The 288,358-nt window shown below is 29.2% G+C and overlaps 2 protein-coding genes and 1 non-coding gene across 3 annotated transcripts in view; 2 read left to right on the plus strand and 1 right to left on the minus strand.

Annotated features, from left to right (window-relative positions):
• Nucleotides 1–25,949: 25,949 nt before the first annotated feature.
• unc79 (UNC-79 domain-containing protein) lies at nt 25,950–209,332 on the plus strand. The gene is made up of 52 exons (XM_075372061.1): nt 25,950–25,971; nt 28,265–28,384; nt 48,049–48,210; nt 48,833–49,003; nt 51,957–52,046; nt 57,202–57,387; nt 61,297–61,529; nt 62,555–62,769; nt 65,197–65,462; nt 65,553–65,694; nt 68,048–68,224; nt 75,899–76,022; nt 77,450–77,585; nt 83,170–83,312; nt 89,372–89,599; nt 90,756–90,908; nt 106,717–106,834; nt 107,532–107,701; nt 107,900–108,048; nt 110,074–110,231; nt 112,683–112,864; nt 116,074–116,275; nt 119,491–119,715; nt 125,292–125,381; nt 131,064–131,209; nt 134,133–134,254; nt 137,412–137,643; nt 140,808–140,949; nt 146,299–146,566; nt 148,748–148,838; nt 149,124–149,222; nt 151,122–151,342; nt 152,648–152,922; nt 154,203–154,298; nt 154,725–154,895; nt 157,634–157,734; nt 161,382–161,496; nt 169,121–169,241; nt 170,036–170,149; nt 173,954–174,094; nt 176,738–176,892; nt 179,752–179,846; nt 180,082–180,327; nt 186,791–186,901; nt 190,734–190,850; nt 191,050–191,211; nt 193,128–193,303; nt 197,133–197,361; nt 201,970–202,107; nt 204,229–204,231; nt 205,508–205,630; nt 209,137–209,332. The coding sequence occupies exons 1-52, from the start codon at nt 25,950–25,952 to the stop codon at nt 209,329–209,331; spliced, it is 8,067 nt and encodes a 2,688-aa protein (XP_075228176.1). The 3' UTR covers nt 209,332.
• Nucleotides 209,333–227,139: 17,807 nt separating this feature from the next.
• TRNAL-CAG (transfer RNA leucine (anticodon CAG)) lies at nt 227,140–227,223 on the minus strand. The gene has a single exon. It is a non-coding gene; the product is annotated as a tRNA-Leu (tRNA).
• Nucleotides 227,224–237,801: 10,578 nt separating this feature from the next.
• The window catches only part of LOC142327790 (nose resistant to fluoxetine protein 6-like), a 275,777-nt gene continuing 225,220 nt past the window's right edge, over nt 237,802–288,358 (plus strand). Inside the window, exon 1 of the mRNA XM_075371127.1 lies at nt 237,802–237,864. Coding sequence (XP_075227242.1) covers nt 237,864 — 1 coding nt within the window. The 5' untranslated portion in view covers nt 237,802–237,863. The remainder of the gene's footprint in view (nt 237,865–288,358) is intronic.

A 288,358-nucleotide genomic window follows, 5' to 3' on the forward strand; every position in this document is an offset into this window, starting at 1 on the left:
TGGTATTTTAAGAAAAATATTGTGTTCGCCCCAGTAATTCTATCTGTAGGTAGTGTTTATTTTTTATTTATACATTTTTGAATATATGTGTGTTTTTTTATGTTTTGTATGTATTTAATTCATGTGGTTAAGTTTAAGTTTTAAATCGCTTTTGCATCTCACCCAATGCACTTTGGTAAAATTTATTAGCAAATCGAATTTTTGTTTTTTTTTTTTGATTATTATATTATAGAGTTAACTGTAGAATAAGCATGTAAAAAAGAATGATGATATCTTGAAAGCAAATTTGAAAAAAAAAAATTTTTCATGCATGTTTTTTTATAATTCCATTGACGGTTTATACAATGTACTTCTTGCGATAAATAATTTTTAGAGGGATATTGTTTAATTCTGATGTTTTTGTAATATGAAGTGTGCTATTTTGAACTAATCGTAGATCTCTAATTACTAATAACTAATAATCTATTCTACTGCCTTGGTTTTGTTGTTCGGTTAGCTTCTTGTAGAATGAGATGTAGAGTTGTTTGGTTTTTATGAATGATTTGTACATGTTCTGTGTGTGTATACCTGTAGTGCCTAGACAAGTCTGCATATTAAAAAAAAAATTCCTTTGATAAAAATATGCAATCAACCTTACAAAATTACAGCCTGTTTCTGCTGCTGATCCAAAAATTCAAGAAAAAGATTGTGGTTAGTATTCACTAACATCGCCGTATTTGCTTACAGGTAATAAAACTTTTATAATCCTTGTTAGATAATAGAACTATTGTTTCATTATTATCACCATGATAATTTTTTCTGAAGTTTTGAATTTTTTTTTGGTTTTCAGGTTCATGCATTATGTATACAAATTTTTGTTTAATTTTAACTTCGTGCAATTTTCAGTACGGGTTGTCACAAGGACTACATTATGAGGTTTGGTATTAATTCCGTAACGGTAATGTACAGTTTTCTCAGTATTGCTATATTTTTTATTCGTTTATACATCTTGTTTTATTATTAATAGATTTTATTGCAAAACATCAATGTAGTTAATAAATATTATCATTGATTATTGTTTGAGATTATAAAAAATAAGTTTATTTGTGTTTCAGATGCATGTTTTATCATTTAAGTTTCCTACTTATTTTATAATGAAGCTACTTTCAAGATTTCTGAGCTGATTAATTTATAACGTTCAGTAAAATTTACCCAGTGGTAACGTACAATTTTTGTTAGCATTAAGTTATTTTTTGACAGTTTTTACTTATTATAAGATTATTTGTATTTATTGGATAATACATTAATTTATATAATCATAAATTTTTGTGTAACAATATTAAAATACTTTTAAAACTACTTCTTTTTTTTTGTTTCAGATATAAGTGTTATCATTTAAAACTACGAATTTTTAAAAAGCATGCTTTCAATACTTCTCGACAATCGGTAAATGACAAGGGTCTATCTGAAAGTAAGTTGCAATCGCTCTATAAAACAAACATTATAATACGACAATTCTGTTTTGTTCAACAAATATTTACATACATATAATATATTTTTGGACAAAATCGCAAATATTTTCCAATCCTTTTCGGTCAACAGATTTGGCAGACATCTGTTGACCACACATGTTGGGGTAACCAAGCCGATCGTGAATGAATTCGCATACACAATACATTGACTGATTTTATGTTCACTTGCATTTTCTTCAATTTTAATGCTCCGATTACTCATGATCATTTCATTCACGGTTTGCAAATGTTGTCAGTTGTGTGACGCACAAAAAGTTGACATTGGGATGATCTGTGGAACGGTAAAATTCAAGGGAGGTCCACCCTATGGCTATATTGAGCTGGCCGCCCACACGCAACAGTGGGGAATCCAGGGTTCCTGATGGTGGCATATGTGACCCTCCAGTTATGATGAACCTATGCGGTGAGAGGGAGGACATCTTCTAAGCGAGTCTGTATCTGATAGGCCATCACCGGGAAAGGTAACCCTTCAGCAGAATAAGAAGCCGGGAAAGAAGGTCGGCGTGTTTCAATAACGCGGGAGGGATCCCGACTGATAAGCTCCTCCGAGTGGAGCAAGATAGAGGGTGCTAAGACTTCGGTTACAGCACTTCAACTTGATAGTGTTATGCTAAACAGCAAAGAACACTTGCTTTGGGGGTGCTACCAATATTCGTGGAGGTTGGGGATGGCTATGAGGGGTGTGAGGAGGCCATCATTAGAAAAAAAAAATTTTATTGAAAAATACCCTTATAGTTTAATTAACATCATATATAAAAAAATACTTTTTGTATTTTTCAGATGTATGATTTGTCATACTTTATAAAAATTATAGCGCTTTTAAAACTTCTACATTATCGGTATAAATAACAAAAAGTAACTATTTTTAATACTTCTTTTGTGGCAGTATAAATACGGTCATAAATTGTTAATTTATCAGTGCACGACTGAAATATGAAGTTCTATTATATCTTTAAGTAAATTCTTCAATCATTGGTTTTTAACAGTACGGTTTAATTTCATGCTTATATATTTAATAAATGATAATTAAATAGATTTTTGTTTTTTTTTACTCATAATTATAATTAGTAGTAATTGATTTTACCATTGTGTTGTGGATGGTGTTCTGATATCTGTTCTTTTTTTAAACTGTTATAAAAATTACAAAAATTTTATTTTACATTATTCTTTTGTTACAGATGCATTACTGATAATTTGCTACACAAATTGATTGTGGAACATTTCAACAGCATTATCGTAACTTATATATTTATTTCTGTTAATGTAATTCTAATGTTTAGAAGGAGGAACTCATATTAAGTAAGTTGTTTTTTTTTTTATTAGAGTATGTAAAACTAGCTTATTTACAGTTTTACCAGAAAACTTGTTTATATGTATTTTGTTAATATGTGAATATTCAGATAAACATTTCGTGGTATTTTAAGAAAAATATTGTGTTCGCCCCAGTAATTCTCTCTGTAGGTAGTGTTTATTTTTTATTTATACATTTTTGAATATATGTGTGTTTTTTTATGTTTTGTATGTATTTAATTCATGTGGTTAAGTTTAAGTTTTAAATCGCTTTTGCATCTCACCCAATGCACTTTAGTAAAATTTATTAGAAAATCGAATTTTTGTTTTTTTTTTGATTATTATATTATAGAGTTAACTGTAGAATAGGCATGTAAATAAGAATGATGATATCTTGAAAGCAAATTTGAAAAAAAAAAATTTTTCATGCATGTTTTTTTATAATTCCATTGACGGTTTATACAATGTACTTCTTGCGATAAATAATTTTTAGAGGGATATTGTTTAATTCTGATGTTTTTGTAATATGAAGTGTGCTATTTTGAACTAATCGTAGATCTCTAATTACTAATAACTAATAATCTATTCTACTGCCTTGGTTTTGTTGTTCGGTTAGCTTCTTGTAGAATGAGATGTAGAGTTGTTTGGTTTTTATGAATGATTTGTACATGTTCTGTGTGTGTATACCTGTAGTGCCTAGACAAGTCTACATATTAAAAAAAAAATTCCTTTGATAAAAATATGCAATCAACCTTACAAAATTACAGCCTGTTTCTGCTGCTGATCCAAAAATTCAAGAAAAAGATAGTGGTTAGTATTCACTAACATCGCCGTATTTGCTTACAGGTAATAAAACTTTTATAATCCTTGTTAGATAATAGAACTATTGTTTCATTATTATCACCATGATCATTTTTTCTGAAGTTTTGAATTTTTTTTGGTTTTCAGGTTCATGCATTATGTATACAAATTTTTGTTTAATTTTAACTTCGTGCAATTTTCAGTACGGGTTGTCACAAGGACTACATTATGAGGTTTGGTATTAATTCCGTAACGGTAATGTACAGTTTTCTCAGTATTGCTATATTTTTTATTCGTTTATACATCTTGTTTTATTATTAATAGATTTTATTGCAAAACATCAATGTAGTTAATAAATATTATCATTGATTATTGTTTGAGATTATAAAAAAAAAAGTTTATTTGTGTTTCAGTTGCATGTTTTATCATTTAAGTTTCCTACTTATTTTATAATGAAGCTACTTTCAAGATTTCTGAGCTGATTAATTTATAACGTTCAGTAAAATTTACCCAGTGGTAACGTACAATTTTTGTTAGCATTAAGTTATTTTTTGACAGTTTTTACTTATTATAAGATTATTTGTATTTATTGGATAATACATTAATTTATATAATCATAAATTTTTGTGTAACAATATTAAAATACTTTTAAAACTACTTCTTTTTTTTGTTTCAGATATAAGTGTTATCATTTAAAACTACGAATTTTTAAAAAGCATGCTTTCAATACTTCTCGACAATCGGTAAATGACAAGGGTCTATCTGAAAGTAAGTTGCAATCGCTCTATAAAACAAACATTATAATACGACAATTCTGTTTTGTTCAACAAATATTTACATACATATAATATATTTTTGGACAAAATCGCAAATATTTTCCAATCCTTTTCGGTCAACAGATTTGGCAGACATCTGTTGACCACACATGTTGGGGTAACCAAGCCGATCGTGAATGAATTCGCATACACAATACATTGACTGATTTTATGTTCACTTGCATTTTCTTCAATTTTAATGCTCCGATTACTCATGATCATTTCATTCACGGTTTGCAAATGTTGTCAGTTGTGTGACGCACAAAAAGTTGACATTCGGATGATCTGTGGAACGGTAAAATTCAAGGGAGGTCCACCCTATGGCTATATTGAGCTGGCCGCCCACACGCAACTGTGGGGAATCCAGGGTTCCTGATGATGGTGGCATATGTGACCCTTCAGTTATGATGAACCTATGCGGTGAGAGGGAGGACATCTTCTAAGCGAGTCTGTATCTGATAGGCCATCACCGGGAAAGGTAACCCTTCAGCAGAATAAGAAGCCGGGAAAGAAGGTCGGCGTGTTTCAATAACGCGGGAGGGATCCCGACTGATAAGCTCCTCCGAGTGGAGCAAGATAGAGGGTGCTAAGACTTCGGTTACAGCACTTCAACTTGATAGTGTTATGCTAAACAGCAAAGAACACTTGCCTTGGGGGTGCTACCAATATTCGTGGTGGTTGGGGATGGCTATGAGGGGTGTGAGGAGGCCATCATTAGAAAAAAAAAATTTTATTGAAAAATACCCATATAGTTTAATTAACATCATATATAAAAAAAATACTTTTTGTATTTTTCAGATGTATGATTTGTCATACTTTATAAAAATTATAGCGCTTTTAAAACTTCTACATTATCGGTATAAATAACAAAAAGTAACTATTTTTAATACTTCTTTTGTGGCAGTATAAATACGGTCATAAATTGTTAATTTATCAGTGCACGACTGAAATATGAAGTTCTATTATATCTTTAAGTAAATTCTTCAATCATTGGTTTTTAACAGTACGGTTTAATTTCATGCTTATATATTTAATAAATGATAATTAAATAGATTTTTGTTTTTTTTTACTCATAATTATAATTAGTAGTAATTGATTTTACCATTGTGTTGTGGATGGTGTTCTGATATCTGTTCTTTTTTTAAACTGTTATAAAAATTACAAAAATTTTATTTTACATTATTCTTTTGTTACAGATGCATTACTGATAATTTGCTACACAAATTGATTGTGGAACATTTCAACAGCATTATCGTAACTTATATATTTATTTCTGTTAATGTAATTCTAATGTTTAGAAGGAGGAACTCATATTAAGTAAGTTGTTTTTTTTTTTATTAGAGTATGTAAAACTAGCTTATTTACAGTTTTACCAGAAAACTTGTTTATATGTATTTTGTTAATATGTGAATATTCAGATAAACATTTCGTGTTATTTTAAGAAAAATATTGTGTTCGCCCCAGTAATTCTCTCTGTAGGTAGTGTTTATTTTTTATTTATACATTTTTGAATATATGTGTGTTTTTTTATGTTTTGTATGTATTTAATTCATGTGGTTAAGTTTAAGTTTTAAATCGCTTTTGCATCTCACCCAATGCACTTTGGTAAAATTTATTAGCAAATCGAATTTTTGTTTTTTTTTTTTGATTATTATATTATAGAGTTAACTGTAGAATAAGCATGTAAAAAAGAATGATGATATCTTGAAAGCAAATTTGAAAAAAAAAAATTTTTCATGCATGTTTTTTTATAATTCCATTGACGGTTTATACAATGTACTTCTTGCGATAAATAATTTTTAGAGGGATATTGTTTAATTCTGATGTTTTTGTAATATGAAGTGTGCTATTTTGAACTAATCGTAGATCTCTAATTACTAATAACTAATAATCTATTCTACTGCCTTGGTTTTGTTGTTCGGTTAGCTTCTTGTAGAATGAGATGTAGAGTTGTTTGGTTTTTATGAATGATTTGTACATGTTCTGTGTGTGTATACCTGTAGTGCCTAGACAAGTCTGCATATTAAAAAAAAAATTCCTTTGATAAAAATATGCAATCAACCTTACAAAATTACAGCCTGTTTCTGCTGCTGATCCAAAAATTCAAGAAAAAGATTGTGGTTAGTATTCACTAACATCGCCGTATTTGCTTACAGGTAATAAAACTTTTATAATCCTTGTTAGATAATAGAACTATTGTTTCATTATTATCACCATGATAATTTTTTCTGAAGTTTTGAATTTTTTTTTGGTTTTCAGGTTCATGCATTATGTATACAAATTTTTGTTTAATTTTAACTTCGTGCAATTTTCAGTACGGGTTGTCACAAGGACTACATTATGAGGTTTGGTATTAATTCCGTAACGGTAATGTACAGTTTTCTCAGTATTGCTATATTTTTTATTCGTTTATACATCTTGTTTTATTATTAATAGATTTTATTGCAAAACATCAATGTAGTTAATAAATATTATCATTGATTATTGTTTGAGATTATAAAAAATAAGTTTATTTGTGTTTCAGATGCATGTTTTATCATTTAAGTTTCCTACTTATTTTATAATGAAGCTACTTTCAAGATTTCTGAGCTGATTAATTTATAACGTTCAGTAAAATTTACCCAGTGGTAACGTACAATTTTTGTTAGCATTAAGTTATTTTTTGACAGTTTTTACTTATTATAAGATTATTTGTATTTATTGGATAATACATTAATTTATATAATCATAAATTTTTGTGTAACAATATTAAAATACTTTTAAAACTACTTCTTTTTTTTTGTTTCAGATATAAGTGTTATCATTTAAAACTACGAATTTTTAAAAAGCATGCTTTCAATACTTCTCGACAATCGGTAAATGACAAGGGTCTATCTGAAAGTAAGTTGCAATCGCTCTATAAAACAAACATTATAATACGACAATTCTGTTTTGTTCAACAAATATTTACATACATATAATATATTTTTGGACAAAATCGCAAATATTTTCCAATCCTTTTCGGTCAACAGATTTGGCAGACATCTGTTGACCACACATGTTGGGGTAACCAAGCCGATCGTGAATGAATTCGCATACACAATACATTGACTGATTTTATGTTCACTTGCATTTTCTTCAATTTTAATGCTCCGATTACTCATGATCATTTCATTCACGGTTTGCAAATGTTGTCAGTTGTGTGACGCACAAAAAGTTGACATTGGGATGATCTGTGGAACGGTAAAATTCAAGGGAGGTCCACCCTATGGCTATATTGAGCTGGCCGCCCACACGCAACAGTGGGGAATCCAGGGTTCCTGATGGTGGCATATGTGACCCTCCAGTTATGATGAACCTATGCGGTGAGAGGGAGGACATCTTCTAAGCGAGTCTGTATCTGATAGGCCATCACCGGGAAAGGTAACCCTTCAGCAGAATAAGAAGCCGGGAAAGAAGGTCGGCGTGTTTCAATAACGCGGGAGGGATCCCGACTGATAAGCTCCTCCGAGTGGAGCAAGATAGAGGGTGCTAAGACTTCGGTTACAGCACTTCAACTTGATAGTGTTATGCTAAACAGCAAAGAACACTTGCTTTGGGGGTGCTACCAATATTCGTGGAGGTTGGGGATGGCTATGAGGGGTGTGAGGAGGCCATCATTAGAAAAAAAAAATTTTATTGAAAAATACCCTTATAGTTTAATTAACATCATATATAAAAAAATACTTTTTGTATTTTTCAGATGTATGATTTGTCATACTTTATAAAAATTATAGCGCTTTTAAAACTTCTACATTATCGGTATAAATAACAAAAAGTAACTATTTTTAATACTTCTTTTGTGGCAGTATAAATACGGTCATAAATTGTTAATTTATCAGTGCACGACTGAAATATGAAGTTCTATTATATCTTTAAGTAAATTCTTCAATCATTGGTTTTTAACAGTACGGTTTAATTTCATGCTTATATATTTAATAAATGATAATTAAATAGATTTTTGTTTTTTTTTACTCATAATTATAATTAGTAGTAATTGATTTTACCATTGTGTTGTGGATGGTGTTCTGATATCTGTTCTTTTTTTAAACTGTTATAAAAATTACAAAAATTTTATTTTACATTATTCTTTTGTTACAGATGCATTACTGATAATTTGCTACACAAATTGATTGTGGAACATTTCAACAGCATTATCGTAACTTATATATTTATTTCTGTTAATGTAATTCTAATGTTTAGAAGGAGGAACTCATATTAAGTAAGTTGTTTTTTTTTTTATTAGAGTATGTAAAACTAGCTTATTTACAGTTTTACCAGAAAACTTGTTTATATGTATTTTGTTAATATGTGAATATTCAGATAAACATTTCGTGGTATTTTAAGAAAAATATTGTGTTCGCCCCAGTAATTCTCTCTGTAGGTAGTGTTTATTTTTTATTTATACATTTTTGAATATATGTGTGTTTTTTTATGTTTTGTATGTATTTAATTCATGTGGTTAAGTTTAAGTTTTAAATCGCTTTTGCATCTCACCCAATGCACTTTAGTAAAATTTATTAGAAAATCGAATTTTTGTTTTTTTTTGATTATTATATTATAGAGTTAACTGTAGAATAGGCATGTAAATAAGAATGATGATATCTTGAAAGCAAATTTGAAAAAAAAAAATTTTTCATGCATGTTTTTTTATAATTCCATTGACGGTTTATACAATGTACTTCTTGCGATAAATAATTTTTAGAGGGATATTGTTTAATTCTGATGTTTTTGTAATATGAAGTGTGCTATTTTGAACTAATCGTAGATCTCTAATTACTAATAACTAATAATCTATTCTACTGCCTTGGTTTTGTTGTTCGGTTAGCTTCTTGTAGAATGAGATGTAGAGTTGTTTGGTTTTTATGAATGATTTGTACATGTTCTGTGTGTGTATACCTGTAGTGCCTAGACAAGTCTACATATTAAAAAAAAAATTCCTTTGATAAAAATATGCAATCAACCTTACAAAATTACAGCCTGTTTCTGCTGCTGATCCAAAAATTCAAGAAAAAGATAGTGGTTAGTATTCACTAACATCGCCGTATTTGCTTACAGGTAATAAAACTTTTATAATCCTTGTTAGATAATAGAACTATTGTTTCATTATTATCACCATGATCATTTTTTCTGAAGTTTTGAATTTTTTTTGGTTTTCAGGTTCATGCATTATGTATACAAATTTTTGTTTAATTTTAACTTCGTGCAATTTTCAGTACGGGTTGTCACAAGGACTACATTATGAGTTTTGGTATTAATTCCGTAACGGTAATGTACAGTTTTCTCAGTATTGCTATATTTTTTATTCGTTTATACATCTTGTTTTATTATTAATAGATTTTATTGCAAAACATCAATGTAGTTAATAAATATTATCATTGATTATTGTTTGAGATTATAAAAAAAAAAGTTTATTTGTGTTTCAGTTGCATGTTTTATCATTTAAGTTTCCTACTTATTTTATAATGAAGCTACTTTCAAGATTTCTGAGCTGATTAATTTATAACGTTCAGTAAAATTTACCCAGTGGTAACGTACAATTTTTGTTAGCATTAAGTTATTTTTTGACAGTTTTTACTTATTATAAGATTATTTGTATTTATTGGATAATACATTAATTTATATAATCATAAATTTTTGTGTAACAATATTAAAATACTTTTAAAACTACTTCTTTTTTTTGTTTCAGATATAAGTGTTATCATTTAAAACTACGAATTTTTAAAAAGCATGCTTTCAATACTTCTCGACAATCGGTAAATGACAAGGGTCTATCTGAAAGTAAGTTGCAATCGCTCTATAAAACAAACATTATAATACGACAATTCTGTTTTGTTCAACAAATATTTACATACATATAATATATTTTTGGACAAAATCGCAAATATTTTCCAATCCTTTTCGGTCAACAGATTTGGCAGACATCTGTTGACCACACATGTTGGGGTAACCAAGCCGATCGTGAATGAATTCGCATACACAATACATTGACTGATTTTATGTTCACTTGCATTTTCTTCAATTTTAATGCTCCGATTACTCATGATCATTTCATTCACGGTTTGCAAATGTTGTCAGTTGTGTGACGCACAAAAAGTTGACATTCGGATGATCTGTGGAACGGTAAAATTCAAGGGAGGTCCACCCTATGGCTATATTGAGCTGGCCGCCCACACGCAACTGTGGGGAATCCAGGGTTCCTGATGATGGTGGCATATGTGACCCTTCAGTTATGATGAACCTATGCGGTGAGAGGGAGGACATCTTCTAAGCGAGTCTGTATCTGATAGGCCATCACCGGGAAAGGTAACCCTTCAGCAGAATAAGAAGCCGGGAAAGAAGGTCGGCGTGTTTCAATAACGCGGGAGGGATCCCGACTGATAAGCTCCTCCGAGTGGAGCAAGATAGAGGGTGCTAAGACTTCGGTTACAGCACTTCAACTTGATAGTGTTATGCTAAACAGCAAAGAACACTTGCCTTGGGGGTGCTACCAATATTCGTGGTGGTTGGGGATGGCTATGAGGGGTGTGAGGAGGCCATCATTAGAAAAAAAAAATTTTATTGAAAAATACCCATATAGTTTAATTAACATCATATATAAAAAAAATACTTTTTGTATTTTTCAGATGTATGATTTGTCATACTTTATAAAAATTATAGCGCTTTTAAAACTTCTACATTATCGGTATAAATAACAAAAAGTAACTATTTTTAATACTTCTTTTGTGGCAGTATAAATACGGTCATAAATTGTTAATTTATCAGTGCACGACTGAAATATGAAGTTCTATTATATCTTTAAGTAAATTCTTCAATCATTGGTTTTTAACAGTACGGTTTAATTTCATGCTTATATATTTAATAAATGATAATTAAATAGATTTTTGTTTTTTTTACTCATAATTATAATTAGTAGTAATTGATTTTACCATTGTGTTGTGAATGGTGTTCTGATATCTGTTCTTTTTTTAAACTGTTATAAAAATTACAAAAATTTTATTTTACATTATTCGTTTGTTACAGATGCATTACTGATAATTTGCTACACAAATTGATTGTGGAACATTTCAACAGCATTATCGTAACTTATATATTTATTTCTGTTAATGTAATTCTAATGTTTAGAAGGAGGAATTCATATTTAGTAAGTTGTTTTTTTTTTATTAGAGTATGTAAAACTAGCTTCTTTACAGTTTTACCAGAAAACTTGTTTATATGTATTTTGTTAATATGTGAATATTCAGATAATCATTTCGTGGTATTTTAAGAAAAATATTGTGTTCGCCCCAGTAATTCTCTCTGTAGGTAGTGTTTATTTTTTATTTATACATTTTTGAATATATGTGTGTTTTTTTATGTTTTGTATGTATTTAATTCATGTGGTTAAGTTTAAGTTTTAAATCGCTTTTGCATCTCACCCAATGCACTTTGGTAAAATTTATTAGCAAATCGAATTTTTGTTTTTTTTTTTTGATTATTATATTATAGAGTTAACTGTAGAATAAGCATGTAAAAAAGAATGATGATATCTTGAAAGCAAATTTGAAAAAAAAAAATTTTTCATGCATGTTTTTTTATAATTCCATTGACGGTTTATACAATGTACTTCTTGCGATAAATAATTTTTAGAGGGATATTGTTTAATTCTGATGTTTTTGTAATATGAAGTGTGCTATTTTGAACTAATCGTAGATCTCTAATTACTAATAACTAATAATCTATTCTACTGCCTTGGTTTTGTTGTTCGGTTAGCTTCTTGTAGAATGAGATGTAGAGTTGTTTGGTTTTTATGAATGATTTGTACATGTTCTGTGTGTGTATACCTGTAGTGCCTAGACAAGTCTGCATATTAAAAAAAAAATTCCTTTGATAAAAATATGCAATCAACCTTACAAAATTACAGCCTGTTTCTGCTGCTGATCCAAAAATTCAAGAAAAAGATTGTGGTTAGTATTCACTAACATCGCCGTATTTGCTTACAGGTAATAAAACTTTTATAATCCTTGTTAGATAATAGAACTATTGTTTCATTATTATCACCATGATAATTTTTTCTGAAGTTTTGAATTTTTTTTTGGTTTTCAGGTTCATGCATTATGTATACAAATTTTTGTTTAATTTTAACTTCGTGCAATTTTCAGTACGGGTTGTCACAAGGACTACATTATGAGGTTTGGTATTAATTCCGTAACGGTAATGTACAGTTTTCTCAGTATTGCTATATTTTTTATTCGTTTATACATCTTGTTTTATTATTAATAGATTTTATTGCAAAACATCAATGTAGTTAATAAATATTATCATTGATTATTGTTTGAGATTATAAAAAATAAGTTTATTTGTGTTTCAGATGCATGTTTTATCATTTAAGTTTCCTACTTATTTTATAATGAAGCTACTTTCAAGATTTCTGAGCTGATTAATTTATAACGTTCAGTAAAATTTACCCAGTGGTAACGTACAATTTTTGTTAGCATTAAGTTATTTTTTGACAGTTTTTACTTATTATAAGATTATTTGTATTTATTGGATAATACATTAATTTATATAATCATAAATTTTTGTGTAACAATATTAAAATACTTTTAAAACTACTTCTTTTTTTTTGTTTCAGATATAAGTGTTATCATTTAAAACTACGAATTTTTAAAAAGCATGCTTTCAATACTTCTCGACAATCGGTAAATGACAAGGGTCTATCTGAAAGTAAGTTGCAATCGCTCTATAAAACAAACATTATAATACGACAATTCTGTTTTGTTCAACAAATATTTACATACATATAATATATTTTTGGACAAAATCGCAAATATTTTCCAATCCTTTTCGGTCAACAGATTTGGCAGACATCTGTTGACCACACATGTTGGGGTAACCAAGCCGATCGTGAATGAATTCGCATACACAATACATTGACTGATTTTATGTTCACTTGCATTTTCTTCAATTTTAATGCTCCGATTACTCATGATCATTTCATTCACGGTTTGCAAATGTTGTCAGTTGTGTGACGCACAAAAAGTTGACATTGGGATGATCTGTGGAACGGTAAAATTCAAGGGAGGTCCACCCTATGGCTATATTGAGCTGGCCGCCCACACGCAACAGTGGGGAATCCAGGGTTCCTGATGGTGGCATATGTGACCCTCCAGTTATGATGAACCTATGCGGTGAGAGGGAGGACATCTTCTAAGCGAGTCTGTATCTGATAGGCCATCACCGGGAAAGGTAACCCTTCAGCAGAATAAGAAGCCGGGAAAGAAGGTCGGCGTGTTTCAATAACGCGGGAGGGATCCCGACTGCTAAGCTCCTCCGAGTGGAGCAAGATAGAGGGTGCTAAGACTTCGGTTACAGCACTTCAACTTGATAGTGTTATGCTAAACAGCAAAGAACACTTGCTTTGGGGGTGCTACCAATATTCGTGGAGGTTGGGGATGGCTATGAGGGGTGTGAGGAGGCCATCATTAGAAAAAAAAAATTTTATTGAAAAATACCCTTATAGTTTAATTAACATCATATATAAAAAAATACTTTTTGTATTTTTCAGATGTATGATTTGTCATACTTTATAAAAATTATAGCGCTTTTAAAACTTCTACATTATCGGTATAAATAACAAAAAGTAACTATTTTTAATACTTCTTTTGTGGCAGTATAAATACGGTCATAAATTGTTAATTTATCAGTGCACGACTGAAATATGAAGTTCTATTATATCTTTAAGTAAATTCTTCAATCATTGGTTTTTAACAGTACGGTTTAATTTCATGCTTATATATTTAATAAATGATAATTAAATAGATTTTTGTTTTTTTTTACTCATAATTATAATTAGTAGTAATTGATTTTACCATTGTGTTGTGGATGGTGTTCTGATATCTGTTCTTTTTTTAAACTGTTATAAAAATTACAAAAATTTTATTTTACATTATTCTTTTGTTACAGATGCATTACTGATAATTTGCTACACAAATTGATTGTGGAACATTTCAACAGCATTATCGTAACTTATATATTTATTTCTGTTAATGTAATTCTAATGTTTAGAAGGAGGAACTCATATTAAGTAAGTTGTTTTTTTTTTTATTAGAGTATGTAAAACTAGCTTATTTACAGTTTTACCAGAAAACTTGTTTATATGTATTTTGTTAATATGTGAATATTCAGATAAACATTTCGTGGTATTTTAAGAAAAATATTGTGTTCGCCCCAGTAATTCTCTCTGTAGGTAGTGTTTATTTTTTATTTATACATTTTTGAATATATGTGTGTTTTTTTATGTTTTGTATGTATTTAATTCATGTGGTTAAGTTTAAGTTTTAAATCGCTTTTGCATCTCACCCAATGCACTTTAGTAAAATTTATTAGAAAATCGAATTTTTGTTTTTTTTTGATTATTATATTATAGAGTTAACTGTAGAATAGGCATGTAAATAAGAATGATGATATCTTGAAAGCAAATTTGAAAAAAAACAGTTTTTCATGCATGTTTTTTGATAATTCCATTTACGGTTTATACAATGTACTTCTTGCGATAAATAATTTTTAGAGGGATATTGTTTAATTCTGATGTTTTTGTAATATGAAGTGTGCTATTTTGAACTAATCGTAGATCTCTAATTACTAATAACTAATAATCTATTCTACTGCCTTGGTTTTGTTGTTCGGTTAGCTTCTTGTAGAATGAGATGTAGAGTTGTTTGGTTTTTATGAATGATTTGTACATGTTCTGTGTGTGTATACCTGTAGTGCCTAGACAAGTCTGCATATTAAAAAAAAAATTCCTTTGATAAAAATATGCAATCAACCTTACAAAATTACAGCCTGTTTCTGCTGCTGATCCCAAAATTCAAGAAAAAGATAGTGGTTAGTATTCACTAACATCGCCGTATTTGCTTACAGGTAATAAAACTTTTATAATCCTTGTTAGATAATAGAACTATTGTTTCATTAATATCACCATAATAATTTTTTCTGAAGTTTTGAATTTTTTATTTGGTTTTCAGGTTCATGCATTATGTATACAAATTTTTGTTTAATTTTAACTTCGTCCAATTTTCAGTACGGGTTGTCACAAGGACTACTTAATCATGTTCGGTATTAATTCCATATTGGTAATGTACAGTTTTCTCAGTATTGCTATATTTTTTATTGGTTTATACATCTTGGTTTATTAATAATAGATTTTATCGCAAAACATCAATGTAGTTAATAAATATTATCATTGATTATCGTTAGAGATTATAAAAAATATGTTTATTTGTGTTTCAGATGCATGTGTTATCATTTAAGTTCCCTACTTATTTTAAAATGAAGCTACTTTCAAGACTTCTGAGCTGATTAATTTATAACATTTACTATAATTTACCCAGTGGTAACGTACAATTTTTGTTAGTATTAACTTATGTTTTAACAGTGTTTACTTATTATATGATTATTTGATTTTATTGGATAATACATTAATTTATATAATCATAAATTTTTGTGTAACAATATTAAAATACTTTTAAAACTACTTCTTTTTTTTGTTTCAGATATAAGTGTTATCATTTTAAACTATTTAAAAAAAGCATGCTTTCAATACTTCTCGACAATCGGTAAATGACAAGGGTCTATCTGAAAGTAAGTTGCAATCGCTCTATAAAACAAACATATAATAATACGACAATTCGTCGTATTATTAATTTACGTAATCATAAATTTTTGTGTAACAATATTAAAATCCTTTTAGAACTACTTCTTTATTTTGTTTCAGATATAAGTGTTGTCATTTAACTTTACTAATTTAAAAAAAGCATCCTTTCAAGACTTCAACAAATATTTACATACATATAATATATTTTTGGAAAAAATTGCTAATATTTTCCAATCCTTTTCTGTCAACAGATTTGGCACCATTTCTCCACACATGTTGGGTTAACCAAGCCGATCGCGAATGAAATCGCATACACAATACATTGACTGATTTTATGTTCACTTGCATTTTCTTCAATTTTAATGCGCCGATTACACATGATCATTTCATTCACGGTTTGCAAATGTTGTCAGTTGTATGACACACAAAAAGGTGACATTGGGATGATCTGTGGAACGGTAAAAGTCAAGGGAGGTACGCCCTATGGCTATATTGTTCTGGCTGCCCACAAGCAACAGAGGTGAATCAGGGCTTTCTGATGGTGGCATAGGTGAACCTCGACATATGATGAGTTGTGCGGTGAGAGGGAGGACATGTGCTAAGCAAGTCTGAATCTGATAGGCCATCACCAGGTAGATTAACCCTTCAGCAGAATAAGAAGCCGGGAAAGGAGGTCGGCGTGTTTCAATAAAGCGGGAGGGATCCGACAGATAAACTCCTGGAAGAACAAGATAGTGTGGGCACAGACTTCAGTCGCAGCATTTCAAGATGATAGTGTACTTATTTAATTTTTAATTGCTTATCATTGGGATGCCACGGCGTCTAGACAATCGATAGCTCACATTAAAATTCATGAAGCAAGAATTGCTCTTACATGTAGGAGTAACAGAGAGACACAGCTTAAACTACTGAAATATTACTCTAATTTTTATCTGCTGCACGGTTTCATGAGACAAGGTTTTTATTATATCTTTTAAGCTTTCACCTATCATAACAGTACTTGTCGATTATTGGTGGAACTATTTGAGTTACGTAGCAGTGTTATGAGCTGCAGAATCTCCATCTTGTCTAGACTCCTGCCCTGTATATCCTTTATTGTGACAGTAAATTTTACTTTTTCTTTCAGTTTAGCCTCAGCGGGAATCACAGTCTCGTATTACTTCAAAGGATGATATGTGTGTGTAGTCGTGTACAGTCTCAGGTTAACCATTTCCGAGTTGTGTGACTAATTGAAACCCAACCACCAAAGAACACCACCGGTATCCACTATTCAGTATTCAAATCCGTATAAAAGTAACTAGTTGCCTTTACTAGGATTTGAACGTTGGAACTGTCGACTTTGAAATCAGCTGATTTGTGAAAGCGTGTTCACCATTAGGCCAACCCAGTGGGTTTTTTACTAACTACCTACGGGACCTGTACTACACAGAAGAAATCTTTGTACAGGACATGCATAACCAGTACGGCAGACAATGAGTTAAAAAGTGGAGTACATGTAAAGGCATTAACAACATGAAAATGTATATCTAATATATACGATTTAAACACATCTGAACAATACAAAATTATGAAACATAATCTTTATAAAAATAACATATTAAAAATCACGGCATAGATTAAATATCTTGTTTAATTTTATATGTAAGATTTTTCCTAACCTTTTTTTTAAAAATGGACTCCATAAACAACATTGCTCTCAGAGTCTCCATTGAAGAAGGAGCTGATGATTAGCTCCAAATGGGTTTTAGAAGAAAAAGTTTAATTAATTTGAATTTTAATATTTACGTTTGATTATCTAAATTGAATCAAGTTTCTTGCATCTTACTGTCTCCATTCTTCACATTCTCATTTAAATTTTTGAGTTCATGAAATAAAGTTCACTTTTTGTATTGTTTTACTGATCCTTTTTTTATAGTTTTACTAATTCTAGGATCAGTAAAACTGAGTGCTATGCTTAAATACACAAGTTATATCTGATAGAATACAATTCTACGAGAGGTTACCACTAAAGTACCATTGCAAAAAAATTTATTCTGAAAACTTTATAAATATTTTTTATTTTTCTTGAACTACATACCGTATACAACTTCTCTATATAATCACCATATGAATTAAGACATTTATCGTAGCAATACACCAGCTTCAATATACCCTTATCATATTCATCTGCTGCCAGTTCATTTAGCCACCAATTAACAACATTTTTAGGTGCACCGTCACCCGTGAATTGCTTACTACTCTAAAATTCTTTTAATTTCCCAAAGAAGTGAGTAATCAAAAGGTGCTACATCTGGACTATATGGTGGGTAATTGTAAATTTCCCTCCAAATGTTCTCAGTAAATCACATGTTGAACCCGCAACATGTGGACATGCAGCAGGGCGATGCCATTGATCAGCTGCCCACTTTGTATGGCACACTGTAACTTATGTAGTTTCACAGTAAGCTTCTGCATTTATAGTCGTTCCACATGGCATGAAATCAAACAGCAATATGCCAAACCAATTCCAAAAGACTGCAGCCATCAGTGTGCAAACAAATGGTTGTGACTTGACCTTTGTTGGTCTGGTTGGTGATTGAAGATGATGCCATTCACGTGACTGCTTTTTTTCTGGATGAAATCCATGTTTCATCACTGAGAACAGTTGAATTAAGGAACTCATCACCTTTTTTGATTGTAGTGCATCAAAAATTCCAAAGCAGATTCTATTCAGATTCTCTTGTGTCGTTTTGTTAAGATGTGTGACATCCAACATGCACAAACCTTTCTGAAGCCTAAATGGTCATGCACAAACCCTTTAAACTCAAAAATTTCAAAAATGAAGAGCGATTTTTTGAGCGATTGGGTAGCTTAAAAATTAAGGAAGTTATCATTGAAAAACCAATCACATTTTTTGCATTGTTTTACTGGCTGTGATACGTCAGCATTCAGTAAAGGCAAAAAAATATTTTTCCATTTTTTAGAAAAACAGAATACTTCAGAGCTAGAAGAAATTTTAGAAGCCAAGAGGTACTGAACAATTTATTGTACGGAGATGCTAAAGAGGTAGTTAAGTAAATTAAGCTGTGTCGAAGTCTTGCCAGCGTTTCTTTAGCAGATGTGCTATGAGTCCTTCATTAAAGCTATCACTAAAATCAGTGCTGTTAAATTTTCTTCCCTGGTTCCTACAGTCAATGTTCAGAATGAGCACTTTAACAGAGTCTATTTCCAAACCCATGTGTGGCTTGGAAACAAAAATATTCAGCCAACTGACTCAGGATGGATGAATATGAAGGCTCTTTACTATCAGTTACAATGTGGAATATGCCTGCACCAGAACTCCGGACGAGACCTACAGTGAAGGCAAAAGCTGAGTTAATAAATCACCAATGTAAATGGTGATTTACATACACCAGTGTAAATGGCTACCGAGGCATTTACATCGGTGGCATTTCAATGAGGCCAGGTTATTACTATGAGATGTAAAAAGTCAGAGGGTGATAAATGACTCCTGTTAAAGCCCATCAGGGGAAGGAATAGGGAGGGTGGTGTGGTGACCAGAATGTCACTAGCTAGGTGTCTTGCCCTACAAGGTTGGGATGCACCAGAAGAACTGCTCCAAATGATATTTTACAATTGCAAAAAAGGATGCGACATTACTCTTGTGGCTGCAGAGTAGTTAAACATTTTTGTAACCCTACGTGTGGAACATGCTCTGCTGACAACTGTCAAAATTATCCTCCAATTAGTGACCAAGAGGAGGAGGTCGACAGTGATCAGAGTTCTTGTGATGATCCATTGCAATAATAAAACGTGCTATTATAATATACATAAAATTTTTATTTCTCTTCTTTACTCATTTTATAATTTTAGTTTTAAGTAAACATGATTGTTAATTTTAATCTCGAGATCAGTTTGTAAGGTTTGGGATGTTGCAATAAATTATAAATTACATTAACAGCTGTACAAAGTTTTTAATTCATTTTAAATGCACGATTCAAACATTTTAGGTTGTTGAAAACTGTTTTTTTTTTTTTCGTCATTAGGGTGAACTCTAAGGGTTGCAACATTGTAACACATCATAAATTATGTTTCAGAATGTGGAATAACATTTATTTTACCACATTTAAATGACTCTGAGCTACAAAACGCTTACATCTATAATTTTAACAATTTTTTTCATAACAGGTGGTTATTAAGGGTTGAAACATTGCAATAAATCATGAATTATATTATAAACAGTAAAGGGATTTTAATTCATTATAAACGCTCCTTAAAACATTTTAAACCATTGAAAACCAATTTTTTTTTAATTTTATCATAAAAGGTTGGTTTCTAAGGATTGAAATGTAGTAAAAATCATAAATTATATTCCACAACATAAAAGAATGTTTATTCTACACATTTAAACATGATTTCAATCTATGAAATGTTTAAATCTATGGTTTTTGAATTTTTTTAATAAGGGACAGTTTTCACCCCCAAAAAAACAAAAGGCACATATCAGGAACATACAACCTTTGAAGCAGAGGGTTACATAAGCTTAATTACAAATTTTCATGAAAATTGATGCTGTCGAAAAGAATTCTGAGGTAATACTTTATTTTACATTAAACCCTGGACTATTATAATTAATTTGTAGCATGAAAATGAAAATGTTTATATTTTAAGATAATCTTCCACATGCTTTGAAAGGAAGTTATTTTATTTCACCAAAATACACAATTTGACTGTACACGAAAAAAAAGATTAATTGAAAAACTAAAATTATAAGTAAAAGAAAAAAATACTTATTAAAATGCTGTATAAAAATTATTAGAAAAGATGCAACTTACCAGTTACATTATAGGAAACCTAATATATGAAAGATCATGTAAAATCAACAAACCATTTGTAACAGAAATATTTTTAATTCACACATCGATTCAACAATATTAGAATAATTAAACCTACTCATTACAAGAAGTATCATTTCAAAATTTTTCTATTTTAAATGAACGTTGATTCACAATAGAAAATGATGCATTAATTTGTGCTTTACTACCTACTTCTTTTTTTCTGTTTAGCCTCTAGTACCACTGTAAGGTGTTACTTCAGAGGATGATATATATGAATGTAAATGAAATGTAGTCTTGTACAGTCTCAGGTCAACCATTCCTGAGATGTGTGGTTAATTGAAACCCAACCATCAAAGAACACCGGTATCCACGATCTGGTATTCAAATTTGTATAAAAGTAACTCTGTCTTTACTAGGATTTGAACCTTAGAACTCTACTTTACATCTGCTCCAGTATTTCTTACAGCTATGACATATGTTACAGCACTAGAGGTACAAGAGACACCAATCAGTTACTTTCTCTGAGAGTAAAGATGTAGATTATACAGTCCTGCGATGAAGTTACACCCTTTATTTGTAGGGAGTGGGCTTCATAAAATAAAATGCAATGGTTTATTTAACATGGTGAAGATCATAATGGGAAATCACTTCACTCCTCACTTTCCTTATCAGCCTGGCAAGGAAAATTTATTTTCTTATGGATAGACATTTGTTTTTTGAAATGAATAGTAATTTATATCAGGACATCTAAAACAATTATGGTTGTGGCACTTCACATGCTTAACAGAGGCCTAAAACAAACAAATGGTGTTGTACAAACATATAATCATTCATAAAAATTGTTTTATATAAAATCTAAAATCTATCATTTAAAATACATAAACAGTTATAATAATGATTTACAAATATGAAAACACATATATGCATGCACGTATGTGTATTGCAAACAAATTTTTTTTTTCAAAATTGTACTTTTACAATGTTTCATGAATTATTCCAAAAGAAGAAAATTTACTTACAAAATTCACTAATTTATAACTATTTTCACATTTGGGTCTAAAGATTTTAAAGTATAGAATTAGCAAATGCATAAACAGACATACATAAACCAAAATCTAATACTATCTACATCTTCCCTAGAGTAAATGCAACACAACATATAGAAGCTATTTTTATTTTTTTAGTAAATGTTAAACCCTTGATTTACTTATGCAAACCTGAATTGTTATACTTTTGAAGTAAATACTGTATATGAAATTATCTAACTTTATTGGAATAAACTGAGTATATAAAATAAATGTAAGTTTCTCTAAGCAAATAATTAACTAAAATTATTAAAAAAAAAACATGGGAAATAAAACATTAGACATTAGATCTGTTAATCTTGAAAGCTTTATAACTTACTTTTGTTAAATAGTTGTCAACTAGTGTCCTATTAAGAGGTAAAAGTCAATAATACATAAATTAACCCTTTTTGTAAATATTTTTCTTTCTTGAAGATTTTTCGCATTTTGTGCAATTTGCCTTTATTTTTTTAAGTGTGTAATCATAAAAAAAATTATAAGGCAATATGTTTTTATTTAGTGAATTTATTTGCATTATCAACTTATTGTATTTTAAGAAATCAATGTAAACCCCATTCCGTAAAATGTATATAATGAGCATGTGCTTGTTAAAAATATTTTTATTTTATTTTCTTACTTAAGGGATGCTTTTATTCATCAATTTATGAAAATTATTTATTTTGAAACTGATAATGAATACTAGTTGTTAAAAATAATGATGCGATAATGCATCTTTGGCTCATGGAGTGATGAATCGCATGCTAGGTGTGCAACATGTTATTATTCTTACATTACAAATAATAAATTTACAATCCCACATTATACTATTTTTATGTTTGCATTGTTAAGTTTTTGTTTTGTTTATCATTTTATTGCGTTGATACAGCATTTTCTTTGATTTCACTATTTTTATAGAAATCATTTTTTTTCTTATATATTCAGTTTCTGCAACTATGTGCTCAGTCAATTTCACATGTCAGTGAAGTAATAATGTTTACTTTGCAATACCAATGCAGTATATTTAAAAGTATTAATTTTCTTTTACGGAAGTGTAAGAATTTGTTAAAATGTGGAATTCTGAAAAATCACTGATACTTGAAGAATTGCATAGCATTTTAGAAGATAGAGATAATATTTCACAAGCAACTGCCATTGATGCAACTAATATTCCACCTTGAACTAATATTCCAAGTTGATGAACTTAGTGACAAAAAAAAAATTGATGAAAATTTTTTGAGACCCCTTTGACAGGTACAACTGGTATAGCAGGTATGTTTAAGATTCACTTGCATACTGAAAAAGAAATTTATGTTCAAAAATCCAGTTGCAGGAAGAAACCAAAAAAATCCCTTTTGACACGCTGGAAGGAAAATGTATATTTCACCAGTGTTAAGTAGGGGATAAAAAAGATTTCCACCTTAAAGTTAGGAAAAATTTCAAATTTACTCAATATGACAATGGTTGCATGTGAAAAAAGTTTCATATGTTTAGCATTCAACAAGCCCCATCCATCTTCTTACAATTCCAGCAACATTATGTCATCCCTTGCTGTAAGGGTTGGTCATATCAAAAATTGTTTCAAACAAGTTTTAGGTAATGTTTAGAGGACTAACGACCACTTTTTAACAGATTTGATACTGCACCTATTAAGAGAGGTATAATTTTTTTTATCTTCGAAATCCCATTTTTTTCCACCCCCCTGGGCCAATGGTTAGTGACGTCAAAAAACTTTACTTAGTTAAGTTTTAGGCACTTATCCAAAGAACAGTAGACACTTTTAAACCAATTTCATATTTTACTTAATAAAAACATTATAGCAATATTTTGTTTATCGAAAAAACCCCCATTTCCAACCCCACGGTCTGATTTTGCCCATTAATGAACTTAACCAATATTCTGGGTCGTTATATGAAAGTGACTGATGCAAAATTAAGGCAGTTATCGTGTCCACAAGAATGAAATGTGTATATATATATATATGTGTGTGTATGTGTATATATTTTACAATTAAGTTAAAAAAAAAAATAAATTGACTGTCTGATTCCAGAAAAGTATCAATTAAAAATACAACTAACTATAATGTACTAACCGTTAATACTTTAAAAAGTAAAAATTAAGAGAAAAATTGAATTTTTTTTTATTTTGTAAACAATAATGGGTTTTATAGATGTAGTAAATTTTTGTGAACTGCTAAGAAACGACGATTTTCTGTCCTAGCACTGTTAATAATAACCTAATCTACAGTTTTATGGAACAACTAAAACATCAAACTGAATTGGTGTAGACTTCTTCAAACATTCTACTCATGGTCCAAAATTACATCACCCAAAAAGGTTAAATGACATGATGAAATAAAAGCATTAATTACAACTTAATTGTCTTATTAAATAAGACTATTCAGCTCGACACAATATTAAAATAATAATGGGTAACAATTGATATATGTGCACAAAAGACTTCAAAAAATCTTTAGATATTTATAAATGTTATGTTTTATTTAGTTCTTTTAACTGTCAACTGAAACATACTGAATTAGGATGTTGAATTAAGTTGTACGATTACAATATTAAGGTTTAAAACTCACAACAGTATAACAACTTGTTTAATCAGCAATTTTTTTATCCATCTATCATAAGTCTGATACAATGCAAGTATTTGTGGTATAAATTTGATGAATATGCTGCTAAAATATCAGTATCAAATAGTTAACAATAAAGCAGGATAAATCAGAAATATACATTTGTATGTATTGGGAGGTCTGATTTCTTTAGAGGGTTTAGCAATAACAATAGATATGTAAAATAATTTGTTTTTATATTATTAAAATAATAGAAAAAGTAATTGCACAAATTAATTAATCTATACCATACAGTGAAATTAATCAAACAAAATAATTTTTACAAAATGTATACCATTTTTTAGTTCTTCCTTTCTTTGATTTAATATCCTTCCAAATAATCATCTACAAAAGAAATAAATCCACATAATAATTCTGTTATTTCTTTACAATGATTAAATAGAATATTATTAATTTTTTTATTGCTTTAATTCAGTATGTTCACGTACGGTACAATTAACAGAAGCAAATCGCCCACAATGTCGTCCTAATTGCAATACATGATACTGATTTTAACGGAAAACCTTTACTTGTTAAATTTCACTGACATTTATTCAGCTTTGACCTAAAGTCAGAACAGAAAATTAATCCTACGTGTTCAATACCAATTTTTCCTTTCCTAACCTCAAAATATTCATCATAATCTCGATTACATCATAATTAAGCTTTTCAAAGATAAATATTACTTACTTATGAAGACGAAGGCAGAAATTAAAATTACGAACTCACTAATAATCAAATATATATTTTTTTTTTAAGTGTAAAAATGGGGAACAAATCTCAATACTACGTGCGAAAACACGAAGTACTTGGCGCCACATTGCTTACGAGTGGCCAACATCTAATATTGATATGTATTAGTTAAATATGTAGCATAGAATTCTTTGAATAAAATACTTTAACTTAAGCCTCTGGTAAAAAGTTAAAATTTTTAAAGTAATATCTAAGAAGACTTTTCGTAAATCCTATAATTAGCATTTCAGTATTCCAGCAGGTTCTTTTGTGTACACACTTGTTTATTACTAAACAATAGTTTTATTATACAACTTATTACTAAACAATGTTTTGTTATAAATTTATTATATATTTTATAGTGTTCTTTTAGTCTGTATTATTGTTGATTTATTAAATGCTTATATGTCGTTATACATAACAGATTTTGACAAGTTGGTCACTTACAAATATGGCGCAGTTTGTTGCCTGCTTCAATTTAGGGAAAAATCAATTTTGCCCTCCCAGTTCGGAGTTTAGTATTTGCTTGTGTTGCTTACATGAAAAGTGATCAGTGTGCATTAATGATATTAAAACTTATTATTTATGTGACAAAATTTAAGTTTGTCTTTAATAACTTTGTTTAAAGGTGTCTTGTAGTAATTTCAAGATGGGTACCCGTGCTGCAGCCTGTGAGTAAAAGTATATGCTTAATATGTGTTAATTGGCGACCTCCGTGGCGCGAATGGTAGCATCTCGGCCTTTCATCTGGAGGTCCCGAGTTTGAATCCCGGTCAGGCATAGAATTTGTACAAATGCTACATATCATCCCCTGATGCATTACCCAACGGTGGTCCCGGAGGTTAAACAATATAATAAGCTCGGATTAACTTTCCCAAATTTTAATATTTTATTAAAGCACATTTTTAATGATTGAATTACCTACTGTACGATTTGACATCAAGTAATTATTTTTGACAATAACTTTTCTTATTAAAAAAAAAAATAGCCATGTGTGACCATTCCTTTTTGATATTATCTGACCTCCACATCTCAAACATTGCATTTTGTTGTAGTAATGTAGTAAAATTAGCATAATATTAATAGCTAAATTTACAAATTAAGAATTAGTCAAATGTTTATGATAAGATGTAAAAAATTTACAATTATATTATAACTTAAATTAAAAATAAATTATAATGTAATGCGTTATGTAATGGTGTAATATTAACACCTTGTTTTCTTAGTGAAAAAATTGATGCAGTTGTGGAGCTTATACATAGTGTTGCTGTAGTTTATACCAGTTTAACCACAGTAATGTCACCTTTTTGAAAGAAACATCATGGAGCTGTATAATTATTTAAAAATAATTCTTTCCAAAAATTAAACCTAGTTATAATGCTCTTTTGTACATCTTTGGTAAAATTGTTTTTGTAAATCAATTGTGATTTTTAGTATTCTTAATCCAAATTTTTTTTAAATAGATAAAGAGATAACATTAAAGTTGTGACCTAGTAGGATATCCTGTATTGTTCCCTGATATCACATCCATGATATTATGCAGACAAATATGTAGAGTATACATATATGTAATCTTCCAAGGTATACACTTATATTTAGGATATGGTATTTGTACCAAGGTACAAATACCATTAAATTAAAAAGTTATTGAAATAAAATTAATAATTATTAATTAGTTATTAGTTTTAATAATTTGTACCCTATTTTTAATAAACTTCTGACAATATAAACATTTCTATTCTAACCTCCATCACTATTAAACAACAATTAATGTACAATTAAACACCAAATCTAGAGTAAACAAAAAAAATTACAATTGAGTCCAACCTATTATAAAAAAAAAAGGATAAGACTCAATAGGCCACTTGTTGTCATTGTTGAATTGCGATAGTAGAGATACTAGAAATAGTTTATGCAATAAAATGAAGATGGCAAGCAAAGGGAAACAAAAAATTAAAATAGTTAATTTGTTGACAGATCGTAGTAAGTTTCTCTGTCCATTTTAGAAAGATAAGAAAAAGTCTTTAAAATGTATCTACTTGCCTCTTAACTGAGTTGTAAATCTATAAATTGCTCAGGCGCAGAAGTATAACACTTAAAATTCATTTTGTTGTTTCACTTAAAAATAAAACTACATTAGGATTTTCTAATTTTTTGTGAAACTGTAGGATACTTTACAGGTATACTGGAAGAATAAGAATGTCATTTTTATTTTTAACCTCTCAAAATTAAGATTGAAATTTATTTAAGTTGAATGAAAAACATTATTACTTTTTTAATGACTGGGATATCAGTTGAATAGCTGATTATTTTGTAATGTGTAAGATATCCCTTCTAGTGTATCTTGAGATACTTGTTGGGGCAAATTTTGGATGTTCCATTGTGTGGTGTACAGTTATGTTATTCTGTAATTACTTTAAGTATGGTGCTGTTGTTATAGCTAATAGCAAAAGTTAATGATTTTGTAATGAAATTTTTTAATAGGCCATTTCTTAATAAATTCAACTTTAAATAAAATTAAATTGCATTATTTACTTGTTGGCAACTTTTTAATGGAACACATTAACCTGTGATCCTCAGCTAAAATTTCCAGCAACCAACATCAATAAATTTTTTTAACAATATTTTAAACTTAAAAATATACTGCTGTATTTTTTTAATTCCTAAAATGAATTAATTTTTTAAATGCAATCTTAAAGCATTAGCAGGTTTGGTTTCCTTAAAATGGGTTTTTATAATATTACCTGAATCTTAAGTTGAAGTGGTTAGTTAATCACAGTATTAAAATTACACTATCTTTTTTATTGTGTAATTATTAAAACTGGATGGTTTATTATTCTTGAATATCAACATATTTCTCAAATAAAATTTCTGATACGTATTTTTTTTTTCATATATAATCAGACTGGCAGTATGAATATAATTTATTTTTTTTGTCTTTAAGAGGTAGTATTTTTTTTATAGTTACTGCAAAAATCCGAAATCTTCATGATTATCAGCTTCGTTTATTGCATGGGATTATGCCTCTTCCTTCTGGTATTGATATTGGGAACACCATTAAATATTTTTCACAAACTCTTTTAAGTAAGTATTAATTTGTTTTAATATAAACTTATTTAAATGTTACTATTGCAAAAAAAAACTAATTGTTAATTAGAACTTGTTTAAAATAAAAAAGTTACTGAATTCTAAGAAAAAGAAAGTTATACACAGTAACTGTTATACAGATTGTTTATTGTTATTTTTAAATACTTATTTTTATCTTATTGTTCAGTTATATATTTGACTGAATTGTTTTTCTTTTAACAATATTGTCTTTGGTAAGAGGTAAAATCTCAGTCCTTACGACCTGATATCTCAAGAAACAGCACCCAGAAAATTTAAGGATTCAAAGTAAGGAAAGTAAGGAAAATGTCAGCTCCAGAAACCATATCATATTTAATGAGCCAATACTTACCTATAAATCACCAAAGTTAAACAGTACTGGATAAGGTTTCAAACCATACTGGTGGTATTTAGTAGTGGCTGTTAACCGTAACTTTGATATCACATAAAAAAAATAAAATAATAAAATGAACTTTAAAAAACAAATTAAAAATTAGCTTTGAAAATCATCCCTTTTATTAACTTATAGAAGTTTGTACAAAGTTAAAAACAACTACCAATATAATTTAGTGCTGAAAAAACATCAAATTTTAAAGAACTACCTTTAAAAAACTAAAATTTATTACATTCTAATCTTTTTGGTGCTATTTTTTTTAAGTCTGTTTAATTTTATTCATTTTATTTTTATACTGTCTGTACGAAAATAAAGCTGTTTAGATAAAACGTAAAAAAACTATAAACCCACATTTGATAAAAAAAGAAAATATATACAAAGAAATGAAATAAAGATTGCTCTCAAGTGTCTGAGCCAAGCCCTTCTAAAATTACAGGCATATATTACTCTTTATTCTGAATTTTTTAGCTGATTTTGTTGTTTCATACAGAAGTAATTTGAATATATATTACCATTGTCATATTACTGACTGCTAAGATGCTGCATTACATGCAGGAACAAGTGGTAGTCACTGGGGGCAGGTAGATATTATAAAGTGGGTGATCAATTTGTTTCCAGCCAAACGATGTGGTGAGATCTTGGGTGTGATGAGCCACTTGTGGCCTAGCTTTGTTAAAGCAGCATGATTCCCATACTGAGCATTCCATTCCTTCTGTTTTAGATTGTGTAACACAGTTTAGTCAATTTCTCTCAATATGACTTGGCATTATTCACCCCAAGGCAAAAAATCAACCAGCAGTGGGCTCTGTCTATCCCAAAACAAAGTGAGTATGATTTTCCAGGTTGACATCATTTGCTTGAACTTCATTTTCTTGGAAGATGTTGATGTCTCGATTCCATGAACTTTTGTTTTGATTCTGGTGCAATACGAGACACCATGTCGCATCACCAGCAACAATTCATATTAAAAACAGATCACCTTCATTGCAATATCTCATGAGAAAATTCAAAACACTGGCTAAACATTTGTCAGCATTTCTGGTTCCCAACATGAGCACAACTTCTGATAATTTTAGTGCACCAACCCAATTTCATAGAGAACTCTTCTTAAAATTAAAGGAAATTCATTATATAGTGATGAAATTAAACCATCTATTCTCATGAACTTTTCAATTAACTCTGCACAAAGTCATCAATAATGATAGACAGTTGCCCACTCCACGCCATATCATGTATTTTGTATGGTCCTATTTAAATGACCTAACCCATTTTCTTACCATTCCATTTGACATAGCATTATCCTCATACACTTCATTAATGTCCCAATGAGTTTTGGGCACTTTCGTACCTCTTACATTTAAGAAATGAATTACTGCATGTATTTCACAATTGGAGGTACTGTCTATACTCATAGCTATTTTAAACATGAACAGGGAACTATAAAAATAGGCTAATAATCATGTAATGGTATCTGTAGCAAGCCAATAAATGTAGTTAATCAATGCATGTGTTATAACAGCTGCACTATAGCGGATTTATATCAAAACTGTACTTACTTTAAAAAATAAACATACTTCATAAAAACTAATAAAAATTATCTTCATATTTAACAAGATTATTTAGTTAAAAAAGTCATTGAATTAATGGAAAAACTTATGATTGGATATAAGAAGAACTTCCTCATAAGAGAAAAATCTCAAAAATGTTCCATTCAATGAAGAATAAGGCAAGCATGTATAAAAGAATACATAAAAATGATTAACTTTAGAATTTTTTCAAGTTTTTCAAAAATCAAGACGATATCTAAGAAAAATTATTATTACGTAATATTACCATCACCACACCTTCAAAACAGAGCTGTCATACATCTGACCTTATCATGAAGGTTTCAGGTTTGAATGGTAGTTATACTGGGAATTCACTTGTTACATTCATCATTTAATTTTATTGTGCTTATTCCTAAGTACAAGATTTCAAGTCTTCTGTGGCGAATTAATCATTAAAAAAAGTTAACTCTTGAATTGTACAGTACTACAAAATATTAAAAATATTTTTTACTTTGAAAAACGTGTTTTGCTAAGTTTAATGACTGCTATGGCCATTGCCTCTAAATTAATGCTAACAGTATTCAGATTATTTTTGAAGTGTTTATGACTAACTTTCAAAATATGTTGAAATACTACTTCTAAAAGATCTTTCTTAATATTGTTTGGCCAGAATTATGGCCAGTCATATCATTTATTATTGGCATCTATGAATTTGTATTACATCCAGGTGTGAATCTACATGAAAAGACTCTGTTTCAGAGATTACTCTTATTTCATACCTATGATTCTAAAGACATGATTCTCTTCTTACAATCTAGTAAATACACCTGCGCACAGTTAGATAAATTAGAGATGTGTTAGTTATTGATTTGTTTAATATAGTAATAATTATTATTACTACAACGTATTAATTTAATATACGTAATTGTAAGTTTAGTATTTCTTAATAAAGTAATTAAATGTTGTGTTCTATTGCTTAAATTTCCTTCCTAGTAATGCTTAATTTTAAGTGTCCTGTACTATCTTGTGTATGGAGATAGCAGATGTTCATGTAAGCAAAGTAATTACAGCAAGGGGTAGTTTTCATATTTCATTTACAAAAATAGATGAAGAAAGAACCATTTGGAAAAATATAGCTAAAAGAAGAGACAGACTTATAGGCCACATATTAAGGCATCCGGGAATAGTCGCTTTAATAGGTAGAAGTTTAGTAGGTAGAAGGAAAAAATTGTGAAGGCAAGCCATGTTTGGAATATGTAAAACAAATTGTTAGGGATGTAGGATGATATAGAGGGTATAGTGAAATGAAATGACTAGCACTAGATAGGGAATCTTGTAGAGCTGCATCAAACTAGTCAAATGACTGAAGACAAAAAAAATGTACAAAAAAACTATTGGCTAATGTATACAGCAGCTATTTCAGAGTAATTACTCTGAAAAGGCCTTTTGGAATCCATATTTCCACCTACTTTAAAATCTATGGAGTCTATTTTATAAAGTGTTACTGTGTTTCAATGTCCTAATCAAATTCTAATAATAAGCAATGAAACTACCCCCAACATTCAGTTGTTTGTTGACTTACTTCTTCCTTGTACATGATTCTGTTCCCTGAAATATGAGGTTGTAAGGAAAGAGGTTGTATAGTTTACTGTTTTATTTAGAGCCATTTCTTTTTTTCACTTTTTTATTATATGGACACCACATCAACATTTTCCTCTACTTCAAAGCAGAGTGTTAGAAAAATGTAATTTATATATTTTTACACTTCTACATGGTTAACAATCAACCATTATGCATAATTTAACTGTTTAGCCTATTATTATTAATCATGCTATTAGCATAATTATTTTATTGAAACATTTTTTAAGGTTTTTTCAGTATGTTATTATGTAAAGGGCTTGAGATTGTTTGCATTTTCCTTATTTAATGAATTTCTATGGTATTAAATGATAATTTTTTTATATAGTGTAACGTATGTGTACAAAAAGCTTTTGTATACTTTGTTTGCTATGGCTAGGTAAATATTTTTTACATACTATGCAGTTTAAAAGTGTAACCATCCATGATTATATGAATATGTGTAGACCATTGCTTTCAAATAAAAACAAAATTCTTTAATGGAACCTACTTAATGAAGAAACTTTTTTTTTATCCAAAATTTCTGCTTTATGTTGTAAATAAACATTATTATTTTTTTTTTGAAATATTTTATGCTCCTAAAATAAAATGACAGTTTTAGAACATTAAAATTATATGAAATTAGAAATTATTTATATTTTTTTTATGTAGGTCTACAATTAAGATAATTTATTTTTATTGTAGTCTATTTGTGTTTCACTTAGGTACTACATTGTCATATATTAATCATGCATTTATAAGTTTATTTTTTATTAGTTAAGTGTTATACAAATCTGCCTGAATAAATAATTTAATATCTGTTATTCTTTTCACCTTAAGGCCTCTTAACATATCTATTCCATTCTAAATTCAATTAATTTGTATACATTACACTTTATAAAAGATATATTTAAATTTGATTGTTTCTGATGAAAGTGATTTGTAGAATTGTTTTTTACAATTTTTTACAGATTTATTTATATTCTTTTATTGATAGGTTAATTGATTTTGAGAGTTTATTCATCAGCTTCTTTGAATCTGTTGTTTTGTCCAATTTTAAATTATTACTGGTAAAAACTTTAAACTTATAATAGGGACAGTTTGCTTTTCACTTTTTTAAATCACTATCCAAAGATGATGGTAGCTTCATCGTGGGTCTTGACATCTTCCTCTCTTCTTCATACTTGGATTTTTTTCCTTCCCCCTCTCTCATCCACGTAAGTCTCACCTTTTACCCTTTTACTAGTAATAACTTACAGATTATTGAAAAACATCTCTCCAAACTGTCAAAATGTGAATTTTCAAGTCCAGTTGTAACCCCTCTTTTTGAGAATTCTGTTTTCTATCTGCTATCCAGTTATTACTTGAATACATGAACATTTTAGAATAGAGTTTAGTTAGAAGTTTTCAATGTCCAAATATTACCTGTCCATTTTCATTTTTGTGTAATTTTGGATGTAGAGCAAAATTCCAGAAGTTGTACTAAATATCCAAATGTATTGATATTAATAAGTTATCCTATCAGAAATAATGGAAAAGGAGTTTTTATTTTCAAAGAGGAAGTCATTAAAAGCTGACCATATCATTATAAACCTTCCTAACTATATTTGTCCTCACATAGGTTAAAGGGAGACTTCCCATCCCTTAACCCACTTTCATAAATATTTAATAGTATCAATATCCCATATATATTAGTCATACCAAATTTCATGATTATTCACTCATCCATTTCAAAGATGTTAAAAAAGTAAATATCAAAACACATATACCACATGTACAGAATTGCACCATAATTTTTTATTTTATAACTCATAGGATCTCAAAATTAAAAAAAAAAAAAAAACAATAAAAAGACTTAAATCCCCCCAAAAAATTTTTGTTACAGTATATAGTTTCTTATAGAATTCTACACTACAACAGCCAAAATGTAAACATTTTTTGCCTAAATTACTGGGACAGAGCCCCAAAAAGATACTTTCAAATATTGTTCAGCATTTTATGAGCTTTAATTTTTTTTGTAAAGTACCATTTAGAATGAGTACTCAAAAATATTTTCATTGAGAGATGGTGATAAGTTCATTTTTAAATTTTGTTAACTGTTCAGTTCATGAGAATTGGTTGAGTGTTACACAAAATTTAGTATCATCAATGTCTCAAATACAAATCACTGTGCAGGATCTCATGATTATATAATCTCACAGTTTCGAAAGTATCAAGCAGAGTTGATGTATATATATATATACTCATGTATATGAGTATTTCATGTAAATCATGATTTCCTTTATGTGTTTGTTATGGCACATGGCTCTGTTTTGTTGAAAATACCCATGACATAGTTCAATACCACATCCAGTTCACCGAATTGCATAAAAATGCAACTATATTCAGTGGTGTTCATAGTTCTTAGATCTATTATTCTCCCTGCTGATACTGCACACCAAACTCTGACTTTCAATGGGTGCGTAGGCCATGTAATTTTTAGTTTAAAATATCTTCCATTTAAGTTATACAGAATAACTTAGATGGGACCACCAGAAAACTTGCTACTTTACTGCTTTTTTTTAAAAATCACTAAAATTGTTCTGTGTGATAAAGAGAGACTTCCTCTTTTTGTTGAATTCAATTAAAAAGAAAAAAAAAATCAATATTTTGTTCAGTTCTTCCATAATTTTTCTTAATTGGAACCAAATTAACATATTAATTTTTTTATTTTTCAAATTTTTTTTTTAATATGAAATAATCAAAATTTCATTTGACAGTTCATTTGAATATTGATAATCAATAGGTAGTGTAGACATGTTATGTTTATATTAAATTAAAGAAATATATAAGTATTAATTATTTCTTAAAATGAAAAATAACAAAAATATTTTTTAAAAAGAATTATTCCGTACATCTTTCATCAATCGTAAACCTGTCTTTATCACTTTCAGACTACTGTCATGTTGGACAGATTAATTATTGCTGCAGTTGAACTAGGAATAAAACTGATATGTTAATTGGTCTTAAATGTGATTTCTTATTTTTATGTAATGTATGATCAATAAATAATAAAATTCTAGATTAAAAAAAGTATTTGTTAGAATTATTTTGTGTGTTTTTTATAATTTTATAAAATAATATGACACTACGATTAATATTCCTCTAGTGTTACACTTGCAAGTGCCTGTATCAGGTTTAGGATTTGGTCATCGTAAGTATTAAATGAATGGTATACCTGGTTTAATTTGCTCAAATACTTTAATTATTATCAGTTACTCTTATGTAATAATTGTATTATAATATCTGTTCCTTCTTAACATCAGCAAGGTTGCCAATCAGTCACTTATGATTTTTTTTATATATATACATTTGTCATCTGATTTTTTTTTTAATTGATTTTATTCTTATTATGCATTTTGATTTTTTTCCATTCTCATTAGATATTAATCCCCATTTGGCCATTATTCAGAGTTTTCATTTTATTATTTAAGTAAAAATATTTTTCTTGATAGATTAAATTTATTATTTATATTTTTTATTGTATAATTGAAAAGAAAGTTTGTGAAGAGATTAACAGTACTTAAGTTTCATTTTATTTTTGATAAGTTTTTATTTTTAGTACCTCAAACTTGTTTTCAGGATAAGGGTCTCTAAATCATTCATAGGCTCTTCCACAAAAGGATCTGAGATAATTAAGAATTGGTTTACTTTAGAAGAAAAGGAAGTCGAAGAGGATGAAAAGGGTGATACAATACTGAAATCTGAATTTAATAGAGCATTAAAGAATTTGAATGGGAGAAAGGCTCCTGGGATAGATGGAATACCTGCAGAATTACTGCGCAGTGTAGGTGAGGAAGCGATAGATAGATAGATTATGCAAACTGGTGTGTAACATTTACAAAGAAGGGGAAGTTCCGTCAGACTTCAAAAAGAGTGTTACTGTCATTATACTAAAGAAAACAGGAGCAGATAAATATGAAGAATAACAGGTAGCTTAATTAGTCGAGCATAAAAAAATTTAACTAGAATTCTGTACAGAAGAATTGAGAGGAGAACGGAAGAAGTGTTAGGGGGAAGACCAATTTGGTTTCAGGAAAAGTACAGGGACAAGGGAAGAAATTTTAGTGCTCATATTAATAGTAGAAGGAAGATTAAAGAAAAACAAACCAACATACATGGCATTTATAGATTTAGAAAAGGCATTTGATAATGTAGACAGGAATAAAATGTTCAGCATTTTAAAAGATTTAGGGTTTAAGTATAGAGGTAGAAGAATAATTGCTAACATTTACAGGAACCAATCTGCAACAGTAATAATCGAAGAGCATAAAAAAGCAGTAATAAAAAATCTGATTGTGACACCTTGTATGACTGTCATGACATGTATTGACTGTGACTTCCTTGTATGCCTGTTAATTACAAATATGCATTTTTAAAAGTACATAAAATTCTATTTCACTAGTAACTTTTGATTTTTTCATACTTTTTTTTTATTGTTATTGAATTATTGTTTATTGTAATTTTTTTTTACAATCGGAAGTTAAAAAATTATTAATAAATAAATATATTTAAATTAAAAAAGAAGAAAAATGAAAAAATTAAGAAAATGTTGCAAACAAAAAAAGTAAACGGGAAGAAATTGTTGCAAACAAAGAACGAATAAAAATATTAAGAGAAGATGATAAATATAAAGAGGAAGAACATGTTAAAACCAAAGAAAGAATAAAAGAATTAAGAAAAGAGGATAAATATGAAGAGTAAGAAAACATTAAGACAAAGGAAAGAATAAAAAGATTAAGAGAGGATGATGAATATGAAAGAGAGAAAATTTGAAAAATAAAGAACATGTACACAAATTAAGATCAGATTTATATTAAACCAAAGAGCAATTAAATGATTGGCAACAAAAAACAACTAAGCAAAATGATGATAAACTCTGACTCAGGGAGAATATTATCAGATAATATCAGAAAGGAATCAACTAAAAGATAAGAATTTTTGCAATTTATTAAAGATTGGGCATGCGTGCCTCAATGTATATTTTGTTCTTGTGAGGGTCTATTTATCAGTCACTCTGTAGTTAACGTTAATGTAGATAAAATTAAACAGAAATTCCAGAATAATTAAATAAAATTGAACAGAAATTAAATTAGAAAATTCAAAATACGAGCTAAATTATAATTTTCTATTAATATCAAATAAATAGATATTTCACCAAATCTATTACATATACACATAAGTAATAATGCCTGTTAAATTACATATACGCATTTTTAAAAGTACATAAAATTTTATTTCACTAATAATTCCAATTTTGTTTTTCATGCTTTTTTTTATTGTTAACACTGAATAATTATTTATTGTAAAAATTCTTTTACAATAGCAGGTTAAAAATGATTAATAAATCAATATAAATTAAAAAAAAAAAAGATAAAGTTTGATTTGAACCAATGTGCCTTCCCCTTGTAAAATCCAAATATTTCATTAATTAAAATTTCATTTGGCCTCAACTCTGGAACCAATGAAAATAATTACTACTTATGGATATATTGTTGAAAAGCCCTCAATGGGGCCTTATTATTGCATTTAAGAAAAAGTCCAAAATCAGATTTTTTTGGATTTTGGACAATTTACGATTTGCTGATTTTATAGTAATTCTAGCTGAAAGTAAAAAATATTTAGAAGAAACAGTGAATGGCAATGGATGAAGTCCTACACAAGAACTACCACATGAAAGTAATGAAATGTAGTAGAAATAAAGTACTGTAAATGTATAAAGTAAATGTATAGAAATAAAGTCAGTTGTAAATAAGGAGATATTAAATATAATGTTTTGGTTGATTGTTAAAAATTAAAACTCTGAATATTGGCATTATCAATTTTATTTATTTATACTTTTTAATCAAATTGCTTTTAGATTTTGTATTATGAAAATTTTTTATCGCTTTTTCAGCTTAAATTGTAATTGATTGAATAGTATGTATTTAAATTCCTATTTATTATAGATGATTAGCAGGTTAAAACTTTACTTAATAGTAGTTTTTTTTTCTAACTCATATTTATTAATTTAATTATTTTCCTTCGTATATTTATTAGTTAAATATTATATATTTTTATATGTTCAAAGAGTTCTGTTAGTTTTATTTCTGTACTACTTTTTTTTCTTTACCAAATCCATGTTGTAAAGACTAGAAGAAAAATAAACTTATCTTCATTTTACATTTACATATTGGTGTATTAAACTTTACTTCATAATTTGTTTTTTTAAATGTTTCATGTTATATTTCTAGTAAATGACTTGACAAAGCTGTAGCTCTCCTCAATTATGATTACAGAAAAAAACGTTTTCCTGCATTATATAACAAATGTTGTGGAACTTAGAATTGTTAGTATTTGATTTTTGGGATAGATAAGAATGTATTTCTAGGTAGTTATGGTTTGAAAAATTTTCATTTTTTATTTTGTATTTTTGAAAAATATTTTCTTACAACAGTCTTCAGTTTCATTAATTAGCAAATAACTAAATCTTTCTTCATTAATTGCTGTCATTCATCGGATAAAAATCAAAATAACATGTACCTTCATCAATTCATTCAAGAGAACTAAAACAATCCTGTTATTTTGTAGAGTTTTATCATTATATATATTTTATTTCTGTGGGAGAAAATTAATAAAAATATTACTGATTTCTAACCCACACCATTTTGGTTCACATTATCATCCAAGTTGTGATTATGGGATTTTTATATAGCATGCAAATTATTTAAAGTTAGTGATAGGTGATGTATTATTAAAATAACTTAACCTTCATTACACTCTTTTCTAAATTTCACTAAAGTTTGTCCAAGTTATCCTGGTACAGATAATAATGGTTACAATCTTTTATCAGAATACTGTTTCTTATACGTTGATAATTAATAGGTAGAAAATCTCAGTAGAAAGAATGATAAGAATTTACATTTAGAAAGGCAGGAATTGAAGGTACAGCAAGACCACCTTAAGATGGTGGGGGATGTAAACTTATAAAAATGGTAGAGAAATATGATCTGTCATTTTTCAGGTACTTGTAAATTGATATATGTGTAAGGTTTATTTGGCACATAATTATTCATCTAAAAAGCAGCTCATGTAAAATACTAGTGACTGAGATTGCACATTTTATTTGTTGTATTCCTTTGTTTGTGTCGTTTTTAACCAAAATGCAAATGAATTACTTATGTATGTTTTGTTTTTTAAATAATACCTCACAGACTGAAAATGTTGAACTTTTTGAACATTAAAAAAAACTAATTTTTTACACAGTTCTATTTTTATGAAAATTGTTATTTTAATAATTTTTAAGTATATTTTATGCTGATTGACTGGTAGTCTTGTGAAATTTAAATTTTATCATACTATTCTCTTTGTAGCATTTGTCTTTCTTTTCTCTAAAAGTTTTCTATTGGTGTTTAATTTTTTTTTAAACTCATTTCTCTGTCCCTTTTTCTAACTTTGCCATTCTGTACTTTCAGTTTCAAAATATTAAAAATAAATTTTAGAATTTTATCATAATTATTACTTTTGTATAAAGTTTTTCATATTCTGAACTTTACATATCTGTCATCTTATTTGTTTTGTGGCACGAATTAATTGATATTATCCCTTCTTTGTTTGTTGTTTTAGATGTTTTAATGTTAACACAAATTATAAATATATTTTATTAGTCAAAGGTTCAATGTTTTTGTTTATCTGTGTAATATATATATATATATATATATGTATATATATATAATAGATATCTTCTTTTGTTAAATTTATATATAGTTTTGTAATTGATATTTATTATTATTCAGTCATACATTTTAGTTAAAATCATGTGTATTTTTTTAATATATATGTCTTCTGTTAGATTTTTGTTCCAATGATAGTTGTAAGTCAAGGATGGTTTGAATGGTTTCAACAATGGTTTGCTTAAGCTTTCTTTACCAAGAGAAATTTAGATATATTAAATTCATGAAAAATGATTATTTACAGCCAGATTAAAATAACTTTACATTGCAATTATGTGATTGTGTAACTTTTTTTAACATCTTGATTAAAAATAATTTTCTCATTTATTATGTGTATATTGGTTTGCTTACATTTTTTGTACCCCATCCCTTTGGGTAGATTATATTTTTAATAGAAATGTATTCATATTTTTATTTTTTTGGGGGTTTGAAAACACTGATTTTATTAAGTTGATACATTAACTCTAGAGCCAGTAGAGAATATATGAATTCCCAGACACTTTCATAAAATGCCCTATGAAAGGATGCACTTTTAATGCAGTCCAGCACTAATAAGTTAATCTGGTAATCTCAGCATGAATCTAATGGAGTACAACCTATTCCCATCAAACACAAATTGGAAATCAAGGATAAGAAAAAGAAGTGAATGATAAGAAAGAAGATCTGTCCATATAGGAATTATAGGATAATACGAATAATCTTACCCAGATGATAGCTTCAAGGCTTCCAGGTGCCATCTCAGTTCATCATAACAGTGTTTCTGGCCAAAAATTCACAAACAAGCAATGAAGTGTGAGCAGGTGCATTATCATGGTGTCGTTGCCATGAAATGTTTCACCACAAATCTGGGAATTTTCTTTGTATTGCTTCACGCAAATGATGCAGTACTTCCAGGTAGTAATCCTTATTGACTCTCTGATAGTGTTGTGCCAATTGACCATGATTATCTTCTTCACTTTTTCAATGTTGTCATCTGATTTTGATGTGCTGGAATGTCCAGGGTGCTCATCATCTTCAATGCCTTCACAGCTCTCTTGGAAATGTTTGTACCACTTGTAAATGCTTTTACCAGTTGTAAACGTTTGTTTTATTCATAGAAGAATCACCAAAAGCAACATTCAATATTTCCAATGTGGTGCTGCACTTTATTCCATTGTTAAAGCAATTAAAGCAAAATTGAATGCAAATTCTTTGTTCCATTTTTTCCACAAGTTAAAAATCACTGACCATACTAAAACACTTGTAACCTTTTCTACAACCAACAATAAACTAAGCATCCAATATGGCTGCCAATGTAAACATACATTTGGGACAAGTATACCAACACAACAAAAAAAATTTTGACATTGGGCTTACACAGTCTTGGAATTTTAAAAATTCCATGTATTTTTTTTTATCCAACTTCATATACTGGCTAAGAATTACTTTATAAAGGAAAGTCTTTGCCTATGATTCCTTTGAATTGTGGTGGAAGTATCCAACTGAACAATAGACCATAAGTCACACCATGCACTGGAAGTAAACCTAAAAATATTGCTTCATTAAAAGTGGTTATGGATTTATTTTGAACACATGTACTTTGATCAGAAGTTAATTTGAATGAATTCAATCAGCTTACCTTTCTCTATGTGAGAGTGCTATGAGTCAAATACTACATCCCTTTAAATAAAACGTAGATCTAATTATCTATCTACTTCTGCTTTATAGCTATCTGCTTATGATTAAATACCCAGGAAGAAAATTTTCCTTGTTCCTTGTATTTTATCGTTTTAAGGAGTTAAAAATTTAGTGAACTTAATAAACCGCTTTTAAATATAATTAGTTTTGTACTGATTATTTTATAATACTTTCATTTAATGAACACGTATAAAATGTTTTTTAACTTACGTGCTTTAAAGTACAGTTAAAGGTTTTCTTAATTAGACTAAAGATGACAAAAATTAGAGTACTGAATTATGAAATCCCACGTAATTCAGTAATGAAGCTTCTAAGCATGAAGTAATAAAGCAAGTGGTTGGTGTAATTTATATCCTCAATGTATTTGTTCAATCACACACAAGATGTTGGTTGAACTGTAACATCATTCTGTAAACACAAAATGTTTCTATTGATAATTCAAAATCTAAATATCATAAATCACTATGATTAGATAGAACCTGGGAATTATTGTATCCAGATGATTGTTGCCAAATAAATATATTTCAAACATTCAGATCTTGAATGTCTGTTCTTTTTCATCAGCTGTTGTACTCTTATCATTGATGGGCTTTAAAATCTCTCATTTTAATAAGATATGAATATAGATTGTATTTACAATTTTAATATTAATGGTACATCACACTCGTTCATCTGTTGGATATGATTACCTCACTAGCAACCCTGTATGAGAACATGACTTTACCATAGCCACATAGGTATGACTAGACTAAATATTTATTTAATACACAGTTTGTATTAGATAGATACTCGTAAAATTTTGAAAAGCTCAACCAGTGAACTCATACTAAAGCCATATAAAATATCATTCACCCAATAAACCTCCATTACCATGTAGAATGTATTGTAGATCAGTTTGATCCAAATATTCCAATCGTTAGCCAAAATGAAACCAAAAATAAGAAACTGTAGTTTGATATGAAAAAACCCACTGTAGTTGATATGAAAAAACCCACTCAAAAGATAGTGACAAGGACTACTCCCAGCAGATCTTAGAGTTAGTAACTTCAAGGTCATCAAGCCTAAACTTCATGGCTAATTTTAAATTTAAAAAAAAAAATCATTAATTAGCTCCTGAAGTGTAGGGATGCTTTTTATAAATGTGAATTTAATTGTGGCTTTGTTCACTATAATATCCTAAAGTTTATTACTAAATGATAATTTTTCATCAAGTAAAACATGTAGATATATAGGAATTTTGATTTTGATGTAATATCGATATGATGATATAACATAGATGCAGAGTATTAGCCTACAATGTGGTAGCTGTCACTGGAAGTTCAAGGCCCAACTGAGCTAGTTATATTTTAAGACTAATGTTATCCCTGGCCACCTTTCTGTTCAATTCTGCTTTAAAAACACATTCTTGCCTAGTAATTGTTAGATATATCTAGCTGGGCCGGTATACACATTAAATGAACAAGGAATGCAGATGTTTTCAAGCTCCAGATAAGCAAAGTTGCACTAGATAAGAATCAATTATTATATGAATCAATTAGTTTGGTCTCCTTAAATAAATATTGCAACTTAATTATTATTTAGATAGATTTTTTTAGAAGCTTTTGCTTCATTTTGGCCACAAATGTTTTAATTTTGTTTGTGACAGACATTTCAAATAGTGATTTCTAAATAGAACTTCTTTGCTGTTGTGCTTGTTATAATTGACATTTTGATTTTTTTATACTTTTTAAAAATCCAGTATTTTTTCTTTAAAAATGTTTAGCAAAAACATATACTGCTGCTGCTGAGTTACCAAATTCTTACAAATGTAGTAATTGTATATAACTTTATTATGTAGTTATTATTGGTGTAATCAATTACTGTGTATCAAAATTTAGAAGAATTATGCAGTTATTAAATACAAACCCTACATCGGCAAAACCATAACCATTCCTACCGAATACAAGTAGTTTATCTGATGAGGAAGAAGGTAGAAGTAACTCTCCCAGTTTTTTTTTATAGTTGCAAAGCTTTGTAGGTATGTTTGGAATCAGTAATAATTAATGTCTGAAAGTATGATGACATTATCCACAACAAATAACAAATATCATTGAATAGTTGTATATAATTCACTTTTGTGAATAGATTGAAAGTGTCTCGTGTGAGAGGGACTAAACTTCATCTGCATTTCACTGGACTTCGTTTGCTGATTTGCAACAGTATTCAGATTTGTAAAAGCATTTCACTCTTCATTTTCTCTGTAAATCTGACAAAAACATGTTATTAACATATATTCTGACAAAACAGAATATTAACACATTGTTCTGTTTAATTCATTTATCAAATTTATTATCAGTTGAATTTATTATTAGTTTTTTGGCCTTGAAGCTCATTGTCTTTTTTAGAACAGGTTGGTTAACGGAAATTAAATTTTGGGCTTTTATATGTATATAAAATTCATTTAACCTTAATGATTTTGTCAGACAAAATGAATTTTTGTCATTTGATCTCGCTAATAACTTAATAAATATCTAATGTGATTTATTTTGTAAAGTGTAACAACTGTTTAACTGCTGTTAAATGTGTAGAAACTATGTCAATAGTTGATGATGCTATACGTTTAACTGTTTCAAATAACTGATATATAAAAAAAAGTTTTACCTTATAATTATCTTTTATTCATATAAACTGTACTATAGCAAATTCCTTATAGCACCTTATTTTAGTTGTATATTTCTTTTATTTATTTTTATTTTTGCAGTGGGCTTTTGTATACTTGTAGACAGAATATTTTTATAATATAAATAAAAATTAAAATAAAACTATTTGTATAATTTTTTTTATTGTAGTTAATTTATTTTTTATTGCATGATAAGTAACTTATGAAAAAATAATATATTTATTATATCTTTTGCTTTCTACTAACTATGCTTAATGCACAGTAATTAATTACAACCATATATATATATATATATATATATATATATATAACATTATGTATTGTACAGTTTAATTAATTGACTATTTTAATACTTTTTTTTTTAATTAATAGATTATTGTACTTTACTGTTTCATTACGGTTTTTTACTGATTTTAATTTCTAAATCAATTATATAAAAATATACTCGATAAAGAATGATTCTGTTGTTAATGTTCTTTGAATCAGTAATCTTATGCAGCTACTTATAGATTATAATAAACACTTGTTGAGCTAAGTGCAAGGTAAGCTGAGCTTATTCAACAGTTGAATTAAAATTATTAAAACTATCAAAACTACGATAAGCCATATTGTAAGGAATATTGTGTGTTGTCATGGGCATTTTTCTCTAATTTTTTTTTTATACAATAAAAAGAAATTAGTCCCTAGTTAGACTGATATTTTTAAAAATAAATTCGTCAATTATTGTAATTCATCATAATAATTATCTCAAAAATTATTTAGGTTTTGCATATTTTGAGAAACAGATATAAATGAATGTGATATTAAATTAAAATAAGTTTTTATGATTGAGTGATTATTTTAATTTTGAAGTTATGAAGTTATGATCGATTTATACATTCCAAGATCATGCCTCATAAATAAAAAAAAGTGTTTTAGCTAAAGTCAACAATCTATACATTTTCTGCATGTATGTGACTTAACCAATGATTTAAACACAAACATGTGTTTTTGTTATTATTTTTCTTGTATCTATCCTTATTAATTTTTTTGTTGAACGAAGGCTGTTTTTTTTCAACCTCCAATCAAGCATTTAAGTAAACAAGAGGTAGGTAAGGGAGCCAAGTCTGTGTGTTGTGCGATTGCGCCGCTCCCCGATTACACCTCTGCCATTGCCGGCTGCATTGCATCAGTCTGAGCCGAGTTATGGGCAATTGAATGTGGCTGCTGTTATCGATGCTCCTGCCAAGCATGAGTTTCGAAGTGTGATATGTTTTCTGCAAGCAGATGTAATGTGCTAAAATCCATCGCAGAATGAGCCTTGTGTATGATGAAAAGTTTATGAGTGATGGTAGGGTACAGGAATGGTGTATGGTGAATGGGAAATTTAAAGAAGGCCAAATGGATGTCCATGATGAAGGTGAGCAAGGATGCAAATCTGTCACTACTATACGCCTGATTGAACGTGTTGATGATTTTGCCCATGTCAAATGGAGGTTTACAATAAGTGAACTTTCTGCAGAAATTTCAAGATGTTCTCTGTACGCAGTTGTGACTGAAGACCTAGGATACTGGAATCTGTGTGCATGTTGGGTCCCAAAAATGTTGACTGACAATCACAAAACACAGTGAATGGCATCACCCTTAATCTTAAAACACAAGAATGAGGGGGAAGGGTTTTTGAAGTCTATTGTTACTAGTGATGAGACTTGGATCCAGAATGAAAAACCAGAGAACAGTCTAAGGAATGGATGCACACTTCTTCTCCAATTAAGCCGAAAAAGTTAAAACAGACACTGAGCAACAGGAAAGCACAATGGCTACAGTTTTTTGGGACCATAAAGGTTTTCTATTGGTCGACTTATGGAGCAGAGGACAACAATAACAAAGGAAGTTTATCATGAATCTTTTACTCATTGTCTCTGCAGAGTGATCCAGAATAAACAAAGAGGCATGCTCTTGTCTGGCATTGTTTTGATCCATGAGAGTGCACAACCAGATTGTGTCAACATGCCGCAACACCTTCTAAACAATTCATGTGGGAAGTTTTTGACCAGCCACTGTATAGTCCAGACCTAGCATCTAGCGATTTTCATCTCTTTTGAGAATTGAAGGCATGGTTGGGTGGACAACATGTCACACCAACGAAGAACTTCAGGAGGCTGTCAACTCCTGCCTTACTTCACCAGCAGCAGACGTTTTTGAAGAGGGCATCAAAAAGCTCGTGTCACTATATGACAAATGCCTCAATCGTTTGGCGATTATGTAGAAAAATAAGTTAGATACTACTCAAATTTTAGTAATAAAATCATTTTGTTTTGTCAGTGTATCTTTTTATAGCCCATCGAAGTTTGAAAAAAAACAGTCCTCCTATATTTCTAGAAATTTACCTGTCAAATTGGAGGATATTTCATCATTTTTAATTAAAATTATACACCTCTTCAGTTATTTTAAAAAACAATACTGAAGCACTTCAGTTAAATGTGGTCTGTTAATAACTTTGATTTACTTTATACCTGGCAAATTCAAAATGATATTAGGACTGATATGACTTTATTCGTAAATGTAATGCAGTATATCAGTTTATATTTATTAAATATTTAATGAGCTGTCAGCTCACTTTAACAAACATTAAGTTAATGAAAACAATTTGCTGTTTGCTGAGAATAAGTCAGTCATTTGCCCAGAAAAAAACTGTTATTTTTTATCAGTATTAAATGTGCTGTAAGCTAACGCCTGAAATTGAACTGTTTCATTAACAATTAAATCATATTCATGAAAATATTGTTATATAAAATTGCAGAATAAAAGGGTCATAAAACTATCAAATTTTGTGATAAAATGACATACAGTATTCACTGGCATCATCCTGCAGCCTGCAGCTCATGCATTGAAAAAAATATTAAAATGAAAATGTTGCTTTTTTAAACACAAAAACCAAGTAGTTCAGCAATGTAATGGAAAAACTAGTCGTGAATATTAACAGATTAATAATTCAACTCTTCTTTCCCAACAGTATGTATAAACCTGTTGCCTTTTTCAACGAACTGCTCGTTTTCATTTGGCAAAAGCAACAGAAATACTCACCTCTAGTTGTTATTCTAAGAAATAATCAAAATTTGGTTGGATAAAAATAAGAGATTACGTAAAATAATTGTACATTACACTGAGTTGGACACAACATTAAAGCAAAATTATGCATAATTGCTGGGTTTTTTCATTTTGTTCCATGATTACAGTTTTAATGATATAAATATTAACATTAACATATTTTAATGTGTTTGTTATTATTATTATTTTTTTATTTTTTTTTAATCAAGTAACTTCTGATTATGGAGCTTAGAATTTTCGCTCAGTTTTCAGACTACCTTTAATCATAATAAAGAAAAACAGAATCTCTGGCTGCAAAGAATATCTAATCCAAGCAAAGGTATACTCATTGGACTGATAAATAATAATTTAAGTAATAAAAGTTTTACTGTGTATTCTCAACACTTAATGTAACAGCCCTTTTTAATCTAATGACATATAATATATGTCAATAATGTAAGTCAAGTCAATTGGCTTAATTGCCATTTTTTCTCCTTTATTTTTATTTGAATACGCCCACCTACTTTTCATAATTGTGTTTAATTATATAAAAGAGTTTTTCTTCATTATAATTTTAATTAAATTACAAAATTGATCTGTTGTCATCATGATGTTTAAGTATAATTAATAATCAACCTATTGTTACTTGAAAAAGTAATTTTCAATACAGTTTTTATTTTAAATAGTTTAACTAGAAAAAAAATTCATAATATCAAAATTTAATGAACTTTATGCTTACATTATCAGTTTGTACCTGAAATTATGAAATTTTGTTGTTGTATGGTTAATCATTTAAATATAAAGAAATATCTGTTCTATATTGATCAAGATAGGAATTATTCATTTTATTAGAAGGAAGAAAATCAGTAATAAAGAATTTCTTGTATAGTCTGTTAAATAAAATACTCTGTGTAATTTGTGTTCTGTAGCTGTTCTTAAGGATGTCACCAGTTCTCCACTGGAAATGCTTAAAACCCCTGAAAAAGATTCAGTTAGACTTGGATTATATCCAAATCTTGATTATAAAGGACTGTATAATGCTTTGACTCAGATGGTTGATGTGGCTCCTTTACTGCAGTATGGACTTCATGGTAGGTTGTAGTTTTTATTATTTAAAAATTAAACAATTATAATTTTTAATAAATTATTTTAACAGTTAATGATTTTTTTCAATGTAGATGACTTTTATAAATAATAATTTGGTCTTAACTGATTATTATATATTTAGCTTTAACCAACCAACCAAAACTAATAAAAATGCTGTTAAAACTGAATATAACTGTAATGTCCAATATTAAGTAGATTAGTTTGGTTTAAGATTTTATATTTTGTGTTGACTGGTATATTGGGATTTTAATTGATTTTGACTAATAATAACTGTTTTTAACTAGTTAAAATCAGATATAATTATTATGTATATTAAATTATGATATTTAATCATAATTTTTTTTTTGTGGTAATATATATTTAATTTTATATTGTTACCGTAATTTTATTTCAAATTAACATTTTTTTATTAACTGCAATCCTGAATATTTAAAACTTCCCTAATATTTAAGTTTGTTTCCTATATTGGAAATGAATTGTACTGCTATTTCTCTTTGCTTGTTAGTGCATAATTTTATATATATATATATTTTTTCATATTAATATTTAAACTGTTTTAATGCACATTTCTTGAAATAAGTCATTAATATCTTTTCCTTTTTCCAGCTTTTGGGCAAGCACTCCTTCAGTGTTTAGGATGTTTAATGCCATTTCTCGATGCAGAACTTCTTGATACATTACCATATTTAACTGCTTCATCAATGGCAGTACTTCCAAGTACATTACATCAAGAAATTGTGAACTCACTATGTTTTTATATTCTTCCATTTACTGTTAGTAAGTAATGTTACATTGTATATATAAAAATGTATGTCATCTTGGAACTGGGATAAGATCTTGGTACTTATCCATACACGTATATGTATATATTATTTTTATATATATTCCAACATTTATTTTATTTTTTTTTTATTTTTGACGGATGAATTAATTTGTTATTTGTCTGTTAGTTATAAAGAGAAACTAATTTTTTTTTACAGTTTTTTTAAATTTCTAGTAGCTTGCCTTATGATTACTAGATGTTTACTTGGTCTCATTTTGTCTTCTTCCCTTGTAATAAGGGTTGGTTGTGTACTGAAGTTAATCACCGCAAATTCTTTAATCATTAATGTACTACTGCAGTACTAGATAAGAATGTCCCAAGCTCACAAATTGTTTTTGGTTTGTTAGGGGACTGCTGCCTGAGGGTGACTGTGGTGTTATCCTGTAGGTGGAGTTGTTTGTACTGTCTCACAGTTACTCTGTTTTTACATCTTCCTTACTTGCTAGCTATTCTTTTTTCTTGTACTCAATTTCCTTCTCCCTCAGTCTGAGTTGTGATGGACTGAAAGCCCATTAGTAGAATGTGGGGGTTGTGAGGCCAGTATAAGTATGTGATGTGGTGAGAATAGTCTGTGAACATTTGCAGAGGCTTTTTTGTTTTCTTTTTTATAGCTGTATATAATAAGCCTTAAAATACAACTTCAGTTAATTATTTGTGAGTCATCAGCAGTACTGATTACTCATATAGGCAATGCAGTGCGTGTCAAATTATTCAGTTAAGTCATTAGTCATCTAATGTATCACATAAATTGTGCCCATCATGTCAAAGTTTTCAATTGTTATGTCATTTCTACAGGCAAAGTACTGAATTTTTATGCATATTGTGTAGATTAGATATGAAAATCTTACTCTGGAATGTGGACATCAAAGTTGAAGTTTAAGTAAATTTCTTTTCCAAAATTTGATGTAAAACTAATATTAAATAAAAGAGAATTTCCCATGGTCTTGTTTTTGAATTTGCCTATTAAGTTTAGTTCTACAGTAAAAACGTAAAAATATGTTAAGATTGAGTAAACTTTTTCATAAAATAAACCTCCATTCAGGCATTGCAAATGAGAAATTGTTTGAATGGCTATTTTCTCAATCAAAACTTAAATATCAGATCAGACTTAAACCCAGACTAATGACATATGCTAATCAGAGAATCAGTACTCATTTATTCCTTCCCATAATCAGCTGAAATTGACCAAAACAATAAATAAATAATAGACATAATGATTTTTAGTAATTCAGGATTTGTTTGCAGAATGTAGAAATTAAAAATTTTACTTAAATATTATGCAAGGGATTTTTGCAATTACAATAGTCAGTAAAAAATATATTGACTAGTTTGACAAATATATTGAACTTTAAAAATTGTATTTTATTAAATGTCAGAGTGATGAAAGCATTAAAAAGAGAAAATGAGATGGTTCATTCAGTGGTTCTAAAACATTTTACCCTCACAACTTTCTTAAAAAATAAGAAATATAAGATAAACATATTACAACCACCCTTCTAAAATTTAACATTTTAGTAATTTCATGAACTGCTAGTCAAAACTGCTTTGCTAAGTATAGAAGTTTAGACAAGTTATAAGAAATTTGTATAAACTTCTACAAATCGTCATTTTGTATTATAAGTTTAGAAGTTTTTTTATTTACTTTGGAAACAACATGTTTGTATATGTTAATATGAAGTGTAAATACATGTGCAATTTATACTTTTAAAATTGCTGCTTTCCCGACAAGTAATGTCTACTGCAAAAAAGATGTCTTCAAACCTGAACAAGTGTTGTAAATGATGTCATAGTCTGATTGAAGACAGATTAGTTTTAATTATGAAAACAAAGTGAGCTTTCCATACCTGGTGAATCATTAGATAAAATTAAGAGATTTTACAGTGACAGTTAGGTAAAAATTGGATTTATCTCGTTGGATGAAAGCTGTAATGTGTGTTTCACTTTGTCTTGTAAAATTAATTTGACACTTGGAAAACAAACATCCATTTCTAAAAAGTACATTCTTGTAAGTTTTTGAAAGAAAGTTACATACATCAAAAGATCACCTTTTAATTTATAAGTCATACTGATAGCACTTGCAACACTATATTATCCACTGTTAAGAGCAGCCGAGAAGTTCAAAAACTCTATATAATTGCAGAAAACCTTAATTCTTCCTGTTATCGATATGGTCAGCATTTTAATTTAACTAGCGCAAAAGAACCAAAAGAAATTAAAATCTATTCTGCTTTCCCATGATACTATTATAACAAGGTGAATTAACGTAAGGCAGCTGATGTTTGTGATGTTCTTGAACTGGTGACACCAATTGAACTTTTTCTATTCAATTTGATGAATCAAAGGATATGTCAAATATTTCTCAATTTTCATATTTTGTCAGGTATGAATGTGGTTAGTTAGTTCAAGAAAGTATGTTATTTTTTTAATCCATACTTAATCAAGCTACAAACAAAATAGTCTTGTTTTCAGTAGCCTCTTATGAAGGCTACATATGAAGAAGTTTTAGGCAAGTTTTGGGTTGCTTGCTGATGTGTATGTGGAAATTTAGTGTGAAAATATTAATTTCTTTTGCTGTTTCATGTGTGAAAAAAGTTTATCTAAAGTAGCATTAAAAATTATACAAAAGAGTTGTCTTTTATCACTTGAAAATAATTTCCTTTTTTGTATGACTAATATGAGCCACACATAGAAAAATGTTATAAATGTTAACAAAAAAAAAATAGATCGCATTCATCAGTTTCTTTATTTTTTATGGATTAAATTCCCCCCTGTGGAGATTTGTACCACCGATGTGAGAAATGTGCTAATAAAACATGATACTTTCTCACAGTGTAAGTTTTTCTGACTGAAAAAATAAGTTTTTAAATTATATTTGGATTAAAACTGATCAACTGTTCTTATTTGCAGCAAGATTTACTGACGATGAACAGGAGTCATATGCTAGTCAATCTGTTGCAGCTGTTGTAATGATGGTGTTTCAGTATTCAGAAGATATGGGTAAAATATGCTTTGTTCTTTTTTTTTTCTATTTACTGTTATAAAATTAATATTAATAGTGCTTTGGATTTAATTACTAAATTTTTAACTAAAATTATTTTTCTGATGCGTGGTTTTTTGTTTAATAAATTATTAAAACTAATTAACACCTCTTGTAGAAGAGCTGTATTTTACTGATGCAAATGTCCGTCGAGGTATTTACAATGTCGGCTTCCTGACCGAGGCTTGGCTGATGACTGTGAGATGTAATCAGTTAGAGGGTCTAAAGATGACCTCCGGTAAAGCCCCTCAGGGCTCAGAACAGAAGGGATGGTATGGCAACCGGTAACGTCACAAGGTGGGTGTCTTCCCCGTATGGGGTTGGGATATGGTAGCTCTTGTAGAATTTATACATTTTCAGTTTGATAGTTTCTATTAATATTTTTTGTAAATATATAAGAATAATTACTCAAAAGAAGGATAAAATATGATAAAAAAAGCAAATTTAATTATTATTAAAATTTATTATTAGAAGTAATAAAGGTAAATTTAACTTTTGCATATATATTTATTCTTTGCCTTTTACTTAGTTATTCTCTAATCTCTATAAAAAAAAATAAAAAAATACTTCATATCACCAAATAAGCTGCTCTCTTTTATTTCTGATGCTAAAACCATATTCTTGTGTAATTTTCAGATCAGTCATAAAAACTTAAAAAAATAGAATTACTACCACAGTTAAATTCCATATGCATGTAACTACTTTACAATGCATAAAACCATTGGAAGTTTCAAAAATCTGTTTCCACTACACTTTGATCTTAGCCAAGAGGCCGAGAAGCGATAATCTGTTTCCACTGCTGGTTCTTTGTCTTCATTTGATTAACTAAAATAATGAAAATCCAGTTACCTGTAAAAACAAGTATTGTGATAACTTTAGGGCTAAATGCCAGTTTTACATGTGCCAGCTGTTGAGTTCACAGGTTCCTAGGATTTTACACATTATTCAAAATAAAAAAAACTGATAATTAGCCCAACATGTCTTGTTATTACTTACTGAGCATATTGCCGGCAGTATATATATTTCTTTAATTAGTTTTATTATTATAGAATTTTAAAACTGCCATATAAAAACAAAGTTTTACATTGTTTAGAATATATAAATATTCACAGACAATATTCAACAGCTACACGTACTACAGCCACCAAGAACTTGCTTACCTCTCCACTTTATTTGATTATGAAGCTCATTAGAGGATAAAAATAGTATAAATTGCTTTGATTTATACAAAAGAATGAAGAAAAGATATCATGAGAAAAGGTAGTATTTTAAGAATACTAAGATCTTATTTAGATTTAATTTAAGATCAGGTAATAAATACAAAAAATATTCACCTTCAATAAAAGAATTTGTTAAAAACTTATCCTTGAAACTACAGAACTCTAAATGTTCTATTGAGAAATCTGCCTATGGATTACTTTAATCGGCCAAATGGTATTCAAGAATTAAAAGTATTGACATCTTAATTTCAGTATTAATTCTTATGTCACATCCAAATAAAACATTTTTGTATCAAAAGTAAACAAAACAAAATAGATGCAAAAATTCATTTTGGTTTTGATCAAAATGCTTTAAAATCTGTACACGAAACATACATTAGAATCATATTTTTTGGATAAATGTGAGCAAACCTAACAATTCGACCTTAAAAAGAGAAGTTTCAAATGAAAAACTCAACTATTTTTTGATGTACTTACCATCTTGGCTATTTTTGTTTTACTTCCATCAAAATGATTTTTATGATAATTTCTTTATTACCTTATTTGTAAATCCAGTGTAATTTTTTTCTTAATATCTTGATTGACAATGTTTAAATTTAGCTAGCCATGTGTAAACAGTAATTGATGGCACAGGACTACCGAGATCTGATTTTAGCATGCCTTTTATTTAAGTACAGTTTTTTTCTTTCAAAAAGTAGAACTCTATTACTGTGCAAGCTTTCTTTTACTTCACTTCCCAGAATCAAAAAGACCATCTTTAGCTAACTGTCAGACACAAACTTAGTAACAATAATATATTGAACTGATATTTAGGATTTGATTATTTCAACAGTGGAGACAGTCAGTACCTGACACAGAAAATATTATCAATACTAGCTCATCTTTGAATCATGTATCTTACTTATCTAGCTTCCTTCCTTACCAAACACTCCTTATAAAACTTCCATACGTATCAGAATTTAATTTATTACAACCTACTTCCTAAAGTAAATTATTTATTACACACTTTGTACAGAAAAATGATGTAGCTGCATAAATTCATTGGTAAATTGAATTTTAAGAAATTTTCATATAAAAATATCATGTGTAATCAGATAACATTAACTAGCTGGTCAGAATTTGGATTTTGAAAGACTAGTTTCATTTTTATTTGTTATTCATAAGTAAAATCTCCATAAAAGATTAATTGTTTTGTGGAAATTGATAGAATACAGCAAGTTAGGAAATATTTTTGTGATTTCTTTTAATTCAGGTGAAAAAAAATTAAATTATTCTATGATGTACAAAATTGTATCCATGCAGCTATCTAATAGACTATTTGTAGCTTATCTCATTTCTAAAAATATTTATTGTACAAAATTTAACAATTATTATTATTGTTAGACTAATTATTCAATTTAGTTGACCTATAGAATTTTTAAAAGTCTTCATTCATAGATGTGATGTAATATAAGATAATGTTAACAAGTTAACTATAGGTTGAAATTGAAATACTAGAAACCTTGTTTTATTCCCATGTCAAATCTTGTAGAAGTTTCCATTCCTCCCTAAAACTACTGAAATGGATTCTTGTATTATTTCACAATGCATATTGAAATTGAGTATATGGCAAAATTCAATAGAATTGCATGTGGAGTTGCAATAAAATTTTATGTTAGATGCATTGTAATATCAAATTTTAATTCAATTAATATTATTTTACATAACTACTGTTCATAATGTAAAAAAACTATGAAATTTCACAGTTTACTTTACCAGCATTCAAAATGTAGAGGCTAGGTAACTAATTAGTATTTAATTTTGTTTTATTCCTATGTCAACCAGTTTTGAATACTTTATTTTGATATTAATGAATATTATTAAAATGGAGCAAGCCAGAATAGGTTTTTAAAATATATCACTAATTTAGATGAAAATAGAATAAATGAAATAAAAACTACTCACTTTGAAAATATTAACACTTATATTTCATTTTTATCATGTTGTTCTACAAGAATAAAGTTATTACATTATAAATAAAATGTGGCAGCATGACGCTATTACCTTTGCTAACCATTGTATTTTGATCCAATTGAAAAAACAAAACATTCATTCTACAAATTTAGAGAGAATTATACAAAATGATGAAATTCAACTGATTAACAGAATTTTAGGAAATAATCATTCATAATTGAGATTTAGATTGATATCACTAATAGCCAACTGACTTTTAGGTTTCAAGAGACCCAGTATTCAATTTCTTTGCTTTTTGAAATAAAAAAAAACCCCTGTACTCCATCAATCTAAAAGTGAGAGTGAGTTATCATTTTTAATATTCTTTTTAATGTTCTTTAATTTTCAGATTCTTGAAGTGAAGTATTTTTTAAACTAGATCAAATTTACTTTGCGTCCTCATTATTTTTTGTTGTTTTTTTTTTTTTTGTAACACTTTTTCTTGCTGGTGTAGTCTCATATCTCTTCCTGTTTTTTAATTGAAGTTCATTTCTTCGATTATCCAAATTTTGTGGTATTCTGGTGAGCCCTTGCTTTTAGATTGTTACTTAAGAATATATGCTATGTAATGACACCCGGATGCATATGTCCCAACCTGTTTGTTTATGATAATTTAAAAAATGAACTGTTCTGTAATTCTGATCTTAACCATATCATTAACCTCAAAATGTATTATATTATTTCATGAAAGGAAAAATGTTACATCATTTGTAAAATGTCAAGATCAAAATGTGGAGTATATCCAGATGGACATAAGTCATCGTCAGTCTTGGCACTTTGCTTTCCTGCAAGAGAATATGCAATACGAGCATGGAGATATTCTGTTTACAACCAATCTTCTTGAAAACGCCTTATAATGGAATGAAATTATAAAATCCAAATATAGTATTATAGTTAGAATGCAAACAATAATACCAAAAAGAAACTTCCAAGCAGAAACCAAACATTATAGTGCTTAGATAATATTGAATTATTTAAATAGACTTTCCAAGCAAAGAAACAGTATGATGAAGTGGAAGTATACCAATGTTGAGAGCTGTGACTGAAGAGAAATAACAAACTCCTGAGCATCTGCTCCATTGTTGAGATATAGAATATGCTTGCATGCAGGAAGACTTAGTTTTAGTAGTCAATTTAGGATATTAAAACTACTTAATTTTGGAAGTGAAGGATATGATTAGTTTCTTCCAGACCCATTAGTAAGTTAGTAGTACTTTTTTTACATGGAAGTTTTTTAAATCAGTTCTTTTGTATTGACATATATTTTTGCCGTAACAAATATGTTTAATTTCTCTTCAGTGCATACATCTTCAAGTGGAAAGTGTATTTTACACTGAATAACATGATAATTAAAATACATAATTTGCTCTTATAAACTAGCAACAAGATTTTATCATTTTATTCCACCTATAGACATCAAAGCAGTTTGCTTAAAGTGTTATTTGTTAACAAAACATTAAATGATTTTAAGGAAATGCATGTACACATGGTTACATTATTTAAGCCATGCTTTCTTGGTTTAGTATGGCAAATAAAATGTAAAAAATACCTTCTTATGGTATCCAACTAAGAAAATTAAAAAATTATTTAATTTTTTTTTTTAATTTCAATACACCAAAGTTTAAACCTTTTGCATGGGATTATAAAATATAAATTCTTGTATTCTGTGTAAAATATCATGCCTGTCCAGGATTCAAACCTATAGAGATTGGCAAATTTAACAGATACAGGTATTTATTGAATAATTGTTATATGAAATAAGATAACTGTACGCAGTTAATAATATTGTAGCTGGTAATATTTTTTTGTAGGAATTTTCATTTTCATATTTGTTCATTACTTTGATATCATTACTTAGTCATGATCGTTTTTTTTTTTGTTTTTTTTTACTATTTTATTTCAGCACATCATTGTCAACTCCTGGAGTGTTTAATGATGATGAAATTTAATTTAGTTAAAGATCTTCTTTGTGTGATCGCTTATGGTACTACAGGAGCTAGATCGTCTGCTGCTAAACTTCTTTTCTATTATTGGCCAACTTTTAATTCAAGTCTTTTTGAACGTAAAGGAGTTCCACCAAAATTCACTAGTAAGTTTAATGTATTATGGAAGATTTTACTTTTTTACAAGTAATTTTTTAATAATAATGTAGGAGCAACAATGCAACCTACATAAAAGAATTCTTCAATAGATTTTGATTATTGGTCATGATTGAATTATAGTTTATTAAAGTAAAAGCGGATTACTTCTATGCAGTAGTTAGTTCTGATCAACTAAAAGAGATTTTTTAAATGTTTGCTGTACTCTACAAACAGTATAGTAAAATAATATATGTATTGCCAATGCTTGCTTTCAAGTTGTGTGTTGTCATTTAGTCCATACAGTAGTTATACATTTCACTGTGAAATTATTAGCCTTCTAGAACCAATTTAGTTGATTATATAAGGTATTTCCACTGAATTATTGCAACATATACTTATTGAAGTACAGTGAATCCTCCAAATTCAGCTAGTACTATTAAGGCTAGAAAATACATATTTTGTCTGTAGTTTAGTGTGGGCTGAAAAAAATACTTTATTAACAGTACTGACTAATGAAAAACTTTCATCAATATCATTTTAATCTTTACCCTATATTCTCACATAAATAAATATGACTATTGTGAAAAGCAATAGATTTACAACAACATTTATATAAGTGCAGTACAATAAATATTTGCTTGCAAATTTTGAATATGAATGTTAATTCTAACCTGATTACTTCATAATGATTATGGAATCGTATAAATAATAGTATGTTCACTCTGTGTGTATTATTCAGTCATTCATTTAGTTCACTTTAACACAATAATATTTAAAAACAAAAGAATAAAAACTGTATTATACACAATGAACAAGTTAAGTTTTATTTAGAAACAATATTTCAGTGACTTGAGAATTATAAAACTTTTTTTTTTTTTTATAATTTTCCTTAGTTGATTGATCTACAATGATAGAAGTTTCATTGTATTTTTATTTATTAATTTTTTATTTGTCAAAACATGATGGAAATAATGCTTCCAGAACATGTTTCTCAAAACATTATAATTATCTTTTGAGAAATATTGAGTTATTGCTTCATCAGTAGTATATTATTATTTTTTAGTATTAAAGATCAATGAACATTTTTCATAGAAATCTTTATTCAAACAAATAGGAAGGCTTTTTTTATTTTCATCATCGGATTGTGCATCTAAGTAAACAAGAGATAGGCATGAGCCAGGTCTGCACATCGTGCAATTGTGCCACCTCCCACCACAACTTCTGCCATTGCCGGCTCCATTGCATCAGTCTAAGCCTAGCTACGGGCAATTGAACATGGCCGCTACGATCGATACTCCTGCAAAGTGTGAGTTGTATAGTGTGATACATTTTCTGCAAGCAGAAGGATGTAACATGCTGAAATCCATCGCAGAATGAGCCTAGTGTGTGGTAAAAACTTTAAGTAATGGTAATGTGCAGGAATGGTGTAAGGAATTTAAAGAAGAGCGAACAGACATCAATGACTAAGGTGGACAAGGACGCAAGTCGCTACCGTACGCCTGGTTCAGCGTGTTGATGATTTTGTCTGCGACAAACGAAGATTTACAGTAAGTGAACTTTCTGCAGAAATTTCAAGGTCTTTTCTCTGTCACAATTGTGACTAAAGACCTAGTATACTGGAATCTGTATGCACGTTAAGTCCCAAAAATGTTGAGTGACAATCACAAAACAGCAAATTGTGTCAGTCTTGATGTTTCTTACGATTTACTATAATGAGGGGGAAGGGTTTTTGAAGTCTGTTGTTATTGTTGATTATACTTGAATCCAGAATGACAATACAAAAACCAAAGAACAGTTTAAGGAATGGATACACACTTTTCCAATTAAGCCAAAAACAGACTCTGAGCAACAGGAAAACAATGACTACAGTTTTTTGGGACCATAAAGGTGTTCTGCTGGTGGACTTTTGGAGCAGAGGTCAACACTAACAAAGAAAGTTCATCATGAATCTTTACTTGTTGCCTCAGCAGAGCAATCCAGAACAAATGAAGAGGCATGCTGTCGTCCAGCATGGTTTTGATTCATGACTGTGCACAACCGTACAGTGCCAACGAGACACAAGACCTCAAACAAATCAAATGGGAAGTTTTTGACTATTCACCATATAGAACAGACCTAGCACCTAGCGACTTTCACCTCTTTCTTGAATTGAAGGCATGATTGGGCAGACAACACCTCACCACCAATAAAGAACTTCAGGAAGATGTCAAGACATTTTACCTCACTGACAGCAAACATCTTTGAAGAGGGCATCAGAAATCTGGTGTCATGGTACGAGAAATGCCTCAACCATTTTGGCAATCATATAGATAAATAAGTTAGATACTACTCAACTTTTAGTAATAAAATCATTTTGTTATGTTAATGTGATTTTTTTTTTATAACCTATCTAAGGTTGAAAAAAAACAGCCTTCATATTAATCAAATTTTTTTTATTCACAATCACTTAACCCATTGGTATCAGTGACTGAACGTAAGACAGTACCTGTTGTCAACTATTTCAATTAGGCAGCACATAATAGCTGTACTACCCAAATATCAGATACTACAAATAGGATTTGAAAAATGACTAAAGTTTGCCAGAATGATTTTTTTTTAAATGGGAAATTGGTACAACTAGTGTTCAATGAAATAACAAAGAAATGTAATAATAGCATAAATTCTTGGAATTTATTAGTGAATTTTATTGTGAAAATGGAAAGGGTAGAAAATGGTTTAAAATTTTAACAGCATATAAGATGGCCTGCACAATAAGATATAGAAAGAGTCACTACAATCTGTCATTAATGATGATTTCTTGCTGTAAGGCATAATAATAATAATTGCTGATTCTATAATGAGATCATAAAGAAATTCCAACTGTGGTCCAAAACAAAAAGTAAGGCATGGTCAGTTTTGGAGTTTTATTGCTTTACAATAATACTCAGCCACATGTACTGGTCATGTCAAACCAACAGGCTGCTGCTCATCAGATCCATCATTTAAATTCATCTTCCTACAGCCCAGACTTGACACTGAATTCTTTTCACTCATTTCTTCATTTAAAGCTTTTTCTTGCTAGTCAACTCTGACAAAAAAGACAGTGTTAAAAAAGCTGTGCAACAATTACTATCTTTATACATGATATTGTTTAAAGAAGGATGTTCAAAAATTGATTTATACCATAACATTTCTCTTAGTATGACAGAAAATTATATTAAAATTTGTTTAATGTGTGGCCTTTCTTATAATAATTAAAATAATAAAATTGTTTAAGATAGATTGTATTGTAATTTTTTAATAGCTAATGGGGGTACTTTTCAAAGATGCCTTGCTCCTTGTTTGATCACTTTATCAAAATTTATCAATAACTCATAGAAAAAATTTTTATACATTCATGCACATATAATACATTAATGAATGAAAAAACGAAATGTCATTAAAAAACTATTAACATGGTGGTCCTTTGATATCTGATGGCCGTACTGACACATTACAGAATTAACTTCTGCTGCAACCTTTGTGAGGCAGAATATAAAAATATTTAACATGTTTTACGTAACAAAATAGAAAGGAACTTGTTGGTTTGAAATCAAAGGCAGAGTTGTTGGGTGATCATTTTTTTAAATACTATTTTATATGAAAATATGGCAGCCTAATGTACTGTACTTTTCATAACAGATGCAGTAATATAAGGGTAAGTAACACTTACCCTTCAAAATTATTTGTCCAGCTTTGTTTTTCTTTTTCAAAAATATACTTTTCTCCTTTTGAAACTTATCTTTTAGTGGAGTAAAAAAGAATATATTTTTAGAAGAGGTTGCTGTAACTTTAATTATGTCTCTTAAATGATTTTACTTTCATTTTTACCTCTTTTAAAGGTCAGGTATTAACAGATCTGTTAATTTTAATTCACTGCAATATTTTCTATTTTCTAGCCGATTGGACACCATTTACATGTCAGCGTGAAATGTGCACAAGTGGTGGTAGTGCAGAAGCAGCTAAAGTATGTTATGATCATTGTATCTCAATCACATACGCATCCGAAAGCCCGCCACCTCTTTACCTTTGCATTGAATGTGCAAATGAAATTCATCGTGATCATCCAAACCAAGCATTCCACGATATATTGCATCCAATGCAACAAGCATCTGTTTCCTGCGAAAATAAGGTAATGCTCAAAATTATAATTCAGTAAACTATTTTCTTTTTTTATATACTTAAAAAAAAAAAACAATGTGAGAAGCTTATTCTTTCCATTAATACTTAAGTACCATTTTTTTTTTTAATTTTTAAAAATACATAACGATACAATTTATATTTTTTTAGAATATTTGGGTTCTTTAAAACTATTCTCTTTATAATATCTTTAATAGTTTTCCCCTTTTTAAGGTAGTGTATGTAATTCATTGTTCCACAACAAAAGTGGGAGATGAGGGAATTAGTTGAGGTTTTCAAAAAAACATTGCAAATTGTGTATCTAACGTAGTTAGATGTCATAACTAGATGTTTATAGGCAACCTGATAAAGAGATATAAGTGGCTAAAAAATTGACATAATTATTTACATAATTTTCACTTGATCAACCATTTTTATTTTACTCTCAGGAATAAGAAGAATTATATACAAGTTAATTAGAGAAAGTGATGAGTGAAGCAGTTAGCAGAGATATATTATGCTGTCAGAGATGCTGTTCCATTCTTTGTTATGGCTGTGATGGATTCAAAGCATTGGCAGTGTAAGAGCCAGTAGATCATGTTGTGTTCTGTAAGATTAATGATGTTTGGTTATGTGGTTAGACCCTGTAGTGAACAGAGTGGTGGATGAAAGTTCACTTGTAGGCCTAAATATTGTGCATTTTGATGGGCAGAAAGTGCTAATGTGCAACAGTGTAGTTACTTATTGAAGAACATATTGGGAAACCACTTCACCCCTCATTTTCTCTAGTTAAAGTTTTATATAGAATGCTTGTTATTCTTGAGAATAAAATAAAAATTATTGACCTAATAGAGTTAAGCATCAACCTGCAGTTTTTTGATTATACAAAGGCATTGAATGATAAATTATATGTATAATTATATATATATATATATATATACATATACATATATACATATATATATATATATATATTTATACATGCTAATAAACAAATTAATTATAGTGAACATAATCTACATTATTGTTGTATTACAGAATTGCAGATCTTCAGATAAAAGTGTTATATCAATATGTTTTACTATGGAATGTGCAAGTTATAACAGTAATCATCCTATACGTTATTGTCAACAGTGTCACAGTTTAAGACATAATAATAAAAGAGGTGGTGATCATATTGTTCACAAATGTTTACCTAAGGCATGGGAAATGGATGGTGAAATGCATAATTTTCTTGTTGAAGCTATTATAAGGTACCTACATATGTATTATAATTCAATATATTGATCAAACGTGGGAAAAGGGACCTTATCTTCATCTTATTCAAATTTGAGTTATTAATATTCCTGGAAAGAATACAAAATTCTGAACAAATTGATATAAAATTTGTTGAGGAATTCCAAAAACTGTTACAGTAACTGTCAATTGAATTTGCAATTACAAAAAAGTGCGTTTTGAAAAAAGCTCATTAAAGTCTTGCAGTATTTAGAGAAACATAAAAAGATTACTCACCATCAGGAACATAAGCAACAGCAATTATCTGAATAAAAGGTTTTTGCTGATTTCACATATGTTATCAAAATTTACTTGTGGTTCATACATTTGAAGTTGCAAAAAGATAACTGTAGGCATGTTACAACAAAAACTGTATGCAAATGTAATAAGTAATAGTAACAGTCTTTAATTAGAAATTGAATTTATGTTAAATTAATATTTACAACATGAGTACTAACACATTAAACAATTGATTTTTAGAAAAAGATTATTATTAAAAATTATTTTGTTTTGGGTTGTTGGTGCTTTTGAGGTGGGGATGCAGAAGTGAATGAAGTGCTGAATCTCAGCAGTTGCTATTGATGGTTCTGTGGTTTCAACAAGAGGTGGAGACCCAGGATCAGGCATAAAATATCTCTTCAGTCTTCATCACAGTATCAAAAAATGTTATCAGAAAGATATATTTTTTCTTTTATGAGATAATTCTGTTGAGGGAACAGCTCCAGGGAAATCCACTTGAGGCTCAGTCTCAGTTGTTATGGTGTCTTTTATAGGAGGAGATTCTATTAATTTCTATGTAGAAACCACTCCTTTGTTTTCATATGAAAAACAGAAATGGCCAAACTGTGTGATATTTTTTATAATTTTCTACTTTTATTTTCTAAAATTTGTAAGGCAGTCATAAACTCTTAACAAAAATATCTCCACTTTCATTCCTGTGATTACAGGTTGGTTTAAACCAGTGATTGAATAGAATTTGATACAATTTCTGCTAGTTGTGCCAGTGAACTAGCTTTTCCTTTATGACCTTATCCTTACCTATGTAAATCACATGAGAGAAGTTAAGATGATCCCTTCTGCATCTGGTGTAAGAGTTCACAAAAATAACTTTTTACACTCTCTAACATTGTAATACATGAAATAAATGAGATTATAGTTGTTTAGAATGAATTGTAGGGAGTAGATTCTCTTATAAACTAAGAACCACATTTTTTTGACCTAAATCACTAAACACAATTGTACTGAGAATTCTGCCTGCTAAAGACAAGCTCCTTTTTCCTACATTTGGTCACATATTGTGAAGGTAAAAACTAACATTTTTTTGTGATTTAGGTCATTTTGACCATGACAATTTTTTTCTATACAAAATGCACATTTTGACACAAGGTAGATTTAGATAAGGTATACAATATAGATTATTAAAAAATAATGTTTGTAAGTTTTATAAGAACATAAGTTGGTATATTTAAATTGGTAAAACAGTAATAATAGCTTTTTTAAATAAAATTTCTAATGTAAATAGTTTTATAGCCTTTAGTTTTATATTTTATAGTCTTTGGTTTAGTATAGTGAAGAAACAATGAAATTTATTAAACAATGTGGGCAGTGTTCCTTAGTATTTTATGTTAAATTCATTATCATTTTCATTTTAATATATAGTTTTATTGAGAGTATGGTTATGAAAAAAATATATATATATTACAGGATGAATAAAAAGCTCATCCAAGTGTGTTGCTAAAATCTATATAAGAAAAAATTCCTATAAATGTATGTTAAAATGCCTTTTTACCTACCTTTTTGCTGTTATTTTTTAAATGGAATTTTGTATCTTATTATATATTGAGTTATTTTAATAAAATTTGGCATAACTAATATACTCTACAAAATATAAAAAGAAATTTTATACTCGTGTAAATCAAAATGTCAGATATTTTTACTTTTCACTCCATTACAGCTCAAGAACTATTAACTAGTGTTTGGAAGTAGCTAAGCAATTTCAAATTTGACTTTAAACACCCAAGTATTAATTTAACTTTTGATTTATAAATTCAACCGATTTGAATATTGCTATCATGTAAAAGAGATAAAAATTGAACAAAATTATTTTTTAATTTGAGCATAAACTCATGTTAACATTTTCAAATTATATTTTATTAAAATCTTAGGCACCAAGGAATCAAAATCACTCTGTTCATCATAGAACTCTGTTTTCATAATCATTACCTAGAGGGATAATTTTAAGTTATTTATTTGCATCTATGCTCTTATACCAACTTATTAATTAGCTTAATAATGTTAATCTATTATATTTACCTTTTGCAGTCATTGGAGAAGTATATTTTCTTATGGTTGAACTTTTATTGCTAATAAAGAACTAACTGATGTTTATTTGTTTTAAATTTTAGTTTACTAAAAGAAGCTCGTCCAACAACTCCAGACCTACCAAAAGACCTGAATGATATACAAGCGAAAGCAGCATTATTGAATGCATTAAATATAAATCACAGTATCCCAAATATTTCTGTAGAAGAGCGACAGTTAATGGGGAGATTTGGTGTTTGGTTACTTGTTGGTTTATGTACACCCAATCCAAAGACACCACCTGAGATTTTTGGCCGACTGCTATCAATGCTTTTCCACTGGTTTCATGTTACTGCTTACACATTTGATGGTCAGTAGCCATTTTACGTACATTTTGTTAAATAAAAATAAAATTTAACAGGTGACAATTATTCATTATATTTTTTAATGCTACTTACAGATCAAGCCGAATGTACACTAGAAAGATTAAAAACGGATTATGTTTGTGGATGGTTATCAGAAGTACTCAAGGCACATTTTAATATATTTGTTTCATGTTTACTACCACATCCTGCTGAGTACGCTCGTGTTGGTGGTCATTGGTAAGTTATTTGCACATTTATCATATTCAAATGATAAATAAAATAATATTATGATATATTAAAGTTGTTATTAATATTATTTTTTCCCTTACAGTAATTTACAATAGAAAATAATTTTTATTTGCGTATTGTTTCAGGATTTTTTTATGCCATGATTGTTATAATTTATAACTTATCAAATAAAAACCATTAAAATTTGAAAGAAAAAATATTATTTTGAAAAATAATATTATTTATTAAAAATATCAAATAAAATTCAAAACTATGGCCCAGCGATTCACTTATATATTTCCCAAATTTGAAACCAGAAAATTTAAAGTTTATGTGGGTGGTATGATTAATGTTAATTCTACTAAAAAGGTCTGAGATTTTTCATGGAAAGGCTTAGTTGTAAAATTTAGAGGTTATTTTCTGTCCCAGATAATTCAGTTTACATAGATATTGTTTGACTCTCAGTCTAGAAAGATCAACAATAAGATCTGGTGTGTATTTCTTAACTTTGTTTAGCATTGTCATACTTTTGGTAGTATGACACTGCCCATTATTAAATAGCATACAACTCAAATTTTTGAATTTTGCTATAAACACCACTTTCAGAAAAATTATCACTGCTTGAAAAAACTTACAGTGGAAAAGCAATTAAAAAGAATAACACAAGTATTACTGAAAAAGCCAAATTAGTAATCATGATGTTCATAGAGGATGCCAGTATTGATAAAGATGAAAATTCTGAATGTGTTTGAAGAGTTGTTGGAAATGATAGCAGAAGATTTATTAAATAAATACTGTCAGAAGCTGGAATAATATGAAGTGGTTATAGAATTTCCCATAATAATAGGAAAACAAATTCTTCAAAAATGATGTTAACATACTGTTAAGAAATATCTTGCATGATGACAGTGTAACATCTTTGATGCATCCATTATTCATTGCAGTTTGTCACCAGCTTTTTTTACTTGGTTTCTAAAAGTGAATTCCAGGAAATTTTTTCAAAACTTTATTGTTATTGGCAAAAATAACTTGATGCTGATAGAAATATATTATACGTCACAGTTTATTTAATTAGTTTTTGTAAAATTTTCCAGGAACCTTTTGAGGCTTTATATTTGATTAATAAAGAAAATGATACAAGGAACATATACAAACATTATAGATGACAATAGAATCAGATCATATCAACATAAATGTGCATCCACCTATTTTCAGTAGTATCATCTCATAAATATAGTACACCCACATTAATTACAACCTGTAAATTTTACGTATAACATGTAAAATCCAATATCTCAATGCATTTGAGTAGTATAAAATTTACAAATACACAGACATTAATAAAAATAACATTGATCAAATAGTATAATTCAATTACTGAAGGGGTTTCCTAAGATTGTACTTCTGGCAACATTGCTATTTAATTCTTCACTGAAGAAGGAACTAGTAATTAAATACAAAAGGTGTTAAAAGTAGAAGTTCCATTAATATAAAAGTGAGTTGTTTTAAATAAATTTATCAATAGCAGAATACATAAGCTTTAGTAAACTCATAAAAACTAATTTATAAAGTAATCTATACATTCGTGAGATTTTCAATAGTAACTATAATAAAAATAATTTTGATTAGAACAGTAAGAAAAATATTATATTTAAAAATTTTTATAATTATTAAATGATAAATCTTCTAATAATTTATAAACCAATACTCTCAGTATGTGCAATTGTTTTTTCTTTGTTAGATGTTATTATTAATTTCTGCACTAAATTTCTAAGCTTAGTAAAAATATATCTAAACATTGGTAATTATTAATAATATAATATTTATAATTAAAAAACAAGAGATGTTCGTAATTAGGTGTAGGTGTACGTAATATAATCTTGATGCTGATAATCAGAATTTCGAGTTGTTTGCTGTAAACTTACAGTGATTATGAAAAATCTAAAGTAGTATCATCAGTTTTCACAATTTGTCTTTTCACATACCATTTTTGTTGCACATATCAGAATTTTATCCAGAAAATATTCTAAAACTCTGTCTAATAATTTGTGTATTTACATTGAAAAAACTAATCTATAACTTATGTGTGTAATCAAATTCATCTCTAAATCCCCCAATATATTCATAATATTGAATAAATGATTTATTTATCCAGTGCCACTTTTTTAAAAATGTCTCAATGTTTCATTTCACATGGCTTCCATATTTGAATGAATATATAGATTTCAATCCCATATTGTTGGTAATATACATTCAATTTATTTTGATAATTTTTAGTGTTGTATTTTTAATTATGTTTCTTTATGGCTGTTACTGTATAATTTTTTTATTGTAAGTATATATATAAAATAATCTTTTTAAGGGATATGTTGGTATCAAGGACATCACACTTGAAAAATGGTTTGAATAGATTGTTTTGCTTAGTACCATATGAAGTCATCACTGCCGAAATTTGGGATTATGTTATGCCACATTGGCTTGAAGCGATTGTCAAAGATGTACCTGAAAAAGAACTTCCTGAACTAAAAATGTTACTCAGGTGATTATAATTTATTAGATTGTAATATTCATCTATATATCAACTTGATTCTGTTTTGTATGCATTTTTTTTTAGGTTTATATACATCTTGTATGCTTGGAAATGTGAATTAATGTCATGTTGTGTCACTTTTTGGATGAATTACTTTTTAACTGTGCATGTTGTCAGGGATTTTTTTTAATTGTATAAATATTGCATCTCTGTCTTTTATGTTTTTTAAACCTCAAGTATTTTATATATTTCATTAAACATTGTCTAGGTGGTTTATAGATGAAAAAATCAAGTGTTCAGTTGAGTTACTGTATTAGCTAAATATATTTTTGACAAGGAATACTCAAATTAAAGTTATAAAGAGATTTGACTTGTCTGTTTACAGTTCTTTAGGGCACAGAAGCACCAATTTTAGTATCATGTCATACTGTTTTTTAAGTTGGCTGCCATTTTGTTCAGTTAGAGAAAATTGTGTCCAGTCGCATATAAACAAGTTATACTTACCCTAATGTACAACCCCTTTTACTTCCCTAAACTCTACTAATTTTTCTACCAAAAAAAAATCCCTATTGACTGGACTATTCATACAGTGACATCTTCCAGATAAACAGTGTTGCAAACCTCTTCTTCAGATCAGTATAAAAATGGCTACATAACAGTACTTCATTAATAGCAAGTTTGCTTTATCACTATAATTCTTGTCTTAACTACAAATAAGTCTTCATTAAGTTTTTTTTGCTCAGCTCTTTGAAATGCTTTATTTGTTCTATCTGTTGCTCTCTTATTTGCATCCACAAACTTGTATTTCTTAAAATCCTGTTTTTTTTTGTTTTATTTCATTCCATATCTTTCACACTTCTTGCCTTCAGGCATTCCATTGGATTTTTCTTCCCCCAGTTGAACTCTCTTTTTTCCACCCAAACATTCAGTAACAGTTTTTTCATGGTAGACATTGAACCATGGTAACAAGAAACAACATCCCTGTTGTACTCCTCTACTCAGTCTATATTTCTCAAACATATCATTTCTAATTTGTACTCATACTTTCTGATTCATATGTAGATTCTTTATGCCTCTTCCTTCCTTCCAATCTATGCTGTTATTTTTAAGAATTTCCATAAGCTTGTTCAACTTCACTTGTGAACTTTCAAGATCTATTACTGTAGCACACCTCTTTACTTTTTTCTATAAATTTGCTCCTGTCTTGCTAGTGGAATCACCAATTATTTCTTAATTCAATTAGCTTCTTACAAAGTGACATCAAAATTTCACAATTTAGTACTCAAGGCATTACTTTTTTGGTTTGGGTTAATTGCTCAAAACCAGAAACTTTTCTTCACATTTGTTCATTACTATTTTCTTTTTCTTTCTGTAGGGTATACAGGAAATAATTTATATAATGAATTATCTGTATAATATAGTTTTTGAATTATCAAATGATAGGTAATCATTTTTATTATCTGTAAAGTAAGACATGTTTAAATGCAACACTCGATAAATCTTTATAATCCATAAAATAAGACTGTTGTTGTCAGTTATTCAAATTACATTTTATATTCAAACATTTCTTTTAATTGAGTTACAAAAAATTCCTTAACTGAATACAGCTCTACAGTAACCAGTTATATGCTCACTACACTTTTTAACTTACTGTCTGATGCTTAACAAACACTATTAAGCAGCTTTAAAAAAAAATCAGTGCTTTTGCAAAATGATTTATCATGACTACATTAAAGGTTTTGTAGACGCTACATCAAAGACCATGTTATTAGTAGTTACTATAATACAGTACTGATGTCACATGCATCAGATCTGAGGTATATTAAATTTGTCTGCTCTTCATAATTATCATATTTGGAAAAAAATGTACAAATTTATACTAGCTATCATTCTAAAGTCAACAGAAAGAAGCATACATGAATACATGGGATTCCTTTCAAAGATGAGTTCAAAACTTTTTGAAATACAGTGGCTGCCGGTTATTAGGATCATGTAAAAATTAATGATTTTGATCGTAATAAGCAGCAATTGTATTATCTGAAAATAGAATCTGCAATTGTTTGGTTGACAAATGGGATTAGGCTACATTCATGTAAGATCCACACTTTTTTAATTTTTATTTCAATATGAAACAATAACTACATATTAACTTAAATTAAAAAATACGGTACATAACTTAAAATAAAGGATTATATAGACTATTACAGTATGTACATATTAGTTTTTCGATTTAACAATGAGGCTAATTAACAATTAAATTATGGTTGGTATATTTTTTTAAATGTAAGAGTTTATTACATTTTTTTTTACTAATTTATGAGGTTTTAAAAAATTCATTTATTTTTGTATGTTTTATTTTAAAATAATTTCCAAGTTGTACAAATGTCTATATTCTTTTTCACCACCACCACATTCCCCCAAAGCTCTTCAGATAGTATTCGGATTCCCAGACCTTCCTTTTACTTAATGGTTCTCTGTCTAGCTCTTCCTCTTCATCATCATCATCATTGTCTTCATCTTGAAAATCTGTATCAACAGATTACACGATTTCTGCAATGGGTAAATCGTTGTCAATTTCTTCTCATGCACTGAGCTGTTCTTCTTCAATAGCTGCAGGCCTTTCAAGTTCGACAAATTGTTCCATTTCTTGTGGAACACTTTTTCCAGTTTCTTTTAAACAATTAACCAATTCTTTCAAAATCATACTCCAAGCTTTTGTTGTCATGTGCAAAACATCTAAAATCATGATCTTCTTTGCAATCTTGGTACACGTTCCTTCACCGCTCTCTATCATGTCAATAATCTTTTTCCTCAAATGAGATTGATAATATGTTTTGAAGATTTTAATAATTCCTTGGTCAAGCGGTTGTGTGATCGAGTGGTATTCAGTGGTAAGGACACAAGATTAATGTTGTCTAGAAAAAAATTTGGGTGTGCCATGCAGTTTTCAAAAACTAAAGCAATTTTTTTATTTGTCTTACAAAGCTGTGCAACCCATTCACACAAGTAACCTTTAAATATTGACCCAGTCATCCATGCATTTGATGAATCGTTCATGTATTTAACGGGCAGATGTTTTACAACTTTAAAACATCTAGATTTTTGCTTGTGCCGATCACTAATGGTGTCAGTTTATCTGATTCAATTATATTATAAGTAAGAGCTACTGTAATTATAGTTTTCATTTTTTTACTGACAGAAGCTGTTCATTTATTGAAAACCATGCACTGATTTGGCGTTGCTTGTAGTAAAGTTTCATCTTGTCTATGTTGTAGATGTTTTTTGGTGTGTACATTTTCAGTATAGATTTTCAGATTGTTCCTGCCCAGTCTTTAGAATTAACGTTAGTCTTGTTTTTTCTATGTAGTTTTTTATAGATTATTTCATCTGATATTTCCATCTAGTTAACCACCTCTCCATCGCAGTAAATTGCTCACCAATTTTTTGTACTAAATCATATGCTTTCTGCAACAGGATGCTATTAGTAGGGGCATTTATAGACCTGGTGTGTTTAAACCAAATCAGTAACTTCATTGACTGTATGACTTTTACCTCTGCACCTTCTTTTCCAGTCAGTAACAGCAAAGTTTTCAAACTTAATTCGATTTTTTAATATACCACTTAATGTTGATTGTGGAATTCCTAATTTGACTGCTGCTTCTCTTTGGGTTTACATTTTTAAATTCAATTCCTCGAATCACTCCAAAATTTTAACTTTATCTGCTAAACTTAAATCATTTCTTTTCTTTTGACTGGCCATTTTAATGCAGTATAAAATATTTTTAAAAATAAACAGAACAATATGTAAGTACAAAATACAGACTACGGTATGTGTTGCAATGTATGATTGGATTGCTGGACTAAATGACTGACGAATTCCAGTTGGATGTCCTAAGTATACAGTGTACGTACACTACAGCATAACGAGAAGGAGAGTATTGAACAGACGATGTCTCTCTCTTTCAAACATGATGGTACAGTGAAGTCATAACAACGTTGTGTTACATGCAAGAATTTCTTATCATCTGGGAAAAAGGGACTATTTATTATTTTGTGCCTAATATATAATATGCCCTACGTATTCTTTCTTATACTGTATAAACAAACATACCTCCTACTGCAATAAAAATAAAAAATTTCAAACTTTAATTTAATCTTTGAATGTAATAAACAGCAAAATTAATATATGTGATCATAAAAGCCGGTAAAATATTAATGTGCCAGCCTCTGTGGCATGAGTGGTAGCATCTCAGCCTTTCATCGGAAGGTCCCAGGTTCGAATCCCAGTCAGGCATGGCATTTTTACGCACGCTACAAATCATTAATCTCATCCTCTGAAGCAATACTTAATGGTGGTCCTGGAGGTTACACAAAAAAAAAATTATGCCGGCAACCACTGTAACATTAATTCCTTCACTTGGCTGGAATTTTGCCTGCAAGTGAATTTCATTACATCTAAACATACATCTAAAAAATGGTGAAAATATATATCAAAGGATGAAATATAATTCATATGTAAAATTGTATGTAAAATTTTTAATCTTTTTGTTGCAGTTACAAGAGAGCCTTAAAAATTGAATAAAACAAACCTTTAAAACTACAGCCTTATAACATCCTTAAAAGTTGAATTTTTATTTCATTGTTGTTTCTATTAGCAATTTGTGTAGTAAGGCAACAATAATAAAAATAATGAGAATGTGGTTTATATTACTGAGTAACCCATGAATATTTTTTTTATATTTTTGAATAACAACATAAATCCCACACTTTCAAAGAGCATGTTATTGTCTAATATTTATAATATTATTAAAAAAAAAAAATGTGATTCTCACTTAATAATGCCTAGGTATATCACTCAATAGTGAGAAATACCAGGTTTTGACTGTCCCATCTTGATGAGTTAGTATTAGTTTAATCAAGATATCTGTCTATATTACTTTAAAAAATGAATATATCATGTAGGTAATTTTATATTTTGAAAGATATAGTTGAACAAGTCTGTTAGAAAATATTACGTTCAGGTTTATAAATCAATAAGATGTAAAAATGTCTGATTATTTTATGTGAAAATAATTTCTTACACTTACAGTTTTGTCTTATTTGCGCATGGAATGTTTGTGTTAATTTTCTATTTATTTTATATGTTAATTTAGCTACTGTGTTTTAACTGCCCTGAAGTGTTGCAAGATATTTTGATCATGCTCTGCTATGTCAGCATGTGAGTTAAATGTGGTTAGTTTTGAATAGTTTTTTTATGATTATTTTTATTTTATAGTTGCTTATAAACTGTAGTAAATATTAGTTTAGTTATAATAATGTGTATTCAATATTTTATTATTTTTTGTTCACTGTATTATTGTAAGTAAAAGCATGTCAGATTAAAGAGAATTTTAATTTTATTTTACTCTTTCAGTTGGAATTTTTACATTTTTTTAAATGTGAAATATTCTCTGAAGATTTATTTGTAGTTCCATGAAGTTTTATGTAGTCTTTTGAAATAAAATGAAAAATATTAACAAACTTTATTACTTACACATAAAAACTACATTTCTACATAGCTATCTTCAATTACAACACATTTTTCATAGCATTTCACTGGCTTCATTCCCTCTTTTTTCTGTGGCCAGTGACAAACCATGTAAAAACATCATTTTTCAGTTCATTGTCATATCAAACTTTTTTGATGCAAGCACTGTTTAAGGCGAAGAAAAAGAAAATGATTGCTGGGAGCTAAGTCAGGACTGTAGTGTGAATGATTGAAGATCTTCCAAGAAAATTTTTCTAATCGTTTCAGTGTCTGATTTGTCATGTGTGACTAGATATTGTCATAGGAAAACAAGATCCCAAGAGATAGCATCTAAATTGTTTGCTTTTTATCTCTTGTAAGATTTTTGCAATACATATTGACATTCACAGTAATTCTGTGGTGTAATTTGAATATCAAGACACCCTTTTTGTCCCAAAAAACAGTAGCCATAATTTTCTTTACTGAATATTCTTGTTTGAATGTCTTCAGTCTAGAAGACGATAAATGCTTCCATCACATTGATGCTCTTGATGTTCAAATAAATGCAAGTTTCATCTCCAGTATAATTGCGATCAAACATCACCTTCAGTTTTATACTGATGTGCTGCAGCTAGTCTCTCTCTCTCCCTCCATCTCCCTCCCTCTCTCGGTGTGTGTGTGTGTGTGTATGCAGACAAAACTTTATAAATCAAAGATTGTAAAACATCAAAGATAATTATGACTGGGTCAAGTGCTGGTTTTCTCCAATTTTTCAGAATACCGCCGATGGTTGGCTGCTACATTTTTCATCATGAACATTCATCTGCACTTCTTGAAACGAATTGTCTTACTTTAGTGTCACTTATAATGTTCAGCTTGTAAACATCTCAAATGTGCTTGTGAATTTCAGCTGCAGAATTGTTTTTTTTTCCAACAAAATCCAATTCTCATACTTCAGACTTGGCAATATCATGAACTGTATGACTCATAATAAATGGATGAATGTAAACAACTAAGCAAAATGACTAAACTATTGTTGCCAATAGCTGACTGTTGATTGAAATAACTGAGCTGCGCAAACGCCATCTTTAACTTACTTTAAAAATACGCCTCATACTATAACTTTTTAAAATAGAGTAAGTCTAGATGGATTAAAACAAAATAATGGGACAGCATTTTTTACTCCAAAGATAATCCTTCATTGCTGGTTGTATATGTCAGTATTGTAATGCCCATAAGCATTTATAATTGTGAAAACCCCTGTTTCTAGAACAGGTATTTATTTGTAGCATATCTGAATGAATAACACGTCTCTTGTATAGTACATTCGAAAATTGACTGCAAAATTGGAAGGACTTTAAAAATCCCTCTGAACGTTCTATCATAAACATTGAGTTACATTTTTATCAGAATATTATTACGGGTTGCTGCAGTAAATTATCATTTACATATTAAGTTAAAAACAAGGTAATGGGATTTGAAAACAATTTTTTTTTTGTTCTTACATTAGACCTTGATAAGTTATAAAATCGTTCTGAAATATTTCTTGTATCTAATATCCTTTTTTATGCCTTATTTTATACTTTATAATACTAATATAATCAAGATATTTTTCCATGATCCTTCAAGGCTAATGATGGAGCAGTTCCTTTTTGTTACCTAGAGAGTAAAAAATCTATCCATTCCAGATAAATTCTGTTTATTGTAAAATTATGTTATGATTTGAATAAAATGTTTATTTATTTTATTTATGTATTAACTTACATGATTTTAACAGATCAAATCCTAACTATAGCAGTTCATGAATATTGAGAGTGCTATATTGAAAAAATGTTTACGTGGTATAAATTATTAACAGTCGTAATCTTAATTAAATTGTAATTCTGTGAGTCATAGTCACCTTCAGAAATTATTACCATATTGTTCTTTATATACATCCATCATCCATTTTATTTTTATTTGATATTTATTCATTAATGCAAATTATTACTGTTGGAAAATTAGTAAAATATTATAAATTTATGTATATTTAATTTTTTTAATTCTGTTCATTAATTATATCATCATTTTGTAAATTTAATATTTTGAATTGAATTTTCTAATTTATTTTTGAAGATATTTTCAAAATCTTGATTATAAATTCATTATCAAATTGCATGTCTTAATATTTATTTCAGTAAAATTCTAGATCCTGATATGAGTCCACTGGGATTTGATGCTAAAAAGTTGTATCAATTTGTCTCCATTCGATTTAAGCAGACCACACCAAAGGTTCAAGAACAAGCTTTAAGTTGGCTTCAGGTATAAATGTTTTTTTTTTTTTTTTTTTATGTAATATAGTCTTACGATTTTCATTTATTTATGTATTTGTATCTAGATATTTTTATTACGTTTTATTAATGAAATGTATGTTAAATTATTAATTAGATAACTTAATCGTTTACTGAAGTGATCATGATCACTTCAGTAAGTGATTATGCCTTTTTTTGAAATAAGTCAATCATAGGCAGCAGTGAAATGAATAACATCTCATTTTTTCAATCCTTCAGGATACATGTTTGATTGACAACTGCAGTGGAGAATGATTAATAATTCTATGACATTGATTATAATGCCACTTTATAATCTGTCACAGCACTAGTCTGCTGTCATATATCGATTCAACTCGAAATTAAAGTGAATTTTATGATGTGCATTATTTATATAGGGTAAAGAGGCATGTGCATTATTTGTGTAGGAATTTACACATAATTTATTTGTTCTAATTAATATTTCTCTGAAAATTACAATAATTGCCTCGTAAGTTTTCTATAATCCTTGAAGTACAAGAGCATCTAGCTGAATTTACAGTTCAACATGATTTTTGCACATTCTATTTCTCACCGTTCTTGTTTCATCATGCTGTATATGCTTACTGCACTCACCTTACTGTACATCATAAAAAATCTGAAAAATTTCCTGACTAAAATTACCAGACAAGTTTAGAAGGGAAATCAATGGAATGCAAAAAATTAAATGATCTCTGAATTCAATAAAGGAATATTTAATTTCAATCTGGAAAATACTGGGGTAAATACTAAAAGAATGAGAGTTTGTACTAAGCAAAGTAATTTTTCTTAAGTATAATCCTTTTCAGTTGGGGCAGGTAACAAAATAAAATATTGTCTGGCAAATCAAGAAAACATAAATATTAATCAGAGTATAATCATGCACTACATGTTATAGCAAACTTAAATTCTATAAATGATGCTGAAACATCAGATGTGAAAAGTTCTAAGGTCATAATTAACAAGAAAGCGGGAATTAATATTGAATATTTTAAGTGTTCAACATATTTATTACCCATATAATTTATGTTAATATTAATATTACTTACAGTTATTTTTTTTCTTGAGAGGATAAGGAATTCTTCAGTAGAAAAAGCATCACTCTTCACTTAACAACTGAACTTTTATAGAAAAAAGAATCGTGTTATCAGAAGTTATAAATGTTGTGAAGTAATTTATACATTAGATGGTTTAGTGGCTAATGACTGTTGCAGACAATATCACTAAAAGTTGTATAAAAATAGTTTGTCTACTTTCAATATAATTTTTTTTTTTGTGGGCTTTCTTAACATATTCCATTTTTAATCACCGCATGATTTCCAGTTACTGCAGTTACACTTCAGTAATAATTTTATTTATGAAATTTATGTTTTAATAATTTTTCACATGTATTCTTTATAGGTTCTAACTGCTCTGGAGATTGTTATTCCATTACATCTTCTATTTTCATTCTTTGAGGAAGGTATTAATAGTTTAAAGCAAACTGAAACAACTCATGCCGAAGCAGATAAGAAATCTGGACGCAGAAGCAGCATTTGTAAGTAGACGTTTTTTTGCTTGTATATTTTAAGTAATGTATTTTATATAGAAAAGGTAATATATGTTTAAATATTTAAAAAATTTTAGTTCATAGTTTAACATACTGTTTTAACAAAAAATTTTAACTTCCTTAAGTTCCTTAATAATTTTTTTTTTTTTTGAAACCCGCTCAACAACTTTAAAATCGTTCCAGATAGAATATTCTAACTTTCAGGATAAAGTGTCAGTCTATTACTTTACCTGCTGACAAGAAATGGAATTTCAACCCGTTCTTGGGGGTTTGACCCAGGGATCATACTTCAAATGTTTTAAATGGTAACACCTGTCATGTGATAAGTTCTCATCATTTTAAAGTTCTTTTCAAGACAAGAAAAATGGTATAAATAGTTTGTATGATGTCTGTCCCCAAAATGGTGGCAGCAGGATACTTTGGATTTTTAAAATACTAAATTTTAGTAGGTTCAAATAATAAAAGGAAATTAAACTGAATCAAATTAAAATTTAATTATTTTTTTTTTTAATTTATTTTAAAGGTTAAATTTAGATTTTTTAAAATTAAAAAAATTGTTTTTGTTCCAATTTAATGAGTAAATACCTGATTATGCTGATCATTGATCGTTGATGGTCCCTTAGTATTGTTGCAAAAATGAAGCTGACTTCATTGTTGTGTAATATTCCACTTAGACTGTTTCATTACTACACTTAATTTCTTATGAGAATTTATTGTGGTCAGTTGGCTGATTAATTCTGTCTACCTTTACTGCATATGTAAGTCACTTTTGTTATTTACATCTTTTTTAATTTCTTTAACTGAAATAACTTTTTCTGTGCTACCTGTTAACATTGTTAACAAAAATGTCACTTAATGAACAGAAGAGGGTCACACCTTTAATGCTGAGGGGCTTTAGAGATAGAATTACGTTGTGTAATAAATTTTGTGAACTAATTATTGTAACCCTATTTTCAAAAGGTATAGTGTCAATAACCATCAAATTATTTGAAGAAACAGGGAGCATTAATAATAATAGGGGAAAACTTGGGAGGCACAAAAATCTGCAACAAATCATTAGAGATTATTCAAGAATTTATTGAGAATCCTCATTTCTTGACTCAAACAGCAGCATGGGAACATGACATGATAATTTCATGACAGCAGCATGGGACAGTAACCTAATTTCAGTGATTTGAACATTAATAGTGAAAATTTCAATCCTTTCAAAATTCTCCCAGTACAAGAACTTAATAAAAATAACTACAATCGAAGAATTGAGTTCTGCAAAATTATATATTGTACAGATCCTAATATATTAAACAACATAATTTTTAGTAATGAGGCCATTTCATTTTATAGCAATTTAACTTTGATTATTTTAGTTATCTTACGTAAATTCAGCATTAATTTTTTAAATTAGGGTATAAAATTCTTTATTAAAAATTTGATTATTTTATCTTATATTCTTATAATTATGTATCCTCCACCTTAAAAATACATAATTTTGCCAAATGGGACATAAAAGTTTTTATCAAAACTTTGATTTCAATAATTTTACATTAAATTCAGAAATGAATTTAATGATGAAAATAAATTAATTTTTTGAATTAGGATATAAAATTCTTTATCATTAAACATTTTTTAAATTTTTATAATTTAAATTTTTCAAAATTATAACATTTCACAATAAGTTATATATCATTTTACTTGTTAAATGCAAGTACAGTAAAACTTAGTTACAACGAGTTTCAAGGGGCCAATCAAATATGCTTGTTACAGCTGAGTGCTTGGTACTTCTGAATTTCCACCTCGTAACTGTAAATTTTTACTCCATCATTATCCATTATAAAAATATACTGTAAACTAAAATACACAAACATACTGTAAAAAAATATGCTGTACATCTAAAAAGAAGCTGTTATAAAATAAAATATCGATGTGTTTTGTATTATAGACTAACAAATAAAATTTAGGTGTAATACAATATTTAGATGCTAATACGTTTTGCTTTTAACCAAAACTGTTAGTGTTGAATGAACTATTAAAAAAAAAGATAATAAGTGTACAGTAAACCTTACCAAAATCATCGAGGAAAGTAACAAATGAACACCACACAGAAATTTTTACGTTATATGTTTTTATGTACAAATTGTATTTATTAAATCTAAAAAATTATTCAAATCTATTTTTTCTTCATTCTAACAGAATACGTCAAAACTTAATTGCGCATACAAACTAATCTTTAAAATAATCATTTATTTTTGTTTCTTTAATAATCTTTTGCCTGTATTCATGAAAACAGTTGTGTAGTTTATTCAAGTACTCCACAAATTCATCACTTACATTATTAGTCTAACTAATTTTTTAAAACATTCTTTGGCATTAGTCATTGATACGACTGGGAGAGTAGTAGATTCATCTTTGTTTTCAGTTTCAGTTTCTCTTTCATCTGTACAACTATGAGTTACCCCAATAATAATGTCTTCATCAGTCGGAATTTCTGTAGTATGTACGTCATCATCGGCTGTTGTGTAGTAATCTATTGAGTATTATTGAAAGGCCTCTTTTTTGTTAAGTTAAGAGTTTGAATCCATTCTGAGAGTATTATATCGTCTTCATCATGGTAATCTTTCATCTAAATATGGCATGGAATGAGAATGGATTTTTTAAAACTGTTTTAAATTGTAGCTTGTGATATATTACACCAAGCTTGCTTCATTTTTTTTTCGTCCATGTTCTAATAATAATAATTTTTAAGAGTATTAACTGCCTGTAATGAACTTTAAAACCCCCCTGATCCATCGGCTGCAGTTTTGCTGTGGTATTAGGTGGTAAAAACACAGGATGAAGAAAGTCCATGTTTTTTACAAACATCTGAATTTGATAGGCCTCATTCCAGTTCTTGGATAATTTGGATTTTATCACTCACAGACAGCTGTTTCCTTTTGAGCCCGACATCGTCCATTACAAATGAACCGGAGTTAATAGAGTACACTTTTTTAAAAATACACTGCAATTTTTTTTAGAAAGAAACACTAAAATAAAAACGCATCCACTGATGCGACTACAGTATTACTATACTGTATTTGGCTGCTGGGTATCCGATCAATCACTTTAACGCAATACTGTTTGTTAACTAATTCTATGGTACAGTAGTGTAATTTTAAATTGAAAGTTATGACTACTGAATTTACCAGTGGGGCTAGGACAGGTAAAATTTATCTTTAACCACGCCCCTCTTCAGACTTGTACTTAAATCTTTTAAAATGTGCTATAGAGTTTGATGAACCTATTTGGGCAGTTTTGACACATCATTGTTTGGCCCCAGTCTCCTGGAATTTTACACAGAAAAACCCGATTAATTAATATAACTACCACCCTTTGTAATACCGCAATGGAACTTGTACAGTACAATGTCCTGTTACAAACCTTTTGTATACCTTTCAGACGTGACCTGAACAAGCCTGAGATAAAATGTCACAATCTTTACATATAAATCATAAATGTACATTTTGTAGTGGTGGCGACTGACCTGTTTTCTCGCTGTGCAGTGGTAGGCCCATTCTTCGAGCTGACACAGACACAATCTTCAGCTGTTTGGAGGAGGAATTGTTTTGCCACTAGGGCTATTCTGCGGCCCTTTTGACAGATAACGGGATTGTGTTCACTAGATGGAAGTGCAAGAGGTTATGCCACCAACGACACATTGCACACTGAACTACACCTTCATACCCTCCACGAGTGAATCCCTTGGAGCATCTTAATGAGGAGACGAAGAAGACACAGGATAGCCTTTAAGGAGGATGTCCAACATCTAACCTGGGATAAGAGAGTGCTGCAAGTGCTGTTCACATTAAGAAATTGGGCTCATGTCGTAACCGGCATGCCACCAAACCAACTGCTCATTAGGAAACAGTTAAAGAGACCCAGTCACTGGCAGCACCCAAAAGTAAGGGAATCGCCTCAACCTGTTGAGGAAAGAGATGAGAAGGCAGCATCACACCAGGAGGTCTACTGTCAAAGGTAGTTAGTAGGCAACAGAGAAAAGCAACCGACATGTGAGGTGGATGACCCAGTGTTCGTCAGGCAGCACACCAGTCCTGCTCGTGATGGTCGATTCGAGGCTCCATGGGAAGGCCCATACCCTTTTATTCAATGTACAGGGCAATTTTATGAAATCGACCAGAAAGGCACCTGGCTAAAGGTACATGTCTCCAGGGTCAAAACTGCACACCATGCCCTGACAATGGAACTATAGTGAGACCCATCAGATCTAGACCCATATGCCCCCCCCCCCCCCTGTGTTTCAGGGGGGAGTTTTTACCAGGTGCATGCCGATCTTCATATCGGTGAAGCAACGCTAGCCATTCATATGTCAGCAGGAGTACAGTATACCCATGCACCTGCACAGCACAATTACCCACCATACTAGCTGACTGCACAGTTCTGCCAGCACTCGCAGGCGCCTATAAAAGAGCAAACAACAGAACAAATTTTCATTTCATTGCTGAAGAAGATGGAAGAAGAAAGAAAACGTTTCCTGGCCGGCCCAACATGGAACCTCTCAGCGCATGCCAATATCCACGCCGGAGCAGCAGGTCAGTCCAGCCCATCAAAGAAGTTGCTGTGCACGAACATTACCTTCCCGTCCCAGCTTGCCAGGCTTCAAGCGCCCTGGCCGGTGAGCCCATCAGTAAGCCATCAGTTTGCAAGGTAGCCCTTCTCAGGGCTACCTTGCAAAAAAACAAATGGCCTTTTACAGGATCATCACTCAAACAGCCCTTTTCAGGGGTACCACAAGGTTTTAAGGTCCCAAGTGCCATCGGAGCCATTTGGCGACAGACAAAACAGAAAAAAAATAATATGTGTGCGCTCATATAGCTAACAATTTCTGCTATTAAAAATTGCTATATGTACAGCTGAAAATAAATAGCTCCATTACAGGAACATTTTATTCTCCTGTAATGTACAAGTCACCGTTTGTGTATACAAAATTAAATAGATGATGAATATTTTAAATAACCAGACATAATTTATTGTTATTATATCACATCTTTCTCATGTTATAAAATAATCTCATTAGAAACTGTGAAAATAAAGTAATATATTTCTATTTCTAATAACCATACTGAAATGTATTTTCATTCTTAAAATTCCTAATTTTCTGATAAGAAAAATAATATATTCTATGTAAATAAAAATAATATACTTTAGAATATGATGGATACTACTGATGCACGTTTTAAAAAATCATTTCTGTTGTATTATTATATTACTATTTAAAATAGGTCATGTTATAAGTGGGGGATCATAGGAACTAATATTGTCTGTGTATGAATAGGTTAATAAAATATTTCCTGGCCATTTCCAGAATTATGTTTTTTACAATTTCATATAATATAATTGTCAGAATTAGACACTAAATTGACTCCAACCATCCTGATCAATATAGTTATTAAATTACAATTTAAAAAATAAAACTGAACTTAAAATTTGTGTATTCAGAATAACTGAAAATTTGTTTCTTACAAATCAAATTTTAAAAAGCTTTACATATTTTTTATTATATATTTTTTTTGTTTTCTTACAGCTCCTGTCATTGAGGATGAAACAGGTGGTAATTCAGGCCTTTCTGATGATGAAGCTAGGACAACTAAATCTGGTATGAGATATGATGAAGTTGAATTGAAATTATCCTGCTGTGTACTGATGTTGGATATTGTTCTGAAACAGGTTACTTTAATTGTTTATAGTCTGAAAACTATATAAATATATAAAAATGTTATAATACTACATTTGTTGCTTAGGATGCAGAAAATGTATAGCTGTATTAATGATGATATTGAAGTATGGAAATATTTCAAAACTGAAGCATATTAGAAGGTCGAAATAAGTGCAGATTTACATAGCTACAAAATTACTACTTGATGGTGTGTTTGAAATTTTTGTACACCGTATTGAAAAACCTTTTTTTTTAATAACTTTTTTTTTTAACTTATCATACATGATTTCAATGTAAAATTTAAGAGAAAAACTATGACAAAAACCATTTCTTGATAAAGTCTTTTTTTTCAGTTTCAAGCAATCAAAGTTGCCAAAGTAGAATAATCATGGTAGCAATAAAACAAGTTAGAGCAGCACCCCCAGCAACTTTTTTATTTTGTATTATCTTCATAATTACATTCAATAACAAATTTTAAACGTCTATTGTTGTAATTAATGCCCCAAACTAATCACAATACAGCCTTTCACAATATTAAATAGCCAATAACAATAATCATAATTACTAATTAATGACTGGAGAATTAATTTTTAGGGGATCAAATACTTGTTCTCTAATGCAAATTTTATTATCTTAATATATTAATTTAGTTGTATTAAATTGTAGTGCCCTCTTTAAGTAAAACTGAAAGAATGACTGTTGATGTTTGGGTTCAGTGATACAGTATATCCTTCATAAGAGATATATGATTTATATAATAATAGACTTCAAAACAGTAAACCATTAAGTAAATCAACTATGGCCAAGACAGTACAATGATTTAAAGAAATCAGTACTGTAAGAATTTGTCCTTGTACTGTGACCAGTGCAAGCTTAAACTGAGAATGAATTTTATTTTAACATGATTATCTTCAATCAGTCTAAAGTAGTAATATATTTCACAATTCAAGGATAAAAATGCAACACAAATTCACATGCATACACAAAATTCCTTTGTGAGCAAACAATATAAACTTTTGAATATTTCATCGGTAGTAGTTCATGTTGATAACTCATCACAAAATAAATAATCCTCTTTAATTGTACTTTTAAAAATACTTGCCACACGTAAATCATAAGGTAAGCATAGTTTTTTCATGACTTTGCTGTCATATAATTGTATGGCCAAAAAATCACTGTTTTCGACTTGTGCTATTAAGTTCGCTTTAACATTTAATGCTGTGTTTCTATTTTTCGGTGCTCATTATAATTTGACAGTGGTATCGTACCTATCTGTTTAGCTCATATTTCACTTAACATACAAGTCATCATATTTTTTATAGCAGGTAACAACAGCTGTTTACCGATTGTATGAGCTTTTCCACATTTTCTATTCTTAAGCTCAGTAAGAAAGTCATGCTTAACTGCTTTTTGTACTTCTCTTTCAGTACTGTCTGTGAAAAACAGCATAATTCTCTTTGCGCATTTTATCTCTGACAGTTTTTAACAAAATAATCCTTAGATTAGTTCTCTTAATGTTGGAGATTTGTACTATGTTTTCAATGATGAAGATTTCATGCTTTGGTTTGAAAGAATTTTAAAACAGATTACACATTGAGGTCGTGGCCAGTTGTTTACAACGTTGACATCAGTAAATCTCACAATAATGCACTCAGAATCATTTTTTTTTTACAATTTTTCACATTTTAGTAGGATCTAATATTGACTCACTACAAATTCTGATTCTAAAGTAGAGCTCAATGGTATAGTTTTTACTCATAAATGATATTTTTTCTGTATTACTTTATTAGCCACTTATTCATGTTAATTTATATTTTACATCGACTAAACTAAATTAATTAAGCAAAGTATGTAAGTAATTGTATGTGTGTATATATATATACATATAAGAAAAAAAGTCCCTTTTGATACGTAGGCCATCATTCCCTTCAATTTTATCAAATGAAAAAGAAACGTAACTATATTATCAAATCAGATTATCACAGAGTATGTAAAACACGAAGCAACTGTATCCATCTGTCTGTAGGACTACCACAACCGAGTTGCATAACTGCAAGAGGAAAATATGGCAATCCTTTCATAGTGGCCGTTAAGAAACTTGTTCATACATGTGTGGTACAGTTCACACATGGGACAGATAAGTCAATATATGTGCACTGTAGCATGTTTTATATTATAATAATATAATATAAAATGTTTGTATTTTTTTATTATAATTTTTTTTTTGTTGTGTCTATTTGCATACCACCTTGAGAAACTTTTGTGTATCACAGTTTGAGAATCCTTATCTTAAGAGTAATGATATTCACTATCCAGCCAGTTCGTGAAATGAATAGAGTGAATGTGTCACTTGTAGTGAAGAACATAGGTTTCATGTCTGTGATCTTTATATCCTGATATTATGGTGCATTGTATTTTGCTTATTGAAGAAGGCATCTCATGTATCACTTTATTTCTCTATTAGACTAGACATTGTTTATTGTTAGATTAGTTAATGGTGATTAACAGTGACTTGCAAATTAAAAAAATTATATATTTTTTTAATGTTTGAATTCAATGTCTAAACAAGGTAAGTTGTTACCTATTGGTGAAGGGTATATTAAAATTAATGTTTGGGCCATTAATTTCAACATTAACTGTTTAAAGTTTGTTATTGAATGTAATTCTGAAGGCAATATGAAATAAAAAAGTTTCTTTGGGGCATTTTACCTCATTTTATTACTACCAGGTTTTTTTCTGTTTTTGTTGCTTTGATTGTTTAATAACTCAAAAACAAAGGCATTTATTGAGAAATGGTTTTTGCCATTGTTTTTCTAGTAAAACAATTATACATGATTAAAATCATGTATCACATATCCACCTTCATATTTAAAAAAAAGTTTGATTCAATATAGCTGACATTTTCAAATACACCATGAAGTAGTAGTTTTGTAAGTCTGTAGACCCACACTTGTTTCCATCCCCTAGAATCCTATCTTCATCCAGATATCCTTCAGTTTTGATATATAAAGCAATTTCCAAGGTTTGAAATATGAAGCCCCATATTTAATACCACCCTAGTATTAAGTATGGAACTTTAATACCACTCTGTATGTATGTTAAATTTAAAAGAATACTTACATTTTGATAGTAGTAACTTGACACATAACCCATGTGTATGTTCTATGTACTGTATTTTTGACCAGCTACAGTGTGCTCTACCGTTCTACATCTGTAACTGCGTCAAAGCACTGGCCGCTGTAAAACCTTGAGATAACTTTTTTTAAGCATTCAAATCAGCCATTTGATTGAATCCATTTCTTGTCACATCTTCAGCTTGAATAATTGCTCCTAAAATAATCATTCCTTTCACTTATGTACTTCTTTGACAACTCCCAAATGGTGAAGCTATCTTTATTTGTTGTATGAAAATGTGGTTTACAACTAGTTCTTTCTGTAATCATTCATAGATTACTGCATCACTATTTTTTTTGACTGTGTTTTTCTTAAGTAACATTTTAAAATTAAGTTTTTAGTAGGAAATTTGTATTTACTGTAACCCTGTAATAATACTTTTTAATTTTTTTTTTAAATAACTTTAAAAAAAATGTTTAATAAAAATATTTTTTTAAATATATGAAACAATTGAAACTTTAGTATTTGATGAATCACAAATTCATTTTCATTCATCAGCTTAGATGAATGAAAAGCAATAAAATAATTTTTTGTAACAGTTAAGTCCAGTAAAATATTGTTTTATATATTGTATTCATTCTAAATATTTTAAATAACAACATCAAAGAAACTACATAGTTCATTACCAGCAGAAGAAATACATTAATTAATACCAAAAAGTATATAATTTAAAAGGAAATATAATTTATGGTATGTTTTATTTGTTTCCAAAGAATTTCACCTCAGTATTTCCTTTCATAGTAGTACTCCAAAATAAAGCCCAAAGATATCTTGTCTTTTTTAGTTATTACTAATTTTGGAATTTTTTACTATAATAAAATAAGAGATGTGGTTCAGAAGTAAGGGCTGAATGGTAGCAAAATGAGAACAGTTAGTTGAAAAAATGAAAAATTTATAATGGTTTCTAATACTGAAATATTATTTACTTTATTTTTCTACACAATCACCATTTTATTCCAAACACTTTTGATATTGTGAAACAAGCTTTTACAAACCCACTGCATAAAATTCCACCATCTGGGCTTATAGCTTACTTACTTTTACTGTGAAATTTTCAACTCTTCACTTTCCTTGAATCATTAAGAGACGCAAGCTAGTTTTTGAGATATAGAAAGAGATTGTAGTCACTGGGCACAAAATCAGGGCTGTACGGGAATGATTAAAAATCTCCCATTTGAATTTTGAATTTTTTCTGTTGTGCATGTTTTCCATGTGTGGGCATGCGTTAGCATGATGAAGAACAGTTCCTGATCTCAGCATTTTCCATCGCTGGTTTTGAACAGCACAACACAGTTTCGTAAGCATTTCACAGTAGACTTATGATGTGATGGATGTTCCATGTTCCACGAAATCAATCAAAAGCACATCCTTCTGGTCTCAGAATGCAGTTGCCATGATTTTCTTTTGAGACTGGGCTTGTTTGAATTTTTTCGATTTAGATTAACTGGAAAGACACCACTGCACGGATTGTTCATCTCGGCATTGACATTCAATCCATGTTTCATTACCAATGATGATAACAGGAAAAAACTTTGTTTCCCTCATAGTTAAAGCAGCCAAGAAAAATACATATTCATTCTGTGATAATCTGTGAGCACTTATCGACATTTTCAGCATCCATCTTACACACAGTTTACGATAGCCTAGAGTGTGAGTCATGATTTTCCACAATGTTGTCTTTGAAACTTATGGAAATTCTTGAGAAAGATTGCTAATTGTAATACGATGATTTTCTCTTACTTTTGCATTCACAGTTTAGCGACATCAGTCCGGACACTGGGCCTGCCACTTCTCTGTTCATCATGAACAGCCTTCCTTAAACTCATACCATTGCCTCCTTTCACTCATTGCAGTGCGCTCATATGTTTCACACAATTGATGGTGAATTTCAGCAGCACTATGTTTTCTTGCATTTAGAAATTTGATCACTAATCAAACTTCACAGCAGGCAGGATTTGTTATTACCACACTCATTTTAACACACTGTCACGCAAATGCAAAAACAATGAACTAATGGCAATGTGGCAGTTACATGCTCTACAGACCACTTAAAATTATTGCGCTTACATGAACCAGTCATTGTTGCCAATTGCTATTTATAACTCATTGGCCCTTACTTTTGAACCACACCTTGTGTGTTTTATAATGTAGTGTGTTACTACACATATATTTTTTTAATAGTGTATTATGACACTGTTATCAAATTGTGTTCGATAATGTGAAAGATCTATTTTCATTGGTTTAATGTAAATTTTTCTTTATTCTACTTTCTGTAAAATCCTTGGTAATTTTTTTTTCATTGTTATTTTATTATGTTAGCATTCTTTAAAAAAAAGAATGCTTTCTGCTTTGGGAAGATTTTTTTTTTAATTTATGAAGCTTCGTATCTTAAACATTATCCAGTGATTGGGACTTGGAAATTATTTTTAGTTTATTGTTTTATTGAGAGGCCAATTTTGAAATGTTTTTACATATATAATATATTATTTCCCACTTATTAGTACCAACCATATATAGATGAATACATACAAGGAATCAAATTTTGTAATTCATCTCATAGAAACTTTCACAAATCCGTTTACAGTTAATCACAATATTCAAATTTTACACAAAGCACATAAAAACCAAGATCACACAATACTTAAATAATGTTAAATTTAAAAACACAAAATTTTATCAAAATGGCTTAGTAAACAAACCAACACGATAGAAGTTAAATATATTATTCAGTTAACATATTTAAGGTATTTTCTGACCTTTTTAAGCTGAGCATCATTGCCAATTGTGCTACCAGATACTTCGTTGAAGATTCTTCAATGAAGAAAAGGGTTTTAGAAAGAAAAATTCTAAATTGGTATTTTAACAATTTCAGTTTAAAAAATTTTTTTTATTGCAGATGGAACGTCATGAAGTAGAACGGTTTACTGGTATTCACACGGTAGTTGCACAAGATGTTTGCAGATTATTACAGTCAATGTTGTCTACACCATGGCTTGCTCCACATTCCTGTAAAGTATCTTCAAAAAATGAATGTCCACGTTGTGAACTTAGTATTGTTTGGCATCAACTATCTTTACAGCTTGTTGAATATATTGCTCCAGAAAATCTTGCTCATCCACCTGATGTAAGCTATTTATGAAGTATGTAAAGTACTTTACTCATTAGAGAAAATGATATGACATTCAGATTACTTAAATTTATTTTTTGAAACTAAATAAGTTAAGTTGCTTTTTATCCCGTGTTACACTCCCTGAAATAGTAAAAATTACATTTGATTTTATACTGTTTCATCTTTTTATCAATCGCACACAGTAAGATAATGTAGTAATTGTATCTTATGACCACCTTTAATTTACTCCTTAGTTAATAATAAATAATCATTTCAGCTAAAGAGTTAAATAAATTAAAACCAATATTTACAAATTAAAACAATTTTTCTCATTACTGGTTACAGTTATTCTTCATATTGTTATATTTTAAAGAATGCATATTTTATTGTAAAAAAGAATTAGTTTTTTTTTTAAATTATAAAAATAACTTAATTACTTATACATGTTTACCTGAATTGTAATAATTAGAAAGAATTATTATATTACTCAATAACTCGCATACACATTTCACAATTTTAAAAATGCATTCAATTTTTGTTGGAAATAAAAGTATTAAAATAACTAAATACAATAAATTAAAGCACTCAAGAAATTAAAAAAAAAAGTACCAGACTTAACCATAAATTTGCTAATAACAAGATTAATGGTTATTTGTGCATGGTTTGCACAATTATCTCTGATATCGCCAAGAATTTGCTTTAACAATTTTTATTTCTTGGTAATGTGAGACTAAATATTCCAACCTTTCATTTGTCATTAAACCATCATAATCTACTGGAAAGTAAAGAGTTACAATGGTTTAATATACTACCCCAATCATTTGGTTTACGATATCAAATATAAATCTTCAGACTGATAGATCAACCTCTATAGCCAAAAAATTAAAATAACTTTCTTTCTAGTTATTTAGGTTCTAGTGAATTAGTATATGATGAATTCATATATTTTGACTTTAATTCAATTCAAATCATATAAATTTTATAACTTTTAGAAGTGTTAATTTTATTTTATATTTCTTAGTGGATGCCTATTCCCTTGGTACTCCCACATCCAGAATTTCAGTTTCTTATGACTATAAGTTCAGGAGACAGAGACACTGATGAATTAATAAAAGAGTGAGTGTTATTTCATATTTGTATGTTATATACAGTAAACATTTTTTGTTTTCAGCCACCATTGGAAGAAATAAATCAAGAAGAAGGTTATGGTCATAAGAGTCCACCAGATTCAGAAAAGAAATCAGAGCCAAAACCAGATGTTGTCATAAACATGCCGTTAATGGAGATACACTCCGTTGGAGGTGTACTTGTCAACATGCCTCACGTAACTAATATATGTTGCACTTTTACCCTAACACTGTAGTTTGCACTCACAACAATTTTTTTCTCCAACCTAAATTTGTAGGGATTTTTTAATACTCAGTAAAATTGTCGTTTGATCCTTATAGAAAAATAAATTTTATTCAAGCTAGAGAAAGAAAATTAATTATTTATTTATTTAAAAAGAGAATTATTACTATAATCATTTGTTTTTATTAAATAAAATTTCAGCTTATAATAAAAACTTTTGAATGCTGGGTATTAAGTTAATATGTATGTTTGTGTGAGTGACATGAATGTATCCAAATGGATGTGCCTGAAAAAGAGAAATAAAAAGAGATTCAAGGAAGAATTGTCTGACTGGTTTATTCATAAATCAGGGATAGGTCAATCTATCTTTGAAGAAGTTGCAATTTATACTCTGATTTCCTGTACCTGATAGCAAATAACAGCAAAAAATAGTTTGATAATATCTGACAGTGTTTATCAGGTCATGCAGATTGGCTGTGTATTAAACATTTTATTTTTAATTCTTTTGAAGTAGTTTGTAATAATTTAAATGATTTTATTTTAATCACCATTATGTAAATGTTTTTTTTTTTAGTTGATACCTAATCCAAATCAGAATTATATTCTTTTGTGCTCTTTTATGTATAAGTAGGTAAATGCAACTTTTCTTGAGTTTTAGTTATTTCATTCATTAAAATAAAAAATTGTAACGATTGAATGAAACTGAAAAAGTTATTTGTACTTTCATAATACTTAATCAACCTTTGCTACATGATGTATCTGTTCATGATGATGATTGTTATTATTTATGACTTAATCAACCATTTTATACAATGATATTAAGATTACTTTACATATGTTTTTAACTAAAGTTGTGTAATGACAGATTATTCAAAACAAAGTTCAGAAATATTTTTAATGTAATATTATTACAAAAACAATTTTTTTATGACTTACATTCCTTTTATATACATATATATATATATATATATACTTTTCTTTCTGATTAGTTATTTTATTCAAGAAGAAGCCAAATTAGTGTACATTTGACAATATTAGTGTTATTATCAGGTGTACAAATTATGAAATTACTGGGAAAAATTAAACAGGATATGCTAGTAGAATTGAATAGATGACAATGAGCACCATGATTTTTTTTTAATTGTACTGTTGTAACCTGTATATTTATTGAAAAATAGTGTAATGTAATAGTTATTTAACAAACATGCCACTTTTGACATGTCTATTGAATATTTGTTATGCATGAAATTTAATATTATCTTTCACCTAAAAAGCAGACATTAAAGCATAAAGAAGAATTCACAAAAATTGCAAATTTTTAAAATTTAGTTATTATGTAACAGATTTGAATGGTTTTATTTTATTGTTCACTGATGAGAAATGAAAGGATTAAATAGATTTGTCTAAATTATTTATCTAGTGTGTATATTGGACCCAGCTAACATATTATTACTCTTAACTTCCTCCCAATATTATTTTCCTGATCACATTTCTGTCCACATCAAGTAAACTCTTGAAGCATAATACTTAATGAGTTTTTAAAGTAATAAGGACATTTTCATTTTCAGTTGTGTATTCCTTCTAATAAAAGTTTTTTTTCACTCCCTTGCTAAACTACTGTTGCTTTGCTTTTTAGTAGGTTGTCTTGTTCTCTGGCAGATGTGTGATCTTTTTTAATCTTATTTGCCAACACTATTTTTATTTAATATTAAATTTATCTAATAGAGAGTAATAATTTATCAGTGAAATAATTTTTTTGCCCTTAAGATGGTAAAATTAATTTTTTCTTTTTAGTAGACTTCAAAAAATATAGAAGTTCTTATTCAACCTATATGTTTTTGTTTGTTTTTTTTTAGTATATTGAAACAAACACAAATTGATTAATTTTGATGATTCTTTTTAGTAGAGTTTTTTTTAATAGAGGAAGTTCTTCTAGTGGTTCAATTATAAGTATACTCTGATACCGTATAAAAGTTTCTAAACAATAGTTAGATTGCCTCTATGACAATCTGAAAATATTTTTTATTTTGTCATTAGTATTTTCATGAAATTCAATAAACCTGTTTAAAAAGTTAAGATAAAAATATAATATATATTTCTACTTGTTATATATGTGGATTGTCTTACCACACATCAGTAGTAGTCTCTTTACCACATTTCCTTATATTTTTTTCTTGTTTTTATCAAGATTCAGATTTCTTATCTTTATAAGCGTCATCTACAGATAGTATTTTTAAAGGATCATCTTTTATTTTTTTAATAAAAATAGAAAAAAGTAAATAAAATAAACTTTAATATATATATAAAACAAACTTAAAAAATAATTATTTTTAATTTTTCTTAAATTTTAATTCATTATCAAATACAGTGTAAGGAAGTTGTTTGTAATTTTTTGCATTTAATTTTGCACAAAGTTAGAAAATCAAAATGTAAGGAAAAGGAAAAATGTTTATTTTATTTTTGTGCAAATTATTGTTGTTTATAATATGAAGATAATAATAATTATTTAAAGTAAAGTTGTTCTGTAATTTTCGTAATAATATTTTGTTTTATAAACGAAATATTGCTGTTTAGTTCATTAGATGCTGTTTATGGAGGTGAAAATGAATGAATTTAATTGCAGATGAATGTTGATGTATGAATATTTCATAAATTTACTCTTTTATTTGTGCTGTAATAGTACAATTTCTAAATGTTTCTTGATTTTTCTGTATTTCAGTTTTTAAGACAGTCAGGTTGAATAATCTCTGAGAAAGTAGGAATTTATCTATTTTTAATTGCTGCTAACACAATTTAAAATAGTATTATAGGATTCTAACATCTTGAAGCAAATAATAACTTATAATGCATTTACTACAGATTTATGTAATGTTACATTGATTGCTGGGTGTAGGAAATTAATTTTACATAAGGAGATAATCATGTTGAGTGCGGTATTTTTTAACACATGTAACTTTTCTGTATTGAAAGTCTCCATTGTCTCATATTCATATTTCCATTGTGCATTACAGGATGTCTGTGTCTTGTAAGCTTTTGCCATATCTTATAATGCTATCTATCGATCATTGATAGAATTCAAATGGTGTATTACCAGTCGCCCAGTTCTAATACAAATTTAAGAAACATTTTAAAGTATGTATTGCTACTTATTCAGTGTATTAAATTAACTTCTTTTTTATTGCACTATTTAAAAAAAATCAGACCATTATTTATTTTAACCTCTTTTGAAGTTAGCCATTTCTCTATTTTCTTCCCAGTTTTATTGTGATCCTTTTTTTTTACATATATTCAAGCTTTATTCTTCACCAAATGGACCAATTTCAACAGTGGTTGTTTTAAAAATGTATAGAGGAAATTTTCTTGGTGGTATCCTGTTGAAATTTTCTTTTATTTTATTGAAATAGCTTTAGTGAAAGATTTTTAAATTTGGTCTATGTAAATGATTTGAATATTATTTTATTATTATTGCTTAATATTGTACTATTTTAAAATAATCCTAAAGTCATTCTGATATTTAAAGTATTTTTCAAGTGAATATTTAAGAAAATTAGTCTGAAAATTTAAGGTAAAGTAGTTTTTTCATTATGTAAATCCTCAACCATTTTATTAGTATTCATTCTGTGTTCTCTTGTATTCATTTTCTTATTTTTATTAAGACAGTTTTCTTGTTTTTGTCTATCTCACAAATGGTATGTTTTGTACAGGCAGTTTTTTTATAGGTCTGCCTTTATTTTAAATAAAGCTAACAAAATTATAGTAAACCAGCTTTTAGAAAATTCACTAGAAATTAAAAAAGAATAAATTTTTCTATTTTTAACTTTGTTTAATTCAATTTTTTTTTAACTATAACCAACTGCCCGAAAGACTTTACCCAGATATTTGCTCTGTAGGTAATACAATGCAGTTCTAAAAATTGTTGGACCTTAATTATAGTAAACAAAAATTGTATGTATAATTGTATGTTACTTGACCTAAAAATTATTAAAAAATTGTTCTCAGAACTCTTAACAGTATTATTTTCTGAGAAAGGTTGTCCATACTTAAAATGTTTCAGCAGTTTTTAAATAAAAGCACTGGGCAGTATAAAAAAGATAGTTCTATTTTTATATTCCCCTAATTACAATAATTTTTTCAGTCAAGTTACAGTTACAATATCATGTGACTTAATATATATCTATAAATTAATTGTGAAAAATAGTTTTGAGGTAACATCAAATAAAAGAAATATTCATTTTATTTAATATTATCAATAAATATTTATACTGATTTTTAATCCATTAAAATGCATGTAAAAAAAACATTGAATATGTTTTTTTATTAATTATAATTAAATTTAAAAACCATTTTAATAAATCTTCTTTAATTAAAATATATAAAAATAGTTTTAAAAATGTGTACTGAGATTCAGTGATGTGTAATATATTTATTTTATACATTCAGGTAATAAATATAACTATTCTGTTAATTTTGTGAAGTTTCAGCTAACTTTGTTACAACTTCACTCTATCATGGCAGTTATCTCTATGAACGTTATTTCTACAAACTTTTAAGTAAAATTTTACACCTACCAGATGACTGTCCACTTTTATTTTATTTTATGCTGTTATTATAACGCATTTTAAACAAATCTGTATATACATTATTAATAATTTATGAATACATTCAATAAGAACATGTTTTCTATTATTTGTGTATTAATTTTGTTTTTATTTTTCCACTGTATAAATCACTGAAGATACAAGGGGGTGCAAACTGACAATAAGGGTACAGTGTTGTAATGCACAACTACTGTTTTATGTTTGCTTTATGTTTTATGCACATTCTTAGAGAATTTTGATGGTAGCATTTTTTCTGCATAAAGTGATGGTATGACTGTACACCAGTGTTCATAGAATCACATGTGGCAGTACTGTTTATTATAAATTAATTTTTTAAAGCTGTAATTCTGTAAAAAATCTCTTTATATTTATTTGCATTTTCTCCTTTTTAAATTTCAATTATACGAGTATAAAAATAATCACAATTAAATGTTTTTTTGTATATCATTTCATAAAAAATATTACTGTTCCATTTTATTAAAATATTCAGATTAAAAAAAAAGTGTGTATACAATTTATTATCTTTGTTTGCAGAAAATATTTTAGCTAGCTTTACAATGAAAAACCTCATTTGAAATGCTTTGAAAACTTTTTATTTTTAAATTTTGATACAATAGATTCCCAGTTATCCAAAATAATGGGAGGTTGAACTGTTTTTGTATTATCTAGGTTTAATAAGTTACAAGCAATTTAAAGTTACTTCATTAAGAAATATTTTTTGTCCAGGAAAACAAAACAGTTTTAAGTACTTTAAAAAGATATGTGGTTAAATGATAGACAGTCATACTCCTAAGTAAGGTTATAAATAGTATTTTTTTTTTAATTCTGTTAGTATGAACCACCTAGTGCAGATATTGATCTAATCACCCTTGCTCTGATAAAATTACCATCTATACAAATATGATTAATAGGTAGTTGCAATCAACACAAATAATAAGAAAAAAAATGAAATAATGAAATAAACATCATAAAATATAGCAGTTGAAAATGGATATAAATATACTACTTTAATTTATAATATTTATAAAAAAAACTATCAAAACACAATAACAAAATAACTATATTACCACCTATACATAATAAGACACAAAAGAGTGAAAAATATACATAAAGTAAGTTATACACTAATAATATCATTAAGAACATATTAAAACTTACAATAAAGAAATATTCAAAATAATAAATTAAAATAATTGCAAAAAGTGTAATGATTGTGATGGTATTTATTTAGGAAATACAAATAAATCTTTTAAAACTAAATTCATTGAACATTATAGAAATTACAAAAATTATAAATTAGGTTTATCTAATATGTCACAGACAATCTAATAAACAATAAATATTCTATTTTTGATATTAAAACAAATTTAATAATATTAGACATTAATAAAGATGACATAAAATTAGATATATTAGAAAAATATTACATATATAAATACAAACAGTTTCAATTTAATAAACCAATCAATGGACAACGTGTTTGAGTGAGATAGTCTTATAAAAACTGCAACAGATAGCAGTACTCGTATAATAAATTAATTATCAGTTTTCATTATTTTTAATTTTTAATATGAAGTTTATTCCTCATGACTGATAGTTCAGTCTTAGACAGTTTTTCGCTCATAATTCTTTCAGACAAAACTGATTGATGTGAAATTTGAACAGTAATTAGGGAATAGCTCAGGGAACAAAAGTTATATAGTGCCATTGTGTGCTTTTACCCTGCGGATCGATCCTACTCCTTCTCAGGGGTGGAAATTATTACATTCAAAATAACCGCAGAAATCGATGGAGGAATAAATCTAAACAAAAAAAATGTTATATAAAAATTTTTTGTAGAGTCAATAGTTTTTGAGTAATTTATGACTGAAAATGTTGATTTTTCATCCAACCATTAAATGATTTTTCACAAATAACTCAAATACCTTACATTTTATCGAACAAATTATTTTATGCTTCAAAATTGAAGCATACAAAATAACAATTTTTTTTTTTTTTTGTTCTGTAGATGCAAACCCAGTTATGCCTAATTGAAGGTAACTTTTTGTTCATCAAAAACTGAAATCGAACCTTTTAATGTTAAATAATGGACACGTTTTTAAGGAATATTTATAGTTTTTTAGTTAAAACTTAAATAATTATTTAAGTTCCAACAATATGTTCTAGCAGTTTGACTGGTTTGGAATGTTGAGATTTGAAAAAAATGGTTGATTCAAATTTGAAAAAGTTTTTTAAATTTCTTAAAAAAAGTTTTTTTCCCAATAATTCAAAAAATAAAAAAAATATGTAAAAAAAATTGCTAGAGTAAAAAAATTTAGTATTTTTTTTTTACTGAAAATTTTGTTTTTTTTTTATTTCTGTGGAATAAAAATTGATTGAAGTTAGAGAAGCTGCATATGAATCCAATGGCCACCTTCCCCAAGCCCTTTAAACTCAAAAATTTCAAAAACAAAGAGCTCAAGGAATCTGAACTTTACATGCCTTGTAGCCCTTGACAATCCCTGCAAAATGGTTTTTTGAGCAATTGAATAGCTAAAAAATTAAGGACGTTATCATTGAAAAACCAATCAAATTTTTCAGTGAAATTTTCGGAGCATGTAAATTTTTATATTCTCGACAGTTTTGGAGCATTTATGAATGTATCTATGTATGTATAAGTGTATATCCTCATATACCCAGAGGAGGGGGGTGTAGATGAATGTATAGGTATGTATAGGTAAGAAGGAAAGTAACAGAGCACACCATAGGCCAACACTTGCTGATAGATGATAGAACTTTGTGTGGATAGATGTATATAGGTATATTATACATGTTTATACAATATATTTATACAAATACAGTTAAATAAATTGAGCCATGTCAAAAACTTCTCAGTGTTTCTCGAGCAGATGCGCTACGAGTCCTTCATTAAAGCTACTACTAAAAACAGTGCTGTTAAATTATCTTCCCTGGTTCCTACAGTCGATGCTCTGATTTAGTACATTTAAGTGAGAATTTCCTAACCTAGGTGTGGCTTGGAAACAAAAATATTCGTCCAACTGACTGGGGATGAGTGAATAATGAAGGTTGTTTACTACCAATTAAAATGCGGAAATGCCTGCACTGAAAGAACTGCTCCAAATGATATTTTGCAATTGCAGAAAAGGATATGACGCTATTTGTGGCTACAGAAAAGTGTTGGACTTTTTTGTAACCCTATGTGTGGAACATGCTCCGGTGACAATTGTTAAAATTTTCTTCAAATTACCAACTAAGAGGAGGAGGTCGACAGTGATGGCAGTTCTTGTAACGATCCATAGTGTTAAAATAATAAAATCATGCTATTATAATGTACATAAAATTATTATTTTTCTCCTTTATTCATTTTGTAATTTTAATTTTAAGTAAACATGATTGTTAATTTTAATCATCGGCCGGTTTGTAAGGTTTGGAACATTGCAATAAATTATAAATTACATTAATAACTGTAAAAAGTTTATAATTCACTAGACTAAGCAATGCTTCGCTATTGCTAGATTTGAGTATATATGTATATGTATATAATCTATATATATATATATATATATATATATATATATATATATATATAGATTAAATGAATGCAATTGAAAGTTAGATAAAACATTAACAAAATGAACATTACGGAACTTCACAAAATTTAACCTTTCTCTTTTACCCTTTTATTCTTCCCCTCCCTTTCCCCCATTTCCTTGTTCCCATATTCCCTTTCCCCCATTTATCCACTTTCCCTTTCCTTCCCCAATTTCATTTCCTTTTTCTTTTTTCTCCTTTCCCATTTTTCCTTTTCCCCATTTTCCCTTCCCTTTTACCTTTTTCAGTTTTTCCCCTTTTTTTATTTTTCCCTTTTTCCCCATGCATAAATCAACCCAGCAGTTTTTTAGTGTATAGTGGATGCATATATCAGAAAGATTGAAATGGAATCATAAAATAAAATAGTAGTATATTGTGTCCTGCTTTTACGTTCAACAGAAAGCGCTGTTTTTAAAAAAAAGCATGTTTTACCTGTCACAGGTGTGACATCTTAGGTATATAAAAAGTAGGTACATAAAAATAGGCATATTCAAATGCAATGTGTCAAAATTTCAAAGCGATCGGTGAAGAACTTTCAAAGATTTAAGATTTTGAACAAACAAACATTTACATTTTTACATATATAGATTATAAATATACCAATAAAACATTTTAAGCTGTTGAAAACTAAGTTTTTTTTTCATCATTAGGTTGGATTCTAAGGGTTGTAACATTGTAATACATCATAAATTATGTTTTGGAATTTGGAACAATGTTTATTCTACACATTTAAATGATTTTGAAGTACAAAACACTTACATCTATAATTTTAACATTTTTTTCATTTAGGGTTGAAGTGTTGCAATAGATAATAAATTATATTATAAACTTTAAAGGGATTTTAATTCATTATAAATGCACCATTAAAACATTTCAAACTGTAGAAAACTGATTTTTTTTAATTTCATCATACGGGGGTGGTTTATAAGGGTTGAAACATAGTAAAACATAAGTTATATTCCACAACATTTTTTCTACATAAGAAGGTTTTTTCTACGTATTTAAACATGATTTCAATCTATGAAATGAAATGTTTAAATCTATAGTTTTTGATTTTTTTAACAAGTAGTGAAAACAAAAAACAAAATGCACCCATCAAGAACATACAACTTTTGAAATAGAGGGTTAGATAAGCTTAATTATAAATTTTCATGAAAATTGATGTCTGAAAAAATTCTTAGGTAATACTCTTATTTTTACCATCAAACACTGGACTATGAGGATTCAAGATCCCACAAAAGTACTTTCATGGTAAAATTAAGGTAACATATGTCTATCTCAATATTCTGTGCTAGGTGGTTTATATTAATGGAGTTTAAAATATACATAACAAATATAATATAACAGTGCAGAGGTATAATTGTAATCTTAAAAAAAAATAATATATATATATATATTATACAATCTATATAGATGTATAGTATAATACACATAATACAGTGTAAGTATAAATAAACATTCTAATTATTTTGTTTTTAAAACGAATTGAATATTTTCTGTGGCTATGTTTGCCACTAGTGGCTACTCTTGCCACTATATTATTCCACCATATACTTTCCCTGAGAGTGATGATTTATCACTTTGTTAACTAAACAAAACCTGAAATAAGAATAAGCATGGATAAAAGAATCTTTAAAATATATTCAAGGCTTAACTGTAAAAATACTTAACACTGTTAATATACTTGGTAAATACTGAATCTGTTGTAATTTTTTCACAGTTTTCTTATGAAATACACAATTTAAAATTGTTTTCTTTTCTGTTGTAATGTTTGAATATTTTTACAATCGTTTCAGAAAACTGGGAATCTACAGTTTTAAAATCGTAGCTTACATTATAAATATCAAGTAATTTCTAATCCCTGTGCAATCTTATGTCCCTCAATGTTATTGATTTAGTTGAATTTTTTCAAACATAGTTTGACATAATTTGACTATCTGTTAAAACCAGCCAAATTATGAATTGCTGCCTTACAGTTATATTTTGTAATTTACTCTTATTACTTAAGAAAGATAAAATTCATGGGTAATCCAAAAAATAAGGAATGTTTAGCTGAAATAAAAAATATGAAAATAAAATTATTTAAATGGAATTTAAAATAGAACTTTTTTTATCTAATTAATACTTATTTTATTTAATTAATTATTACTTGTATATAATACTGTTTCATAATGCATATCTACTACTAAGAGCAACATTTTTGACCTCATCACTTGTAAAACAACTACTGCCTTAAAATTCTTTTCATTTACAACAAAGAAATCACTAGAACCAGATCAAGTTTATATTGTGAGCTTCTCAAATACCTAGTCAAATTTTTGGCAGGGTAGCACTTGAGTTTTTCCAAGTAAGGCAGTCATGTATTATTATCTTGAAATTAAAAGATTCTACTTCCACAAAATCTTGTGTTGCTTCTTTTGAATCGTATTACAGAGTTGACTTGATATTTCCACAGAACTAATCGAGTAATTCTCTGATGTCTTTTGAAACCCAGAAAACTTTTGTCATCACTTTCTATTCTTAGCTTGGCTTTACATTTTTCAGTTTTTCCCATCACATTTATCCGTAATGCCGATACAGTAAATTTTTAAATTAATTAGCACATCTATCAAGGAGGAGGGCAGATTGCAGTGACATTAAGAAAAATTGTTATGTGAAGTGTGAAAGTTCATAAAAAATAAACTAGTTCTATATCTAAATGAGAGTAACATCTGAAACTTTGTGATAAAGAATCAGTTTTCAAGCACTCATCCGTATTTTTGCTACCTATTCAAAGTAAATTACATTTATTAACTTTTATAATGCTTCATTTTAAGGTGTTATATTGTCTTTTATAGTTAATTTTTTAATATATTTCCCTCTGCTGGCCAATTTCAGAAAATTAACCAGAATCATGAAAATTGAAACAATTAAAAATGACATTTCATTCTTAATGTAATAGTTAAGAATGAGTTAAAGCTAAACAATTATTTCTCAAAACCTTATTCTTTAGTGTTGTCTAGTGTTTTTAAATTTATTTATCCAATATGAGAGATGTCAGACCAGAGCATTAAGATTGATGACCATACATGCTTATACTTTTTTATCCTACACAGGTTAACTGAGTTAATCTCTTACTGACACCTATTGTGATTATAATTCATTATATTCATAAATATATTTCTCTAATTCTGCTTTCTTTTCCTAGTTTAAGTAACAAATGTAACAAAATCATGGATGGATTGCTACCATCTGTTCTCTTAAAACTATTTGTGTTTATTGTGTTCTGCATTTGTACATATTGCTTACAAATTTACACCTAACATTTCTACATGTGAGGTTTCGCTGTTGTATATAATTTGATGCTTTTTTTTATCTAATCTGTTGCTTCATTTATAATCCATTCATACATATGCTTGATAATACATATTGCATTTTGATGTTAAAAATTAATTTGTTCTGTTAATTAAAACTTTAGTTTGTCTTTTAACAGAACTGACTTTTATTATTTTTCTTTATTTTCTTTTACACTCTCTCTATGCACTTATTTTATTATGCATGTCAGTCACAAAACATAAGAATGTAAAATTTTGTTTTAAATACCATGACAATCAACGCAAAGAAAATATTTAAACATGGCATTATAAATGTATATATTTTAATTAAATTCAGTGTTAATATGTGCATTAAATTAAAAATTGTGTTATTAATTCTTTAAACTGTATATATTAAATGTTATACATTTTAAAAGATCATTATTTATTTATTTTATATGTATAAATATTCTTATAAATTTGAGACTGTAATTTATTTTTAAATATTTCTGAGTAAAGTTTTTATAGTTTGAGAATGAGATTATTTTCATAGTAACTATTTTATGTTAATCATTTCATTGCAGAATTTGTAAATAAGTTCAAAAATAGATTTTTTGTCTGAAATCTTGATAGCTTTTTAATTATGCATTTAATAATGTTGCTAATTGTGCTGAAAATATAAATTTGATTTAAAGTTACTTAATTACTAATATCGTTTCAGAAAAAAACATTTAGCAAATTTTCTAAACAAATTATATCTAAAGTTTGTTACTTGATAAAAAAGGCTCATTGGGCCACCATTGGTCATTTTTCTACTAGCGTTTGATATTTTTATTATGAAATATTTTAGATTAAAGTGCCTTAAGGTTGTCAAATGTCATTATTGAAATCTTTTTTTGATAGTTGGATCAAAATTAGAGCTGGCCCTAAAAGAAATGAGATGACCTATCAGTAGGTGATTTTAACTTAACCACATGTATAGTGAATATGGCCCCACCAGATAGTGGGGGCTATATTCCATTAGTGAATATGACCCAATCCTTTTACATAAAAGTGTACTTTCATTATAAAGGTTCATTCAGACTACAGATGCCTGTTCAGCTTACACTTTTCTGGGGACTTTGATATATTTAAAACTAAATGGGATTAACTTAATATGATTAACCACGTGAAGCATTAGAATTTGGTTTTTTCAAAAGTAATTTCCTATCTTAATCATAGTAGTTTTGATTCAGGTTTTCCTGAGGAATACATCTTCCCATTCTTCAATATGAATGGTTACTCTTCTCGTAATTTTTTTCTTCTGCATTGAAGCTTGCCCTTGTTTGATTTATTCTTGTGCCACAACCACTTAATTCATATACAAATTGTGAATCAATTTTTTTTGTCTTTTAAACAAACAATTTTACAGTTACATTAATACTGGCTTTACAAAAATCAATAAACAATACTTATGAAATATAGTAATCATATAAATTACTAATATAATTGTTAATTTTTAAAATAAGAATAGAGCTATCATAGAAGCATGTTTTAGCATTTTAACAAAATAGATTGCTTAAATTCTTTTGTAAGTTGCAACAATTAGTTAGTTGTAGTTCAAGAATAAGCTCTGATAATTCTGCATACCATGATTGTGCTTTTTTTGCAAGTTTTATGATGATATAATATTTCTGCAATGAAAGGATTAATTTGCATGCCATGATGTTTTATTGTTGAAGATTGTTGCAGAAAGAAATACTGTGCGGAATTTTATTTGGGTGATATTTGAATTTAAATCATAATAATTTAATTACTCTTTTTAATATTGTAATTTATTTTTTTAAAGGTGTTTGTTAGGGTTGCCGTATATCTTTCATTGAGAAGGAATTGAGTTTGTAACTATTACTATTTTCTTGCTACCAAAGTCATAAACATGACTTGAATAAAAATATGTTCAATGTTTTGTAAATTTTCTTTCAAGACTTCTCTAGATAAATTTAAACAAGCAAGTTGATTAAAGAAATTGTAAAAATTGGCCAATAAGTAGATTTTATTAGATGTAATAAAATATCTTTGAATTAAAAGAATATTTTAGTGTTTTTTCTTAACTGTTCTCAATATAAATTATGTATAGGAAAATTTGGTATTCCCAAACTTAAGCTAATTCTCAATTATTCATTAAAATACTAGTAATTTATGGCAACCCAAAATTTTACCAAGTTACAGATTCATTTATTTGGTTAGTTTTTAAATTTTAATAACATAATTTTAATTAATTTCCTTTTTTATTAGACTTCTATGGAAATTTATGTCTCTATATTAGTATTACAAATCCTTATATGATTGTTTCCCTGTTTCTAATCTGTAAAAATCAGTTTCTTTGTTATATACAAAAATTAGTAAGAAAAAACATGAAACCAATTTTCACTTAACTTTTTGAGCTGTTTTGAAATGTGTTATAATCTTTTCCATGATCATTAAAATGAAACTGTAGACTTGGTAAACAATATACCAAATTAAATTTTATAAACACTTTGTTTTTAATAACTTTCAAAACATTTTCAGTCACGCTTACAATCATCTTTAGTGACTACTGTATTTTTAAATTTTACTGTCTGAAATAAATACTTCCAATATTTATAATAATCTTTCTTATGTCTTTGCCACATGTAAAGCACCTGAAGCAGAAGAGACAACAGTTAAGAATTCTTTTTTCTGAGAAGAATGAAGTTAACTATGAACCTAGATTGTAGTTAGACCATATTCTCTTACCAAAATATTTTTTTTTTTAATTTTCTCACAAACTCTTTACTTTTTCTCCTTTACTACTGATGTTATTCTTCCATAAAACCTCTTATCATCTCCAATGTCAACTTGAAGCCTCTAATTTTTCTATAATTCTTCTGCCAGTCATCCATGTTTTATTTCTATTGATTGTTGCAATCATTATTCTTAAAACCATTTTCCCTTATCTTCAAATTTTTGTTTTATGATGATAATTATTTTTATTTTTGTTGGAAGTAACTTTAAATTTCATTTATGTCTTAAATGGTTTTTTAATATGCTCTTTTACTACTTATTTGGTGTTTTAAGTGTAAAACCTACTAGTTTCACTCCATTTTGTATTATATCAATATTATAAGTAATGTTTCCAATATGTAAGCATAATCTGATCATATTTCTTTTTAATTCCACTTTATTTTTCCTTTGATCAGAAGTGGGATTTTTTTCAGGTTTTTATCGTTCTGCTCTATATCATTAGGAAATCTCAATGTAATAATTTGTTTTATGAATACTATATTTTCACTTTTTTAAATTTCTGATTGTGTGTATTTAATTTTTTAATTACCAATCTTCAGTCATACTGTATCAAGTGTAAGATGAATCAGATGTTAATTTAATATTATCTGATAACTATGTATAAACTAGTTTTAATTAAAAGTAAGTATTTCTTTTATTTAGTAAAAACATATTAAATTTTAGAATATCTTCAAACCATCATCAAAGTAATATTTGTTATCGCAGGTTATAATATTATAACTTTCTTTTCTGAATAAGATGTCTTTAACGAAACATAATTAGAATATGTTTTTTTAATTAAATAATGCGTACTTATTTTACCAGAGAACACTAAAATTTACCTTAAAATCAGAACTCAGAATAATGGTATGATTTTTAATAACTTGATTTCATATTTTCCAGATCATTAAAAAAAAATGTTTATTCAGTTGGATATTCTGCTGCTTCCTACAATTCAGAACATGACTAAAATAATATTTTTTTAAGAAATTAGATGTTAGATAAAATTGTTTTTTAGCAAGATAAGTTTTAACACACTGTGCTCAAAAATCAATCTGTCAAACTTTTAAGAACTTAATAAATAATACTTCTTTATTAAGTTAATAGTTTTTCACTATATCTGAAATAAATCAGACATGAAGTTGTCAACTATTTGTAATAAATATATCAATTATTGAGAAGTAACTATATAATGAAAATGATCAATAATAATAATTGATTACTTTGTTGATTAGCAATTGAATTGTTTGATATTGCAGTTAATGCAAGTAATAAAAATTCATTGCACTGAACTTTTCTATTAGTTATGAATTTGTTTAATTTTAAATAATACTTTACTTATTAATATTATTTAGATATTTATTTTTTATTGTAATAATAGATGTTACAATACTAACTTCAAATTTAGGTTTCCTTATGGTTACAATTTTCTTTAATCGTTAATTAGTTTTAATATAAATTAAATCACTGTTATCTTTATATTGAATTAATATGTATCTTTATTAATTCTTTTTTACAGATAATGACTGCAACAGTAGAAACTGTTGTTGAACAGTTAGACCTAGCACCAATCATTATGTCTGAGCGAATAATACCTGCAGTTGCTAGAGCTGTAACACTTACCGAAACTGATGTTGGTATGTTAAATACTGATAGTTTTGTTATGATTATAATTACAGCATTTTTCTAATAATTGCCATTAACAATCAGGCACATGTATTAACCTAAATTTATTAAGTATGCACAGCTTGGCTTTCAATCTGACTTCAAAATCTTACTAGAGCATAGCAGCTATTAGCCTCTGCTAGTATGGAAATGGTGTTAAAGTATTCTCTGACAAATGTAAATGTTATTGTTTAAAGTTTGGACTTAGGTGAGGGACAATAGTAACTCTTAATGCTCAGGTCAAAAATTAGTAATTTCAAACTCAGAATACCCTCTGCTCTGTCCAGTTTATCGTATGTTAAGCTTAACTATTAGAAAATCTGTCTTGCATTATCGTCAGGTCAGATATGGATTCTGTCATCACAAATTCTTCCCTTTAATGAAATCCTCCCTTTAATTATACTTCATCCAATTTTGGATTCATTCTTAAGATAAAATGCAAATACCAAACAGTTATCTTAATATTAGGAATTCTAGTAATAAAATATATCATAAAGAGAGTATTAAATTCACTTTAAGAAATTTTAAAGTTATATCCACTAAACAAGAAGTCAGTTTTTATATAAGAGAAATCTAATTAACAAATTATGTATAAAAAAAGCAAACTATAAATTTTTAAAGATAAAAAAATATGTACTTGTTCTTATACATCTTTGTTTTATTTTGCAGCTACAGCAAAAGTTTCTGTTCAACGGCCAAATCTTGTTGGAGAAAATGATCAGCCTGTTGATTCAATTGATGAAGATATGGATAATTTTTGGCATACATCTGTTGGAAAATTTAGATTTACAATTGAAGAACTACCACAACAGTTGCAATTCATACATCAAATACTAAATGTAATAATATAATTTTTGTTTGTGTGTTACTTATATTACAACAACAAAAAATTACACAGTGTAATTTTGCTGCTCATATGATGATGGCTATATATCACACAATGTGACATTTGACATAACTAAAATTAAAAACATATAGTTTACACTTTATTTAATTTTATTTTATTTGATGATTATCTAGTCTTATTTTTGTTACAGGAATTATCAAAGACAGAATCTCCTGTAATCCTTTATTACATGGTGCAGTGTCTTCATTTAATGGTTTTACATGGTGATGCGTTGTCTAAAGCTATAAAAGACCATAGAGGTTTCATAATATGGTGTCAAGAAAGTCTGCTAATTAAAAAGTGAATTTTTTTGTTATTTATATGCTATTTTAATTTTATTTTGTACAGGTATTCTTTCTTAGGTTTTTAAATGATTTATATTAACAAAAACCTCTGTATTTTTTCTTAACAGAATAGAAAGAGCTAAAATTAATGCTAAGATTCTTTCTTTTTTTCTTAAAATATAATTCTATGTATACATTAAATAAAGTAGAATCAAGATGTGACGTTTGATGACTAATTCTAACAAGAGCTGTAATTTAACTTTTAGCACTATTTCCAAATGTCACAGGCTTAAAATTTTAGCTCTGTGTAGATTTTTAGATTAATACATTGAGTGTAAATCGCACACCATTTGTGTTGATGTTCTATAGTGAGAAAGACATGGTGTATAGTCAGATTTAATGTATTTTAATAGAATTTGTTGTAACAGCTGTTTATTCAAATAAATCTCTACTTATTAGCATGTCTCCATATACATTAAATAATAGATTGTTTTCATTTATGTTTAGATCCATTAACCCTTCAAGGGCACTTAATAGGGGCCTGGATGAAGGAAATTTAATTATTGAAATATAATAAGACAGGTGTGTTTTATTACATAAAAAGAAAGAAAAGAAAGTAGTTTTAACCTTTTTTTATTATATTGAGAAAAGAAATAACCAAAATATCTACATAAATAAATAATTTTAACAATTACTTACAACTAAATGCTTTTATTTTGGACTAGCATTTTGTAAGTTGTATTCAGTCTATCAGAATAGTATCATACTTACTATGGTAGTAAAAGTAAATTATTAAACAAATAACTGTTGCAAAAACAAAACAGTTAAAACAGTACTGCTCATAACATGTAGTATTGGAGATTATAAGTTACAATAATTCCCTAGCTGTCTTTATGTGAGGCTGACCATACACCATCAGCCCACCAGGTTGGTATAGTGGTTAACTTGTCATCGCAAATCAGCTGATTTTGAAATCGAGAGTTCTAAGGTTCAAATCCTAGTAAAGGCAGTTAGTTACTTTTATATGGATTTGAATACTAGATCGTGGACGCCAATGTTCTTTGGTGGGGTTGGGTTTTAATTAACCACACATCTCAGAAATGATCGACTTGAGACTGTACAAGACTACACTTTATTTGCATTCATACATATCATCCTCTTTCATCATCTGAAGCAGTACCTTACAGTGGTTCCAGAGGCTAAACAGAAAAAGAGAAGAGACCATACACCTTATGCATATTACTTTTATTTTTAATATCTGGTATATTTTCATTAATGAAATGAGTCTAGTTTTATTAAAATGTAAATCTGACTCTGAGTCACAGATTACAATTTAAGGTCTACAGTCAATGTGTTAAGTAAATGGAACTACTAAATACTACTGATTGATACTAAGCTGTTCTGTAGAAAATATTATTCAGTGAGTGTTTTGCATTCAGTCATTCATATTTATATATATATATATATATATGTATATATATATATATATATATATATATATATATAATCTTATAAGGTTGTAGGTTTTTGAGACCAATGAATACTGTTTCAAAAATTCTTGTAATTGTACAAATTGCCTAATTTGTATCAACAAACAGAACTAATGCTAGGACTGATGCTTAATTTTAAGACCAATAATAACTAATAAGAAAAATCGTTGAATGTTTGTTGCCGCATTAGTTTTAAAGTAGTAAAAAATATTGATTTTTTTTTTTGTTACTTTCAATCAAAATGCTAATTTAATATCTGTTAAACATAAAATATATCTGAAGGATCTTAGTTTAAAAATAGTAAGTATAGAATCTTACTTGTTTCTAATTGCTGAAATTTTATCAGAATTACGGATGTCAAACCTTTATTAAAAAAGTAATATAGTTCCATAACATAATAAAAAAAATAAACTTCAGAGTTAATGAGATGATGAATTAAATCCTTGATAATAAAGGTACTAAAGTATTATTAAAGGTTGTTATTAGGTTTTTAAATTAATTCTTATATAATTGTGAATGATAAAACAATAATTAAACTTTTGGTTTTATAGTTTATGGGAGCTCTGTAATGCTGAGCATTCACATATTTGTGAAGTCTGTGTTCCAATTCTTTTGCACTGCATAACATTACCATCTGGATCTGATGTTTTCTGGAGAGTTATTCAAGAAGAATTTCATACTACTGATTGGAAGGTTCGATTTGTTGCTGGTATGTTATTTTATTGTTTTAATAAACAATTTTCACCTATGGGAGGGGTATTGAATCTGGTTAAAATATCAAAAAATGTTGATATAAATTATTGCTGATTTCTTAGATTTTATTGTTGTTTCTGTTAAGGTTTTTTGGCATGCTAAATTATATAATATTCACACAAAAAATATTCACCAAGAGAAGAGAGCAACTCCTTGACCAGAATTTTAATATTTATAAAACATTAGTATAGATATTAAAGATTTTAATGACTTAAAAAATATTTGTGATTTGCATGTTCACTTTTACCTTTCAGATCTTAATGATTATTTTTTAATTCTCTCTTACCTGTAATTTTTATAATACATGTAACCATTTGAAATATTTCGTGAGTCATTGGCTGCGATAGTCTGTAAGGTCACATATATTGCAATAAACTGCCAATAGATTTGGTCACTACATTAATTGTTGAATTTTATATTTAATGTATGATTTTTGTTGTGTTTTTCTTGGAATTTTACTTTAACATATATAATTTTTATTTGCTCAGTAATTTTAAATTATCTTTTCTATTTTTTTCCTACTTTATATCTGCCAATAAGACATTATGAGTCTGGCAGTGTTTGATCAAGAACAAGAAAATATCAAAATACCATTTTTCACATTGACAGGACAAAAAATTAAAAATTTAAGATGTGTGTTAAGTGTTTAGCCATCAAGAGTGTTTCTGCCATTTTACACATTCAGTTAAAAGAATCAAACTGATGGATAGAAACACTTATCAAAATTAATAGACATACAAACCGTAAAATTTATAAGCAACATCTGTTTATAGTGTATATTAATTCAATAAATGTAAAATGAATACTTATATCTGTAAATTTAGTCAAATTTTAAATTTGACTAAATTTACTAATTGATTAAATTGACTAAACTCTCTCTTTATATATATAAAGTTTTTTATTAATTTTGTTAATTGCCAAATTTTTGTTAAATTTATTTTGTTTTTTTATGTGTTAAGGAAATGTCTACTTTTTTGTTACAGTTATTTTTCTCATCAATAGATAAATCAATTAGATCTTATATACCAAATAACCAAATTTAGGAAAATGCATGGATTGTTCAATGGATTAGTGGTAAATCTGAATTAGTTTATTATAATTAAAAAGTGGAAAAAGATATACTGTATTCTTACTAATACTAATGAAAAGTTTTTCATCAATTAATGCAGTACTAATCTGTTGGTTTTCATTTTTTTGATCAACATGATGAAACATCAAAATAGTTTAATTTTCTTAAAAATTTAACTCCTCAATTTTAAATGACGGAAAGATTTTTTCTTAAAATCACTCATGACGAAAGTTTTCCAGTACAATCCATATCACTATGACCTATCAGGAATGAGATTGTTGTTAAGGTGGTGGCAAAGAAAAGCATCAGAAATGCTGCAAGTATAGGTTCCTCAGTGTACCTTGTCAAATTCCAGAAGTTTGGCAGCAGCTGTATTTCATGAACAGTGGATAGTGTAATAAGGAATTACTGACAAAGACAGAATCAGGTGTAGAAAAAAAGCATCTGATATTGCAATTTACTGATGTATTTCACACACAACAGTCACTTTTACAGCAAAAACCAGAACTAAAGTATACTGTTAATATTGGGTAACTAATATTAATTAGTTACTCTAATTCAGCTCAGTGATCATGGTGTCAGGCATTTTATGATGACATTAGTTTGAATCACATATTTTTCAGTTGAATAGTTCCAAAATCAGCAGAGATGTGCTAAACAATTTATTTAGTGAGGGAGAATTTGGAGTTATCCTTACATAAAAGGAAGTGCTGTATGTCATGTCAGTAAAACTTGTCAGTTTTACTGACAAGTAAAACATTGCCTGAAAATGGACATCAGGCGACAGCCTGATGTCCATTTTCAGGCAAACTAAGGTTATCATTGACAATTATATAATAAGAAGCTGGGTTTTTAGTTTACTTCTTGCCAGAATTTAGTTTAAATTTAACTTTCCCACTTTGCAATTGCATTTAGTAAATTTCTGAAAATGTATGAAGGAAAACAAGAAGGTAAAATAAATAGAAATCTGTGGATATAAATTGAATCCTCAATGGAGTTAGAAAAGAGGAATTTAAATGGTTCAAATATCTGATGATGACTGGATGAAAAGCTGCATAATTTAATTTAGGCAGAGAGGAAGGCAGTGGAATTAGCAGAAAACACAGGAAAAGTTCATAACATAATATAATGAAGGAAATTCAAAGAAAAAGTCAACTTTTGACGAAAGTCATAGAAAAGAAATGGTTTATGGGGAAGGATAAATGGTGATGTATGTTGATTGGTCCAACTTGAAAAAACCCTGGAAAATGGAAACAGATGAAGTAAGGAATTTAATTTTATTAATTAAAATATAATTTTTTTTTAAATTAATGACTGCATTTATTTTATTAATTTCAGTTGAGCGTGTTACAGTTATAGCAAGATTTATGGATTCCACTCCATTACGAACAAATTTACCATTGCAAGCTGCACTTGCTAATGCATTTTGTTATTTAATATCGAGTATGGACGATGTCAATGTATTAGTTGCTCAGAGGGCTACATTATATTTAGGCACCGTACATGATACTGCTATCAAGGTTTGCTTTAAATAATTATCTTTATTTATTAAATTATATACCTTCCAACAGTTTTTACATATTTTGAAATGAATCTCCTGATTTATATAGGAGATTATATTGGCAATAATATAGGAAAGTTAAATGTATATCTTCTACACAGATAATGTGTTCAATGGCAATGATCCTTTGTACAAGATTAATTTGTATGCACAAACTCTTCTCCTGAACAGTTATTAATTATGTGATTAATTGTAGTTATTGATTATATATCCTGTATAAAGTAGGTATTGTTACTTTATTGCTGCGAATTGTAATTAATGAACCTAGTGGTTTAGCTTAATTTGCATATTAACATATTATTACTATGTTTCCAGATCTATAGAGGTATGGCTACCACTCCATAATTGCTTGTAATTCTACAGTCTGTTTTGTATTTCAGTACTATCAACTCTGGTTAATGGAAATTTGTACTTTGAATGTTTTGTTTTTATAATATTCCATTTAGAACCATTTCTGCAGTTCCAGTTTTTTTGTTTTTTTTCTATAAGTTTTTGAATTTTAGTTTCTTATTTCATTTCCAACTAATTTTTTTCTAGTATAAGATGTAGTTAGGTCTTGTCTCTATAAATCTTTTGTAATAATTTTATATTTGGTAAATACAAATAAATTTATTTTTATTTCTGCTCCTAGAAGCAAAGTATAATGATTATTTTGTTTAAATTAATCATAATTTTTTTCACTTGTAGTGTTTTCATACTTTGTTTTAATTTGTATGTTGATATTATAAATAAAAGAAATATACAATTATTTAATCCTGTGATTTAATCAGTTTTTATATTTTAATTGATATTTATTAATAAATTTATTTGTATCTTTATATTACAACTTTTTATGCTAAATTATGTAAATAAGTTTTTTAATTAACTCAACAGTCCTTTAGATCCCTAACTAAGATCCTATTTCTTTATGTAGTACATTGTTCATTTTTGGGTTTATTATTTTATTGCCTGGAATAGCAAATGTTTATCTCTGTAATTAAAAAAAAATTGTATAAATGATTCATACACTTTTGAGTATTTTATCTAAAAGATATTACATTTACATACTCAGTAATTTTATTGCACAAAAGAAAAGTCTTTTTTAGAAGTAATAAGACACTGATATTACAAATTAAAAGTAAAACAAAATAGCAGACCTACACAAAGCTATTTATAATGGATTAAAGAACTAACAAGTTCTTAATACATTAATTTGCTTTAGAAAAAGACATAAGTTTGTTGAATGATTAAAACATTATTTTATACATTCACAGCAAATAAAATAAAGCTCAGTGTTCCCTATCATCACATAAGTTAATAGAAAAAAAATTGACTTATGAAAAAGACAGTGAAAAAGTTAATTTACAATGCAACGTATAGTTTCTAAAAGAAACTTAAAACATGACACAAACATACTCATAGATGTGTGTATGTGTATGTGTGAATATATATATGTATATTATATAGATATGTTCATTCTATTATTTGTAGAATTTATATACTTTTTAATTTTAATGTGGATCATCTCCAATATATTTCTTTTTATGAAATTAGGTTCCCTTTCTAAAATTTTTACTTTTATCAAAATTCTTTTTTTTAAATATTGGGATGTTTATCCAATATAACATGCTGAACAACCACTACATGTTATATTGTACACAACATTAGACTGATTTTGCTTCTTTATTGGCGCCTTTAATTTTGGAAAAATGTTACCAATCATATTGTACCTACTATGAGCCACCATCAGTCTAGTTTTAAAAACTTTTTGAATATTTTCAGACAAATCAGGAACATATGGAAGCGCCAAATATTCTTTTTCATATTCTCTTTTTTTATAAGAAAGCATCTTGTAAAGCATATGAATTCTAGACTTCACAATTTTATCAACAAAACTTAAACATATCACACACATATCGTATGACATATCTGATTTAAGTATTATATATGCTAATGTGTTTTAAATTAATAGATAAAAATGGGTTGTGTATTATTGGTTATTTGTTGGTTTTAGTTTTATATTTTGTAGTTTAGGTTTATTAATTAAGGATTACTATTTTTTGTTTTTGTTTAGATTAGGTGGTGGGGGGTTTATAAGTGTTTGCTGGTGTTGTTTTTTGTCATTTGTGGTTTGTCTTGATAAAGTTCTACAACTTTGACAAAACATCGAGGTTTTCTGCTTTTTTGTTTTTGTTATTTTGTTTGTATGGTTGTTGACCTAATGAATTGCATTAGAAAGTTTTCTATTAATTTGGATAATTTTCTAACTTATTTAGTTTTTGTATATATATATATGTATGTATATTTTTTTGACACTTTTCGAGATGAAATATATCCAAAAACCTTCTCAGTTAAGTCTCTGCCAAGAAATATAAGAATATATGTAAAATTTTAGTAGTGACAGATAAGGTAGTTTTTTGTTTATCCTGAACAAAAAACCCACTTCATCTTTATACAATAGTATAATATATCTGCTTATATTTATTTGAGTATTATCCAAATATATATGTTGGTATATTATTGGTATATATTGGTATATATATATATATATATATATATATATATATATATAAAAGCAAAAGGGTTCGCCTTTTTACAATAAAATATCAAATACATTAATATTGTTTACATATTCATATTATACATATTCTAATTACCAAATCAGTAATTTAAAAACTACAATGGAAATGCTTGAATTAAAATAAACATACTGAATAAGACCTTAATTTTCCATAACTTAAAAATATAAAAATGAATTTTTACAGCTATTTTTGTTTAAAGAAGTATTGGCCATAATGTTACTATTGTAGCCAGCTAGATATCTCTCACGGCAAGTGATAATTTGAATATTCCCAAAAGACTGATTGAAAGTTTACTTTTACCTGCCATCATAGACATGGCACCCCTACAAATAATTTTCTTTAACAAAATAATTTTTTGTTTTATCTTAATTTGTATTAATTATACACCAACATGTGCAGCTGACTGATGGGATGAACACAGGCAGAGCTGTATTTAGAAATATTTTGTAGTTACAGTCAGAATGAATCTGTATTATATTATATGCGTATCGTATAATTTTCTTGCAGTAATTTCACTGAAAAAAGTCTGAATGACATAGTAGGTATGATTGTAGAGCACTGTTCTTTTGAATGTTTTATAACCGTTTCATTAATTTTTATTTTGCAGTCTTTAATTATGTGCCTGGAAACACAGTTTGACTTGGTGATTGTTGACAGACCGATGGTGTTACAGTCATTATATCAACTTCATAATTGTCTCAGTGATCGTAAAATACTTACTTGGGAATTTTTTTTAAATAGATTTGATGCTCTTTTTATTGAGGCACAGATAAATTTAGAAAAATCTGGTGATATATCGTATCTTAGAGGTATGCAATAAATTTTTAATTTTCCTAAATTGATTTCTAAGGTTTAAGTTAAGTAGTATTAAAATTTATTCAGAAGTTACTTTCCCTCTGACTCAGTCAGAAAGGGAACTTCAAAAATTGTAGGAAACCGAAATTTGGTGGAAGATTGTCCTTGATCAAATGTATCCTGTAACAAAGATAACTTAAGATTTTTCATGGAACATCCAGAAATACAGTTTTCAAAATTTTAAATTCTTTAAATCTTTATTATTGTTTCAGAAGGTTCAGATATTATATTATGAATATAATTTTACCTCATTCAATCAAATAAGGAACTATATTTCTTTTTTTTTTAATGCATGGAAATTGGAAACATGGTTGTATCCCAAAAAAATACAAAAGGGGATATTTATCAATAAATTGAAAAATTGTCAGATTGGGTTTAAATCAAAACTTCTTAAAAGTTTTGTAAATTAGATTACTCGCTTTCAAAATAATGGAACATTTTTTCTAAAGGACCTTTTGAAGAAACTGATAGTCAGTAGCACATTGGAGTTATTGATCACATTGTTATTAGTTTAATTATCTTAAAAAAAGGTTAGAAAACCCTTAAAGTGTGTAATTATATAATATAGTAGTTATACATTATGTTTTTTTTTTGTATTATTTTTATCAAGTTTTATACATTTGTAAATTTTTTATTGTTCAAAAATAACTTCTTGAATAAACAACACAGTATTGATCAAAATATTGATCAATACTCTATTTATTTATTCATTTATTTAAGGTGTTTCATAACATCTTATTTTAAGATAAGGATATTAACAATTATGTTATCAGTAACTCATGCTGCTAATTATCTCCAAAGGTCCTTTAGGAGGAAAATTTTACATTATTTTGAAAGTGAATGGTTTAATTTATAATTTATTTGAAAGTGTTATTATATTTCATTTTACTGTTCAACAAATGAAAACTATAATGATAATCTACTTGATAGTGATAAACTAGATGATAAGGATAATAACAGTGGGAGAAAACACCAGTAATCAGCAGATAAAATCTGCAGAGAAGTCGATAAACTGCTGCAGTATGGCTTTCAGACTAGACTGCAAAGAGTTTACAATGAACTGACAAACACTTGTAAACGTTTTACAGTTACGTAAAATACAAGATTATAAGAATCATTATCATCAGTGATCCTTTCTCTCATGACTGAGAGCTAGTTGTTATGGACACAAGTTTTTGGAAAGGCAGACTTTCGTTTTATGTAGTTTTTAGTAACTTAGTATATGTCCTTTCCACGTGTATTTACTTTTAGTGGCAAAAGTGAGCAGTTGTTAAAAAGAATCCTTATAAAAATATTTATTCAACAATATTGCAGATTTCTGTTGGTTCATCACATTGTAAACTTAAAAAAACTCATTTTTCTTATTTATTTTTTTTTGCAATTTAATATTTTCAGACATTGCTTTTATTCTACAAGTGACTGAATCTCTTGAAGTGAACATCTTTAACACCTGACATAATCTCCTTCTTTTTTTTAAATTCTTGAAACAAAGTTTGTGTTGCATAAGCACTGTTTCTTTCTTTATGTTGCTAACTTCAAAGAGTTTTTTGTGCATTGCAAGTATATATGCAGTCTTTAGTGAAACAACAGTAGCGGGTCTTGATTTAGTACAGACTTAGTAAATATAGGTTGTTGGATAATTAATGGGGTTTTTAATTCTTTCACATAGATTTTTTTTAAATTGCTGTTATTATGTATTCAGTATTATATTTTTTATCTGTTATAAAATATTGATATATTGCAAATTTTTCTAGTACCAACCATTGAACTGCAAATCAATACATTTGTTTTTAAAATAAATAAAAAGATATTTCTCTTCCCAATTTTCTTGAAAATTTTAAGTATATGTCCATTTTTTGTGGCTCATATTCAGACATAATTGTGTAACTGTAAGATAAATATAATTGTTAGTATATTAACCTTAAAATAAATCAAATAACTATTTTTAACAATCATTTTTACAAAAACAAATTCAAATTTTACTCCACGTAAATATGGAAACGCATTAGATATTACGAAAATAAAAACTTACAAAAATATATATACACTGCTTTTACAGCAAATAACTTATTATATTAAGGGGAAGAAGAGAGGTGGGAGGCGTCAGTAGATGTGTGTGTCAAATGCACTTCATTGAAGGCCAACTGGTTGTTAGGCAATCACTTGGGCTGAAAGGAACATATGCCCCCTAAACAGCCACTAAAAATGAATATATATATATATATATATATTGTTATAATTAATAATTTAATTATTATTTTTATAATTATTTTATTTCTAATAAACATGATGAATCTGATTCCACAACTCACATTAAACCGGTATGTGAGCAACACATACCGCATAGTTGCGGTTTAGTACACATATCGGTAGTTGCGATTTGGGCACTACAACTTTATACTATTTTACTGCATACCATTACTCTTATGTATGTAGTTTCAAGAATATCCTTTCATGATGTCTTTTTTTCACTATTCTGTACGTAGAATAATTTATAGAAAATATTTAGGCTCTCATTCCAGATACTTGACTATAGGTGTTTCTTGTAAAATTTTCTCAGGTTCAAATCCTGGTCAGATTTGGGATTTTTCACTATAAAATGATATATATATATATATATATATATATATATATATATACTATAAAATGTCTATTTCATATTCTCATGGCCCAGGCTTAGAGCAGAGCACATGTAATGAATTAATCCTCAAAACAAAAAATATGTATAAATAATTACTAAACATATATTTAGGTTATGAAATTGTAAAGTATATTGTTACCTACTAACATGAACTTTATTCTAATATTTTATGATGATTTTTCTAATATATGTATGTCTTCGTTTTATTATTGTTTCAGGTTTATTTTTCCTTTTGAATTTTTTGGTGTCATTTCCTTTTTTTCACCACCAAAGACTGATATAATTTTCATATGTTTGCATTTGAGGTTTTGAATGAAGAAGATTTCAATTAATCTTGACAAGACCCTCAGATGCTCATTTTTCATTGGTAACATTTATTCAGTGGGTTATAATACCAACCTTATGAGTTGAGTTGGTTCTTTTGTAAATAAAACTATATCATGAAATCATTTTACTAGATATTTCTACTTTCATATTTTTAATTTGTCATTATATCTTATTATTAATAGATAATTTATTTTGTTCAAGACTTAAGAAATAATGAGATAAGTAGCGAGATATTCCTAAGAAAATTGCAACGGGCACAGGAAGCTTTATCCCAATCTGATGGTAGCTCAGTTAAGACATTAAGTGCCAGTTTTGGACCTAAGTGGCCATATAAAAGAACTATGTCTGCACCAGCTTCAATGGTTCCTCGACAAGACACAAAACAAGGTCAGACTAACAACTCAGTCTCGGTGGATTTACCCAGAGGTAAATTTTTTCACAAAAACACGCTAACAAACACTGATAAATAATAATTAGTACATTCACCATTCATACTGTATTTCATCACAACATTTTAAGACAAATTTTCATTTACATTATCAAAGCTGAAGTTTTTTTAAGCATCAACACCGCACTTCACCATTAGTTGTAAGTAGAATAACGCAATTTAATATTAAATTTTAATGGTTTATAATTAGGTGATTTTTATTATTACTATTTTATATTTGAAAAGTTTAGTATAATTTATTATAAATAATTGTTTCCTTTAGTTATTACAATTTATTTGAATTACCATTACTTTTCGTGTCATTCGTTTAACTGTAACCATCAATTTCAGTCATTAACTTAAATTATAATGAAAACTTGATGCTGATAGTCCACAGGATATGCCATTATTTTACTAACCAAATTTGCTTAATTTATTCGTATATGAATATTATTTCCCTTCTTTTTAATACCTTTGAAGATCATTTCTTATTTTGACTTAATAGAATAATATTATTTAATATAATTTTTATACATTGTTAAGTGTGTGTAATTGTGCGTGTGTGTGTTTAATATAATTAAATATATTTTTACTGTTTATACAAAATAATTTTTTGCATTCACCTAACTCATTACTTCTCTCTTACTTGATATTAAATTCACTTTCAAATAACATTTATATATTACAATTGATTTACTTCAGATTTCCTTCACACAAATAGTTATTTTTGTATTCATAAAAAGTATCTCTTTCTACAAATGAAATTGAGATTACCATTGTCACTTATCACAGTTAAACAAACATAACCTACAAAATGTATTCAGTAAAAAAAACCATAAATCAAAATCAAATGAATGAATCAAGTATGTTTGTTACGTAGGTTAAAATTGAAAAGTACATTTGAAAACAAATAACAGTACCTGTAAGCCTGTAATTATTAAAAGTATTACTGGTTTAAAGTTTATTACAAGTTTAACCTTGTAATATTACCTTATATATATATATATATATATATATATATATATATAAATGTCTTTAACACTAGTAGTTCTTCAGCTATTATGGAGTGAAAATTTAAGATTGGCATTATTCTGAAATTTACAAACTTAAAATTTCCGTATTTGTTTATTTTATGAAAATATTAGTCGTCTCTCTTGTTATCTGTGATTGGTGACTATAGGACTGTCTTTCGAGAGGCAGTTCTTGTTATTTATGGTTTTAAGCTCATTGTTATCCTTGCAACTGAACGCCAGTTACACTATGATGCTAAGAAGGTAGCCAACTTACCTCTGGGTGCATAAAAGAAATAGATAACCAGAGTTTCCATTGGGCAGATCAGGTGGACTGAATTGCCCAATGACTGTTACATGCGTGGAATTTTCCTGAAGTGAGAAGAATGCGGGTAGTTAGGTGGACAAACATGCCCAATCAGCATATTACACAGTTTCTTTCTGGACATGGTGCTTTTCAAGATAGGTTGGCCAGATTGGGTTTGATAGATTCAGCCTTGTGTCTGGAGTATAGGGCCACTGATGTGTGCCATGTCTTAGATGCCTGTCCCACGTGTGAAGCTGAATGTACCAAAGTAGGTAGAGAGCTTGCAAGGATCAATTCTGGTTTCAAACTACAAGTTAGTTGGAAAACCGAAAGGGAATGGAACATAGTTTCTGGCTTTCTTACATCTTAGCCCTGTGAAGGATGGCTAAGGGGGGTCTCATGCTGTTAAAGATGTATAGGTAGATTAGCAACCCGGCTGGCTAGGGGCCTGTCTGGGTGTTTACTTTGCCAAAATAAGTGTTTTGCCATCAAACCCTGTTTAGTTTGATTCACTGTTAGGATAAGATGGGTGTGTGGAGAACTATGCCATGGAGTTGCAGCGTGGGAGGGTGTAGACATTGACCTCGCTCCTATAAGCAGACCAGAGCAGAGAGAATTAGGGTATGTTTTTATTAGAGGATTATTAGATTTGTGAATTTCTTTCTTGATTTTTAACAAAATCAAGAGGGCTTTGAGTAAATTGAATTGTAGGACAAAATTGTTGCTGCTGGGATCAACTGTTGATTTGGTATGAGGAGGAGAAGAAAGTTGAGATTGATAATTTTCAAAGATGTACATTAAGAAAAACTGTATATAATTGACATATGCACATGAACCTTTTCTGACATTAAAGAACTTATTAGCAGATTTAAAAACAGAACACACAGATTAGCAGATTAATTGCATGCATGAAACTTTATGGAAAATCATGAAGAGTATGGGTTTTAGACAGAAAAACAATAGGAAAATTTTGGTAGAATAACATGATGTACTTTTCAAATGGGTAAATTATTTAAAGGAAACAAAGAATTTTGACAGGAAGGAAGACCAGTTATTTTTTCTTCAAACAAATTATGCATTCACTCAACACACATGAAAAATATGGCTGGATTGATAATTCTATTAATAGTTGCCAATAACCCATATTCAAAGGATTAAAGCTGATATTGATGCATGTTAGTGGCGATGCATTCTGAATCCACTTTTAATTTTTAAATCAGTCTATAAGCAAGGAATATACCACAACAATACTAATGCTAAAAACTACAGAACAATGACTGAAAACAAAGTTAATACTTCGTTCAACCTTCCATTTTGTTCAGTTTTGGTAACTGATAGCGCTTGTTATCATAATATAATGGCACCGAATTAAAATTGAAGAAAACAAGAACTAAAATGGCTACAAAGCAGAAATATCTGTACTCAACAGATTTGTTAAAATGAACTGTGTAAATTAGAATGATTATTTATAAATTATGATTATAAGTCCCACTACGAACTACTACTTTGACAAATAATTATAGAATTTTGGTTAATGTATTAAGATTGCCTATGTACTGTCCTGAACTCAGTCCAATTGAGCTGATTTGGGTGAAAATAAGAAGTCAGGTTGCAGAAGGAAATGTGTCATGTAGGCTACTAGGCATATTCATAAAGTAAGGGCTATTTGGTCATTAAAAAAAATTAATTCATAACAAAAGGTTTATACTTAAAGTTTTAGTTTACTACATATGTGCTTCACGTTTCCACATAATCACCATTCAGTTCTAATCACTTTTCTTAACACTGCACCAGTTTCTTTAACCCCTCTGCACAGAATTTTGCCGCCTGGGAATTGAATCAGTTGACAACGGCAATCTTGAATTCCTCATAGTTTTCAAACTGTTGTCCACCAAGCCAATTTTTCAAATGCAAGAAGTGGAGCTAGGTGCAAGGTTAGCACTATATAGAGGGTGGTCAAAACGTTCCCAATGAAAATCTTGAATCTTCTTGGTTAAGGCAACAGTGTAAGGACATACGTTGTCATAAGGAGGATTACGCCGAATGACAGTTTCCTATGTCTTCGATTTTGGATTGCACATCTCAGTTTCATGTACGTTTCACAGTATACATTAGCTGTAATTGAGATTAGTTTTAAGAAAATTGAAATTGTTGATCCACCTTCCTTAAAATCAACTAAAATGACGTTCTTTTCGTCCCAGAAAACAGTAGCCAACTTTTTTTAACTTGAGTACAGATTGCTTAAACTTTTTCAGTTTGTGGGAACTTGACTGGAGCCACTGCTATGACTGTTATTTCAATTCTGCCTTGGTGTAGGATATCCATATCTCTTTGCCCATAACAATGTGGGAAAACAAATCTCCATCTTATCGATAGTGGGCAAAAACGCTCGTCCACTGCATATTCTTTGCTCTTTGTGTTGGTCGTTGAGCATTTTTTGTACCCACCTTGCAAACAGTTCATGATATCTGAGCTTTTCTATGGCAATCCTGTAGAAAGAGGTGCGTTCAAGATGTGGAAATTCATCAGCCAGAGCACTAATTGTCAATTGCCGATCACATCACAGTTTTCGGTTCAGTTGTTCAATGATTTTGTCAGTCTGAATAGTAAGCCTGTCACTCTGCTCTTTGTCATGCACATTTGTGCGGCCATTTTAAAAATCTCAGTACCATTGTCTAACCTTTCCTTCACTCATTACTGTAGTTCCATACACTAGGCACTACTCCCAATGAATTTCAGTAGCTGAAGATCCTTTTGCACATAAAAATCAAATCATAGCTTGCAAGCTAGATTGCATAGCTTGCAATCATAGTTTACAACTGGCAGGAGAAACTATTGTCGTGGTCATTGGAATTTGCATTCACCGGCAAGCAAACGACTACTGAATCAAAAGAACAACTGCATTGGCTTCGTAAATAGCCGATAGATGGCCCTGCACGTTTTTTTAAACTGTGTTCAGACCTGCTAGTATTTAAATATAAGCCGACGACCCTTACTTTATGATTATGCCTCATATAGTAGAAGGAGAAGTGTTGCTAATGTATAAATCAAAAGATTTACAAAAGCTAACAATGATAATGAAAGCACTAAATTAGTGAGATTATCAATGAATCTGTCATCAGACAGTGACAATTTAAATGATAGGGATGGAATAAAGTTGCTATTTTTTTAAAAAAATCTTATCTTTCTTTCCTACTTTTCCTTTTTGTTAAAATAAAGAAGTGAATGAAAGAATTAAAATTTAAAAATAATAAATATTTAAAATAAATAAAACTAGAAAAAATAATAATAAACAAAATTAAGGAAATAAAAATGTTTAAAAAAAATAGAATATATAAAAAATAAATACATTAAAACTGATAATAAATGAAACAGAGGCATTAGCCATGCAGCACACTCGCGTGTACACATGTATCTGTTTGTATTGATATTTCTCTTGCCTCCTCATCAGTTCAGTAATCCATCCTCATCCTTTTTGTCAACTGAGCTTTTTAAATTTGATGAGTATAGCTGCCATGTTAATAGGTGGATCACACTGTTAATAAAATTCTGATTATTGAATTTTTTATATGCCATTCTAAGTAATATAGTAATTCTTGGTAATGTTCAAATTTGGAGATTGAATTATTTTGTATATGTGTGTGAGTGTATGTATGTATATATGTGTAGAAGTAAGTATATTAACAAGTTATTAGAAGTTAGTGTACTAACACGTGTTAGAAGTTAAGTATTAGTATTATATAGTATATTATCTATACTATATTATTATAAGTATATTATTATATTACTAACACGCATTCAAATATGGGATGACCTGATGATTGATCCTCACCAGACAAAACAAATTTATTAACAGAGAATGAAAAAAATCCATGTTAACTGTTCCGTTTGCATTTGTTAAATGATTTTTTGTTTCAGAATAAATATGCACTTTTAATTGCTTAGTAATTGAATATTTTAACATCTAATTACACAATTGTTTTGGCTACAAAAAAAAATCAATACTTATACCAAAAAGCACCTTTCTGAAAAGCATTCTATCACATTGCACACTCATAGATTACATTCACATCAGTACATATTCATAGATCAGACATGCATTTTCAGTTACAAATAGCAAGAATTTTTTTTATTTTTAAATAATTGACCTTGTATTTTAGCATGTATGTATTTTTATAACATTTAATTTTAGTATAATATATAAACAAAAAAATTTAGGGTAATTTTAAAAACATAAAAATATGTGGTGTTGGAACAGAGCGAGAGAAGGTGTATAGCAGACAATATTCTGCTCCAATACTCAAGCGGAAAAGCTCTCGATTTGGACTTGGTCAGTTTTCTTCGATCTGTGATCTATGATAAATAACTGTGCTTCAGTGTCATAAACGTCATTAGATAATTGATGGGATTTTTTTTTTTTTTTATTATGTTGCTTTTTCCATTTAACACTATGATACTTTTCATATCTAATTTGTTTTGCTTTTTTCTTAGCATGATAAGTGTGTGTATGTATAATATAAATAAGTTTTGTATTTATTTATAAATAAATGGATAAAGATAACTGGTTACGTTTTAATGAGCAAGGTTTTTATTAATAAATTGTAAAAATTTATGTAGAATTTTTTTATAGGTAATTTATAACTGTTGTTTCAGTTTAAATTCAAATTGTTTATATAATCTTATCAGTAAAACATCATAGAATCTAAATTTACTTTGCATGATATTCTGTAGTTCTACATCTGTCTGAGTAGTAAAAAAAAAAAAATTTATATATATATAAAAATTAATATTAATATTCTATAAAGATGAAGTTGCACACCAGAATTTTGGGTTGTAGGTTTATTTTATTTAATTGTGTGAATTATGATGTTGTCAGCATTTAAGGGCAGCATGCTCATTTGAGTACTCATTGTCAACACTTATTAAAGTGCCTGATGTACATTAAAACTTTAATTTTATTTCAAGTATTAAAATTGAAGATTTTTCTTGTTTGGTTAGCTTAAATCTCTATACAAGCTTTTCAAAAGTTTAATAATTACATATGAAAATAAATTCAGAACCAGTAAACAGTTTTATAAATATTACAACACTCACCATGTTCTTTTATTATAATTTATATTTTTTATATAAGTAATCTTTTCTTTTACAATGTAAATAGATATGTATATATCTACCTTAAATTAAACAATTGAGATCGTTTTTGAAAACAAATAGTTGATACTTGACTGATTGTAATTATTTAGCTTATAACAATCTACCCTTATTTCAGAGGGGAGGCACTCATTGTAGGTAACAGCTTCAGTCTCATTTATTTTATTTATTTATTACCAAGCCCTTTTTGGTATTTTTATTTTTATTTTATTTTAGCTTTTTAGTTCAAAAATTTGTTACTAGGTGCTGTTGTATTATTACTTGATTATTACTTTAAAACACAAGCCAATATTACTAGTGTGATTTTAAACTATACCAAATACATACTTTTTCCAATTCAAAAATATTCAAATTTTTCATCCCTGATATACAGGTGTATCCAGAAAGTAATTTTTGTTTCTAAATATTGCTGATGTAGTGCTGCAATTGTAATTCTACCTGTATGACATGTTAGGAAGGAATTAATGCCATTCTTATTCAGTTGTTTAGTTTATATTCTTCTTAATACATGTTTGTAGTGTTTAAGAAAATTGAAATGCCCACCATGTATTAAATTCAGCCTGTAATCTGTTTCTCAGATCCAAGGAACATTAAACCAGCTGAAATTCACAATCAGATTTATGATGATTATGGAGATGGGTGCGATTTTTTAATGAAGGACGAGATAATGTACATGATGTACAGAGAAGGCATCCACTTTTGATTACTGACAGTTTATATGTGCAATTGGTAACAAGATAAAAAAAAAAAACAATGCTACCCTATCATATCTCTTTCTATGCATTTTCTACAAGTTTTACATTTGCTTTTACACAAAATTTTTTTAGAGAAATAGAATTATCAGAAATTACACACTTAAGTTGCTTAGGAAAAATCACAAAATGCAACAGTTGGCCAGAGCATTGGAATTTTTGATTCAGTATAGAGAACAAGGTGATGACTTCTTGAACTGTATTGTCACTGACAATCAGCCATGAGTGTCACACATAATACCTGAAATGAAACAACTGTCTATTAAATGGTGACATACTGCACTGCCCAGAAAGACAAAATTCAAGCTGATGTTTTCCTCACAGAAGATCTTATGCAAAGTGTTTTGTACAAAAAAAGGAGTTTTGTTTGTCAACTTCTTGCCTTGAGGCACATAATCATTAGCAGCAATATTTATGGCAAAAAATTGAGTCATGTAATTCAAAATAAGCAATGTGGCCTACTCACTCTGGACATTTTGTTAATTGATGACAACACACACCTACATACTTCTACGACAATGTATTGTCTCCTTATAACCTTTGTCTGGGAACAGTTTGAACATTCCCTGTTCAACCCAGACCTTCCACCAAGTGATTATCACTTTTTATGTGTCTTAAATGCTGAATGACAAATCCACGATGATAATAAAAGTCAAGCAAGTCATAGCTAGTATCATAGTTGGCATGATGAAGGGATACAACTTCTGGTGTTTATAAGTGCTTCACCAATGGAACTTTGTAGTCTTTATTAATAGCCTTTTAGAACTTAGTTTCTGGATAACCTTGTACTGTTAGAATACTAGAGTTATGCATATTTCAAATATGTTAAATATAATTTTTCCCTGCCATAATGTGAAATAATTGTTTTACTAACCTCTTTTCTTTGTTCGTTCATTTTGTGTACAAGTGCCTTAAAAATATAAATTTTATTGACCTGGCTTAGTATGACTATTGCATAGATCCGTACATAAATAATATATACTTTCACACTGTCACTTTTTAAAATTTTGTTTTTTCTTATCTGCAAAGCCTTTTTTGATATCTGCACACACCCACACGAATTTATGGTATTAATATTCAATTAATGAAAAGTAATTATATATTTGTAATTTGGTCAGTACAAATATAAGGGCAAAAAAGCTTTGGCAGATTGTGATTATTCATTCATTTTGAGTTTTCTAAATAAAACTTGTATGATAATGGTGCAAAAATTTTTAATTATATGAACTCGTTTTATTGACTGTTAAATTCAGTTTTACTCCCCACTTTTTAAGTTTTATTGAAATAAAGTATTTTAAAATACTTTTCGTAAAGTCATTTATTTTATATAGTAATTGACTTGAATACTTAATAAAACTAGCCGTTTTTTACATTTATAAACTGTAATCATCAAATATTCAAAAATAAACCATAATTTTTTGTATAAATAATTTAATTACAATACATAAATTATTAATTAATTATAGTATACATAATTTAATAACACCCCATGTTTTATTATGTTTATTTTTATTTTTAAGACTAAAAGTGTTGAAATGACTTGTTAGACCAGTTGTTATGTTTTTAACAATGCTGTGCCTGTATAATAATTGTAAAACTTTTTAATGATTACAAATTATATTTATCTGTGATAATTTCAATTTTTAGTATTAATATTTCTTTCTTGCCCTTTGTTATACAAATAACAGAGACTAGCTAGAAACCCGCATAGATGCTGACTACATCATGTAATTATTATAATTCATATTTAATATTTTTTTTTTAGTTTACAGTATTTATTTTTATATTAAATGTTATGTATTATTTAAAGAAACTTAACCCTGCATGATTGTAAAGCTCCATTTGTTATGAATAATGATAAGTTTTCTTTATATTTCCTTACACCAAATAGCAAATTTCTTTGGTATGTTGCAATCAACTCTTGCACTTTCCTCTTCATTTTAAATCAGAATTTTAGTTAAATTAATTAATAATTGTCTAGTTGTGTATTTGTCTGCTTTAATTAATATTATACCATTTAATTTTGTTAATCTTAATCTTCTATTTGTTGTTTTGGTTTTCAATAATAAACATTTTTTCTTCTGAGTATCATGTGTTATTTTATCTGATCTATGTCAGCACCATCTAAAAGCCTGATATTTATTTTTTCCAGAATATTTGAGCTTAACAGAGCTACCAGTTGTTGGCTAAGTACTGAAGCTGGGATAAAATGACTAAGAGGATTCTTTTGCTGAATAGGTATTTTTTGGGTGCTGATGTAAAAGTGCTCTATTGCATTTCAGACATATTTCCATTTGTCTGAAATCAAAACTTTCTCCCAGTATTTCAATGCTTCATTTTGAAACTTTCTTTCTTATTTTTTATTTTTGGAACTGATAAAAAAGTATTAATATAGTTATTTTTAATGGTATGTACTTTAGTTTGCCAACCTGGAAAGTATTGGAAATTACAATTGGACAATTCCAAGCTCTATTTAGTTGGGAGGAATGCAGTGTTGTATGTCATTATTGGTTGGAAGAACGCATCTGTAATAAAAATATTTTATTTAACCTGTCTTTGAAATAGTAGCTGCTACTAGTCTACTAAAAATACTTCTTTAATTGCTGTTAATCAAAAGTAAACAAATTTTTGTAATATGAATTAAACCATATTATTATTGGTAGAACTTCACACATTGTGTACCTTTCCCAACCACTTCATGGAACTTGGATTTGGGAAATATATGTTTTGAAGACAAATTAAAGTTTTGGTGAAAATCAGAAAATTAAGGTAAGTTTGTGAGAAACAAACAAATTCAGGGATTACAAAAATTAGCTGTTTTTAACTCAAGTATCATTTTGTTATTATTGGTATTCTGCTTTATGTATAAAAATTATACATAATAAAATTTATATTATTAAAATTAAATTATAATTTAAAAAGTGAATTATTATATTAATAAAGTAAAAACCAAAACAAGAACATATTTCTGGTTGTAATTTTGCTATAGTAGTGTTACATAAGTTTGTCATCTGATGATCTGAATCCCAGTTTTACATTATAAATATTTGTATTGTATGAATGCAACAGGCATTATATTGTAATTTTTTTTTCTAAAATTATCTTTGCATTTTCAGAAATTTTGAGTAGTGATCTTCTGTTTGTAATATAACCGTAATTATTTTATATCTGATTGGAGTCTAAAGTAGTTGTCTTGTTTGTGCAGCAAGTATATCTGCAATCTGTTAATTTCTGGAGTGACAGGCCAAGATTTATTGTTAATTGGAACTTGACAACAGAATGGTGGTTATAAGATATATTGAGGACCTATCAACATTAAAATATAACTTTTCAACTCACTTCCATTTGCCTTCTACACAAGAAGACTGTCTGCTTAACTTCAACACAATGCATTTTTATTTAAAAGATGGTCTTGCGTTGCTTAAATGTATTATACTACTAAAATTTTCACATCATTAATAAGTAACTTATATTAATAATAATTAGTAATTATCAGTCTTCAAAAATTCAATCATTATATTTTGTATTAATTATTAGTTTTATAGGTTTTAAGAGGCATTTATTATGTTCATTTATGTTACTTTTTAGTATTTTCAGTTGAAAATATGTATAATTTGCTACCAAATGGGCTTTTTTGCAATCAGTAAGATTAGACAATAATTGTGTTAAACAAGCCCAAATAAGTTGCACATTAAGAGAGGTTTGTTATATATATAGGCCTCAGGAATTGCAATAAATTTCAAGCATAAAGATTATAAGAGGCAAAACCTGAAAGGATTAAATAAAATCTTGGATTTTCATTCATAATATTTTTTCAGGTCAGCATAAAAAGATAAGTCCCTCAGAATGGTATTAAGTTTTATCAATTCAGCAAAGATTTTTAGAGAACTAGCTAACACTAAGATGAAATCCATTTGGCTTTCATTTTTTGCCATTCATCACAAATGCTTTATTGTTAAAGTGATGTTATCAAATCCATTGGTTGTTGGTTGTGAGAAAAATATATGACTTATTTAAGAACTTAATAGCTTGTATAAAATCATATTAAAGACAAGATATACAGTATTTCAAAAAATCATGTTCTATTTGTAAAAATATTTTTTAACTAACTACTTACATTTTTACAGATGGACATATACATTCTATTAACACTAATGATGATACTAATCTTGCTGGATTTCTTCATAAAGTTATTGATTTAGAAGAAAATGATAAAGAAACAATGCATCTACTGGTCTTCTTATTGATGCAATTTCTTTCTAGATCTGATCAGGTATCTTTTCAGTAAAAGCTAATCAACATTTTTTAAATATGAGATGACACAAAAAAGTTGTCTAATGCATGCCAAGTTGTAAAACAAATTTTGCTCAGTTCAGTGATGTTCAAAGGTAGGAGGAAAACAATATTTAAACTGCATTAAACTACTTAAATCAGTACCTATGTTACATCTTTTTTGTGATCACATGGATTGCATGCAAGCAATTTAAGTATGCAGTGTATGTTTGAGAAGAGAATAATATCAAACTCAGAAGATCAGCATTTTAAACACTATTTGGATTGTGAAGTCCTTTTGAAGCCCTATTTAGATGTTCAATATTGAAGCCACAAACTGTAAAGATGTTTTGAGTGACTATTAGAATTGTGGATGTTTCTCAGTCCATTTTATTATTTTTAGCATGATAAGAGTTGTGGCACTAGATTCATTCCTGAGGATCAGACTACTAAAAAAATGTTTTGGGGCATCAGACGGGACATTCAACATTAGTAACTTCAACATTGATGTGATTGCATTTGGCAATGCTATCATATCTGCGTAACTTCTTTAAAAATTACCTGATTTTGCCTCATTAATATGATTCAAACCCCTCATTCTTTACCAAATTTAACTGCTACTTTTTCTTCTTCTGTAAGGTTACATTCAAGTTAAAAAAATCATTATTTTGATTAAATATAGAAAATTCACTTTTTAGTTTTAATCTACAGACAATTCTATTTATATTTAAATGCATTCTAACCATAACTTCAGTCTGATTGCAGCAGCTGAATTTGGGTCGTGTGTAGATATGATTTTTCTGAATATGTAATATAATATTTCTATTGAAGACATTCGACTATACTATATTTTTGTTTGTTCATTGGCAAAATTTTAAAACAGTCTTAACCTTCTTTTCGTCCAAAGAAATTAGTTTTTTCATCATTTTATAACAATATAGAATTATCAAATCAAGTATGATTTTGTTATTGTAAATCTGACTTTTAATTTTTACATTGTAAAGAGTAGAATGGTAGTTAAAGTTTTTATCTAGAGCAGGGATCGGCAACACGGTGCTCGTGGATGCCATGGTGCCCTCAATGAGATTTTTATACTCCATCACTATATTACACATCTACTAAGCCCAATAACCATATCAACTTTGCGTGTTTATAAGACAATATAATTGCGCAAGCTCAGTGTCAGCAGTCAGATCATACACTGATACACTTACTACTTAGCACTAGGAATATTCTCGCTTTTGATAAATTTGGTAATATGTTACCGTATTCTGAGTACTACATATTTTGAGTGTTATTATTATTGACTATATTTTATTATTTACGTATTATTAGTAACCATATCACCTAAGATAGTCGCACTTTTTACTATGAAATACGTAATCATCATCATGAATAATGTAAAAGTAAAAGAATGTATTGTTTTAGTATTGACTGGGAAGAACAATTTTGTTTTATTGACTTTAAAGGCAAACGTATCTGCTTATTGTGTAATAATAGTGTGGTGCCCCCAATAACTTTTGAATTTATTTTGCGCCCTTACTGACAAAAAGGTTGCCGTCCCCTGATCTAGAGTATGATTTGTATTCTTAGAAATATTTATATACTTATGATGTGTATGATTTGAAATATCTTACTTGATTTCATCATATAACCTCCCCCATATTATACATACTCATTATGATAGGTAGAAAGGACCTATAGTTTTGAAGGAATTCAAGTAACAAAAATTATGAGTATTCATTACATAGATTTCATTTTGAGTCTTTATTTCTAATGTAAGTGGAAGTGTTTCTGTTCTTCACTTATTTCTATTCATCCACCTTTCACACGAAATGGCCTTTGTGAGCTGTTTTTCAACGTTTGCACACATCTACATTCTTATAGCTCACTTCCAGTTTTCTCTCCCAACCTACTTCTACTGTCAATGTTCAAGCTTATACAGACAACTAATACAAAGGGAATGATTGTTTAAATGAGTACGTAACCTATATTATTCATGAGTAATTAGGAAGTAATAAGTCATCATATTCAGGCAGTTATTTAAAAGTTTTCTTTTTAGTTGGTTAGGAGCTGTGTAAAACTGAAATGACCTTTAAAAGAATAACTATAATTTTTTAATTGTAAGAAAAATTGTTAAATTTATTATCATACTGTTTATTGTTATTAATGTAAAAAAGTCTTATATTCAAAGAAAAAGATGTAGCAGACAAATCAGTTATTTGTTACTATTTTTTTTCCATCACTTGTTTGAAATGCTTTACTTTAGTTTGATGTACTTCTCCATTCCTTTCTAATCTGAATATTTCTTGCATAACACATCTTAAATTGTTTGCTTTATTTATTTTAATCATTTTGTCTACTTGTAGTTTTAATTTTACTCTTTCATAGCTAGATTAACAAAACCTCAAGTGTCTTCATACTTTTCATACCAGGTCAGGTCTTCTAGTGAGAATGTGTTTTTTCTCTGAATTGTCTTGAAACTTCTTCATTTCATAGTTTATTAATCTTCCATGTTGTTCTGCCATACCAGATTTTCAAAAGCCTACTTTACAGATTATTACTAGCATACTATAGAGTGTTGCACTATAAATATAAATATAATAAATATTATTTTTATTCCAAAGTCTGTTTATAGAAATAAATCTATTCTTTTTTTTAACATTTCTTTTTTCTTCTCATGGGGATTGTTACTTAGCTCTGAAAATTTTTCTATTATTTCTTTTACTGCTTATCATTACCCTACAGCATATCAAAAAAAGAAATATGAACAAACAATAGATCACATTGTGGAAATGATGCCATTGTAGCCAGCTATGAAATAAAAAAAACTGAAAACTCTTGTTAAAATTATTATAAACTTAAATAGTTTACTTAAATTTTCATAAATTGAAACTATATTATTTTTGTTTTGTTTTTTATAGGCATATCCAAGTGATGAAAAAATTCTTGCAAAAACTCAAAACATTGTTCTAAGACATTTTAATCTACTTTTAGGTTATAATCAGAATGAAAGAGGATTTCATATATCACCTACAAGATTAAGGTAATTAATTTCACTCTGGAAATTTTAATATTAGCTTTTACTAATTAGTTTAAATATGCTAAAATTCTCTTTTAACTGTTGTTAAATAACTATTATTAATAAGAAAAACCTTGTCTCTTTCCTTTTTTTCCACTTTCCCCTCATCTTTTTTATATATTATGAAAAATATTATATTTATATTTTAACAGAAAACTATTTCATTGTGACTGACGTAATAATTTCGAAAATTATTATTTGTAGGATTTTTATGGCATTAGATGTTAATATAGAAATAAATTACTGATCAAAGATCAGTCAAACCCACCAGGTTGGTCTAGTAGTGAATGCGTCTTCGCAAATCGGCTGATTTCAAAGTTGAGAGTTCTAGTGTCTAAATCCTAGTAAAGGCAGTTATACCATCCTAGTAAGTCCTAGTAAAGGCAGTGGATACTAGTGTTCTTTGGTGGTTGGATTTCAATTAACCATACATCTCAGAAGTGGTTGACCTGAGGCTGTACAAGACTACACTTCACTTAAAATCATACATATCATCCTCTGAAGTAATAACTGATGGTGATTCCCGGAGGCTGAACAGGAAAAAGGAAGATCTAAGATCAGTCAGTAATAACTAAATGTTTATCAGTAGATATGGTGATAAACTTTATAAATAAGCGTTCTCATAACATAGGAAGTATACAGTTTAAAAAAATATATATAGTTTAATGCACAAGTAATTGCCAACTTGTAGGAAAAATTTATTTAAAAAAATATTATATGGTATTAATAAATATAGTATCACTCACATAAAATATGTACACTACATTTGTTTTGTATATGTAAGTATCAAAACTTCAGAAGTTAATATAAGAATTACTTGAAAATACCTTATTCTACAAATATTCTTTGATCAATAAATTGTACTTTTAATTGAAGATGAGTTGTGATAAAAAAAAAATCCACTAAAACACACTAAGTTTGGTAAACTAAATTCATTCAATTCCTGCAGCTGATCTTTTATTTTGCCTGATTGAAGACTAGCTTTGAAATCATTAGTACATTTATCCCAGTAATTCCTTCGCTTTTCCCCACATATACGTCTGTCAACTAAGCATCACAATTAGTTCTAACTGTCAACAATTTGAAGACTTTATATTGTTCAATCTTATACTCAAAATCAAATCATTCCTGCTGATAGGAGTAATTGTATCTTTGACTATTGAAAAATTTATTTATTTATTAAATGTAGAGATTAAGTACATAAAGCGCAACAGTAGGGAGTATACACATTTATCAGTTAATACTATTGGTTTATTTCAGGAAATGGGTAGTATTTACATTTAGATTCAAATGTAAATCTCTACTTTTATAAGTTTAATAATGGTGAACTATTCTATAATATAGAGATAAGCTTCGAATCTTAAGTGTAAATACTGCCAATTTTCTGAAATAGACAGAGTATTAACTAATAAATGTGTGCACTCCCTACTGTTGCACTTATCTTTATGTACTTTATTAATTTATTGTATTTGACTTTTTGTCTTTAGTATTCTGTGCTTAAGGAAGAAGGTACTGTGTATCTAAACAGCTGACATGTTTAAATAAAACTAGTGAAAATCAAAAAAACATATATTGTTTTCATTTTCCAGTTTTTCTATTGGAAACTCTTGAAATCTTATACCACTTTTCTGAACTTTGTTTTATTTATCTTGTACTATTTCTTCAGATATTTTCTTTACTTTTAAGGTTTATTGTAATGAACCACTGAAGTCCATTGAACATTTTTTTATAAATTTGGTTGAAGATTTTCTTTTTCAGCCTGTTTCCATTCATTCCCACAAGATGGCTGAGGAATTTAGCTCTTCTTTTTTTGATGGAATTAGACATTTCTCAATTTCATCATTGTGAAGATCTTTATTACTTCTGAATTTGTATTTGTTTTCACCTATTTTTAATGGTCCTAAGATTTTTCTCAATATTTTCCCTTACCTCATTTATTCTATACAAGTATTTACCTGATCTAAAACTGACAATGCTTTCTGATGCATACAGGTCTTCTGGTATGATTACTGTATGTTAATGATTTTGGTTTTTATTGAGATGTTCTTTTTATTATATATTTTGATAAATGGTAGGTATATTCTATCTTTCTCGTTCTTATTTGATTGCTTCTTTATCTAGCATTATAATTTGGAATATTTCTCCTAGATATTTAAATTGATTGACTTTGTTGATTTTCCATATTTCATATTTAGGAACTTGAGGAAATCTTTGATGTTGGTCATGAATTGTATCTTTTCAAAGGAAATTTTTGGCCCTACTTTTCTGCAATTTCTTTTTAGTGACTTGTTCTGTTGCCATTCTGAGATTCTTCAAAAAAATGCCATTTCATCTGCAAAGACTAGGTAATTAATTCTAATTCCTTTCAATTTCAGATCAAATTTTATTGAAAGGTCTCTTCTAGTCTCTTTCACCTTCTTTTCCAATTCTCTTATTAGTTTCTCTAAATAGTCCTTTTAACAATACATTTAAATTTTTTTTAACCTACTCTCTGAAGATTCAGTACTAAGTGGGTAAAAAAAATAAAATAAAAGTGTGATCCTTTATTAGTTAAACTGTTGAAAGTCTTCACCTAATGAAACTATTCATTATTGAGAAAGGGCCCACAGACTGATTTCTATTTTATAAGCTCATTTTCAATAGGAAAAGTCATCAAGTGATTATAAATTGCTTCTGGACATAAATTTTGTAAAGTATAATTTTTTAAAAATTGTTATACTGTACAGTAGACATTAATTACTTAAAGGGTATATGAAGGATAGATGATCAGTTTTTGATCATATGTTAACAAGATACAAAATAATGTAACGTTTGTATGTTGGAAGAAGTAATATTTTTTACTCTGATCATGATTTACATTATTCCTCATGTTCATAAAAAAATTTCACTTTGGATATTGGATTTTTTTTACGTGAAAATATACATCATCACAATATGTATTTCATTTATTATATATTTTCCATTAAATTATAAAAATCATGAACAGTGAAATAAATCATGTTTTATTCCAATTCATTTATACATTTTTAGAACATTGAAAATTTATATATAAAATCAAATAGGTATAATTTTTTTTAATTTATCGATACATTATAATTTTTTTGTGTATTTTATTTTACAGACAATCTCCTGTCTTTAATGTGTTTTTATCAAATTTACCACAATTGACTGACCAGAATCATCTTATGGGGTGGATGATGATGCAAACTATTGTAAATTTGTTACAATATTGCCCTTGCCCTCCTCATCATAATACAACTGAATGTCAGCAACACCCAGTATACAGTTTGTGGTATCTAGAACCTCATGCTCGACACTCTTGGCTTATGTCACTACTTGTTTTACTTTATAAGGTAATTCAAATTATAGTTATTATATACAATGTCTACAATTTATTAACCTAAAAGTTGATGTGATAGTATGCAATTGATTTGGATTAATTAGACCAAAGTCTATACAATAAATTTAATGCCCTTGCATAGGTACTGATTAAAATTTGTTAATTATCAGCTCATAGAATGCCCAAAGAATATCTATGACATAAAACAAAAATTAAAATTATAGGATATATGATTTTAAAGTAAGTACAATTTCAACTTTGCACCAATTTATACCTTAGAAAATGATAACACTTGCATAGTACATTTATATGTATCAGTTAGTAATTTGTTGGAAACTATAGTCACGTTCATGTTAGTTGCTAAGCATAATAAGTGTCAAAATAAATAGTCCTATAAAGTGGAAGGTTCAAGCAATAATTTATTTCTTAATGGCAACCATAATCTGTTGTTCCATAAAGAAATTTATGATGTCTATGAAAAAATGTTATGTGCAAATAAAAAATTAAAAAATGTGTTGTTTTGAGAAATCATGAAAAAGAACATAGCAGACTCCATCCGCAATCACAAATGATTTTTTGAAAAAAGTGAATGGAAAAATTAGTGAAAAGAGATTCTTTACAGTTTCACAATTATCAAATGAACTTCTTAACATTTCATATTCAGTGATTTATGAAATCTTAATTGACAAAACACTACATTACCAGATGGGTCCCAACAATGTTGACAAATGGATACAAGGGAAAATGTCATGTTGCAGCTCAAAAACGTTTGTCTTGCTACCAGGTTTGAAGAAGATAAACTCCTTTTGACTGAAAGTAAAACTTTGATATTGTTCACCAGTGTTTAAACAAAGCAGTAATCGAAGAGATGGTGGCATTCATCAATTTCAAGGCTCAAGAATTTTAAACAAGAACGTTTATACAGGAAACTTATGGCCATTGTTTTTTTGGGAAAACAAAATTGCTTATTGAGCTCCTTAATTGTAAAATTACTGTAAACACTGATACATATTTGAAAACTCTTAAAAAACTTTGACATGCTCTTCAAAACAAAATGCTTGGGAAATTGTCCAATGGAATTCTGTTTCTGTATAACTACAGTACCACACATCACAAAAAAAATGGTTCAAGAATTAAAGTGAATGTTGGAAAATCTTCAAACACTCATCTTACAATCCTGACTTCACATCAAATGTTTATTAACGTTCCCACATTTAAAAGAGTGGCTTGCATCACAGAGGTTCAAAGTGATAAGGAACTGAAGATGAAGTATGGTATTGGTTTAAATACCATCAGGAAAATTTTTCTAAAGCTAGTATAACAATATAAAAGGTGTTCTGCAGTGAATGACTGTAAAGAAAAAAAAAAAAAATATATATATATATATATATGTAAAAGTTAATTTAATATAATACATTTTTCTGTCATTCATTTTTGTTTTTATACATCCAGTTGGCCCTTACTTAAAAAACATATCTTCTTAATAATATTTTTTTTTTATACCAGAAAACAAAACTAAACTATCAACTTGTGTTGAAAACAACTAGTAATGTAAAATTATTCTATTTCTGTATTTATGTATACAAAGTCTGTAAATAAAGTAATGAGACTAGTTTTTTTGGCTGCCAAAGTGGCAACAGTGTAAAGTTACTAGTAAACATATGGTTATATGAACAGCTGATTTATATCAGGTATTAATATATTTAGTCTATTGTTGCCACTGAGACGTAAACAAACTTTAAGTGAAACAAGTTTTTTTGTGATACAAACATTAATGATACTAATTATGAGCAACGTTGTGCAATCAAGTTTTGTGATTGCACAAAACTTTTTGCTACTGAAACTTTTTCAGAATTGAAAAGGGCATATTGAGATGACACTGTCATGAGTCCAAATTTTTAGGTGGTTTAAAGCATTTTCAGATGGTTGGGAATCAGTTGCGGACAATACATGCTCTGGAAGACCAAATCAAAACCATCCTAATTTGTTTCTTTGATAGTAATGGCATTATCCATAAGGAGTTTTTGCCTACAGGACAGACTGTAAATCAATATGTTTCTGAGAAATTCTTGAAAGACTGCGGAAAAGAGTTGCCTGCGTTAGACGAGCCATCAAAGACAAATGGATGCTGCATCATGACAGTGCAGCTTGTCGCATTGCACTCTCAATTAATGAGTTTTTGGCAAAGAAAAACATTTCTGTAATTCCTCAACCACCTTATTCACCTGACTTGAGTCCCTGCGACTTAAAAAAAACACCTCAAAGGTCACCATTTTGGAACAGTAGAATACATTTTAAAAAAATGTAACTGACCATCTAAAGGATATTCCGGTTTCTGAGTTCCATCACTGCTATGAAGAGTGAGAAAACTGTTTGAAGCATTCTGTGGCTTCCCAAGAGAATTATTTTAAAGGTGATAAGAGTCCATGTATAATTTGATTATAAATAAAAAGTTTTTCTGAACCAGTCTCATTACTTTATTCACAGACCTCATATATATTAAATTGTATCAATACAAACCATCTAGTACAGAATATAAAGATAAAACATATCTTACCTTAATTTTATCATGAAAGTACTATGCGAAATCCCACATCCTCAGTCATGATTGAAATCTTTAATTAAATTGCATATTAAAAATTAAAAATACTAAAATAAACCATGTAGATAGTATAATGTTTGTTACATTAGTATAATATTGTAATGAAGATTGAAGATAATAAAAAAGATTTCATATTATGTGATTTACCAGAAAGATGTAAAGTGTGATTATTTAAAATTTAAGGTTCCTGGGCAATAAATTTCATGAATTATTATTTTTTTTAACATATTCTAGGAAAGAATTTTAATATGTAACTATATAAAGTAAACTTTATGAAAAACATCTTTCTGGCAAACTGCAACACAACCAGATTTTATATTTATAACCTTAGTTGTACTACTATAAATTCTTCAAATTTCTATGATGAAAACTGTATGAGAGGTACATGACTAACCAGAACTCTTAAAAAATTTATTAAATTTGCTTCTAAATATTATGTATCAAATGGTGGTACTTTCTGTTACATATAAGCCAGCTTCATGTTGCAAAGATGTGATATAAAAAGTTTTATTTGTAGTTTCTAATTATTTGATTTTTAAAGGTATTTTTATTTATTTTTTATTTGTTTTTTACAGTATCAGTATGGTACTCCTCCACTTAGTCAGCAGATGCAGTCTTTAGTCAGAATTGTTATTAATACTTTAGATGCACAACATCATGTCTGCAAGCGTATACCTCCAACCGTTGTGATTGGTGGACCACCATCTCGTTCTAGAGGTAAATAAAAATATAAATTTAAGCATCTTCTCTTGATGAATTATTCATCTAAGATTTAATTTATTACAGCCTAATAAATATTACATTACAAATAACATTAGATTATAATTAATTTCATATATTATAGTAATGCACTGACTACTACCACTGGCAGTTTACCATCAGTGGTAGCACAAAAACAGGAAATGGCTCATAAAAACCTTTGATTAATTATAAGTAAAAGAATCTTGAGAGCTAATATAGTAAGATTGGATTATTTATAAATCATTATATCTACTATAATGCATATATTCAATAAAAAACCATTTGCAACAAAGTACTTGAAAAATTTAATAACACTACTCCCATGTCTGAATTTAAGGCAACAAGGCAAGGCACCATTCTAAAATTTATATTTTTATATCCTGTTTGTAACTGATTCAGAACCATATAACAACAAAATCTTTAAATAGATCAGAATTTAAATAATTCATCATTTGAATGAATGGCTGGAGGTATCCCCAATCTGCTGTTATCCCGTATTCTCTGATGTTGTCTATTCACTTTCAAGTTTAGTTAAAATTCCAGTTATTGTAACTTCATATAGATTCAACTGAAATTTTTAGTGCAATTTTCTTTCAGGTTCAATTAGTGGCTTTGTTTTAGAAATAGTCTACTTAAGTTATGAGATCAGTTAATTACATAACTGTAGCTGGATTTACAGCCTGTTGTATCGTTATACAATATCAAACAAAAATGTATTTGTGTTGGGTATCATAATCGTGTTTGTTATACACAACCTAACATTGAATCACAAGTCACTCCGAGAAAAATGGTAGCTATCTTCAAAAATAGAAAATGCCATGGTAGATTTACTTGGGAAATTGAGGAGAGAAGTAGTTTACTTTTTCACTGAGTTAAACATAGTTTTGGCTTGCCATCAGATCGTAGAGTTTCAGCTCTGTAAGGTAGATATTTACTCACATCAGGGATAAGCTGTACACTAAATATTGCTCTTATAGAAAGCAACTAACAACTGCTACCTCTTTCATCTTAGTTGTTTTTAAAAAATTGAAATGAGCTTTTATTCTTCTCTTAGTACAATAGTTTTGATATATAATAAAGATAAGAAAACACTGTGATAATGATGGATGCATTATTATAGTGGTTTGTTCAAACTCAGAAAGATATTAATAAGGTAAGAGGAATGGATAAAAAATCTAGAAAGCCTGGAAGCTGCTAGATAGAGCCTGCTTGAATGTTTATACTCTCATGAAGCTTGGGTTCATAGAAATAAGTATAATTACAGGGACTGGAGCTGTAGTGGGTACAGCTTGGATAGTATTCTGTCTGTATCTACAAGGGATTCACAGTACTTCTATGGGTTATCCTATCTTCCTCTAGTTTTCTCCATTTTTTCCTTAATCATTCTTGTCTAGATAAATATCATGGTGACTGGGTCACTTGCCATGCAAGTTCTGTTTAAAAATCTGAGAGCTAGTAGACAACTCTCTTGGTATGTGCAGAAGGATTCTTTTTATATAAGAAATGGATAAATTGTGTAATATTAGATACACCAGGCCTCCTAATCTTCCTGTAATCAAAATCTAAAGTGCAATATTTTAGCAATTTTATTTAGTACTATATTTTCACTTTTATATATACAGTGAAATCTTGCTGCAGACCAAGGGACTAAGTTCAAAAAACGTTTGGTATGGAGTTAAATATGAGTTTTAAAGACTGCATATTCAACTTGTTTCATATGTTGGAAAAACATTTTAGACTTTTAATTTGAAGTAACTCAAATAAGAATTCTCATTATGCAATTAAAATCTGAATATCAAGAACAGAAACAAATACTTACTCTGAGAGAAATAAAGATAACTTCTCAAATATCTTCGTTAATAATATAGTTTTAAGCAAAATATTCTGGTACATAATACACTACAAAAATGCAGTATTAACAAAAAATTGAAAAAAGAAATTTACCATTGTAAATTCTTATTACATCATGACAATGGAAATACGAGGTGTGATCAAAGAATACGGTGAATAATTTTTTATTAAAAAAAGTAATAAGGTTACATAGAATTCGATTTAATCTCCTTCAAAATACTGTCCTTGCCTAGCAATGCACTTATCCCAACGTTGACTCCATGACTGAAGGAATTTCTGGAAGGTGTCTTTCGGAAGGGCTTTCAGCTGCTCGGTCATGGCCTTCTCAATGTCAGCAATGGTGTCAAAACGTTTTCCTTTAAGCACAGTTTTAATTTATGGGAAGAGCCAAAAGTCGCATGGTGCTAAATCCGGTGAGTATGGCAGATGTGGGCAGACAGGAACACTTTTTTCGGCCAAAAACTCACGAATGAGAAGCGAGGTGTGACACGGCGCGTTGTCGTGGTGAAGAAGGAAGCCATTGGTCAATTTTTCTGGTCGCTTTCTTCGTACATCGTTTCGCAAACGTTGCAGTACACCCTTATAAAATTCAGAGTTTACAGTTGTTCCAAGGGGAACAAACTCTGATCGCACTATGCCCTCACTATCAAAAAAAAACAACGAGCATGACCTTGATGTTGGATTTTGACTGACTTGCCTTTTTAGGGCGAGGAGATGAACTGATTTTCCAATGGGAACTCTGCATTTTGGTCTCAGGGTCATAGCCATAAACCCAACTTTCATCTCCAGTTACAATTTTGGCCAAGTCCGGATCTGCATGAAGACGACCCTTCAACTACGTGCAAATTGACACACGATTTTCCTTCTGTTCATCACTCAAAAGTCTGGGGACAAATTTTGCACTCACTCGTCTCATTTGCAATTCATTAGTTAAAATGCTTTGAACGGATCCGTACGAGATGTTAAGGTCTTCCGATAGCTCTCGAATACTCATTCGCCTGTTTGAACGAACCATTGTTTCCAATTTTTGCACATTTTCAACTGTTTTTGAGGTTACTGGACGTCTCGCACACTGCTCGTCTTCAACAGACTCATTTCCGTTTTTAAATCGGTCATACCACTTGTACACAGTCTTCAAAATTACCACATTATCGCCGTATACAGATTCTAACATTTCGTGAGCTTCTTTGGCACCCTTTTGCAACTTAAAACAAAACTTAATGTTAATGCGTTGTTCAGAATCCATGTTGCGCGACAGACACGATAAACACAACCTCACTCTAGTGGCTCTGGCAGCAGACTGGCAAGCTCGAACATGTTACAACTTGTCCCTGCCTGTCTCAGTTGATCACGCTATTGGACAAATTACAGCATATGGACATAGTGTCGGCAGTTGCCGCTATAAAAATTCATTCACCGTATTTTTTTATCACACCTCGTACATGGAAGTTGGTCAATTGTATTGATGGCAATATCTCTGGTTCAGTTTCACTATCTTCTTCACTTCCCTTATCCTTTTTATTCTGTAAGAATGTTTTTAATGAGATCAAAAGCTGCTGAAGTAACTGTGATGGTATAGCTTGTTCAACAGCTTTGATTGATAGTGCATCAAGCCCTACATAAAAATGCAAATCTGTTTTATTAAGATATCCAGAATATTGATTGTTTGATCCACTTAGTCTTTATTATCTTGTTTGATCTTGATTGCCTTTATTATAAATATTGTTCATTTCTGTATTTAGAACAAGGTTAGTTTGTTAAAATGAATTCTTTACTGTTATAGTTTCTCATGTTTTTTTTTCATAAGCACAATCATAATTTATTCAAATTAATTTGTATAAATTAATTTTTTCCGAGTTGAGTCTTCAATAAATCTTAACAAAATTTTCTTTCAGTACTATTTTAACGTTTTATGGAACGGATCGATCATTCAGCTATGGTAGAATACTTAATAGCCATTGGCCAGGAAAAAAGTATGTTAGTTCTGTGACATCGGTTGTGCCATACAGTTTTCTTATCAGGAACAAAATTTTCTGTTCAATGTTTCTTAATCCTTATCCCTTAAATGAATTTCTTCTTTAAAAAATGACCAAAAGTCATCCATGCTAATTTATTACTTTAAATCTTTTCCATTAGTTTTTTTTTTAAATATTAATTTCTTTGACTTAAGCAATTATTGTATTAATAGATATTTTTCTGATACACATATTGGCAGAGACTAAAACTGTGGCTTGTTCCTTTGGCATTTTTTTCCCAAGGTGTTTTTTGACTAAATTTTTAATTGTTATCTGTAAGCAATTTATACAGTATTTCTATTTCATTAGCATTAAATATGTCACCTTCCTTAAAACCATCACTTACACCACCCTACTCAATTTTTAACCAGGTTTTCATAGAATTAAATCAGTATCCCTTGTGTTAGTATCATCATCATTTATTTTTCCAAACTGAAATCTTTTTAAAGTGAGTACCATCATTAAAAGTTTTAGCTATACTTACCATCGTGAGCCTACAGATGAACTAGATAGATTTATTAATTTTTTTGCTGATGTCAAATTATTTAACATCCCATTCTAACTTACAAATTACATTAATCTTTTTCATTTAAAGGGAAAAGTTTTCATTTATAAGAAATTTGTAAAAAGAATATTGATTTTATGACTAATGAAAATGATAATTTTTATTACTAAAAATACAGAAGACTAACAGGCAAATGCAGTAACCAGAACAATCTTTAAACACAAGTAACTCAAGAATTATAATTTTTTTTCTTTATTCAGGTACTTGGAAGACAAACATTTTATTTGTCTATGAGATTTCTGAAGGGTAGGCAATAAACGAACAAGAAAGTTAGTAGTGTTCATAAAACCAAAGCTCAGAATTTCTTGCAATTGACAGATTGAAATCCATCAAATAATAATACCGATTTTTAAAGAATACATTTCAATCTAAAAATAGAGATTGCTTATTTTTATTAAAAAAAATTTAATAAAAATTTGTTTTTTTTTACTGTACTGTCATTTCAAAATGCAATTGAATTATTGTGTATTACCTTACTTAAAATAACCTGAATATTTTGTAATTTAAAAGTTTACAATCAGTCAAAGACAAACTTGACTATACAAGATAATTACCAATATACCACTAGGGTTGGTAAAATTGTTATTAATAACATGATAATTACTTTTATTATTGTAATATAACATTAAATGCTTTTATTATTATATTCACTATGTCCAACTTTTCTCCCATGAACAAAAGTTTTGTACTAAAAAAATAAGCACTAGATAGATGCCTGGGAAAATAATCCTACACAGATGAGTGGACATTTATCTGTTCTAATAGAAGTAAAAGTCATTGCTTAGTATTCAAAGGGAACAATAAAAAATACTGTTACAAAGAGCTTCAGTAATAAGATTTCACGGTATATTGACAGTAGTATGTTTAGAGAACTGTTTTATTTTTTAATATTAGATGTTAGTCAGCCATCACTGGGTGTAGAAGGTGAACATGGAGGTGGTGGAGGAGCAAGTGATAGGTTTGAGACACCACCATTGTCCCCTATGTATTCAGGAGGTGCAGATGGCTCAGCACATATTTCTGTAACTACTAGTAAAGGGAAAACAACAGCAATTTACCATCAAAAGTCACCTGGTTCAATGGAAACTCACTGGGAAGAAGATACTGTTAATTATACTACTCATGAAGGAAAATTAAGCATTATTCGTAATCAGGGATCAAGGTAGGTCTGAATTTTTTTTAAATTACCTTGTTTTATTATATAGTCTATTTTTTATAAATTATATAGTTTCAATGTTAGTTTGAAAATATTAATATATGTAAACTCTTATGATAAAAACATAAAACTACAGAGGAATATCTCGCTAGATAGTACCTATAAAATTTACTCTAGAATATCTACAATAAAATCAAGGAACAATTAGAAAAAGAGCTAGGTGAATAGCAAGGAAGCTTCAGGCTTGGAGTAGCTGTTCAGAATAAATCATTACACAGAAATTGGTCATGGCCTATTATAGACAACAGAGTAAACCACTCTGCATAGCCTGTGGATTTTAAAATCTGTAGACCGTCAATGTTAAAATTTCATACTTCATCCAAGATTAATCAAAATTATAGAGCTCACTCTAACAGTACAATATCTAAAGTCAGATTCAGAGGACAGTTTTCCAAACCATTTCTCATAAAAATCAGGTTGATATAGGGAAATGGCTTATCACCACTGCTGTTCAACTGTGCTTTGTAATACATAATAAGAAGATGGTATGGAGATAACCCGAAGAACATCAGAATTGAAAGACCTAATGACAACATAAATTTAAATTGCCTAGGATTTGCAGATGATCTGGATCTTCTTGCAAACAATATCCAAGAGACAAAACAACAATCAGCATAGAAGATCAGACCCAAGATATCCTTTTAAAAAATGAAAATCATGGTGACTAACTCTCCACTTGCAAATAAAATTGCAGTAGATAATGAGATCAAAATTATGGATAGGTTCAGGTATCTTCAGGAGGAGGTATAACCTAAACGAAAAACCAACATGGTAAAACAGGATAAACAAACTAACCAAAAAATATAAAGAAAACAATCACTAGCGACTAACTTCCAACAAAACAATCTACATGGAGATTGAGCCCATTATAAGCACGATAAAAAAGAAGTGGATTCTTCACATTCTTCAGACATTCACATTCTTCAGACATCTTATCAGAACACCAGAAAACAAAATTTTCAGGAAAATAATAAAAAAAAGTTACGGAACGGTAAAAGCAATAAAGCAGATCACAGAGATTAAAGAAGTTATGAAGAATCAGAATTACAGTAGAAGGTTTGGAGAACTAAACAGACCAGACTACAAACAAATAATAGGAAGGGTAATTTTAGATGAAGAAAGAAAATTAATTAAGATCTGATAGAAGGAAGAAATATTTGGCTGACGGGAAACTGAAGAACCCTTCCTATAAAAATTGACTAAAGTGATATCTTCACATGAAGGTCAAAAAAAGAAAAAGGAAAAACATAAATATTATATATTTAGATAATAAAGAAAGAGTTATGCTAATTATAAATAAACTTTTAAATAAGATTCAATGAAAACCATTTACAAATAAATAAAAATCTAAAACTACATAAGTAAGATTTACAATTAGGTTACTTTTATATATTTGTGATAATTATATTAGTATGAAGTAATCATTATCTACTTTGACAATGACACAACCTGATAAATCTTTCTTATAATCCCAGTTAATATTTGATTGTATTTTCACATTTGATAGTCTTCACTCTGATTATAATATAGCTAAAAATTTTGTCAATCTATACAAATGTAAATTAATAATTTGGAATTTATAATAAACTCACTTTTAAAAATTGTTTAAATTTTAGAAAATTTCCCATGTTGTGGACACCATGAAAAGTTTTGAATACCATTGTTAACTACTAAATATAATCAAAAAGAACATAATTCTAGTTTTTTTATGTTGAGTATTTTGAAAGGTATTGTAGTTATTGAGGTCTTCAAATTAGATGCATAAATCTAGATTATTATAAGGAATAGAACATTTAAAGAAAATTTCAGAGCAATTGAAAATATGTTTTTAGTTTTGAACTTTTTGTCACTTATGTACGTTAAAAAACCCAAACTACTACCCCTGCCATTATCATCATCAATATTAATAAAATTGTGGGAAGTAATTTGTAAATGTGTTTTATAAATTAAAACACTATAATATAATATTTAGTGTCAACTTACTGGGAGAATCTGGAAAAAAAATTGTACATGCAACTGTTTTATTACATCAAATTTACTTTACAAAAATTAAAATCATAGGATAACGTTTAGTTGAATTTTTTAAGGTACATTCATAAATATAAATGGTATTTCTTTCTTTTACAGCTATTCAACTGAGGCTGATGAAACTGAATCTGAATTGGCAGCTATACCAGAAAGCTTAAAATCCGATAGCACTGTGCATGGCAGCTCACCTGTGAGTAGTTGACAAACGTTTTTCTGATACATTGCTCGTAACTTAATTTATTACATAAGTAGTTCATTTTTTATGTAATTTGATCTTTGTTTTAAAAAATTAAAATACTACAGTATAATTTTTAATATGTACATACTTAATAAACTAGATACAGTGCATTGTTTCATAGTAAAAGGAATTTGGTGCAGTCTGTATTCAAAATATTGAAACTGATATTCAACTTTATATCCCTTTATTTATGTGAAATGTTTTTGTTACTAAAAGCAATAATAACAAATGTTTTAGGGGTCTTTGGAAGATGAGGAAGATAAGAAAAAGCTTGAATCAAGTCAAAAAACAAACCGTCCTGTTTGGTTTTTAGGAAGTGATGATCAAGCAATTCAGGTAATACTTTTCCTAGATTACTTTTTATTCTTTCTGCTTTACTTTTTATCATTAAAATTTGATATCAGTAGGTTGTTGATTATCCAGTACCCAATCTACCCTTAATTATATCAGTCTTTTGATTTTGCTTTTCATTATACTGCTTACATATTTTTATCTGCCATTTTTAGCCTGCAACCTGCTGGAGAATTCCAGCTATACATGTTACAAATGAACACATCCATTTAAATCATTTTCATTATCGCTTTACTTTACTTATAAGAAATTATGAGAATTCAGCAAAGGCTGCCAAGTGCCACTTCTCCAACGGAATTCTGTATGTGGTATATATTGTATAATTATAATAAAATATAGAATAAATGACATACAATAAAAAAATCCTAATCTCACTAATAGGAAATAAATAGTATTATATAATTCTGTATGATAATAACTTTCCTTTTTCTTGCAATAACCACCAAAACAATTTACACATATACATTATCACCTTTAAATACCTGATTGTAAAATATGCATTATAAAGTTTCCTGCACAAAAATGTGAGGCTTCAAAAAATGAAAAAATGTAATAACATGGGTTGTTAAAGACTCAGGGTTATTTAAATGACTTATTTAATTTTTAAATACTCTTACAAATGTTCACTTTTTTGTTTTTCCTGTTTAAATGTTGGAACTTTAATTTTCATTTAATATAGGACTTTTAGATTTAAAGATCTTCGGCTTCAGTCAGATTCATTCGGCTCTTAACACTTCATTCGGCTTCTTTTGGATGCACTCAGCTCCTGACAATTCAGTGGCTCTTCACAGTTCACACAGCCACTTTCAGATGCACTCGGCTCCTATCAGCATCACTTGGCTCTTTACAGTTCACATGACTCCTTTTGGATGCATTCGGCTCCTGATTATTCAGCAGCTCCATATACCGTATATAAGCAAACTCATTATTTCATTCAGAGAGCCCTGTTCCAGTCTACTACAACCTTTAAGACTTATTTCAATCATGAATACAATAACTTATTATATTTATGGAGACAATAACTTATATAAAGTTTCACATGTATATGAATAATATTTACAGTTCACAATAAAAATTATTATAATCGAAACTTCATGACTTAATTTATTTAAATGAATCTGCATCAGTTTTCTACATGGGTGTTACCAATGAGCAAATAACAGCTTACTTTTATAATTGCATTAAATTCAATAATTTAATAGTATGAAAAAACAATGTAACAATGTCTCATGTGATGTGCCTGCTATTGTATGATTTTTGTTTCTTACTTTATCTTAATATTTTAGTTGAATTTTTTTTATTAGTATAATAAGTAGCACATAAACAACAAGAACTGAAATTCAGTTCTGAACATATTGGGTTTTACTGAAAGCAGATTATAGACAAATTAAAATACCTGTTATAATTTTCCAAACTAAATTCTAGAAACTTTCAAAAAATATTTTTTAAAGGGTTTTTTATTGGAAATCATGGAAAAGAAAATAATATATCTGCCATTTTATTGTAGAGGAAAAGTATTTTGGAAACTTTTTTTTTCTAAATATAAGTAAGTTTGAACTGATACTTTTCAAGATTTATAAAAATATAATTTTTTAATACATAAAATTTTCAGACAGAAGATAACTAATACAGTCTGTAGAAAAACAGATACTAGATGCTTATAAATGCAGTTAATTGAGCTGATTCAGAACTAATTAGACTGCTATGTTTAAATAATGAAGTGAAATTACTCTGAACTAATCAGAGATGTTGATTTGATGAAGTTATCTTCTCTCTACCTCTGAAGTTTAATAAGTATTATTGATATTCAGGGATAGCATCATAATATTTTAATGCTACCATAAATTGATCTGTTCTTCTAATATTTGATTTCTTTTTTTGTAGAAATCATCAAGTGATAGTCAAAAACTAGGAATAAAAGAAGGGATGAAGATGCTTGTATCATCATCATTATTTTCTGTTGCTCCACGTTTGCCAGCTCCCTCTGCAGTTGTTACACCTACAATGGCACCACAGCTACCTCCACCTCCTCCATCACAACCACAGCAGCAGCAGCAACAGCAGTTACTTCAGCAAGCAGAATCTTTGTCCATCAAATCACAAAAGTAATAAATGAATATTAGGATTGCTCAGTACATTTTATGATTATCGATTTTTAAATTTTAAAATGAATATTTCCTTTCTTCTAAATTTCACTTTTATATTTTCTTTTTGTATTGTCTGTTTCAATTTAAAAACTGATTATTAAAATCAAGTATTTGTGTTTATCATCTAAGATTTAAAAAGAGCTTATAATTGTTAGGTTCAACTGTTTTTTTCTTGTATTATTTATTTATCCATTCTATTGCTACAGACACACCAGTTTTACAATAATGTTTATTTTTATGATGATTAATAACCAATTCATTAATTTTTCCCTGAACTTAATGATAATTGAACTCAGGACCCTGAAGAAACATTTCATCTGTATTGTTGAAAATTTTATATTAATTTTTTTTTTTTAAATGAAAACATTATTGTTTAAATATAATGAAATTACAATAATGTTGAAAATGAAATTATTGATTTTTAAGGTGATTCAGATCTCACCAAATCTTTAGTTAATCATATTTTTATAAGCTGATAATATTAAATTATTAAGCATGATTTTTCAGTTTTAAAAGAGATGATTTATCACTGATCTCATATTCCAGATCCTTTCTTTTAAACTGTAATTACTGTGAGCTTGGTTACAAAAGTTACTCCTAGATTTCTGTTTATAACCCACCGGGTTGCTCTACTGGTGAACGCGTCTTCCCAAATCAGCTGATTTGGAAGTCGAGAGTTCCAGCGTTCAAGTCCTAGTAAAGCCAGCTATTTTTACACGGACTTGAATAATAGATCGTGGATACCGGTGTTCTTTGGTGGTTGGGTTTCAATTAACCACACACCTCAGGTATAGTCGAACTGAGAATGTACAAGACTGCACTTCATTCACACTCATACATATCATCCTCATTCATCCTCTGAAGTATTATCTAAACGGTAGTTACCGGAGGCTAAACAGGAAAAAAAAAGATTTCTGTTTATAGATCTTCTAGTATCCTTTTTATTTTAAAGATTTCTTTAAATATTTTTATCGATATTTTGAGTTGGTACAATCACACTGAATGATAAATTGTAGTTGTTTTTCCTTATTGTTGCTGTCCACATACTTTGATAATTTTTTTTAAGCTTAACTAAGAAAACTGACTTTTTTTTTATATATAAGGGAATTTTTTTATTTAGATTTAAGTTCCTGAAGTATATTTTACCAATCTATAAGATTTTTCTCAAATTTTTTAATCAAATTTACAAATTTTCTATTAAAAATGTTGTATATAATTGCAACCATTATAAAACTTATTTTTTTCTTTTTCTATAAAATACAGGTCACTAGAAAAAGAACATTCAGTTGAAAGAGAAACTGAGATATGGCCAGATAGTTCACAACATGATTCACCTACCCCTCGACCAGTTGGCCGACAAAAACGTTTAGGAGAAGGTACTGATAACACACCTACATCAACATCCTCATCTACACCTACACCAACATTAACATCTCATCCTCCATGGCAAATAGAACCACCTACATCACACTTTAAAGCTGTCCATGTACCAACACCATCACAGGAAAGATTGCTGCCAATTGGTAACAGCAGAGCTGGTAAGTATTATTAATATTTCCTTTTTTTAACGTTACTTTTTCCTTGAAGTAAACATGTTTTCTCAAATTTTCTTTTCCATTTTTTGATGTATTCCATATTTAGTAAATCTGTAAGAAAAATTAATATTATGTTAAATATTGTTCCCCTTGATTCATTCACTGCTGATTGCATTCAATTGAATATGCTGTTTAAATTATGATTTTCACAAATTTTAAACAGCACATCTATTTAAACTATTTAAGTATCGTTCAAAACAGATATTTATTATTTAAAATTAACTATCTAATGAAGTAAGTGCAAGTGATGCATTTTTTCATAATTTCCTTATTGATTTGATGAAATTCTTCATTCACTTTTATTATGTGCTAATCTTTTAATCTAAAAATGTACTGCATACATCTTTAATTATCTACTTATTTATTATTTTACTAACCTTGAATTTTTTTACCATATTTGCAATCTAGTATTAAATTAATGAAGTCTAGTTGTTTTATGGTATAGTTTGCCAACCTGTTTCTTATATTACTTTTTTTATCCAAATTTTAATTGATATCAGTGACTGCACTAATCAGCAACTAAATATCAACATCCTCTTTAGGTCAGATACTCATCTAAATAATACTTGCATCAAGTAATGTTTAATTACTCAGTGATTAACCGAAACTGGTTTACCAAATGTGGCTTTAATCACTGACATTCTTATTTCTACTTTGTATCCTTGTAATTTAATAAAATATTATCCCTAATTACCTTCCATACATTATGAATAGTTTAAGTGAGGATATAGTTTTTATACTTATAAAACCTATACAGTGATCCCTTTTACAAGTTTTGGAAATAACCTCAAAAACAGGAAATTCGCATTAATGTATATGCTAGTTTTTTTTGTTTTTTTTACAAAACCCTTAAAAGCCATGATCTCTATATAATTGAGCAATATGAAATTTACTATAAATTTGATAAGAACAACTTGTTAAATGAAAAAATTTATAATTATCAAATATACACTAAAGTGGTTTCCTAACCTTTTAGGCAGCATTAATAACATTACTATTGGTAACTACAGTGAAGAAGATCCTGCTAATTAGCTCCAAAAGATCCTCTGAAAGAAAAAATCAATAAGCAGAAATATAGTTGAATGGAATTCATTAGAATACAGTGATTATTAACTGAGATTTTGCTGTATTTTTTTATTTTTGTTAAATATTTCCATTTAATGATGGTTGGTTTTTTGTTAATAAAATTAAATAGTGTTTTCCATTTCCTTTTTGTATTTCAGTTTCAAGGTCAATAGTAACTCGTGGTTCATCACGTCATGAAGAAACTTACGGATCTCCTGATTCGCCATTATCAAAAATGGATATCATAACTGTTGGTATGTAAATATTTTAAGATATTTTCAGTCACTTGTTTAATGATTATTTTTAAGTTTTCAATAATTTTATTTATTTTAGTATTTTTTTAAAAAGTAATTTAAAGCTGATTTATTAATTTTATGTAGAAGTCTGATAATAGTATGAAAGTATAATATGCAGTAAGAAGTAGGTTTTGTAGTATTGTGTACTTCATATTTTGTATTCCTCATTTTCAGTGAAATAACGGTCTTGTACATCATATTATATTATTTTTTTTAAACATTCTGCTTTCTAAACCAGCAGCTTGATTTTTAATAATTAATATTATTATATTTATGTAAATATGCTAAATATCAATCCATATACTTTCTAGAATTCACTGACGAAGGTTAAAAAAAAGAAATTGACTGCTGAGGTTTAGTAATTCATTCAAAATGTATTTGCAGGTTCTCCAGTAGAGTTGGACAGTGAAAATAATCTGTCACAATCAGATCAGACATCATTACATAGTGTCACACAACTGGAATTACCTGTACCTGAACGTTTACTTCCTATAGGTTCTATTCCTACTCTTGTACAACATGTGCGACATGTACTTGGTGTCAAATGTGAGCAAGGTAATTTTTGGTTAATTTTTTTTATTTTTTTATTTAACTTATGATTCTTGTATTATATTTAATTAGAAAAAGCGAGCAAAACTTTATATTTCCAACCAAACATCAATGTTACTGTATTTTTTTTTTTTTAGAAAAAAATTCATTACAGATTTGTGTGAATTGATATACAAAAGTAATATTTTATTGTTAAAAAAGTAAAAACGTACTGAATTTTTTAATGTAATAATGAGTGCAGTCCATTTTTAAATTTTATTACTTTCTGGTTTGTTAGTTCATTGCATCCATTGAATGGGACATAAATTAAGTTTACTATTAATTGTTATGGTCTTTTGTAAAGTATGACTGACCATATCAGTATGAAATTCAGGACCAGTTATCATAAAATCAACTGTTACTGAGTGTACAGTATTCCAGAGTAGGATATACTTCTAATTGGATATAAGATAATCACAAAGTAATAGGCATACTTTCATAATCCCAAAAAAATAAATTAAAAGTAATCGAATTATTGTTAGTGTTATAATATGTAAAAATTAAAAGAAACAATTTGCAATTTAAAAGATAACAGATCAACCCTTAAAGTTGTAATAAATAATAGAGTCAATCAATAGATCAGTAATATTACACAAGCAATGTTTTTGTCATTAACATAATTATGTCTTTGTTGTTCAATTTGAATATTACATCCTTCAACAGCACTACATTCCTGCTAACTAACATACATGTTTTCAATATTTCTCAAATTTCTTTCTATCCCTTGTCACTATCCTTCACAATAAATACAATTCTTTGTCATATCTCTCTTCTCTTCTCTTCTCTTCTCTAACCTCCTGAAGCTAATATTGCCTCTTAGAGTTGGTACATCCCAATAAGTAAACATTTTATTATTTTCTTTTATATATAAATATATAACTGTAAAGTTTTGGGTCTAGTTACATTTTAGGTTATAACTGAAGTGGTTGTGGACGATTTGACATATTACTCCTAAAAACATCTTAGCTATTTTCAGAATGGAAATTACCATGTCAGGTTTACCATAGAAAATAAGAAGTAAAGTGTTCTGTTATTACAAAGTCCAATATTCTGTTGTATACCACCATGCCGTGCCCATCAAAACAAAGTTGTATTATGCGCTACAAATATCACTTTCAATTGTTTCCCTTTATAAGCTATATAGCTAACATCATTCAGGGAATGTAACTGTAGTTGTTGTCGCTTATACCTTGAATGCTTTACTTGTGTCATTCACATAAGAATGACTAGAACTACAAATAAATTGTAAACCAACAAATTAATGTATTTCTTTCTGTAGTGAAATAGTACATTCATAGATTATGAACATTCATCCTCACTCATTTTATGCTTAATTTAACAGATTATTAATTAAAATTTAAAAAGGTAAAATCAGTTGTAATTGATTTGGAAAGTTCAGACATTGCCAAAAATAATCTCATTGTGATCAGAGTATTCTATCTAAGCACGGTTTGCAATAATACTTGACTTCAATAACTGATGACTGTCAAGGAGATTGTGACTAACATCACCATTTGTTTTTGTTAGATTTTAATTTCAGTTTTTTAAATACGCCACCATGGGGAAAAAATAAATTATTTATTTAATATAGTTTTGATAAAGGCATAATGCTATAGTCATTGTAGAATGGTTTTTAGACAGTTATTATGCTTAAAGAAATTCAATCTTTTTGCCAAATTTTATCTTCAACATTTGTGTAGAAATCTTTTAATGTAACTTTTTTGTGCCAGCTCAAGTAAAATACTGGTAAAGAAATACCTCTTACTTAAACATGAAAATAATATTCATATTTACTATGTTACCCTTATTTTTTTATTTTTAAATAAAACAAAAAATGTTTATTTGTATATTATAAATGTACACAGAAAATATCACCACCACTTTCTAATATCTAATTTAACAAAATATTCTCATCTTTTAATAAACACTTTTGTAAGTTTCTGGATAACTTGTTTAACAGTAGAATTTTTATTAGTCTTATTAGACAGAAAATATATTATTATTTTCTACAGATAGTATATTTTAAGATAATTTTTTTTTTACTTAAAATAATAGATGCCTGATTTTCCACCCCTTAACTTATTTCTTCTTTCTCTGCGTAGTAAATATGTGAATGACATCAAGAATGGAAGGGAGACCATATGCTGTTGGGGACTTGGCGATGTTAACTTACCCTCTACTGTACCTCTCTAATATGCTGTCAAAGAAAAATATCACTTTAAACAGATAATTTTATGAAAAATTATTATAAAGTTCTGCCTAACAACAAAGAACCTTAATTCAAAAATTAATAAAAACCACAGAATGTCTTTAGCTTGACCAAGCTGCATTGCAAACAGATAAAATGTTAAAAGATAAATTAAAATAGTAGAACTACTTATTTTTGTTTAAAAAAATAGTTTAAACATTTGATGTAGCAGGTTATTAGCCTAGCATCATCTTACTTGAGATGGGACTGCTGAATTTCACCCTAGGTCCTGGCACTTTACTAGTGGAAGCATTCTCTTGCTAAAGTTGATATGGTTATGCTGTACATCCATCCTCTGTTGTTAAAATACTGATTATAGTTACAGGATACAAAACTTTTGCAGGAGAGTGATGGCAGCAGATGTAGGGGAAAGCTGTGTTTGAAATGGTGCCCCATTAACAACTTGCAGGAATATATATTAAATTAGTATATTTAAAAAAAAATATTTTTTTTACAGATCACAGGCTACTTGGTGATGGTGCAATTCGATCACCAAGTGATTTAGATTCTCTTTCCTTTACAAAACAAGATAGTTTTGAGAAAACGGATACACCTCAGGTATTCTGACATTTCTTAAACTGATATGTATTTTAATTGTTTTTTATATCATTGAAGAGAAAGTTTTATTCTGGAGAAAATGCTGAATAGTGATTGGTACTATAAATACGTTTTACTATAAACTTGACATTATTGCATTGTAATTGATTTATTTTCTACTACCCTTAGCTAAATCTTACTCATTAGAGGATTACAAAAATACATGAACAGATGTGATCAACCATTGGGTTCACTTCAAAATGACTACCAAAATCAAAATTTTGTATTCACTACAAAACTACAGTATTCATAACAGTATTTTTTTTTTATTCATTGCACAATAACGGTTTAATCTATCAAGTTGATTCAAACACTAAAGTAAGGTTTACTAAAATGCATAAAATATATAAATATCAATTTTGTAAATCAAGTATAAGACTGCCAAATACTGGAAAAATTGACATTTAATAATTTAAAAAGAAATAAAATATAATATAAAACATGAGATAAATAAATTATATTGACCCCAAAAGATTTATTAAAACCATAACAAATTCATTTGCACCATCTGTAGATTTTAAAAATTTAAAATTAGCAAAATGTGGAAATTTTTAATTGTAACATACTGAAAAGGAAACAATGTTGTGTTGTTGTGTATGGCTATAAATTATGATTAATATAACACACGAGTACTGATTTCATCGGCCACCAAATAGTCACATGACCCAATTAATTATATGGGACATTCTTTTACAAACTGAACACCTTTCTGACCGACACATTTTTGATTTAGCTAAAACTTTTTTTACGTGGTAGCGCGGTTCGTCACATCGGCACGCGGGTGACAGCGCATGCTACTGAATCGCACGAGGAGTACTGACAGAGCGGAAACGACCAATACGCAGCTGATTCGAAGAACATGCTAGATTAATTAATTTTTTTCATATAGTAATAATTATTTCCCCATTGATAAAAAAAGTGTTTTTGAAAGGAAATTTGACAGAGAACACGATAGAAATATTTAAAAACTTGATACGTGGGGGGGCAATTGTTAAAAATCGATTGAAACATTTTAATTGTTTATAACAATTTCAATTTGTAAATAATTTTTTTTCAAGTACTTTTGTATTAAAGCTCGTTCTTTTACCTTTAAAATGAAAAAAAAAATGAAATCTGTAGCTCAAATAGAACCAGAGTTATGAATTTTTTTAAAATATACTACAAGCCAAAAATCACCAAATTCTTAAATTTTCAATCCTTTCTATTTTCCAAAAAAATGAAAAGAAAAAAATCCTCGAATAGGTATATCTTTTTTTGTCGTATAGAACATGTAAAAAAAGTTTTAGCTAAATCAAAAATGTGTCGGTCAATTTTCGACCAAATCTGTACGGTTTGTAAAAATATGTCCCATATAGTAAAACTCAGATATACTATATATACTTATAAAATCTAAAAATGGCAATTGCATTAAATCAAACAATAATACTCAGTATTATAAAACCATGTAATGTGTAATAATCTTAGTTAAATAGAAGTTACAGATAATAACTTTGTTAGAAATGAATTAACAAGACAATAAAGGAGTAATAATATTAAGAATGTTCATTTGAGAAGGTCTTACTTGACATTTCATAATAACTGGTTATTCTTCCTTTACTCCATCTTCCCTAACATGAATCATTGTACTATTCAGAAATATTTTCAAAGATGTATTTTTAATTCTTAGATCTTTATTTGATAGTATCAGATTACTTTAAGACATGAAAGCTCTATATGCTTATGCCAGTCTTTTGATTTTCGTCTTAACTTCATCCACACATGGTAATTTTACTATCTAAATAACAAAATTTTGCATTTTATAGAGCATTGTTTTCCATGTTGTAATATCTTCTCATTATCCTCCTTTCTTTCACAGTTCATTACCTTTGTTTTAGTCATATTTCTTTAAAATTGAAATTATATCCTAGAAATAAATTTGTACCGTTCAAAATTTCATTTTTAATTTCTGCCAAAGAACAGTGGCTACTTAATTTTCACAATTTTTTTTTTATGCATTTGCTCCACTCTGAAATGTGGAGCACATTTCTTCATCCGCTGTTCTGCCTAGCATCTGATTCTTGTATAAACTGAAAATAATTCTTCTTTTGCTATATTGAAATTCAAGTTTTACTAAAAATTTAACATTTTATTACATTCTATATTAATAAATTTTTTCCAGATTTCACTGCCATGCGACTGGCTTTATTCTTTTTAGCCTACTAAATTTAATCTTTAAGGACCAGAATAACTTACCTTATACCCATGCTCTTTCTGAAATAAACTACTTTTCATCGTATATAACCTTGCATATTTAGATCTTCACGTGTTTTTATACAATCTAGTATTTTTATGTGTGAAATGCAATAGTTTCTTTGAAATAGTAACATGTTTTTTTTTTTTACATCTGAGGTATTTCTCATTTCATAATTAATTTCCTTATTATGTTGCTTTAAATCTTGACATTTAACATATACTACTGAAGCTTTTTCAGACGTAAAATCGTGTGTTATTATTTCACATTAGATTCAGGTTTTCAGACTTAACTAAAAATGTGTAATCTGAAATATTTTTTGTTTTATTTAATTAAACTATCCATCTGTAATGTTTTAAGGTACGTAGGATTCCATTATTTTGTCGTTTGTATTTTTGACTGAAAAATAGAATATTAATTTCAGCATTGAGTAGTTTTCTCTTTACTGACATGTTAGATTATTTACAGTAGCTAGAATCTTTCTTTTAAGTTAATATTTCTTATCAGCAGTAATTAAATTGTATCAGAAATAAAATTTTGATCTGAAATTGTGGTAATTCTTTTATTTTGTATTTTGATAACTTCTAGAAAGATTCTACACATTTATTGTTCACAGAATTTACTGTGTAGTCAGTGCTGAACAGTATTCAAACTAAATTCAAGAAAAGTTAACATAAATCATTTATGTGATAATAGTTAAATGATGAAAAATAAATATGCATTGAAAAGTTTAGTTTATTTTTCTAAAAATTATTTAAGTTCCTTCCCCACTGAAGTTTGTTAACATTTCCTTTGCACTATATTTTATGTCTCAACATCCATCTTGGTTCTATGATGTTAAAAAATGTTCAGCTAATTAAAAAGTGAAATCCATTGGTTTCTAAAAGTAGATTGTTGTAAATAGATCCTCTTTGAATTTTTCATAATAGCAATTCATAGTTGTCAAGTCACAGGATGTAAGACAAAGAAACCATTTTTCACAGACTCAGTTCTCAATTACGTATCTTTTTTAAAATTTTTCAGATGGGAACTGTATAAAATCATGACATAATTTCCAAACTTTTCCCGAACTTATACATTTTGCCATAAATCTCAATAATTTATAATTTGTTTGCACTACCCTTAATTATTTTGCATGAAAGAAGATTTACAGTTAGAGTTCAGATGACCTAAAATAATATGCAATTGCAATTTACACCAGCACAAATTGCTGTATATTATTCATATGCAGGGGTTACTTTCCAGATATTCTGTGGTGTATACATTTTTATTATGACTATGATTTTTACTCTTAAGCATTTATTTTTTTAAATTTAATTTATGAGCACATTGTTATCGGAACGAATGAAACCTTTAAGCATTGTATTGTATTTTAAAGGGGAGGCGCAGTGTTAGCCCAAGAAGGTTATGTAAGCAACCGGCATTAGATTCACCTCCACCACAGTTGACACATGATCACGATAATGTTTTCTTCAAACAAAAACAAATATCAGGTATTTATATCATCTGCAATAAATACATAATCTAAATTTAAACTTTCTATCATATCTGTTTCATCTACACTACTAGCATCCATACAAATTGAAATTGTTTTACTATTACAGATTTGGTATATTTTGGTTTCTAAGCCAGTTGTAATTCATAACAATAGAGTTTGTAAATTTATTACCAAACCAAAAAGAACCAAAAAAGTAGTTTGTTTAATTACTTTAGTTTCTGAGAAGCCATAAATAGCTTGCTACATGTATATATACATAAAAAAACAATGTATTTGTATTATTAGGGTTTTGTGATTCATTGATAAAGATCTGTCTACTTTTAGAGCAGTATCTGGTATACTGTTTCTGACTAAATTATAAACTATAGTTTATTGATGCAATTCTGGTTATTAATTCAATTTTTTAGTTTACAAGTAATGAATTTATAAAGTTTCAAAATGCAATTAAAGTTGTTACAATGGAATGGAATGCAAAGTTGGCAGGAGTCTATTACTCCCTACTTTATCGCAGAACCTGGACAGAGTCCCTTGCTGCTGGATCTTTCTAATCGGGCTTGTTTTTAAAAGGGTTATTTTTTTTAATCTCGGATCTAATTTTTCAAGTTTTGTCTATTATTATTTTAGTGAATTTAAGACGGATTTAATTGCATTCCAATCCGTTGTTAAACCAGCGTTATCGAACCCATTTCATGGGCCGACCGCGGAAGGCTAGGCTTATAAAGCCTGTCCTCCCGACGTAATTCCCCTTCAGACCGTCCACTGAAGTCCTTTCGGTGCTAACTCTTTAATAGGCTAGCAGGAATACGCCACAACGGGGCACTAGCTATAAGGAGGGAGCAATGTGTCCCCTTTTCCGGAGGAGTCGCAATTGCTGGGTTATTTTATCTTACTGTAAGTTTAACTTACAGATGGTGATACCTATTCGCGATCGCGGTTTTGGGGCGGCGATTTTCTGGAAAGAAGTAAACAGTAATTATTCTTTCCACGTAATTTATTAACCTTCAGACACGCGTGTGTCTGAGAAGGGGTTGGGGGGACCGCGTGGCTGCAGTGAAGAAACCATTTGTTTTTGTGGTGGCTGTTGGCATCTGCAACAAAAGAAGCAGAACACCTACACGAGAAAAAAAAAAAAAAAAAAAAAAAAAAAAAAAAAAAAAAAATTTAATTTTTACTTTCCTTTCGACTGGCAGGATGAGACGGCACGACGCGTCGTTCCACATCCACGTTTCTCCCGTTTCTGAAACTAGAGAAACAGAACAAAACACACGCGAGAAAAAGAAAGAAAAAAAAAAAAAAAAAAAAAAAACCGCGTTTTTTCCCCTTCTTTCTCCTTTCTTTCCTTTTTAGACCGCGTTTTTGTTTTGTGCGCGACTTACCGTATTTGAAGTCTTCAAACTATATAACTCGCGAAAAAAAAAACTATTCACTCGCGACCCCGGAAACGCGTCTGACGCACTATTCCGTTTATGGCTCATGCGATATGGAGGCCCCTAAGCCTGGTTTGTCGATTTTCGGCTACCGCACCGCACCATCACGGTGGTTCGTCCAGTACGGCGTGAGGCCGCTTCCTTACAACTGTCGGAGTTGGGTCCTCTCTGCAGATGTCCCGAAGATGACTGTGTTCGGACACAGCCGCTCTCCCGAACAGTCTGCGCGCCTGCGCCACCCCCACCTCGGACACGGATTGAAATCTCGCATCAGATCGGAGAGTGGCGTTCCTGACGAACCACGGAGCTCCAAAGATCGTCCGCAACGCGATGTTTTGGACGGCTTCGATCTTCTTTTGAAGCGAGGAGCTCAACATTGCCCCCCATGCCGGGTAAGCATATGTTAGAATCGGCAGTACGTACAGCCGAAAAATGAGAAGCTTAGTTGCCAGTGGGTATGGGCTGGCACTGTTCAGCACTGGGTATAGTGAGGCTCTGGCGGCCTTAGCCCTCCGGGTCGCATAATTTACATGTTCGCCGAAGGTAAGCCGCCTGTCCAACACCACCCCCAGGTACTTAACTGTTTTCTCAAAAGGGATTTTCTCCCCTGAGATTTCCAGCTCTCTGGTCGGTTTTCTTGTCTTGCATGTGAACATCACGGCCACCGATTTTTCACCGTTGACCCTGATTCTCCACATGTCGAGCCACGGTTCCACTAAGTCCAGCTGCCTTTGGAGCCTCCGGACCGCGTAATCCACATTTGCGGATTCGTAGAAATATGCCGTGTCGTCTGCGTAAAGGGCCGTTTTGACCCCTTCCGACAGCGGCATATCGTTCACGTACAAAGTGTACAAGAACGGGGAAAGTACTGCTCCTTGGGGAACCCCAGCGGCTATTTCTCTGGTGGAGGAAATCGTTTCCCCTACGCGCACGACAAAATGTCGGTCTAGCAGATATGACCGCATCAGTCTGACATAGCGGTAGGGGATCGCCGATCGCGCTAGCTTATAAAGCAGCCCGCTATGCCAAACTTTGTCAAAGGCCTTGGCCACATCCAGAAAAACGGCTGCAGTCACCCGTTTCCTGTTCAGGCCTCCGACAAGGTCGTCTATTATTTTTACCAGTTGGAGGGTGGTTGAGTGACCCTCCCTGAACCCAAATTGCTCGGGCCGCACTTCTCCCTCCATGTATCGCCTCAGTTTTTCAAGAAAAATCCTCTCGAACAACTTAGACAATACCGGTAACAGGGAGATTGGCCTATAATTCCGTGGGAAAAGTAAACTTTTCCCCGGTTTGGGTAAACATACGACTTTGGCCGTTTTCCAACAATTCGGGAAATATCCAACGTACAAAATGGACGTGAATATCACCGAAATTGCTGTAATCACGGAGGCCGGTATGTTCCGGAATGCACGGGCGCTGATCCCGTCGACACCCGGGGCCTTGTCGGGGCTTGTGGCCTTAATGGCTGCGGAAACTTCTGCTTCAGTGACTTGGTCAATCTCTAGAGGGGCATCCTCCACCTGTGAGAAATAATCTACAAGAAAGGATTCCACCTCGGTTGTGTGCTCGTCGTTCGGGGAGGGAGGGGGGTTTGGAGTGAACTGCTCCTCCAAGGTATCGGCGAATACCTCGGCCCTCTCCGCCTCCGAGTATGCAAGAAAACCTCGCTGCCCCACAACCGGATGGCGAGGCTTCTTCCCTTCTCGCAGTCTCCTGTTCAACCTGAACACCGAGGAGATGTCGTCAGAGACCGAGGCGAGGTATTCGTTCCACGAATCCTCTCGATGGCTTGTCAGCAGTTGTTTTACCCTGTCCGTTTGATTATAAAAGGCCCGCTTATCAGCGGGGGACAGGGTAATTCGATATCTCCTCCTCAGTCTTCGTTTCTCCGTTACGGCTTCGGAGATATGAGGAGGGAGGTCGTTTCGAACAACTGCTCGAGTTTTGGCCGATGAGCTGCCTGCCAGGGCCTCAGTCATTGACGACGTGACGCGCCCGACAGTGTCGTCGATTTCCTCCGGGGTGTTCAGGAGCTCAGGATTTACCGGCCTGTACTCCCGCTGGAGGGTCTCGTAGAACCTTTTCCAGTTGACTGACCTTCGGGGTATAGGCGGGGGATCTCGGCCACCCCCTGCCTGACCTAGTTCCAACAGGACAGGGGAATGGTCCGAGCTGAGGTCTTCTATCGTTTCAATCATGAATGGGAGGGTACCCCCCTTCATGACTGCGATATCCAGCACGTCAGGCCTAGATCTGCCTGAGCGATGCACGAACGTGGGCACCTCAGGGCCTACGACGACCAAGCGGCGGGCTCTCGCCCTTTCGTACAGCAATCTGCCATTCGGATTTGTCAGAATGCTGTTCCATGACACGTGTTTGGCATTGAGGTCGCCCATGAGTATCATGGGCCCATCCCAATTTTCCAGCACGGCATCCAGATCTGCGCCGGTTACCGCGTCGTTCGGCTTGCTATAAGCCGAAACCAGCCGATACACCGTGCCCAGATGCTCCACATGCACACACGTTTGCTCCATCACGTTTGTATGAAGAACAACGCGCGTATGCATGTGGCGTCTGTGGACTAAAACCGCAGTTCCACCAGAGGTGCGAGATCCGGGTCGAACTGGCCTATCCGTCCTATATGTAAAATAGTTCCGAAGGGTCAGTTGCTTGGTTGGGTTCAACCACGTCTCAGACAACAGTATCACGTCTATCAGTAGATCCTCGGCCAGACGGCATAGTTCCTCCGTCCGGCCTACTACTGAGTTGGCGTTCCACTGCAAGAGTCTGAGGGTGGGCCTAACCATACCTGGACAGTACAGCCATGAGGCACTCTATTAAGGACTGAATACAGTCCTTGAGAGATTTTGCCTGGAGCAGGCGTGGCAAAACCATCATGATATGTGGCAGGATATCCTTCACTGTCATCTGCGACAGGAAGTCCATGCCAGTGGTCTCCAACGGGGTAGCCGGTTTCGGATTGCCGCTGGAGGTGCCTTTTGGCGCGGCCGCCCTTTTGGTGGGGCGCGGGGTCACAGGGGCCGCGGTGTTTTTAACAGCCTGCTTGGCCTTCCCAGCCGGAGCAGGCTTTGCCTTTCCCGTCGAGGAAGGCTTGGCCTTCTTCGCCGGGGCCGGCTTTGACGCCGCCTTTTGTTTCACCACCTTCTTGGTGGTCGCCGCCGGTTTTGGCTTGGCGGGTGTTGGGGAGGGTACCTCCCCTTTTTTCACTACCGCCTTGGCCACAGGTGCCGGCACCTCCGGTTTGGGGGCTGATTTTCCCCCACCGGCAACACGGGCCCAGCTGCGGCCGTCAACAGTCGCGGGCTTTTTAATGCCCTTGACCTTATTGACTTGCTCCTTATAATAGGGGCAACCCCGGTAATTAGCCGGATGAGGTCCCTTGCAGTTAACGCATGAGGCTGGTTCCTCACGCGGCTTAACGCATGTGGCAGTGTCGTGGTCCCCACCACACTTGACACATTGCTGGGCCCTCTGGCAGTAATTGGACGAGTGTCCAAATTTCTGGCATCTGTGGCACTGGGGTGGCCCCCCTCGTGACACAAACGCAGTCACTGCGACCTTGCAGTAAAAAATACTGCCAAGGTCATAAATGGTCCGGGCCGAAGGGGTCCTCTTAAGGGCCACTAGGCAGGTCGGGGTTTCCCGACCGTCCCTTGTGAGGAGCTTCTTAACCGAAACCACCTCATAGCCAAGGGAGGTCAGTTCCTCCCTTACTTCCTCCGGGGCAGCCCCATAGGGGATTCCCCGTATAACCACCTTCAGCTCCCTGTCCTTCGGGAGCTGAAAGGAGTGAAAGGCGATTCCCTTCGAGTGCAGAAAACTCTGCACCGCCCGGTAATCCGCCTCGCTGCCCAGCTGCAGCCTTATCGAGAGCCCGGTGCTTTTAGCCACCAGGCGCCCCCCGATCCGCGACTTAATGTCGCGCGCTAATGCTGGCCACTCCTTCGGGCAGTCCAGCATTATTGGCGGGATTTTCTCCCGCCTGACGGTAGCAGGCTGTGATGGGGCCCCATCATCAGCCTGCGGGTAGGCGGCTGCTGCAGCCCGCTACGGGCTCCGTCTCCATAGGAGGCGCGGAGTCCCGGCGTTTCTGGCGCTTCCTAGCGCCAGACCCGCTTTCCTCTCCACCGACGGACAGTTCCGGGGTGGGAGAACGGGGCGGGGCAGGCCTTACTTTTCCTTCCATTGAGGAAAAATAAAGAATAAAATTTAAAAATTAAAATTAAACTTAATTAAACACTTCTTAATGTACACTTGCTGCAAAATAAAACCACTGACAAGAAAAATCAAAACAAGATATAACCTGTAGACCTAAATAGGTACAGATTATATCAAACAATTTAAAATAAAATTATTTTAAAATCAGCACAATAGTCCTATAATAATAGGCTATTAACTTAATGTGTTCGTAATGACTACAAGAGTTCACTTTACATTATTATAGAAATTTGAATAGAATAGAAATAAAATTAAGAAAAGGATTATCCTTTTCTTAATGTAACTGGCCTGTAATCCAGGTAGCTGGCCGCCCGGCTGATGTCCTAGCAGACCCTTCTCACATTGTCTGGCGACGCAGGTAGAAGAACTGTTGAACACCTGGCTGGACTGGTTACAACTCACAATCACAGAGCACAATAAGACACAACCTTTCACTACAAGAGCCAAGGATGGAATCTCATAGTTGTTACAAAAGTTATTTTTTTTTATTTGCTTTGAAAGTTTTATTTGTTGCTGTAAAACCAAAAATATATCTTTAAAAAATAAACATAATGAGGTTGTAATTTTATACAAGATATTACGTTTTACGGCATATTAAAAAATATATGCTATTGAATAAAGAGCCAATTAAGTCAGCTTATTGCCATTCTTGATCAGATTTTGTAGATCAATTTAATTGAACTTTTCAACTTTAACAGAATTAAATGTTACATAGACAGCTTAAAGAATTTTTTTGGAAAATTATTCTAATCAGCTAAACTCTCTGTGCCTATTTTTATATTTTATTTTATTTTTTTACAAATAAGGTGTATTTTGTATATATCTTATATATATTATTTACCATTGTAACTCATTATGCTTATATTATTAGTTATCTTTTTTTCAAACATTTTCTAAGAGTAATAAACAATTTTGTAATGTATTACTTTAATTTGTGAAACTACTCTTCACAAACTGAGGTGTAAGTTGAGATTAACATACATTCAAAATTTATTGAAAAAATAATGCAAATTTCTTCTAATCAACCTATGCAATTCAGACTTTCAGTTTTCAGAATAATGTTAACCAGTCAACTCAACATTCATTTTCTTTAAGACTATCACGATGAACCACATATAATAAAATATTTACCTAAAACAAAAAGTTACATCAAAAAACTGATAGACACTCAAACACAATTTTGAGAACAAAGAATAAAATAAGATACACAAAACATCCTAATAAAACTCAAATTTCATTAACAGAAAATACTGTCTAAACATTCAAAAAAGTAGGTTATATCATTACAACACATTGTTAGATAAAAATTCATATAAACAAATTTGATTTGTCTGGTATGCAAACTTCATTGCTTCATTTGTAATTTGTTTTACATTGGAGAAACAGGATATAGATTTTTATAATGATATAAATAATTTTTCACAATGCTTTAATGAACATATAAAAGCACACTTCCCCTCCACCATTGAATCCATTTTTCCCAATCTCCTCATTGAAATAAGTCAAAAATGAAAAATATCACCTTGAAAATCATATACTGTCAACAAAAATCTTAAATCAAGATACATTTGAGCAACTAGAAATATTTATACTTTAGCGTAAAACAACTTTGTAAATGAACACATTCTAAATATACACATTTTTCAAACACCAACATCACATCTAGCTGCACCACAATACTCCCAGTAACAACTGTTATGGTGCCTTCTCAGAAGAATCTAACCTACAATAAAAGCTTGGCTAAACACAGGTATAGCTTTTGTAACTTTTACCTTTATAATTAATTTTGTTTTGTAATCAATTAAAAAGAGTTTATATATTTTTCAGTTTTTTTTTTAAATGTGTTACAGCATTGATATGAAAATTCAAAATAGCCATATAAATTTTAATAAGATTAAAATTTTTTTAATCTTAGTATATTGATGAAATACATTTATTTTTACATTTCAGGATTAAATAAGCCTGAAGATCCTAGTGCTACACGGTTACAAAAGCAAAAAGTGAAAAGACAAGGTCAATTTTCAACTGGGAGCCATATAATATCCGATTCATCACATAGATCTGGAGCATGGTAATGTATTTATTACTACAACACATTTTTCTATCTCAAAGTGCTTTTAATGACAAAATTGAGGCTAATGCTAGTATGATTACACTAATGCAGGTCTTTCATCTATTTTGCATTGACAAGTTTTTTGTCCTTACATTTTTATACATTACATATTGATTCTGTAAGTTTTAGTTGTAAATATATTAAGATAATGATTTAAGGTAGTTATCCCCTATGACCTCTACTTTTGTTCCTATTTTACCCTTACTGTTGTCCTAAGTAGGGGTAATATATTGTATAACAAGACCAGTTCAATGGGCCAGGGTAACGGGTTTTTTCCAATTTAGAAGTAAGAAAGAAAAAATAAAGAAAGAAGGAACTAATAGGGATTCTTTTTTTAGAATAATGGGGTCCGCTTAACAATTTGTTCCTTGTAATTCAGATAATTGCACCTCCAAAAGCTCTTGTTCAACCAAGGGCTGAAGAGTTACCAGATCAGAAAAAGAAATTATAGTAAGGGCGTGGATAATGAAAATTGCTTCAACAGTTAAAAGGACAAGTGGGATACTGGTTCTGCTGTCCAGGAGGTGGAAATATTGTAGGGACCAGCAGTCAGTCAGTAGTTTTGCGAGGCTGTATTCTGCATAGTCACAAAATATAGAATTGCAAGCTATATTTAGTCAGTGATTTTTGCTTTAAGAAAGTCAATTATTATTTTTTTTTTAAATAATATTAATGTTGATACTATTTTATTTGTTTTTTACATAATGCTACAGTTCTTTTCATAAATATGGTTTTTTTCATATGTATTTCAGGTGTGCTGGTTCTCAGCAACATAAGCTCGATTCAGCTACACAGCTTGCTTGTCATGCTGCATTTGATCTGAAACAAAGCTCATACCGTATCAGTGATGAATGTGTTATTGACAGGTAAATATTCCTCAATTTTTTGTAAGTTATATTTCTTGTTTTTTTGGCCTCACCAGAAAAAAGAGCATCGAGATATTCAAATCTTTTTTTTAGTGAACTAGTGAACTACTATCATTTTTTTAGACTTGTTAAATATAATTACACCAATTGGGCCAATTTATTAAAATAAATAATTACTCTAAAAATAAACTTGGTTTATTTATATAACTGTATTAATTAATGAAGACAACATTTTTAACAAAGTGAGGTCCTGTGGTACTAGAAGTTTGCCAGCCTCTGTGGCACAAGTGGTAGCATCTTGGCCTTTCATCCAGAGGTCCCGGATTTGAATCCTGGTCATGCATTCCATTTTCACACATACAACAAAATCATTCATCTCATCTCTGAAGCAATACCTAATGGTGGTCTCAGAGGTTTAAAAAAAATGTAATTTAAAAATTTTTTAGTTTTGCAAAATTTGTGATCATTTATGTGTTTTTCAAGTTGTGGCTGTTATTATTAATGTTGCATATTCAGTTTTACTGAATATTAGCAAGGTGGTGAAATGGTCCCCAAATTTATTTTTACTGAATATTTTGATCCTTTTTGCAGGTGTATTCCAAATATTGCAAAATTAGGTCATTAATATTTTGAAACCCTACAGTGTACTCAAAATACAATTCTTTCAAGGGCAAAGTTAAGCAAACCTTTGCAGACATTTTATTATTTCTGTTATTTGGCTTGTATGATCCTTATTCATTCAGATAATTCTAAAATAATTTAATTAGATATTGAATGCACTTCATGAATTTGAAGCTTATATCTATAATGTGAAAAAGTGCAATTCCTGACTGGAATTTAACTCTGAACTTTGCAGATATCTGTATTTATATTTATTGATTTTCTTCTGTTTTCTTGATATTACTGTTATTTCTACTAGAGCTAAACAAGAGTTGCTTTTGATTGTATAGTCAATTGTCTTTGTCTAGGGAAGAGAGTAGAGTATTTCAAAACCCATAGCGATAGAATCATTGTAATAAGGATAAAATCAAAACCTAAACCAACAACGATTGTTAACGTCTATATGCCTATAAGAGCCCATGATGAAGATGAGGTAAAGTGTGTATACGAAGAGATTGATGAAGCAATTAAACATCTAAAAGGAGATGAAAATTTAATAATAGTTGGAGATTGGAATGCAAGCATTGGAAAAGGCAAGGAAGGAAATATAGTGGGTGAATACGGGCTGGGCAAAAGCAATGAAAGAGGGGACCGACTTATAGAGTTTTCCACGAAGTCTAATTTAGTAATTGCCAACACCCAATTTAAAAATCATAATAGAAGAATATACACTTGGAAAAAGCCAGGCGATACTGGAAGGTATCAGATAGATTATAAGCAAAGATTTAGAAATCAACTCGTTGACTGCAAAACTTACCGTGGAGCAGACATTGATAGCGACCATAATTTGGTGATAATGAAATGTAGATTGGGGTTTAAAAACCTGAAGAAAAGGTGTCAGATGAATCGGTGGAATTTAGAGAAGCTTGAGGAAGAGGAGGTAAAGAAGATTTTTGAGGAGGACATCGCAAGAGGTCTGAGTAAAAAAGATAAGGTAGAAAATGTAGAAGAAGAATGGGAGAATGTTAAAAAGGAAATTCTTAAATCAGCAGAAGCAAACTTAGGCGGAATAAAGAGAACTGGTAGAAAACCTTGGGTTTCAGGCGATATATTGCAGCTGATGGATGAACGTAGAAAATATAAGAATGCTAGTGATGAAGAAAGTAAAAGGAACTATCGGCAATTAAGAAATGCTATAAACAGGAAGTGCAAACTGGCGAAAGAAGAGTGGATAAAAGAAATGAACATTGGTAAAATAGACGGAGCATACAGGAAAGTTAAGGAAAATTTTGGGGTACATAAATTAAAATCTAATAATGTGTTAAACAAAGATGGTACACCAATATAAAATACGAAAGGTAAAGTTGATAGATGGGTGGAATATATTGAAGAGTTATACGGAGGAAATGAATTAGAAAATGGTGTTATAGAGGAAGAAGAGGAAGTTGAGGAGGATGAAATGGGAGAAACAATACTGAGATCTGAATTTAAGAGAGCATTAAAAGATTTAAATGGCAGAAAGGCTCCTGGAATAGACGGAATACCTGTAGAATTACTGTGCAGTGCAGGTGAGGAAGCGATTGATAGATTATACAAACTGGTGTGTAATATTTATGAAAAAGGGGAATTTCCGTCAGACTTCAAAAAAAGTGTTATAGTCATGATACCAAAGAAAGCAGGGACAGATAAATGTGAAGAATACAGAACAATTAGTTTAACTAGTCATGCATCAAAAATCTTAACTAGAATTCTATACAGAAGAATTGAGAGGAGAATGGAAGAAGTGTTAGGAGAAGACCAATTTGGTTTCAGGAAAAGTATAGGGACAAGGGAAGCAATTTTAGGCCTCAGATTAATAGTAGAAGGAAGATTAAAGAAAAACAAACCAACATACTTGGCGTTTATAGACCTAGAAAAGGCATTCGATAACGTAGACTGGAATAAAATGTTCAGCATTTTAAAAAAATTAGGGTTCAAATACAGAGATAGAAGAACAATTGCTAACATGTACAGGAACCAAACAGCAACAGTAACAATTGAAATACATAAGAAAGAAGCCGTAATAAGAAAGGGAGTCTGACAAGGATGTTCCCTATCTCCGTTACTTTTTAATCTTTACATGGAACTAGTAGTTAATGATGTTAAAGAACAATTTAGATTCGGAGTAACAGTACAAGGTGAAAAGATAAAGATGCTACGATTTGCTGATGATATAGTAATTCTAGCCGAGAGTAAAATGGATTTAGAAGAAACAATGAACGGCATAGATGAAGTCCTACGCAAGAACTATCGCATGAAGATAAACAAGAGCAAAACAAAAGTAATGAAATGTAGTAGAAATAACAAAGATGGACCACTGAATGTGAAAATAGGAGGAGAAAAGATTATGGAGGTAGAAGAATTTTGTTATTTGGGAAATAGAATTACTTAAGATGGACGAAGCAGGAGCGATATAAAATACCGAATAGCACAAGCAAAACGAGCCTTCAGTAAGAAATATAATTTGTTTACATCAAAAATTAATTTAAATGTCAGGAAAAGATTTTTGAAAGTGTATGTTTGGAGTGTCGCTTTATATGGAAGTGAAACTTGGACGATCGGAGTATCTGAGAAGAAAAGATTAGAAGCTTTTGAAATGCGGTGCTATAGGAGAATGTTAAAAATCAGATGGGTGGATAAAGTGACAAATGAAGAGGTATTGCTCTAAATAGATGAAGAAAGAAGCATTTGGAAAAATATAGTTAAAAGAAGAGACAGACTTATAGGCCACATACTAAGGCATCCTGGAATAGTCACTTTAATATTGGAAGGACAGGTAGAAGGAAAAAATTGTGTAGGCAGGCCACGTTTGAAATATGTAAAACAAATTGTTAGGGATGTAGGATGTAGAGGGTATACTGAAATGGAATCTTGGAGAGCTGCATCAAACCAGTCAAATGACTGAAGACAAAAAAAAGTCAATTGTTAATGTTAATTGTAATTGTTTCAACTCACAATTGTTAATCTAAAAAAATAAAACTGTAGTTTTACTTTTTAATTCCAACTCGGTAAAAAATTACAAGTCCATGTCATAAGACTGTCCTAGTTGAAGTTTTATTACATTAAAGTTTTAAATATTAGTGTTTTCATTTAATCCAAATGTAAAATTAATATGTCTTAAGTATAAGCATGATTTATATTATTTTGTTGTGGTTTTCTTTGTAGGTGTGGTGAATGTGGTGCAGCTAAAGAAGAATATAGTGATGAGGAATTAGGGCTATGCATTGTGATAGTAGGAACATTTATTCATCGTGAACCAGCATTAGCTGCTCCTATGTTACCTGATATTCTAACAATAGTGGCAAAGTAAGTGCTTAGAGTAGACTTTTTTCCTTTTCTCCTCTAATATGGTTACAATACATGCACATATTTTTTCAACACAGTTAAAAAAGAAAAAGTTATTTCTTCTTGAGTTAAAATTATTTTACATGCTATTTTTTTTTCTTATCAGTCTTTCTTGTTGAAGCTCTACTCCTTTCTATATTGCACTTTTAACCTTAACATATTTTGATTTCTGAAGTTATTTGGTCATCGAGATGCTTTATAAAAGACCAGAGACCATATTTTAAGTTATGAATAATGTTTATAACTAAGCAACTGCTGCAGGAGATAGAAACACAGAAATGTTATGTACCCTAAACATTAAATTTTACAATTTGTATTAATGTTTTTTTTTGTTTTTTTTTGTTTTTTTTTTATTATTGTTTCCAATTACATTATAATAAGTGAGGATAATGATGATAACATTAGTCTTTGGTAGTTTTGTAACCCAAAAATTGGGTACATGTATAGAAGAAGTATCTTATTAATCATAATGACTGCTTACTATATGTTTTATTTTTTTGCAAACTGAGTTTTATGAAGATGAGAAATATTTTTATTTCAAGCTTCCTTTATTTACTGTATGTACTATTATAGATTCCATTTTTCATAGGTGTGAGTAATCTTGAGATGTTGCATAATTAAAATGTCAAAATGAATGATGAAGATGGAGCTTTTATTTTCCTTTTCATCCTTATCTTCTGGCATCAAATTTATTTACAGTGCTCTTGTCTTAAATTCAGTACAGGGTCTTATGTTTCTTTGAATTAGAATTTAGAGTTTCACTCGGTGCAAGTTGTTAACCCTACAACCTACCTTATTAAAGAGGAAGGATTGCTCTCTTTATGCTTCTTAGTGTGTTTGAATTTTGGATTTACCCCAACCCTCATTTCATGGCTCATGTAACCATTGATGACGACTGCAATGTCTCAAGACATAGATAGACCTGCGAGAATTTAACTAAGGATAGATAAACTCTTATCTTCCAAACTGATATTAACTTGCTGAACCAGTTGCCTGCTCAGATTTGTTACCATATCTTCTGTTGAGTTGCTCAGCTTAACAGGAGGACCATGTGTAGGTAATAAGTTGGTGTTTGAAGCCAAAAGGCTAAGAGGAATTTCTTGCTGATTCTTTATTTTATTGTGCCAAAGGATTGCACTTATGCTTCACATTTTCACTTAGCCATAACTAAAGCTCTACTCCACATAAGTTACCAGGGCCAGGACCTTAATTAATGTAATGAAAAAAGTTTTAGTAGTATTAGTTAATTATAAGGTCTGTAAATAAAGTAATGATGAGACTGGTTCAGAAAAACTTTTTATAAATAGTACACCTTCAAAATAGTTCTCTTGGGAAGCCACACAATGCTTCAAACAATTTTCCCACTCTTCATAGCAGTGTTTGAACTCAGAAACCGGAATATCCTTCAGATGGTCGGTTACATTTTTTTAATGTTTTCTACTGTTCCAAAATGGTGTCCTTTGAGGTGTTTTTCAAAGTGAACAGGAAAGCGTCGCAAGGACTCAAGTCAGGTGATTAAGATGGTTGGGAAACTACAGGAATGTTTTTTTTTTTCAAAAAAAAATTGAGTGCAGTACAAGGTGAATAAATTTTTAAATTAGTATTAGTTATTTTATATTAGTACTTTCAAGTTATTTTTTCTATTTAAATCAGTATCGCTCATTTTTGTAATGCACTACAAAATATTTGTTTACATCTCACATGGCAAAAATAGACTAAAAATATTAATATCTAATATAAATCAGCTGTTCATATAACCATATGTTTAATAGTAACTTTACAGTGTTGACACTTTGGTTGCCAAAAAATACTAATTACTAATTACTTTATTTACAGACCTCGTATATAAAATTTTATTAAGAAGACTGGTTTTTTTCCATGATCATAAAATACTTTGTTTATGGACCACTCATTTGGAAAAAAATAATTTACAAACCTTAAAGATCACAATACTCTTTTGTGATCATCAAAATTTGTGTTGCAATAATATGTAAACTAACATGAACTGCTGTTCCAGCAGAACAGCAGTAATTTTTATCAAATCACATCTGTATTAAGTTACTGATGTGTTTCCTATCAATATTTTTTTATAGTCAAAAATCCTCACAATTGTTTAGGATGAAACACTGAGTTAATGATATTTATTTCATTAATTCTTTGTGCTAATATATGTTTTTATTAAAAAGAATATAATTTATTAGAATTATAAAATTCACAACTTACTTTTATATTTGATGAGAGATACTCATCTGAACTTGCTGTTTTTAAGAATTTGAATTAACTCCTTCAATGAAATGATCCTTTCATTGAGATTTATAAATTATTTTCATGTAATGCTAATGTATCTGTATTATTTATTACATAATTTAGAATTCATGTTATGGCATGGAAGCCATTTCATTGTACACTGTTTTACTACTACAGAAGCAATTTGTGTTAAGAAAATATATTTAAAAAATTAAATTTTCCTGTTCCTAGAACTATTCTAAATAACTGTCTTTTGCTGGATCTTATTAATACTTTTTTCTGTTACTATTTATAACAACTGTGATTCGATTAAAAATCTACACATCTACTAATAAACTGTTTATTTATGTATTATAGGTTGGCTTTGAGTGCTACATATCCATGGCAAAGTGAAAGTAACATTTATCTGCCTGGTGGTGCTGTTAGTGTCGCTCATCAGTTTTTAAGATGTGTCCTACATCAGCTTGCCCCGAATGGTGTTTTTGTTCAAATGTTTCAGACAAATGTTCAAGGTTATTTTAATTTTATTTTTGAAATGAAATTTTGATAGTAAACTCAGTTAAAGTTTCAAATAGATTTTTAGGATGTGAATATTATGTTCATAATTTTTTGTATGACATTTTGATATGCTCCAAAATGTTGACTCGTATACTTAAAAATAAATTATCTTTTCCTACTGTGAATGCTATTTTATGTTTTTATTATTTAAGTTGGGTATTTCACTGAATTGAAATAATTAAGTTGTAAGGAATTATTATTTGCTTTACACAGCATAAATGAGGATAATCAAGCTTTATCAATTTGAAAATCTTGTTCATAAGTGAGACCATTTTTTTATTAATCTTGATTAAGTAGAAATGAATTGTACTCATGATTTATAGATTTATTTATATGTTACATTAGAGAGTAAAATTTTGCTCCTAAAATTATATTAAATAGGTCCACATTTCTTTTGGGCTTTCACTCCATAAGCTCTAAACTATTTTGTTTTATATAGATTATTGCTCACACCACTCACTGTAGTAAACAAATTAATTAATCTTACTAACCCAATTCAATAGTAATCTGCACTTTAGTTATAGCCACCAAATTATGGGCTGTCTTGTATTATTACATATTCAAACTAGATACAAGGTGAAAGATTCTTTATTATCTGATGTAAGCAAAAAAAAACTTCAAACTTCCTACCTTCCATAAATACAAACTGTGAAAAGATTTATTAGTATTTGTTTAAGTTTATTAGAAAATAATTAGAGTAACTGTCCATTGCATGTACATGCTCTTTAAATTAAAAAAAAAATTTCTTTTACTGTACTTATTTTAAAGATTTCATTTCAGTCATATTCAACATACTGTTCAATCAATCACATAATTATAATCCATGCCTTCTCAGACGTGATAAATATTATTCTGATAAAAAAAGTTATGTAAAACACAAAATCAGATCTCAGTTTAATTTTTAGTAACATTTGTTATTTGCATTAACCTCGTTAAATTAAAAAATAAGTGAAACGACAAGAAATAAATTTCTCGACAAGAGAGAGGTATAACAGCCAGTAAGAATTTAAGAGTTTCAAAAAATTGTTTATGAACTTATCCTTTTTTTTGACAAAGCTTCTTGTCATAAATAATTCAAAGTAAGAAATAATATAAATAATCAGGCAGATGTTTAAGGAATGGGAACTTAAAAGTTTTCATTACACAGCATCCTGAGCCCTACCACCATACAAGCTTATAGAGAGAAGTTAAGAAGTAGAAAGTGAAGGTAATTTGATCTTGGATTATTCAAACACTATAAAGGTTTAATACTTTTATTTATTATAATTTATAATCAACTGGAATCTTCTTATTATCATATTACACTTGTGAAAAGGAATTTTCTAACCAGAGTATATTTTTCATTAAAAATGTCTCTCCCCCAAGATGACCAGCTCACGCTAAAAAGCTTAACACAGTCGTCTCAGGGTTTCATGGCAGCGCAGTCTCCCCTCCCTAGCTCGTCCGAACTCGGACATCCCATCAGGGTTTCTCGTGCCTCCTTGAAAACATACTTATCACCTCTTCCGGTGATCAGAATTTTTCTCCGAAGGAGAGCACCCTTCCAGTCCCTATTTTACCTGATCAAGACACACATTTCATTTGCCCTTCACAGTTACGCGTCCCCCCATGCCATCATCGGGGAGCTCTGACCCACCCACTCTTGCGTGTGAGTAGGCCTGAACACCCTAGGCATAGAGGCTGCCTCCCTGGCCCCTACACGCATCAAGATGGACTTGTACATGTCCTTGATCCCCCACGCATTCCCATGACCCCTCACTACTTGTTGCGCCATGCCTCCTTCGCCGTCAGCGGTAGAGCACCGCACACAATATCCCCCCACTCCATGTCCATCGGTATATCCGGCAGCATAATCCAACAACAACATGAGCAGACACATAATATAATCATAAATTCCTAACCTAGCAAAGTACATTAACAACTACAAAAACAAACACATTTTGACGCCTCTTTTGACATCGAGGGCCGTGTGCACGTCAAGGGGGTTCCTCCTGCCTCTTCGCTGTTAGTACGAGACGAGCCACTCTCTCTACCTCCCTCCATCCATTCTCACTCTGGAGCATGTGTCTGACGATGTTATCTGGTCTTAAAGCCACCGGAATCTGACGTCTCTCGTTCTCCCACCTGACACAATCGAACCAGATGTGTGTGCACCATTGGATGGTGACTCACAGTCAGCAAATAGCAACAGAAAAGTCGGAGGCGCTGGTGCTTGCAGGTCAACGCCAGCTAAGGGAGATGCGCTTCACCATCAATGGTGCAGAGATATCTTAAATCTTTTTAGAAATTGAAAATGTCTAAAAAGATTTAAGATAAACACTCTTGCAAAATTTGTGAGCTTTTTCTACTTTGAGATTTTAATTTGCATCCTGAATAAGAATATTTTTTACTAGAGAAAATATGTTCTTTCATCAAGAAAAATTCTGACATGAGATATACAAAGAATTTGAATAGATAAACTTTTGTAAATTCAATTTAGTTATTTTTTAACTAAGTTGCAACAAATACATAAGTGTTTGGAAATGACATACATATATTTCATCAGAACAAACATAAAAAAAGTAACTATACCAAAAGACAACTTCACCTTTAGCTATTATGCAAACTATAGTGTATGATTTTTTGTTAAAAAAAATCAAAAGACTCATTAGTCCTTTGTACAATGTAAAGCATTTTCCCATGTAACAGGCAGTAAACATATAGTTCATGTCTGTTGTATTTAAAAAAAAAACTATTTTACTAAAATTTAAATTATTATTTATTTAAGTTTCAGCTGTTGTATAAAACTATTCACTTTGCTTCTTTTTTTGTAGATACTGCAAGAATGCAATTTTTCCGTAGTGTAGCTCAAGCTCTTCTTGATTTCAACGAACTAAATCCAATAGCTCCATTACAGTTACTACTTGAGGTATGTTTAACTGTTTGTAAAATCATAAACATAATTTTTTTTGTATAAAATTCTCAGTTTAGTTTTTTTTTTTTTATTATTATTAGTAGTTGTAGATTTAGAATTAGGTTAAGATTAGATATACCTTAATCTTATTGATATTCAGTACCTTACTGATGGTCAACCCAGTGAAGAAAGCATTAAAATGATTAAACTTAATGACTTATTCTCCTGATTACATATATTTTTTGTGCAGACTTTGAATTCAAAGAAATCACTGGATAGTATGCCTCTAATACTGTATAATATGGCATGTTACCTGGATTGTTTACCACTGGAAGCTGGTCTTGGCCCAGGATCTGGAACTTGGACTGGTTTATTAGCACAACTAGAGTTACTCTTCCGTCGGCTTGTTCTACAATTGTCTTCATTACATGATATCATACCATTATTAAGAATCATGATTTCAGTACTCAGAGTTCCTGGTATTGCAGCTTGTAAGGTCAGTATTTCTTTTTCTATATTTTATTGAAAGTTAAGCGTTTTATGAATCACCAATTTTAATATGTATGCAAAGGATGTTTAGTAGAATCATTTGTTTAGAATGAATAAATCACAAACACCCAGTAAAGAATTTTTTTTTTTTTTTACAAAGTGTCACATATTCATCATCGTATGACGAATTTCTGCAATTTCATGCAAATTATCTATATTCTCCTGTATCAGGGTGCCCTTAGACAGGCCCTTAACACCATGTCCATCTACATCCCCCTCTTTTCCAGATAAGCATTTGTGTCTGATGACTCCTATTTTCTTTGAAATCATTTAGAATGTTTATTTTTCTCCAGGCTCTCTTTTTGAACTTCTTAGCCCTGTTTTAACTAACCTTTTTTGTGTAATATGACCCAGCCAGCTATCCTACCTACTCGAAATTGTTCTGATTAAGTTTCAATTTTCATTGACTCTCTTCATTATACTTTCAGTTTTCCTCTCTCTCTTTAGCCACTTTATCAACAATCTCCTTCATTCCTACATTTTATATGCCTCCAGCCTTTCTTTTTATTTTTGTATTCTACAATTTAGAAAAGTATACTTCAAATATAAGACGTCACAAGATGCTTCATACTCAACTCTATCTTACTACATAATGGCTGTTTCTTTCCTTAGTGTTTGGTATTCCTGTTTTATTTTATTTCCACTTTTATAATCTTTTAAGTATGTGATTCATTTCAATCCTTTTCTCTTTCATGTAGATAATGATTGGCTTATTTTTTCCTATGTTTAGTACTTCTGTTCTCCTAACATTCATTTTTATACTACTAGTTATAATTTCTTTTAATTTTGAAATTGTCTGTCAGAAATATTTGCTTCATTTCTTAAAATTCTACATCACCTATAAACTTTACATAATTTATTTCCCTTTCTCCTACACTAATTCATCATCTTGTAGAGCATCTTTGACCATGTCTTTAACTTACATATTACAGAAATTCAGGAACAGGCAGCACTATCACTTAACGCTTCTGTCTATATTAAGTACTAAGTTTATTTTCATATCCATTTTCTGATTCAGATTCTTTAACCCTTTCAGTGCCAGGAGAAAATTTTTGAAATTAGAAAATTTTGGCCTATAAATGGTCATTTTGCTTAGCTGTATTATAAATGTCGCATACTGATAATATTCAGGATATCTTAACATATTAGATATCAAAATGTTCAGTTTTATTTAGGCTACAAAATGATTTGAATATAAGTTTACACCACAAAAGAATTTTGAAATTAAAAAAAATTAGAAAAAACAAAGAAAAAAGATTTTTTTTTAATTTTCCTACTTTACCTACTAAAAAAAAAAAAATATTAAATGTGTGGGAAGTATGCTAATTTCAGTCTATATACTGTTTGCTAGAACCATACAAAGTTTTAAAATATTTGGTGAAAAACCAAATATAAAAAATGTTTCCTGTTGGAACATTATTGAACAAATAATCAGCTTAATAAGACTTATTGAACAATATAAATATTATATAATCAATGTACTTACCACACTGAATATGATGAGTATATACTAGAAATATTTATACAGTTTACAGTAATCTAATTTAAAAAACTTATTTACAGTACATACACTGAAAACTGCAAAAATGTTATTTACAGTTTTGTTTTGGAAAACAAAGACCGTGTCATCCTTCTTTGCAGACAGCACAACCAGTACTTGACCTTTTCTTATTTGTTTTAAAAGTAAACCCTCTCTTTGTACAAACAATGCAAGTCTTTTCCTTTTTTCGAGGTAATTTTTCCAAGCCAGCAGTTCTTTGACGGTCGTCACCTCCTATTTCCAAATTCTGTCGATGAGTATTCTATTCTTCAGAGATAGATTTTATGTCAACAAGAAAATTGTATCTAGATAGGGAATTTTTATTATTGTTGGTACAGTTTTCTTTATAGATTATGTAAGAATTTATTACCATTCTGGCAAAGAAGATGAACACAACCTCCTTCCAATATTTTACAGTTCTGCGCTCATCAAAAGATATGAATCGTATTTTGATATCTCATCATATCATAAGTATCTATGCTTCCCATGTGTTTATTGAAGTAAACAATTAGGCATGGTTTTTTTTCACTAGTAATTCAACCATGTCTTTTTAACATCTTTATCTTCAACATCTTTAATTCATGTTTTAGATGACAGTAATATTACAGGTTTTCTTTGCAATTATTTTTTCTCTTTTTTTTGTTTAGCCACTATTTTACCCTGTTTATAATACTTTTTTTACCCACTTCTAAGTTTTGTTTTGGTCCATCAGGTAAACCTTTTTTGTTTTTCCTGTTCCAGTGAAAAAGGTTTTTAGTTCATACAGTCTTTTTACAAATGGTATACTATGAAAAAATAATTGGTAAACACATGAAAGCCTTTGTTCAAATAATTGCAGACACTAAGAAGTGATATTACAACTGCAGAGCCTAAACCATATTGTTTAACTTCAACAGAATTGTTGTCTTTTTTACCTTTGTAACAGAACACAGACATACAGTAATTAGATGTAGAGTTGCATAAAACCCACAGCTTAATTCCCCACTGATGATGATGTTTGTTGGGTAACACTGGATTAGAGTGGTTTGACTTTTTGTTCCAACAAAGGATTCGTCAATTGGCAACTGTTAGTGTACAGCGTAATAAAATTTAAGTAGCCTATTGCAGTGTTCAAGCAAGGGTTTGAATTTTTGAGAAGCATCATACTGTGGTTGATTTGCTTTTGGAAATTGCTGTTGGTAATGATATGGAAAAATTAATAATTAAAGAACCCACTTACCTACAATTCTTATATATATATATATATATATATATATGTTCAAGTGCTTTCAAAATAAAATTCCGTCATCAGGAACTTAAAAATTTTACGTTATAATCTTAATAAAACTAAAACTTCTTGATCATGTAAATTTGTTTATGTAACATAATATAACAGTGGTTATCATATGTTTCAAATTATGTCGACTTATCGTCCTGCTATTATGAATGTCTCCACCGTTGTGGTAAAATGTAATGGGAACGGTATGGTCAACTCACTCTATAGTTATTATTTAGTACTTGCTTATACAATATATCATTATCAAATCTTGTTTGTTCGTTTATTAATTTATCATTGTTAAAATATATATGGTACTTTTCTAAATTACTGGTAATGTGTTTATTATTTGAAAAATCGAGTGTCAATAAAATTTTCTGGGTTATAATTATGGTTGTTATTTAACATGTTTGGCGAAATTCGATTTTTCTATTTCATCTTTTTTTATACAATTCATATGTTCTCTTATTCTAGTGGAGAACAATCAGTTGGTCTTGCCAATGTACTTCAATTTTATTACCATTTTTTATTTTTTTAGATGGATCTATATTATTTATATGTTTTATTATTTGTTACAGTGCAGTTTTTAAACCAAATAATTTAAATATTTTGTTGAAATTCCTATAATTTATGTTTTGCTCAACTTTAATATACAAGGGTTATTTTTTTTCAAGGTCCGATTGGTCGTGAAATTAAAACCACGGTGAAAATAAAAAAATGATTATTTGTAACAAGTAGTTATATAGTTACGCTAATTCTCTACATAGTCGCCACTCCGATTTAGACATTTGTCGTAGCGTGGTACCAACTTTCCAATACCCTCATCATAGAACGGAGCCGCCTCTGTTTTCAGCCATGTTTCTACGCTGGTCTGCAGCTCGATGTCTGTGCCAAAATGTTGTCCTCCTAGCCAGCATTTCATGTGAGTAAAGAGGTGAAAATCGGATGGAGCCAAGTCCGAACTGTATGGTGGGTGATCAAACACTTCCCAATGAAAACGCTGCAGGAATTTCTTAGTTAACAGCTGCAGTGTGCGGCCGAGCATTGTCATGGAGAAAGACAATGCCGCTGCAGTGATGGTCGTGCGACGTTCCATGAATTCCACCAAGAGCTGCAGACCAGCGTAGAAACATGGCTGAAAACACAGGCGGCGGCTCCGTTCTATGATGAGGGTATTGGAAAGTTGGTACCACGCTATGACAAATGCCTAAATCAGAGTGGCGACTATGTAAAAAATGTAGATATTATCATTATTGTTATTAGTTAATTTTTTGTTATCCTTTATGTAAATTTTATATTTTATTCTATTAAGTAATTTATCTATTAAATCTTTATTATATCCATTATTCACGGTGATGTATTTATATTATTTATTTCATTTTTTAATTTTATATCATATTTTAAGACTCTTTATATCAAGGTGTTAAAAAGTAGCTATTTTTTGGTAGCTATTTTTTTTATTTGTAAAACAAATTGTTAGGGATGTAGGATGTAGGGGGTATATCGAAATGAAATGACTAGCACTAGATAGGGAATCTTTGGAGAGCTGTATCAAACCAGTCAAATCACTGAAGAAAAAAAAAAATTTTTGGTTATAAGCATGAAAATATTCGTAATGTATTATTGTATCTTGCTTGGTAGGCTTCCTAAAAATGTCAGTATTTAATCATTTTGATAAAATTATGATATGGAAAACTAAATAAAATTTGAAGTCGGTTTCTAGTAAACATTTTTGGAAACCAAGGTGTTTCTTGACTTTAGTTGATCAATAAGAAGGAATAGTTGGTTTTCTAATAAGACCAACATTTAGAATCACTGCGATAAATGCCCTTATCTCATTCAATCTTACTGGGATCCAGTTTTGTTATGACTCCAAGGTGAAATATTGTCTGATAATGTAATAATCTGTTTAGCGTAACAATTGGTTTCAGTTACAATTATATTCAAAAGGATCTCTGAAAAACAAATTAAAATAATTTATATGCTTAGATTCAACAGGTAGACAGTGTTTATCATGAGCGCATTGTTCTGATGGAAAAAACTTTCTTCTTTTTCAAATGTGGTTTTTTTTTTTTTTCATTTTTTGCTTTCAGCTTGTCAAGTAATGATACTTAATATTATTCCATTATTGTTTTACCTTTTTTAAGATAATCGAAAAAAAAATTCTGTTACTATCCCAAAAAAAACAGTCGCCATCACCTTCCCAGCCAATGGAACCATCTTCGCCTTTTTCGAAGACAGGCTCACCCTCAGTCCTCTGTTTTAAATGTTGTTTTGTCTCAGGAGTGTAGTGTGGATCGACATTTCATCTACAGGCATGAATCGACACAAAAAATCTGACTCATTTTGCTTAAAATGGTCCAGCAGGGCCTTGGAACTGTTCATTCAAATACATTTTTGGTACAAAGTGAGCAACGTGGATAGCTTACGCATATCTAATTCTTCAGTTAATATATGACAAACGTGTTCTTTCCATATACCCATAGCCTCTGCTATCTCTCTAACCTTAATTCATCAGTCGTCCAGTACCATTTGGTTTACTTTTTCGATGCCATCAGTAGTGGTTGCAGTTTTTGTTCATCCTAAACGCTCATCATCAACCAAGCTTGTACAATAATGTTTAAATTCAGCTTCCCATCTACTCATGATAGGACAGAAGTCTTCATAAACAGTTTCCAACTCGGTTTTAGTTTGCACTGGTATTCTCCCTTTCAAATGCAAGTATTTAATCACGGCAAGATATTCAATTTTTTCCATTTTCACAAAAACACTCACAATGACTTACTCAAACAATTATCAAACAACTGAGCGTCTAAAATGGCTGAAATTTTAGTAAGCCAATACATGCATGAATACATTTCCTAACTTTTGTTGACGAGTGCTGCCATCTTCATGTTGAGGCTCAAAACCTTTCAGACAAGCTTTGTAAAAAACCTTCTGCAATCATATTTTGAGGTCTATTGAAAGTGAGTGATGATTTTTATTTTTGAAATTTTAAATGACATCAACATCTGTCAAGAGCATGCAGAGATATGCTCCCCCCCCCCCCCAACAATGCTGTTTGTAATTAAATTAAACCTTCATTTATCTATGGGAACCAGTTTATTAAACATGGTTTTGGCCAGCATTTATTTGAATTTACACCATTCAGTTTCAGTATGTTATTCCCTTATACACGTTATCTTTTTATCTAGCATCCATTAACTTTTATTTTATATAAATTTAAAAAAAATTAAACTAATAAAAAATATATATGTAATATATTTAATTAATAAAAATAGTGATATGAATAGATATAAAATACATAAATTATACAATAAGTACATTAATGAAAATAAATTAACAAAATTAAACAATAATATCAAAATAAAGAATAAAATATAAATTAAAGTATTCAGATAATAATGATATAACCATTTATAAAGTAAAGTTTCTTTTCATACAATCAGTAGTAACTTATAGATTCTATTTATTTGGGATCCCCAAATATATGTAATAATCACATGAAATTGCTAGGTTTTTATTTGGTAAAGTGGTTTTCAAAACATAATTGTTTAAAATAATAATTTTTAATAAATAATGATAAATTTTAATTAAAAAATGTATTTTTTACAGGGAATTTTAGAACCATTTTCTAAGGTGCTGAGCCATGGTATACAAAACCATATACTAAAGTATCACTTTGTGGTTGATTTATGCTATCTTTGCAATAAAGCTTTTACCAGAGTGAGTACCTTTTTATACTGACAATATTATTTTATTGTTATCTATTTTCTCTTTTCAACCAAGAATATTTAATGTAAGTTTTGCATTTTACTTATTTTTTTCATTTTAATATCCTTGAAAAAGCAATTTATTCAAATTATATTTACAGGTAAATTCCAAATTGCAGGATGAGATAGTGCTAAATCAGTTGTATACAAAATCTTTTTTTCATTAACTATTAATAATACTTTTCACTGTTTGTGAATTCAATAGAGAATAAGGACAGATTAAGGCTAAGTGATTTAAAATAAAAAATGTATTTTGGTGCCAATCACTTTCTTAGTGAAAATTAATTTTGAAGTATAAAACTGAACACCCTCAGAGCTTTATGAACAAACTTGTAGATCCAGTTTAAAGTAAGAAAAAAATTGAAAATTCTTTAGAAATCAAAACCATTAAATTTAATTGGTGATATTTAAATTTTTATTTTATAATATAGTTGGATTATAGTATAACATGGCACAGGTTAACGGTTCTGTAATAAATGTACTGATGTTATAATAACACTTTTTTTTAAACTGTTTAAAATTAACCTTGTTATTAAGGACAAACCAAATATAATTTTATAAATTTAATGTTTTCAAAATACTATTAATATTATTTTCAATCACTCTTGTAGCCATTTTAAGTGACTGTTGAAAGCATATTTATTAAATTTGATTTGGTTTATTGTTTAAAAATAGCCAGCAAAGAGTAGTGTAACTTTCCTGACTTTGCCAGGAATGTTATGCAACTCTGGCTACCAAGATCCTTGCCCCTGACAGTCTACTATTTAAAAGAAAATGAAGTAAAAACATTAAAATATATAAATATTCAAGTAAAGAATTATGTAAAAAAAAGACAAATTATTTTACTGTTGAGTAAAAATGTTGAGATAAGAGACCCATGGTGACTGTAACTCCTCATCCCCTTGACTAATTATAACCAAAATTAAACTGCTTCAATGACTCATATTCAGAAGTCGTCGTATTAAATTTCATAGAAATCAGTTAATCTAGTCTGAAAAAAGTATCAAACAAAATAACTGATAAAAACAATTTTTTTAATTTGGATTATTGTCACCCACTCCTAAATTAAATTTTCCAAATATATAACCAAAGTGACATGCTAATGTAATTGAATCATTTAATTAGTACAATAATATGACTTTGACTTCAGAAAATTACAGAAAAAGATTGGTTGTTTTGCCTCCACATCTTTATGAGGTTTGAAGACCAGCGCAGTCAGAAATTATCTTAGCTACCTTAGGGCCAAAAATTATGTGAAAAAATGTATCTGTCCTTAACTTTGATACACAGGAACCACAATTTCTGTATCTGCCTGCTCCCTTGAGCAATTGTGCTAAAGTTAAATTACATTGTATTCAATGTAATAATTGTAGAAATTGTGCTGAATTTCATCCATAAAGGTCCAACCAAACCAATTGATATTTTGCTTGATATCTCCAGATGTTAAGCAAAAAACAAACTAACATAAATTCTTTCAGAATTTTCATTACACTGATTTTTTAAGTGGAATTTTTTCAATAATGTTACAAGAATATAGCATGCATATTATATATATATAAAATATGCATGTATGTATGAGGTCTGTAAGTAGTAATGAGACTAGTTTTTTGTGATACTCAAAGTGGTAACACTGAAAAGTTACTAGTTAACTTATGGTTATATGAACATTAGGTGTTAATAGTTTTAGTCTATTGTTGCCACGTAAGACATAAACAGACTTTTCATAAAACGATTTTTTGTTGTGCTTTACAAAAATGAGTGATACTAATTATGAGCAATGTTGTGCAATCAAGTTTTGTGTTAAACTCTGTGAGAATGCTACTGAAACTTTTTCAAAATTGAAAAGGGCGTATGGAGGTGAGATGCTCTGTCACAAGCCCAAGTTTTTAGGTGATTTAAAGCATTTTCAGATGGCCGGGAATCGGTTGCAGATGATCCATGCTCTGGAAGATCGTTAATGTCAAAAAATGACGACAATATTGAACGAATCAGAGACTTGATACAGTACGACCAGCGATTAACTGTTAGAATGATTCCAGAATAATTTAATTTGGACATGAAAAAAGTTTGTGCAAAATTGATCCCAAAAAACCTCACTGTTGAACTGAAAAACAACAGGGTGAAACTGTGCTGCGATCTTCTAGGGCAAATTAAAACTGATCCTGGTTTTCTAAAAAATGTTATTACTGGTGATGAATCTTGGATATTTGAGTACAACCCAGAAACAAAATGACAGAGCAAGGACTGGCACACTTCAAACTCACCACATCCCAAAAAAGCAAAAATGAGTAACTCAAAAATCAAAACCATGCTGATTTGTTTTTTTTTATAGTAATGGCACATTGTCCATAAGGAGTTTTTGCCTACAGGACAGACTGTTAATCAATATGTTCACAGAGAAATTCTTGAAAGACTGCGGAAAAGAGTTGCCCACATGAGACCAGCCATCAAAGACAACTGGATGTTGCATCATGACAATGCACCTTGTCACACTGCACTCAGTTAATGAGTTTTTGGCATAGAAATGCATTCCTATAGTTCCTCAACCATCTTATTCAACTGACTTGAGCCCCTGTGACTTTTTCCTGTTCCTGAAGTTAAAAAAAACACCTCAAAGGACACCATTTTGGAACAGTAGAAAACATTAAAAAAATGTAATCAACCATCTGAAGGATATTCCAGTTTCTGAGTTCCAGCACTGCTGTGAAGAGTAGGAAAACTGTTTGAAGCATTGTATGGTTTTCCAAGGGAACTCCATACAATGCTATATATTTCATATATAGTGAACTATATATATATATATATATATATATATATATATATAGTTCACTAAATAACTGATTTTCTAAATTATCCATTAAATTTTCTATAACAACCTAATTTGAAGTGGCATAGCATTTCAGTTGACTTAGCAAGCCAGTTTGCAACATTTACAGTTGGCAAACTACTTCACTCTCTTCTTTACAGCTCTTCTTTCTACTACAGCTCTCTTCTTTTTCTTTAGTATCTAGCATAAGATCCTTGATATTTTCAGAATATACATGTCAGTTTCAAGAATGATTATCGTTCTAATTTGAAAATCGAATAGCCCTAATGATGAAAATAAAATCCTGAACAAATATTTCTTTACTATTTTCCAAGGTGAATAACCAAAAATTAATGAATCTTGTTATATAAAAAAATTAAATCTTGTATCTTTACCTAAGAAACCATTTTCATGTCACTTAAAAGAAAAAGTGTAACTGAATTCATCACTTATCTGCACTTGATACAAAATAATCTATTTGTGAATAAAAATGTGGATAAAATAATAATTCTGTTAAGTAAATCAACCAGTTTTACAGTAGAGAAAATAAATATTTCAATAGAAAAATTTATTTGCAGCAATAATTTAATTAACTGATAGATGATGCCTTTACTTGGTGAAAATCCATAATAAAAAATTTCAAAATTAAAAAATATTTTTAAATTTTCATAAAATTTATTAAAAAATGGCAACTGTTTCGATGCACAGTACCTTCTTCAGATGTTTACAGAATATTAAAGATTAAAAGTTAGATACAAACAAGGTAAATGCATTAAATCAGAAGAGATACAGTATGAGAAGTAATTTTATTTTAATTTGAAAATTTAAAAACATACTTCAATATTGTTTTCTCATTTTTCCACTTTTAGTGAATTATTTTTATTATAATTATGTTTTAAAACTTAAGTTTTCAGCTTTTATTTAATGCAATATCTTTATATATTACTGAGGTGGTATTGTGTAATTTTTTCTTTTTCAGGATAGGGAGAAACAAGTGTTAACAAGGATGGTTGTTTTTGAATTGGTTCAGGCTTTAAAATTTAAGACTGCAATTCCAGATTCTAATTTTCTTCTCCTAATCAATTTTATTTTGCAGGTAATTAATCCCTTTTAAAATTAAAAATTTATTATCAGTTACAAATTTTTTTAATAATTAATGTATGTTGTATGTGCTTACATTTGTTCTATATTCTGTCTAAAATTTTAGTCATTCAGACTTTCTGTTTACCTTGTATCTTTTTATGCAATCACCAATGAATTAAAATTTTTCACTTAATCACTTAAATTTTTTATAGGATGCTGGAGGGATGCTTCCAATGAATGTAGCCATGGAAGATAATCCTCCTCTGTACTGTGATGGTCCTGTTTTCAATACAGCTGCTGCAGAAGTTATGAGACAACATCTTGGTGATGCACTTGAGTTTCTTTCTGATTTTCACACACTGAGTAAAATTAAGGTATTCAAATATCTCTTGTCATTTTTTTAATTTGATAGCTTTTGTCATTTTTTTTAATAAGTCGATAGCTTTACTTATTTTAGGAGAGGTTATCTCTAAAGTAAGGTTCATTTCATTGTACTTACTTTTTATTTATAGGTTCACTATTTTCATTTCATTCATAATAATATATATTTCCTTCATCATTAATATGTTGATTCTTTTCATCACTTTTGATTAGTTATTCCACTTCATTTTCATAATTCAAATAAATTTATTTATTTAAAAATATGTATTTAGTTATTTCAAAATTAATATATAATTCTATCACAAATAGTTTTTAATAACAATTTTATAACTAATAATTTTTATTTTATATTATTATCATTGTAAATGTGTCTAAAAAAATTGAAAAACCTGAAAAAAAAAAGTGTTGATGCTCAACTTACTTTTTTTTATGAGTTCATCATTTTCATTTCCTTCATTTCATTAATAATAATATATATTTCCTTCATAATTAATATGTTGATTCTTTTACATGAGTTTTGAATAGTTATTCCACTTATTTCCTTCATAATTAATATTTGTTTTAATATATTTTATTTGCTTATTTCAAAATTAATGTAATGATTTTGTCACAATTATTTTTCACTAACTATTTTATAATAAATAATTTTTATGTTATATTACATTCATTGTACTTGTACCTGAAAAGAAATTGAAATAACTGAAAAAAGAAACGTTTGAAGGCTTGACTTTCTTTTAATTAATAAGTTCACCATTTTCATTTACTTCATTTCATTCATAATATATATTTTTTTCATAATTAATATGTTGACTCTTTTACTTCATTTTTGATTAGTTAATCCATGTCTTTCATTCATAATTCATAAATTTATTTATTTCAATTACTGTTTTTAGTTCATTCATTCCATACATAATTGATATTTATTTCCTTCATTATTAATATATTAATTCTTTCACTCACTTTTGAATAATTATTCCACTTATTTCCTTCATAATTAATATTTATTTCATAATATTTATTTACTTATTTCAAAATTAATATATGATTCTGTCACAAATACTGTTTAATAACTATTTTATATTACATTTATTGTACTTGTACCTGGAAAGAAACTGAAAAACCTGAAAAAAGAAACGTGTTGATGCTCTACTTACTTTTTATTTATAGGTTCACTATTTTCATTTCATTCATAATAATCTATATTTCCTTCATCATTAATATGTTGATTCTTTTCCATCACTTTTGATTAGTTATTCCACTTCCTTCATTCATAATTTATATAAATTTCTTTATTTCAATTACTGTGTTTTTCTTTCATTCCATTCATAATTATTATTTATTTGCTTTATAATTAATATTTTGCTGATTCCTTCCCATCACTTTTGAAGAGTTATTCCACTTATTTCCTTCATATCTAATTATTTATTTATTTAAAGATAATTAAAATTATCTTTAAATATATTTTTTTAAAAATGTAATTTAATTTTTATTTTATGACTTCAGTTAATTCTTTATGCATTTACAAAATTTTTAATAATTCTCAGCATTCTAAGAATGCTGAGAAAAAGTTATTGAATTGAAATGAAGAATATTTTACTGTAAAAATGTGAATATTTTTTAATTATACACAATGACAAATTCATGAGAATTAGTACCTCTTTTAATTATTTCTTTTACTTTTTCTCATTTTACCTGATTTTTATGGGGTTTTCCCTTTTTTTAATGAATATGTTGTTTTTATAATTAACATGTTTAATTTTATACTGTACATTTAACTATTAAATAGAATATTTGACCCACAGCTTATAAATATAATTTATAATATAGATACTGTGATGATTTTTTTCTCTATTCTAAGTATGATTTTGATTGCAGTGTTATACTAATAAATGATTTAACTATGTTGCAGAGCTATTCAAAGGGACTTAGTGTTGGCCTAAATGAAGACACTATTGGTGGGATATTAAAAAGTGGAATTGCACAGTTTGTTGCATTAGAAATGATGCGATGTAATGGAAGGGATAATCGTGCCGTTGCTAGAAATCTTCCTTGGCTGTACAATATACCTTCATCTGCACAACAAGGGTATTTATAAATTCCTATTTTAAATCATGTGTATCTTTTTCTTTTTGTAAATTAAGATTTGTTGTTTAACTTAAATACTTTTTAACTTGATCGTTCTAGGTTGCTAATTCAGTTGTGAAAAATTGTAATACAACAGTTTTACTCTTGAGACTGTGTAAGTAGCAGACAAAGGTACTATTGTGTAAGAATAATTTAGAAACGCACAAAATGCACAATTTCATAAATTTTGATAAAATGGAAAAGAAGAGGAAAAATGTTATACCAGCATAATCAAACATATACTTTTCTATACAAGATCTCTAGCCGTTAAACAAAGGTCTCAAAACAACTTACAATAGCTTAATACTAATATTCTTCACACCAATATGTTTAAGTTATCTTAAACATATGTTTAAGTTTCTTAAAGATAAGAAACTGTGTGTAAAGATAAAGCAAAAAACATGAGTACCTAAAAAAAAATCAGTTCCAATTACCACCGTAGATGTTAGATCCAGCATTATTTTTATTAGACACCAAATAGAGGTGCCATTAGTGATTAAGTGTTAAATAATACTTTTCATAGATACAACACTGTAATAGTCCAGTACTAATGTATTAGAGAAAAATACTTTGGTCAATATATTTTCAGACACCAACATCTAATCTGGTATAACTTAATAATAAATGAAAATAATTTTTTTTTTTGTAGGCTTTAAACATAAATATAGCAAATAAGAAAATAATATTATTGTAATAATAATAATAATAATAATAATAATAATAATAATACTAATACAAAGTGGTCATTAAAGTTATTAGGTTATGACTATTTACCAGTGCTGTTAAATAGTTTATTATAACTATTTATTTCATTTCTTGGAATGACATGTAGATTGTGTAGATGACATTAATTTTTTTTTTTTGCTCTAGAATTAATATCTAGTAATAAATTGATGGGAGCATTTTATCACAGTTTGGTAATATTCCTCATATACAAAACTCAAAAGTACCTTGAGAATCAACATTTAAGCAAAATTTAGAAAGATTTTTATGCCTAAAAAAAAAAAAAATATGTGGTAGAAAAAAGGAAATTGGTGTGAAACTTACAGACATAAGTATACATTGCATAGACAATGCTTTTGTTTGAAGATCTAAAATTCATTATGGTTCCTTTACTGTTCAGATGAAGCAATAATCAGTTGTGGGCAGATAGATCTTAGAAGAAATTTGGATGTACGTTATTGTAACACAAGAAATAGAACAAGTAGATTTGTGGAAATAGAATATTATTAATTGAACACAAGCCACCTTGCGTAGGGCCAAAATTAATCAAAAAACCAAAATTAATTTAAAAAATTAACTAGCATTAGTACCTGTGGCAATAGAACATTTTTATAAAATGGCAAAGTGTTTTATACTAAAACATTGTTCCCCAATTATGACTAATTTAGGTAATTGTACATTTAGGTTAATAGTATTTAGTCACCAAGAGATGGTGCGAAAAAATTACTCATTCCTAGTACTGAAAAACCTACATAAAATAACGTTATCAATTACAGTTATCACAGCTACTTTATTCTCATTGCACAACACAACAGATCTAAAATTGGTAGTACATATTGATATGTCATGAAAATCAATTACATGTAATATATTCACCATCATGAAAGATAAACAAGCTTTCCTTAACCTGCAACGCCTGAATTAATTTTTTGTAACACTTATTTTTTTTATTATAAATATCCTTTCAACCAAAATGGTCGTTTTATTATTTATTGAAACCATATGTAGAAATTAGTGTGAAAATTCAGCGGGTACCACTAGGCATCATCAGCACTTTACTGTCTTGAGCACAAGCAGCAATTGCCATATGGTATCTGAGTGTTCTCATTGTCCTTTTTTTAGAATCGAGAATACAATTCTTTCATCATGTGGAATTTTTATTTATTATTATTATTATATAATTTTTATAAAATTTTCTGCGAACCTCTTTTAAAAGATTTAGAAGAGAATTAAATTTTCACATTTTCTCATTTGCAACAAAATCTTCATTGTTTACAAAGTGAATAAACCAATCTTATCTCAGTGACCCATACACAAGTCCATTTCTCATATCAGAAGTGTTTCCCAGTATCGACGTTTTCCTGGCAATATATTTATTGTAGCCAGACACAATTAGTTTACAAAGAGATACTTTTATTTCTTCCTTGGTGATAAAAGGGTTCAGGTTTTTTGTGAAAGGGCGTAATGGTTAGTCTCTGTTACCAATATATTTAGGGCCTCATCATCAAAAAATAATTTGAAAATATCACACAGCAACATTTCACAATATTTTATGTACTTATTTTGCAGCAAAACTATATTGTGCCCCAATATGTCATTGTCCACATTCTTGAAACAATTTTTTTTTTTTTTTTTTTTTTTTACGTGGTTGTGTTTTAGGCCTACTAGAAGATGTTGAAGAAGCAATACTTCCATCATTATTATGACTTGAACAAGAAGGGCTGTCTGAATCATTACAGTTGACTAACAGGTATGTTATCAAATACATAGCCAATAGACCCATTGGCTCCAATTTTCTGCAAATGAGAAAAAACTACTTCAGCTCCAGTGAGTAGCTGATATTTGCTCAAGTTATTTATCAATCCACTATCGTCTTCTTCAGCTGAATCTTCACCTGAACGTACTGTGAGATCAGATGGTTCAATAAATATAGATTCAACGGGAGGAATAAGAACTTCACCCACAATGTTTACTTACAGTTAATAAAATAACTATCTGGATTATTGAAAAATAATAATAATAATTAAGTCATATGATTTTTAGGATCACTAACCAAGGTAATAAAACATTTGGCAGAAAAAGATTATAAGTGACAAAGAAATTTCATTACTTACGTTGATGGATTTTCCATTATTACCAGAATATAAGTCATCAAAACAAAACGTATAGTCACAGTAACTGGCGTATTCAAAATAGTAACAATTGTACCCACTGTTAATAACCTTACAAAGGATTAAAATTGTATTTTACTAATAGCACCTCCGAAATTAAGGCTCATAGAGAACAAAAATTGCGGTTGCTATTTAGCACTCCTAGGTGTTAACAGGTTTAATTATGTTAGACTGATTTTATTACTTCTTTATCTCTTTTCCCTTTTGTTATAAATCATCACAGAAAAACCATTCCTTCTGCTAAATATATATTTGCAAAACTCTTGTAAAATTATAATCACATCTATTTTAAAAAAATTTTAATGTCACTCCTGTAGTAAACTATTTTGTATAAAGAACAAAGAATGGTTAGAATAATATATTTATTAATATTAGTAAAGTTTATTTTATTATATTTAAAATCTATCATCAGGTACATATCATTATTAAATTACATTTTGTAAACTACAGAACTATGTTTTCTAATCTAAAAAAATAATATTGAAATGTTCTTTCTTTAAAGATTTCTTAAGTTTTATTACTTTTTAAATCAATGTAAATAAGATACATTTTGACAAATCAAATCTGGAATATAAATAAACAATTGTTTTATTCAGTTTTTGTAAATTAAGTTGTTAAGTGTATCATATAAAGCAAATCATACAAGGACAAACAAGCTATTTAACCATAACCATAATTTAATTAAAACAGATTTGGATATCATTGGTATGAATTAACACAAATACTATTGAAACTCAATCAGTAATGACTTTAATAATAATTCATTTAATTCATATAGTGAATAATAAATGTGATTACTTATTCACACAAATAATAAATAATAGTGCTCTATTATGTAGTCGCATTTTTTTTATCATTATTATTTTTGGTAATTTTAAAGTTTTTAATTATTTCAGGCCAAGAGAATTTTTAGATTGCGTTTGCCATGTGAGAATGTTATCATGGCTTTTATTGGGAGCACTAACACACGCAGCACTTCATTCTGGTCCTTGTTTACCAATACCTCAGGATGCATCTTGTAATATTGCTGACCATGTTCAAGTTGTTTTGGCTGGGTTTGCTGAACAATCAAAGGCCTCTGTTTTGCATATGTCATCACTTTTTCACGCATTTGTTTTATGTCAGGTACAGTACAAAATAGTATGGAATTATTTTTACGGCATGATAAAATTTAAATGATAGACTCATTTTCAAATTACAAAGAAAAAGCTATGCTAAACACTTATTGAAGTAAATTTTAAAATAAAAATGTGCTCAGAAACCATGTAGAAAAATTACCTGAAAACTGAAGGATTAGTACATAAATAAAAATAAATGAAAGAAGATATACACTAATAATTATTAACAAGTAAACAATTTTTAATAAAAACATTAGTATTTCTACCATTATTAATAAAATTAAAATAAAATCAACTCTTGACCAAAAAAGTAAGAAGTATCGTTTATATGTTCTAGTCAGAAGCTAACTTAAAAACAATCCAAACAATTGAATCTTTCAATACAGACTACTCACCACAACCTAAGGCAAGCCTCTCAGGGTGTAGGATAACCATTTAATATTATCATTACTTACAAAAAGAAATTAGGATATTAGATAGATGCTACATAATCATTCAACAATGAAGTTTTTACTGTGATAGATAAAGTAAGTTTCCTACCTGTCCTATTTATTAAGGATATTATTTTCTAAAACTTGTTTTTAAGAAACTAATTCTGTGATCTGGTTCTAGACAATTTTTTACTTTGAAGCCGCTTAATCAATCTCTGTGCTTAGCTTCATTATTAAATACAGTGTAGCACAAGGAAACAGGGAATTTTGAAGTACTCTCATAAAAGTAAAAATAATGAATTTACAAGTTTTATTTTTGAAAAAAAAGAAAGTAAATTACATGCCATTAAGTATCCCAGATCAAAAAATTTCAATTTCTAAAAACAATGTCCATAAGATGATGGCCATTTGAACATATGCATTCCTGGAAGCGAATGCTGAGATTTTTCGTGACACTGAAACAGTTCTATGGGAATTACAGTGATCTCTTCTCAAATCCTTGTTTTCAACTCAGCGATTGTCGTTAGGCAAGTGGTGTACACTTTACTTTTGAGGTGGCCCCATGAGAAAAAATTGCACACCGACAAATCTGGTGATCTTGCTGACCAATGAATGTCGCCAAACCGTGAAATTACATGGTTAACAAAGAGCTGTTGAATGGCTGCCATTGACGCTCTGACAGTATGGGTCATGGCTCAATCTTACTGAAACCAAGGATTATGAAGATCAGGAAAGTTTTGAAGGTGTTCTGCTACAAAAGTTTCGTTCATATCAACATATCATTCAGACATTACTGTCATTGCATTTCCTCTGTCATCCTCAAAGAAGTAAGGCCCAGTTACACCTCGCGTTGATACGGCACACCAAACTGTAACGTTTTGGCTGTGTAATGGTCGTTTGTGCAATTGACGAGGGTTTTCAGTTGCCCAATATCAGCAATTCGGCTTATTTATGTACCCGCTGATCGAAATGAGCCTCATCTGACATGAAAAGTTTGTCAACAAAGTTGGGGTTGTCATTAATCTTTTCAATCATTTTATCACAGAATTATTGTGGCACCACATAGTCTGATGGTTTCAGTTCTTGTACAACTTGAATTTTGTAAGGGTGAAACTGCTTCAATGCTTGAATTTTTAAGCAATTTTTAAGTAATTTTAAGGGTGAATTGCTTCAGTGTTTTCTGGGGTTCATTGACCTGGCGGGTTTTTTTTTAGAGCTGAACCCGTCTCCACGAAATTGTCAACCCGTATCTTGATGGTATGGCAAGATGGAACATGATCATGACAAGATGTTGGAATTCCCCTTGAGCAGCACTCGCACTGTCACCATTCTTATAGTATGCCTTCACAACAAATGCAAACTGTATACCAACCTGCTGGTCCATGACTATTAAACAGCAGATAGTTGTGCACAGAAGGATGCCACTCCCACCTTTCTACCAGCTCCTCAGGGCAGCCACTACTTTCTTTCTTTCTTTTTCCTGTTTAGCCTCCTGTAACTACCGTTTAGATAATTCTTCAGAGGATGATATGTATGAGTGTAAATGAAGTGTAGTCTTGTACATTCTCAGTTCGACCATTCCTGAGATGTGTGGTTAATTGAAACCCAACCACCAAAGAACATCGGTATCCACGATCCAGTATTCAAATCCGTGTAAAAATAATTGGCTTTACTAGGACTTGAACACTGTAACTCTCTACTTCCAAATCAGCTGATTTGGGAAGACACGTTAACCACTAGACCAATCCGGTGGATTAGGGCAGCCACTACTACTTTTAAAATTTCCCACTTCTCTGTGCCATCCTGTATTTATTATGTTTATTTATACTCCGCAAGTCTATTTTCAGAAAGTGTAATAATAAATTATTATTATTATTATGCATCAAGTCAGACAACTGAACTACATTATATTGCAGAGCAAAACATTTCAGGATATAAGAATTGACTTTATTGTTCTTCAGTTTCCATTTTTGATAAATTAACAGTGTAAAAGATCTTCCAACAACTTTATATTTAAAGATTACATTAAAAGATTTCCTTTTACTGAAGTAATATTGTTCTCTTTACAAGTATAAGTAATACTAATTAGAGAATTGTGGATTTTCTTAAAATGTATTTAATAATATTTATTATGAAATACATATTAACGCTTTCCAAACTGTTGTTTTATGTGTACTAATTGTATATTTATTACTTAATGATGTTTACACATTTTGAATAACTACAGTACTTGATATTTATTATCTTTACATATTTGTGCTATTCTTTTTATATATTACTGTGGACTGTAACCTCTTCTTCTTTTTACTCATAATTAATTTGTACTTCATAATGCTGTATCAAGATTTTTCTTTAGTGCCCTTGTTACTTACATGCAAATGCCAGAGCAATTATTTTTTGTTATCCATGGAATAGTTCATCTACATGTATATATGTCTGAATTATGTTGTAATCTGAATAAATTATTTATTTACCAGAATAGATTTTAACAATAAAGGTAAAAAAATTGTTCTTCCTAAATTTAACTTACTTTTTTATCATTATTGTTATTAAATTTTGGCATATTGTCAAAATTAATTTAAAATTTCTTTAAAATTAACAGCTAAATTCACAAGCTCTCAATCACGGTAGCCAAAATATGCCCTGAAATGTCACTCAATTTACACAAATAATGTTATTACCTAAATATCTTATGTGAATTTAGAGTTATTTGATTATGTAATTATAAACACGTTAAAAAACTTGTTTATCCAAATTGTATATATATCCATAAAATCCATTTTCCCAAAATGATTTTTGTGAAACTAACAAATATTCATAAAACTTTTTTGTCATCTGCAATAAATAAATGGTATGCAGTGAAAATATTAAATGCAGTAACAATTTAAACATAATATTTACCTTGCTGTATTATTATATTATAATCATCAAAACTGCAAATAATTTAAAAATACATGTTTTGTTTACAAGCTTTGTCTAAACAACAATATTATTTTTAGTGGCTGTTGTATGTACAAGCCAGAATAGTTGCCATGTATAGTGCATTAGGAAAGTTTCTGTGGACTGGAATTATGATGGAAGTGTAATAACAAAACTTTCTTAATTATTATTTTGTATTTTATTTCATTATTTTAAAGAAATGTATATAACAATAACTGGAATATAGTTTATAAAAAGTGTTGGAAACAACCTCCTCCAGCATCAGTACAACACTGTTTCAATTCATTTTCAAACACTTTAACTAGCTGATGTACTGGAATGTCTTGTTCGTATGCCGTTATTGTGATTTTTAGTTCATCAATCGTCCATGGTCTGTTGCAATATACTGCTTGTTTTGCTGACCCCCCCCCCTTCCATAGAAAGTAGTAATCTTGAGGAGTCAGATTGGGCAATCGTGCAGGCCACAAATCCCTTGAAATGATTCACCGACATTTGGTAAAAAAACTCATTGATCTGTTAGCTATGTGCATTTTGGCACCATCTTGTTGGAACCAACTACGATTGATTTCAACTTCTGTTAACAGACTAATGAAGTTTGTTAAAACAACACAATAACAATTACTATTAACTGTATTTTCAAAAAAATTGAATCCACAATGCACATTCTACTCTCACTGATCCAGACTCCAATTTTCACTTCAAATAAAGATTGTGTAATTCATGGGAGTTTAGTTGTTGACCACAGTCGGGTATTTTATGGATTAATATACCCTCCCAGAAGAAATCAAGCTTCATCTGTAAAGACATAATATCGAGGATACTTGTAGAATTTTTGGTCAATAAAACATTTAAACCATTGACAATAATTTACTCTGTGGGGAAAAGTTTCAGTTCTTTTCTTACAGCTTCAGCATTTTTGCCTTACCCAAAATTTTTTGTAGAAGAAACAACTCTTTTGCAGCTGTAAAAGGATAGCCAAAACATACTCATTAAAGACTGGTATTTTTCTGTTAGATATATTGGAATAACCCATTATAATATGAAGTAGCAAAGAAAGTTTTCCTTGTTTTTCCAAGTAATTACAGATCAAATAAACAATTTTATTCTAATAAGTTTATTGAAAGTTGTAAAGTATACTTTTTCAACAGATTTATGCCAAATTAATACATGATAAACTGAATGTATTCTTACTACATCTGCAACTATAGCAAAGGTTAGTTATTTATTATTTTATTTATTTACAGTTATGGACAGTTTATTTGGAACAAGCAGCTGCTTCAAATATGCCTAACAGTGAAGCACATGTTACAACAATGAGCATTCTTTTTGATTTCTGGGGCAAAGTTACTCCAGGAATATTACAGCTTGTATCACACACTAAGGTAATTTGTATTTTATTTACACGTAGTTTGGTATAATTTAGTTAGTGAAAAATAATAAAATTTAGAGGGATAGTTTTATTAAATTTTAATTTTACTTTTTTTTAGATATACATAATTTTTCATTGTATGCTAAGCCCATTTTATAAAATAATTAATTTAATTTATAGTTATTTATTATGATTTTAACAATAATGTTTTAGCTGTAGGTAGAAATGAATGCCAAGGAATCTACCAATTTAATTTGAGTAAATCCGTGACTATTCACTCCAGGTTTTAAGACCTAATCAGGTTCTCCATCAAAAATTAGGGGAACATCTTTCAATAAATTTCTATTGACACATCGAGGAGGGGGGTATCCTACAGAGGGGTCAAAGTTTAAAATAACATATCTAATGCCAAGAATACATGTAAGAATTAAACATGCCCATATATGTTTATGAAGGAGTTCAAGTTCTGTAGATTCACACAACTTAAGAAAAAAGACTGAAAGAGAAAGAACGAAAAATTAATTAATTAATTCAGTAATTATATTTTAATTTTCATTTTATATATATGGTTTTTTTTTTTTTTTTTACTGTCTAATATAATTTTCACATAAACATGTTTGGAAATACATTTTACTTTATCAGGAACAAAGATAAAAATTATGTACATTTTTTTTTTAAGGGAAAGGTGCATTATCTTTTAATTTTTTTTCTATACGCTCTACCTTATGCTCCTTAAGAAAGAATAAAAAACATTGTGGAAGCTTTGAGAACAATTTTGTTTTATTTTTGCAGCTATAGGATCCCACAAACAGTTATTTTATTTTATTTTTTTGTAAAGAAAATACTTTTTTATCAAGATAAGAAAAAATTGTAAATTAAATGATAAATTACATGCCCAGCCACGATTCAAACTCTTAGCCAAAATTCTATCAATCCACCATGGAGACTAGCAGAAATTTAATACAGAAAATTAAAATCTTTTATTACTTAAAATTTGCTAAGCATATGAAATTTAAACTAACCTAGGTCGACATCTGTACTATGTTTTTTTTTTTTTTGAGATCGAGCATTGAAGAAAATATTCTGTTACTTTGTTACTGAAAATTTTCCATCTGTTCTTCATTTGCAGCTAAAACTTGACATTAATTGAGTTGCTTCATTCACTATGTTAAACATTCTGAGTTATTTTTTGGTAGAGAGAATTCCTGTAATGATAGTATATTTCAAAATGCTTCTCTATAACATTTCATTTTCATTTTGTTTAGACATCATTTACAGTTGTCAAAGAGTAGTTATGAAAAACTTTCATAACTGATAAACTTTCATCTTTGTCACTTTGGTCACACTGGTCATTGGTCGGGTATTTTTAGATGCCATTCACACAAAATAAGGAAAGATTTACCAGTTATTATTACTCTACTCAAAACATTAGTGTCATTTTGATAACTGTCTTGATTTGTTCCACAATAATTATTAGTAAAAACTGTATATAAATAATGTCAGTTTTACAGTAATGATGAAAATGAATAAGGCATGTTTTTAAAGTAAAGTTCGTTTGTATTTGCCACTTATATAAATGATGTAAATGATGGGGCTTGCATAGATAGCTCAGTTATTTCACCAATAGTCATCTTTTAGCAACAGTAGTTCAGTCATTTTGTTAATTATTTATTATATTCATTCATTTATAGCAAGTGCTACAATTTGTGATCCTGCCAGCTATGAAACACTAGGAGTAATCCAATTTTTGACGCCCATTAGCTGCAAAATAACTTTTTTGCAGCTGAAATTCACAGACAATTTGTGGTGTTTGAATCGTATGAGTGGTACTAAATAAGACAGTTCATTTTGAAAAGAGCAAAGGAACATTCATGAAGAAGAACATAGTGACCAGCCATTGGTAATAGATGATTTTAATAAAAAAGTTGTCAAAAAATTAAAAAAATGGCACTTCACTGTGGCACAATTGTCTTTGATGTTTCAAGATCTTTAATCTATGAAGTTTTGATTAAAAACTCATAGTTTTGACTATAAAAAATTATGTGCTAGATGGGTGCTGAAGGTGTTAACCAACACACACAAGGAAAATATCTTGCTGCCGTACATCAATTTTTGAGGCATTACAAAAATGAAGGTGGTAAATTGTTTGATCACATTGTTTACTGGAGATGAAACCTGGATTTCGTTTTTGAATGTAGTGACAAAGCAGCAGGCAATGCAATGGTGGCATTCATCATCTAGACCAAAAAAGTTCAAATAAGAATGTTCAGTAAAGAAGCTTATAGCTACTGTGTTTTTTTTAGGTTAAAAAGGGTGTCTTGCTTGTCAAATTTTATAGTCATGGAACTACTGTGTATGTCATTACATATTGTGAAATGTTAAAAGATTTTAAAAGAGCTATAAAAAACAAATGACATAGGATACTATCCTGTGGGATTTTCTTTTTGCGTAACAGTACCTGGTCACACACAGCAAATCAGACAAGACAAGTGGGAAAAAAATTTCAGTCATTTACCCGCTAGCTCTGACTTAGCTCCCAGCAATAACTTTCTTTTTCTTCATCTTAAACTGTGGCTTGTATCACAAAAAAGGGGACAAATTAAAATATAGTGTTATCGTGTGGTTAAAATCTCTGGCAGTGGAATTTCGTGAAGAGGGAATGGAGCTAGTGAAACAATATGTAAATTGTATTGAAGTTAAAGGGAGCTATGTAGAAAAATAGTAAATTAATGTAGAGTATTCATGCATAAATATAAAGTTATTCATATTTTTCAGTTTTGTTTTTATTTCAAAATTGATATTACTTTATAAACATGCCTCATATGTAATGTCTAGGCAAAAGGCAAATAAAACATTGTGATTCAAAAAAATTTACTTATGATTAATTCAAATTAAACACCAAAAGAGTCTGAATAAGATTTTATGTTTGACAAATGATTTTCTGATAACATAAAGATTTCCTTTTACTTGCCAAAAACGTTTAATTAAGTCATGGAAAATTAAAATCAATTACTAATAAAATTTATAAAATTGATAATTATTTATTGTAGGCAGGATAACACATTTTATTATATATTATATTGTTTCAGAATACTGTATTATTTTTTTTTTTATTATTTTAACTGTGCGATATGTAACTATGTTTAAAAGATTTGTGATTATTTATTATGTGAAATGGATAATTTGGAATACTTATGTCAATATATCATTGAAAAAAGTTATTCGATGCTTTTTTTTTAAGTATTGTGCTTTTAAATTGATAAGATTTCTATAAAAAATTTTCCTTTAATATGAAATGAGTTTTAATTTTAAACTAGCTTTATATATTTTTTTTTAAATGTTTTATATACACTTATTAATAATTAAACGAGTTACTTATCTTGTAAACTTTGTTGCTTGTAATTTTTTAACAGCTTGCAGAGATGGTAAATCTGCATTTTCTCAGTCTCATGGAAGCATTATTGGAATGCAATTCTGCTGTATTAAGTAAACTAATGCCTTTGTGGAGTCCTGTATTGTTATCTAATCATGTACAGGTTAGTAATACTTGTCATTTATCATACTCTTACTCATATTTAATAACAATTAAAAATAGTATTTCAGGCTTTCTTTATAAATTTTTATTATTTTTCTTATATTAAGCAGTAAATAAAATTGTAATTATCCTATGAAAAAATTGTATTTTAATTTCAATAAACAGTAATGCAACATTTTATGAGAAAAAAATCATTTATTATAAACATTTTTTTGCATTTATAAGTTCACATGTAAAGGAAATAAATTGATAAAATGGTTGTGTTTGTTTTTCATTTAAAAGTTTCTCCATATGTGGATCTATGTTAGAAACACAAAAGCAAATTGTTTTCAAGTGATAAAATATGATATTTATATTAAGATTTTAGCGCAACCATAGATGAAAAACTCTTTTCATAGAGGTAAGACATGGTGAAAGGAAATAATATTTTTAATGCTTCTTGACTAAATTTCCATATATGAACAAGCCAAAAAAATCTCAATCTTCAGATGTGAATTGTAGTTGTAACATTTTACTGGCATGAATTTCAACTGCTAACTTAACAGCTGCAACAACATTTTCACTAAATGGATTCACTACCCTTCTCATCAAGAAATCATTTTTATCTTCCGGGAAATACTCTGCCAACTGAATTTTTAGCTCACACAAAATCAATCTTCATCATACGCAAACTATAGTGAATAAAATAGTGTCTTCTTCATCCAAATTTTTTTTTCAATTTAATCTAAAGTGAGTGGAAACATCAAAAGTTTTGCTTTGAAAGTGAAATTCCAGTCTTCTTAGTGAAACCTTTGTCTGTCATTAATAAAATGTTTTTATCTTGTCCTTGTAAATTCACAATCAAATCATTTAAATGTGAAAATACATTATCTAAGTAAGCAAACAGCAACATATACTCATTATTTTCTAAAAAAAATTGATAATGGTGTTTGTTTATCCTGGAAAGATGTTATTAATTTATCTTGCAATTCCAATAACTGGGTTAATACTTTCCCCTGTGATAACCATGTTACTTATGTATAAAAAAGAAGAAATTTTTTTTCACCCACTTCATTGCATAGTTTAGCAAACAGCCTGTTCTGTAATGGTCAACTTTTAATAAAATTAACAATTTTCACAGCTTTACACAGAATTTATTTGAGATTTTATGGCAAAAGTATGTCTGTGAAGGAAACTGTGTCATTTCGTCCTTGGTATAAGACAATATTTTTATTTTTTCAGAAATCCACTGTTTTTTCCTGCTATCGCCTTTTATCATCATTGCATACTGTAATACATTTTGTTTACACTTAGTTTTTTTTTAATTTATCCATTTTGCATAAGAATTTAATTGAAAAAAAGCCAGTTACAAACTCTGAAAATCAAAATTTCAATTATTATTTTCAATGAAACTTCTCTTTTAAAAATTTAAATAAAGGTGCCAGACCCACACTTTGCTTTCGAAACTGATGTTCCGCTATCCCTTATGCCTCTTATCTGCTGAGAGCATGACATGTTCAAACGTATCATACGCATATTCGAACATGACTCTTATCACAACAAATATTAAGCAAACAGATCAAATTACAAAGAGCACCTACACATCAAGTTGGAACTTAAAAATTTTTCATATTTGTACACTTCACACTTGCATGTTCATATCCATCACTATCAACGCAGCTAAATGGTTTTAACTATGTTTCATTGTGTTGGGGGTTGGGGTTCCCCAATCAAAATAAAATATAAATATTTATTATTATTATTTTTTTTTTTTTTTACTTTATGGGGTTCATGGAGCTAAAAAGGTTGAGAATCACTATCTTAGGGAAAAAGTTGTGGAAGTAAATGGAAGAGAAATTGTGATAAAACAGCAGCACCTGATATTACACTTAATAAACCTCTTCCCGCAGATCAGCATTGTTAAATGAAACTTTGGTGATAAACTTTCAAAAATGATTTACTTACTACTTGCTGTTGGCGTAAACTGAATAACTGCATAAAATGTTTCTCACGTTCAGGATTGTTATCACCAGTACACTTTGCTTAAATATAATTCTAATCTAAGTTTCTTTAAATCTTTAATTGTTATGTCCTTAAATAACAGTGGCCACTGGTTGCGGTAAGTTTAAAAATATATCTCTTAAAGAGAACTAGAGAATTTGGAAGGGCAAGTAAAATATTAATATTTTATATTTCATCAATAAATCACTGAATACAATATGTCACACCTGAATATACATCCACCATTAAGTTACATGCTGATATTAAGTTGATGTAATACAACAGTGTCCTTAATATTATAGGTATATGAACATTATCAATTATAGGACATTTCTGGATTTTTTTTCACCTGAATTTTTTTTAATGGGTTTCAAATTTGTATCCAGTATTTTCAAGAATACTGTTATCAAATCTAAAATGGAGGTGAATTTTTTTCAGTTTGGAGTAAATCTTCTTTGTTAAATTGCCAATAAAGAAATAAAATTATTTAGATTTTAGCATAGATTTAAGAAAATTTGCAAATAATAAGGTCAGCCTTAAATTAACAAAATTTATGAAATTTTTTTTTAATTGTGATAATTTTATACCAAAGATCTTCTTGATATTGAAAAACAGATTATAGAAGCAGAATTAATTAATTAGCTCTGTTTTTCATTCATGATAGTAGATTATATAATTTAAAAACATATGGAAATAAACAGAATTGAATGACAAATTTAACTAAATTTTATAATAAAAGTTTTAAAAAATTTTAAATAATGATAATCACTTGAAATCACGTTTGAAAACATTTTGAAGTAAGTTTTAAATATATTTTATAATAAAATTTAGTTCAATTTATTGCTGAAAAAATTTATGTTTTTAAATTAAAATTTTGCTATTCAAAATAACATAATGCAATCTTACAATTATATAAATTGTTTGAAAAGTTTATATAACTGAAATTTTAATCTTCTGCATTTCATATTTGCATAAAATAGATTATTAAGTACAATATGTCTGAACTGAATATACATTTACATCCACCATTAAGTTATATACTGTTCATATAATACCACTTGATCTAAAATTACTTGAATGATGATTGTATATTTTCATCACTAATTCTTCTCTTGTTCATATACTAATGTTTTACTTGATCCTACAGGCAGTAATCCAGTGGGGAATTAGGTTAGATGACCTTAGAATCTAAATAATTGTTTGCCATGCCCATTCCAATTGTTTAAATGAGTAATTCATAAAATTGTGTGTGCCTTATCACGTTGGAAAATGTTACGCTGCTGGCAGAGAAATCAACGAATGAAGAAAGTAAATTATTTTACAAGAAAAGAATTAAAAATTTTGCAACAGAAGTTTCCCCATGAATTCATTAGAGAATAAGAATATTCATAAGAACTACATATTATTAGTCTAAATGTTTACCATTAAAATAATTTTTTATTTTTCTAAGTGAACATTTCTATAGGGAAAAATTCCTACCTAGGATTACCTATCACAGTTATTTAATTCTTTTTTTTGTTTTTACAGCTACCTGGACATCTACAAGTAAGACTACAAAACTGTTGTAATTTCCCTCCCTCATCAGTAGTTGCTCCACTTCAAAGTAAACAATCACAGCAAGCACATAATGGTGTGTTACTGCGCTGGTTACAACGATTGCAATTTAAGATGGGCCAGATAGAATTACAATCTTCTGCAGCTACTCACTTTTATTCTGTTTAAATTTTTATAACTACTCTCTATAATGTTGGCTGCCATAAGGAACACTTGTGTTCATTTTATTTTTACAGGTCCTAAGAAATAGTTATGATCCTAAGATGTTTTACTGTTATAAAGGAACAGTATTATACTAGTATAAAAGCATATAATTCAATTGAAAATATGTATCTGTAGATTATATTTTATAACAAACTAGTTAATCCTGTTTTTTAGGCATTAAGTTTACTACCATTTCACTTTTTCTATCATTAACATCAGCCAGCATGCTAAATCTATAACATTATTCTGAGAATTTCATGTATGAAATGTTAACGTTTAAAATATACTTTCTGTATGTACCTTTGTAAAATTTATACAACGATTATATATTATATAACTTGTCTGATACAATTTGAATGGCATATTTTTAGACTTCATAGAGTAGTTTGTTCTACGTGTAGTTATTTGAATGCTAGAGTTAAAACATTTAATTTGTTTTCTTTACTCCTAAAATATTTTTTATTTCAATATGAAATGGCTAAATCATTGGTAATTTATTCATTTGTCTGGAATGTTTACTTTAATTATTTGTTCCATTTGCTTGTCTTTATCTTAAACATATATTCATCCTAATTACTCATACAACATAAAAGACAATTAAAATTGTTCAACGTTTAACATGCTGATTAAACTTTTAAAGTCTGTAACAGAGTTTAAAACAGCAAATTGATGAATTGGGTTCATCCACAAGTAAGATTTCCATATTTATGGCATTTACTGTAAGATACTTTATGGTTTATTTTTCTGATGATACATGTGACGATGTGCATAAAATAATTTTGAATTTCTAGAAATTATAGTTTATTCTTTCTTATTACAATATTTTTATTAATTTAAGCATAAATACAAAAAAAACATCCAGAAATGACTATTTACAGTTATAATTCATTGAATAAAATAATGTAATACATTAAAAGAACTCATTTGTAAGCATCAGCTACGAATCAAAAAGTCGCTCAAATGATTTTTTTTTTCACAGTTCCTTTGTCTCTTCCTCCATATAGTATTTTTACTTTTAATTTACAAAAATAATTATAAATAAAATATTTAAAAAAATTATTTTATTTATTTAAAGTGATTAAATTATGATATATTATAATGTAATAATGAAAGTTAAATACAGTTTGATAACTAATGCTATCAAACAGTATATACAATATTTAAAATAATATTATAAATTAAAGAAAAATATTTTTTTTTAAATTTAGTTATTTTCTTTCATGCTGAAACTAATTTTTTTTTTTAATGATATAAATTAACATTTTAATTTTCATGTTGAAGGAGTTTCCGGTGTTGGAGGTATTTATCAGATTGGCTGAATTTGCCATCAATTTATTAGATCTTTCAGATTCTTTACTTGTATTGTAGATCTTGGTAACTGATTAAGAAGAAAAATATTAACTGTCACGTACCTTGATAAATAAGTACCCACAAATTAATATAAATTTAGGTTATTTTTCAATATCTAGCTAGAAAATATGTTACGGCTGAAAGTATGTATCCAATATTAACGAACTTAAGCAATGATGATTTTTCAAACAATATACAATGAACATATGACTTTAATCACATCATAAATTATGAAAAATAATGTATTGAAAACATTTCCTAACTTAACACGTTCACTGTGATACAGAGAATATACATGTCCCATACTGCAGTCGTTTGTGATGCGGCTGAGAAAGAAATAATGTTCCTCTGCTGTGTGCCAATTGTTTGACCTTGATTATTTTTACGACCCATATACATTCTGTAAGACAGTTAAGAAATAACACAGCTATATGGAGTGCGGGCGGGGATTCTCTTTTTTGTTTTATTTCCAGTAAAATTATTATCGTTATTTTTTTTTGTTAGTAGTTTTTTCAGTATACAATATTTTGTAAATTATTGGTTTAGTAATTATTCATGATCTAAAATTAATTAGTTATATATAGTTATCTCATAATGTATTATGGTGATATCATTTCATATGACTAATGATTGATGTTTGTTTTCTTCTAAGAAACGGTAACTAATCTTCATAGTTTTTCTTATATTTTCAATATTCTTATTATGACTTATTTATTGTTTTTATATCACTTATGGAACATTAACACAAAATAAATTATTAGTAAGTCATTATCCAAATATATTTTTAGATTCTATATTTTTTTATGATTGAACATTATATTTTTTTTTTGTTGTGTAGTAGTAAATATTAATTTTTATTTTAAAAATATCTTTGCTATCCAAATTATTGTTCATATTTATATAAATACAAAACTTTATAATCAAAAATATATTTTATTTCTTGATATTTTTAAAGAACTCAAATGATATTTTTTTAATTCTAATGTGAAAGAAATTAGATTTTATTGCTATTCAGTTACCTTGTTTTTTCAATTTTATGTTATTTTTTCCAATAATACTCACCCAATTTTCCCGCATACTATTTGTTTGTTACATATATTTCTAGTCAGTTGAAATTTTTTTTAATATTTTAGGGGTTAACTTTTATATTTATATTATAATAAAATATTGTTTTATAAAAATAATAAAATGTTTAATAAAAATGTTTATAAAAAATAATAAAATGAAGTAAATAAATGTAAGGTAGCTTTTTGAAAAATGAGCTTTTGACTACATTTTATTATTTATTTTTCCTTAAAAAATAATTTTATGCCATAATATGTGTTAATAAAAAGTATTTAGATACTTTGTTGTATTTCATAAAGATGAAATAAAAATTTGATGTTTTAATGCAAAACATGCATAACATTCAGTTCGCTTGTAATTCAACACTAGACACTGGATAGACGAGCTGTTTCTGGAAGTAGTTCATACTTCTACCAATAGAATATATATATATGACTCTATAAAACTATACTTTTTTTGGCCAGGAAGATTTACAAAGCATTGATGTATGAGACAAATGGACCTTTTACTGCACGTAGTAAGAAAATGGTATTGGTCATATATGCCCCGTAACGCAGGATAGAGATGCAAGCTATTTAGGCTGCCACAGCGAACGTGTTAAAAAGCTACTTAAAAAGTAGTAATGTTATATTGTACAATATGTCAGCAACATATTATACTACTACTATTATTGCATAGATGTTTATTATTTAAACCATTGTAAAAAAAAAAAAGAAGAAAGTATTGTATTCTGAATTGCATAGTGGTAACAATTAAGCCAATTTGTAACCATAAGTTATGTATAGTTACTGTTAGTCTTATATTGAATTTGTAGCTGTATGTATTAATGTATTTGTTATATATATATAAAACCTTATACAGTCCTTGTTTGTATGGAGATAAATATTTTTTGCATGCTGGTTTTTTTCTCTCAAATTCGCTAATTATACTATGACATTGTCTTTTTCATACACCATCCACATCCTCAGTTTTTACTCAAAAAGTGTTAAACATAAACAGCAGATTAAGAATAGGTAACTGTCCTTAGCAGGTCAATATAAATTACATACGGTTTAAGATGCATCACTGTCAGAGATAATCGTAAACAAATAAACAAATTTCCTATAATATTTTAAGATTTCTTTATACTCATTTAGAATTGTAGACAAATAATGTAGGGTTTAAAATTTCATAAGAATGGAATCACTCATTGTACTGTTAATGAAAGCACCTATTACTGGAATGCCTTTTATAGCCTCTTAAGTGATGAGAAGTTAAGCAGTAAGAATTAATTTGTAAAAATATAAAGATGAAAAATATACAATAATTTTTTTTACAATCTACAAAATGATGGTAACAAGTAACTTATCTTTTCATTACAACGAATATATTGTTTGTGGATGTTATTTTTATTTAATTTACGATAACTGGGAATTTATTTAAGAATAATTTGTCCTCGCTAAATATATTTATTTATAGATACATAATACTAATTGAGAGTAACATTGTAAAATGTATTAACGCACAAAGAATTATATTTTTTTTTATTAATTTCTAGATTTTGATTTTAAACAGTTTTTAATTACATATAAAATATAAGACTGAATGATGATTATATACATTTTTGAAAATTAATTAAAATGTTAGGTTTGTTAGTTTTTAAAATGTTTGTGGGTTATATTAATGTCAAATGAAATGTATTGCATTTTAGTATTTTATATTCAATTGTTATTTTATAGTACAATCTTTATTCAAAATTCTTAAATGTTAATCAGTGTTGTTAATTATTTTGATGTTTTAATATTTGTTGTATTATAGTTATTATATTTATATATTGTTGTTGATTTAGTGAATTTTAAATGTTAAAAGTGATATTTGTGTTGAATAAAATCAGTTGTGTTAATATGATGTATAATTTTTTTTATTAGTTTTATAAAAATTGTGTAATGGTTATCAAGCTTGATCCTTCCCCCTTATTCTATGTTCATTACCATTAAAGTTTTAATGCTGTTGTTATTTATTGAGTATTTTATCTGAAACAGATAAACATTTGATGTTCTTTGTTTTCATTGGTTGTAATAGCTTGAAATTCTGAATCAATTTTTTTAAGATTTCATAGAATCTTGATTTGTGTTTGTTACCACTGCCTTCATTAGCACTGATAAGTAAAGCATTAAGAAATGCTCTCATATTATTCAACTCAGAAATAAAGAAATAATGTGTTATTACATATAAGGTGTATTTTTGTTTTGTTTGTTTTTTTTTTATGTGTAACACATTGAAATATTTTGTCAAATGATATTGTGAAGCAATAATAGCCGTAAATAGTAACATACATTTAATAGAATGTAAATATTTATTAATATCACTGATTGATTCAGAAATAACCCAGCCTTGACCACTAGAACTGGAAACTAAACCTGGATGGGATGCTGAGGGTTCAAATCAATTCACACTGTCATCAAAGCATTTTTCTCAGTTCCAACCCTACCTAGCTCCTGTTGTGTATAATTTTTCATTTACATACAGAAATAATGCACATCAATTACCTTTAGGAAAAGTGTATATAGTTTTAAAACCTTTTTTAGCTTTTAGCTATAAATTATTTAGAAGTTAATAGAATATTTCTACGGAGCATCAGATATAATATGTATTAATATTTTTTTAACATTTTAAACAAACTAAAAATTGGTATTGTATTATATCTATAAATTTTAATTAATTATTTATGAAAAGTACTTAACATGTTTATCAATTACAGTTAGTATTTAGTAGAATTCATAATTATATTTTAGTATTTTTCTTGATCCACCAGCTCTAGATAATAAAAAAAAGTATAACGTCAATTTAAAATTCAAAAAAATTAATTTATTACTTTAATAGACACTATCCAGAAATTATAGTTATGTTGGTAGGAATGTATTATGAATGAAAGATTATGTTTACAAATAAGACTATTTTCAAATTTATTAAACTGTTAATTTTAAAGACAATTCCAAAACAAATTTTATAAATTTCTGCATTTTTAGTAATTTATATTAAAATGTTTCTAGTTATTTGCAACTACCTTCAGAGGTTGGTAATGTTTTCATTCTTGTGTTTAGCTAATATTGCCATTAGTTTTTCTTTTTTTTTTTAATAGACACATTGATAAATGTGGTTGAAAAGTATGTTTAGATTTGAATTGTGTTCGGTTAATTTAACTAATCATTATATATCACTATATTTTGCAATATTTGAGTGCATTATGATGTCCTTTTTTGATTAAATGTAAAATATTTTGTGGTTTGAGCTATGTATGATACCACTGGCAAATATCACTATAGAGGAATTTTAAGTGTTCACTAAATCCTTTTTTGAAGCTGTATTATCCAGTGCACATAGTCAGAGCAGTTCAGTTTGTATATTTCAGAAGCATTATGTTTGTTAATAATATTCTGTGTCTAATCATTCATTATATTAGTGTTATTTAGTTGGTAAACGTCTGGATTGAATTTATAATCAAAAACATTTTTATGTTACCATATTATGAAGAAGTACCGAGGAAGGGAGTGACATAATTACTATATAATTTGTGAGACTGCAAGATAAGTAAGCTTTAAAACAGTGTAGGAATTTTTTTATTGGTAGTTCTTGAGATTACCCGTGACAAAAAATAGAATAAACATAATACAGATTCTTATATCTTTATAAAATAATATACAGGGTCATTCATGGGAACCGGATGTTTTTTAAATAATCATAAAAAATTGAATATTTACTTTAAAAAACGTTTTTTTGGTACTGAAACACTTGTTAAATCAAAGCATTTGTTAGTTACTCATGAACGAAAAATTATGTCCGGCCATTTTGGGCAATACATTGTTGTAGCCTTTCACGGTAACTGGCCTCAATTCTTTGCAGCATGTCTACATCAATCTGGGTGTCGTGATAACAAATTGCGATCTTTAGGTCCTCCATTGTACGCGGTTTATTGCCGTACACACGCGATTTCAGAAACCACCGCAGAAAAAAATCGCAACTACTCAAGTCGGGGGACCGAGGGGTCCAAGGAATGTCGCCGAATCTGGAAACGATCCGTCCCGGAAACAAGTTACGGAGAACAGCCCTCGCTGTGTGCGCTGTAGCTCCATCCTACATTTTGAAAATCGATTCCCCGGTTTCGTAACTCGGGGATGAAAAACGTATTCAGCATCGCAATGTAACGATCAGCTGTTACAGTTACGGCAGCGTCATTTTCTTCAAAAAAATATGGTCCAATAACACTGACCTTTCCTACTGCACACCAAACAGTCACCTTTGGGCTATGAAGTGGTCTCTCGTGAAGCTGATGTGGGTTTCTTTCTGCCCAATACCGGCAATTCTGTTTGTTGACGAAGCCATTCAGATGAAAATGGGCTTCGTCACTCATTAACAATAACAAATTTTCTTTAAAACTGGTAAGCATTTGACGACAAAATTGTAATCGCTGCGTGAAATCTTGCTCGTTTAACTGCTGCACGACGGCTATCTTGTAAGGATGGAAATGCAGGTCTGTATGCAGAATTCGTCTTACCGTACTTGCGCTGCTGAATGCCTCTGAATAGAGCGGCGTGGGCTTCCCTTACTCGTTCGATGTTCTGCGGAGTGCTAGCAGCTCGTCGGGGACCCGATGGTTTTTTCTTCAACATTGAACCGCTTGTTCGAAAGTTGTTTACCCATCGCAATATTGTGTTACGAGAAGGGACACTTGCATTACGATGGATATTAAACTGACGGCGGAAATCTCGCTGAACAGCAGTTACGGATTCGTCATTTCGCACAAAACTATCATACGCGTACAGCCGTTGGTCTAGCGTCCACGGCTCCATCTCCACTATATTTTTACTAAAATGTAAATGCTATGAACAAAGAAAGTCAGACACCAGCCACGTGCCCCTCCCACCATGAACGCCCGAGTACAACCCACTTCAAAAACATCCGGTTTCCGTGAATGACCTGTAGATACATAACAATTTTTTATAAAAACTTTGTCATGAGAGTAGGGTAACTCCAAGCATTTTGATGACATATACTGGAATAAACTATATAAAGGTAAGATATTTGTTTTTTAGAACAGTTTCCAACAATTCCCAAGTCAAATAGCAATTCAAAAATAGAAATTGTTGAAAACTCAAATCTTATCATCAATGAAAGTTAATTACTGAACTGTCAGAATGCTTGTTAATATTACCTTACATTATTTTTAAAAACTACATTATGCATGTGTAATTGATATATCTTGGTTGCTTCATAAAGTTCCAGTTAAACGTTGTAACGTTACTTATACATTAAACAATTTTACATATTACTTTGTTTTTCATTACATACCAAAAAAACTAACAATCACCGAGTGTCAAATCAAAAGAATATGGTGGGTGCTTAAAAACTGTTAGCATTTTACTGTATTAAGTAGCTGTTGACCAGCATGGGCCAACATGCTAGTAGATTTTTTAAATAACAGATTGACAAAGCCTTTTTAATTCTCTGGGAAGCAGCTTCCTGCTAATATTCCACTTCTGATACAAGTCCTCAACAGATTTCCTTATATCACTTTGAATATGCCTGATATCTGCATTATCTTTGCAGCAGACAGGCACTTGATGTAAAATCAACAGACACAAGCCTCATTGGAATGCTTGTGTTTTAAAAACATAGGTACATAAGTTTTAAGAAACTTATTTTTTTTCATTTTCATGTTACCATATTCTTTTTCAAGTAAAATTGATTCATTCTTTTCTTGTCAAAAAAATATATTACTATAATTGGACATCAGTCTACAGATCGAGGCATCAATAAATAAGGAAGATTGTTTCATTGTAATCTGAAATTTGAGGTTTATTCAGACAACTGTTCCTATTGAAGAGGAAACAAAAATGTAATATCAACACCACATCATGAACTCCACCAGCTTTTTAAGCAACTTCATTTCAAAAAGTAAATGATTCCACAAATTTTTAAAATTCCTTGTAAAATACTGATGATGGGGTGGTTTTGATGTTTTCTTTGTAAGTATGAGAATTAGAAGATACGAATCTTTTCTGGCTCCATTTGGTTTTTAATTTATGTATAAAATGATAGTTTAGTATTTATTTTGTAATCTTACCTCTAGCACAAGCTGATAATTGGGATAAATTTTTTTGGAAGCTGCCTTAACTAAAATAGTATTTCTGAAATCATTAAGAATATATCACTTGCTAGAAAAGGAAAATTCTCTAGACAGCCTCAGTGCTATATGTTACACTGCGATTTAACTTGAAATTAAGTCACTTAATTATTAAATGACCTCCCTAGAATTTGATACATATCATCTTTCCATTTCTAAGAAAGCTTTTATCACAGACAGATTTTTTTATAATGTATGTGTTTTTAATAAAACTGATTTTACAAAAATTACTCACTAAAAGTGAGAATATTATAGTTTTTTTAAATAGTCCCACTTTCAAAAAGTTGAAATTAAGGAAGAATTTAAAAAATATTCTTCCAGTGTTTTTTTGGTCAGTTTTATTTTTTTTTTATACTTATTTTACTATATGAGGGTCAGTCAAATACAAATCATAACTGTCTTCACAGCATAACTATGAGCATGAGTGTACTGGTGCAAAGGGATAGAGATGTGAGGAGTCAATGGATACCAGTTGCCTTGGCATTCACATATCTCTAGTCGGTGGTATAAGGTCAGAGCAAGAAATTTCATCATTGGTTGTGCAATGTATTGTACAATATATGTATTAGTTTCTCATGTATGACTATTAAAACTTCATGATCTCAGAGCACCTTGGATTCCACAAGGCATCTGCCCAAAGTTGTTTCAATACTTTTGACCCAAAAATCAGAAACGGGTTGAAAATTTTGCCAGTCTCTTGAATTGATTTTGATGAGAGGTAAAATAATTTCGCTTCAAATAGTCTTGTATAATGAGATTTTATAATGAAATTTCCTCCCAAGTCAAAATTGGCAAGTATGAAATGGTGTAGAAGTGGAGAGCTTTGCCTTGTATTGCTTGTTGATTTTCTCCATGAGTATTGCCTGTCAGCTGTTTGACAAAGTGAAATGCACGATCACCTAATCAGAGGTGTGATTCTCCTTCACAATATCAGGCCTCACACAGACATTAGCACTTCTGAAAAACTGGACAAAATTTACTGAGAAACCTTAGATCATCCCCCTGCAATTCTGTTTTGTTTGGGCCACTGAAGAAAGCACTAGACTTAATTAATTCCAGAGCAACAATAATGTAGAACTTAAGGAAGATTATATAGAAAACCAATATGTTTTTTTTAAATTTTATTCTGTACTAGAAACAGAATAAATATGTTTTGTATTTTTATTCTATACTAGCAGACCCTGCAGTGGTTCGCTATATTGAGTATATATATATAGATTAAATGAACACAATTGAAAGTTTGATAAAATATTAAAAAATTAACATTATGGAACTTCACAAAATTTAACCTTTCATGTTATCCTTTTTCCCGCGGGTAAATCGGTCCAATAGTTTTTAGTCTATAGCGGACACACATAAACATTGCCTTTCATATATGTAAAAGAAGAAAGTCTGTGTGTATATTTGTTTGCTTCGTAAATATCTCGACACCGACGCCACGTAGTGGGCATAGTTTTTGCAAAAATTTTTCTTTTCATGTAACCAATGTATATTCTGAATATGAACCAATCGGTCCATAAATACAATTTTTCGAAATATCTCAACCCCAGCGCCACCTAGCGGGTCCAAACCAATTCAGAAACCTTCACGGGTGTGCGCACAACTCACCAAAGTTTCATAGCAATCGGATTAATGATATAGGAACGCATACTGAACAAACCAACATTATTTATTTATATGGTTAAAAACAAAGGTCTTGTTTATATTTGACTGTCCTAGTGGTAAAGCATGACTAAAAAAAAAAATCTTGAGCAAACAGGAAGGACTGTGGAAAAATCTGATATCGGGCCAAACGATTTTTACGAAAAAAATTCGTAAACTTGATATAAGCGATTAGAATTTTTGTTTCTAAACTAAATTGGAATCGGAAGTAAAATTGGGCCCGAGTGACCGACGAAATTCAAGTACCACTCGGACGCAAATCAGTTTTAAAAAAAAATGTCAGGGAAACGATTTTAAGTAGTCATATAACCAACTCACTGGCTTGGTCTAGAGATGAAAGTGTATTCCCAAATCAGCTGATTTGGAAGTAAAGTGTTCCAACGTTCAAGTCTTCTAGTAAACTTAGTTATTTTTACACGGATTTGAATACTAGATCGTGGATACCGGTGTTCTTTGGTGATTGGGTTTCAATTAACTACACATCTCAGGAATGGCCGAACTGAGACTGTACAAGACTATACACTCATACATATCATCCTCTGAAGTATTATATGAAAGGTAATTACCGAAGGCTAAACAGGGAAAAGAAAGAAAGATAAAAATAATTACATAATTTATAAGTTGAGATTGTAGTTAGCGCTTCCATAATTAGGTCAGTGCAGTACGCAAAAATTCAACCTGACATTCGAGACAGAGTAGCCCTTTTATTTTCTTCTCAAAACATTTCAAGTTTTAGGAAAAAATAGTTATAATTTTGTCCAAAAAGTACCCCCAAGATGGTTGCTGTAAGTTAATTATTTATTGCAAAATAAACATTTTGCAACAAAAAACTCGGAAGTATCCGTAACTTTTGAGGAAACAGGGATTTCTTGGTCTAATTGATCTAAATTGAAAGGAAATGCAGAATGTGACCTTTATTTTATCAAAAAATTTAATTTTCAGATCATTTTTACATTTTCTATTAATGTTTATGAAATTTTAAAATATTCTAAAATATAATATCTCGGCGAAAAATGCATATATTCAAGTGAAACTAAATGCGTCTGAAATTCCTTTTTTTACCTTTAAATTTAACCTTCAAAAAACTTTAATCAGTTCAGTTGTTTCTGAAGTATTTGCAATGTCATTTTTATCGAAAAATTCACATCTCCAAAGTTTTTTAACATTAAGGGCTGAAATTTGGAAGGATGGTTGAGAAAGATTTAAACACTAATCTGATGTGTGTATTTCATAATTTTTAATGCGAAATTGTCCAAGAAACAGCTAACCGCCACATGGGTTTATCATTTAAACGTTAATAATTTTAAATTAAAAAGATAAATTTTTATACTTGCATCAGATAATTACATACCAATTTTTTTTTTTTTATATAAACAAATTCAAAGTCATCATGCACAAAAAATACGACTAGACAGAAATTATTATTTTATTTAATTAGCTGGAAGAGAAATATCACCAATTTTATCATTATATACTGGGGAACTAAGTAGGAGATTCAACCAGTGTTAACGGAATCTATTTTATTTTTTTTGTCTTCAGTCATTTGACTGGTTTGATGCAGCTCTCCAAGATTCCCTATCTAGTGCTAGTCGTTTCATTTCAGTATACTATACTGAATACATCCTACATCCCTAACAATTTGTTTTACATATTCCAAACGTAGCCTGCCTATACAATTTTTCCCTTCTACCTGTCCTTCCAATATTAAAGCGACTATTCCAGGATGCATTAGTATGTGGCCTATAAGTCTGTCTCTTCTTTTAACTATATTTTTCCAAATGCTTCTTTCTTCATCTATTTGCCGCAATACCTCTTCATTTGTCACTTTATCCACCCATCTGATTTTTAACATTCTCCTATAGCACCGCATTTCAAAAGCTTCTAATCTTTTCTTCTCAGATACTCCGATCGTCCAAGTTTCACTTCCATATAAAGCGACACTCCAAACATACACTTTCAAAACTCTTTTCCTGACATTTAAATTAATTTTTGATGTAAACAAATTATATTTCTTACTGAAGGCTCGTTTAGCTTGTGCTATTCGGTATTTTATATCGCTCCTGCTTCGTCCATCTTTAGTAATTCAAATTCCCAAATAACAACATTTTTCTACCTCCATAATCTTTTCTCCTCCTATTTTCACATTCAGTTTATTTTCATGCGGTAGTTCTTACGTAGGACTTCATCTATGCCGTTCATTGTTTCTTCTAAATCCTTTTTACTTTCGGCTAGAATTACTATATCATTAGCAAATCGTAAATCATCCGAATCTAAATTGTTCTTTAACATCATTAACTGCTAGTTCCATGTAAAGATTAAAAAGTAACGGAGACAGGGAACACCCTTGTTGGACTCCCTTTCTTATTACGGCTTCTTTCTTATGTTCTTCAATTGTTACTGTTGCTGTTTGGTTCCTGTACATGTTAGCAATTGTTCTTCTATCTCTGTATTTGAACCCTAATTTTTTTTAAAATGCTGAACATTTTATTCCAGTCTATGTTATCGAATGCCTTTTCTAGGTCTATAAACGCCAAGTATGTTGGTTTGTTTTTCTTTAATCTTCCTTCTACTATTAATCTGAGGCCTAAAATTGCTTCCCTTGTCCCTATACTTTTCCTGAAACCAAATTGGTCTTCTCCTAACACTTCTTCCACTCTCCTCTCAATTCTTCTGTATAGAATTCTAGTTAAGATTTTTGATGCATGACTAGTTAAACTAATTGTTCTGTATTCTTCACATTTATCTGCCCCTGCTTTCTTTGGTATCATGTCAAAAGTGAAATGCATGCTTGTGTGCTTCTTCGATTCCAAGGGATTGTTCATAAAGAATGGGTGCCTCCTGGACAAACAGTTAACCGATATTTCTACAAAGAAATTTTAGAAAGACTTCGTAAACGAGTTCTTCGTGTCCGTGTCAACATTGTTGATAATTGGATTCTGCATCACGATAATGCGCAATCCCATACTGCTCTGTCAGTACAGCAATTTTTAACCTCAAAACAAATTTCAGTACTACCACAGCCACCTTATTCACCAGATATCGCTCCGTGCGACTTTTTTCTATTTCCAAGAGTCAGAATGGCGGTCAAAGGACACCATTTTCAAACAACACAAGATGTCCAAAAAGCTATGACAAGGGTCTTGGAGGATATTACAGAAGATGAGTTCCAGAAAAGTTACCATCAATGGCAGAAGCGCTGGAATAAGTGTGTGCAATCAGAGGGGAACTACTTTGAAGGAGACAACAATAAACATGACTAAAACGGTAAGCAACATTTTTTTTTCACATCAGTCTCATTACTTTATTGTCGCACCTCGTATTTAACAGATACTTCTCTAAACTCTAAGTAGTCATTTTCAATCAGATTTATTTTAAGTTACAGATCAAAAAATCAGAGTATGTTTCTTAACAGAATATCTAATTACTGAAATTGGTTAATCAATTTTATTAGACACTTATCAGAGCATTTTATTTTTTAGAGGACCTATTTTTTGATAGGTCATCTGTATCTGTTAAAAAACAATTTGACAGGAGAAGAAAAAAATACTAATGTTAATAACTATAGTACAATATAGATGTTTTGAAATATGTTTTATGGAACTATTTAAAGTAGATAAATACATTAATTAATTTTTTTTGTTGTTGTTACAGAGAATTTATTAAAATAATAAGATTGATATCTGTACATAAATAACTACTTTCAATTTATTAAAAATAAAACATAAATGTATAATAAACGGTCAAAAAATTTTTAAATAAAAATTAAGTAAATCAAATCATTCTTTTTTAAAGATTTTGTTACCATTTTACATTAATTAAATATTATTAAAATTAATAATTGTCTTGTTCCATACTTTTCGCATTTCATTAGACTCCCAACTAAGATTATCATAAAATGAATGGTGATCATTTTCTTTCTTGGTGGAGTAAGTGTAATTAGACTCACTGATAATAATTGGACTTAAGTATAATATTTAGATATAAAGTCAAAATTTAGATGTAAATATAGATTTTGTCTACAGTATTTCTTGAAAAACATAAAATGAACATGCAAATGAATTGTAACAAGACCAGTATAGAGGACTTGAGTAACGGATTCCTGCCAGTTAAGAACAAAGTAGTAGAAAATATAATAATGGGAGTCTACATTGTAACATTGCTTACTGACACAATGAAACAAATGTTGTTCTGTGAGAAGAGTTACCGGACCCAAGTTAGGAATACATGGGATTGAAAGGATTCAGTCAATCATTTTCATGCTCAACTGGGGTCTGGTTTGGCAGGTAAAGAAGTTAGGATTATAAATACTCCAGAGAAGACCAGTTGAAATGAGTCTGCAAAATCAGTCTAAGCAAGATATTATGATATCAGTCTGTGAGATGTAAGTTCAGTGACACGTCAGTCTGTGAGAGAATATTCCATGAGGAAGACAGTGAAGGAGCGACTTGTTAAGGCATGCAAAGTTTGACACAATTATGGTGACGTTACAAGTAATTTCAGTACATGAAAACAAGAAATGGTTTGGTGAATTACTGTAAGACTATAAGTGAAAGAGAAAAAGTACTAAATTTCATTCCTAAACTGTTAGGTGGTTTTATTTGTGAGCAGCAAAGGTATTTGCAGTAAAAGAACTTTATACTTGTCTTATCTATTGCACTGTTGTTGTTAATACAAGGCTAGTGGTCATGCTAATGTCTTTTTTTGATGGGGGACTGAATTCTGCTTTTCATTATTTACCTACCTGTGAATAAATCCTGATGATTATTTTAATTTCTGTACAACAGTAGTTACAAAGAACTACTGTTTGTTATCGCTATTATTATTGTTGTTGTGATTGTGATTACTATGATCATTATTTGTTTATTTATTATTGCATTATTTTAATGTTTATTGTGAGTTAATTATTATTGTTGCTTATTATTATTACTGTCATTATTATTGACTTGTCTGTTTTACTTATATTCTTACATAATTACAATATTCTTACATATTATGTAAGAATTACAATAAATTGTAATTATATAGACATTTTCAATTGTCAGTATCTCAAAATCCTGACTGAGCTGCGAACACACGACAATATCAACATACATTTGCATATGGGTGTTTGCATCTTGTCATAATTCATGCAATGTAATCAGATGATCCATTGATTGGCAACTTAAAAATTTTCTATAATAGTATGGATACTATCTGCTTCAGTCATTGTGTCCTTTCTGTAAAAATAATTGTTCAATTGTAACAGAATGAATTATATAGATCACTTAAGGCACCTATCAAGAATTTATCCATTTTGATTTTTGCACTCATCTCAAAACAATGCTTTTAGAATTATTATTGTTAATGATATAATCTACCATATGAGAGGTGAATTCAAAGCTCGATATATTACAATTATTATCATGTCTTGCATACAAATTTACATGATTGTCATTAAATCCATACATTGTAAAGTTATGGACTTGCAATTTTTGTCTATATATAATATATTGATGAGCCAACATACTTGGCATTTATAGGCTAGAAAAGGCATTCAATAACGTAGACTGGAATAAAATGTTCAGCATTTAAAAAAAATTAGGGTTCAATTACAGAGATAGAAGAACAATTGCTAACATTTACAGGAACCAAACAGCTACAGTAATAATTGAAGAACATAAGAAAGAAGCCGTAATAAGAAAGGGAGTCCGACAAGGATGTTCCCTATCCCCCGTTACTTTTTAATCTTTACATAGAACTAGCAGTTAATTATGTTAAAGAACAATTTAGATTTGGAGTAACAGTACAAGGTGAAAAGATAAAGATGCTACGATTTGGTAATGATATGGTAATTCTAGCCGAGAGTAAAAACGATTTAGAAGAAACAATGAACGACATGGATGAAGTCCTACGTAAGAACTACCGCATGAAAATAAACAAGAACAAAACGAGAGTAATGAAATGTATTAGAAATAACAAAGATGGACCACTGGATGTGAAAATAGGAGGAGAAAAGATTAATCAGGTAGAAGAATTTTGTTATTTGGGAAGTAGAATTACTAAAGATGGACAAAGCAGGAGTGATATAAAATGCTGAATAGCACAGGCGAAACGAGCCTTCAGTCAGAAATATAATTTGTTTACAACAAAAATTAATTTAAACATCAGGAAAATATTTTTGAAAGTATATGTTTGGATCGTAGCTTTATATGAAAGTGAAACTTGGACGATCGGAGTACCTGAGAAGAAAAGATTAGAAACTTCTGGTGCTGTAGGAGAATGTTAAAAATCAGATGGGTGGATAGAGTGGCAAATGAAGAGGTGTTGCGGCAAATAAATAAATAAAAAAAGAAGCATTTGGAAAAATATAGTTAAAAAAAGAGACAGACTTATAGGCCACATATTACGGCATCCTGGAATAGTCGCTTTAATATTGGAGGGACAGGTAGAAGGAAAAAATTGTGTAGGTAGTGAACGTTTGCAATATGTAAAACAAATTGTTAGGGATGTAGGATGTAGGGGGTATACCGAAATGGAACGACTAGCACTAGATAGGGAATCTTGGAAAGCTGCATCAAACCAGTCAAATGACTGAAGACAAAAAAAAAATATATATTGATGATGCCACAGTAACCAGATAAGTCATAACATTTTTAATATCCATTATTAGATCTAATACCTTAGAACTGTTCTTGGCAATTTCTTTCGTGCATAGCTCAAGGTTTAATCATTATTTCTCTTCATCCAATTAGAAATGCAACAGCACTTTTTTCTACTTGTAAATGTAGAGCGGCACCCATATTCATTTCTGATGTAATCTACATAATATATAAAATATATATTATAACTATAATATATATATTAATATTAATATATAATATATATTATAATATATATATATATATATATATATATATATATATATATATATATAGATATTATTAAATATATATATATATTTATTAATTTGCTTTGCGTGTGTCTTCGTCCTTCAATAAAAACATGAAGGGATTAATCTATTATCTCAACTTTGTGCCTGTTTTTGCTATCTGTCAATGTGCAAAAAAAAAAGAGTTTTATTATAATAATTACATTAGGTTTAATATAAATTTTAATGAAACTTACAGGATAAGTTTTCTGAATTGAAATCTTGACTTACAAGAATTTTTCTTAATGAAAAATAATCTTTAGCATTAACATGCTCACATGCACTTTCTGTAAAAAAGATAGTGAAACTTGAGAAAATTTTTGGTAGAAGACATTTAAACAATTTTAAATTGATTTATTCAAACATTTAGCAAGAAATGAACAAAAACAAAATCTAAAACTACTTCACAGACATGTTATTTTGTTAGGTAAAAAGGGATTTCTATTCCGATTTGACAAAACTGATTTTTATACTTTAAACAATATCAAAAGAAATTTTTTGAAATTTGAAACAGATTCTGAAGTTTTATTGCAATTATTGACTGAGAAAAGGTATACTGGATTTAAAAGAGATTTAAACGATTTATATATCTTATTAAAAATATTCAAACATATAAAAAAATTACTGTCAGAAGTGGGATTCGAACCCACGCCCACAGAAGTGGACTGCGACCTGAACGCAGCGCCTTAGACCGCTCGGCCATCCTGACAACTGTTTGATTTCATGAAAATTATCTTACATAATATGCTAATAGTATCATGTCACCACCAATTTTGCTTCTGGAAAAGTTAATTTTATTAAATTTGAATTTAAGCAGGATTCACTTTCAAGTACCATTAACAAACTTATTTCGAGTTATCTATTGACATTAAGTTTTTGCACCATTTCATAATTGACTAACTAGCTTAACTGCTAAGTACATTCATTTTAAATATAATACAACAGTGAAAACATCTCATTTATAATGCAGACGATATGTAAAATAGGTTAGAACGAGACAGTTGATTCGATTGATACACACCGTCCGTTAGTGATACGGCAAGGTATATTTCTAATTTTATAGGTTACATATATCGGTTTACTGAAATGTTTCTCTGTGATTAACTATTTATTTGTTAAAGTATTTGCCGAAATAAATGTAAGTTAAAAGTTAAATGGAATTCAGGTTGGTTACATAAATCTCTACTAGTATAATTACGGAACAACATTCTCAAAAAAATATTTCAACCAATTTGTTTTTTTTCTTGAGAATATACAGATATGTAATACAATTCTTATTCTACTTTTGCATAGACTGAACTAATATGCGACTGTAAACAGTACATCTTCACAGATATTTATCATAAAATAAATTTTCGCTTTTATAAAAAGTAACATTTTTATAGATACTAGGGCTCTTTAATTGATAAGTTTTAAATTTAGTAGACAGTGTTTTTATGCAGAAGTGTTTTGAAAAGAGTGAGGATATATAATTGAGAATTCAGATAGGTGGCTGTAGATAGTTTGTGTGGCCTGAATCGGTAGAATTTTATATAATTTTTTTTTTCCTGTTTTTCTCACTCTTTTCTTAATATATATATATATCAAGTGAAATTTGATAATTTTACAAGATAACTATGAAAATACTTTTTTTGTACAAAATTTAAAAAAAAAAGTTCAGTATAGTCTTTAAGCTATACATTTGTTACTGTATACTTCTAGATTTTTGATACCATCAGAAAAATACAATTCATTGAAATCTCAAAATAATCAGTTTTCATCAATTAGCTGTTGTTTTTTTTCATGTTTAGTATCAGGAAATAGTCTTATGGTATAAAATTTAAGAATGGTAGAATTTAATTATGGTAGACGCAATTCATATTGGTGTATTATAATGATGAAAACGACATCGCTCTTTATCATATGTAGTTGTTTTTACTTAATTTCATAATTCAGTCAATCTAATAATGTTGGATAACATTCTCATATGATGATTTTCCTTTTTCAAGATAACATTTGCGCTAACATTTCCTGGTGACGCAGCAACTTTTGCCTTATATTCTCCACTTGTTGAACACCCATTATTTCAACTGTTCTTTCATTTATGACATTCTGTGTTTCATTGTCACAGAAATTCATTTGGTTAATTTTTAAATAGCTTTAATTAGTACTTAGAAATGACCAACAATAGCATTTTTGATAAATTGTGAGCTAATGCAGTACACGTCTTGCTGGAAGCTTTTTCACTTGCAGATATTATATATAAGATGTGTTTGTGCTCAGTTTAGATGTCCACCATATCAGCAATCTAGTGGACCTGTCCTTGATAATCATAAACAATGTTTCCAATTTTTTTTAGTAATTTTGATATTTTTGAAGTATTTGGGAATCTCTAGTGTATGAATGTTTGGGTTTGTGCGACCCGATCCTAATTCACCAATCCAAATAAATATAAATGATTGATTTTGATGGTGCAAGTACAAAAAAAATCTTCAGCTATTAATACATTAAAAATAAGTATTTAATTACTTCATGACAACTCATTTTTCCCATTAAAAAGAAATCAAATGTTCACTTTCTTTGAACTGCAGTAACTAATAAACTAATCAGTGGAATGCCAAGAAATTTGGACAGGAATCAAGTATAAATTGTAAACTATCTAATCAGTTATTCATTAGTGCTGCTATCTGTTGTAATTATGGGTAATTATCAAATTCCTCATTAAAAAACTATACTCACCTTCACATAAATATGATAATATACACACACATAAATATGATTTGAAATCAAGATTGAATATATTCAAACTTGATCATGCCATTTATAAATACATTCATATTTGTTAAATAACACAAAAACATTTTGTACCTTTTTGTGTGACATCTTTGACAGAAATCTTTTTATTTTTCTTATTCATTCAACTATGAATACATGTTTAAAAAAAAAAAAAATTATTTTTTAAAGTAACACAACTTAATTATTTATTTATATTGCCAATAGTGTATAGTCTGACATATTTATTTATGACATATTTATCATATTAGCTTCTTACTGGCTGATACAAACTACATGCTGCAAGTCTATTTTTGATGAAAGATAAATTTTATGTATATGAAAAAAGTCAAGCCTGATAAGGATTTTGCTCTGAATATCCTAATACCGGAAGTGTTACATAAAATCAGTACCATGTGAATAACTATAATTATGAGAATTAGTGAAATTAATATACTAATTTTCTTAGAAGTTGTCTATACATTTTTATTTTATGTTTATGGAAATAAAAATGTGATTTAGTTTTCTTTATTGATGTATTAGTCATTTTTGTTCAATTATTACCATTGTTTTTTTTTTGTTTAATTTGGCATTGACTTATAAGATCACTTTTTATCAGTTAGCTATCAATCCAAAAGGAAACTATTTTTATTTTATTTTTTTTTAAATTGTTGTTACATTTTGATACTGGTAAACCTCACCTGACCTTCTAGAAAGTATCAGTGCTGTCTAATATTTGCAGCTTTTACTTTATTTATTATTCATAGTTTATTTTATTTTTTAACAATGTTGTCAGTTGCTAACCATTTATTTATTTATTTATTCATTCTCTAAACTGGATAACCAAGTATGCATAATAAAGCCATATGAATTTATATTAATACAGCTACTTTTAATAAATAAATTTCTAGCTTACTGAGAGGTTCTAAATTAACTTTATAGTTTGCAAAAATTTAGTAATCTTTTCTGAAACTTCTCATCAGCAACATTTTTCTGTCGAAGTTGCTCGGAAATATAATAATGAACAAATAAATTGTCATTAATTTAAAAATTGATGAAAATTGTTCTGTTTAAAATCGTATCACTTTTCCGATCCAGTTTTTATTTTATTTTTTCTAATTTGTGTTTAATTTTAATGGACGTTATTTACATCAATTTTGTCAGAATTAAATTTTCTAAAAAATTAACCAAAAATTTTTATTAATTTATTGGTAAATTAACAAAGTTATTTTATTCCAAACTTAAGAAAAACGTATTTTCCGACAAAACTTTTCATGTTTTATGCAGTTTTTCTTGAAACCTAAGTGAGATAGAGGTCTGAGATCAATTTTATTAAATTTTTAGATCAAAACCATAAAAAGGTACCAAATTTATCCCTGGAATTGTGCCTCAATAATTTGAATACGATTCGTTTCACAGAGCAAAATTAGCTAACGATCTGTTTTCTGAGCTATGTTAGTATGAATTTTTTTTTCTTATTCTTAGCTACAGAATCATCTCCTGAGAGATTCCCATACAGTTTGGAATAATTTTGTATATAAATAAATTTGCAAAGTTATTTAAATAATTTTTATAGTTTTTCCCTTTTAGATGAAAAACTTTTTTTTAAAGAATACTGCTTATGCTTCTATTTCTAGCCTACAGAGATTATTTTTCTAATTAAATATGTAAATTATTTATTTAAAAAAATCTGATGTGGATACCACATGACGCTTCCTTGTACGCCGATTAAATTACGAAAACACATTTTTTGCTGCGCTTCATTTAAACTTATACTGGTTAAACTCTATTTCACCAGTACACAAGAGTTCACTAAATGGAGTAATAATTTAATTATTATTAACTTTTATTTATACGACACACCAGAATTCTGAAAGTTTGGTTATCAGCAACTCATGAAGATACAAATAATACTGATTACGTAACAAGAGTTTATTATGTAAGAGGATTTTTTTTTCTGTTTAGTCTCCGGAAACATCGTCAGGATAACTATAGAGGATGAATGGAGATTATATGAAAAATGTAAATGAAGTGTAATGTTGTATAGTCCCAGGTCGACCATTTCTGAGATGTGTGCTTAATTGAAATCCAACCACCAAAGAACACCGGTATCCACGATCTAGTATTCAAATCCGTATATAAGTAACTGCCGTTACTAGGATTTGAACCTTAGAAACTCTCGACTTCGAAATCAGTTGATTTGCGAAGACGCGTTCACAGCTAGATCTACCCGGTAGGTTTTACGTAACATGAGTTGTAAGTAGAGTTGTTAGGCTCAAGTGAAAAAGTTACGTATTTTTACGAGTGAGTAATATGTGTTACAAGTCGAGTTATGTACTATACTTTTTCTACGACCAGAATCACTTCCCCATAACAAAAAGAAAAAGATGTCATTTGAAAGATAGTTAAATTTTTATTTAATAGAAATATAAATTTGAAGGATGAGTAAGTATTTTGAATTTAATAATTTAAAAATCATTTTTATTATAAATGAAAATAATTTTTCTAGTAAATACAAATATTTTTAAAAAAATATTTCAATTCAAATGTCAACGGTAATTAATTATTTTCAACAAACACTTTAAATTGAATTGAATTCAAAAATGTACAGATAGTACCAACACAACATCGTAATTTATTGTTCTCTCATATTAAATAAAATAGTTTTTTTTAATAAATATACAATTTTTAGAAGATTTTGTTACGAAAATCCAAAAATAATAAGATTCTAAATTATAATTTTCATTTAATATTAAATAATAAGATATAATATATATGGTTTTTACTAACATAACATTCAATTATTCTAAATGTCGATCGCCCATTCGATTGCAGTTGAAAAAGGAGGTGTACAACTAGATGTTACAACAGTCCTAAATACAAAATTTCAATATTCTACGCCTAAAATCGTTTCTGAAAATGTGTGAAAGGTAAAACAAGATAGGCTGTGGAAATAAAATTATTTTAATATACTAAGATCATGCTTAATGTTTAAAAAAAACTGTTTTTCATAAGCAAATTATTTCTAATTCTGAAAGAAAATTATAGTGACATTTTTCTATAAAAAATTAAATCAGTATAAGGCATCTAAGATTCGTGTAACTGTAGCTAACAAGGGGAAGAAGGTACGGGCTTCGGGAAACGGATTTGATTTGAATCATATTGCGTGTGTGAATAGTTTACGTGTTTTCATCACAAAATACTAAAAAGCAATATTCAATTATTCACAAGAAAAATGGCCCTAAAAATTTGCTTAACATTTTGTGTTGGTTTATATATATTTTGTTTCACGTCGCTCAAGTAGATACGTAGTGTAAGTGAGGACGTGTCAGATCCGTAACCATGCTCACATCGGTTCGAATCCCTTCATATACATATAATTTTTTTTAACTTTTTTTTTAATTTAAATATATTGATTTGTTAATAATTATTAATCTCTGATTGTAAAAATGTTTGAATTAAAATGAAAAGTACATCAAATTTTATTTCACTAAAAACTAATGAATTTTTTTTCATTTTTTTTGTATTGTTATTATTGAATTATTATTTATTGTTAAAAGTTTTTTTTTTACAATCAAATGTTAATAATTATTAATAAATCAATATATTTATTTAAATTAAAAAAGAAGTTAAAAATATATATGTATATGAAGTCGGATTCGAACCGATGTGCCCCTTTTAAGATCCAAATATTTCATTAATTGAAATTTTATTTGGCTATAACTCTGGAATCAATAAAAATAAGTACCAATTATGATATATCGTTAAAACGATCACAACGTGGGCTTATTACTGCAGTTAAGAAAAAGTCCAAAATCCAAATGTTTGGGATTTTGGGCTTTTTTGGACACTTTTGGTTCAGTCGATTGCAATTAAAAGGGGAGGTTCACAACTAGATGTTACAACAGTCCTAAATCCAAAATTTGAATATCCTACGGCTAATCGTTTTTGAGTTATGAGAGATACATTCGTACAGATGTCACGCCGAACTAGTCAAAATGGATTCAGGGATGATCAAAATGAATATTCTCGTTGAAATCTGAAAACCGAAATTTTTAGCGATTACAATACTTCCTTTACTTCGTACAAGGAAGTAAAAATTCAGGTTTAGTTTAAAAAAGGAAATATAAACAATTATAAATGTTGTTTAACTTGATGAAGCCTTTTTTAAATACCTGACTCAAAATACATGGAATTTGTGAGAAAATTGCATAAAATTAAGGAGTAGCTTTTATACTCTTTTCATTTTATGTGTGATTAAAATCATGCACATGTACACGAATGCCCCTCGTGTGTGTGTGAGCAGGTGCACACACACACACACACACACACATATATCCAGAGCAACAGATATGAAAAATGAGATAGTTTTAGTTTTTACTGTTATTATTATTAATATTATTATCATCTTTTATGACCGCATAGGATCACTTAAGTCAGTCCATTATCCATGTCTCTTCGATGGGACTTGCAGTGCTTCCAGTACTTTTTCATATGTTCCAATCTTTGTGCCCTTTCTAGTATTGTAAGATTTTTTCTTGTTAGTTGAAGCAAGTGTTTTTGTTCTTGATTTTCTTGTTTAATTTTACCTTAACTGTGGTGTCTTCTGGTGTAAGGCGAATTTCCTTCAGATCTTCTCTTATTTCTCCGATCCATCTGCATCTTGCTTTCATGTTTTTCGAGTCAAGATTGTACTATACTAGCTGTTTCAGAAGTCTTGAATCTTGCATTCTTATGATATGTCCAAAGAATCGTAGTCTCATCTTATTCATGGTATCAGTGATTGGTTCTAACTCTTTGTACACGACTTTGTTGGACACAGTCCACTACTGCCCATCTTTCTGGTGCTTTTTATTGATGCAAGTTCTTCCATTTCTTCTTTTGATTTTCTGGAGTCTGTCTTTGATTATTCATTGAGATGGAAGAGTGTTTCTGCTGCATAAGTGGCTTCTGGTTTTATAACTGTTTTTATGAAGGTTTTACTATATTTATGAAGTAATATTTTTTAAATATTTTTTTAAAAAAATTGTAATTAATGTATTAGGTAAAATATACACAAATGAAAACCCATTTTGTAAGTTTTACAGTACACCCTGGAGTAGCTGTGATAAAATATGGAACTAATACTTATCCTAGGCCATATAGTATTTTTATGGTTAATTTTAAACTGGAACAGACTAGAAACATAATGTTACATCAGAGATTAACAAAGAGCAAAGTTTAAAGTGATAAGTTAGTTTGAAAATCCTGATATCTTTAAAATTATACGCTCACATTATCCTCATAATTGGTAATGTAGGTTAAGATATTTAAAAAATATCCCTCTGAATTATTGGTATAAAACTATAAAAATAGTTTATGTGGTCATATATTTTTTGTGAGCTTTGACTATTGAAGACTTTTAAAAGCTGATCAAAATTCTAAACTTTTTCTGATAGTTTAGTCAAAATTGAAAAGCATTCAAGCATTTTGTGCAGAATGATGCATAAATGTCTGGAGTAACGTTTTTATTCAGTTAACTACAAAAATGTGATTTTCACTTGCCACTAGATGTAATTCAGATCATTTGCTTTTTGTACTTTTTAAGTGATATATCGCATATATTTACTTGTGCACCATGCATTTGTTGTGTTGTATGTATGTGTATATTTACGTTCATTAGTATAGTTTGATAATCTCGTTTGGTGATTGTTGTAGTTGCATTTTCAAATATAAGTGTGATTTTGTAAACTAATATGAAAAATTAACATGTTAACCTTGTGTTAATTTTAAATCTTGAAAGTTGAATACACTTTATGTTTTTAAAGATGTTGCAATATATGTCCTTCAAACAGAAACTATCATTTAAACATTTAATGTATTTTTAACATTAGCAATAAAAAATTAATGTGAAAATATTTTGGACAGTAAATTAAAATATTATTTAAAACATTAATCACAATTTTTAAAAGTAACTTTTTCATAACATAATAAATAAACACTTACTTGTTCATGGCATTTTTAAAGTTTTTTTACCGCAAATAAATTTTTAATGGAAATTTTATTTTATAATTTTAGTTTTATTTAATTGAAATAATTCTACTAATTCCTTTTTTTTATAAAATGTTGTGTTAATTCATACAGACAGCATACTGGGCTAGTCTAATAATTAACTCATTGTTGCAAATCAGTTGTTTAACAGCTAATTTTCAGTCAAAGGTTCAGGTGTTTGAATCTTAATAAAAGCAGTTGCTTTTATATGGATTTGAAAACTAGACAATGGATACCAGTGTGCTTTGGTGGTTGGGGTTCAATTAACCATACATCTCGGGAATGGTCAACCTGATGTCTGTACAAGACTACCCTCATTTAGATATCATCCTTATCTCATTGGACCAAGAAGGGGTTGCTTATTTACTAGTTGAACAGATTGCAACATACACATTAGGAAAATAAAAATAATTCATACAGTCCTCATGAAAACAGTGTGTATTGATGTGTGCATAATCATGATTTTGGATTTTTTCTTAACTGCAATAATAAACCCTCATTTAGTGCTATTCAACAATATATCATAAGCAGTACTTATTTTCATTGGTTCCATAGTTATAATCAAATAAAATTTTATATGATAAATTTTTTATTTTATGAATTAATGAAATATTTGGATTCTTACAAGAGGAAAGCAAATCGGTTCAAATCTGACCTCATCTCCTTTTTTTGTCTCAGCTTATGCTATTTTTTAACTTGGAAAGTAATTCAGCCAACTTATGTTACTTTTTAACAGCTAAATGTGTTTTTATTCATTATGTAAGAACTTATTTAACAATTTTTACTGTTAAAATTTAACTGCATTGTTACCAAATTAAAAACCGTGTTCTCCTTATTTTTATGTAATAAATTTTGTCATTCTAATCAGAAGTACTCTTCTGTGTCGGATTGTAACAGAAATTGAAACTAAAATGGATCAATTTAACTCTTATTTTCTATCAATCAGAGAAATGATGCTCATTTGATTGTATGACAGATGTGGATTATATATATGTATGATAATAACAATAATTTGAAAAACCAATAAATATATATATATATATATATTCATATAGGTTTTCAAATTTGAAAATCTTTATATTCAATTTCTTTTGAACAGCAGTTTGATAGCACTGTTTTTGCTCTGGTGGTAGGAAACTGATCTTTTATTTGTTTATATACATGTATAATTGTAATTTATTTTTGCTAATACAGTTCTAACCCAATTGAAGGTTTGTAGGATGGTAGTTTTTAATTTGGTACAACTTCTAAAAGTCAAATTAAACAAAACAAAATTATTTCTAATTTTTTTTTTAAGTTGGTCTTGTCCTCTAAAATGTGTATTTTAGATTTAGTATTGATCATTTAAGTTTTTATTTATCTTACATGTTTCACAGTTTAGTATTAAAAATTCTGAATGTTTTTTATTATTTAAGAATACTTTTCAGTTTATGTCTTGAATTAGATTAGATAAGCTTCTATTTAAAAATATAATTGTTATTTATACCCTTAATTTATTTACACATTTAATTGTATAAATTATATATTTAATTGTTATATATATATTTATTTATTTGTTGTTTTTTTATCAAGTTCAAATTCCTGGTAAGGGTTTGGCTTTATTTTATCCATTACATTTTCCTTACTAAAATTTGCGCCAGCACTTATTTTTTGGTTGTATACGTCTATTCCATTTCAATATACACTTAAAATACTTTTGCTAATGTTTTACCTCTAAGATAGAAAGTACTTTATACAAATATTGAGGTAAAGGAATAAAAATTAATAGCATCAGGTAATATTTTTAATTAATATTATAGAAACCTAATAATCCAGATTTGGTATTTGGGAAGTAATGGTTCAAAAATTTGTCTACAAAGCTGAGAGGCCTTATCTTGGCTATCTTTCAACTGGATGGTTATGGTTTGAATTCCAAAATGGCTTGGCCATTTTTATATGTTAAAAATATTTAATATCATATTCCTATACATTATATTCCTCCCAAGCTATGTTGAGTTTATGTGGTAAATTATTAATTTTAAAAAAAAATCTGAATAAAAAAAAAATTAACCTCAGTGATTTCTTTATTGGACTATTTAAACAAAATTTCAAATAAAACTTAAAATTTGTTTGCTCTATAGATAAATTTTGTTTAATTACATGAGAGGAACATTTACTGAGAAGTAAATGACTTTTTTTGTAAAACATAATACACACTTTCCAGTTTGTGTTACTGTTACAGTATGTGTTACTGCGTTACAAGCTTTACGTTACTGAGTTTTAATAATTGAATTTGATTTATCAAGCAAGTGAATGATATTTATATCTATGTTCATTATTTATAACCAAAATATACTCTAGAAATTTCATACACCAGCTAGGAGCAGTGCAGGTTAAATGAAAGTCTAGATTATAAAATTCAGATATATAATTTTGTATAATTAAATATTTTGTGCTCTATATTGGGGTGTGAAATTCTCAAGGATTTAATTAATACTTTTTTAATATATTTTGATTTCAGATTTTCATTTTCGATGATCAGCAAATTATGAAAAAACCCACAACAAAGGACGGACCTGATAATGGTGAAGTGAGTTTCAATAATTATCAATTTACTTGTTAAAATATTCTTCAAAATATTTACTAGAATTAAACTAATTGAAATTATGTAATTCTGTTTCTAAAATAATTATGTCTGATTATTATGCAGGAATGTGCATTTAGTAAACATATTTTAATTGGATTGGTTTAATCCACTGGCACCAATTTTGAAAGGATTAAACATTCTTAAAAAAATAACAGTAATTAAAAATATTCATTGGAAATAATTAAAAGTGAATTAAATTAACAATTGTAAGTAAAGTTATTATCTCTTTGTGTTATTAAAATTAAGCTCATGTTTCGTCATCATTATGTTGTTTTTCATCCACTGAATTCTCTAATAGGCAGCTGTATATATTTGGTATGCTTATATAACTGAAAGCAAGATAAGTTATTTCATAACTTCGATATAAATCGTGATTTTTTTCCTTTCATGAGGAAATTCCTTGAGATAGAGATTTATTTTTCCTAAGATATTTTTAGAAAACTTGTAAAAATCCATTTAATAAAATAAAACTATAAATATGTTGTGTAATAATAATAATAATAATATATATAAAAATTTACTTTGCTGTAGTGCAAGCAATACACCTGAGAACAAGCACCATAATAGAGTAGTTTTTTGAGGGTAATGATGGCTCTTTATAACCATTTCCTGTGGTGAGGAGAGTAAAAATATCGCTTGTGGGGCTAAATATCATTTCATTTGCATTTAAGTGTGCTAGCCATGCTCATATGTATCTGTATATTCAGCTCAGTGAAGACAGGAAACCACTTCACTTCTCACTTAACATGACATGTGACCTAGAATACCTGATATAGGATCTCTTGTTGTTTTTAAAAATAGCTATATTGTTTACAACCGTGACTTTTGTTTCATCAGGTCACTTTAAACCAGTAAGATTGTGATGTTAACAACAAAAACTAGAAAAGAAATTAGTTAATTATCCTTGTCGATCAGCAGTTATCCTAGTCAAATTATTAGAAATGACAAACAACTAACTTACAAATTAATGGAACTTTTCCTTTAAAGAGATCTCTGAAAGGAAATATCAGCCCCTTTTTAAGTGTAATTTCTCGAAACACTAAATTAATAGACCCATCTTCTGAAAAAGGTTAGGTCCTTGTGATTACATAATCTGATAGTATACTCAATATTGTGTTAGTTCATTGATTATGTCGTTTTTGTCAAATTTAGTATTAAAAATCAGTAAATTCTTTGAAAAAGCACTACATGGATTTAATATAATATTCTGTTTCATATTAGCAAGCCATCTAATGTTTGTAAGGTGACTACCATTTATTAAATGTTATTGGCAGCTAGATCAAGATATTTCCAATAATTATATCCAGAAGGCTTGATAAATTGGTTTGCTTGGCATTTCTTCTGCCACCACCGCATTCTGTCGCCCTAAAGCATAAGACTGAAAGTGTGTGCCACAAACAGCTACTGAGCCTTGAATCAGTTTAGCAACCAGTGTCCTAACTAGCTCCTTGAGCTAACCTAAAAGCATAAGCGGAATAAATGGTACCATACACCATTTGCTTGCGTGTCCCACTGCTCACTTGTCGTATATTACTAAAATGGGTAGGCGCACTCCGTCAACTACTAAAACATATATGACTATCAATAATTAAATTTATCTTGTCGAAGACAGCAATTCGCTGCCACGCCTAGACTGCTGAATGCCAGTAAGTACCTGTATACCATTAAAGCGCTTGGAGCTTTAATCTGACTGGCAGTCAGCCATATCTCCCAGTTAGCTTCCTACTACAGCACAGTAGGAGTCTTTTCCGTTAGGTAAACTACTGATGTTGGTTGAACGAAGCAACTGCAACAAGGAACTCTCACACAGTCTGACAATGCGGCTCTTGCCACATTGACTTGCTGCTTGTGAGCAGCCAATTTTCCCCTTGACCTCTAAGTTCCAGAGTGGCCTGAGTTCTGGCCCCCCCTCAAGAGCAGGGCAGTCGAACATCATGTGTTCGTTCAACTGGACCTCCCCACAGATGCACAGCTCATCAGCTGCCAGGTGGAACCGAAACAAATATTGGTTTAAATTTACATGGTTGGAGAGCACTTGTGCTTCCATTGCCCTTAAAAATGAAGGAGAGGCATACCATCCACCCAAATCCTGTATAAACATATACAAGGATCTTCCCTTAGTTATAGAGTGCCATTATTGCTGCCATGCTTCCATTGCTAGGCTGTAAAGCCTCCTCGCAGGCAGGAGATGGGGAACTGTCCAAAATTTAGAACCGGTGCATTGAGATCACCGTTCCGTTCCGGTACAGGCCTGGCTTGAAACTGCATCCAAAATACCTCGGCCTCCCTGCTTCTTTGCAATTTCCACATTGCTGTCCTAACTTTCACCACTAAATCGATTGGGAGAGCCTTTCCCAATACAATGGTAGCCTTGTAGGAGGTTGTTTTAAAAACACCAGTGCATACAATTAAGGCTGTGCTAGGGTACTCCTTAAATTTTGAATAAGTGCTCGACTTCTTTCCAATCTATGCGCCCAAATGGATGCCGCGTAAGAGGTCATACTTTCGAAAACACCTCGGTATACCATGTACAAATGATGACCCGATGATATGATGATAATCAAATGACAAATGATGATAATCCTTTCAAGCAATCCTCCTAAGCTTGTTCATCACAGAGACGGCATCTACCGCTACTTGCCTAATGTGGGTACTAAACGGCAACTTCTCATCAAACAAAAAATCTAAGTACTTATGAATTCGAACTCGGCTAAAGAAGGTTTGAGAAGGATAGTTTTCATTATTCCAAAAGGGAGTTATTTTTAATTTTCAAATGTTATCATATTATTCAACAAATAAAATTATGATAGGCAATTTTTTTTTTTTTAGAAAGTCTGAATAAACGATTTGGGAGTTATTTGATGAACGGCTCAATGATATTAAAAGAACTAATCTAATTTCACCTTGGTCGTTTTAAGAAAATTTGAATCTTCCCTTAAATATAATTATGATAAAATTAATATTTAATAAATATTATATGTTGCTAAATAAAATGCATTCCTAAGCTAGATATAATACATAGTACTGATTACATAAATGTTATTTTTTTTTTTTATATTTTGTTTTATATAAATTGAAGTATATTGTTAGCACTGTAAAAAAATATTATAATCAAAGAATACAATTTTTAAGACTTCTTTCATTTCAAGAAATCAATATTTTTAAGTAACAAGGCGATTAAGTAATAGAAATTCCATGTTTATGATTTATAAAATTTAGCATGATACTTTTCCAATTACAGTAATGTTGTGTAGTTTTGAAAATTTCTAATTTACCTGTAATTTTATTCAACCAAAACAAGTAATTATGTCTGTACAAGTAGATTTAATAAGTGGAAAAGGAAATTATATTATTTCTTGTTGTGTTACTTTTAAATTAATTTTATCTTAATGTTACTCAAGTATGCATAATTAAGGTATTATATAAAGATTCAAATTATATTCTCTTAAGAACCTGCAGATTAGGGTTTGTATTTACATAGTTTAAGACCACAACAAATAAATTAAACAAAGTTAAACATTCTTTTTTATTTTCTCTTCTTTCTTTTCTTTTCTAAATTTTAACAGTTTGTTTTTGGCATTAATTCTTAATTTTTTCCTTCCTTCCACTTTACTTTCTCATTACGTGAGATTTCTAGATTTTTATTTTAACTCAAGATTTTTGAAAGTTGTTTTTCAAGAATTTTAATTTGTCTTATATATACATATGTTACTTTTCATTGATCACAGTATAAACCACCGATTGTTTCTTCAGGTATTACACGTGTAATTAAAGGGATATTCTGTTTATGTCATGTAAGATAACTTAAATGTAAAATATTTTGAATTCCATTTGAGTTAAAGATTTGCTGAAAAAAAAGTATTTATTGGAAAATAGCAACAAAAATATGATTCAAATCCTGGGTAGTACAGGTAAGATAATTTATGTCTGGAAACATTTATCAGGATATATCATTATTTTTTTTAAAAAATATCATTTTTGATTTACTGAATAACAGTGTTTTTTCAGATTAACAATGGAAATATTTACTCTGCCATTAAGACTTTGCTTCTACCCGGATCTCAGCAAAGGGAACAATTCACCAAACACAAGTGAATAGTTACAGTTCAACCGAATGACTGACTACAGTTCGGTGCATGGAAATTGAACACAGTCTCCACATTAAAGAGTTTACATACAGATGAGGATATGCTCTCTACTTGGGACTTCTAGTGTTCCATTCTGAATTTATGAATAATGACCTGTCTTGCATCTCTGTAAGCCTAACCTGGGTATCACTCCGCACAGGGGATGCTACTGAGTCGGGTCAGTTCTTTGTGATTGGTGAATCGGGTAGACTACATTGGGGTAAGCTCTCGTATCTGCTGGTGAGACAGGAACCAGATCTGAATCCAAAAAAGTTTGTATGTCAGTCTTTGTGATGAGCCCCACTTGAAGTAGGAAAGTTTATTCGTAAGCTCAATTTTGCTCAAGTAAGCTAGATAGTAAGCTAGATTTTGATTGCTAGCTGGTAATGCCGATTGCTAAATAGCACTACATCATTTACGTGTTGGCAACTTGGGCAGGCAGTCGGATTAACTGTGACCTATTAGCTTGTCGGTGATTGTATTTTTTAGGTTTGGTTTTATCAGGGTATGCAGGTGATAACAATTAACAGTAGTAGTCTGCATTATGGTAATGCATACGTGAAACCTATAAGGCCATGTGGTACAGGCTGGTTTGTCATATTGTATACACTGAAAAAGTTGTTAGGATGCGCATTCTGTATCATTACACTTTTTGCTATCACTGGATTTTATAATCTGATTAAAGAAATTATTTTTTATGTAGGGTTTTTGGTGACCTAAAGCCGGATATGTTTATGAAAAATCTACTGTAACAACTGTTCAAAGAGTGTAATAAAAAAAAATCTACAGTTCCAGTTATATTTGAAATAAATTGTTTCATGGTTCAGAAGTTGATCGATTACCCTTATGCAAGTCGGAATACGGGAAATGATTGATTAATTGTGCAGTTTTCGTAATATTAATTTACTTGTTAAAACCCTATAGTCGTGGTGTAAACTCCGTATAAAAAAATTTGTTGACTAATAAATCAATCGTAAATTGTTATCGATCATTTTTTTATTAGAAGAAAGTATGGGGTGACGAAATCCAGCCAAGAGTTGTGATCAACAACTTATCTATCCGTTTCGCTATTACATCTGTTCAGTTTCATCTCATATTAGTCAAATTAATTTTATTTTGTTTAGATATGATTTATATAATTTACATTATTTAATATAACTGCTACATTGGTAATGATGCTGCTGCATGGTTACCTGTATAGCCAATTACAGTTTAAAAAAAGTAAAAATACGTTCTACTATAAATTCGATTTAACAATAAAAGTATACTGAGCTTTTTGCTGGAATTTTAGAGAGTAGGTAATCCAGCCAACCACATGTCGAGTGTTGTGTTACTGCTTATCTTTTCATTTCTCGATTTCACGTCTACCCAGTTTCACCATATAAAAATAATTTTTTTTCGCGTAGAAAAAGTATAAGTATTATAATAAAAAATAACAAGTTTTATAAATTATTTATCACGATTTTTTTTTGTTACTGAGTAAAACGTACAAAATATCGAAGGTTGAGATTAGCGCATTCTGCTTGTGGTGCTCCTTTTTGTAGGCCTATATTTATATGCATAGATCACGTAGAAGTAGTCCAGTATATAAAAATATGTCTGTACTTACGTATTAACGCCACCGCAGCTACAGCTTTATTTAAAAACAAAGTAGTCAATCGGATTTCGGTGGAAAATGGGCCGATATAGAGTTTAACATAGATTCAAAACAGTCTCTTTATTAATTTTAATAAATAAATATAAATATTTATTTATTTTATAAATATAATTTAACAATACTTAACCTACGCTCGCTAACCTTGACTAATTAACAGGAGTGTTTGGATTATTTAAATAATAAATAATTGCAATTATTACTGAATTTATTAAATAAATTAAAAAATTACGGTGTTAATTAGTCAAGGTTAGCGAGCGTAGGTTAAGTTTGGTTAAATTATATTTATAAAAATAAATATAAATAACCATTTATTAAAATTAATAAAGAGACTGTTCATTTTCCACCGAAATCCGATTGACTACTTTGTTTTTAAATAAAGTAGTCGATAAAAAAAATAGCGTACGGTTCACGTTCACGGGTTTCCATTTATTCCAACAGCATTGACTAATTCTGTAGGCTAATGTAAGCTCAACTTCATTGAACCCATTTTATTAGTTTAGAATAATTGGATATTATTTATAATAATTTAGTGAAAATATATGAATTAATATAAAGTTGTCCTTACTATTTCGTAATTACGTTTTATGAAATTTATTTTTTGAATCGGCATGACGTTTTATAAAGGTTTACAGGCATAAGGTATAAAATTTCAAAAAAATTGGTTGAAAATCCAGGTTGAAAATAATTTTCACATTTCAGAAAACGTAAGCTTACGGTCGGTGTTAGAAAATCTTTTACATCATTTCTCTGAGTTTTTGTTTTTATTTTTAACAAGATTCAGGTTTCCGGCAGTTATCTTTCATTTTTATGGCATTAAAATAACTTAAACTGCATTTGTATGGTATGAAAAAATTTTTTTAAATATTTCTATAGGTTTATTAATTTTGAGTTTTTGAAATCGGCTCTATACTTTTTATAAGTTATGGTTATTTTGTTTTTTTATTTTACTACTGACAAAACACTCATAATTTTATGAACTGAAAATGTATGAATTTATCTTTCATCATGTGCATGTTTGTAGTCGGATTTTTTAAATTTAAATCGAACTAAATTTTATCTATGACTTACTGAATAATATATATATATATGTAAGTGTATCACGAGGTTCTCCCGGCACTTTCATAACCTAAACTCTACTCTACGAGTTCTACTCGTGAGAATAATCGAAATAGTTCATATAAATATATTTTCTAAAGCGCTTCGTTTGCGAGTTATTGCTAGTGAAAGGTTTCGTTCTGAAACGTCTATCGCTAGTGTATGGAGCGGCCTTCTTCACAATTAGCTGTTTGGACCGTTCATATTACCTCTCCGCTTAAATGCTGAGGTTTACTTGCACTTTTTTCAAGAAGAATTGCCGCAGCTGCTTGAAGATGTTCCTTTAGCTCTGAGACAAAATATACTTCCAGTACGATAGCGCTCCTCTCCACGTCTATTGTGCCGTTTCCACTCATTTAAATCATCATTTTCCTGAGAAATAGATCGGTCGTTGAGGTCCACATTCTTTGCTTCACGAAGTATAACTTCGTGATGCTCCCGTATTTGCTTGAAAATTTATTTACATAAATAAATTTATTTACATATTGATTTATTTATAAACTTTCTTGGAATTTGTTATAATTTCGTTTTAAAAGTACGTTTAATAATCTAAATCTTCAAGATTAATCAAGCTTTCCTTCAGCTATAAATATTTATAAGTTTTCGATTTAAATATTACTTGATATAAATTTAAAAGCGATGGCACTGTGGTATTATTTATAGACGTTTGCTAACAAAAAGTCTTAATATTAATCATATAGATTAAGGAATTTTTTATTTGTATTTTTTAGCAGCAATCAGTTTTTAAAGCTAATACATGTTATTAAAATATTAACTCTTTTTCAATAAGTTGTTTTCATTATTTATGTAATGTGTAGATTTGGAAAATTACGTAAAATTACTTCTTAGTTGAACAATAAATGCATTCATTGCGATTGATACAATATACATTCAACATCACTGAATAAACGTAAAGAATATTTTACACAGTTTGCTAAAATTTTGTAAAAAGTTCATAACACATTTTACCATCAAACGAGTTCTAAATTATTAATCAGTAGTTGCCATTTTAATGATTGTTTTTTTAGAAATAGCTGCATGACTAAAAATTGGCATTAGATTTTGTTCGTTTATATTTTATAAGTTACTTTAGTTTAATATTTTTTAATTTAGGCCAAGGAGGTCGATTGAACCCGTTAATTTGATTTTTACCATTTTATTGCAGTTGTTTTTTTTTTTTATATGGAAACTGGTATAATTTTTATTTAAATTTAATTATTAACCAAGGTTTAAGAAAAGATAAATAAATATTTATTTAAAAAAGTCCTTCGAATTTTTTTTAATATTTGTGTATTCTCTTGTAATCTAGATGAAGAAAATTTATTCAGCTTCCTACTTTTCCTACTTTTGGATTAATGCTTCATAGTTTTTTTTTTTTATTTTTTATTTAAACTTGAAAAATATTACATTTATGGTTTTTAAGAGAATATTGAGAAATTATATTTCAAGTGCTGGTTGGTTATTTTCCTTTTTTTTATTAATATGGTTAAAAGATTTTTCTTTGCATTTTTTTTTGAACAGAAAAAGTTAACATATGGGTAGTTTTTAAAATAGTTTTAAAAAGAAACAATAAATTTTTAAATTTCGATCTGTCACTTGATTATTGTATTATTCTTATTATTATTTGATGAAATCAAGATCTGGAGGTTTAGAAAAGCATTCTGCGAAATATATATTTTGTATTTTACTTATCAAATCATAATTACATTTAATTTTTAAATGTACGATTTGTTAATAATGATAAATGTTCTTTGTTTATATAAGATGTTAATTAATTATATTTTTTAATCTAGGCCAAGGAAGTTGATTGAATGTCCTTGAAAGGAATCTGGAATATTTCATTGCACTTTTATTCATACTAGTCAGGTGGTCTAACCTTATATTATTTTTGTTTTAGTAGTTTGGGTTTTTTTTAACTTTTCTAAATAGAGAAGGTTGATAGAGTATTCCATGAATATAATCTATACAATTTTATCCCTGTTTATTTAAAACTGATCGTGTTTTAATCATATTTATAATTTTTTTTCTTTGTAGTTAATAATTACTGAAAAAAATTTAATTTTTCAAATATTAAAATCTTTTTTTTAATAATTAGCAAAGATGGAGATATAAGAAATTAACAGATGGCTGATGATATTAGTTTCCATTTCATTTCATCCATGTTCAGTTTTCTATTTCATCTATCTGCATGATTGCATCACATCACACAGCTAAATCAATTAGGCAGTATAATGTGCATTAAAAATTTAGAAAAAGAAATTACAATTTGGCCCAATTGTTAATTTTGAAATTTTAAATATTTTTTATATTTCTACGTATTTTTTCTTGTTATTTTACAATATTTGTTCCATCTTACCAGGTATAAAAGAGGCTCTTTATAAGAGGCACTAATATAAAATAGTTCCTTTCTTTGAGAGTAATGATGTTTATTGTACAGTCAGTCTCTGTGATGTAGGAAATGAAGGTAGAACATCAATTGTACATCAACTGCATTTTGATAAAATTGTCATGTCATTGTGCAGTAAGTAGTATGTTCGGTTCAGTCAAGAAGATTATGACAAGCCACTTCACTCCTTACTGTTACTGTTAAGTTTGACATGGCATGTTTGATATACTTTTTTTGATTAATTAAGTTTTTGATTAATTTCAGGAGTGAATTAGGTTTCATATCAGATCACTGTATGTTTTATAATATAATAAACACATTTATTACAAAACTTCTTGCACGTATGCCACTTATTGATATATAACAACATTTATGATATGCGTCGACAAGATAAGGTTATTATTACATAAAATTAATATCAAAATTTTTCGACAAAGTTCAATAATTTAACAATCACAAATCACAACAGCACTTAAAGAAAATCATGAATCGAGGTTAATTGAGTCAATGTGAATTGAACGACTGATGTTGCAGTTGTTATTAGACAATATTGAACTCTATTCTTTATGTGAAAGAATTAATTCTCACTGAATATTCGTCGTGAACAATCCGAGCACAAAATAAAAAACGTGGAATTACCGCGAGGCAACTAGTTAGTACAGACGGTGTTACCAGTCGCTAGAACCAGCGAGATGACTACAAAGGGATTCCCCGGTTCTGTCACAGATTAAATAATAAAAAGTTCCGTGCACATTTTAATCAGTCCGAATTGTCGGTGCGACAAAAATATGAAAAGAAATGGTTAAAATTTTAGTTCAGATTACATGATATTGTTATTTATTGTGAAATTTTGCCGCCCGAGGTGACCGCCCCCGCTACACCACACCACTGATTATTCCTCTATTTTCTACATAGGATGAAAAGAAGACTTAGACGTATTGGAATATCACGTTTTATACTTATTCTTAGTAAACCATATATTACCTATAAAACTGGTTGCTGTAGTAATAATGTGGTTTACCCTTTCTCTTTTCCTGTAACCAATTGTTTTTAACGACTAACTTAGATAATGTTATGTAATGCAAATTAAAATTTAATAGAGAGTAATAAACATAATTCGCGGATGTTTAGTTCCTAATAATTCTCGACGAGTAATATACGCCACCGCAATATCGTGGTGATTTGTACCGTAATTTCCGGTGGTCTCGGTGGCCAGATTATGTAGTAGGTTATTAAACGGGCCGCATATTTATGTTCATTCGAGCAGCATTTAAAAAAAAAACAGTGACCGAGACTTCGCATCGTACCGCAGTCTCCTTTCATTCTACGTATTACAAATAACTTTATCTTTCTCACACTCGGACCCTACATATTTCACTTTCTTTTTCTTACCGTTCTACTCCGCTCACTAACCCGTATCTCATTTGATAACCTCATCGTTTCATCTCTTTTTATATTTACTTGTAATATCCAGTTCTAGTACACTTCTTGCGTAATACCGCCGGACTGTAATATGTACTGTAACAAACTGGTCAATGAAGGTGAAATGCTTTATTTCTTCAATCAAATCTTTATAATACACGCACCGCTGCGGTCTTAATTGTAAACATGTAGTTTACTATCAACTATTGCCTTTGTTATATCTTATCTTATATATTTTAACGTATGTTTCACATAATACGCTTCGTCTTCAATTTATCCGGAGTAATAAAAATTATCATTCTTTCATTCTAATAAACTTTTTTAACGCGGTCGAAGATTATTCATTTTTTCATGTACAAATATTTTATGACACTTTCATTTATTAAACAACCTATGTGATACTGATAAGGTTATATACGATTCCATTAAGGGCAAACAGGTTTGGGACTGAAAACAATGACTACCTATGGAAGCTTGTTGATTTTTGTAACGTAGGTGTTCCACGTATATTTGTAATTCTTCTTGTTACTTTCACCTAAATGCTTATCCTAAGATTCTTTTAATAAACGTAAGAAATTCTGATTTGTAGCAAAGTTGAAGGAGCCTACTTAACAGATACAAAGATCGGTTGATCAACTGGCGTGTAAAACTAAATTTGTTATACAATTCATCATCGCTTACCCCGATTAAAATATGGGAAAATTATTTTTAAGTACAAGGAAGTGGTATGTAATCGCGAAAAATCTAAATTCAAACGTACATATGTACGTGTGTTGGCGTGTTGTAGAAGCTTAATGATTTTTGACTGGAAAAACCGATTTTGATGAGTTTTGTACATAGACTCATGTACACGAAACAATTTGTTGTTAAAATTTTGGGATTAATATATGATGTATGGGGTTTAATTTTCTCAAAATTTTGCAGACATAACCTCATATTGCATTAAGCTGAGTAGATGCGTGTATGCTTATCTTACCATTTAAAAAAAATTCTACTAAAATTCTCCCTTCCCCAAAATTCTAAAAAACTATGTTTTATATTGCATATTTTTTAACCGCATATTTTTCTAGGCTTAATAGGTACTCCAAAAAAAAAAATAGGGATATACATTGGGGGTGGTAGAACCGATAAAAATTTTAAAAGAATCAATTTTTTTGAATTTGAAAAAAAAATTTGTTTAAAGTTTTAATACTAAGTTTAAATACTAAACTTTTAGTAATAATATTAAAATAAAATTTCATCTTAATTCACCCCCCGCCCCCCACACACACATCCAAAAAAGAAATCTTAGGTAACTTTTTATTGGTTGTATATTTTTTTGTTTTTTCCGTTTAATATAGTAAACTAGAAAAATAAAATTTTCTCTTGAAAGGTGATTTTGGAGGTAGGGTAGCAGAGAAAATAAAAAGTACCAATATTTTGAATTTTAAAACTTTTTTTAATTTATTTAAACATATAATGATAATTTTATAGTAAAACTTCATCATCATAAATTACCACCATTCCAAAAAAGAGATCCTTTGTAACTTTTTCGTGCATAATTATTTTTCCAGTAAGAATCTATAGCCAATGTCAGGAAAGTATTACAACTTTGTTATCAGGGTTTTTTGTTATCTTTTATACTTAATTTATGCTTTTTTTCTATCTAAATTATTACATTTTTTGTTTTTTTTTTAAAGTACTCGTATCTTCTTGTATGTAGTAAAAAGCAGTTGCTCGAGCTGGGATAGAATTTTATGGTTGGTGGTATTTTTTAAGTTTCATCTTCATATTTTTCGAATCAAATACCACTATCCTATACGTGCCCTTACTTTATTATATTACTAAGTATGAATTAGAGTGTATATATATATATATATATTTTTTTTTTTTTTTTAATTTAGTAATTAACTCTAAATAGAATTCTTTAAAAAATTATTAGTTTTTAAACGCGAAGACAAATATAATTGAGTCGCGCAGCAGTATTGAACAGCTTTAAAAGTAGTTGCTTGTCAATGATGATGACAAAAAATTACGCAACCGGTGGTTTGATTTTATGAATAGAAAAATTTTTTGTGTATGATAAATATACGGCAGTAATCAAAAAAAGGAGTTAATATTCTTTTTCATTCAAATGATTATCATAATTCTAATACTAAAAGTAAATCTGTTTGAAAGTAGAACAAGAAACATTTTTTAAGTAGAATAATTATAGGATAGAATATGAAAATGAACGATAGGTGATTTGTATGTATTGAGAACGGTGACAGAAAGAAATACTAAAATATTTCTTTTTATATTACCGCAGCAAACCGATTCTCGGTATTGGACCACATCGAAGTAATATTTCAACTTATTGTTGTGTATTATTAAAAGACGCACGCCTAATGTATTTCAATAAACGAAACAGGTTGTTTTAATAAACATTATCAACGTATCACTTTTCAAATCTTCCGTTAAGAATTCCGGTCAAATTATATAAGTGTACCCTTTTCACCGAAATAACATATATATATATTAGAAAAGAGGATATTAAAGAGAAGATAAAGAATAAGATAGAAAATGAATGAACGAGTGAATGATGCAGAGAAAAAGAGGTACTAGGAAGGAGAGGAAGAAGAAATGATGAAGGGGGAGTAACATTTCACTTTCTTCATCATAACACGATCCGCCGCGGCCGCCGCAATCACTTTCTTATTACCGTGCGTGACGTCATTATGATGGGGGGATCTCCTGTTTACCTCTTCTAAACTTCTTCGTATCGTTTTTTTTTTTTTTTACTTCGACGACAACAACAGCATCGCGCGATACATAGCACGATCGATTCGTTGGTCCACATTTTGTTTCTTTATTCTTCTTTGACATCGGTGCCACCTCTCTCTTAACTTCTTATTACTTACTATTATTAGTGTTACCATTACGACGAAGGGGACAGACTGTTTTTACTTTTCATCAGCATTAATCGTTTAAGACTTGTGCCGTCTAGACACGCTATCGTATTCTATATTCCTAACGTTCTGTTACAAACGTATTGTACGTGTTTGTTGTGTTTTGTCTTTTATAGTTTTGTTTATATCATTTTGCTTTCTTTTGATATAACTTTTTTTTTCTTTTTAATTACAAGAAAATAGTTTTGCTACTTCATTTCATTTTTTTTTATATTTTTTTTTTAAATATTCATTTTTTATGTGCCGGGAAGTGAGATTTATTTTTGTGCGGAATTTAATATAAGTATTGTTTGATCACAAATTTAATTATAATTATATTTTTTTGTACTTGGTGAGTGTTATTATTTTTTTATTGTTATTTAATAACAATAAATTAGGCATCTCATAAAATTAATTAAAATTAATAGACCTGTTGAGATATTTTGTTTATTTTACTCGTAATATATATATTTTGATTTATCTTTATTTCATTCTTGAATGAAATATGGTTCAAGTTTTTTTTTTTTAATATTGGTGTCTTAATATATAGATAAAATAAAAAATATTTTCTAATTTATTAATAAATTATATTTAATACAAATTATTTTCCAAACTATTTGAGATATGCTTCTAGAAGATATTTTAAAATGAATGATCAATATTTTTTATCATTGAAATATTACAAAAAAAAAAATCTACATCGAACAAACCGGACGCTCATTCATTTATAAACATATCAAGAACCTACAACTATTAGGATTAACTTCTAAAATAATAATCATAAAAAATAAGACATATTTAGAAAATTCATATCACCTAACATGTTGGATAATACTTGCCATTAACTATAACAAAAATTTTATATATAACAAGTAAAGATCATCAACTCTATGTACTTGAACAGTACGAAAATTTCAAATACACAAATTATCTGAAAAAAAAAATATGTAGAAGCATATTTTTAACTATTAGAACCCGAATCGTATAAATTTTTCTTTTTAAAAATATTTTATTTAAACATAAAATTATACGTAACTTCATAATTAAAATAAAGATTACTACATATAAATGTATAGGTTTTATTATTATATAGACAAACTAGTACCAGAATGTATAGTAAAATCTATGAAAAAAAATCTAAGCACATGCTCAGCACTAGAATTTAGTATTGTTATTGTTAAAAAGATCATAATAAAGATTTATTTTATAATCCGTGTGCTGATGGTGTAAAAACGTTAAATGGTCATTCCGTTACGTAAATCTTACTTAGTTCTGATCCTGGCATATTTATAAAAAAAGAATGTCAATGCAGTTATTGAGGCAAAAATTTAAATAAATAAAAAAATATTTGAATTTTGTGTGTTTTTTTGTATAAAATTTATTTCCGTTATTTTATCAAACATCATCTGTTATAAATATTTTTTCATAATAATATATGTTAATTTAATGGTTAACTTTTGTATATTTTTTGTCTATTTTTATATAACAATATTGGAAATTGTTTTTATTGTATGGAGTGCCGCTTTTATAAGTGGTCTGATTTTATTAACTAAACTTACTATAAATTAAGTAAACTATAATAGAATTTGCCTTAATTTTCTTTGATTTGTTTTACTATTACTTGATGCTTTATTTTTTTATTTTAAGTCATACATTTTTTTTTTATAAGTTTTCTTAACTTAAATTTTTAAAAAGAAATTCCATTATTTCTTATCTTTTATTGATAAATTAATAAACTAATATGGGCTAAGAATACTGAATTTTAAAATTTATCTTTCGATTTTAATGTTATAGTCCTATCTATCGTCCTAGAACTATTTAAAGCTTCTTACAAATAAAAAAAAAACCGACCTCCGTGGCTGGGTAGGTAGCGTCTCGGCATTTCGTGCAAAGATCCCGATTTCGAATCTCGGTCAGGCGTAGCATCTTTGCATACGCTACCAATTTCCACCGGGCTAATGACTATAGCTGTTGATGCTCGTTCTTTCATAAAAAAAGAAAAAACAATTAATTTATTATAAAATTAGTATGGTAAAAATGATATTTACACGTAAAAAAATAAAAATGAATTCTGGTTATAAAGTAATTATTTATATTAGAATAATAATCTAGTATTTTGTTTAATGATTGATAAATTATTTAGTGGACGTATTTTAAGATGCATAACAAGAATTAATAAATAAATAGTTACAAATGAATTATGAATCACTCGTACTTGCTTGTAATATATTACGAAAAAATATTTTAAAATTATAATATGGTAATAGTTATAATGTGTATAATTCTTAAGAATTATAACACTTTTCCGCTTATAGTAGTGTTCTCGTTTGTTCATTATTTAAGAACCACATAAAGTTTTTTTGTTAGTTTTTATTCCGTAATAACCTTAACTGTTTGAAACCTTTCAATAATTTTTTTTTCGATTAGGCCTCTAGGGACCACGCACACATAAAGTTAGACAGATTTATTGTTTTTGTCTTCCAGTAATCTCTCATTGTGCTACTTTGTTCTCGTTTTCTTATTCAGTCCATTTTATGCCTTGTCTTTTGGCTTTCTCTGGGAGTCTACCGTTTTTTAATAAGTTTTTTAAATTGATCTCGGTCTTGTACTGTGTTTTCATTTATGTTTAATTTTTTAATGTCTTTATAGACTTCCGAGAACCATGTGAGTTTAGTTTTTGCTGCATTAAATCTATCAAAGATCTGTTTTATAAGTCTTTGTGGATCCATTCTGTATAAGTAGCCGTAAAATTAGATAACCGTCTTTTTCTTATTGTGTTGTAGATTTTATTTATGTTTCTATAAATTTCGTTTTCACTTTGAATTTATGGATTCCGTTTTTAAAGTTTGTGCCATAAATGTTTCTTAGGATTCTTTTTTCCACTTTGAACATTTTTTTTATCTGAAAATGTTTGGAGGCATTCGGCTGCATATAGAGCTTCGGGTAAAATAACTGTTGTAGTGTTTTAGTTTTGTGTTATAAGTTAATGATTTTTTATTATAGTTGTTTCTTATAAACTTAAAGGCGAGATTCGTTCTCTAGACTTTTCCTCTCATTGCTTCTTTTTCTAAAACGTTACGGGTTATGGTTTCACTGAGGTATTTAGATTTTGGAAATTTTTGGATTCTTGAATTTCATCTATTTTGATTTTGGTTTTTTTATCGTTTGTGAACCATTGCGTTTTTTCGAAGGAGATCTGTAATCCTATTTTATTATAGCATTCGTTTAATTTTTGTATTTTAGTTTGTGCTTCTTGATTGTTTTTAGCGAAAATGGCAATATCATCTGTAAATTCTAGCAGTAGTGTGTTTATTTTAGGTCCTTTGTTTCTAATAAATAGGGTGTTTGCGATGTTTAGTTTTCAAGTTCCTTAACCCATTTTCTGATCACTTTTTCCAGTGCCCAATTGAACAAGATTGGGGACGGTCTATTTCCCTGTCTGACTCCTGTATTGATTTCAAAAGGGTCGAAAAGTTCACCCAGAAACGTAACTTTGGATTTTGAGTTTGTTAGAATTTGTTGGATTGTGCTTATTGTTTTCGGGTCTATTTTGAATTCTTCGAGAGGGATTCGCGGTGTATATTTACAAATATTTTCGGTTGATCATCCGCTTGATTCGTTCCCAACGGCTGATTAAAATGCGCAGTGTTTTATTCATATTGTATGGCTTCGAAGGAGTTGTAAGAAATAATGTAATGTTTTTTGTTTTTTTTTGATTTGGTAGATTTCATGAGAAAGCTACCTATTGTAATGGGTATCATGATTCGACTTCCGGAAAATTTCGACATATCTTCGCGTTTCACATCCCCAGACTCCAAAACTACCGTCATTTCAAAAGTTTATATATGTATACTAGCAGATCCAGCAATGCTTTGCTATTGCTAGATTTAAGTATATATATATATATATATATATATATATATGTAGATTAAATGAATGCAATTGAAAGTTTGATAAAACATAAAAAAAGAACATTACGGAACTTAACAAAATTTAACCTTTCACTTTATTTCTTTTCCCTATTTCCCTTCTTCTATTTTTCCCTACTTCCCTTTTTCACTATGTTCCCTTTCCTCCTTTCCCCATTTCCCATTTCCCCTTTTACCTTTCTCCCCCGCTTGTAAATCAGTGCAATAGTTTTTTTTAGTCTATAACAGACACATTTACGAACATTGTCTTTTATATATATAGAAGAAGAAAGTCAATTGTTTATTTCTTTTTTGTTTCATAAATATCTCGACACCGGCGCCACCTAACAGGTATAATTTTTGCAATAATTTTTCTTTTCTGAATATGAGCCAATTCAGACCATAAATGCAATTTTTCCAATTATCTCAGTTTCAGCGCCATCTAGAGGAGGTATTTTAATTTTTACAGAGGTATTTCGTTCCATGTAACACATATTCCGAATATGAGCCAAATTGGACCATAAATACAATTTGTTGAAATATCTCGACCCCAGCACCACCTAGCGCCTCCATTTTTTGCAAAAAAATATCTCTTTTCACGTAACTAATATGTATTCTGAATATGAGCCAAATTGGACCATTAATAAAATTTTTCAAAATATCTCGACCTTAGCGTCACCTAGCGGATCCAAAATAATTTAGAAACCTTCCCTGACATGCGTCCAACCATTCCCCAAAGTTTCATCGCTATCGGATGAACGGTTTAGGAAGGCATAAGAGACATACAGACAGACAAACATTCATTTTTATATATATAGATTTCACTTTCTTGTGGACACAACTGCCGTAATTTTGCACCAATCACTTTCAGATTGTTCCTTAAAAATAACTCGTCCTAAAATCTCTGTCGAGTTCGTTAACGGCCAAAATCGGACCATGGGAGTAGAAATAGGGGGCTTTTTCGAAAAAACAAAATATCGAATTCGTTTAAATTTCCTACTATACTTTGGATAAGAGCCTAAAATTTATGTAAGTAAAGGTTTTTGTATCACCAACCATTGGCCCAGGAGGTAGAAAAAATGAGGTTTCGAAGACAAAAAAGAATCATAGTTCCCTTAATAAGCACAGTATCGAATCGGTTTAAAGTGGTCGTTAGTCCTTTAAACATTACCTAAAACTTTTGTTCGAAACAATTTTTGATATGGCCAACTCTTACGGCAAGGGTGACCAAAATGTTGCTGGAATTGTAAGAAGATGTGGGGCTTGTCGTACGCTAAAAATGTGAAACATTTTTCACATGTAATTATTGTCATATTAGTAAATTTGAAGTTTTTCTTAACTTTAAGTTGGAAACTTTTTATGCCCTACTTAGGAAGGTGAAATCTACCTCCGCCTTCCGGCGTGCCGAAAGAGATTTTTTCGGCACGCCGGAAGGTACATATTATATTAGATGTTCTTTATATTTTATCTATGGATCACCCTAACCGAAAGACGGTGAAATTCAAAAGCTTAAAACTGTAGGACAACTAATTATTTTTTCTTAAATATTAAATTATTACATTAAAGCTTATACGATTTTTTTTTTAAAGAATTTAACTTTAATATTTTATTTTATTTTCAAATTTACATTTTTCACTTGTTCTTCCTCTTAGCTCATTTTACATATTATCGGTGTTCTTATTTTTAATTCTTCTTCACCATTTTCTCTATACTTAGGTTCCTCACTCCTCGAACTTCTCTCTCCGCTACCTTATCTTTCCATCTTAACTCGAATATTTCTATATTTTGTTTCACCACAACGTTGAATTTTGTTTTCAAAATACTTTTTATTTTTTCGCTTCATAAACTTGAACCATCTACGCCTGAATTACACAACTTTTTGATCCTTCTTGGCCGCTCCTCTAATATATTAATTTTATTATTTTACCTCTTCTCTTCGCTCTACTCATTTTTCTCACCATTACCATCTCAAAAATGTTCATTTTCCTCCCTTTGAAATCGTCTATGTATCCGGTGCTTACATCTGCCTCAAAAATTTAAACAATCTTTCTTTCATCTTGTCTTTTGCAATTTTACCTGAAAGTATATTTATCTTTCTAACAAGTTTATCCACGTAAATTTAATTTTATGCTTTATTTCTGTCTGTAGTCTTCCATCCTGCTCTACGTTTGATTTTTGGTACGTGAATTTATCTGCTGCTGTTAACTTTTCATTCAGGTAACGGCAGCAGTTAAATTCATAAATAACTCTTCCTCTCTTTTCAGTATAATATATTCTGTTTCTTTTTCTATTATTTTTCGTTCCCTTTTTCCTGAACTTATATTGTTCTTTTAATTCCTCAAATCTTTATTTCTCTAGTTTTTGGATTTTGTTATTTATTTGATTTTCGGGGTAAAATTATATTTGTCCCTAGAATTTTAATTTTGTGTAACCTGAAATTCATGTTAAATAATATAAATTTTGTATCTTTTTTTATCCATCAGCATAAAATCATTTTTTCTATTTATTCATTCCTATGAATTAATCAAGGATGAAAGATTAAAAAAAATCCTTTTTATACTAAGGTAAAAAAAGGGTACAAGGGTAATTACAACACTAAAAAAAGGGTATTACAAAGAGTCTTACAATACTAGGGTGTTACAAGGGTAAAAAGAGGGCAGTATTAGATGTTTCTAGTATTGCCCTTTTTTTTAGCTCGAGAAAAAAATTTAGAAGATGAAAATAATATATAAAACGGAATAATTTTTTATTAAAATTGATAAGTTAAAATTTCCTTATATAATTCAAATAAATTTATGTAAGTTTATGATTTGTTACAAAATTATTATTGTTAAGATTTTTTATAGGCTAAACTATATTTAACTTTTGTAAGAATAATTTATAGGAAATACATTACGATTAGTTTATATTGAAATAAATAAAAATATAATTGCACAAGTATTATTAACATTTTATTGATTTTTTTTAAAATTATTTATTACATCAGAAATCTATTTTTGATATTATTATATATAATAATGTTATTTAATTATACAAATTTCAAGATAATTTTTTTCAAAATTTTATTTTTTAGTAATAATAATTAGGAATAAATATTTGTTTTCTGATTAAATAATTAAATTTTCAAGTAGATTTCCGGTTTATATGCAATTGGCTTTAGATTCGTTTACTATTATAAATTAATATTGTGAAAACCGTCATTTTAAAATTAGGTTAAAGTAATAACAGTAATTTTATGGATTTGAGGAAATACAATGAGAATTTGCGTTATTTGTTATTAATAAACATTTTAAAAAAATTATTTTATTTTCTAATACAGATTAATTGACAGTTACTCATTCTATTAGCATAGATTTCGTGCTCTGTATTTACGATTTCTAACGTAACTTATAATCTATAGTTTTCCATTACGTACCGTAATCTACTATTCGTATTTTTATTATATTGTTCATTCAATTATAAATGACGCAACTTATTCATTAAAACATAATTATCTTTTCGAAATAGAAATTAAAATGTTTAGATTATTAACTAAATTTATTTTAATTGATAATCAATTATTAACATATCATTACTCTGTGTGATGAAATAGAAAATTACAGATCAGGGTTACTGTTTGATTAAATTTCTAATAAAGCTATCAGTAATTATTTATTATTTTACAGATCCTGATATTCAGGGACGTTTTTGACATTTAAAGTAAACTTATATCGTATCTGAATGTCGATATTTCATTATAGAAAGTAAAAGTGATTTCTTTTACATAATCTTATAATATGTTTTTCTCTATAGTCACTGTTTGTTTAGTAGTTTTATTATACCAATTTTAAAAATATTGTAATATTCTTTATAACAGGATCTTACATAAATTACGCTGATAGATATTTATCATTTATTATTACTTTTTTCTTTTAGAGAACTAATTTTAAATAAAGGGAGCAATATTTCCGTTTTTATCATCAAAATTTATAATGATATTCCTCAGACCTTTTCGGCTTGAATAATTTGTTTTATTGAAAGCACTTCCGTATTGTTTCGATTCCACTTTTCTTTTTAATACTTTTATTTTAGTTAAATGCTTCACTCGTTATAATTGAAAAAAGTAAATAAAAACTAAGCAATCTTCGATATTTCATTACTTATTTGATGTTAAACAATTGATTGTTTTGTGTTAGCGATTTGTTTTTTTTTTTTACATTGTTTCGTAGTATAAAATCAAAACATCAAAGGAAAGTTTACTTTTTCTTTCAATTATTTATTTTAGTCTATTTATAGCCGGATATACAGTGTTTAAAAATAAAACAAAATTATTATTTCTTATTAATAATATATTAATACTTCTATAACAAAGATTTACAATATGTATGTCATTAAAAAATATATGTTTATTTTTATTAATTATCTAAATAATTTAATTTTCTATAAATGTGATTAAGATCTATCGATAGGTTCTTAAAATTTTCGCGGACATATATCCTGGCTTCGACCAGGATATTTTATGTAGACCTCCCTTTTTTTAAGTTTATTATAAGGTAGTTTATTTATCTTTATGAAATAGAATGACTAAAGTTTATTTGTGTTTACCGAGCGATGTTTTGTTTTAACTCGTTAAAATGACGTTTTTATAAAAAAACTATTACATTTTTTTAACGATTTGTTAAAAAACTATTTTTTATAACGATTTTTTTAATAAAAGTTCCTTTTTAAAATGGCGGCCAATATAGATGTTAGTAGAGATCCGACCGTTACCCCTAATTCACCGAGTCACCCATCTGGTAAGAATTCACTGTACATTATTTTTTGTACACATTAATTTTTATGGTATATACGTTGTTAAAAATATTTTTAAATACGAAAAGAAATTTATTATTAAAAATGCAGTAATAAAAAAAATCGGGATGTATTGGAAGTAACTTCTTCCAATTGACAGATGACCGTATCATCTGTCAATGATATCCGGTTTTCTTAAAAATTAATTACGATATTAATATTACAAAATGATTATTTTCGACAACTTAACCTTCTGTCAATTATTAATAAAAATTTTATTTTATATTTTATTTTAGTTCGCCGATCACCGGAATTGTCTTCATCTTTCATCCGTAAGATTTTCGGTTCGAATCCCGATCAGGTTTGGAATTTATGCAAATATTTCATATCATATTCCCAAGCATAAACCTTAAGCTTATTCATTTATAGTTCATTTCGTGCAAAACTATTAATTTTTCTTCAGTACCAGTTTAAATTTTTCCGTTCACTTTTCTTGTGTTTTTTCTTTTTGTATTAAAATAAAACAAATAGTTTGATGGTAATTAATGAAAAAGAAATATAACTTGTGAAAGCAGACCTTTAAACTATTATTTTTATTCGAAATTTATATTTTTGTAGCAAAAGGTTAATAAATTTCTAATTTAATAACTGTTTATTCCAAGCTGTTCTCAGTCGTCGGGGAGAATTGTCAGAAATATAACGATTTTTGAAGTTAGTAAAGAAATTTATTAATATTTTTTCCTATGAAATCGCTTATAAAACTATTACAATATTTCGTATATTTAGTGTTCTGAAATTCATATTTATAGTTTTCAATTTTCACATATATTACGTAGCACAAAAGCTTAAATGAATAACTTTTAATTGAGAAATTGTAAGTTAATAAATATTATTTTTATCGGTGAAGCAGTTAATTTATCAATTCTATGACCAAAATTCTATTAGAATATTTGAATTAAAATAATAATTGAGTTAATTAATTAATTAATTAAAATAATAATTTAATTTTTTCGGAGGCACAAGATAACAATATCATCCGTTGAAATTTTAGAGATTTTTAAAATTATTTTTATTTAAATTAATTGTTAAATAAATATTTGGAGATTTACTTAGGTTGAAAGCAAGTCATCGTCATATTATTGTTACTCCGGGATTTTTAATTCCCATAATGATAATGAAGTTTTATATTATGAAATAATATAAATAAATAAAAGTAGATACAGTGATTGTAATATATATAAAATTATAAAATAAAAACCAATGAATAAGAATTTGATCAGGGTAAATTTAACAGCTATGTACATTGCTTACAAATTTTCATTGTAAATTAATTCGATTATATTCAGCTTTGTAAAAAATAAACGTTCTTATTTTTATTTATCAAGGGAAATATACTTTAAAAATTAATTTTTTTTAATGAAGTAGCAAAATTTATTTTGTCTATCTTTTTGTATGCATTTTTTGTATATTTTCTATTTATTCAATATATTTTCAGTTGGAACATTTAAATAGTGACAAATGATAAGATAGTTAAAAATGGAAATGTTTAATACAAATAATAACAATAAATTAACTTTATTAATATGGTGTAAATCAGTTTTAGTTTTCTTAATATTATTAAATGTTACACAAGTGTTTGGGAACTCTATTACAACTTCAGTTACAATAAATTCAACTATAATACCAGAATCCGTAAGACAATTAAATGAGACTGATAAAGATTTGTTAAATAATAACAACGATGATAATAAAAATGATTTTCAAAGTAGTACAATAAAATGGACGCCTACCGGTCGAAGACTGGATTTAAAATTAAATTCCGATAGCACAGAAGAAATATCATTCGGGACTACACCGACTATTTATGTTTCTGAATCTGTTGAAAATAATAATAACGATGAAATTGTTATTAAAGAAGATTATGATAATACCGATAGAAAAATGGTAATCGATTATTATCAACCGTTAGAAATGGTACAAACAACCACACCATCGGCTGCTAGAAATATCGATAATATTCAAAGATTGACGCGTCCAATTAAAGCCGTTAAAACTATCGATGTAAATGAAGATTCTGGTTTAGCCGATTTAATTATTGATTATCCGTCATCATCATCATCATCATCAGTAACAGCTGCTGGGTTATCTAAAACTCCCTCTGAATTAGGAGTTGAATGGCTTTTAAATATCTATAATCCACATCATTGGCGTCCTGATCAACTTCCAGGTGGTCGAAGCATATCCGGTGAATGTCGTGCTGCTATGAAACAGTATTTAACCTCTTTGGCAAACGGAACAACTTGGGCTTCTAAAAGTAAGTTTATTTTTTATTTTTTAATGTTTTAGCCATGTATTTTTATTTATATTTTCAGTACATCCTATTATAGTTGATAAAAATTTGAGATTTGGTGTAAGATATTCGATATTTTAGTTTTCAAATTTTTTATTATACAGTGTCCCGAAGAGGTGTTAGCCAAAATTAAGGAACTGATTCAGAACATCAAAATATACAAAAAGAATCGTTTGGATATATGCCCTATTTCGTTTGATTTTCCCTCTCTTCGCCATTTTATGTTTTTTCAATAAAACTTTATAGAACGATTTTGATATTTGAATGAAATTTGATATAAACTTACCTAACAATATCCTATACAAAATAAATTAATTTGAAAATTTTATCTTGAAAGTTTCAAATGGAGACCATTTAAATTTTTTATTTACTAATCGCTCTGTAAATATTAGTTTTATCGAATTATGTTTTACATAAAATGTTAAGCCTTTTATTGTAAACTAAATGACACCTTATCTGTTCAAATCGGTTGATAAACCACTGAGATATTTGAAATGGTTAAAGTGGATCGCAAGAATTATGCAAAGAATTTTTTGCCTGTTTTCACTTGCTAATAATACAAATTATAATTAATTAATTTAGCTAGTGAAGAGAAAATGAAGCGAAAATAGCCTTGAACATTTATCCATATGAACCTTTTTGTTTATTTTGAAAAAAATTGGCCAACACAAAAACAAATCACATTATAATCAGTTTTTTAAGTTATATTAATATATTCCGTCAAAAGAACGAATATACTTAGTTTTATTACGAATATTCCATAAAAACTTTTATTAATGGTATTATTCTACCTAGAAAGTTGCTTTAAAAGCTTTAGATTAGAAAATAATATTTAAAAGTTTTTTTTTGTTAAAAGTTTTGTCGAATATGGTCGCTACTAATTGAAAAATCTCATACCATATTCGTAAAAATGAAACATTTTTTAAATGTATTAAAATCAACATTTAAATCGCATTTATTATTTATGAAGTTTAATCTTTTTGTTATGTTTTTCGGTCCTAAATTCGATCTATTTATAAAAAATCTCCAGTGTTTCGATTTAGAAATATTTAAAATAATCATTTAAAGTTTCATATATATATATATATATATATATATATATAATTAATTTCCCTGACTATAACTATACATTGTATAGAAATCTGCTTTAAGGTCTTTTATTTCTTTCTTTATTTGATATACCTCAAAATAATTTTGGTTAAAGTCGGAAAAGGTGTCTTATGTACACCATTTTATTTTCGATAAGTTGTACACTCAGTGTCATTTACGTAATTAAGATGAATTTTTATTTTTGTTTTATAAAAGTATTTGTTCGACAGAGCACAAATGAAATTTTATCCAATAACAAACCCCCTTCTGTTGGTATAGTCAGTTTAAATTACTGTTTTTCTTTTTTAAATAGGAAGGCTTATTTAAAAATTAAATATTTTTAAACAGGCTATTTTTTAAATATTTAAAAACGTTTATTGGAGTAAACTCTGTCTCTCAATAAACTTATGTATAATTGAAGTATATAATTTTATTGACCGAATAGAACAAAATCTTTATAATTATTTTAATATCTTCATTTCGAGGTAACACATTTAAGTTTGAATAAATCAGTTGGATACTTCCACACTATTCTGGGTATGAGAAAAGGTTTTCCTTGAGCAAAATTAATTAAAAATTACATAAGTCTCGCCTAAGATTAGATCGTTACTGAAGAAAAAACAATTTGTTGTAATATATATTTAAGGGGTCTACGTAAAAAACATTATTCAGTAATATACTACCCCGTTTTATATAAAAGATGCCCACTGTCTTACGATAGATCATTAAAGGGATAGATGCTTACTGCCTGGTACTCCTTTTTGGTTAAAGTACTGTTTAAATACATATGCTGTTTAAGTACTGTTTTAATGGGTAGTAGGAATTTTTGTATATTTACGAAAATCGTAAACGATATAAAAAATTATATTAATAGTTCTTTGCCACTATCAGTTCCTTTTATTTATGGATCTTTCCCTCCTCGGTGATAGTTTTTTTATCGAATTTTGCTAAATGTTTATTACACCTGTTAACGACGTGAGACGCCCTTTAAGTTACTAAGCGTAGTTATTTATGCGATTGTAATGGGAACAGTTCTTCCTACAGGTCTGCTAGGATCTGTAGGATAGAAAAATTAGCCTATTAGAACCTATCACATTAAAAAAGCCTATCAGATTTTTTAAACGTTTTTAAAAAAGCTTTAAACAATTTTAAATTCTTTAAAAAATCCCAACCTGAGGGGCTTATCGGGTAAACCTTATTAATTTTTCCTAATATATAGCCTACATGGTGTAATACATATAAGGGTTTCTTTTGGTTTTTTTTTGAAGATAACTTTTAAATAGTTGAACTACTTTTAACGATAATTAACCGAGTTGTTTTGTGAATTTTGATAAGTTTATTTTCAAAAAAGTTAAATGAATAAATATTTTTTCTTAACATCACAAAAAAGTACAAAATCAAATTTATATCTCAATTAAAAAAAGGATTATTTCAAAAAATGTACAATAAGTCTGAAACCTTAAACATAAGATGTTGATTACAAAATATTACGTTTTTAGATTAATTTTTTCTAAATTATAAGTATTAGTATGTAAAATTTTATGCTTTTATAATAATACACTTAGGGACGTGTAGTGTTCACATCGTATGAACTATCTCAGGAAATTTTTAAATAAAAATAATAATTTATAGAAATACGTGATTTTTTTTTTATGAGCAGATGTCTTGTATTGAAATATTACTGTGTTGAGCGTTAATTAATTTAAAATAAAAACTTCGCGTTTGATGATTTTTTTATTTACGTTTCATTTTTAATATTATAAAATACTACATTATAGACAAATTGAAAATATCTTTGAAGGACTTATTTAATGAATTTCAATTATTTAACATAAGTTATTTAAACGCCAACAGGTCATTCAATAAATGAAATATCTGTAATTTTTTATTATTAAATCAAAAGAAAAATAATTAATAAATAATAACAATAGATTTATTATTCGATGATTAATTATTTATAACTGTACATGTATACATATATATTTAGTATTGTAAATGATTGTCACAGCTAAATATCCTTGTAACGTTTTTTATCAGAAAAGAATTAAACATAAAAACTGAGTCTTATTTATACTTTCATTTTTTTTTTTTTTTTTACATGCCGTATTAAGTATTATTATTATTTTTATATTATTAACATTATATTATATAATAGCATAATTAAAAATCAACATAAACATTTAGTTTCAATGTATTACGTGTTGGATAACGGTATCATTAATTAATCTGTTTTTTTTTTTTACATTAAATTATTTCTTATTGTGTTACAAGTAAATTATTATTTTCAACTTTTCTTTTAAATAATAATTAATCAAAAAGGTTAATTATCCTTTCTTTTTATTATTGTTGAATTTAATAAGGTATAGCTAATTTATTTATCATGTATATCACATTATGTGTGACCTTTTAGCTTTATTATTTTTTTAAAAAATTATAGATTTTATTTTAATAACCTAGATAATTCATTTTTTATATTATTTTTATTATAATTAATCTAATTTACGTATCATAATGTGAATTTTACGCAGTTATTTTTTTCTCGCAATTAACCGTCCTGTTAACAACTATTTATAAAGATAATTTATATATATAATAAATATAAGCTTGTCATTGTCAAAGTACCGGTGTGATTTATTATCATTTTTTATGTAGAACTGTTATTTTTTATTGCTGCATAAATGTACAATACATCAATTTATATTACTTTTCTGTAATTACTTTCTCTTTTATTTCATAAACGTAATATGATAAATAAACATTATTATAGTTTATAAATTCTCTAATATGATTGGTTAAATGTACAAACTGATTTTGATTGGTTTTCATCCACAACTCGATTTTATTTTATATAAGTAGTGGGCGTGTCTAGCCAATTAAGAGTAAGTAACACTGCAAAATAAAGGTATGACATTTTTCCATAAGTTTTGAGTTTACAGACAAAATTCATTATTAAATTGGCTAAAAAATAATTTTTTTTTTTAAATTTTTTTAAGGCTGCCCTTACGATACGAATTTTATATTGAAAAAAATATCGTGTGGCTTAGCCGTTAGCGGTGTTACGGTACCGCTTTCTGCCAGTATAAAATTAATAAAACGTATTCCAATTATGTAGTAGTAAAATGAGTATAGTTAGCATCGCATTTCCTGCTTACCACTCGTTGCTCTTGTCGTAGCCCTAACTCTAACATTTCCTTTAAATCGCGGGTTTGTTTTTTATTTATAGTTATTTTAATGTGATTTTTTTTAAATCAATTTTTACAATTCGTATTAAAACATTCGCCTATTTACTACTTGGCTGAAAATCAATATCAACATTAGTGCAAATTTTTATGTCAACTTCATCAGAAAAAGTTAGAAATTATAAAAGAAAAAAAAATGATTTTAATTACGTATGTAAAAGGATGTGAAAATTTTATAGTATTGAGGAATTTGACTGCCGTAATAGTAAAAAGACTACAAAAGAAGATAGTTCTGCATGAAGAATCTATCAAACAAAAGGATGGACTACGTTTTTAAATTTTTTTCAAGAGTGTAAAGTAGTAATGGCTATAAATCGGCCTTTTTTAAAGAATTATAAAAAATTATATATAAAGGTGAGATCAGGAAATATAAATATATACCTTTCGGAATGTTTAACGGTATAAAATGCTTAAGCAGAGATTTAAAAAAAATGATGGACTATAAAACCTATCGAGCATCCTGACCCGGTAAGGGAAGACACCCCCTTGTAACGATTCTGATCACCCCACCACCCTCTCTATTCTTATCCCTGATGGGCTTTAATGGAGGTCGTCTTTTGGACCTTCTAAACTTGATAACACAACACAGTCATCAGTTTGGTCTCTGTTAGGGTGCCACCGATGGAAATGCCTCGGTAGACATTTCCATCGACCTACTATTGCCTTCTTATGGCTTCTTCCAACCACAAATCTCCTACCATAACTTACAACCTTCAACTATCGAACAAACCGATTCACGGAAACGCGATCTCCGAGCCTTCCTCTAACATCGAAGGTTTCGCACAAAACTCTTCCTACATCTAATTTCAGTTAGATTATGCACTCAGATCATTACTTGATTGAGTCTTTAAACACCAAAAATACTATTCTCATATCAACAAACAAATGTTGATTGCAACGACACAATTTTGTCTTACAATTCAATTTACTCAAAGTTTTCTTGATTTACTTAAAAATCAAGAAACAGATTCACAAATTTAATAAGCCTTTAATGAAAACATACCCTACCTCTTTCTGCTGTGGTCTAGTAATGATGAAATGTAGGTTGATACTTAACGGAAAGTAAAGAAAGTGTAAAGTAAATGCCATTTAAAATGAAAAAAAAAGGTAAGAAAAGTGAAATTTTCAACAAAACATAGGTCTAGATTAGAAGTACATTCCAGTGGAATGGATTAATTGTAAAAAGTAAATTATAAAGCAGAAGACTTCGGTACAAAGATAACAATTGATGGAAAGCCTTGTTAATAAATGATATTGGAACTGATAAGGCAGAAAATTGTATCGACGAAATATAAAATTAAAATAAATTCTAAAACAATCTGAGGAAAACTATACCGAAGTAGAAAAGATGAAATTTTCAACAAAACATAGGTCGAGATTAGAAGTACATTCCAGTGGAATGGATTAATTGTAAAAAGTAAATTATAAAGCAGAAGACTTCGGTACAAAGATAACAATTGATGGAAAGCCTTGTTAATAAATGATATTGGAACTGATAAGGCAGAAAATTGTATCGACGAAATATAAAATTAAAATAAATTCTAAAACAATCTGAGGAAAACTATACCGAAGTAGAAAAGATAATAATTTGGGAAATAAAGATGTGTCACATGAAAATTAAAGACCGTCAGTCGTTTTTTGTGAAATTTAAGAAACTAACAAAGCAAATTATAAAATTCTTTTCTTTTAAATGAATATATAGAATATATATTTATTTATTATTCTTTTTGTAAAATTATAAAGCATCAAATAAAATCATATTTTTGGAGAAAAGTATGTTTTAAACATTTTAATTGAAAAGAGAATATTATCTGGTAAGTACTGGATGAAGAAAGAAAGAGAATTTACAATGGTTTCAAAAGAAACTTTCTAAAATTTTAATCTGATAAGTGTTCTGTAAGATTTAATCAAGATTATAGCAGTAGGAATTTGTGATATGTTGTCTGGAAGAAATAGAATATTCACATCAGTATGTGAAATTTATTCCATTGAAGAAATATTTTCAGATTTTAGTAATAGTTTTATTTTTACTATACCAAAGAAGGTAGGAGGAGATCCTCCTGGTTTCTTAATAGAAACCAGGATAATATACCAAAATAATATCAGAACAATAACAGATACCAGAACAATTTAAGAACAGCCGCTGTGTATGTTTAACATCTTATGGTTTCACCTTAATAATTTAATTAAATTATGTATTAAATACATATTAGAATAATTTATAAAAGATTAGACGAATGGTAGAAATGTGCTAGATGAAGACCTGTTCGGTGTAAAAAAATTAGGGGATTATGAAAAACAATTTTACTACACATGTAAATTTAAACGACTTGCTATAAAAAAACTAAATTACGTGTTTACTTTCCCGCTATTGCTACAACAGAGCTACAGCTATAGAAGGTAAAATATGGTAACCGATTCAATTTGGGAATATGTGGTTTTCACCGGATCTTTACATTTTGGCACCTAAGGAACCCAAAAAACCGGATGGAGATATTTCGGATCTTCGTATGTACGTGTGTGTGTTCGATATGTTGGCCTCTAAATCATCTTTTATCTCCAGAACTATTGGACCGATTTTGACCAGACTTGGTCAGATTACTTCTATATATGGGGCATTGATGCCATTCAATTTTCAACTTAAAAGGTCAAGGGGGTTCAGTATCTTCAGATTTCGCCTAATTAAGGTCTCATTTTTCTTAGACACATTTGTTAACAATTAAACAATAATAATATTTACAAAAAATATTTTTGAAAAATCACACCCCCATCCCAAAAATTGTTCTAAATAAACTAGTGGTTAAGTGGGTACAGTGTGTCATTAGTACCCCGTTTCACCACAAGGAGCGTTAGTGTAGCGCTGACCTACAGCTGCTGCAGCGTCTTTCTTTCTTTTTCTGTTTAGCCTACGGCATGAGCATTTTGTAACGTCACAGGTAAGCGGTAGAATTAAATAAATTAATAATATTTAAAATGTAAAAAAGTATTTAAAGTGGTCGCTAGTACCGCCACATAATGAAATACGGTATGCGCGCGGGCTTTAATCAGAATCATAAAATTAAATAAACAAAAAATATTGTATTTAAATAAAATAATAAATATTTTAAATTAGTTGTGTGTGTAAGTCGTGCATCAGAAAAAAGGCCGCGGGGCGGGAAAGTCCTACAACTGTGTTGTCAGATTTTTTTTGGTCTTGCAAACAATAGACTGGTTATGGTTTTAAGAAAAATAAGATTTAAACACAGAGAAAGAAGGGTTACTTTGTATAAATTATAGAAAAATCAATTATCAATAATAAAAATAGAAAATGAAAAAAGATGTAATGCTTTAGAGAAATGAGTGAAACAAGGATAGGTCTTTTAAATTTGTAAATTGAAGAAGTTATAAAAGAACTAAAAAAAAAAAAAAAAAAAAAAAAAATTAAAAGTAATGTAATAATTCTAAATAAAAAATTTTTTTTAGCTGGAACTAGAAATAAATCAGAAGTAATGCTGTTATGGGTGGTGGATAAATTCAGTTTGAAAGAAAAAAGCAAATCAACTGTTATATAAAGGAGAATAATGTGGAACTAAATAACAAATATTTTTGTGAACTATAAGACTATTTTGTAGTAAAACAATTATAAACAAATTAAAAGGAAACGTTTTTAATGAAGTAATGTTACTGAAGAACGTTGAAAAGTAGGCGATTTGATAATGTACGGAAGGGAAGCTTTTTGGCAGGATTTTATAATAAAAAAACTAATAAGTCACACAATAAGCTTTGCATGATTAGTGAATTAGATTCTTTAGGAAGTGTGTAGTGGATAAAATCAGTTAAATAATCAAATATTAGATTATATAAAACATATAATTGAGTATTTAGGATGTAATAAATATTTTGATGCTAAGAGATTTTAACAGAATTGAAATAAATGTATATAACTGCATCCGACGAGTTTAACGGCTGTAGACAAAAAAGCCTATGTGATTTAAAAATTTATAATTTCACACATGTAATAAAAATACTTCGTTTTACATAATTTGCAATGCATATAAAAACTTGAAGATTCAAATTTAATTATAACGTGTTGGATTTTAATTACGATGTTACACATAATGTTTTATTTGAAATTATATTAATAAATAAACTTTAAAGCTCGTTTATCACATCGTATAGTATTTTTTAAATATTCACTTTCTAATGTAGAGCATTCTTGTATGACAACATTAAAATTTTATATTATGAAAAACGATACTAACATTAACAAGTACAACTTTTTTTCAATTCTAGTTTGTAAAAAATATTAATGTAACATTTGTGTGGTCAAAAATAAAATTGATTTAAAATACAGGTTTATAGGAAGGGGAATGAATGTATTTCATCTTTTCATTTTATTTTATTAACTCTTTTAAGGTTTTCTCAACAAAAAAATAATACTTTTTTGTTAACTTTTAATTTTACGAAACAGAATACTTTTAATTTTTCTTTTTAAATGTTGTTCAATTTTTACAAAAAACTTAAAATTTTTAGAAAATTATTTAAAAAATATTTTTTTTTGTATTTATAGGGATTTATATAATTCGTTAATCGAAAGAATTTCGAATTGAATCACTATTTGAAAAAATTAATTTTTTTTTCGTAATGAAGATTACAAACAAAATCGTAAACTAATAAAATTAACATTAACATACCGAGCAACCGAGAATTATCCAAATTAAATCGCAGGGATTACACTAAATTCTTTATCGGACAGACTGGATGCACATTCATTTATAAATACAAAAAATATCTACTGACACTTCATAGTTGCCGGTTATTCCGGTCGTCATGCTTAAAATAAGATTTAATCATCAAAATTCTCAAATCTCAAATAAAAAAATTTTGATTTAGGAGATTCCATATCTGTGGGAAAAGTTTGTTTATAAAGAAGTGATCTTTAACAAAAAATAAATAAATTTAAAAGAGAATTGTTGAAAAATATTTAAAAAATAAATCATAACTTTATTTTTGCTTTAATCTTGGGAAAAAATTTCTTTTAATCTTGGGAGTATAATATATTGCAGTGGCCAAAGCTACTTTAACCTTTTAATAGCCCTCTAAGTTCTTCCAAAAATATTCATATGTAGGTTAAGCTTAGCAAATTTGCTTTAGTCGGGTTTTCTCATCTAATACCACTTTTAATAAAAGTTAAAATATGAAAAAAAAATTTTCGAAAAACTTTTCTACATTTTAGGTCCGGGCTCTACATTTTAATAAAATTGTACATATTTCTTTATTGCTAAAATATATATATATATGCATAGGAAAAATATAAGGAAAATATTGGGACCGAGACAGACTGAAGAAGGATACAGATTGCAACCGATCGAAATTGTTGAAACATACTCTAACATCGAAACTGACATAAGGAAAAGACGAATGAAATTCTTCGGACACCATTGCAGGCTACCGAAAAACCGACTGACTGAAAGAATAATCGCGTACATCATTAAAAGTTGCAATCCCCTGGCTCGCAGAAACACGAAAAAATGTAGAACACACCGGAATTACGGTGGAGGGGATCATAGACAGAAACACATACAGAAACAAAATAGATAGATGGGAAGTTAAACCAGAAGCTTAAACAACATCGTCCGAAATGGTCTGAAGAACGGAAGAAGGCCTTTTCCGAAAGAATGAAAGAATTTTGAACAAAAGAATGTCAAGCGAAAGAAATATAAATCATGAATGCTTAACATCATCATTGGGAAGTTCTCGACTTATAATAATAATATAAGTATATATATTATTATTATTATAAGTAAAATATGTATATATTTCATATATACATATGAAATATGAACTTTCAGAAAATTTTTGAAAAGTATTTAAACCGAAGGGTGATAGAGCAAAGAACAAAAAATATCTGTTAAAATTTTAAAAGATGGGGATTGATTTTTTTGAAAAATATTTTTTGGATTATTTATTATGCATTTTAGGTAAAAAAATTTCTTTAATAAAGTTTTCTCTAAAATTATTGATGCCTTTGAAGAAAATCGAAATTGGTTTTCTTGCGATATCCCCTTCAACGAATTTTGAAAAAAAAATATCATCAATGACCCATATATAGAAATATTTTAGGAAAATTTAAAGAATATTGGTTCAGTTAATCCTGAGATATAAGGCTAAAAACAGTGGCGATATTCGTTCGTACATATATACATCATGTTTTTTTTTTTTTTTTGGTCTAGATGAACTAGTCGGCCCTAAAATATAAAAATTTACAGAAAACCGATATCCCATTTTTGACTTAATCACTCTACTTCCCCCTTTTCGCCAGTAAACTAAAACTTATCAGCGGGTTACTCTGTCGCGTCGTCGAGTTTTTAAAATAACGTTAATTTTAAAAATAAATCCTGAATTTCCTGCAAGTCTAATTTATGTGTTAATTCAATAATAATTTACGTCTTCATTTATGCTCTGAGTTCAAATAATGTACTCATATTATTTCCATTTACATCTTTTAAATTGTTATTCATGTTTCATTTATTTATTTACTATCTTTAATATTTAGTTTGGTAATATTTCTTGTATTTATCATTATTCTTTTCATTAAAATAGATTACATTTTTAACGCCGTTCTCGTCAGGTTTTTACCACGGTTGCCGGTGATTCACTAAAACAAGGCAGTTTGTGTGTTATTTTGATGAATTTGTACATATAATGATGGAGTATTTAGTCTTTTATAGTGAAAATAAGTCTTAACGTGATCTAATATATTATTAAGAGATATACTAACTCCGTGACGGAATGGTAGCGTCTTTGCCTTTCATTCTTAGATTCTAGTTTCGAGTCCTGGTCAGACATGGCTACACAAAATTAAATTTCATTTCATCGGCAGTTATTACAGGATGCCAGTTAAAATAGATGGAATATAAAGTTAATTGATGTTTAACTTTTTCCTTCAACTCATATCTAACATTTAATACATTTATTCATTGTTCCGAGAGAATAAGTTTAGATATTTAATTGTATCAACAAAAAAATTTAGAGATGCAATAGAAAAACAATTTTTACGTAAGTTTTGAAGTAGTCGTTATTTAATAGTTTTCAATTATACAGCGATGTTTATCGATAATAAATAATGTTACCTTCGTTATCCTCCTCGTTAATACGGTATCCTTCTCTCAGTCTGTCGAACGTAATTTATATTACATTTATTGCTGGACGTATAAAAAACTGCATTAAAGAAATTTATAACTCAAGTTCAAGTTTATTCCTGTCTAAGATAGTAGTTTAGTTTAAGAGTGATGAGTTGCTAGCAACTTTGGAAGATATTGCCGCTTTTTAAAGTACGCAATAAATATTTGTATTCATATGTTAAGCATTCAATGTTTCAAATCAAAAGATTCGTTCGAACTTCGCCGATAACAGTCCGCAAACTGGACGGCACGGCGAAGTCAACGAACTATGTTTACAGTTCTAAACATGACCTAACCTAAAAGTGAAATGAAACTGGGGGGAAAAAATTAAAAAGTAATCATTAAATCATTATATTTCAGCTAAATTAGATTTGTAATAAAGAAAACTTTCAAAAAATACTCGAATTTTGTTAAACATCGTTTTTTTCTTCCATTTGATGAAGCGCGGGGCTCGAATATGTCACTTTTTCCTCCAAAAGGTGGTTTTACGAATTGTGCCGCTAGGTAGCAGTACTTGATAGTACTAGGTAGCGTTCAAAAACTTGAATGATAATGTACTTGAAATAATAAATTTAAAAATATTATATACTACAGCTTGTTTTAACAGTACATGCTCTTATGTAAATGAAAGTACTAAAGATGAAACAATTTTTTTAATTCCCATCAGTTCATTAAAAAAAAATAAAAGTATTAGTTTACAAGAGATTATAGCTGCTAAATTGCTAATAAAACACAAAAAACACGAGTAAGGAAGTTGCAAAATATGGTACGAATCGTACCCCTAGGTAGTATTAATAGTACTAGGTAGCGTACAAAACATTTTTATTCTACAGAAGTATTTCAACTAATTTATGGAGAAATAAAAAAAATCTCAGGAGAAATAAATAATAAATCCAACAATCAGTAATTCATAAAAAAAATTAAAAGAATTATTTAACATAACGCAGTGATATCCAAAAAAAATTACGATGAAATTGTAAACCTTAAGAGGGCAGGTAAGAGTTTTGCAACAAATTTTTCTATTTTTTGCTTATTATGTAGAACGCTTAAACATTTTGTATTATCTATTATTGCATATCTATCCTCTATAAGTTTAACATGTATTTTTTTAAAACAAAATTCTAAATTAACTACACACTTTGATAATAGAAATGTAATCTCTCACCTTTTTTGATATCAGTATCATTTTTATCTTTTTTTTCCCTGTTTAGCCTCCGGTAACTACCGTTTAGATAATTCTTCAGAGAATGAATGAGGATGATGTGTATGAGTGTAAATGAAGTGTAGTAGAGTCTTGTACCGTCTCAGTTCGACCATTCCTGAGATGTGTGGTTAATTGAAACCCAACCACCAAAGAACACCGGTATCCACGATCTAGTATTCAAATCCGTGTAAAAATAACTGGCTTTACTAGGACTTGAACGCTGTAACTCTCAACTTTCCAAATCAGCTGATTTGGGAAGACGCGTTAACCACTAGACCAACCCGATCTGCGAGACTCTTACCGTACGGTTTACAATTTCATTGTGATTTTGTTTAAATATTATTATGACAGTTTAAGCTTTCATTAATTTGTATTTAATCATGTCAATTATTTTTAAAGGAAAATAATAATCTAAGATTTTTAAAAATATTTTCACCCATATTTTAGTACAATAATGTACCGGAAATACGCATAAATATATTGGGGGAGGGTGAGTAACGGAGGGCAGCCAAAAAGATATTCGAATAATGTAAGATATTTCTCTCAGTAAAATTATTCTAGTAAAAAATAAAGAAAAAAATAATTAAATATCGATTAATAAATTTCGTTGCTGTTATATGAATTTATAAATCTGATATATTCCATTTGTTCATTACATTCTGGTTTCAGTACACTTTTTTATCTTTTTACTATAGTTTTAATAATATATTGCCGAAAATTAGGACAATAATAATATTTTTGTTATTATTATACTTGTAGATTTTTTCACTCCGGTGTAATTTTACGTTTTAAAATGTGTAACTAATAACCGTAAAGATAATAAATAATTTCGGAAAATTTTTTATTAGTTTATTATAATAGCTGTACAACAACAATTACCACATATATTTTATACACTTATGTCGAGTGCGTGCCCATATATGAATTTATATACGTAGTAGCGCGGTGAAAATAATGTAATATTGTAAGACTATTTGTTTGTTGGTCGATAAAAAACCTTTAATACATTGACATATTACTGAGCACGTAAACCTAGCCTTGGTTTCCCACTTAATTGAATGCTATTGTTATGACAGGCCAACGAAATATGCCGGGAAAATGTTATTACAGCCGCGATTCACTCCTGTGATTGTGTTCTTATTGTATAGATATTTACCGGGTATCGTGTCGGTTGGCTTTGATATGAGATACATTTTGTGTAGTTCAATCTCTGCTCGCTTACTGTATAACAGTAGTAGCCAGTTATACTTACTTTACTGGCTTCCATTTTTGGAGGGTGAAAGTTTATTAGAATACAGTGTTACATTATTTCCAGTTCCGTGTATATATTATGTTTATTACTAAAAGTAGTTAATAAAATTGAACATAACATAACGTATTATGTGGGAGCAAATGTTCTTTATAAAATTACATTAATGTTGCATACGATTTATCTATGTTACCAAGTTATGTATAAAAAGCAGTTATAACTAGCGTTTCGGTTTTATTTTTATGGTAACCTATAATTTTTATGTATCTCTAATTAATGATGTACATAGAAACACATACATGTTTATTATTCTGATTTCTGTGTTATAATCTCTCAATTTTCAATTAATGTAATTTTAAATTACCAATAAATAATTGTGAATGTACTCGTATATAAAATAATAATGACTTTAATGAAAGTTTTATGTGGAAATACCATTTTACAGGTCAGAAATATGGACCATTAAAATAACTGAGATTAAAGAATACGTTAAAGAATCGTGAATATTTCTTTTTGAATTTTTCTCCCACTGAACTCTCTACTTTTAAATTATCAATTGCATATGCATAGTTCTCTGTGCCACCTTTTCATCTAATTTTCATCCTGCAGTATTGTAATTTATTTTCATCAAACTGTTATTTACTTAGAAGTAAATTCTGGAATGCAGAGGAGTAGGGAATATGAATGGATGGAGCTTTGTTAGGATGTTTACAGACTTTTTTTCGAAATGACCAACTGCTGAAGATAACTAAACGTAACAATTCAATTCAATCCAGTTCGGCATTTTTTTCTTTTTAATATCACACCTATAGTATTACTGTACAGTTGCCCAAGAAGTCACAGTTCCTCTAAACCAAAATACGTTGTGGATTTAATAATTTTTTTTGAAAAATTCAAAATTATTTATCCAGCGTGTGTCTACATCATCTGGCTGAACATTCAGATATATTCCTCTTCATGGTCTCCTTGACAAGATTACGAAGCATCATTGGAGTTATGCTCTAAAGGCTTTTTTATTCGTTGGGTAGACGTCGTTGAGATATATAGGCCTTATTCGCCACAGTAAGTTGTCGGGTGTGATAAGGTCGGCACTTCGTGGTGCCAAATTGCAATCGGGCTGATGATGGTTGTGAACTATGGACGAGATCCAGCTGCCTGGAAATCGTTCATTTAGAAAATCGTGCAATATAGGAGAAAAATTAGCTGGAGCCCTCCCTTGCTGAATCCAGACACGTTCAATGTTATCCTTCTCTTGAAGTTGAGATAACTGTCTTTTCAATATTTGCAAACGAGGATCACCAGTCACGAACTTTTCAAAATTGATTCAAACAAATATGCCGATGTCATCCTGGTCAACTCAAGCACAAAATAAGGATTCTCCTTACCCCTACAAACCACATTTCTGGCTCATGAAGTGCGATAAATTAAAAACTCATTAGAAAACAACATTCTTGTGTGGACACCGCATTTGGAAATCGTAATTAATAAAGAACGGCAGGCTGTAACGCTCTGTTCCATTTCAAATGATAATTCATTAATAAAGGTCAGTCGAAATAGTTTCATTTCATTTTTTAATATGGTCATTCATTTTTGACCACGGTATATTAAGCTCGGCCACTCGTTTACAAATATATTTAAATGGATACTGGCCAATCGAATCGGTGACCCTCCTCTGGGAGTTAGAGGCAGGAATTAGTAGATAAGATCCCGCCGGCTTATAAAAGGACACTCCCCCGGATTGTGTTATGCTTCACTGTGGAATCCATTATTTTTTCTCCTCCTACTGTCACATAATCACCATCCGTTAAGTCTTCCAAAATTTCCTTAATTAGTTGGTCTGTGTAAATGTTAAAAAGGATTGGTAACATTCAACAATCCTCTTCAACTCCTCTTTTCATCTTTACTGTTTCTCTTTGTTCTACTATTTGAACCTGTACCCTTTGCCCTACGTATAATTCCTGAATAAATCTTCTGCCCCTCCAATCCAGATCTATTTCCCTCAAAAGTTTCATTAGCGGCTTTCTCCCAGTCAATGAAATATACGTACAAAACTTTGTTTAAATCTCATTCTCTCCATCAAACCTCTCAAACAACCTATCGCATCCCTAGTTCCCTTTTTTTCTAAATCCAAAGTGTCTATCATCCAAGATTACTGAGACTGTTAAAGATTATGAAATAAAATCTAAGTGGTAAAAGCTCAAAACCATTTGATAAAGTAAATAATAATAAAATTCTTAAATTTTATGCAATCATCTCAACAGGCAGAGGGTTTCTCAAATTTATGATGATGATTATTACATTACAAAAATATAGTGATGTGAAAGATGATTTTAAATTTGGGCCATATATTTGGTTAAATTTGATGATAAAATCACTTTATTAAAAATTTATTTAATTGTAATTAAATGTATCTGTTACATCATTTACTGATGACTATTCAATGATTGAAATGTGCAAATAGTTTGAGATTTTCATTTTTTTTAATGTTTCTTGATTGTTTTTATTTTTACTATTTATTTCAATAACCGTTCCTCAAAGTTCTTTTTTATATATAATTTATATTGAAGGAAAATTTAAGATTTATTATTAAATTAAGAATGATGTATGATTACTCAGAATATTACGTAAATTATTTTAGAAGATTGCAGTCTAACTGGGAAACAGTAGATTTAAACGTGAATTATTATAATTGAAGATAGTCAATCGGATGACTGATACCGCAAAGAAAGTAATTTTAAAATATTTTACGACTTACCTCCACATTAAACCACTTAATATCGAATGGCGGAAGTAATTTTATGTTATTTGATTTTGTGGTATTACGTGACTACATAATAATAAGCTAAATATATTTTACGTAAAACATAATCGATGAGTTCAAATGAACCTGATAAAATGTATTATCTGAAAAAAAACCTCAAATTGAATTGGATTTTTTATGTAGGTATTGGAAAAAGAAATGTTTTATGTTTGTTTTCGCTTATGCTTTTCTCTTAATTTTTTTACGCCTATTTTATGTTTATCTTGACATGAAAGATGGGATTCTTCACGCTTGACTGTCATTGTTAATTTTTATTTACTGAAGTTGCCAAACATACCTTATATTAATGAACAGTTACAAAACCGTGTACTTATCATTCTCTATTTTAATATTTTTGAATAATTAAAGTCTAAGGTTTACCTTTGTTTACAAAATTCTAGAAATACTGATTGAAATCAACTTTATCATTATTATTATTTAGTCGTCATTATTGTGATCGATGCCATCAAAACAGATTATAAAATTAGAATTTACACGTGCCCACTTGCGCACGCACACAGTTATATTACACACAAGGATGTATCGTAAATTTTATAAGCACTGATCTTCTAAATCGTAGATATCCGAACGGTTTTCTTTACGTATATAACTGCGTGTCTAATATGAATTCTGTATTCTTGGAAGACATGTATTTACGTATACGGTATGAATAAAGATATACCTTATTGTCCTTACTAAAAACATTGACTTTTAGAAAAATTCGTAAAGTTTGAAATAATACTTATTATAATAGTAATTTAAGCATAAAAATAAATAATTTATTAGGTAAATGTACTAATCGGGATGAAATTTACGTTTCCTAACGTGTTCAAAAAAGTGAGAATAGATTACCTAAAAATTAATAATATTTTTCTATTCTCCTCTCCCAATTAGGGTTTTTTTTAGATTAAAGGTTTTCTGGTTATAGGTTGTTTTTAAATTATAGGTATTTCAGTCACTAAAACATTTTTTTTTAATTTAAAAACTGGTGGTCCATGTTGACGATTCTGTTTCAAAATCAGATGTTTTTAGATTAGAAAACATAATTTGTTATCTTATCCCATTCGAATGTATCCCTTCTCCCCGCAACATATTATAATATTATTTAATTATTTACTGTTAACTTACATTACAAATGACAGGTTGTGGGAAACATACAGTTGCATACATATCAATATACACGACCTGGTCTGCGTGCATATGTGTGTAAAAGTTATTATATACAAAAAAAAATATAGAAAATAACTAAATTACTGTAGCGCTTAAGGCTATAAATAATAATCAAATTATTATTTACTTTTAGATTATTTGTAAAATTACTGACTGTTTTGTTTTTCACGAATATTCTAGTTTTGTTTATTAAGTGCCCTGTTCGTGTGACCTCGTTCACTTAATTCATTGTTAACAAAGTCAGCTAATTTGTTCATCCTGACCCCGTAGGCGAAGACACTCTCCATATGGCAATTTCGGTCGCCACAACACCCCCGCCGTACCTAGCCCTTATGGGCTTTACCAAAGTTCATCTTCAGAACTCCGGCAAAAGGCATCTCTCAGCCTTGTTCTTGTCTCAGTCAGGATGCCACCTATGTGAATATCACATATAATATTCTCATCGGTGTACTGCTAGAAAATGAACTCGTTAAAACTAAACACATCTACGTCGAGTCTTTAAGAAGACTAAATGACATGGAGGAACTGAAATTAAAAACGCAACTACCTAGCCGATTGGTTAGAAGTTGAATTCAAAATGCAACCGTAACACAATACAAAACCAAAAATAAAAATGAACTTAAAAATTAAACTAAATAAACAAAACACTACAAAAACATCAAACCTCATAACACCAGAATAACAAAACCACGACACAGGAAAAACCAGGCGGAACCCTAAATGCGCAAAACTTCGTATTTCGCGCATTCGTAAATTACATGTTATGCGTCATCTAGTTGTCCACTATCTGGACACACACTTGACTCCACCTGGACAAATCATTGAAGTTTGTCTCGGAAGGCGCCATGACCAGAAAGAAATTGCGTCACATACTTATTAGGGTGGACCCAAGAGGCGCCCCGCAAGTATTAATTCGTACAAGAATATCTTTCGTTTTCAGCAACAGCTTATTTTTTACTAGTTACATCAATTATTCTTTTATTTTTTAAACAATCTTTTATTTAGCCGATCTCGGTCGCCGAGTAGGTTGAGTCTCAGCATTTCGTGTGGAGGTCCCGGGTTTGAATTCCGATCAGGCATCTCATCTTTTCATACACTATCAATTTTTATCGAGTTAATAACCATAGCTGTTGATGCCCGCTTCTTTCATAACAAAAAAATAAAATAATGATAAAAGCTTTGATATATTTAGTTCCTACTACGAAGTAAAGGAAGTATTGAGTGATCGCGAAATATTTCGTTTTTCAGATTTCAACAAAAATACCTATTTTGGCCATACCTGAATCCATTTTGACTAATTTCGGCGTGACGTCTCTACGTATGTAGCTCGCATAACTCAAAAACGATTAGCTGTAGGATGTAAAATGTTTGATTTAGGGCTGCTGTAACATCTAGTTGTGCACCTCCCCTTTTGATTGCTATCGATTGGACAAAAAGTCTCTAAAAAAAGGTCAAAATCAAAAGAAAATTGGATTTTTTCTTAACTGCAGTAGTAAGCCCTCATTGAGAAATTTCAACGATATATCTATCATAAGTGGTACTTATTTTTACTAGTTTCAGAGTTATAGCCAAATAAAATTTTAATTAATGAAATATTTGGATCTTACAAGAGGAAGGTACATCGGTTCGAATCCGACTTCTTTTCCTTTTTTTTACCTTTTTTTTAATGTAAATATATTGATTTATTAATAATTATTAACCTCTGATTGTAAAAATTGTTTTACGATAACTAATAATTTAACAATAACAATAAAAAATTATTATTTTTATTAAGGAATGCTGTGTCTTTATTGTTGTGAAGTATGTTTTCCAATGTGTCTAGTTTGAAGATGAATCCTCTTTGCCCAATGCAAAGAACTTCATTATTATTATTATTATTATTATTATTGTTATTTTTTTGTTTATTTCATGAATGTGGTTTGTTTTGTTTTTATCGTTTATTCTTGGACGTAAGAAATGCTTTTAATTTCTGAGTTATTTGGCTCTACGTTACTTAATTAACGGTTAATAACAAATAACATACGAGAAATGGTTAAAAGCAATAAAAAATATAAAAAATAATAAAAACGAAAAATAATCAATCATCTGTCATTCAAAATATGGCTTTATGATCCATCATCCGTACGTTTATTAAGTATATGTGTATGAAAGTTACACGATGATATATTATTTTTTATTACGAACTTAAATAACATTATTTATGCTAGACATGTTACGTCGTATTATAGGATTCGACTTCATGAAATTAAATTAATTTTTAAACTAGTTAATTTTTGCTTTAGGGGACTTAAATAGTCACCGGTCAAAATATAAAAAACTTTTGATAACGTTAACACCATTCGGAGAAAGCCGTAGTCGTTGTTGCCTGTCTAGAAATTCATTTTAGTGGCAACTTTCTTTTTCCATACTTTGCACAATGTTTTATATACATACATACATACTTATCCAGTTAAGTGTTGTTTTACTGTATTGTTGTGCGAATGTGCGGGTGCGTACGTGCGTGCGTGTTTTCTGTTTATTTATAATTATAAAATGTTTATTTTTCATCGTTTCTTATCTTTTCTTCCTTTTATATTATGTTATCTCAGTCATGCGTACAGGACGAATTTTAATAAAATAAATAACGGATGGAATGATAAGAGAAACATACCTTATCCGTACCGATAATCGAATCCGGCACTATTATTTATTAATTATTCAACATACTCTTCATTATTACGATAATTTCAGATGATTTCAAATTCGATAACCAACTAAGTAATGACATTACTTTAATAAATAACATAAAAAAATGACTTTCAAGAAATAATTCTAGCTGTCTGTTGATTTCGTTTTCTCCTGTTGAATCGACTGTATTTGTCCTTATCTTTTATACGTAATTCATGAAGAAGATCTGAAACTAAAGTTTCCCCTCGCTAGAGTTGCTTATTCTGACAGTAATGATGTTCATTATACTTCCAGTCCTGAGTTAACAGAGAAATGGTGTCGCATGTAGTGCCGATTATTAGCTGCATTTTGAAAAAATTGTAATCTGTACTTATAAAGCAACTTGCCCTGACTGACTGATTCATCAACGCCCATTAAAAACTACTGAAGATAAATTGGTGAAAATTTTTATACGTATTCTTACGATTTAATTGCACATTAAGAAAGGATTTTTTTTGAAATTTAAAGGGTTAAGATGGAATAACAATGAAATTTACTATTTAATTTACTATAAACCGGAAAACAACTTCCGGTTTTTTTTCAAATTCAGTTTTAAAGGATGTGACGCTTTAATACGCTGCGGCTCAGTAAACATAGCCACTGTTACTGTACGTACGACGCGACTGGCTATACCTGCCTCCAGTTACTTGACTGAAGAACATAATTAAAATAAAAAAAATACAAAATAAAAAAATGAGAAACAAAGTTGAATCTCTCCTAGTGATATTCGTTGGATATCGTTATGAAAAGTTAAAACTAAATTTTTTATCCGTACGAAATACGGATAACCAGTTATAACTAGCATATTTTAAAATGGAGGCTTACTGTTTTGAAATCTACGTTCTTAGATCACTCAAAACTACGGGTCCTATACTAACTAAACTGTTTCTCTGGAGAGATTACAATAGTCTGATATTATTTTTTAAATTGACAAGATTTAATTTTTATTTATCATTATTATTCTCACAAGCATAGTGTAAAACACGGTATGATTCGAGGGGCAGCAATACGATGCTGTTTACTGTAATCAAAAATAAAGATCAATTGTATTACATAGCTATGCTACTGTTTAACGGTAACAAATCTAAAAAGTTGTTTTAAATGGAATAAACCGTATCTTTTATGACTAATACTGAACAATAAGTATGCTCAGGAATGTTGATAACGTTTATCTTACTATAACAAAATACCGTGTGATTCAAAAAGTACTTCACAAATTTAAAAGGATATAAAAGTTTATTTAGATAACTTACAGATTTGGTTGAGGTCTGATTTCATAGCAAAACACGTCAAATTTTAACTCACGTAGTTCATTAGTACCGAATTCGGCTACCAGCGCTGTCATCAGTGTCGTTAAAAATTAGTACATTTACTGGTGTAGAATGTACTCGCTGTGTGTTTTAGATTCACCTTTGCAGTCCAGTCAGCAAATGCACTTCAACGTAATTTTCGTAGAGAGTACAGTAGGGAGCATCCTAGTAGGCATACAATTTATTCTTGGCACGAAACCTTCATTAAAACAGGTTGTTCTGTTAAACAGAAAATCACCAGGACGCCCACGCGTCCCTGAAGCTACTGTGGAACAACTCGGAGAAAGCTTCGCACGTAGTCCGAAAAAATCAACTCCAGGTGAATCACATGAGACTGGCATGTCACAAACGACTGATTGGCGCGTATTACGTAAACGATTGCACTTGAAGTCATACAAACTAACCGCGGTTCAACACATTACAGATGATAAAAAAGTTGCTCGGCTGCAGTTTTGTGTGGAAATGATGGATGGAATTGCAGACGATACATTTAGACGATTTAATTTTAGTGATGAGTCAACGTTTCACATTCACTGATGTGTAACGTTGACTCATCACTGCCACTGCAAGGTGCAGTGGCAGTGCAAAAACCTAAACTTTGTAGCAAAAACCTTCATGAAACTTTGCTTCACATTCGTGATAGCTCTAAGGTGAATGTTTTTTATGCCCTAAGCAAGCAAAGACTGTACGGCCCGTTATTTTTTTAGGAGGAAACCGTAAATGGTATCATTTATGGATATACTTCAAAATTTTCTAATTCTTAAGTTAGGCGATGATGACCATTACTATTACGAAGACGGGGCACCGCCTCACAACCACCTAGAAGACTGAGATTTTCTTGATACTCGATTCCCAGGTCGGTGGATCGGTCATGAAGGTCCAATTGCATGACCACCTCGCTTCCCAGATTTGATCCTGTTAGATCTTTTCTTGTGGGGTTTCAATAAAGATCGGGTTAAAGTACCACCTTTGCCTACTGATCTTGTTGATCTAAGACTTCGAATTACCACCGCAGCCGCAGAGGTAACGCTCGACTTGCTGGCTACAGTCTGGAATGAAATCGACTTGAGGTGGGATGTATGTCGTATTACAAATGGAAACCGTATCGAACCAAAGTGAATATTGAGGTGACAAACTTGATGTTTTTTTCTATGAAATGAGATATCAACAGATTCTGTAAATTAACTCAATAAATGTTAATTGGTTTTAAAGTTGTTAAGTTCTTTTTTAATCACCCGGTACGTAAGTTGAAAATGCTTGTGTCTAAAACTTATCTATAAAACCTATCTACTTACCTACTGATATAGTCTTAAGGGATTTACATTTTAACTTCAAAATAAATTATTTTTTTTACTTTATTATTTATGATTATTATATATAATAAAAAATTAAAACTAAAAATACTCAAAGATAAATACATTAATACAAAGCTGTTAAATATGTAAACAATAATAAATCATAACTAATGATTAAATAAATACACTTTAAATAAGTAGTATGTACTCTATGATAAATGATAATTTAGAAAATCCTACATGTTTTACTTTTTGTTCACTAGTATTGTTGTAAGCGAAGAAGCTTTGTCCATCTAAAAAGTATAAAAGATACCTCCTGTTTTGATTATTTGTTTTCCTGACGTTCTTGAATAATATATAATCTGCGAATTTGTAACTTTTTTTTTACTTTCCGGGCTCTATTCCTGCTGCTGCTATCTATACGGGGAAAGTATAGCGATCGGACAAAATTTTGGGTACTAAAGTTTTTTCTGATATCAAGATACCCTTAGTAAAAAAAAAAATTAAAGAAATGTCCGAACGATGTGAGTACGTACATAAACCTTTTGAAAATACCTCAAAAAATGTAAACATAGACATTGTATATTTTGGATAACGTTAAAAAAGAGTGAGGGCTAGTTTTTTTGTGATTTTAGATTTTTGAACAGTGGTTGTAGAAAAATGAGTTTTATTACGATGTTACGATGAAGAGTACTTATTAAATTCCAAAGTTTTAAGTTTATGAAATTTAGGAGTGAGAAGATATTTAACATTATTTCCAAACGGTTTTTGTCGTTTATCTTAAAACTCCTTTGACCAGAAAAGTATCAAACTGGGCTTATAAGAAATACATAATTATACCGATAAAAAAAGCTTTTAAGCCCCAAAAAGGGTTGAATGAATCCCGTCCTTAAAATATAATTTCTTTTAAATTTTAATTTTCAAAATAAAAAATATAGCTGAACCTATAATTTGTCTCACGAAAGCGTTCAGCTAACCAAAACATATCAGTATGATGATTCTTATCTAATTTAATTTAGCGCAATCCATCCAAGAAAAAAACCACCACGTTACTTTTAACATAAAAATGGAGTAAAAATAACTCGTAATAAAAAAATTAAAAAATTGTTATAAAATAATTTGTTTACACTAAAAATATAAATTTGAATAAAGTACATTACCGCTGTATTAAAATTTCATTAAGCAAAACAGAAAAAATATTTATTATCCCAATGTGATTACTTCTTGTTCCTGTTAGGCCGAAAGGCGCTAGCACTGAAGGGGAATCACGCCGGGAGTACGAAGATTATATGCGCCTAGTCTCCACGATCAGCCCCAGTCAATTATTTCTCGTTGGTCTAAAGGACCGGAACGCAGATACCAACTCCGTCCATAAATAAAACACAAAAATCTATAACCGCCACTAAACAAATAAATGATCCGCCCGATAAACGAAAAACTCAGCAGCAAGGGGCACTTGTCCAGGCTCTGTGATTAGTAGGAAATAGTAAACTCCCGCGTTCCAATCCTTGCGTTCCGTTCCGAGATTTCTTCAATACTTGATAAACTACTCTCTATTGAACTATTGCTATCGTTTCCCGAATTTATCACTATATTTTCACGCAAACTGTCTGCTCGTTCTCATTCTTTTTTGTTCTTTTATTACGTATTGAATACAATTTTTTCAAGCATTTGCATCTACTTTAACACCTTCTATCAATAAATCTTTTACATGTAGTGTTATTATTCCCAATGTAGTTTTTGACTTGTGCCCATATCAGTTCAATCGGGTTAAAATTGCAATGGCATCGAAAAAGATACAAAATGACACAAGATTTTGATTTTACGATTTCATCTACTTGATAGTGAATATTTTGTCTTAACTGATTTTTCTATTTTTAAAAGTTCTACTTTTAACATGTCTTTGGTGTACGCAATTTTAATCATTTGGCAATTTCCGATTTCGCGTCGAAGCGTTTGGAATTTTTTCAGTTTTCAGGGAATGGTAAGGCACATTATTCATTACTGTGACGGATCCTTCAGCAACAATTTCGAACAATTTTTTAAACCACTGTATAATTTTGTCACCATTCATTTCACCGTGATACTCTCGGGAAGATCTGGATACCCATAAACCTCCGTTCAAAAACCCATTTTCACTTCCTACTTGCTTACTATTAATCTTTTACCTTTTCCAGCCAGGATTTTAACCCCAGTTGACAAATCTTTAATAAAAGTGTCTTTTGCGTTCTTTATCCACCCATTTCTTTCCGTACATGTCCCGCATTAACCCAAGTATCATCTAGATAATAAATTTTCTTACCCTCTCTTCACGAAACCGATTAAAGTTCTCTTTAATATTTCCTACGTCATGAAATAATATCTTTGCGTTCAATCAATAAAGAATTATTTTTTTCTGGACAAGACGCGAAAGTTTTTTTTAAGAATTTTCGTTTTTGTATAGATATTTGTATATTTATACATACAAATGTAAACTATAGTATAGTATGATTTGTATAGTTTGAATTTATAGACAATTTTTGTGTTTGAATTTTTGAGCTATTTTCAAAAAATACCTATTTTCAAATAAAAATACAAAAAGTACCTTTATG

Source organism: Lycorma delicatula, chromosome 7 (genome assembly GCF_047948215.1).
Source record: "Lycorma delicatula isolate Av1 chromosome 7, ASM4794821v1, whole genome shotgun sequence".
NCBI classification, from domain to species: domain Eukaryota; kingdom Metazoa; phylum Arthropoda; class Insecta; order Hemiptera; family Fulgoridae; genus Lycorma; species Lycorma delicatula.

Bases quoted from the DNA above. Each gene is read 5' to 3' on its own strand.
- unc79 (XM_075372061.1), top strand. From the start codon at position 25,950: ATGGGTACCCGTGCTGCAGCCT. The intron at 146,567-148,747 runs GTAGGTCTGAAT...TTTCTTTTACAG, and splicing joins ATTCGTAATCAGGGATCAAG to CTATTCAACTGAGGCTGATG. The intron at 161,497-169,120 runs GTATTTATATCA...TTTACATTTCAG, and splicing joins CAAACAAAAACAAATATCAG to GATTAAATAAGCCTGAAGAT.